General features: G+C 40.2%; 2 protein-coding genes and 1 pseudogene across 8 annotated transcripts; 1 reads left to right on the forward strand and 2 right to left on the reverse strand.

Moving 5' to 3' along the window:
* Positions 1-8888: 8888 nt before the first annotated feature.
* ETFBKMT (electron transfer flavoprotein subunit beta lysine methyltransferase) lies at positions 8889-19348 on the forward strand. Of its 5 annotated transcripts, none has more exons than XM_027541660.1 (5): positions 8889-9048; positions 9916-10033; positions 11381-11815; positions 14022-14152; positions 18837-19348. In XM_027541660.1, exons 3-5 carry the CDS (start codon positions 11490-11492, stop codon positions 19178-19180), a joined length of 801 nt encoding a protein of 266 aa, XP_027397461.1. In that variant the 5' UTR covers positions 8889-9048; positions 9916-10033; positions 11381-11489; the 3' UTR covers positions 19181-19348. The 5 variants fall into 5 exon arrangements, with proteins under 5 accessions (XP_027397461.1, XP_027397464.1, XP_027397463.1 ...); XM_027541663.1 differs by having other exon boundaries at positions 11433-11815; XM_027541662.1 differs by lacking the exon at positions 9916-10033.
* A 10785-nt stretch (positions 19349-30133) lies between these two features.
* On the reverse strand, positions 30134-115241 carry AMN1 (antagonist of mitotic exit network 1 homolog). Of its 3 annotated transcripts, XM_027541667.1 has the most exons (8): positions 115118-115222; positions 111946-112009; positions 77249-77381; positions 75626-75770; positions 73025-73242; positions 72658-72714; positions 62194-62305; positions 30134-31464 (listed from the first exon to the last, which is right to left on the reverse strand). In XM_027541667.1, the coding sequence occupies exons 3-8, from the start codon at positions 77363-77365 to the stop codon at positions 31391-31393; spliced, it is 723 nt and encodes a 240-aa protein (XP_027397468.1). In that variant the 5' UTR covers positions 77366-77381; positions 111946-112009; positions 115118-115222; the 3' UTR covers positions 30134-31390. The 3 variants fall into 3 exon arrangements, with proteins under 3 accessions (XP_027397468.1, XP_027397466.1, XP_027397469.1); XM_027541665.1 differs by lacking the exon at positions 111946-112009 and having other exon boundaries at positions 115118-115241; XM_027541668.1 differs by lacking the exon at positions 111946-112009 and having other exon boundaries at positions 115138-115233.
* A 44295-nt stretch (positions 115242-159536) lies between these two features.
* Positions 159537-187291, reverse strand: LOC113893441 (annotated as a pseudogene).
* Between the last annotated feature and the right edge of the window lie 101067 nt (positions 187292-288358).

Below are 288358 nucleotides of genomic sequence, written 5' to 3' on the forward strand. Positions count from 1 at the left end.
AGGTACAACAATACAAACAACAGTGTAGCTGAATCTCAAGAACATTATGCCCAGCAAAAGAAGCCCAGATACAAAAAACTGTGTAATTTCATTTATGTGAAACTCTAAAACAGGTGAAGTTAATCTAGACTTCCCTGGTGGTCCAGTGGTCAAGAATTCACTTGCCAGTGCAGGGAACACAGGTTCGATCCCTGGTCTGGGAAGATTCCACATGCCTCGGGGTGACTAAGCCCACGTGCTGCAACTATTGAGCCCTTGCTCTAGAGCCCACATGACACAACTACTGAAGCCTGAGAGCTCTAGAGCCCATGCTCTGCTACAAGAGAAGCCATAGTAAAGAGGAGTCCGCACACCACAGCTAGAGAAAAGCCCACCTGCAGCAATGAACACCAGCACAGCCAAAAACCAAACAAAACACTTAAGACAATTGTTGAAGGAACACCCTGACCATCCAGTGGTTAAGATTACATGCTTTCACTGCCAAGGGATGGGGTTCAATCCGTAGTTGGGGAACTAAGATCTCACAAGCCAGGCTTCCCTGGTGGCTCAGTAGTAAAGAATCTGCCTGTGAATGCAGGAGACATGGGTTCAATCTGGGAAGATCCCACATGCCGTGGAGCGACTAAGCCCCTGTGCCACAACAGCTGAGCCTGTGCTCTAGAGTCAGTTCAGTTCAGTTCAGTTGCTTAGTCGTGTCCGACTCTTTGCGACCCCATGAATTGCAGCACACCAGGCCTCCCTGTCCATCACCAGCTCCCGGAGTTCACTCAGACTCACGTCCATCGAGTCAGTGATGCCATCCAGCCATCTCATCCTCTGTCATCCCCTTCTCCTCCTGCCCCCAATCCCTCCCAGCATCAGAGTCCCGCAACTACTGAAGCCCACATGCCCTAGAGCCCATGCTTCACAACAAGAGAAGTTACTGCAATGAGAAGCCAGCGCACCGCAACTCGAGAGTAGCTCATACAGCAACGAAGACTCAGGAAAGCCAAAAACAAATTTAAAAAGTAATGAAAAAAAAAAAGATTTCACAAGCCACACACCACGGCCAAACAAAAAACAAAACAGTAGAAGTTGGTCGAGTGTGTATGAAAGGTCGTCAAAATAGGGGAAAGCAGTCGGAGTGGAAGTCACGCCAGGAAGGAACAATAGGGCATTGTCAGAGGGCTCCAGTGAAGTGCTGATAACTTCACTTCCTTCTCAAAGGATCACTTTAGCTCTTTTGTTGTTAATAGATCACCGGGAGAAGACGACAGAAATCTAGGGGCTGGTTCAGAGACTGTCACAATAATCACCTGACACTGGGTGTACTGGAGGGAAGCACTGCAGGTGGTGAAGAGAGCTCAGAGTCTAGTACATTTTGAAGGAAAAGCCTATGGATTTCCTGATGGGTTAGTTGTGGAGTGTGTGTGCGTGTATTTGTGTGAGACAGAGATAGAATCATGAGTGATACCCATTCTTTCATAAATTTTAGGCCTTCACTTTAATCAGCGATAAGTATTTCTGTTGCATCGTACAACTAAACGTGTATACCAGTGTCTGGTCAAATTGTGGGTGAGAATCTTGTGTATTATTTTAAAATTTTTACCATTTTTGCTCGGAGACACCTACATTACCACTAGATGGCACTATGGATTTAGTTGGTTGAGGATTTCACATCTCTGTGGGCCCACAATCTTTTTTTATAACAGACTGGTCTTAAAGGGCCAGATGTCAGGATTTTTAGGCAAGATTCAGTGACAGGTGTTCAACATTTGTCTAGAGATTGCCCTGGTGGTCCAGTGGTTAAGACTCTGTGCCCCTATTGCAAGGGGTATAGGTTTGATCCCTGATCAAGGAAATAAGATCTCATGCGCTGTGAGGTGCAGCCAAAAAAATAAAATTAAATAAAAGCTTGCCAAGTGACCAACTGAAGACTGCAAATGCAGATAAGGAACTGAGAAAAGGAAGCCTAAAAAAGACATGGTGCTATAGACTTTTTGCAAGGGCAGTTTGAGGGAGAAAAGAGGAAGCCAAAGCTCTAGAAAATCCAAAACCTCAAACTTAATTTAAAGTCTGGCAAGAAACACATTCTGGGATGGCAGAGGCAAATCACACTTTCCTAAGTACAATTTATCTGTTGTTCATATCTCAAGGCTGATTGAAGTAAATATTTTATTAGAAATATATTTACAAGCATTTACCTGATGGTCCAGTGGTTAAGAATCTACCTGCCAATGCAGGGGACACAGGTTTGATCCCTGGTCAGGGAAGATCCCACGCTGGGGAGTAACTAAATACTGAGCCTGCACTCAAGAGCCTGTGCTCTGCAACAAGAGAAGCCACAGCAATGAGAAGTCCGTGCATTGCAAACCCCACCTCACAACAACTAGAGAAAGCCCACGCATGGCAACAAAGACCCAGTGCAGCCAACACTAAGTAAATACATAAAATAATTTTAAAATAGCTATATTTACAAATTTATTTAGAATCAGTATTTATAAACATCTGCCAATTGTGTTATATTTATAAATAAATTGTCTAAAAAAGGTTATTTTTCTCTCATAATTCCAGATAATTCCACTAGCTTTATTGAACTATTCTTCCAGCACTGAGGAAAAACATAGATTAAAAAATGCCTATTTTAAATGTGCCCAAATTATGAAAGATCAGAAAAATAATGCAACAATTTGGATGCTGAGACACTGTTAGTCTTTGAGGAAATGCAAATTAAAACCATGATGAACTAGCACTTCATGCCTCCTAGGATGTCTATAATCAGAAAGAAAGAAGTGTAGATGAGGATGTGGAATGTGTTGAGAAGCCAGAGCTTGTGTACTGAGTTAAGTATATATAGAGGGCTTCCCTGTTGGCCCAGTAATAAAGAATCTGGTGCCAATATAGGAAACACAGGTTCTATCCCTGGTCCAGGAAGATTTCACATGCTACAGAGCAACTGGGTCTGTGCACCACAATTATTAAGCGTGTACACTGTTGCCTGGGAGCCACAACTACTGAGCCTGTTTGCCCTAGAGCCTGTGCTCTGCAATAAGAGAAGCCACCACTGTGAGAAGCCTGTGCACCAAAACTAGAGAATAGTGCCCACTTGCAGCAGATAGAGAAAAGTCCATACAGCAACAAAGACCAAGTGCAGCTAAAAGTAAATTATATGTATATATAAGAATGGGCTTCTATGGTGGCTCAGTCAGTAAAGAATCCACCTGCAATGCAGGAGACCTAGGCTTGATCCCTGGGTTGGGAAGATCCCCTGGAGGAGCGCATGGCAACCCACTGCAGTATTCTTGCCTGGAGAATCCCCATGGACAGAGGAGCCTGGTGGGCTGCAGTCCATTGGGTCACAAAGAGTTGGACATGACTGAGTGACTAAGCACACATGCACATATATAAGAATATGTAAATTATGACCTGAATAATGAAGGGGCAAAAGTCACTCAGGGTCAGTATGTAGCTCCCTCAGCAAATAAGCTCCCAGTTTGGGGAACTGAAGCCCATGGGTCATGTTAAGTGAAGATGCAGTTTCAGTATACCCACACAAAGGAAGTAGAATCACAAGATTTATTATTACTTCCAGATCCCAGAAGCAAGGGGGGTACGTTGAGCTGTGGAAAAGGAGAGCTAGGTAAGTAGGAAGTGGAGAGCAGGGTAGCAAGCACCTGTTACTCCAGGTGGTTGGGCAGAGGTTGCTAACTTTAATCAGGCTTTCCTCTAAGTTGTTATTTTAAAAGGTGCCCTGCAGAAAGCAAAGCAGGAACTTACTGTGGGTATCATCAACTCAAGTTTTTTCTAAATGTTCAGACGCTTGGTGTGAGTGGTGTTTTCATATTGTAAAATGAATAGGTAGCAACACTTTGGCCACCTGATGTGAAGAGTTGACTCATTTGAAAAGACCCCGATGCTTGGAAAGATTGAAGGCGAGAGGAGAAGGGGATGACAGAGGATGAGATGGTTGGATGGCATCACTGACTCAATGGACATGAGTTTGAGTAAACTCCGGGAATTGGTGATGGACAGGGAGGCCTGGAATGCTGCAGTCATGGGGTTGCAAAGAGTTGGATATGACTGAGCAACTGAACTGAACTGAAGCAACCCAGAAAAACGAAATTATTTTTCTCATCTCTTTGAAAGACCGGGGTTTTCATTCGCTGATGATTGAAATGTAAAATGACAACCCTTTTGGAAGAGGTTTGCAGTTAATCACACCACCGTGTGACTTAGCCATTTCACTCCTAAGTATTTGCCCAATGAAAAAAAGAGCATATGTCTATAAAAGACTTGGGGCTCTGAAGGTGATGCTAGTGGTAAAGAACCCAGCTGCCAGTGCAGGAGATATAAGAGACACAAGTTTGATCCCTGGGTCAGGAAGATCCCCTGGAGAAGGAAATGGCAACCCACTCCAGTATTCTCGCCTGGAGAATCCCATGGATTCTATGGGGTTGCATGAAGTCAGACATGACTGAAGCGACTGAGCACATACAAAGACTAGTGCACAAGAGTTTGCAGCAGTTTTGTTTGTAATAGTAAATAAACAAAATCCCCCAGATTGTTCATCAACAGATAAATGAATAAACACATATTATACATACATACTGGCTTTTCCAGTAGTCATGTAGGATGTGAGAGTTGGACCATAAAGAATGCTGAGCACTGAAGTATTGATGCTTTGAACTGTGCTGGAGAAGACTCTTGAGAATTCCTTGAACTCAGTCAATCCTAAAGGAAATCAACCCTGAATCTTCATCAGAAGGATGGATGCTGAAGCTGAATCTCCAATACTTTGGCCACCTGATGGGAATAACTGACTCATTGGAAAAGACCCTGATGCTGGGAAAGATTGAGGGCAGGAGAATAAGGGGGAGACAGAGGATGAGATGGTTGAATGGCATCACCAACTCAATGGACATGAGTCTGAGCAAACTCTGGGAGATAGTCAAGGACAGGGAAGCTAAGTGTGCTGTAGTCCGTGGGGTTGAAAAGAGTTGAATACAACTTAGCAACTGAACAACACAGCAACAACAATATATACATGCAATAGAAAATTACTTTGCAATGAAAAGGAATGAATAACTGATGCATGAAATAGCATAGATGAATCTCAAAATAATTATGATGAGTGAAAAAAAAAACCAAAAAAAAGAGTACATACTGTAAAACTGCATTTACATAAATATCTAGAAAATGCAAACTATACTGACAGAAAGCAGATCAGAGGCTACTGAGGATGGAGAGGATGTACGGAAGGGCAAGAGGGAGGGATAACAGAGGGCACTGAAGATGTTCAGTCTTTTGATTTTGGGGACAATTTCATAGCAAGACATTAAAGTGTACACTTGAAATTTGTGAAATTTATTGTATGTCAATTCTACCTCATAAAAGCTGTTAAAAATAAAATTTGGAAATGAGATACTGATATGTAATATTTGCTAATTTCCTTCTTTATTTGGTTTTTCTTTCACTTAACTCAATTTATTGAATGTCTTAACTGTGGCAGAAGATAAAAGAGGAATGAAATGGTCTTCCTCTAAGTCCAGTAGAGGAGCCAGACAATGACAGTTTGCATGGTATTCTTGCTGGATATGCCCATAGGAAGCTAATGAAATGTCAAGATCAGTGTGTGTGTTGGGAATGGTTTCTGAGGGCTTTAACTCTGAGCTGCATTCTGAAAAATGAGGAGGTGGTTAGGGACAGTGAGGAGGGGATGTATGTGTGGTAGGCCCGGTAACTTTGTTGGAAGCAAGGCATGAAGTGAGAGGACAAGGGCTTATTACAAGAAAACAAAGTGTAGGAGAGAAAGGGTTTTCTAAAGGCAAGATGGGTAAGCAGGGACTGGTTACCAAGAGCTTAGGAAGCTGTGATCAGGAATTTGGCTCTGATATTGACTGCTTGGGAAGTCAGACAGGATTTCAAGCAGGGAAGAATGAGATCAAATAGCATGGTGATTAAGAGCCCAGGTCAAGCTGATAAAGAAAAAAATGACATCTTGCCCTTGGATTGTCTATCATTATGGTTAAGCATAGCTAGCTTAACCATGGTGGCTCTGACGGTAGAGAATCTGCCTGCAATGAGGGAGGCCTGGGTTTGATCCCTGGGTTGGGAATATCCCCTGGAGAAGGGAATGGCAACCCACTTTAGTATCTTTCCTGGAGAATCCCATGGACAGAGGAGCCTGGCGGGGTGCAGTCCATGGGGTCACAAAGTCGGACACCACTGAGTGACTAAGCACACGCACGCACATGGTTAAGCAAGCATATTTAATTGGTCTCCAAGTCCTGCCAATGGCTTTTGCTGAGTCACACTCAAATGTGTGCATTCTTCCCATGCCTTCATTAATTCTTCTTTGGGTTACCACCAGGTTCTTCAACTGATGTCTCCTTCAGTCCAACCTCTCTCTTTGATACCCACAGTTTAAAACTGTTTTCTAAAACTCAAATTTGATCCCGTCGCTCTTCACTGAAAACCCGATCTTCATCTTCCAGTCTTATTTCTTATTAATACCAACACTAACTCCATAGTTTCAATAATGATAATCACACTGTTCAGATATGTCAGCAACTGTGCCAAGCACTTTATTTTCTATCTCATTAAATCCTCAATACATTGTTATTATCATCATTATTTTACAGATGAGAAAACTGATACTTAGTGTAGGGGAGGTAAAGCTTTTCTTTACCTTCTTATGTTCACTGTCTGGGATTTGTAAGTTAAACTCACAAAAGACAGATTAACAGGAGAAAAAAAAAACCCAAGTTTATATATGCAACACATACCATACACACAGGAGAATTCAGTGATGACTAGCTCATAGGGAGTGGTTAAATTTTTGTGTTTATATATCTAACTCAGTTGGTGTTGATGAAAAATTAATAGTAAATCTAAAGAAGAAATAGAGGGTTTTTTTTTTTTCCCTAGCCAACCTGAAGGCTATAACACTAGAGACAGTCAGATAACTCTGCAGACTGTTCCCCTTGGTTAGAAGTCAAAAGCACATTTATATATTTTTGAGACAAAGGATCATTCATCAAACTGGTACACTGACATTTTACAGTTCAGCAGAGACATGAAGTCCAGACCTACATGTAGGAAGGGAGCAGCAGGTCACCATGACCCCTTACAGGATTAGGAAAGGAATGTTATCTTCTAAGGAGTCACATTGCTGGCGTCAGAAGAAGGGAAAAACGAACTTTATGGTTGAGCAGACATTTCTGTGTTTGAGGAGGTCTGGTTAATGTATAATGAAGAAGCACATTGCAGATTAGGGAGAGCCCTGTCCAGGAGGGCATGTGTTACGCTTAAATTTTCTTGTCCTGCCTTAAAAAACATACATTTTATTCCATCATAGGTGATAGGGAAAGAGAGCTTATAGGAATGACATTTTGGAAAGATAAGTGGTTTACTAGGAGAATAGATAAGAGATATGATAATCTTGAGACAATGTCTGTTTGGGTGTGGTGTCCACTTTTCAAGTCCAAGAAGATTAAGGGTGTTTTCAAGGAGGGCTTTTATGACAATTGAGTTCTTTGGGGAGAGTCTGCTTTAGGCAGATAAGAGATTTCAGAAACTCAAATCTCTTTCACTCAAAACAATTCCTGTGCTACAGTGGCATATCCTGATCCCCATTCATTAGGAAGGTTTAATAATGTGCCCAAGGTCACACAGCTAATAAGTATACTTAAATAACTTGTTCAAAAAAAACTTTAAAGACAAATTTGAGTATGAGATTTATTTTTTTTAACTTGCAAGAGTGTCCAGTTATTAGGGAATTGGAACATGTACAGAGATGTAGGCAGATATTTAAAGGCAAAAATCACAAGGTCAGATAGATAGCTCAGTTGTTACCAAACAATTGACAGGTCTGCTTGGTTGCATTTGGGTCAGTTTTGATAAAAGAGAGACAATTCTTTCTCTCAATTAAAAAGAACAAAAGGGACTTCCCTGGCTGTCCTGTGGTTAAGACTCCAGGCTTCCACTGCAGGGAGCACAGGTTCAATCCCTTATCAAGGAACTAAGATTTTTGCCCTGTGACAAAAATAAATAAATAAAAATAAAAAATCAACAGCAAACAATAGAAAAGAAAGTCCAGGTTTGCTTCTCAGGGCTTACAGTCTGTTTCTCTTGGCTTATCTGCTTAGCTTATCTTGTAGGAATCCTTTTTTTTTGGACTATGGAATGAAAGTTTCAGAAAAAAACATTTAAATTGCACAATAGTGAATGGGATATAAAAGGCAGAATTGCAGAGAAACCAGTTGCAGGAATTCAGGCAAGCAATCATAACGCAGATCTAAGGGCAAGGCAAGAGGAATGGAAAGAAGATCAATTTGAAAACTGTCTCTATGATAGAATACATTAGCTGGTTAAACACTAAAATCCTGAGACAAACCGATCTGTTTTTTTTTTTTTTTTGCCACACCGTGTGGCATGTGGGATCTTAGTTTTCTGACAAGGGATCATGCCCCCTGCATTGGGATAATGAGAGTCTTAACCACTGGATTGCCAGGGAAGTCCCTAGATCTTGAATATCTATTAGGAATTATTACTAACAATAGAATCAGTGAGCGTTAATTGAAATGACAAGTTACAATTAAAGAAACAAAAAAGATTGTACGTGTATGAAAATTATTATAATCAGGACATATTATGATTTAATCTCAGCTGAATGTGTCATTAAGGATTTCTGCTGTGTCTATTTGGCTCACCACCCTATGCCCAGTACCTAGAAGTGTGATGGGCACAAAGCAGATGCTCCACGGCTTCAGAGCGTATTTTTTAGAAATCAGTATTTGACATTCCCTTATTTTCCAAGCGAGGTCAGGGCACCCTCTGGTTTCACACTTCTGTCCCTTTAAGAAGCCCGGGTGAAGGGAGAGAGCGCTGCCGGGAAGGAAGGCGGAGCAGGAGGTCGGGGCAGGGGCGGGGCCAGGGGTGCTGTAGCAGGCGACGCCGGGAATTCTGGATCCCGAGAGCAGTTGTAAAGAAAGCGCCAAAAGAGGCGCAAAGGCAAAGTGACTGACTTGCCCTATGCTTTGCTCCCCAGGGTGGTGTTAGCACAGACAGGTAAGGAGAAAAGGAAGACTGTGCCTGCCCCTTTAAGGCTGACTCCCTTCCTCCTCGGAGGAAAATAAGGTGCTAACGCTTTTGGAGCTTGCAAAAGCTCCAAACCTGTCTTGCTGCTACCTGGGGAGCTGGCCAAGCACGCCGCGTCCGAGGGCACTAAGGCTGTCACCAAGTATACCAGCTCCAAGTAAATATAATATGCCTAGCCGCTGTTAACGGAGAAGGCAATGGCACCCCACTCCAGTACTCTTGCCTGGAAAATCCCATGGACGGAGGGCCTGGTGGGATGTAGTCCATGGGGTCGCTAAGAGTCGGACACGACTGAGCGACTTCACTCACTTTCACTTTCTTACTAATTAATCCAAATACCCAGTGTTCCCCCCTTACTCACATATTCATAACAGATGCTTCATTGGTGCTTGGCGTGGGAGGGGGCGGCATCGGTTTGGATGACACTATGTCCAAAATAGTCTCCTATTTGCTCTGCTTTCTTTTTAAACCTTAGACTCAAGGGCTGACCCAATCCTTCCTACGCAATGAGTCCAATGAGGTCAGGCTGTTAAGAGAGCCTGTGATTACAAGGGCATAAATGTGGGCTGACACCCACTTAAAATCTATCCCGAGTTCACAGACTAGTGGCCTGACAGGCATTTTGACCCTCCTTCTGTGTTGACATTTTAATTAATTCCTGCGTTTAAAAGTGGGAATTTTTTTTTTTTTTTTTTTCGGGTGGGGACTTGCAGCAGATGGGATCTTAGTTCCAGGAGCAGGGATTGTGCTCCCTTCATTGGGAGTCTTAGCCACTGGACTGCCGGGGAAGTCTGTGGATTATTTTGAAAAATGAAAAGATCTGGCCATATGTCCCAGGACAGGCTGCAGCTTGCTGGCTCCGTTGGACTGTTTTGAAACACCTTCTAGTTTGCCACAGCCTCTCTGTTATCAGCAACCAGCCTGCATCACTCATTTATCACCAGTCTGGCTCCAGGTAGGCATTTGAGTTTGGGGCCCCTACCCTTGGACAGCAAGATCAAACCAGTCAATCCTGAAGGAAATCAAACCTGAATATTCATTGGAAGGACTCATGCTGATGCTGAAGCTGAAGTTTCAGTACTTTGGCCACCTGATGGGGAGAGCTGACTTACTGGAAAAAACCCTGATGCTGGGAAAGATTGAGGGCAGGAGGAGAAGGGGGTGACAGAGGATGAGATGGTTGGATGGCATCACTGACTCAAGGGTCATGAATTTGAGCAAACTGTGGAGGACAGGGAAGCCTGGAAGTGCTGCAGTTCATGGTGTTGCAAGAGTCGGACTTGACTTAGCAACTGAACAACTCTAAATATTTGGGTGAATTTAAGACTATTTAAAATATTTATGCAGAACAGGCCAAAGGTTCCAAACAACTTGGTGTATAATTTGTGTTTAAACTTCTCTTCCTCATTCCTACTTATTCTTAATCAAAATGTCTTTCTATTAAGTTCAGGTTTGGTGAAAATGACTCATCAGAGGTATTTACAGAAAGTGATTTGATATTCTTTTATTACAATTAAATCCATAGTATTTTTTGTTTGTTTTAGGAAAAAACAATCTTAATTACATTGATGTTTTATGCTAGGGCTATTTATTTTTGGTTGGGCTGGGTCTTTGTTGCAGTGGGCAGGCTTCTCTAGCTGTGGTGCACGGACTGTAGAGCATGAGGACTCAGTAGTTGTGACAAGCAGTCTTAGTCCCAGACCAGGGATTGAATCTGTTGCATTGAAAGGTGGATTCTTAACCACTGGACCACCAGGAAAGTCCCCATATGCTAGGCTTATCTTTATTGACCAGTCAGTATAATTTATACGTCTCTAACCACAGTTACAGTTTGATAATCTGCATAACTCTTGGCTAGACTCCATAAAGGCAAGAACTGTGTTTGCCCTGATGACCTGCTCTATTCCATCACTAGAATCTAAGTTTCCTGAAGATAGGGGCTTTTGTTTATTTTGTTCACGGTTATCAAGAACAGTGTCTGCTTAAAGGAAAATGACTTATTAAATGAATGAAAGAATGTTAAGGGTATACCTTATTTTATCTAATAGGAATGTTCTGAGGATTCTATCAAAACCAAATGCTTATATATTTGGTTTTCTAAATTATTAAAAGGATTCTGTTGTTCATAAAGAATGAAAAGGCATGTTTTAGAAGATTGGATTTTCCTAAATTAACACAAAAAAACTTTCATCTAAAGTGAACTTGCACTTGTGCATCATCTGCTACAGAGGAACACTAATATTTTCTTACTATGTGATAGGATTTGGAAATGTTAGAGTTTTCATTATTATTATGTTTTTAGAGGTCTAGTGACTCCAGCTGAGATCAGTTTGGCAACCAAACTCTTTCCCCAGGAGAAGGAGCTCTTATCAAGAGCAACACCAGCATACCTGTGCTTTGGGACCAGACTGATGGCTTTGAGCCCAGGGTGGAGAGTGTTTGCATCATTTCCCATGAACCGCTATGTTGTCCTCTGGAAGGCTGTGAGAAGCAGTGGCTTCCCCTTGTTTCCCTGGGGTCACTGCCCCTGGAGAGGAACTAGAAGCCTTTTGGACCCTAAGATGAAAGCTTTCCTGGAAGAGAACACTGAAGTCACCAGCAGTGGCAGCCTCACCCCTGAAATCCGGTTGCGGCTTTTGACCCCCAGATGCAAGTTCTGGTGGGAGAGAGCTGACTTGTGGCCCCTCAGGGATCCTTACTGGGCAATCTACTGGCCAGGGGGCCAAGCCCTGTCTAGGTATGTATGGCCTTAAGTGAAGCGGGAACCTTTACGGCTCCTCACCACCTCTCTTTTCTGTCCCTTCCAACTCCACATTCTCCCTGTTCCTCAAAAAAAAAAAAAAAAAAACAAAACCCCAAATTCTTTTATTAGAGTTTAGGAACAGTTCTGGGTTGCTTTGTTGCATGGTTTTCCCTTCTATTCCAAGCTTACCAAGGTGTTTCCCCATATATAGTTCTCTCCCCAAGAGAAATCCTAGGTCAGCTGTCAAGACCCTAGGTAACTGGTAATGATCCAGAAATCTCACACTGTTCTCAGGTTCATGGTTTGTGATGCCCATGAAGATCCTTGGTGGAACTTAAAGCCCCCCACTCCTCCTGGTTTAATTCTGTAAATGTTGCTCCTCCACCACTGCCTTTTCCCAAGCACCCAAAGAATGAGGGATATGAGTGATTGGGACAGCACTCCGGTGGACTTGAATCTGCATTTTTAAGGTTCCCCCTTTCAACTCCCCATACTGCAAAGGTCTTCTTTAGGACATTTTCTCACATATACACACAATGCTTTTTATTAAAACAGTCGCTGAAACAAATGCAAGAACTTTCAGCATTTTAATCTAGTCTTTGCTCTTAGATTGGTAAATGATTTAATTTTTTAATGCCTTGATGTTTCAAGGAACATCAAGGAAATGTATAAGGAACTTCTCTTTCACAGGAATGGTATGGTCTAGCAGAACTCAGATTGTATTTAGTTTTTTAAATTTATTTATTTGCCCACGCTATGTGGCGTGTGGGGTCTTAGTTCCCTGACCAGGAATTGAACCTGCATCCCCTGTACTGGAAGCATGGAGTTTTAACCACTGGACTGCCAGGGAAGTCCAGTTTGTATATAGTTTTAAATGCAAAATGAATAAATGCAAACATAGAGTTTTTTGGAAAATCCTGAGTTCTGGAAAACTTTCCAGGTGGTATCAATTCCAATTTTCTGGTTGTTGTGTTGCCAAATTTTCCTATATTTACTTGTATCATTTAAAAAAATAAGTGATATCTTTGCAAGTGATACCTATGCAAATTGTGTGTCAACTCCAAATATAAGGGCAATCAGATTCCTTAAGAGACTGAATCAGAGGTCACAAATTGGTGATCCACAGATGTGTTTTCTGTTTTAAAAAAATGGATATGTTTTTGTAAACTTGTTTTACTTATAAACTTTTAAACAATCAGTTGCTATCATTTAAAACTTGAAGCATGTAAAAATTTACTTCAATTGAAAAATAAGAATCTCTGGGGAGTTACTTGGCACTTTCACTGCCTGGTCCAACTTCAATCCCTATTCAGGGAACTAAGATCCTGCAAGCCAAAACACATGGCCAAAAAAAAAAAAAGAAAAGAAAAGAAAAGATCTCTGCTAACATCAGATTCAAATCTCTGCTAACACCTAATTTCTGTTGTGGCAACTGTTACCTCCAGATGGGTAACAGCTGTCCCTTTAGATGGGGCACTACACCCCTGCCTTGCCATTGTTCCTTAGTCTTTTTTTGGATCGCAGGATCTCAGGGATAGGCCCTTGGCAGTGAAAATGTGGAGTCCTAACCACTGGACCACCAGGGAATTTCCTCTGCTCTTTATTTTTCCAGTAGTGAGGTCAGGTGTCAGTTGACATTTATCATTTCACTGTTTGCCCATTCGTCTTCACTTGTTTGGTAACTGCTTAGCCCAGGTCCACATTCTTTGGTTGAACTGGACTTTGATGGTACCTTTCCAGAGAGGTCATTTTTATATAGTTTAAGCTGTAGGTAAAACCACTTTCTGATGAACAATGAAAAGGAGACAGTGAATTTTGGATCTAGCTTACTGAGTCCTGATTATAACAGTATTTTGTCAGTCTGTATTTTTGGTGGTTGGTGGTTTCTGGTTTGTAGTAAATGCTCAATACTTTAAAAAGTTGACTTTAAAAGCATGATTAGTCAGTTGTATGGAACTGCTCTTTGCACTTGGTAAAGTAACAGACCAAAATGACTAGGTCCTCTCTCTGCCATCTCTGCCCAGCTCTTAAAACTGACATTTTTTTCTCACTCTATTCAGGCCAAACTTGCCAGTGTTGGACTGAATTCTTCTGCTAAGGTTCACTATTTCCTTGTCCAATCAATCCAAAGAAAAAATATTGGACACCTCTTACTGGCCTCCCATCTGTCTTAGATTATATTTTCCCTTTTCTAATTTAGGTATCTTTTGGATAATCCTGATGTTGTCAGAGGAAAATCTGTGTTAGATATTGGGAGTGGATGTGGAGCTACAGCCATTGCTGCTAAGATGAGTGGAGCCTTAAGGATCTTGGCCAATGACATAGACCCTAGTAAGTGTCATATTTTTGAATATTTTGAGCTCATCTTTTTTTTTTTCCTCCAGGATAAATATCTACAGTTGCTCCAACACCATAAGCCATTTCCATGTTGTATTTCATAATCTAATATGGTGAACTCAGTGGGACATTGTCTGTGGAAACCCTGTAAGGCCTGAGTTAATGGTGCATTTTTGACAGGAGGACTTGTATTTGTGTCTGGCAGATATCCCAAAGTGATACCAACCTGGGAACAGTTACTGTTGGTCATCTCTGGGCTAGGGATTTCCTGAAATATGTAGGTAGTGTTTATTTGACCAAAACCCAAGTGAAGATAGACCTGGGCATTTGAGGGAGATTTTATTCCATTCGAACCCAAGTTGAGACAGGTAAGTGTTAATTTTACCTGATTTTCTCTAGTCTTCCCTTTCATTGAGGATCTAGCCCTTGAGAAGCCTTATATATAGGACTCTCAGTTCCAAGTTGTCATCCTGCTCAAACATAAGCCTTGTTTTCCTGTCTCTTATACAGCCATGACAGACCAAAAGTCTTCATTGTTGTCCAACTCTTTGTGACTCAATGGACTGCAGCCCGCCAGGCTCCCCTGTCCTTCATTGTCTCCCAGAGTTTGCTCAAAGTTATGGCCGTTGAGTCGGTGATGCTGTCTAACCATCTCATCCTCTGCTGCCCCTTCTCCTTTTGCCTTCAATCTTTCCCAGCACCAGGGTCTTTTCCAATGAGTTGGCTCTTCCTATCAGGTGGCCAAAATATTGGGGCTTCACCATCAGTACTTCCAATGAATATGCAGGGTTGATTTCCTTTAGGATGGACTGGTTTGATCTCCTTGCAGTCCAAGGGACTCTCAAGATTCTTCTCCAACACCACAGTTCAAAATCATCAATTCTTCAGTGCTCAGCCTTCTTTAAAGTCCAACTCTCAAATCCATACATGACTACTGGAAAAACCATACCTTTGACTATATGGACCTTTGTTGCTTTGTGATGTCTCTGCTTTTTAATACACTGTCTAGGTTTGTTATAGCTTTCCTTCCAAGGAGTAAGCATTTTTAAAAATTTCATGGCTGCAGTCTCCATCAGCAGTGACCTTGGAGCCCAGGAAAATAAAACCTGTCACTGCTTCCACTTTTCACCCTCTGTTTGACATGAAGTGATGGGACCAGATGCTATGATCTTTTCTGAATGTTGAGTTTTAAGCCAGTATTTTTAACTGTCTTCTTTCATCCTTATCAGGAGGCTTTTCAGTTCTTCTTTACTTTCTGCCATTAGAGTGGTCAGTCAGTCAGTTCAGTTGCTCAGTCATGTCCGACTCTTTGCAACCCCATGAATCACAGCACGCCAGGCCTCCCTGTCCATCACCAACTCCCAGAGTTTAGTCAGACTCATGTCCATCGAGTTGGTGATGCCATCTAGCCATCTCATCCTGTCGTCACCTTCTCCTCCTGTCCCCACCTTCTCCTCCTGCCCCCAGTGCCTCCCAGCATCAGAGTCTTTTCCAGTGAGTCAACTCTTTGCATCAGGTGGCCAAAGTATTGGAGTTTCAGCTTTAGCATCAGTCCTTCCAATGAACACCCAGGACTGATCTCCTTTAGAATGGACTGGTTGGATCTCCTTGCAGTCCAAGGGACTCTTATGAGTCTTCTCCAACACCACAGTTTGAAAGCATCAATTCTGCGGTGCTCAGCTTTCTTCATGGTCCAACTCTCACATCCATACATGGAGAAGAACCATAGCCTTGACTAGACAGACCTTTGTTGGCAAAGTAATGTCTCTGCTTTTTAATATGCTATCTAGGTTGGTCATAACTTTCCTTCCAAAGAGTAAGCGTCTTTTAATTTCATGGCTGCAATCACCATCTGCAGTGATTCTGGAGCCCAAAAAAATAAAGTCTGACCCTGTTTCCACTGTTTCCCCATCTATTTCCCATGAAGTGATGGGACCAGACGCCATGATCTTCATTTTCTGAACGTTGAGCTTTAAGCCAACTTTTTCACTCTCATCTTTCACTTTCATCAAGAGACTTTTTAGTTCCTCTTCACTTTCTGCCATAAGGGTGGTGTCATCTGCATATCTGGTTATTGATATTTCTCCCGGCAATCTTGATTCCAGCTTGTGCTTCTTCCAGCCCAGCGTTTCTCATGATGTACTCTGCATATAAGTTAAATAAGCAGGGTGACAATATATAGCCTTGACTTACTCCTTTTCCTATTTGGAATCAGTCTGTTGTTCCGTGTCCAGTTCTAACTGTTGCTTCCTGGCCTGCATATAGGTTTCTTAAGAGGCAGGTCAGGTGGTCTGGTATTCCCATCTCTTTCAGAATTTTCCATAGTTTATTGTGATGCACACAGTCAAAAGGCTTTGGCATAGTCAATAAAGTAGAAATAGATGTTTCCCTGGAACTCTCTTGCTTTTTCCATGATCCAGCAGATGTTGGCAATTGATCTCTGGTTCCTCTGCCTTTTCTAAAACCAGCTTGAACATCTGAAAGTTCATGGTTGACGTATTGCTGAAGCCTGGCTTGGAGAATTTTGAGCATTACTTTACTAGCATGTGAGATGAGTGCAATTGTGCGGTAATTTGAGCATTCTTTGGCATTGCTTTTCTTTGGGATTGGAATGAAAACTGACCTTTTCCAGTCCTGTGGCCACTGCTGAGTTTCCAAATTTGCTGGCATATTGAGTGCAGCACTTTAACAGCCTCATCTTTCAGGATTTTAAATAGCTCAACTGGAATTCCATCACCTCCACTAGCTTTGTTCTGAGGTTATTGATATTTCCCCCAGTAATCTTGATTCCAGCTTGTGCTTCATCCAGCCCAGCATTTCACAAGATGTACCCTGCATAGAAGTTACATAAGCAAGGTGATAATATACAGCTTTGGTGTACTCCTTTCCCAATTTTGAACCAGTCCATTGTTCCATGTCCAGTTGTAACTACTGCTTCTTGACCCACATACAGGTTTCTCAGGAGACAGGGAAGATGGTTTGGTATTCCCATTTCTTTAAGAATTTTCCATAGTTTGTTGTGATCCACAGAGTTTAAAGCTTTAGCATAGCCAATAAAGCAGAAGTAAATGTTTTCCTGGAATTCCCTTGCTTTCTCTGTGACCCAACGGATGTTGGAAATTTGATCTCTAATTGCCCTGCCTTTTCGAAATCCAGCTTGTACATCTAGAAGTTTTCCATTCAGTGACTGCTGAAGCCTAGCTTGAAGGATTTTGAACATAATCTTATTAGCATGTGAAATGAGTGCAATTTTACAGTAGTTTGAACGTTCTTTGACATTGCCCTTCTTTGGGATTGGAATGAAAACTGACCTTTTCCAGTCCTGAGACCACTGCTGAGTTTTTTAAATTTGCTGACACATTGAATGCAGCACTTTAACAGCATTATCTTTTAGGATTTGAAATAGCTCAGCTGGAATTCTGTCACCTCCACTAGCTTTGTTTATAGTGATGTTTCCTAAGGCCCACTTGACTTCACACTCTAAGATGTCTGGCTCTAGGTGAGTGACCACACCATTGTCATTATTCGAGTCATTTGGACCTTTATTGTATAGTTCTTTGGTGTATTCTTGCCACCTCTTCTTAATCTCTTCAGCTTTTGTTAGGTCCTTACCATTTCTGTCCTTTATCATGCCGATCCTTGCATGAAATGTTCCCTTAATGTCTCAAATTTTTTGAGATCTCCAGTCTTTCTATTCTGTTGTTTCCCTCTATTTGCATTGTTCATTTAAGAAGACTTTCCTATCTCTCTTGGCTATTCTCTGGAACTCTGTGTTCAGTTGGGTTTATCATTCCCTTTCTCCCTTGCCTTTTGCTTCTCTTCTTTCCTCAACCTTTTGTAAGACCTTCTCAGACAACCACTTTGCTTTCTTGCATTTCTTTTGCTTTTGGTCACTTCCTCCTGTACAATGTTTCAAACTTCTGTCTGTAGTTCTTCAGGCACTCTGTCTACCAGATCTAATCTCTTGAATCTATTCATCACCTCCACTATATAATTATAAGGGATTTGACTTAGGTCATACCTGAATGACCCAGTGATTTTCCCTACTTTTTCAATTTAAGCTTGAATTTTGCAATAAGGAGCTCATGGTCTGAGCCACAGTCAGATTCAGGTCTTGATTTTGCTGACTGTATAGAGCTTCTCAGTCTTCAGCTGCAAAGAATATAATCAATCTGATTTTGGTATTGGTGATGATGATGATGATTTGGTGATATCCATGTGTAGAGTTGTCTCTTGTGTTGTTGGAAAAGGGTGTTTGTTATGACCAGTGTGTTCTCTTGACAAAACTCTGTTAGCCTCTGCTTTGCTTCATTTTGTAGTCCAAGGCCATACTTGCCTGTTACTCCAGGTATTTCTTGACTTCTAGTTTTACATTTCACCCCACTAGGTTGACAAGGACATCTTTTTTTGATGTTAGTTCTAAATGGTCTTGTTGAGATAAGCAAATATTCCTTAAAACCTCTCCTTTTCCAGGTGTGTGGTATTGTTTGGTTTTCAGAATAGTCATATATTTGAACATTATAGGAAATAGCCTACAGTTTACGCTTCTTTACCTAAAAAAACAGCTTTCAACAGAAAAGAGAAAAAAAAACCTATTGGATATTCTCTAAAATTATTTAATCAGTAGGAAATGAAAATAACCTAGCATATACCGATTCACCATGTCCTTTTTTTAAAGTTGCAGGAATGGCTATTACACTAAATTGTGAGTTGAACCAACTGAATCCTTTTCCCATTTTAATCAAAAACATTTTGGATTTGGAACAAGATAAGTGGGACATTGTTGTCCTTGGAGATATGTTTTATGATGAAGACCTTGCAGACAGTCTGCTTCAATGGCTGAAGAACTGCTTTGAGACCCACAGAACTCAAGTACTGATTGGTGACCCTGGGCGACCCCAATTCACTGGACATAGCATTCAGCATCAACTGCACAAAGTAGCAGAATATTCACTTCCAGAGCCTACAAGGCAGGATAACAATGGACTGACAATAAGCACGGTGTGGCAGTTTCAGCCTTGAGCTGTTGAAGTTCCTCCAATAGGGGATATAGCTATGTTTGGGTTTAACCTGAAAAGACTGTCTGGTTCAATTTGTGTTAAATGGTAAATCTTGCTTCGAAATATGAGGTTAAAATTTTGTCAGCCTTTGTCATATAACTTGTTCTACAGTAAGCCAAATGCAAAAATCTCTATCTGTATTTTTTTTTTTCCTAGTTTTACTGCTGTGCTTAGTTGTTCTGTCATGTTGAACTCTTTGCAATCCATGGACTGTAGCCCACCAGGCTCTTCTGTCCGTAGGGATTCTCCAGGCAAGAATACTGGAACGGGTTGCCATGCCCTCATCCTGCTATAGGAATATAATTATACAAGGCAGTCAGAAAACGAAGATCATAGCATCCGGGCACATCACTTCATGGCAAATAGATGGGGAAACAGTGGAAACAGTGTCAGACTTTATTTTTCTGGGCTCCAAAATCACTGCAGATGGTGACTGCAGCCATGAAATTAAAAGACGCTTACTCCTTGGAAGGAAAGTTATGACCAACCTAGATAGCATATTCAAAAGCAGAGACACTACTTTGCCAACAAAGGCCCGTCTGATCAAGGCTATGGTTTTTCCTGTGGTCATGTATGGATGTGAGAGTTGGACTGTGAAGAAGGCTGAGCGCTGAAGAATTGATGCTTTTGAACTGTGGTGTTGGAGAAGACTCTTGAGAATCCCTTGGACTGCAAGGAAACCCAACCAGTCCATTCTGAAGGAGATCAGCCCTGGGATTTCTTTGGAAGGAATGATGCTGAAGCTGAAACTCCAATACTTTGGCCACCTCATGCGAAGAGTTGACTCATTGGAAAAGACTCTGATGTTGGGAGGGACTTGGGGCAGGAGGAGAAGGGGACGACAGAGGATGAGATGGCTGGATGGCATCACTGACTCGATGGACATGAGTCTCAGTGAACTCTGGGAGTTGGTGATGGACAGGGAGGCCTGGCGTGCTGCGATTCATGGGGTCGCAAAGAGTCGGACACGGCTGAGCGACTGATCTGATCTGATCTGATCTGATCCAATAGTAACCACATGTAATTTAAGTAGCAGAGAGGAATTCAATTTTTTTAAGTTTTTTGGAATGAGATGTTTTAGCAGAGTCGGTTTCTATAGTTGAGAACAACTGCAGTGTATCTTTGAATTAAAATAAAAAATACAGAAGAATATTATATTTAAAAAAAATTACCTGTAAATATCAGAGATGCAGTTAGTATGGTACCGAGTACATGGGCTTTAGAGTGTGACCACTCTGTCACTTTCTAGTTGGCATTTTGGGTGAGTTAAGCTTTCTGAGATTTCATTTCTTAATTTATAACATGTTAATAGTAATAAATTTGTACTGTACTTCAAAAGGTTATTGTATTAAATGAAAGTATAAAGTGCCTAGTATAGGTTAATACATAATAGGGCATCAATTAAGAAACATAGATAAAAATAAAGAGTTTAGAAGGTTTGTAACATTGTACAAGAGACAGTGATCAAAACCATCCCCAAGAAAAAGAAATGCAAAAAGGCAAAATGGTTGTCTGAGGATGTCTGACAAATACCTGAGAAAAGAAGAGAATCAAAAGGCAAAGGAGAAAAGGAAATATATACCCATTTGAAAGCAGAGTTCCAAAGAATAGCAAGGAGATATTAGAAAGCCTTCCTAAGTGAATAGTGTAAAGTAATAGAAGAAAACAATAGAATGGGAAAGACTAGAGATCTCTTCAAGAAAATTAGAGATACCAAGGGAACACTTCATGCAAAGATGGGCACAATAAAGGACAGAAACAGTATGGACCTAACAGGAGGAGAAAATATTAAGAAGAGGTGGCAAGAATACACAGAAAGTGAAAGTGAAGTCGCTCAGTTGTGTCCGACTCTTTGCGACCCCATGGACTGTAGCCTACCAGGCATCTCAGTCCATGGGGTTTTCCAGGCAAGAGTACTGGAGTGGGTTGCCATTGCCTTCTCCAGGGGATCTTCCCAACCTAGGGATCAAACCTGGGTCTCCTGCATTGTAGGCAGATGCTTTACCCTCTGAGCCACCAGGGAAACCCCAGAAGAATACACAGAAGAACTATACAAAAAAGATCTTCATGACCCAGATAACTACTATGGTGTAGTTATAGGCATCAACAGTATGTGAACCAAGAACTTCCAGATGTACAAGCTGGATTTAGAAAAGACAGAGGAACCAGAGATCAAATTGCCAACATTTACCTACAGCCAGACATCCTGGAGTGTGAAGTCAAATGGGCCTTAGGAAGCATTACTATGAATAAAGCTAGTGGAGGTGATGAAATTCCAGCTGAGCTATTTGAAATCTTAAAAGATGGTGCCGTTAAAGTGCTACACTCAAATTTAGAAAATTTGCTGCCAGCAAATTTAGAACACTCAGCAGTGGCCAGAGGACTGGAAAAGATTTGTTTTCAATCCAATCCCAAAGAAGGGCAATGCCAAAGAATGTTCAGACTACCGCACAATTGTACTCATTTCACATGTTAGCAAGCTAATGCTCAAATTCCTCCAAGCTTGGCTGGAAGAAGCACAAGCTGGAATCAAGATTTCCAGGAGAAATATCAATAATCTCAGATATGCAGATGACACCACCCTTATGGCAGAAAGTGAAGAGGAACTAAAAAGCCTTTTGATGAAAGTGAAAGAGGAGAGTGAAAAAGTTGGCTTAAAGCTCAACATTCAGAAAATGAAGATCATGGCATCTGGTCCCATCACTTCATGGCAAATAGATGGGGAAACAGTGGAAACAGGGTCAGACTTTGTTTTTTTGGGCTCCAAAATCACTGCAGATGGTGACTGCAGCCATGAAATTAAAAGACGCTTACTCCTTGGAAGGAAAATTACGACCAACCTAGATAGCATATTCAAAAGCAGAGACATTACTTTGTCAACAAAGGTCCGTCTAGTCAAGGCTATGGTTTTTCCAGTGGTCATGTATGGATGTGAGAGTGGGACTGTGAAGAAAGCTGAGCGCCGAAGAATTGATGCTTTTGAACTGTGGTGTTGGAGAAGACTCTTGAGAGTCCCTTGGACTGCAAGGAGATCCAATCAGTCCATTCTAAAGGAGATCAGTCCTGGGTGTTCATTGGAAGGACTGATGCTGAAGCTGAAACTCCAATACTTTGGCCACCTCATGCGAAGAGTTGACTCATTGGAAAAGACTCTGATGCTGGGAGGGATTGGGGGCAGGAGGAGAAGGGGACGACAGAGGATGAGATGGCTGGATGGCATTACCGACTCGATGGACATGAGTTTTGGTGAACTCCAGGAGCTGGTGATGGACAGGGACGCCTGGCGTGCTGCAGTTCACAGGGTCGCAAAGAGTCGGACATGACTGAGGGACTGAACTGAACTGAGGCATCAATGGTATGTGAACCAAGAACTTCCAGATATACAAGCTGGATTTAGAAAAGACAGAGGAACCAGAGATCAAATTGCCAACATCCACTGAGTAATAGAAAAAGCAAGAGAATTCAAGAAAACCATCTGCTTCTGCTTTATTGACTATGCTAAAGCCTTTGTGTGTATCACAACAAACTGGAAAATTCTTCAAGAGATAGGAATACCAGATCACCTTACCTGCCTCCTGAGAAACCTGTATACAGGTCAAAAAAAGCAAGTTACAACCAGACATGGAGCAATGGACTGGTTAAAAATTGGGAAAGGAGTACCCCAAAGCTGTATATTATCACCTTGCTTATTTTAACTTCTATGCAGGGTACATCATGGGAAATGCTGGGCTGGAAGAATCAGAAGCCGGAATCAAGATTTCTGGGAGAAATATCAATAACCTCAGATATGCAGATGACACCACCCTAATGGCAGAAAGCAAAGAGGAAATAAAGAGCCTCTTGATGAAAGTGTAAGAGGAGAGTGAAAAAAACTGCCTTAAAACTCAACATTCAAAAATGAATATCATGGAATCTGGTCCCATCACGTCATGGCAAATAGATGGAGAAACAAAGGAAACAGTGACAGACTTTATTTTCTTGGGCTCCAAAATCACTGCGGATGATGACTGCAGCCATGAAGTTAAAAGACAGTTGCTTCTGGAAGAAAAGTTATGACCAACCTAGACAGCATATTCAAAAGCAGAGACATTATTCTGTCGACAAAGGTCCGTGTAGTCAAAGCTATGGCTTTTCCAGTAGTAATGTACAGATGTTTTGAGAGTTGGAGCATAAAGAAGGCTGAGCGCCGAAGAACTGATGCTTTCGAGTTGTGGTGTTGGAGAAGACACTTGAGAGCCTCTTGGACTGCAAGCAGATCAAACCAGTCAATCCTAAAGAAATCAACCCTGAATATTCATTGGAAGGGCTGATACTGAAGCTGAAGCTCCAATATTTTGGTCACCTGGTGGGAAGATGTGAGTCATTAGAAAAGACCACGATGCTGGGAAAGATTGAGGGCAGGAGGAGAAGGGGACGACAGAGAGTAAGATGGTTGGATAGCATCACTGACTCAATGGACGTGAGCTTGAGCAAGCTCTGGGAATTGGTGAAGGACAGGGTAGGCTAATGTACTGCAGTTCATGGGGTCTCAAAAAGAGTCGGACAGGACTGAGTGACTCAACAACAACAACATACTCAGTACTGTGATACCTTATGATGCATTTTTATGGTTTATTAAGGTCATTTCCTGGAAAAGGAAATGGCAACCCACTCCAGTATTCTTGCCTGGAGAATCCCATGGACGGAGGAGCTCAGTGGGCTACAGTCCACGGGGTCGCAAAGAGTCGGACACGACTGAGCGACTTCATTTCAAGATCAGTAACAGTTTGTTATACCACAAATATCCCAAGTTGTCAGGATCTTATATATCAATAAGAATGTTAGGACATAAACGAGAAGCAATGTGAAGGATTATATGTACAGTATACCACTATTTATGAAAAAAAAAAAAAGATGTGTATGTACCTACATATGAATGTATGTGTAAAGCATATATATTTATTTGCAGTAGACATATGTCTTCGGAAAGGTAAGTTAAGAAACTGGTCAGAATGGTTGTGTTCTGAAAGGGTACCAGATGGCTGATGGATGAGGGTGGGAGGGAGACCTAGTTTTTACTTTTGGGTCTTGTAATTTTGTACTGATTTTATGTACTATATTTCCTGTTCTTCAATTTAAAACAAAACATGACCACAATACATATTACAAGTGAAGTATAAAATGCAACTCTGTATACATGTGGGGGTTAGGGTGCTGACAATCGCCAACCACCCTCTTAGAATTGAAAATCTACATATAACTTTACATTACAAATCCAAGTTTCTGCATCCGAGGATGGACTGCATAATACTGAAGTATTTATTGAAGACCAACCAAACAAAAACACATAAAGTGTAGTTCACACCCATGTTGTTCAAGGGTCAACTGTACTCTTGTTCTTACATACTACTTAGGAATTCGTTATGACACTTGCATTATATGCTTTCTAATAATACACACATGCCAATGGGATTAGGATACCAGGGAGATGTGATCATAGTTACAGTCATTCAACAGAAATGTAGAGAAAGCAGTTAGGAGAAAGTTGTTGCTTAGATAGGAAAACAGGATCATTACATGGGAGTTTTGGAGCTGAGGTCAACAGAGGATCTTCTGATTCCTGAATTTAGAAGTCAGAGATTATTATAACCCAATAAATCAATTCTTGTATCCAATTTCCATTGATCTACTGGGGGTCAATTATAAACTCAAAAGTTTGATTCCGCATTGGTAAACATTAATGGAAATTATAGGCTACAGTGGTATTGGATGGTATTTGAGGAGAAAGAGTTTTGTTGACATATTCTTGGAAAATTCAGGATATTCTGCTGGGTAATGTCTTTCTCGGCAGGATAAGAAGGAGAAAATTAAAGGGAATTATACTCTGGAGCACTGTTTGACATTGACTTGAAGAGGCCAAGAGTAGGTTTAATTTTAAATATCTACAACCCTGTTTCTGTTATCTTCTCTTAATTATTTATGAGGTGGGTACAAGAAGGTGTTTGAGATATTCAAATATTACTTAAAATATTTAAAATCTCCCATATATATATAACAGTGATCCTTGAAATGACTTAATAGCTAACAAACAGGTTGTATTAAGACTGTTCACATATGCACTTCCCTGGTGGTGCAGTTGTTGAGAATCTGAGAGTCAATTCCTAGGTAGGTTGATAAGAAGTCCAGGGTCCCCGAGAAGAAGATAGGAGTCTGGAGTTGTCAAGGAGGATAAAGGACAAATGTTTTTTCTTTAAATCAAGACCTGATGATTGCACAACAAAACAACTCATCTTGCTCAAGCATATGTTTTTCCTTAAACTCTGTACCACGACTATATAACAACAATGTATCCTGCTCAAGGACATATTTCTCCTTCCTAAGAACCTTCTGAATAATCCTTAGAAGAAATGTAGTAGCCTCATAGTCAATAAAAGAGTCCGAAATGCAGTACTTAGTTGCAATCTCAAAAATGATAGAATTATCTCTGTTTGTTTCCAAGGCAAACCATTCAGTATCACGGTAATTAAAGTCTATGCCCTGACCAGTAATATTGAAGAAGCTGAAGCTGAACGGTTCTATGAAGACCTACAAGACCTTCTAGAACTAACACCCCACCAAAGATGTCCTTTTCATCATAGGGGACTGGAATGCAAAAGCAGGAAGTCAAGAAACACCTGGAGTAACAGGCAAATTTGGCCTTGGAGTACAGAATGAAGCAGGGCAAAGGCTAATAGAGTCTTGCCAAGAGAATGCACTGGTCATAGCAAACACCCTCTTCCAACAACACAAAAGAAGACTCTACACATGGACATCACCAGATGGTCAATACCAAAATCAGATTGATTATATTCTTTGCATCCAAAGATGGAGACGCTCCATATAGTCGGCAAAAACAAGACCAGGAGCTGACTGTGGCTCAGATCATGAACTCCTTATTGCCAAATTCAGACTTAAATTGAAGAAAGTGGGGAAAACCACTAGAACATTCAGGTATGACCTAAATCAAATCCCTTATGATTATACAGTGGAAGTGAGAAATAGATTTAAGGGATTAGATTTGACTGTGCCTGATGAACTATGGACGGAGGTTCGTGACACTGTACAGGAGACAGTGATCAAGATCATCCCCAAGAAAAAGAAATGCAAGAAAGCAAAATGGCTGTCTGAGGAAGCCTTATAAATAGCTGTGAAATAAAGAGAAGTGAAAAACAAAGGAGGAAAGGAAAGATATACCCATTTGAATGCAGAGTTCAAAAGAATAGCAAGGAGAGATAAGAAGGCCTTCCTCAGTGATCAGTGCAAAGAAATAGAGGAAAACAGTAGAATGGGAAAGACTGGAGATCTCTTCAAGAAAATTAGAGATACCAAGGGGACATTTCATGCAAAGATGGGCTCGATAAAGGACAGAAATGGTATGAACCTAACAGAACCAGAAGGTATTAAGAAGAGGTGGCAAGAATACACAGAAGAACTATACAAAAGAGATCTTCACAACCCAGATAATCACAATGGTATGATCACTCACCTAGAGCCAGATATCCTGGAATGCGAAGTCAAGTGGGCCTTAGGAAGCATCACTACAAACAAAGCTAGTGGAGGTGATGGAATTCCAGTTGAGCTATTTCAAATCCTAAAGGATGATGCTGTGAACATGCTGAACTCAACATGCCAGCAAATTTGGGAAACTCAGCAGTGGCCACAGGACTGGAAAAGGTCAGTTTTCATTCCAATCCTAAAGAAAGGCAATGCCAAAGAATGCTCAAACTACCACACAATTGTACTCATCTCACACGCTAGTCAAATAATGCCCAAAATTCTCCAAGCCAGGCTTCAACAGTATGTAAACCATGAACTTTCAGATGTTCAAGCTGGTTTTAGAAAAGGCAGAGGAACCAGAGATCAAATTGCCAACATCCGCTGGGTCATGGAAAAAGCAAGAGAGTTCTAGAAAAACATCTACTTCTGCTTTATTGACTATGCCAAAGCCTTTGACTGTGTGGATCACAATAAACTGTGGAAAATTCTTCAAGAGATGGGAATACTAGACCACCTGACCTGCCTCTTGAGAAACCTGTATGCAGGTCAGGAAGCAACAGTTAGAACTGGACATGGAAAAACAGACTGGTTCCAAATAGGAAAAGGAGTATGTCAAGGCTGTATATTGTCACCCTGCTTATTTAACTTATATGCATCATGAGAAACACTGGGCTGGAAGAAGCACAAGCTGGAGTCAAGACTGCCGGGAGAAATATCAATAACCTCAGATATGCAGATGACACCACCCTTATGGCAGAAAGTGAAGAAGAACTAAAAAGCCTCTTGATGAAAGTGAAAGAGGAGAGTGAAAAAGTTGGCTTAAAGCTCAAAATTCAGAAAACTAAGATCATGGCATCCGTCCCATCACCTCATGGCAAATAGATGGGGAAACATTGGAAACAGTGGCTAACTTTATTTTTTGGGGCTCCAAAATCACTGCAGATGGTGATTGCAGCCATGAAATTAAAAGATGCTTACACCTTGGATGGAAAGTTATGACCAACCTAGACAGCATATTAAAAAACCGAGACATTACTTTGTCAACAAAGGTCCATCTAGTCAAGGCTGTGGTTTTTCCAGTAGTCCTGTATGGATGTGAGAGTTGGGACTATAAAGATAGCTGAGCGCCAAAGAATTGATGCTTTTGAACTGTGGTGTTGGAGAAGACTCTTGACAGTCCCTTGGACTGCAAGGAGATCCAACCAATCTATCCTAAAGGAGATCAGTCCTGGGTATTCATTGGAAGGACTGATGTTGAAGCTGAAACTCCAGTAGTTGCACCACCTGATGCGAGAGCCGACTCATTTGAAAAGACCTTGATGCTGGGAAAGATTGAGGGCACTGACTCAATGGACATGAGTTTGGGTAAACTCAGGCACTGGTGATGGACAGGGAGGCCTGGTGTGCTGCACTTCATGGGGTTGCAAAGAGTCGGACATGACTGAGTAACTGAACAGAAGTGTCATCTGAAAATGTAAATTATGGGACTGGATCTAGTAAGATCTTTGTAACCTTGAGACATTCTTTTGATTTATTGTTATACCCAATTAAAAAGTATATAGCTCCCTTGCTAAGACTAGCAAGTGGGGTGCTATCCGTTCCCCTTGTGATGTCTATGTTAGAAGATTTCTTTGTCCCCTCTTATACTTTAATAAAACTGTGCTACACAAAAGCTCTTGAGTGATCAAGCCTAGTCCCTGGTCCCGAAGCTAAATCTTCTTCAGAGATCTTGCCAATGCAGGAGAAACTGTTTCGATCCCTGCTCTGGGAAGAACGCATATGCCGCAGAGCAACTAAATTTGTGTGATGCAACAATAAGCCTGCGCTCTAGAGTGCACTTGCTGCAACTACTGAAGCTCAAGTGACTAGAGCCTGTGCTCTGCAACATAGTAGCGTGAACACTCTATCAGAGTCTCCCGCACTCAGCACAACTAGAGAAAAGCCTGCATGCAGCAACAAAGGCCCACCCCAGCCAAAACCTTAAATAAATAAATCTTTTAACAAATAGATTGTTCATATTTAAACATTTAAAGACATTATTGATATAGCTGGATTAATTTCTACCATCCTTATAGCTGTTTCCTATTCCTTGCCGTTTTTCTTTTTTGTGTTCTACTTTTTCTTCCTTATTTTATCTTTTTTTGTGGGGTTGGGGTGGGGGTGGGGCTGCATTGCAAGTCTTGTGGGATCTTAGTTCCTGGGCCAGGAATAGAACCCAGGCTCCATTCCAGTACTCTTGCCTGGAAAATCCCATGGACGGAGGAGCCTGGTAGGCTGCAGTCCATGGGGTTGCTAGGAGTCAGACACGACTGAGTGACTTCACTTTCACTTTTCACTTTCATGCATTGGAGAAGGAAATGGCAACCCACTCCAGTGTTCTTGTCTGGAGAATCCCAGGAACGGGGGAGCCTGGTGGGCTGCCGTCTCTGGGGTCGCACAGAGTCGGACACGACTGAAGCGACTTAGCAGCAGCAGCAGCTTGTCAGTGAAAGTGCAGGGTCTTTAGCCACTGGACCACTGGGGAATTCTCCTTTATCTTTTTTTGTTTTTTGGCTGTGCTGGGTCTTTGTTGCTGCTTAGGCTTTCTCTAGCTGTGGTGTGTGGGCTCCTCACTGCCATGACTTCTCTTCTTGTGGAGCATGGGCTCAAGGGTGCATCAGCTTCCATAGTTGCGGCTCTTAGACTCCTGAGCACAGACTCAATAGTCGAGGCGCACTGGCTTAGCTGCTCCACGGCATGTGAGATCTTCCCAGACCAGAGATCAAGCTCGTGTCTCCTGCATTGGCAGGTGGATTCTTTACCATTGAGCCAGCAGGGAAGCCCCCTTTTCTGGTAATTGAGCATTTTATATGGTTTCATCTCCCCTCCCTTAGGATGTCAATCATATTTATTAAAATTTATTTTACTGGTTGCCCTCGAGTTTGCAGTGTACATCTACAACTAACACAACTTTACTTTCAAACAATGCTGTACTGCTTCATGATTTTCAGTTTGTTCAGCTTTTATCTTGTGGGAGTGATGACTTCCAATCTCTGTACATGTCACAGACCAGAAACTTGAAGTATGGGTATTACTTTTATTTATTTTCTTGTCTATTTATTCAACAAATATTTGGGTGCTTATTAGATACCAGACACTGTTCTAGGTACTGGAGATACAGCAGTGAAAAAAGAGAAATAATGTCTGTCTTCATGAAGCTTATATACTAGGGTGGGCAGATAGATAATAAATAAAAAATAAGATGTCAGATGGTAAAAGATGGATAGGGGAAAAACAGAGTTCAGAATGACAGGTAAGGGTGAAGTTATAGGTAGGATAGGGATGGGAGACCAGACTTTTAAGCAGGGTGCTGAAAAATAGCTGATATAACCAGTAATATAAAAAAGATCAAGCCACAAGCTGCTTTAGGATGATAGTCCTTTATAGACCTTAAAAATCTGACACTTTAGATCTTGAAACTAGTTTCTTCAAAAGGGGAAAAAGGTAGTGACTTGGTTAGGTGTTCAATATTAAATCTTACTGAATTTGTCTTTAGAGAAATTTCACAGCTGGAACAGGCCTTACCCATTTTATACATACACGCATGTGTACCACCTTTGCAGTGGCAATACACTATACTGTACACTATACACTTTAAACATAGCACATTTATAAAGTAGTTAATAGTAAGGAGAAGAAGTAGAGTTGAATATGTAAACCTGTCCCTCTACGTATGTCCAAGTAATCTACCATACCATACTTTCCCTGTTATTCACTGTATCACAGTTTAAATAGGAAGTCTTTAAGAAGGTCCCACTGACAAAGGCTTTTGGCATAGGGAATATGGTGAATTTGGGGGTAGTTTAAACATGGTATGTTTTAGAGAATTTTGTGATTATAGATAGTAATATATTGCATTTGAAAACTAAGATCTCTGCTGTTTATTTTACAATGTGAAACCAGTAGAGCTTCAGGATACAACCTCTGTGATGCTATTTCATATTGACTCATTCTTACACATTCTTGAATGCAGTTTTTAAGGAAGAAAGTTTGTAGATGAATAGCATGTATTGGGGGAAAGTAGCCATAAAAACCAATGTAATAAGTGGCCGGGCAAAGGCCTCAGTATCACTCATATGCTAAATGGCTAAGGTATGATATCTGAGATTATGATATTAAACTATTACATTTCTTTGTTTCATTGAAATAATAATTTTTGTGAAGAATATACAGGCATGATATTCAGCTTTGCTTTTTGGCCAGTGGACATTTAAATACTTTGGAAGGCAGTAGCCAGAAAACAGCTAGGAAGGTAACTATGCTTTTAGAAATAACTTAGAATTCTCCTGTTTATCCACAGTGATAAATATCTCTTATAGCAGCTCAAATATCTAGTTAGGAGAAGGAAATTCCCAGGGGAAACAGGTAACTTAAAACGTTCTTATTTAAGAAGAAAACAGTACCCTTCCCCAGTATATCAGAGGGCATGCTATAACTGCCATTTCAAGAACACTCACTCATCAGCAAACTTATATATAGAAATAAAAGCACTATTAAAATGTTTAAAAGCCAGGTTATCTTCAAAGCATAAATCATACTATTGAAAGCCAATCTCTGAGATCATTGTTTCCAGGGCAAGTAGTATGAAGATTATAGATCTGATAAGCTTCAGTGAGCATCAATACACAGTCCACGTCACTTGCTTTAGTTTGTTCGGGCCTACTAATTGCTCCAAGACTTCTCGTGAATGATCTACAAAAGAAAACAATAACAATATGTTAATACACAGTAATCAGCGATATTGAATGTATCCTCATGTATAAACTGGGGATGATGACTGTTATACATCATAGGGTTAAAAGACTGAGATGATATACAAAGCATAGTATAAACTAAAAATACGTTTAATTAATGGTAGCCATCACTATTATTGGACTTCCCTGCTGGTAGTTCAGATGGTAAAGAATATGGCTGCAATGTAGGAGACCTGGGTTTGATCCCTGGGCTGGGAAGATCTCCTAGAGGAGGGCATGGCAATCCACTCCAGTATTCTTGCCTGAAATATTCCATGGACAGAGAAGCCTGGTGGGTTATAGTCCGTGGGGTTGCAAAGAGTTGGACATGACTGAAAGACTAACACAGCTGCAGTAAACATAGTAATACTTTGAAAAAAAACAGGCATTTCTTGTTTTCTCAGTAATCTCATCTTTTTTTTTTTTTTGGTTGTGCTGGGTCTTCATTGTTGCTCAGAGGCTTTCTCTCATTGTGGTGAATGGGGGGTACTCTTCTTTGCAGTGAGGGAGCTTCTCCTTGTGGCAGCTTCTCTTGTATAGCACGGGCTCTAGGCACAAGGCCTCACAGGGTCTCAAGCATGGGCTCAGTAGTTGTGGTACATGGGCTTAGTTGCTCTGCAGCATCTGGGATCTTCCCTAACCAGGGTTTGAACCATGTCCCCTGCTTTGGCAGCTGGATTCCTATCCACTAGACCACCACAGAAGTCCTGTAATTTTATCTTAATTACATCAAACAGACAGTAACAGGGTTAAACTTTCTCAGGGTCCTGCCAGGAATTAGATGACACACTAAAGTAGCATGTTTGAACAGTGGTTAATGAAGTGACTGTTTACAAAGGAGTGATTAAAGAAAGCCAGCAGGTATGGTAAAACACCTTGGGAAGCTGCAACATGCTGAAAGAAGTCAGGGAAGAGAGTAGTTACTAGAACAGGACAACTTATCCAATTGTTGAACATGTTCCATGTCATATACTTACAAAACATGATTTTAAATAGATAACTATTACATGAATTCCTTGTAATTTAACCAATGTATATGACTAGACATTTAGATGGTTTTCAGTTATTCACAATATATAGGAGTGATTTTAATATGGTTTACATTTACAAAGTCAGTTTTATAATATCTTCTAATGTAAAAATACTGCTAAAATTTTATTACTTTAAAAATTATTTCAAGATAAATGCTGGAGAGGATGTGGAGAAAAGGGAACCCTCTTACACTGTTGGTGGGAATGCAAACTAGTACAGCCATTATGGAGAATAGTGTGGAGATTCCTTAAAAAACTGGAAATAGAACTGCCATACGACCCAGCAATCCCAAAGCTAGGCGTACACAATGAGGAAATCAGAATTGAAAGAGACACGTTGGGATCTCCCCAAGAGAACATTGGGGTCAATGTTCATCATACTACTGTTTACAATAGCTAGGACATGGAGGCAATCTAGATGTCTACTGGCAGACGAATGGATAAGAAAGCTGTGGTATATATACACAATGGAATATTACTCAGCTATTAAAAAGAATGCATTTGAATCAGTTCTAATGAGATGGATGAAACTGGAGCCTATTATACAATGAAGTAAGTCAGAAAGGAAAACACCAATATAGTATATTAACGCGTATATATGGACTTTAGAAAGATGGTAATGATGACCCTATAGGCGAGACAGCAAAAGATACACCAATGTAAAGAACAAACTTTTGGACTCTGTGGGAGAAGGCAAGGGTGTGATAATTTGAGAGAATAGCATTGAAACATGTATATTACCATATGTGAAATAGATGACCAGTCCAAGTTCGATGCATGAAACAGGCCACTGAAAGCCAGTGCACTGGGACAACCTTGAGGGATGGGATGGGGAGGAAGGTGGGAGAGGGGTTCAGGATGGGGGACACAAGTACACCCATGGCTGATTTCATGTCAATATATGGCAAAAACCACTATAATATTGTAAAGTAGTTAGCCTCCAATTAAATTAATTAATTTTAAAAAAATTCAGGAGTTTCAGCTATAAAAAGGAACGAATTTGGTCGGTTCTAGTGAGGTCGATGAACTTAAGAGTCTGTAAGTAAGTCAGACAAATATCGTGTATTATCACATATATATGGAATCTAGAAAAATGATACTGATGAACCTATTTGCAGGGGAGCAATAGAGACACAGCCATAGAGAATAGACTTGTGGACACAGCGGGGGAAGGAGAAGGTGGGACAAATTGAGAGAGTAGCATTGAAACATACATTGCCATAGCCAGTGGGAATTTGCTGTATGATATAGGTAGCTCAAGCAGCGCTCTGTGACAACCCAGAGGAGTGGGATAGGGTGGGAGGTGTGAGGGAGGTTAAAGAGGGAGGGGACATATGTAAACCTATGGCTGGTTGACTGGATGTTTGGCAGAAACCAACAAAACATTGTAAAGCAATTAACAATCTATGTTGTATGTATAACATGTCTCTAACCTAGTCTTAGTGGTTCTCAGACTTAAAGAGACTATGCTAAACCCTTTGACTGTGTGGATCACAGCAAGCTGTGGAAAATTCTTAAAGACATGGGAATACCAGACCACCTTACTTGCCTCCTGGGAAACCTGTATGTGGGTCAAGAAGCACCAGTTAGAACCAGACATGGACTGGTTCAAAATTGGTAAAGGAGTACGTCAAGGCTGTATACTGTCACCATGTTTATTTAATTTATATGCAGAGTACACCATGCGGAATGCTGGGCTGGATGAAGCACAAGCTGGAATCAAGACTGCAGAGAGAAGTATCAATAACCTCAGATATGCAGATGACACCACCCTAATGGCAGAAAGCGAAGAGGAACTAAAGAGCCTCTTGATGAAGGTGAAAGAGGAGAGTGAAAAAGCTGGTTTGAAACTTAACATTGAAAAAACTAAGACCATGGTATCTGGTCCCATAACTTCAGGGCAAACAGAAGGGGGAAAAATGTAAACAGTGGCTGACTTTATTTTTGGGGGGCTCCAAAATCACTGCAGAAAGTGACTACAGCCATGAAATGAAAAGACACTTGCTCCTTGAAAGAAAAGCTATGACAAACCTAGACAGCATATTAAAAAGCAGAGACATCACTTTGCCAACAAAGGTCCGTATAGTCAAAGCTATGGTTTTTCCAGTAGTCACATTTGGATCATAAAGAAGAAGGCTGAGTGCCAAAGAATTGATATTTTTGAACTATGGTGTTGGAGAAGACTCTTGAGAATCTCTTGGACTGCAAGGAGATCAAACCCGTCCATCCTAAAGGAAAGCAACCCTGAATACTCATTGGAAGGACACATGCTGAAGCTGAAGCTCCCAATACTTTGGTCATTTGATGCAAAGAGCCAACTCACTGGAAAAGACCTTGATGCTGGGAAAGATTGAGGGCAGGAGGAGAAGGGGGCAACAGAGGATGAGATGGTTAGATGGCATCACTGACACAATGGACATGAGTTTGAGTAAATTCTGGGAGATAGTGAAGGACAGGGAAGACTGGCGTGCTGCAGTCCATGGGGTCGCTGAATCAGACATGACTAACCAACAGCAATAAGAAAGAAAAAAAAGAGGGCCCAACATATGTTTACTAGATTTTATTTTAAGTAAAACAAAAATAAGTCAAACATTAAGATTTAGTATAAGAAAGAGAACCATAGAGTGTCTGGAAACAAGAAATTATAGTTGTGAAATCAAGGTTTACATTGGCAGCTAATTTTGTTAAGTGCCCCAAAATACAACAAATGGGGTTTTCATTGTTTTAAAAGTGTCATTAATTATTACACAGGAAGTCTATTATTAAAGGAAATTTAGATTAATGGCAGATTTCAAATAGGTTGAAAGTAAAAGGATGGATAAAGACAGCAACTACAATAAAACTACGTATAGAAGTTTATACCCCATCTATGAGAGGGAGGAACACTTTCTAGTTTGTTTTATGAGGACAGTATTACCTTTACACAAAAGCCAGACAAAGACATTACACGCACAGGGAAAAAGAACAACAGGTCAATGTTTTTTATGAATATATATTCAAAGATCCTCAATAAGACAAGAGCGAACCAAATCTAGCAACAGAGAAAAAGGATTTATCTTAGGAATGTAAGGTTAGCTTAACATTTGGGAATTAATTAATGTAGTACACTATTTTCCCCTTCATGGACAGTCTTGTTGTGGTGACAGGACACATTAATTGTCACATTAAAAAACTTATTATAATGGCAAATTCGTAAAGACAGAAGATAGAACAGACGTTGCCAGAGGCTGGGGGAAAGGATAATGGGGAGTTATTGTTTAAAGGGCAAAGAGTTTCTATTTCGGATGAGGAAAAATTTCTGGGGATAGTTAATGGTGATGGCTGCACAATGATGTGAATGTACTTAAATCCACTGAATTGTACCCTAAAACTGGTTAAAATAGTAAGTTTTATGTATATTTGCCAATATCTATTTTTTTTTAACAATTCTGAAAGTAAGATTCATCTTATTAATAATTGATATGTGAAGAGGAACTCAAAAGCCTCTTGATGAAAGTGAAAGTGGAGAGTGAAAAAGTTGGCTTAAAGCTCAACATTCAGAAAACGAAGATCATGGCATCCGGTCCCATCACTTCATGGCAAATATATGGGGAAACAGTGGAAACAGTGTCAGTCTTTATTTTTCTGGGCTCCAAAATCACTGCAGATGGTGACTGCAGCCATGAAATTAAAAGACGCTTACTCCTTGGAAGGAAAGTTATGACCAACCTAGTAATGTCAAAAGCAGAGACATTACTTTGCCAACAAAGTTCCGTCTAGTCAAGGCTATGGTTTTTCCCGTGGTCATGTATGGATGTGAGAGTTGGACTGTGAAGAAAGCTGAGCACCGAAGAATTGATGCTTTTGAACTGTGGTGTTGGAGAAGACTCTTGAGAGTCCCTTGGACTGCAAGGAGATCCAACCAGTCCATTCTAAAGGAGATCAGCCCTGGGATTTCTTTGGAAGGTATGATGCTAAAGCTGAAACTCCAGTACTTTGGCCACCTCATGCGAAGAGTTGACTCATTGGAAAAGACTCTGATGCTGGGAGGGATTGGGGGCAGGAGGAGAAGGGGACGACAGAGGATGAGATGGCTGGATGGCATCACCGACTCGATGGACGTGAGTCTGAGTGAACTCCAGGAGTTGGTGATGGACAGGGAGGCCTGGCGTGCTGCGATTCATGGGGTCACAAAGAGTCGGACATGACTGAGCGACTGAACTGAACTGAACTGAGACTGATGGCAGTAGTTTTCTTTTCTATTGAAAAGTTGATATTATGTTGGTGTACATATTATTATAATTAATAATATCTTAAAGGAAACTTGAATATATTGAAAATTAATGAAAACTGAGGTGAAAACATCATATATTTTACATTGGACAAGGCATTCTATCATATGAATTGGCAAGGTGACAGACAATGAACCCCTTCATGGATCACAGCCTTGTTGTGGGGCAGATCAGATCAGTTGCACAGTCATGTCTGACTCTTTGTGACCCCATGAATCACAGCACGCCAGGCCTTCCTGTCCATTACCAACTACCGGAGTTCACTCAGACTCACGTCTATCGAGTCGGTGATGCCATCCAGCCATCTCATCCTCTGTCATACCTTCCCTCTTGCCCCCAATCCCTCCCAGCATCAGAGTCTTTTCCAATGAGTCAACTCTTCGCATGAGGTGGCCAAAGTACTGGAGTTTCAGCTTTAGTATCATTCCTTCCAAAGAAATCCCAGGGCTGATCTCCTTTAGAATGGGCTGGTTGGATCTCCTTGTAGTCCAAGGGACTCTCAAGAGTCTTCTCCAACACCACAGTTCAAAAGCATCAATTCTTCGGTGCTCAGCTTTCTTCACAGTCCAACTCTCACATCCATACATGACCACAGGAAAAACCATAGCCTTGACTAGACGGACCTTTGTTGGCAAAGTAATGTCTCTGCTTTTGACATTACTAGGTTGGTCATAACTTTCCTTCCAAGGAGTAAGCGTCTTTTAATTTCATGGCTGCAGTCACCATCTGCAGTGATTTTGGAGCCCAGAAAAATAAAGACTGACACTGTTTCCACTGTTTCCCCATATATTTCCCATGAAGTTATGGGACCGGATGCCATGATCTTCGTTTTCTGAATGTTGAGCTTTAAGCCAACTTTTTCACTCTCCACTTTCACTTTCATCAAGAGGCTTTTGAGTTCCTCTTCACTTTCTGCCATAAGGCTGGTATCATTTGCATATCTGAGGTTACTGATATTTCTCTCGGCAATCTTGATTCTAGCTTGTGTTTCTTCCAGTCCAGCGTTTCTCATGATGTACTCTGCATATAAGTTAAATAAACAGGGTGACAATATACAGCCTTGACATATTTATTTGGAACCAGTCTGTTGTTCCATGTCCAGTTCTAACTGTTGCTTCCTGACCTGCATACAGATTTCTCAAGAGGCAGATCACGTGGTCTGGTATTCCCATCTCTTTCAGAATTTTCCACAGTTTATTGTGATCCACACAGTCAAAGGCTTTGGTATAGTCAATAAAGCAGAAATAGATGTTTTTCTGGAACTCTCTTGCTTTTTCTATGATCCAGAGGATGTTGGCAATTTGATCTCTGGTTCCTCTGCCTTTTCTAAAACCAGCTTGAACATCTCAAAGTTCACGGTTCACATATTGCTGAAGCCTGGCTTGGAGAATTTTGAGCATTACTTTACTAGCGTGTGAGATGAGTGCAATTGTGCAGTAGTTTGAGCATTCTTTGGCATTGCCTTTCTTTGGGATTGGAATGAAAACTGACCTTTTCCCGTCCTGTGGCCACTGCTGAGTTTTCCAAATTTGCTGGCATATTGAGTGCAGCACCTTCACAGCATCATCTTCCAGGATTTGGAATAGCTCAACTGGAATTCTATCACCTCCACTAGCTTTGTTCATAGTGATGCTTTCTAAGGCCCACTTGACTTCACATTCCAGGATGTTTGGCTCTAGGTCAGTGATCACACCATCGTGATTATCTGGGTCATGAAGATCTTTTTTGTAGAGTTCTTCTGTGTATTCTTGCCATCTCTTCTTAATATCTTCTGCTTCTCTTAGGTCCATACCATTTCTGTCCTTTATCGAGCCCCTCTTTGCAGGAAATGTTCCTTTGGTATCTCTGATTTTCTTGAAGAGATCTCTAGTCTTTCCCATTCTGTTGTTTCCCTCTATTTCTTTGCATTGATTGCTGAAGAAGGCTTTCTTATCTCTTCTTGCTATTCTTTGGAACTCTGCATTCAGATGTTTATATCTTTTTCTCCTTTGCTTTTCACTTCTCTTCTTTTCACAGCTATTTGTAAGGCCTCCCCAGACAGTCATTTTGCTTTTTTTTATTTCTTTTCCATGGGGATGGTCTTGATTCCTGTCTCCTGTACAATGTCACAAACCTCATTCCATAGTTCATCAGGCACTCTATCTATCAGATCTAGGCCCTTAAATCTGTTTCTCACTTCCACTGTATAATCATAAGGGTTTGATTTAGGTCATACCTGAATGCTTTAGTGGTTTTCCCTACTGTCTTCAATTTAAGTCTGAATTTGGCAATAAGGAGTTCATGATCTGAGCCACAGTCAGCTCCTGGTCTTGTTTTTGCTGACTGTATAGAGCTTCTCCATCTTTGGCTGCAAAGAATATAATCAATCTGATTTTGGTATTGACCATCTGGTGATGTCCATGTATAGAGTCTTCTCTTTGTGTTTTTGGAAGAGGGTGTTTCTTATGACCAGTGCATTTTCTTGGCAAAACTCTATTAGTCTTTGCCCTGCTTCATTCCGTATTCCAAGGCCAAATTTGCCTGTTACTCCAGGTGTTTCTTGATTTCCTACTTTTGCATTCCAGTCCCCTATAATGAAAAGGACGTCTTTTTTGGGTGTTAGTTCTAAAAGGTCTTGTAGGTCTTCATAGAACCGTTCAACTTCAGCTTCTTCAGTGTTACTGTTTGGGGCATAGACTTGGATTACCATAATATTGAATGGTTTGCCTTGGAAACGAACAGAGGTCATTCTGTCGTTTTTGAGATTGCATCCAAGTACTGCATTTCAGAAACTTTTGTTGACTACTGATGGCTGATAGTTGACTGATAGTCAACTACTGTTGACTAATGATGGCTACTCCATTTCTTCTGAGGGATTCCTGCCTGCAGTAGTAGATATAATGGTCATCTGAGTTAAATGCACCCATTCCAGTCCATTTGAGTTTGCTGATTCCTAATGTCGACATTCACTCTTGCCATCTCTTGTTTGACCACTTCCAATTTGCCTTGATTCATGGACCTAACATTCCAGGTTCCTATGCAATATTGCTCTTTACAGCATCAGACCTTGCTTCTATTACCAGACACATCCACAGCTGGGTATGCTTTTTGCTTTAGCTCCATCCCTTTATTCTTTCTGGAGTTATTTCTCCACTGATCTCCAGTAGCATATTGGGCACCTACTGACCTGGGGAGTTTGTCTTTCAGTATCCTATCATTTTGCCTTTTCATACTGTTCATGGGGTTCTCAAGGCAAGAATACTGAAGTGGTTTGCCATTCCCTTCTCCAGTGGACCACATTCTGTCAGATCTCTCCACCATGAGCCGCCCATCTTGGGCTGCCCCACGGGCATGGCTTAGTTTCAATGAGTTAGACAAGTCTGTGGTCCTAGTGTGATTAGATTGACTAGTTTTCTCTGAGTATGGTTTCAGTGTGTCTGCCCTCTGATGCCCTCTTGCAACACCTACCATCTTACTTGGGCAGGGGCTTGCATAAGTCATTCAATCTGTGAGCCATGCCATGCAGGGCCAACCAACATATGGGTCTAACTGAAGAGTTCTGACAAAATGTGGTCCACAGGAGGAGGAGTTGGCAACCCACTCCAATATTCTTGCCTGGAGAACCCAATGGACAGTATGAAAAGGCAAAAAGATATGACACCAGAAGATGAGCCCCCCCAGGTAGGAATGTGTCCAATATGCTATTGGGGAAGAGTGGAGGGCAATTATGAATAGCTCCAGAAAGAATGAAGCGGCTGGGTCAAAGGGAGAACAACACTCACCTGTGGAGGTATCTGGTGGTGAAAGTAAAGTCTGACGATATAAAAAACAATGCTGCATAAGAACCTGGAATGTAAGGTCCATGAATCAAGGTAAATTAGATGTGGACAAGAAGGAGATGGCAAGAGTGAACATTGACATCTTAGGAATCAGTGAACTAAAATGGATGGGAATGGGCAAATTTAATTCAGATAACTATAATGTCTACTACTGTGGGCAAGACTCCCTTAGAAGAAGTGGAGTAGCTCTCACAGTCAATAAAAGAGTCCACAATGCAGTACCTGGGTGCATCCTCAAAAATGATAGAAAGATCTTGGTTCATTTCCAAGGCAAACCATTCAATATCAGAGTAATCCAAGTCTATGCCCAAACACTGATGCTGAAGAAACTGAAGTTGACCGGTTCTATGAAGACCTACAACACCTTCTAGAGCTAACACCAAAAAAGATGTCCTTTTCATCCTTGGGGATTGAAATACAAAAGTAGGAAGTCAAGAGATACCTGGAGTAACAGGCAAGTTTGGCTTTGGAGTACAAAATGAAGCAGGATAGAAGCTAACAGAGTTTGCCAAGAAAACACACTGATCATAGCAAACACCCTTTTCCAACAACACAAGAGATGACTCTATACATGGACATCACCAGGTGGTCAATACTGAAATCAAATTGATTACGTTCTTTGAAGCCACAGATGGAGAAGCTCTATATAGTCAGTAAAAACAAGACCTGGAGCTGATTGTGGCTCATATCATGAGCTCCTTATTGAAAACTTCATGCTTAAATTGAAGAAAGTAGGGAAAACCACTAGGCAATTCAGGTATGACCCAAATCAAATCCCTTATACAGTGATGTGACAGATAGATTCAAGGGGTTAGATCTGATAGACAGAGTGCCTGAAGAACTATGGACAGACGTTTGTAACACTGAACCGGAGGCAGTGACCAAAACCATCTCAAAGGAAAAGAAATCCAAGAAAGCAAAGTGGTTGTTTGAGGAGGCTTTACAAATAGCTGAGGAAAGAAGAGAAGTGAAAGGTAAGGAAGAAAAGGGAAAATATACCCAACTGAATGCAGAGTTCCAGAGAATAGCGAGGAAGAATTAAGAAGGCCTTCTTAAATGAATAATGCAAAGAAATAGAGGAAAATAATAGAACGAGAAAGACTAGAGATCTCTTCAAGAAAATTGGAGATATCAAGGGAATATTTCATGCAAGTATGGGCATGAAAAGGACAGAAATGGTAAGGACCTAACAGAAGAAGAAGAGATTAAGAAGAGGTGGCAAGAATACACAGAAGAACTGTACAAGAAAGGTCTTAAAGACCCAGATAACCACAATGGTGTGGGCACCCAGCTAGAGCCAGACATTCTGGAGTGTGAAATCAAGTGGGCATTAGGAAGCATTGGAAGTCTCACCCATGGAGCAGATGTGCTGCCTGGGACCCTTTCCCAGTTGGGACTCCAGATGTGCTGTGGCACGGGACTTTCCAGTTTAAGTCCGGATGTTGGTCAAAACCCAATTTGGTGATGTCCTCTCTGCTCTTTTTATTTCTCTTTTATTTTAATGTTATTATATTGAAAGTAAGGTAGATAGTTCTCTAATAAATATCTATTATTTATCTGTATATAATAAGTGGCTTATTTTGTTAACAAATCCTTTGAACCTCAGATGAAAGTGAAAACTTTCCACAAAACATTAATTGGTGCTGTGAGCAGGATCTGTGAGACAAAATGCCACTCAGAAAAGAAAGAGATTAAGGTTGATGAAGTTGATGAAGTTTTTATTCCTAGATGGGAAGATTCACCCTATTGCTCGTTAGCTAGTGAATGGAATGTATTCACTGGATTATGTGAGAATTGGAACCTTAAATTAAAGCAGGCAAAACTTTTAGAGGGCTTCTCTGGTAGCTCAACTGGTAAAGAATCCACCTGCAATGCAGGAAACCCTGGTTTGATTCCTGGGTTGGGACAACTGGCCAGAGAAGGGATAGGCTACCCACTCCAGTATTCTTGGGCTTTCCTGTGGCTCAGCTGATAAAAAAATCCAAAAATCCACCTGCAATGCAGGAAACCTGCCTTCAATCCCTGGGTTGGGAAGATTCCCCAGAGAAGGGAAAGGCTGCCCACTCCAGTATTCTGGCCTGGAGAATCCCATGGACTGTATAGTCCACGGGGTTGCAAAGAGTTAGACACAACTGAGCAACTTTCACTAGGAATCATTACTGTTAAGATGAACAAAGATAGTGAAAGTGATGGAATTCCAGCTGAACTATTTAAAATCCTAAAAGATGATGCTGTTAAAGCACCGCACTCAATATGTCAGCAAGTTTGGAAAAATCAGCAGGGGCCAGAGAAATTGGAACAGGTCAGTTTTCATTCCAATATCAAAGAAGGGCAATGCCAAAGAATGTTCAAACTACCACACAATTGCACTCATTTCACATCCTAGCAAGGTTATGCTCAAAATCTGTCAAGCTAGGCTTCAGCAGTACATGGACTGAGAATTGTTAGATATACAAACTGGGTTTAGAAAAGGCAGAGGAACCAGAGATCAAATTGGCAACATTCGTTGGATCATGGAGAAAACAAGGGAATTCCAGAAAAGACATCTACTTCTGCTTCATTGACTATGCTAAAGTCTTTGGTTGTGTGGATCACAACAAACTGTGGAAAATTCTCAAAGACACTGGAATACCAACTCACCTTACCTGCCTCCTGTGAAACCTGTATGAGTCAAGAAGCCACAGTTAGAACTGACATCGAATAATTGACTGGTTAAAAATTGGGAAAGTGGTATGCCAAAGTTGTATATTGTCTCCTTGCTTATTTAACTTCTATGCAAAGTACCTCATGTAAAATGCTGGAATCAAGCTTGCTGGGGGAAATATCAATAACCTCAGATATGCAGATGATACCACTTTAATGTCAGAAAATGAAGAATAACTATGGTGCCTCTTGAACATGAAAGAGAAGAGTGAAAAAGCTGGCTTGAAACTCAACATTGAAAAAAACTAAGATCATGGCATCACTTCATAGCAAATAGAAGGGGAAAAGTGGAAGAAGTGGCAGATTTTACTTTCTCAGGCTCCAAAATCATTGTGGATGGTGACTGCAGCCATGACATTAAAAGACACTTGCTCCATGGAAGGAAAGCGATGACAAACCTAGACAGCACATGAAAAACCAGAGACATCACTGCCAACAAAGGTCCATATAGTCAAAGCTATGGTTTTTCCAGGAGTCATGTATGGATGTGAGAGGTGGACTATAAAGAAGGCTGATCACCAAAGAATTGATGCTTTCAAACTGTGGTGCTGGAGAAGACTCTTGAGAGTCTCTTGGACTGCAAGGAGATCAAACCAGTCATTCTTGAAGAAAATCAACCTTGAATTGGAAGGACTGATGCTGAAGCTAAAGCTCCAATACTTTGGCCACCTGATGGGAAGAGCCAACTCACTAGAAAAGACCCTGATTCTGGGAAAGACTGAGGGCAGGAGAAGAAGAGGATGACAGAGGATGAGATGGTTGGATGGCATCACCAACTCAATGGACATGAATCTGAGCAAACTCTGGGAGACAGTGAAAGACAGGGAGGCCTGACATGCTACAGTCCATGGGGTTGCAAAGAGTTGGATATGACTGAGTGACTGAAAAACAACATGTATGGTTGTGAGAGTTGGACCATAAAGAGAGCTGATTGCCGAAGATTCGCTGCTTTCAAATTGTGGTGCTAGAAAAGACTCCTGAGAGTCCCTTGGACAGCAAGAGAGATCAAACCAGTCAATCCTACAGGAAATCAATCCTGAATATTCATTGGAAGGATTGAGGCTGAAGCCAAAGCTCCAATACTCTGGCCACATGATAGGAGGAGCTGACCCATTGGAAAAGATCCTGATGCTGGGAAAGATTGAGGGCGGGAGGAAAAGGGGATGACAGAGGACCAGATGGTTTGATGGCATCACCAACTCAATGGACATGAATTTGAGTAAACTCCGGGAGATAGTGAAGGACAGGGAATTTGGTGTGCTGCAGTCCATGGCATGGCAAAGAGTTGGACGTGACTTAGCAACTGAAGAACAATGACTGTATTGGGCTGACCTGGATAACTCAGGATCATCTTCCTATTGTAAGGTCAGTATATTTGTAGGTTCTAACCATTATAACATGGATGTATTTGGGTGGGGGCATTATTTTGCTTATGGCTATACCATGTTAATAGAATAAAGGATAAAAATGACATAATCATTTCAAAAGACTCAGAAAAGACATTTGATAAAGTCCAACATTCATGATAAAAACATTTAGCATACTAGAAACAGAAAGGAACTTCTTCAACCTGATAAAGGGCATCTATGAAAAAGCTGCCACTAACGTCATCCTTCCTGGTGAGAGACTAACTACTTTCCCCCTAAGATCAGGAACAAATACAAGGATTTCTGCTTTTGCCATTTCTATACTACAGTACACTGGAGGTTCTAACTATGGAAATTAGGGAAGAAAAAGAAAAATCATTCATGTTGGAAAGGAAAAAGTAAAACTTTTTAAAATTGTAGTTAAATAATACAGTTTATAGAATTTTCTAAGGAATCTACTAAAAATTAGAATAAATCAGTTCAGAAACATTGCAGTGCATAAGATCAATATACAAAAATAAATTTATTTCTAAACAATGAGCAATCCAAAAATTGCAAGTAGTTCTTTGTCCCTTTCATGTTTGCCCATTTCTGCTCCCCTCTAATTATAAAAGAACTAATTGAAATGAAATCAGTAAGCAATTGAAATGAATACCTGACTTATGCTCTCCTGAGTGCACATTGTGCCTTATCTAACCTGTTGATTCTTTTCCTGGATAAAAAAGAAGTCAGAGTAAAGAATTAAGTAGTTTAAAAAATGACTGGTTCTTTAACCCCAGAAGTCCCCTTAGCAATCCTGCAGGCAGATCATGCTGGCAAGGTTTTCTTCTCTCTGAAGAAAGAGTCAGCCAGTCTGCACTCTATGGAGAATGATGTAAAACCCATCCCCCTACCTTGATGTGTCACTAAGATTCTTTCTCCCATCTTTCCCTTTAAAAACTATCATTGCTGAGCAGAATCCTTGGAGTTGGTCTCTAGACATGAGTCCACCATCTTCCTAGATTGCCACCTTTTTGCTTTCTTTCTTCTTCTCCTTCATTCAGTTCAGTTGCTCAGTCTTGTCCAACTCTGCAATCCCATGAACTGCAGCACGCCAGGCCTCCCTGTCCATCACCAACTCCCAGAGTCCACTCAAACCTATGTCCATTGAGTCGGTGATGTCATCCAACCATCTCATCCTCTGTCGTCCCCTTCTCCTCCTGCCCTCAATCTTTCCCAGCATCAGGTTCTTTTCAAATGAGTCGGCTCTTCGCATCAGGTGGCCAAAGTATTGGAGTTTCAGCTTCAACATCAGTCCTTCCAATGAAAACCCAGGACTGATCTCCTTTAGGATGGACTGGTTGGATCTCCTTGCACTCCAAGGGACTCTCAAGAGTCTTCTCTAACACCACAGTGCAAAAGCATCAATTTTTCGGCGCTCAGCTTTCTTTATAGTCCAACTCTCACATCCATACATGACCACTGGAAAAACCATAGCCTTGACTAGACAGACCTTTTGCAAAGTAATATCTCTGCTTTTTAATATGCCATCTAGGTTGGTCATAACTTTTCTTCCAAGGAGTAAGCGTCTTTTAGTTTCATGGCTGAAACCACCATCTGCAGTGATTTTGGAGCCCAGAAAAATAAAGTCAGCCACTGTTTCCACTGTTTCCCCATCTATTTGCCATGAAGTGATGGGACCAGATGCCATGATCTTCGTTTTCTGAATGTTGAGCTTTAAGCCAACTTTTTCACTCTCCTCTTTCACTCTCATCAAGAGACTCTTTAGTTCTTCTTCACATGTGGTCCACTGGAGAAGGGAATGACAAACCACTTCAGTATTCTTGCCTTGAGAACCCCATCAACAGTATGAAAAGGCAAAAAGATAGGATACTGAAAGATGAACTCCCCAGGTCGGTAGGTGCCCAATATGCTACTGGAGATCAGTGGAGAAGTAACTTCAGAAAGAATAAAGGGATGAAGTGAAAGCAAAAAACAACACCCAGTTGTGGATGGGACTGGTGATAGAAGTAAGGTTCGATGCTGTAAAGAGCAGTATTGCATAGGAACCTGGAATGTTAGGTCCATGAATCAAGGCAAATTGGAAGTGGTCAAACAGGAGATGACAAGAGTGAACATCAACATTCTAGAATCAGTGAACTAAGATGGACTGGAATGGGTGAATTTCACTCAGATGACCATTTTATCTACTACTGTGGGCATGAATCCCTTAGAAGAAATGGAGTAGCCATCACAGTCAACAAAAGAGTCTGAAATGCAGTACTTGGATGCAATCTCAAAAACGACAGAATGATCTCTGTTCGTTTCTAAGGCAAACCATTCAATATTATGGTAATCCAAGTCTATGCCCGGACCAGTAACTCTGAAGAAGCTGAAGTTGAACAGTTCTATGAAGACCTACAAGACCTTCTAGAACTAACACCCCCAAAAGACGTCCTTTTCATTATAGGGGACTGGAATGCAAAAGTAGGAAGTTAAGAAACACCTGGAATAACAGGCAAGTTTGGTCTTAGAGTACAGAATGAAGCAGGGCAAAGGCTAATAGAGTTCTGCCAAGAGAACGCACTGGTCGTAGCAAACACCCTCTTCCAACAACAAAAGAGAAGACTCTCCTTCATTATTATTATATTATTTTGGCCATACCAGGCGGCTTGCAGGATCTTAGTTATCCCACCAGGGATCAAACCCAGGCCCTTGGCAGTGAAAGCATGGAGTCCTAACCTCTGGAATGCCAGGGAATTCCTCCAAGCTTTCTGATTAAAGCACTTTCTTTTCTAATGACACTTGCCTCTTGAGTTACTGGCATGTGAGAGGCAAGCGGCCAAACCTGGGTTTGGTTACAAAATGAAATTAAGAAAATAATTTCATTTATATTACCATCAAAAAGAATACTTAGGAATAAGTTTAACAAAATAAGTGAAAACTTATACTTAGCTCAGCGCCAAAGAATTGATGCTTTTGAACTGTGGTGTTGGAGAAGACTCTTAAGAGTCCCTTGGACTGCAAGGAGATCCAACCAGTCCATTTTAAAGGAGATCAGTCCTGGGTGTTCTTTGGAAGGACTGATGCTAAAGCTGAAACTCCAATACTTTGGCCACCTCATGCAAAGAGCTGACTCATTGGAAAAGACTCTGATGCTGGGAGGGATTGGGGACAGGAGGAGAAGGGGACGACAGAGGATGAGATGGCTGGATGGCATCACTGACTCGAAGGACATGAGTTTGAGTGAACTCTTGGAGTTGGTGATGGACAGGGAGGCCTGGCGTGCTCCAATTCATGGGGTTGCAAAGAGTCGGACATGACTAAGTGACTGAACTGAGCTGATATTCTGAAAACTACAAAAGACTGTTGATAGAAATGAAAGTAGGTCTAATAAATGTGAAGATGTCCATTTATTCAAAGATCAGAATAAATGATTCATGTATCATTATCCATTTTTTCATAGATCAGAAGAGTTTTCGTTAAGATGGCAGTACTCCCCAAACTGATCTACAGATTCAATGCCATCCTTAGCAAAATGCCACCTAATTTTTAAAAAAGAAATTGACAAAACAATCCTAGTATTTACACAGGAATTTAAAGGAATCAGAACAGTCAATACGGTTTTGAAAAAGAACAAAATGGGAAACATATACTTCCTGATATACTTTCGTTGGTGTTTCTAAGACTATTTTGGCATATTTACTAATTATGAATTTATTATCAAATATATGTAAATATTTAACTTCTGATTATATATTTCTGTCATTCTTCTGTAGGAATCTACTATTACACACATATATATATAGAAAAACACTTTTCCCTCTAGCTCTGAGTATACAGTGTATATTAATGTAATTACAAATTTTGATGCTAGAGGGCAGTTGCCTAATTGTGTCTGACTCTTTGCAACCCCATGGACTATAGCATGCCAGGCCTCCCTGTCCCTCACCATCTCTTGGAGTCTGCCCAAGTTCATGTCCATTGCATTGCTTATGCCATCCAGCCATCTCATCCTCTGATGCCCTCATCTCTTTCTGCCCTTAATCTTTTCCAGTGTTACATTACTCAGTCTATTCAGGCAGCTTTTCCTCATAAATATATAGAGTACTCAGGGCAGTGAGTTAACAGTAGGAATATTTGATGCCTGTAAGTTTCTTATGCTATAGGGAGAAACTGTGGCGTCTCTAAGTATTTCATGATCTCTTGCCAGAGTATTTTGTAGAAACTGTGGAAGAGGAAAAAAATTCTTTACCCTTCTGAGCTCTTGGCTGAGATCCCCTTGTAACCAAAGATGAATTAACAAAAGAAAAACAAACAGAAGTTTATCAACAAGAATACTTCATGTATATATGGGAGATAAATCAGGAAAAATGAGTAAACTCCTTGAGATGGCCCAAGTTACCACCATTTTCAGCAAAAGACAATTGAGAGATGTTGGGATTGTTGGGAAACTGGTTATGGAAAGTTACCAGTAAAAGTACAATTAACAGGGTAATGAAACCAAACTCTGCCAGGCCCTCCTAGGTACAAGTCCCTCCTTGTCTCCCACTTCTTATTTATAGAAAAACTTTGTGTCTATTAGGCCTTCCCTGAGTTCCAACGAATAGACTTAAACAGTTAACGATTAGAGAAATAGAAAATGCAGAAACAAAGAAAGCAATCAAGCAAGAAAAGTAATAATAGCTTGAACAATAGAGTCACAGGACTCCTAGTTCCTCCTGAAGGGATACAGATAACAATCTGATGCATATCTTTGAGTTTTTCTGCAGAAACTAACACCCCTTTCACCAAGTGGAAGATATTGACTACATGATGACCACCAGCATTCTGGCTGATCCCAGACTGGCTGAAACCAGGAGATTGATGATTGAGATTCCCAAAACATCAACCTGCTATTTCACCACCAACCAATCAGAAAAACATGCATGAGTTGATCATGCACCCTGCGACCCTCATCACTTACGTTGCCTTTAATAACCCTTGGCTGAAAGCTATCAGGGAGTTCTTGCCTTTTGAGAATCAGCTGTCCATGCTGCTTGCTTGGCACCCTGCACCTTCCCTCACTACAACCTGGTGTCAGGATTGGCTTTGCAGCACATGGGGTGAAGAGACCCGATTTCAGTTTGGTAACAGTAAGATTCACTATGAAGATTTAAAGTGCCTTATCCACTGAATATGATTCTGATTTAGAGTCACCCCTCTCTTCTCACTTTTACTGTCCTCTTGGTACAGAGAGGGAGACAAGGAGGGAGACATTTTACAAATGAAGATTTTCTTTAAAAATGTAAACTCTCTTCACAAAAGGATAACTTCTCTTTTCAGAGCTCCTCCAGTGTCTGCTGATTCTCAGGAAAAATGGCTTAAAATAATCCTTATGCCAAAGAGGCATATTTGGGGTGGCTTATTCTGCTACTTGGGCTTCTCTGGTGGCTCAGTGTAAAGAACACACCTGCCAATGCAGGAGACCTGGGTTCGATCCCAGGGTCTGAAAGATCCCCCAGAGAAGAAAATGGCAACCCACTGCAGCATTCTTGCTGGGAAATCCCATGGATAGAGGAGCCTGGCAGTCAGACTTGACTAAGCAACTAAATAACAACAATTCTGCTACTCAACAAAACCAGACTCAGGACTGAAAAAGACTCTAAAGGTCATTTATACCAAATCACATTACTGATGCTTGATGTCACTCTCCTACTTCCTTCCCTCTCTACTAGTAGTTAAGCCACTTGACACCAAAGGCTTAGGAAATTGCTCTATTGGAAAAGAAGTAGAGATTGTGGATTAGGTGATTTAGGTTTTTTACTTCCAGTTCTATTAGTACCTATTTCTAATATTTGGGACAAGCCACCTAAATTCACTAAACTGTGTAGACGACTTCTGAGGAATCTTTTACTTTACTATCTTTTAAAAAATCTATGACTAATGTAGATGGAGACCACTTTTTGCAAGAGATTCACTATGGTAGCTGTTGAAGCCCCAAGAAAAAGAAGAAACTATGGGAATATAAATTAACAAACTAAGTTTTTCAAATTATCAAGGGGAATGTAATTAACACATTTTAATAAAATACACAGGTAAATAAGTGAGGCTGTGCACATTTTTTCTAATACGCCATTACAGTGTGTGGCATAAAGAAGTTCTGTCATGCTGGATTAGTAATAGATGACTAAAGAATGATGAAGAAACAGAATAATATAGGATATAGAAAATGAAATACATGAAATTTAAAAAGTGTCCTTGAAGCAAGGAATCAGCTTTAATTATAGGACACTCTGAAACAAACCACTTGGCTCAATGTGGTAAATCTTGACATATTTATTATCCAGAAATCTAAAGAACTTGCTTGTAAAGTAATCAAGCTGAAACAAATCCTCAGATATCACTAAAGTTTGAATCAAGTCAACCAAAAGTGGCAGATTTCCTGTTGGGTTTTCCTGCCTTTCAATATAAACATAGGATGTTTGTGCTAATTGCTTTATTGCCCTTCTAAAATCTAAGCCTAGATGGCTGTGAATACTGTGAAACATGTTTAGATAAGGTTAGAAATAGAAATGCATGTCCAATTAAGGAGATTAACAAAACTGTGTGAGTTGATATTACTGAAAATCATAGCAGACATAATTGAATTGAAAATAATACATTTTAAAATTATTTTCCTGTTTTCCGTAATGTCTATGATTTACAGTATTTTAAACAGCAGCTTTTTTGTCTTTTCTGCAGATATAAAATCAGAGTGCTTCTAATAGTTTCAATACCTAATTTATAATGTATAGTTTTCCTTACAGTCTGATTGTAATGTTAAGAAATTTTATAAAAACTTAGAAACACGGAGGAGAAGATAAACTTATTAATTCAGGGAATCAGATGAGTAACTGCCAATTTGGGGGTCAGGTTGCTTTGAGGATAACATAATACTAGAATTGCACAAACATATGTATATACACACATTCTTTTTTTAAAGTGGACAATTTTTAAAGTCTTTATTGAATTTGTTACAATATTGCTTCTGTTGCATGTTTTAGTTTTTTGTCCTAGAAGCATGTGGGATCTTAGCTCCCTGAGGAGGAGGAGGAGGTTTAGTCCCTAGTTCAGTTCAGTTCTGTTCAGTTCAGTCGCTCAGTCGTGTCGGACTCTTTGCGACCCCATGAATCGCAGCACGCCAGGCCTCCCTGTCCATCACCAACTCCCGGAGTTCACTCAGACTCATGTCCATCGAGTCAGTGATGCCATCCAGCCATCTCATCCTCTGTTGTCCCCTTCTCCTCCTGCCCCCCAATGCCTCCCAGCATCAGAGTCTTTTCCAATGAGTCAACTCTTTGCATGAGGTGGCCAAAGTACTGGAGTTTCAGCTTTAGCATCATTCCTTCTAAAGAAATCCCAGGGCTGATCTCCTTCAGAATGGACTGGTTGGATCTCCTTGCAGTCCAAGGGACTCTCAAGAGTCTTCTCCAACACCACAGTTGTGTCCAACTCTTGCGACCCCATGGACTGTAGCCTGCCAGGCTCCTCTGTCTATGGGATTCTCCAGGCAAGAATACTGGACTGTGTTGCCATTTCCTTCTCCAGGGGATCTTCCTGGCCCAGGAATTGAACCTAGGTCTCCTGCATTGCAGGCAGATTCTTTACCAACTGAGCTACACGGAAACCCTCACCAGGGATCAAACCCACACCCCCCTGCATTGGAAGGTGAAGTCTTAACCACTGGACTGCCAGGGAAGTCCTGTACATACCTTCTTTTTACAGAATATAAATCATATTGTTTTATCTACTCAGATGTGACAAATCACATGAATATAAAAGAGGGAGGATATAAAGTGTTAGGATAGGAAAGAAGAAAGAACTTTCATTTATCAGGTTAAAAAAAAAAGCATTTGTCTTCTGTGGAGAAAAAAGAAATTAATAAACATAAGGTGAATATATTAACTCACTTTATTTTTATTGAACTGTGGGGTTGGAGAAGACTCTTGAGAGTCCCTTGGACTGCAAGGAGATCCAACCAGTCCATCCTAAAGGAAATCTGTCCTGAATATTCATTGGAGAGACTGATGCTGAAGCTGAAACTCCAATATTTTGGCTACCTGATGTGAAGAAGTGACTCACTAGAAAAGACCCTGATGCTGGGAAAGGTTGAAGGAGGGACAAGAAGGGGATGACAGAGGATGAGATGGTTGGATGGCATCACCAACTCACTGGACATGAGTTTGAGTCAACTCTGGGTGTTGGTTATGGACAGGGAGGCCTGGTGTGCTGCAGTCCATGGGGTCAAAAAGAGTTGGACACAATGAGTGACTGAACTGATTTATTTTTATTCAATGATGGTAGCAAATTTCTAGGAATCAGCAAACTAAAATGGACTGGAATGGGTGGACTTAACTCAGATGACCATTATATCTACTACTGTGGGCAAGAATCCCTCAGAAGAAATGGAGTAGCCATCATGGTCAACTAAAGAGTCCAAAATGCAGTACTTGGATGCAATCTCAAAAACGACAGAATGATCTCTGTTCGTTTCCAAAGCAAACCATTCAATATCACAGTAATCCAAGTCTATGCCCCAACCAGTAACACTGAAGAAGCTGAAGTTGAACGGTTCTATGAAGACTTACAAGACCTTTTAGAACTAACACCCAAAAAAGACATCCTTTTCATTATAGGGGACTGGAATGCAAAAGTAGGAAGTCAAGAAACACCTGGAGTAACAAGCAAATTTGGCCTTGGAATATGGAATGAAGCAGGGCAAAGACTAATAGAGTTTTGCCAAGAAAATGCACTGGTCATAGCAAACACCCTCTTCCAAAAACACAAGAGAAGATTCTACACATGGACATCACCAGATGGTCGACACTGAAATCAGATTGATTATATTCTTTGCAGCCAAAGATGGAGAAGCTCTATACAGTCAGCAAAAACAAGACCAGGAGCTGACTGTGGCTCAGACCATGAACGCCTTATTGCCAAATTCAGACTTAAATTGAAGAAAGTAGGGAAAATCACTACAGCATTCAGGTATGACCTAAATCAAATCCCTTATGATTATACAGTGGAAGTGAGAAACAGACTTAAGGGCCTAGATCTGATTGATAGAGTGCCTGATGAACTATGGAGGGAGGTTCGTGACATTGTACAGGAGATAGGGATCAAGACCATCCCCATGGAAAAGAAATGCAGAAAAGCAAAATGGCTGTCTGGGGAGGCCTTACAAATAGCACTGAACAGAAGAGAAATGAAAAGCAAAGGAGAAAAGGAAAGATATAAGCATCTGAATGCAGAGTTCCAAAGCATAGCAAGAAGAGATAAGAAAGCCTTCTTCAGCGATCAACGCAAATAAATAGAGGAAAACAACAGAATGGGAAAGACTAGAGATCTCTTCAAGAAAATGAGAGATACCAAGGGAACATTTCATACAAAGATGGGCTTGATAAAGGACAGAAATGGTATGGACCTAACAGAAGCAGAGATATTAAGAAGAGGTGGAAGGAATACACAGAAGAACTGTACAAAAAAGATCTTCACAACCAAGATAGTCACGATGGTGTGATCACTCACCTCGAGCCAGACATCCTGGAATGTGAAGTCAAGTGGGCCTTAGGAAGCATCACTACGAACAAAGCTAGTGGAGGTAGTGGAGCTATTCCAAATCCTGGAAGATGATGCTGTGAAAGTGCTGCACTCAATATGCCAGCAAATTTGGGAAACTCAGCAGTGGCCACAGGACTGGAAAAGGTCAGTTTTCGTTCCAATCCCAAAGAAAGGCAATGCCAAAGAATGCTCAAACTACCGCACAATTGCACTCATCTCACACGCTAGTAAAGTAATGCTCAAAATTCTCCAAGCCAGGCTTCAGCAATACGTGAACCGTGAACGTCCAGATGTTCAAGCTGGTTTTAGAAAAGGCAGAGGAACCAGAGATCAAATTGCCAACATCCGCTGGATCATGGAAAAAGCAAGAGAGTTCCAGAAAAACATCTATTTCTGCTTTATTGACTATGCCAAAGCCTTTGACTGTGTGGATCACAATAAACTGTGGAAAACTCTGAAAGAGATGGGAATAGCAGACCACTTGACCTGCCTCTTGAGAAACCTATATGCAGGTCAGGAAGCAACAGTTAGAACTGGACATGGAACAGCAGACTGGTTCCAAATAGGAAAAGGAGTACATCAAGGCTGTATATTGTCACCCTGTTTATTTAACTTATATGCAGAGTACCTCATGAGAAACGCTGGGGTGGAAGAAGCACAAGCTGGGATCAAGATTGCCAGGAGAAATATCAATAACCTCAGATATGCAGATGACACCACCCTTATGGCAGAAAGTGAAGAGGAATAAAAAGCCTCTTGATGAAAGTGAAAGTAGAGAGTGAAAAAGTTGGCTTAAAGCTCAACATTCAGAAAACGAAGATCATGGCATCCGGTCCCATCACTTCATGGCAAATAGATGAAGAAACAGTGGAAAACAGTGTCAGATTTTATTTTTCTGGGCTCCAAAATCACTGCAGATGGTGACTGCAGCCATGAAATTAAAAGATGCTTACTCCTTGGAAGAAAAGTTATGACCAACCTAGATAGCATATTGAAAAGCAGAGACATTACTTTTCCAACAAAGTTCCATCTAGTCAAGGCTATGGTTTTCCAGTGGTCATGTACAGATGTGAGAGTTGGACTGTGAAGAAGGCTGAGCACCAAAGAATTGATGCTTTTGAACTGTGGTGTTGGAGAAGACTCTTGAGAGTCCCTTGGACTGCAAGGAGAACCAACCAGTCCATTCTAAAGGAGATCAGTCCTGGGTGTTCATTGGAAGAACTGACACTAAAGCTGAAACTCCAGTACTTTGGCCACCTCATGCGAAGAGTTGACTCATTGGAAAAGACTCTGATGCTGGGCAGGATTTGGGGGGCAGGAGGAGAAGGGGACGACAGAGGATGAGATGGCTGGATGGCATCACTGACTCGATGGACATGAGTCTAGGTGAACTCCGGGAGTTGGTGATGGACAGGGAGGCCTGGCGTGCTGCAATTCATGGGGTTGCAAAGAGTCGGACATGACTGAGTGACTGAACTGAACTGAACTGATGGTAGAAAAAATTTACAATGGTGCAGTGCTGACAGGAAAGAGTGAAGAGTAGAGACGATCTGGGTAGTTGAAAAACTTCAGCTTTTTTCTCTTTAAGAACCTAATGATAAAAAGCATTGTATAGGAACCCCTGTATTATTATCAGATCACCCAATTTTATGACTGACAGTTATATATAAGGGAAAGTTGAGGTCTATAAAGTTAAGTTATTCAGTGTTTTGGAGAGAAGAGAGTTCTAGAAAAACATCTACTTCTGCTTTATTGATTATGCCAAAGCCTTTTACTGTGTGGATCATCACAAACTGGAAAATTCTTAAAGAGATGGGAATACCAGACCACCTGACCTGCCTCTTGAGAAATTTGTATGCAGGTCAGGAAGCAACAGTTAGAACTGGACATCGAACAGCAGACTGGTTCCAAATAGGAAAAGGAGTACGTCAAGGCTGTATATTGTCATCCTGTATATTTAACTTATATGCAGAGTACATCATGAGAAATGCTGGGCTGGATGAAGCACAAGCTGGAATCAAGACTTTTGGGAGAAATATCAGTAACCTCAGATATGCAGATGACACCACCCTTATGGCAGAAAGCGAAGAACTAAAGAGCTTCTTGATGAAAGTGAAAGAGGAGAGTGAAAAAGTTGGCTTAAAGCTCAACATTCAGAAAACGAAGATCATGGCATCTGGTCCCATCACTTCATGGCAAATAGATGGGGAAACAGTGGAAACAGTGGCTGACTTTATTTTTTTGGGCTCCAAAATCACTGCAGATGGTGATTGCAGCCATAAAACTAAAAGACGCTTACTCCTTGGAAGGAAAGTTATGACCAACCTAGATGGCATATTAAAAAGCAGAGACATTACTTTGTCAACAAAGGTCCATCTAGTCAAGGTTATGGTTTTTCCTGTGGTCATGTATGGATGTGAGAGTTGGACTATAAAGAAAGCTGAGCGCTGAAGAATTGATGCTTTTGAACTGTGGTATTGGAGACGACTCTTCAGAGTCTCTTAGACTGCAAGCAGATCCAACCAATCCATCCCAAAGAAAATCAGTTATGACTATTCATTGGAAGGACTGATGTTGAAGCTGAAATTCCAATACTTTGGCCACCTTATGCAAAGAACTTATTCATTGGAAAAGACCGTGATGCTGGGAAAGATTGAGGGCAGAAGGAGAAGGGGACAACAGAGGATGAGATGGTTGGATCGCATCACCAACTCAATGGACATGAGTTTGAGTCAAGTCCAGGAGTCAGTGATGGACAGGGAGGCCTGGCGTGCTGCAGTCTATGGGATTGCAATGAGTTGGGACACGACTGAGCGACTGAACTCAACTGAACTGAGGAGACCAATGTTGACTTAAAAAAAATGCATAATGTGAGAGTTATGAGATAAATTTTATTTGGGGGCAAAATGAGGACTGCAGCCCAGGAGACACTACCTCAGAGAAACTGCTCCAAAGATGTAGCGGGAAAGGTCAGGATATATGTGATTTTGGGGAAGGGACAGTATATGCAATCAAGCACACATTTTCCCAGAAAGTTGCCTCAAGCCTCGTGAAGCTTTCTGCTGGTCACAAGAAACAATAGTCTCCATGAAAGATTTTAGTGCTTTTCTACAGATGAGGAGATACAAGAATTGGGTGTATAAAATCAGCTCCTGAAAATATCTAACTATCTGAAGACCTGATGTACGTTTCCCCCTCCCCACCAGCACAGAATGCCTCATTTCTCCACCCTGAACTCCTTTCAGCGGGAGTTGAAGGTCAGCAGCTACAGCAGCACAAGATTGAATCCTTGTAGAGGTAGATGGTAGGCTCCCACAGCAAGTGCCTATGTGTGGCTGACACAGAGGATTGGTGCTCATTTCACTTCTTCTTGAGATTTTTGTTTAATATTAGCACCATTATTAAAAACTCTGTCACAAGGAGCAAGTACTGTTTCAGTTTCTCACTTTCCTATTTGGAGAAAGCAGGGATTAAAACACACACACACACACACACAAATTATCCTGTGTTAAAAAAATTTGACAAATGCTTGTTTGGGGAGCAAAACTTTGTAGCCATCCCAAAGTGTCGGGCATCAGGATTGTTTCAAGCTGAAAACAATCAAGGCCCAAAAGACTCAAGAAGAAACTTTGCCCTTTCCCCTTACTGCCTAAAGGAAGTATAGATAAGTCCTCCTACCCCTATCAGAGATTATCTGCAAAGAATGTGGGCTAGGTATGGCGGGGGAAACTCAGTGAGGGGCCTAGAGTTCAGAGAACCTTTATGTTCCATTGTCTCTGCATGGCCCAACAAATACTTGTCTACCAAGCATTTGCTTTTTTATCTCCATGTGAATTGCCTTCATCTCTTTTGAAGTTCCAAACCCCTACCCCTGCATGTCCTCTTTAGCTGCTGAAGATGTTTCAGACACTTTGGCTAGTTACTCAGTTCTCTTGGGTCTCTCCCATGTATGTAAGTTCGGATTTTCTCCTCTTTACCTGCCTCCTGTCAATTTAATTCTTAGATAAGCCAGAAGAATCTAAAAGGGTAGAGGAAGATTTCTAACTCCTTGACACTCGGATAAAAAAAGTTTCTTAGCATAGTATTTCTTAGAGCCTTTGAAAAATGAATATTCATTATAGTGATATATTTTCTAAACTTTTTGAACATATAAACATATTTTATGTTGCATACCTTGAGCAAGGGATTGTGTGGCAGAACAAGAAAAAAGATCTGACCACAAGGTCGCAGTAGCATACAAGGAGATTTATTTGGGCAGCGCTTTGCTAGGTTTGCAGGGAAGGGGGTTCCCATACAACAGAACTTCCAAAGGAGTGTGTGTATGAGTCTCGAAAAGGAAGTAAGGTAAGGGAACTCCCAGGAGACTGAGGAGGGAGGTTATTTGTCATCCCTTTCTAGGCCACATTAGAGTTGGTAAATTCAGTGTTTGAGTCATTATATGGATAGGAAAAGTGTGGGATTAAGCTTTCCTAGTGTCTATAGTCAGGGGCTTCCCCGGTGGTGTAGCAGTAAAGAATCTGCCTACAATTCAGGAGAACTGGGTTTGATCCCTGGGTCAAGAAGATCTCCTGGAGAAGGAAACAGCAACTCACTCCAGTAATCTATATCCAGTATCATATAATCATACCAGATAGGCATTTCTCTTTAATTTACCAGCTGATAATATATCTTTGGTTTCCAGTGATCTCAGTAATTATATAATTTATCTCAAAACTGTCTTTTTGCTTTAAAAATCAGACTAATCACTGCAACATATTTTCAATTCATATTCATTAGTCATTTCTATATTAATACAGGCACATTTAAGCATTTTAATATTGGTCTTGTACTCAAATTTTCAGTTTTTGGTTGTACCTTCTAAATATTTCATTACCTATAAGGTCTTTGATAATTGTTTTAAGCAGTTTGCCTAGGAGAAGCTTTTCTGGTTGACTGTGTATAGTCTGTTTTCACTTCTATTAAAAGTAGAGACAAAATGCCAAATTAACTATTTCCAAATTGTAACCAGAAAGATGATCAAGGTAAAGTTAACAAAAGTTGAGTTTATAATGTGTTAGGTAGTCAAGCTGATCTGAGACAAATATAACAGAACATTAAACCAGAATTATTCCAGTAAGGTTCTAGGGGACACTGTGGCTGCATGGGCCAGAGGTATCAGCTACTTTCTCATTCCAAAATGAGATACCAGACCACTTGTACATGACATAAATGCTTGGCTGAAAACTGATTTTGGAATCTTTGGTGCCTTATCCATTCAAAGATATAAAAGTGTAAAAATGGGAAGTGATGGAAAATTGGAAATTAAAGAAAGGATTTCTTTGAAGACAGTTGTGATTTGAGTTCTAGAAAGAGGGCTGCAGGTGCTTGCTCTTCCCTTCAAGCCTAGTGAGAGAGGGCTCCAAGGGGATCAGTTGGAGAATCTGATATGTCCCTTGGAGCTTGGGGAACACAATACACATCACAAACAGTACACATCAGACCTAAGAAAACTAAAAAGCAGGCTCTGTTAAGAGTCCATGTGGCCAAAGAGAGGACTGAAGCGGGGAAATATCTGCACTCTCACCATCTAAAGTATTGTGTTCCCTGTGGACAGACGTGGGCTAGCATGGGTTGCCTTGTATTTTGCTCATGAAAGGCAACCTAGATGGTCGAGGCAACCTCAACAGAAAGAAAATGAAGGTACGTGGCTAAAGGAATGAGGGCAGAGGAAGAAAATGCTTGCTACTAGCCAGGAGACACATTTGCTTGAATCAAGAGAACTGTAGATAGGAGATATACGCAGTGAGGAGGGGAGTGGCAGAAAGTGGACTCTGAGAAGCTCAACAGTGTCCCGCTTTTGTGAGAGTATGGATCAGGATCGGCTCACCCACTGAGCCCATGGTGCTGCCACTAGATCACAGCGGTAGTGCTCAAGGAAGACTTTTCTTTCCCTTACCTGCCCTCCTGCTCATCGCAGTCCGACCCTGCACTAACACTGCTGAGATCAGAAACCATGGTGGGTGAGTTAGGAAAGGAAGAGGAGAATCAGGAGGGAAAACAGGGAAACGAACAATGTTCCCTTAACACAGCAGCCTTTCCACCTACAGCAAACCTGAGCTAACTGGAGGAGTGAAAGCTTTATTTGAACTCGTTTGGAGTATTACATGATAATGATAAGAAAAGTCAGTGGCACATGTTTGAGATTTTCACTTGGGTTTGGGAAAAATTAACTCCTGTAGAGCAAATTTGTAATTAATATAGTGAGAGGAAAATGGAGTCACTTTATGAATACCACTTTCTTGTTCAGTGTATTGATTAAACATACACATACCTCACTGAGTAGATTTACACACTTTTAGTTGGTATTCTGAAAAGACCTATTACCAAAAATGGCTGCAATTACATTTCACATATTGTGGACTCTTCCACCTTACAATAATGGCCTTCTTGTTAAAATATAATTTTCTGCTTTGTTTGATGATTAGAGAGCCTCTGCCTGCCTTCTCACAACCCTCAGAATACTGTTCACATTAACTGATTCCCTGTACTCAGTCACATGAATTTTTCTGATTCTAAATTCTTTTCTTAAAATTATGATTATTAATTTTTAATAGGTAAAATCATTCACATGGTACAAAATTCAAAAGGACAAAAGGATATATGGTGAAGGCTTTTTCCCACTCTTGTCTCTCCACAACCTTCCCCAGAGGTACCCACTGGTAATAGTTTCCAACTAAAGTTTTGGCGTTAGTGTTCTGAAAAATGTCTACCTAAAATAAGATTTTAGTCTTCATTACAGATGTCTTTGATAACCAAATATAACCCATTACAGGCTTAGTTTAGATTGGCAGTTCAAACAGAAAAAGTGGAAGTTGTCAAAAGGACAGTAACTATTAAACTATAATTAGGAAAATAAGCTGGAAGGGCAGGGCATTAAGTACTGACTTATAAATGAGAACTAGGAAAAAAAAAATGAGAACTAGGTTATATTGTGGTAGGGGACCCATGTGTAGGAATAATGTGAAAGAGGTGTTATGGCTCTTATACAAGCCAAAGGCTGTGACTAATTAAGTGAAGTACACATCAGCCAAATGATTCTGAATCTCAATGGCTACATCTTGGTGTGATTACAGTTAACAGGTCATTTAGCATATTTGATAGATGTAATATTATAAACGACTACACAAAGCATCATGTTTAATATCATGACCACTACTACTGCCACCATCGTCCTTATCATCACAGTTAGCATTTATTGGGCCTTGGCCATCACCACCATCACCATCACCATCATCATCATGATTAACATTTCCTGAGCCCTCAGTATGTGCTAGGCACCAAAAAATGTGTTGTTGGATCAAGTTTATAAGGTAGGTACTGTCATTATACTCACCTTCAGATGAGGAAACTGAATAATGAAATGGGTTAAGTAATTTACTCAAGGTTACACAGTTATTAAAAGATGAAACCAAGATTTGAACCCAAGCAGCCTCATACTTACCCTGGTGGATCAGATGGTATAAAGAATCTGCCTGCAATGCAGGGCACCTGGGTTCAATCCCTGGGTTGGGAAGATCCCCTGAAGAAGGAAGGGCTTCCCTGGTGGCTCAGTAGTTAAGAATCCACCTGCAATGCACGGACTTCAGGAGACATGGGTTCGATCCCTGGGTTGGGAAGATCCCCTGGGGGAGGACATGGCAACCCACTCCAGTATTCTGGCCTGGAGAATCCAAATGGGCAGAGGACCCTGACAAGCTACAGTCCATAGCGTTGCAAAGAGTCAGCTACAACTGAAGCAACTTAGCACACACACACACCTGGAGAAGGGAATGGCAACCCACTCCAGTATTCTTGAGAATTCCACAGACAGAGGAGCCTGGCGGGCTACAGTCCATGGGGTCGCAAAGAGTCAGATATGATTGCTCAACTAACACACACACACACAGCCTTATACTAACCTGTTATTAGAGGGCATCCATGGAAGAGTAATATACATATCTGAGGACAGCAAGTAAGGACAGCTTCTACAGCCTCGTCAGTCAGATTCACACAATGCCCCATATGAATCTCCTGTTTAAAAATAAAGAAAGTATAATCAAAAGAAAAGACGGGACAATAAGAACAGTGTGAAATGCTTGGGAAATACTGTACTCTGATAACAAAACCCCCAATACCTACTTGCAAGAGAAACTCTATAGGAAGGACCAGTGAAAGACTATAGTAATTTGGAAGGTATAGCAGCTTTAAAAGTTAAATGCCCAACCACTTTATAAGGCAATTTGGCAGTATCAGTATCCTCCAGAAGCCAGCAATTAATTCCAACTGCTATATAGACACCCACTATATAGAGAGAAATGCTTGTACATGTGTGTAAGGAAACAACTTATAAATATGTCAACTGAAATACTACTTGTAATAGTAAATAAATGGAGATTGGGTAAGTAAATGGTGGTTCATTAATATATTGTAATAAGATAAAACAGTTACAAACAAAAATATTTACTTGTATTAATAGACATAAATCTTAAACATAATGTTAGTTCAGACACTTTAGAAAACAGTGTTGTAGCATTTTATAAAGCTAAACATGTGCTTACTGTATGACACAGCAATTCCATTCTAGTTATTACCCCCCAAAATGAAACCATATGTCTACATAAAGACGTATGCAAATGTCCACAGCAGTATTTATAATAGTCTAAAATTGGAACAACCTGAAAGGTGAATATATGAGCAAGCTGTGTTATACCCAGACTATGGAATACTACTCAGCCAAAAAAGGGGATGAAATATTAACATGTTTAACAACATGGATGAATATCAAAAATATTATGTCAAATGAAAGAAGTAAAGAAAACAGTAAAAAAACAAAAGATGATATACTGCATGATTTCATTCATATAATATATTATAGAAAGAGCAAAACTATATTGATAAATGAGTGATTGCTTGGGGGGAGGCCACAGCAGAGCATTGACTGAAAAGAGATGAGAGAAAACCTCTTGGGGTGATGGAAATATTCTATACTTAATTGTAGTGGTTATAAGATTGTAAAACAATTACTAACATTCATCAAATTGTACACTTAAAATAGGTGAATTTTATTGTATGTAAATAAAACTCCAATAAAGCTTGAAAAAAATTTTAAAACATGATTTTGAATAAAAAAATCAAATTGTAAAACAACACATATGATATGAAACTATTATGCACTATTTAAAAACACATGACTCATTTGAAAAGACCCTGATGCTGGAAAAGATTGAAGGCAGGAGGAGAAGGGGATGAGATGGTTGGATGGCATCACCGACTCAATGGACATGAGTTTAACTCCGGGAGTTGGTGATGGACAGGGAGGCCTAGCGTGCTGCAGTCCATGGGGTCGCAAAAAGTCAGACATGACTGAGTGACTGAACTGAACTGAAAAACACATAATATAATATCTTGTTTATGAACATATCACAATGAAGGCAGTCGAGAAGGGGAAGACAGAGAATGAGATGGTTGGATGGTATCACAGACTCAATGGACACGAGTTTGAGTAAACTCCAGGAGTTAGTGATGACAGGGAGGCCTGGCATGCTGCAGTCCATGGGGTCGCAAAGAGCTGGACACGACTGGGTGACTGAACTGATCACAAATGATGAAGCACAAGCTGAAATCAAGATTGCCGGGAGAAATATCAATAACCTCAGATATGCAGATGACACCACCTTTAGGGCAGAAAACAAAGAGGAACTAAAAAGCCTCATGATGAAGGTAAAAGAGGAGAGTTAAAAAGCTGGCTTAAAACTCAACATTCAAAAAAGAAGATCATGGCATCTGGCTCCATCACTTCATGGCAAGTAGATGGGGAAACAATGGAAAAAGTGAGAGACTTTATTTTCTTGGGCTCCCAAATCACTGCAGATGGTGACTGTAGCCACAAAATTAAAGGACACTTGCTCTTTGGAAGAAAAACTATGCCGAAACAGTATATTAAAGACCAGATACATCACTTTGCCAACAAAGGTCTGTATAGTCAAAGCTATGGTTTTTCCAGGAGTCACGTATGGATGTGAGAGTTGGAGCATAAAGAAGGCTGAATGCCAAAGAATTGATGCTTTTGAACTATGGTGTTAGAGAAGACTCTTGAGAGTCCCTTGGACTGCAAGGAGATCAAACCAGTTGATTCTAAAAGTAATCAGTCCTGAATATTCATTAGAAGGACTGATGTTGAAGCTGAAGCTCCAATAGTTTGGCCACCAGATGTGACGAGATGACTCGTTCTAGGTAAGACCCTGATGCTGGGAAAGATTGAGGGCAGGAGGAGAAGGGGACAATAGAGGATGAGATGGTTGGATGGCATCACTGACTCAATGGACATGAGTTTGATCAAGCTCTGGGAGATGGTGAAGGACAGGGAAGCCTGGCATGCTGCAGTCCATGGGACTGCAGAGTCAGACATAACCGAGTGACTGAACAACAACAGTCACAGATATACACACACATACGTAGAAAGACAGATGAAATAGTCAAACATGGAAGGAAAGATACACAGGCATCTTCAGAAGAGCAGTTACCTCTGACGGAAGAAGGGGAATAAATGAGGGGAGGGAGCTTTAGATATCACATTTAATAATTAAAAAAAAAATAACTCGCTGGAATAAATGCAGGCAATGTTAAAATTCACATTGTGGTTGGCTCAAAGGTCTCTGTTATAAAGATTTCTATACATTTTCATATATTTGAAATATTTTCTATCTTTTGTTTAATGTTCTAATTTGAAATACTTTCTCATTGCTAGTGAGAATGTACAAGGGTACAGTTGCTATGGAAACAGTATGGCAGTTCCTCAAAAAATTATATATAGAATTAGGATATTATCTAGCTATTTCACTTCTAGGGATATACGCCAAAGAACTGCATGCAGGGATGTAAATAGATGTCTATACAGCTATGTTCATAGTAGAGATATTCACAGAAGGCAAAAGGTAGAACCATATCAGTGGATGAATGGTTTTTAAAAATGTCACTATAATGGTAAATTCATAAAGACAGAAGATAGAACAGAGGTTGTCAGAGGTTGGGGGAAAGGATAATGGGGAGTTATGGTTTAAAGGGTAAAGAGTTTCTATTTGGGATGAGGAAAACATTCTGGAGATAGTTAATGGTGATGGCTGCACAATGATGTGAATGTACTTAAATCCACTGAATTATACCCTAAAAATGGTTAAAATAGTAAATTTTATGTATATTTGCCAACATCAAAAACTTTTTAACAATTCTGAAAGTAAGATTCAGCTAATAATTGATATGTATACTTATGGTAGTAGTTTTTCTTTTCTATTGAAAAGTTGGTATTATGTTGGGGTATATATTATTATAATTAATCATGTCTTAAAGGAAACTTGAATATATTGAAAATTCTTGAACACTGAGGAGAAAGCATCATATTCTACATGGAAAAGGCATCCTATGATATGAATTGGCAAGGTGACAGACAATGAACCCTTTCATGGATCACAGCCTTGTTGTGGGGCAGGGGCTTGCATAACTCATTGAATCTATGAGCCATGCCATGCAGGGCCAACCAAGACAGACGGGTCATACTGAAGAGTTCTGACAAAACATACTGAAGAGTTCTGACAAAATGTGGTCCACAGGAGGAGCGGTTGGCAACCCACTCCAATATTCTTGCCTGGAACCTGATGGACAGTATGAAAAGGCAAAAAGACATGACACCAGAAGATGAGCCCCGCCAGGTAGGAAGGTGTCCAATATGCTACTGGGGAAGAGTGGAGGGCAATTATGAATAGCTCCAGAAAGAATGAAGCAGCTGGGTCAAAGGGAGAACAACACTCACCTGTGGATGTATCTGGTGGTGAAAGTAAAGTCTGATGATGTAAAAAACAATGCTGCATAAGAACCTGGAATCATAAGGTCCATGAATCAAGGTAAACTAGATGTGGACAAGAAGGAGATGGCAAGAGTGAACATTGACATCTTAGGAATCAGTGAACTAAAATGGATGGGAATGGGCAAATTTAATTCAGATAACTATAATGTCTACTACTGTGGGCAAGACTTCCTTAGAAGAAGTGGAGTAGCTCTCACAGTCAATAAAAGAGTCCACAATGCAGTACCTGGGTGCATCCTCAAAAATGACAAAAAGATCCTGGTTCATTTCCAAGGCAAACCATTCAACATCAGAGTAAGCCAAGTCTATGCCCAAACACTGATGCTGAAGAAGCTGAAGCTGATCGATTTTATGAAGACCTACAACACCTTCTAGAACTAACACCAAAAAAAGATGTCCTTTTCATCCTTGGGGATTGGAATACAAAAGTAGATAAGTCAAGAGATTCCAGGAAAAACAGGCAAGTTTGGCCTTGGTGTACCAAATAAAGCAGGGCAAAGGTTAGCAGAGTTTTGTCAAGAGAACACACTGGTCATAGCAAACACCCTTTTCCAAAAACACAAGAGATGAGTCTACACATGGACATAACCAGATGGTCAATACCAAAGTCAGATTGATTATATTCTTTAAGCCGAGGATGGAGAAGCTCTATACCTAGAGCCAGAGCTGAGTGTGGCTCATATCGTGAGCTCCTTATTGCAAAATTCAGGCTTAAATTGAAGGAAATAGAGAAATCCACTAAGCCATTCAGGTATGACCTAAATAAAATCCCTTATGGTTATACAGTAGAGGTGATGAATAGATTCAAGAGATTAGATCTGATAGAGAGAGTGCCTCAAGAACTATGGACATTTATATGAGATTATTATTAAATGAGGTTTATAACACTGTACAGGAGGCAGTGACCAAAATCCATGCCAAAGAAAAAGAAATGCAAGAAGGCAAAGTGGTTATTTGAAGAAGCTTTACAAATAGCTGAGGATAGAAGAGAAACAAAAGGCAAGGGAGAAGGGGAAAGAAAGATACACGCACTGGATGCAGAGTTCCAGAGAATAGCAAAGAGAGATAAGAAAGCTTTCTTAAATGAACAATGCAAAGAAACAGAGGAAAACAATAGAATGAGAAAGACTAGAGATCTCTTCAAGAAAATGGGAGATATCAAGGGAACATTTCATGCAAGGATGGGCATGATAAAGGACAGAAATGGTAAGGACCTAACAGAAGCAGAAGGTATTAAGAAGAGGTGCAAAAATACACAGAACTATACAAGAAAGGCCTTAATGACCCAGATAATAATGATGGTGTGGTCACTCATCTAGTGTTGGACATCCTGGAGTGAGAAGTCAATGGGGCTTTAGGAAGCATATTACGAACAAAGCAAGTTGAAGTGATGGAATTCTAGCTGAGTTATTTCAAATTCTAAAAGATGATGCTGTGAAAGTGCTGCACTCAATATGCCAGCAAATTTGGAAAATTCAGTAGTGACCACAGGCCTGGAAAAGTTCAGTTTTCATTTCAATCCCACAGAAGGGCAATGCTAAAGAATATTCCAACTACCATACAATTGCACTCATTTCACATACTATCAAGGTAGTGTTCAAAATTCTTCAAGCTAGGCTTCAGCAGTATGTGAACAAAGAAACTTTAGATGTACAGGCTGGGTTTAGAAAAGGCAGTGGAACCAGAGATCAAATTGGCAACATTCTTTGGATCATGGAGAAAGCAAGGGAGTTCCAAAAAATATCTGCTTCTGCCTCATCAACTATGCTAAAGCCTTTGACTGTGTGGATCACAACAAACTGTGGAAAATTATTAAAGAGATGAGAGTAGCAGATTGCCTTACCTGTCTCCCAAGAAACCTATATGCAGGTCAGAAACAACAATTAGAAATGGACATGGAATAATGGGTTGGTTCAAAATTAGGAAAGGAGTACAATAAGGCTGTATATTGTCACCTTGCTTATTTTACTTATATGCAGAGTACATCATGCAAAGTGCCAGGCTGGATGAAGCACAAGCTGGAATACAAGACTGCTGGAGAAATATCAACAACCTCAGATATGTAGATGATACCACTCTAACGGCAGAAAATGAAGAGGAACTGAAGAGCCTCTTGATGAAGGTGAAAGAGGAGAGTGAAAAAGCTGCCTTGAAACTCAACATTCAAAAAACACAAGATCATGGCGTCTGGTGCCATCACTTAATGGCAAAAAGTGGAGGCAGTGACAGGAGGCAAAAAGTGGAAGAAGTGACAGGTTATATTTTCTTGGGCTCCAAAATCACTGTGAATGGTGACTGCACCCATGTAATGAAAAGATGCTTGCTGCTTGGAAGGAAAGTGATGACAAACCTAGATAGTGTATTAAAAAGCAGAGACTTCACTTTGCTGACAAAGATTCTTATAGTCAAAGCTATGGTTTTTCCAGTAGTCATGTATAGATGTGAGAGTTTTTTAAAAGGTCCTAAATTCACATTTGGAGAAGGCAATGGCACCCCACTCCAGTACTCTTGCCTGGAAAATCCCATGGACGGAGGAGCCTGGTAGGCTTCAGTCCGTGGGGTCACTAAGAGTCGGACATGACTGAGTGACTTCACTTTCACTTTTCGCTTTCATGTGCTGGAGAAGGAAATGGCAACCCACTCCAGTGTTCTTGCCTGGAGAATCCCAGGGACAGAGGAGCCTGGTGGGCTGCCATTTATGGCAGCCTACATCTATGTGCGACTCTATGCCGTTGCACAGAGTTGGACATGACTGAAGCGACTTAGCAGCAGCAAATTCACATTGCTATGTTGTTTCCCATGAAGTTTATGTTGTGAATTTGAAATTTTTGCTAGGACCTGTATTTGCCAGAATTGAATATTTTCTTTTAAATGCCTTAATATACTTTAAATGAAACCTAAGCTGAACACTGTTCCTTCCATCTGTTGTTCTCATTGTATGTTATTGTTGTTCAGTCGCTAAGTCGTGTCCAACACTTTTCAACCCCATTCTGTAGCACCCCAGGCTTCTCTGACCTCACAAGAAAGGCTGAGTGCTGAAGAATTGATGCTTTCAAACTGTGTTGTTGGAGAAGACTCATGACAGTCCCTTGAACTGCAAGATCAAACCAGTCGTTCCTAGAGGAAATCAACCCTGAATATTCTTTGGAAGGACAAATGCTGAAGCTGAAGCTCCAATACTTTGGCCACCTGATATGAAGAGTTGACTCACTGCAAAAGACTCTGGTTCTGGGGAAGATTGAAGGCAAAAGGAGAAGGGGGTAGCAGAGGACAAGATGGTTAGATAGTATCACCAACCCAATGGACATGAATTTGAACAAACTGTAGGGGATGGTGGAGGACAGAGGAGCCTGCTGTGCTATGGTATGGGGTCACAAAGAGTGGGACACGACTTAAGAGACTGAAGAACAACAGTAGGCAATGACATAGAATTGATCCACTTGTGTTGTTTTAGGGACTTAATTATAGTAAAAGAAGAAAAGGTGATATGTCCCAACATATGATTATTTCCAATAGATAAAAGCTGTAAATAAGCTGAAGTACCAACATCAGAAAATCAATTAAGGAAAAGTGATACATAACATGGACAGATTTTGTTCTCTGATATGACAGTGCCTAGAACTTAGCAGATACCCAATAAATATTTGTTTAGTAAATGAATAATTCTTTCACAGCAAATTAAATTTTAACCATGAAGATTGTGGAAAACTATAAAATGACTGATATAAAGTTTAAAATATGACAACGTTTATTGAGGTACTACTGTGTGACTGGAACTGTAGTTAAACCTAGGTATAGAATGATGACTGAGTGAAGAACAAAATGATCCGCTCTCATTGAGAACTCAGACCAATAAAGATTTCAGAGTCAATACTGACATTCAATTAATGCTGTGTGTATGTGAAAGGTGCTCAGTCATGTCCAACTGTTTGCGACCCCATGGGCTGTAGACTGCCAGGCTCCTCTGTCCGTGGAATTCTCCAGGAAAGAATACTGGACTGGGTAGCCGTTTCCTTCGCCAGGGGATCTTCCCAACCCAGGGATCAAACCCAGGTCTCCCACATTGCAGGCAGATTCTTTACCATCTGAGCCACCAGGGAAGCCCATAAATGCTGTAACATATGTTTTTACTAAATGGCAATCTTTAGGAGAGGTTCTTAGACTTTTAATCAAATTTATTTTCAAATTATAAACTATTTAGCAACCTTGATATTTAACTTCCCAGAAAATCAAAGTGAAAGTCACTCAGTCATGTTCAACTCTTTGAGACCCCACGGACTATGCAGTCTATGGAATTCTCCAGGCCAGAATGCTGGAGTGGGTAACCTTTTCCTTCTCCAGGGGATCTTCCTAACCCAGGGATCGAACCCAGGTCTCCTGCATTGCAGGTGGATTCTTAACCAGCTGAGCCACAAGAGAAGCCCAAGAATACTGGAGTGGGTAGCCTATCGCTTCTCCAGTGGATATTCCTGATCCAGGAATTGAACCTAGGTCTCCTACATTGCAGGTGGATTCTTTACCAACTGAGCTATGAGGGAAGCCCCTAATTTCCGGGAACTGAACAAATTAAAAGCAATAGGTTAAAAATGGGGTATCTGAAAAATGTAGGTATATATATTACCCAAAAGAGAAGAATCAGTTAAAAAAAATGAAGATGTTTGCATTTCAATTTGTCAGAAATTGTGGTCACAAAGATGCAATGAGTCAAATGTTAAAATATGTTCCTTTGTTTAAGGAAGGAATTAAGTTCTAACAAATTTTAGAAAGATTTTCATTAAAATATTTTGATACTTACAGAAATAAGCTTTGGAAAACTGAAAAAATGACAAATTCAATAACATTACAATGACCAATGCACTGGTTATTGGATTTTTTCCTCAGTCTGCCTAGGTACTCTTTATTTTATAAAGCTGAAGTAAATGTGTAGGTATATTCCCTACCACTGCACAACAACTAATTTCCTGGTGGTTTTATTAGGACGTGATAAACTAGGTTAAATGTTTGAGAGCTTTGATAAAATTGATGGTGATTATAGGATAATGTAAAAATAAAATAATCTAATGAATATAAGGCAGTAGCATGGAGGATAGTATATTAAGTACTCAACAAATGTTTCTATTTAAAACAGTAAAAGTCTTGACAGTTTATTGCCCCATTTGGAATTTGGAACTTCATTTAAAAAAAAATAAATTTCTTAATGAAAAGATTCATTAAAATATATATGCTATTTTATATATACAAACACACATATATATACATATAAGCAGGATGAAGATATATAAACATCACACAAAAAATTCTTTGGGCAATAAATCAAGCAGAAATATTCTGGCAAAAACATGGCACCACCATTCTAATAGTGGTTACTAACATGTATAATTCATTTATGGGCTGCTTACTTCCAGAAAGGATTTGATGTGACTTTTTGTTGAAAAGCACAGCTTTTAATTAAGAGTAAAAACAAACTAAAACACTGTAAACTGGGAAAGGAAAAAAAATCAAAATCTTGGGACAAAAGACTTCTTAATATTTAGAAACAGGTTATAGCTGCCACATCTGTCATTGAATACAAAGGAGGAACACTAATTTAAGATCTTTTTAAACAGCTGCAAAATGTGGCTTCTGGGGGAGGAAAAACCTCTATCCGCTTATATTTGTCTTTGGAAGCCTTTAAATTAAACTGACAATAAGATTAACAAGAGGAAAGGCAAAATTTATTCACAAGCTCAAAGGTCGTGGTTCAAAGAAATGGCTAGAATTTAGTTTATATATCATCTTAATAGGGGAAGAGGAGGGGGAGAAAGGATACTTAACAGTCATACAAATGACTTTTAGGGAAGACAAAATGGACCTTTAGGAAAATAGATGGGAGTTATGATAATCTTGTGACAATGCCTGTTTAATGCAATTTCTCATCTGAAAATCTTTCTTAAAAAGAATTTGAGGCATTTTAATTATTTTAGAAGTGTCTGCTTTTAGGCAAAGAGTGGGGATGGGAGGCGGTTCAGACGAAGTCTTTTTCTTTAACCTCTGTTGTTTCTTAGACATCTTCAGCTCAAAATAATCTTTATGCCACAGTGGTATATTCTGGATGCCTTCATAGATTCAGAAAAAGATGATCAAGAGAGAATAAATATGATGTCAAGAAAAAGACACTGGCAAGAGCATAAGTAGTCCTGGTAAAAATATCAGTCAGACATGAAAATTCTAAAGGATGTCATTTTACATTGATAAATTTTCATTATCTTTATCCATAATAAGACTATCCTTAAATGTATTAGAAGTTAAACCTCTGGAAAATAAGAATATTTATTGGAAGTAAAATGGGTTTTTTATAGAGCATACTTCATCTCCTAACTTTACCAGTTTTTTTTCACTCTGGAATAAAGAGGCGGAAGGGAAAAAAGTCCTTGGAAATACCTAACTGAGAATAAGGCACTGGTTGTCTTCTAGGTTTAATAAAGAATTTCTGAGGATAATATAAATTCAATTATCATCATCTTTATAGATATTTTTAAATTACCTCTAACTTCTTGGCACAAGGTCCACTAACAAGCGCAACCACACCATGGTCAGATACCTAAGCAAAGGGAAAAAGAACACAGCACATAAATGGAGATGATGGAAGCATATTTTTCCAAAAATTATTATTTAGATATTGTTTTATTTCCTCCCATTTAGCAAACATGTGTTTTAGCCACCACATACCTTCTACCCTTACTTAAAACAATTGAGGGGAGGGTGCCAAATTATATTGCAATTATTTAACTATCAAAATATGAAGTTAATAATTTCAGCAACAACAAAAAAATTGTGTCTGATGAGTTATGGAAATATACTGGGCAAATAAATACATACAGTCTCTACATTTCAAGTTTTATTTCATTTACCTGAGTAGCTGAAAAATCAACACACTGCAAAAATGCGCAGTTTTCTCCTAATGCCTGCAAGGACACATCAGTAATACCTAAGCAGCCTCCTAAATCAATGATCTTTAACAGCCGGCAATTGAGTGCAAGAGCAAGGACTCCTTCATCAGTGAGATTGCAGCATCTTTTCAAAGAAGCTTCATGCAGGTAAGAACAAGATGAAGCCACAGCTTTTATTCCTGAGGGAAGATATAATTCCATATCAATGAGCTATAGATGTTTATCTATGAGAAATGTGACTGATTTTTATTTTAGTAATCACCAGTACTGATACATCCAATTAGCCTTTTCCAAAGCAGTTCATATGGGGAATATACTATTTTTCTAGTGATGCTGTCATTATTTAAAACTCTTTTAGAATGTTTCAAGAATTCTCTATACAATCTGTAGTATAGTCTTCAGAATAGCTGCAATTAATGACATGCCTTTTTATGATTAGATTTGCTTTTAAGAAATGACCAAATATCATTCAGAACCAAATTAGGTAATTAAATAGTAATGATTCTCCTTTTTGTTAAAAGTTTTAAAGTAATAAAGTTAATTTTCTTGTAGACTCTGAAAAAAAAAATCAAAAGTTAAATGCCACAAATGTCTTAAGTAATAGCTTTCATGCTTATCCTTAGAAATCATACCCATGTTTCTGTGTTTTCCCCTCCCTCTTTGATTCTACCCTTTCCTACCACCAAGCTCCTTCTCTGTTAGCCTGGACGAATCTTAAATTTTACCGAGGGTCAAGAAAAGAGAGGCCCTTAAATCCAATTAAACTGATGTAAAAGCACTTTGGTGACAGGTATGTGATGATGTGCCATATAAATAAAAAGAGTACTGAAGGAATCCTGGGCCCTTCAGCCATGGACAAACATTATAGCACTGTTAAAAGACACCTTTACGGGCAAAATACACAAAATGGAAGATGGTAAATTCGTGTGTAGGTCATTTTTATTGTTTACTATGTCTTAAGAAAGAACTCTTACTTTATTCATTAGTGTTCAGCATGAAAGTTCTTTTTAGAGAGTCAGTATTTGTGTAAACATTTTAAAACTTATGCTTCCTTGCAGTATTATGAATATCCTAACTTGCTAACCAAGCTAATTGTAAAATAGAGCCAACTACCTACAAAATTTTCCAGAAACCTAGGTAGCCAAATAACTCCCTCTTTCTTATATTGAAAAGAGTAAAAATTTTATATTTTTAAAAAATGGTAAAAATCCATTAATTCATGTAACAGTCACACTGATACATGCAGTCTGCCTGGTTATAAAACACTGTAACTGGACAAGGTCAGTACCAAACCCAGTTTCAGCTTCCTGCCACTCAGAAGGTCAAATCTCAAGAGACAAGTGTTGGTGGAAAACTTCAAGTTGCTTTAGTCAGGAAGGGGGCAAACTGGGGAGATGGTAGACTGACATCCTCAAGAGCATCTCCAAGTTGCCAGTTGGGAGATAAAGCTTCTAAAGCTTATGTGAGGGAGGGGGCTGCAAGGTACACAAGCAGTTCATACACAGTTCTCAGATTGGTTGGCATCAAGGTAAAGTTTCAAACATCACCAGTCTTCTGGTTTCAACTGGTCTGGGAGTTACATGCTTGCAGTCAGCAGTTTTCATCTGGTCTGCTTCCTGTGAAAACAACTTAGGAGTGTGTGTTAGACCTTTATATCTTTCAGAGAACTTGGTGATTTTGCTATGTGACTGGTTTATAGTCTAAATTGTTTCAGCTTCCCTGCCAATGTCCTTGAAGTTGGTATCTGGAATTAAGCAAGCAAGATTAGTTCTTTCTTAGTCAATTAGTCATTGTCTAAAACAGTTTTGAGGCATGCTTAGGTCAGCAGGAGTGGAAAATAAATGTTTCAAGTTTTGTGCAGCTCAAAATGGGGCAGTTCTGGCTACAAAACTATGTGTTATACAGGCTGATAGGAGAGAACCTAGTAAATATTTGCTTATGATTTAACTTTCTGTTGTAATATTACAACAAAAAAGTCTTAACAAAGTTATGAACTGGTCATTTCTTGTTTCACTATACTAGGCAAAATATTTAAAATATTTATCTAGCCATGTTTATTTTAAATATGTTTAAAATTTAAATAGTGACAATGTATTTCCTAACTTTCAGCACTGATTATAAGCAAGAATTCTAATTAGGATTCTCTAGCTTATTTTGAATATTTTTATTGATAAATATAGTTTCTATTTCTTTGACACCTTCATACTGTTCATGGGGTTCTTAGAACTGACTCATTGGAAAAGACCCTGATGCTGGGAAAGATTGAAGGCGGGAAGAGAAGGGGATGACAGAGGATGAGATGGTTGGACAGCATCACCAACTCAATGGACATGAGTTTGAGCAAGCTCTGGGAGTTGGTGATGGACAGAGAAGCCTGGCGTGCTGTAGTCCATGGGGTAGCAAAGAGCTAGACACAACTGAGCGACTGAACTGACTGACTGACATCTTCATACTTTTAATATCTTTTAATATCTTCATATCTTTTAATATATCTTCCCCCTTCTCTGCTCCAAAACTATGGTGAATAGTTTCTACCAATTCATTCAGTGTTAATAAACATACCTTTTGAAGTTATGGAAATTCTGTTTTCTTTTGAGGAATTTAAATTTAATTTCTTCAGTTTTCTGCAGTTACATAGGTGCAGGAGAGCAGTATCTGAAATATCACAGCTTCGTAGATCTAGAGTTTGGACTTCAGGATGTAAAATCTATAATATATACATTATTTTGAAAAATTAAAATTTCCTATAAACATAAATATTTATTCCATATTTAGTGTTTTGATGACCATAACAGAGAAATGGCTATAGCAAAGAATACAGAAATGCATTTGTGTGAAGACAGATACAAAAAGTAGAAAAAACCAAGTCTAATTCCAACTGAGGGTGCAGCTTATAGTGTCCCCAAAGTCTTGCTGGGACACAGAGCTCTACTGAGACAGCTGGTACAGAATAAGAACCCATTAGATATGGAAGCAGAACCAAGGTAGTGGGGTGCTTATCCTCTTCCAGTAGTTTCTGACTATCATGAGAGATTCTAGCTATGTGCCTCTTTGTTCAGCAGGTACAAGTCTTTAATCTCTGTAGGCAGTGAGTGATGATAGTTGCAAACCCATTTTACAATTAAGAGAACTGAGGTTCAGTGTCAGAAAGAGTGGCAAAGCTGGTATTTTTATTCAGGCCAGAAGCTTTACTATACATTCTCCCTTACAGAATTGTTAATTTTAGCTTAATTAGGGAAAGGGCTTCCTGGGAAGCTCAGTTGGTAAAGAATCTGCCTATAATGTGGGAGACCTGGGTTCAATTCCTGGATATGAAAGATCGCCTGGAGAAGGGCATGACAACCCACTCAGTATTCTTGCCTGGAGAATCCCACGGACAGAGGAGTCTAGTGGGCTACAGTCCATGGAGTCGCAAAGAGTCAGACACGACTGAGCAACTAACATATATATAGGGAAAGGGAGTAAGTATAAGTTAGATGGAGTGAGGTAGCCAGAAGAAGAATGAAAAGAGTTTAGAAGAATGATTTTTAACTGATTGTTATCCTTGAATGGATAAAAGCAATCTAGTAGGCTATGAACAACATTTTTTAATTGAAATAAGACATACTAGAATAAAATAGAAAATAACCAAGTGTACTATACACTGTACTTTTACACATAGGTATGGTTTGTGTCCTAGAGTCACAATGTAACATTCATATTTCTTCTTGTGGGTCTTTTTTTTTTTTGCCATTTGTTTTTTCACTCTGCATTTTAATTTTTTCTAGATTTACTAAGGTATACTTAACCCAAAAGTTTAACATTTCTTGAAAATATGCAGTTCATGGATGTTGGTACCATGAAGACAAGGGGAATAACTGAAGGAACAGTGGGAGAAGATTTTTAATTTTTATTTTATTTGTTTTTTGGCTGCTCAGCACGTGGGATCTTAGTTCCCCAACCAGGAATGAAATCTGCACCCCCTGCATCGGAAGCGTTGAGTCTTAACCTCTGACCCCCAGGGAAGTCAATGGGAGATTATTTTAGAAGCTATTACACAGGACATTATGGTTATCTGGAGAAAAAAATAACTTTAGTATATTCTAAAATTACTCGTCCTAATATAAAACATTGTTCCAAAAATCTGAAACCATAGCTGACCAGTAAAATATAATAAGCTTGCTTTACAGTTATATATTTTCTTACCTCACTTATGTTTGAATCTGTTATCTGCCCCTGCACGCTCATAATTTTGATGAGTCTATCTTTTATGTTGGGTGGCAAAGGCTTAATGTCTGTGATATATCTAGAAATATTCTTCATGAAGCACCAAAGGCATCTGAAATACAAATACAATACAGTAAATTACACTATACAGGTATTGACTTCTAATATTTGTTTAATGCATTTGTTAGCACTTAGTTCGTAGAAAAAATGGGTGCACATTTTATATGAATATTTACAACTTAAGCTTGGTAAGATTCAAAAGCCTCAGTTATGAACAAGTTGCCCTTTTCCTCTACAACTTTTTCTCAGCATCCATCACTTACTAAAATGCATTCTGAATGACAAAGAATTTTTCTTAAGTCAGTCTCTCCAATTCCTAAGACATATAGTTACTACCAAGCTTTTAGTCACATACATTCCTAAGTAAACATTAAACTAGGGCCTATTAATTGACAAATTTTATGTGTTAATCCAACAAACTCGCCTTCACTATTTTTCTTAAAAATTGTACAGGTATAAGAACCAAGAAAGAACTGTAACCACAAAGATTCCACAAATAGTACAAATCACAGAGATAATAAACTTAGTGCCAGTATTATATATTACAGAGTTATCAAGGCAGGCAACAACCAAGACCCATACAACCAACATATTTCATATTGATATGTGGCCTGAAATCCCAACTATCTGAGATACTTGTATGTTAAATAAATACAAATCTTTCTTAGTTTCTGCCTACAAATACTTTCACATATACACACTTGAATTTTTTTAGTGCAGTCTTTTTCTTTTTCTTTTCTTCTTTTGGTTGCCTCTGCCTTTCTTTCTCCATTAGTTTAGTTCCTCATGCTATTCCTTGTATATTCTTATTTTTCCTGTGCTTGTACACACACACACATTCACTCACACATGTATCTATGTTCTCACACATACTTTTACAAGTTAGGGTGGGGGTGGGGAGAGATCACTGTTTCTTAGAATGGCATCAGTGTATACTCACTTTTCTACAAGCTCTTTCATTTAATAATAATTCTTTAAAGCATCAAGTATAGTTTTAATTCTCCTTTAGTGGCTAAATATTGTATTTCATAGTGTGGATGACTTAGTCATCCCCTATTGAGGAACATTCCACTGTTTCTAGGATATAACATATGTTGTCAGATTATTTTCTTCATATTTCCATCGGAAGTGTTGGAGAGTTCCTTTTCCTCTACATCGCTAAGCAACAGATGTTATTGTTCATTTTATTTATTTTTCCATTTATTTTCATTATGTCCATTTCCCAATCTCGTCCCCCAGCTCTAGGAAATCATTCTTATGTCTAATATGTATCCTTTTGTTGTATGTATCCTTTTAACATGATTGTTCTATGGATGTATTTCTAATTTATGCGTGTGGTATTTGTCATAGATTTGTTTAGTTTTTCACTGAGCACGATTTTTACCGTCTGCTTACTCTTAAATGTTGACAGATCTCATGGGTGAAAACTAGTATCTCATTACTAATTTAATTCTTATTTCTCTAATTTCTAGTAAATTTAACATCTTTTCATAAAGTTGCTGGCTATCTAGATAGTCTTTCCTCAAAATAATCTATTCATATCTTCTATCTATTTTGCTTTTTACTTAAATCTATGAGCTATTTTTGTGGTCAAATACATAACTAATTTTGTATGTGCTCTATAAATATTCAGAAAATGTATATTTTCTATCTGAGAGTTGTAATGTTCTCTTTCTGTGTTTTATATATGCGTGTCTAAATATCTCTCTCTGTGTATGTACATGTATGTGCATATAAATATATTATGTGTGTTAGTGTTAATCTCTCAGTCATGTCCAACACTTTGCAACCCCATGGACCGTAGCCTACCAGACTCTCATGTCCATGGGATTTTTCAGGCAAGAATACATTTCCTTCTCCAAGGGATCTTCCCAATCCATGGATTGAACCCAGGCCTCTAGCATTGCAGACAGGTTCTTTACCATCTGAGCCACTGTGTATGTGATTATTCATTGATTAGTATCTTTTAATTCTTCTATGTTCTTATTCTTTCTACTAAATCTGTAGAATTCTTAGTTTGCAATACTTGTATTTTTAAAAAAGTAGTTATTTATTTGGCTGTGCTGGGTCTTAGTTGCATCATGTGGGATCTTAGTTCCTTGACCAGGGATGGAAGCCATGCTGCTTGCAGTGAGAACGTGGAGTCTTAACCACTGGACCACAGGGAAGTCCCTTACCTCTCATTTTTTACTTAAAAACTCTCTTGTAATAGATTTTTGTAACTGTCAAGAGTCGTGCAGAATCTGAGAGTTGATCCTACTTACCAGTTTATGAGTTAGCTTTATTATCATTTTATGAATGCTGGCAGAAGAATGCTGGGTCAGTGAAAAATGACTTTATTACTCAGGATAAGAGCAGTAGCCAGGGATCTTCCCTGGTGGTCCAGTGGTTAAGAATCTGCCTGCCAATGCAGGGGACTGGGGTTCGAACCCTGGTCTAGGAATTAAGAACTGACATGCTGCTGAGCAACTTAACCCCATACTTCACAACCATGAGCCTGTGCATCCTAGAGCCTGTGCTCCATAACAAGAGAAGCCACAGCAATGAGCAGAGTAGCCCCTGGTCGCTGCTACTAGCCCATGGGCAGCAACAAAGACCCAGCTCAGTCAAAAATAAATAAATTAAAAAAAAGAAAAAGAGTAGTAGCTGGAGCTTCATGTTTGTGTTGGTTATCCATGTCCCAGGTCCGACAGTATAATGTAGGAAGGTCGGTCCAGATAGATGTTTACTCATGTAGTGGGTTGTACAAGACAGAAACACTGAGCTTGAGGGGGTTCACCATTTTTATAGCAACCAGAAGCAAGACTGCTCTTTTTGGAAGGAGAAAAATACTTCATCTCTCAAGGCTGTTTACTACAAATGCAACCTTGAGAAATGGCCTAGGTAATCAAGGCCCTGCATTCTTGGTATACCCAGCAAGAATGTGCAGGTCCATGGTATTGCCTCTTCCAACAATCCACCCCAGTAAGTTCTTGGCTTAATTCAAATATTCATGGAAGTATGCCACTCTTATCAGCTACTTTAATTTGACCAACAGAGGCTAAAACCTAACCTGTTCAATTTGTCTCTTAAAGCACTTAATTAAAGCTACTATCAATAGCCAACTCATTGGAAAAGACCCTGATCCAAGGAAATATTGAAAGCAAAGGAGAAAGGGGTGGCAGAGGATGAGGTAGTTAGATAGCATCACTGACTCAATGGACATGAAACTGAGCAAACTGTCGGAGACAGTGAAGGACAGAGGAGCCTGGTGTGCTACAGACCATAGGGTCACAAAGAGTTGGATATATGACTTAGTGAGTGAACAACTATCAATGTCGTGGTCTTTATAGACTGGGACCTGGGGACTGGAGATGACGAAAAGAGGGATGCAGGGGACCCAAGTCTCGAGTGAAACAAGGGTGCTTTATTTGTGGCAGAGTGTGCTTATATATCCCCATACAAGGAAGCTTTAGGCAGCAAAAATAAAGTTGAGCAAAAACAGAACCAGGTGAATAACAATCGTCACAGGGCCAAAAGACAATCCATATCTGAGTAATAGGGACATGACTGAATAGTTTACATTAAAGTAAAAGGTCACTGAAGGGAATCCATGTATGTGCTCTGCCTCATGACCTCAGACCTAAGAACTGTGTGCAGCTCTGTTCATTCCTGTTTTCCAGGAACTCATAAGGAACAGAGGGCCCTTGAGAAACAGCACACAAAGGAAGAAAACAACATGTTGGATTCCTTAAAGTTGAATGTCCCCTGACATATCAGTAGTACTCCAAGTAGCAGGATAAGGTCGACCTGCAGTAACGACCTCAAAAGTAAGGTCGTTTTGAGGGCTGGGCCTCAGATTCAGCTAACTGTGAAAAAGTGTGGAGTGGGGGAAGGGAACCAGTAGGTGTTCATTTCAACACACAGGATGTGGTCAAAGTCCAGTCTATCACCTCTTACGAAAGATACAAGGGAATTTAGGTGGTTATTTCAATGACTACATTTTTCTTTCTTAGGACTTTTAATTTTTTTTAATTTATCTGTTATTTTATCTATATTCATCTGTTAAGAATAACTGTTCCTTTGTTTTTGAACATTTCCAATATATTTGTTTTAAAATATCTTTCAAGTTATTCTACTGTCCGAAGTTAATAAAGTGTCAATTGTCCTATTTTCTGTTGAGTCTCTCTCATGCTATTTTGTTCTTTAGGTACTTTGTAAATTTTGACTGTTAACACTTCTTTGGCAGAAGTAGTTTTGCGTGAGAATCCTGTGTTCTTTGTGTTGTGAAAGCAAACCTCATGGTGAAAGTCTGAGTTTTCCTCCTCTTTAAGGACACTGTCTTTGTCTGGTTGAATTGCAATAACAAAATGCCATAGATTGGATAGATTTGCTAAACAAAAGAACTTTAATTTTCACAGTTCTGGATGCTAGAAGTCTAAGATCAAAGTGCCAGCATGGTTGAGTTAGGGCTCTCTTCCTGATCCACAGCTGGCACCTTCTCTATGTGTCCTCTTATGGTAGAAGGGGCTAGGGATTTCTCTGGAGCTTCTTTGTAAAGACACTAATCCAATTTGTAAGATTTTTGAAATGGAGCAGGACCCTATTGTCCTTATCCGTACCCCATGTCCTCTGTCTGCCTTCTGTCTGTGGAAAACTATAGTCAAAGAGAAAGCTTAATCAGAGAAGTGAGAAATGTGGAAAACAAAGAAAAACAGTCAAAAGAGACCAAATAATAATGTAGGCATTAAGCATAGTCAAGGACTTTTAGTTCTTTCTCAAGGGCTACAGATAATATTCTGAGCCATATCCTGTGAACTGTCTTATAGATATTAAAACATGGGGGTGAATAAGTTAACTACATAGTGACCAGACTGTACCCATGACATGAGCTGTCACAATTCCTAGAACTGGCCTCAAAGAAATGGTAACAAATGGATTTTGGAACTGAAAATTAACTGTACCTAAAACAACCAATTAAAACCAATTAAAAGACGCTTGCTCCCTGGAAGAAAAGCTATGACAAACCTGCTGCTGCTGCTGCTAAGTCGCTTCAGTTGTGTTTGACTCTGTGCAACCCCATAGACGGCAGCCCACCAGGCTCCCCCGTCCCTGGGATTCTCCAGGCAAGAACACTGGAGTGGGTTGCCATTTCCTTCTCCAATGCATGAAAGTGAAAAGTCAAAGAGAAGTCGCTCAGTTGTGTCCGACTCTTAGCGACCCCATGGACTGCAGCCTACCAGGCTCCTCGGTCCATGGGATTTTCCAGGCAAGAGTACTGGAGTGGGGTGCCATTGCCTTCTCTGATGACAAACCTAGACAACATATTAAAAAACAGAGATATTACTTTGCCAACTAAGGTCCATATAGTCAAAGCTATGGTTTTTTCAGGAGTCATGTATGGATGTGAGAATTGGACCATAAAGAAAGCTGAGTGCCAAAGAATTGACGCTTTTGAACTATGGTGTTGGAGAAGACTCTTGAGAGTCCCTTGGACTATAAGGAGATCCAACCAGTTTGTCCAAAAGGAAACTAGTCCTGAATATTCATTGGAAGGACTGATGCTGAGGCTGAAACTCCAGTACTTTGACCACCTGATGTAAAGAACTGACTCACCAGATAAGACCCTGATGCTGGGAAAGATTGAAGGCAGGAGGAGAAGGGGACGACAGAGGATGAGATGATTAGATGGCATCACCAACTCAATGGACATGAATTTGAACAAGCTTCGGGAGTTGGTGATCGACAGAGAAGCCTGGCATGCTGCAGTCCATGGGGTCACAAAGAGTCAGACGTGACTGAGCAACTGGACTGAACTGAACTGAAAACAACCAAGATGACACTGGTCAGACCACTAATGACCAATTTGAGGATGACTGTCAGAGATTACTTCTGTTTCTCCATGTAGCAACCCCCACTCCCGGCTCTCTGCTTGTTGGGATGGGGAGTTGGCCTTTGGGCATATGTTCACCCTCCCTACCAGTTGCTGGCATCTGAAATAAAGCAAACATTCCTTTCCACCAACCCGGCCTGTTTACTGGATTTTGGGCGGTGAGCAGCCAGACCCCACACTTTTCAGTAACAGCTCCACCCTCATGATTTAAACACCTCCCAAAGGCTCCAGTTACTAAAGGCATCACCTTTAGGGGTAGGATTGCAACATATGATACAAAAACATTTAGACCATAATAGGGCCTTATGAATATTCACAAATTCCAAAGCATAGTTAAATGGTATTTTTTCATCTGAGGAAAAAATACACTTGTACATAATAAAGGCATGAGACCCTAGGTTTTAAACAGGAATTCTAGTTTTGACTGGGATTTTATATCCTTGCCATCGATGTGGGCTGCTCCTGGAAGAGTGTGACTTGAAGTAAGGTGACTGCAGAGTCAGCAGAGGTAGATCCTGAAGGTGGGTAGAAAGTCCTTCCTTGAAGGGTGATCTGGGTAGCACATCTCCATGGATATTACTGTCATTTTTTAAGTGATTCATATTTAATAGACTGCAAGTAATAAGACTTATTGGAAAAGACTGATGCTGGGAGGGATTGGGGGCAGGAGGAGAAGGGGACAACAGAGGATGAGATGGCTGGATGGCATCACTGACTTGATAGACGTGAGTTTGAGTGAACTCCAGGAGTTGGTGATGGACAGGGAGGCCTGGCGTGCTGCGATTCATGGGGTCGCAAAGAGTCGGACACGACTGAGCGACTGAACTGAACTGAACTGAAGGAATAAGAAGGGTGACAAGTTTAGACACTCTCAGCTCTCATTCTCTTCAACTCTGTTATGATGTTGAAATCAGATGCTCTACCATTAACAGAAATTTATGTCATTTATTCTAAAAGTTAAACGCTTAGCAAAAAAGGATCATTTGGGGAGTAACTGCTTTATTAAGATATAACTGACATAACAGTGGTTTTAGTGAATCTACAGAGTTGTGCATCCATCATCAGTATCTAATTCCAGAAGATTTTCAATACACTAAAAATAATTTTATACCCATTAGCAGTCACGTCTCTATCCCCGCCACGTTCTATAGCCCAGGGAACTATCAGACGCTCCAGAGAAATCTCAAGCCCTTCTACATGTGAGGACACATAGAGACAGGGTGCCATATTCTGTCTCTCTGCTGCTGCTGCTCCTGCTAAGTCGCTTCAGTCATGTCCGACTCTGTGCAACCCCATACGGCAGCCCACCAGGCTCCCCCTTCCCTGGGATTCTCCAGGCAAGAACACTGGAGTAGGTTGCCATTTCCTTCTCCAATGCATGAAAGTGAAGCCACTCAGTCGTGTCTGACTCTTTGCGACCCTAAGGACTGCAGCCTACCAAGCTCCTCCATCCATGGGATTTTCCAGGCAAGAGTACTGGAGTGGGGTGCCATTGCCTTCTAGATTAGCCTATTCTGCACTTTTCATATAAATGGAATTATAAAGTATGTGATAATTTATTACTGGCTTCCTTCACGTAACATTTTCAAGTTTATCTAGTAGTAACATGTATCAGCACTTCATTCATTTTTACTGCCAAATAATATTCCATCATATGGATATACCATATTTTGTTTATCTATGCATCAGTTTATTGATACTTGAGTTGTTTCTATTTTTGGGCTATTATGGATAATCCTGCTACAAATGTTCATATATGAGTTTTTGGGTAGACATATGTTTTCATTTATTTTGGGGACATATCTAAGAGCTCACTTGCTGGGTCACATAAAACTGCTGAGTCATACAGTAACTCTAAGTATAAACATTTGAGGAATTGCCAAACTATTTTTACAAAGTGGCTACAACATTTTATATTCCTACCAGCAGTGTATGAGGGTTCCAATTTCTCAACATCCTTTCCAATATTTGATATTATCTGTCTTTTATTATTGCCATCCTAGTGGCTATGATGTAATAATAGCTCATTATGGTTTTGACTTACATTTCACTGCTAGTTAATGACGTTGAGCATCTCTGCATGTGCTTGTAAGCCATCTGTATATCTCCTTTAACTGTCTATTTAGATCCTCTTCCCACTTTTAAGTTGGGTTTTGCTGTTTATAGGATTCTTAGTTGAGGTTTTTCTTTCAGCACTTTAAACATGTTATCCCATTGTTTTCTGCTTTCATTGTTTCTGAAGAGGAGTTCATTGTTAATCTTATTAAGGTTCTCTTATACATGAGTAATTTTTCTCTTACTGCTTTCAGGATTTTCTTTTGGCCTCAACATTTTTACTATGATATTTTTGTTTTGTTTTTGGCCATGTCATGCAGCTTGCAGGATCTTAGTTCCCTGATCAGGGATTGAACCTGGGCCCTCAGTAGTAAGAGTGTGGAGTCCTAACTATAGGACAACCAGGGAATTCTCCTGATGTGTATGTTTATATTTCTTTGTATTTATCCTAAAAATTCATTCAGTTAATTTCAATTCACTGAGTTCCTTGGATGTGTAGATTAATATTTCTCATTAAATCTGGCTTTTAGCTATTATTTCTTCAAGAATCTATTTTCTTCTCTTTCTCTCTTTTTGTTTTCATGTTCCTATCACATGTATATTGACATGCTTATCCCGTAATCCTCTGAGGTTCTGCCCTATTTCCTTATCCTATTTACCTTCCATTCTTCAGATTGCATACTATTATTTATCTTCAAGTTCATAACTCTTTCTTCTGCCAGTTCAAATCTACTGCTGAGTCCCTCGAGTGATTTTTAAATTTCAGTTATTGTAATTTTTCAATTCCAGAATTTCCATTTGGTTCTTTTTTATATATAATTTATATTTCTTCATTAATAGTCTCTATTGTATCTCTAAAGTAATAGCCTCTATGGTGCCAAGATAGGCACAATAAAGGAGAGAAATGTATGGAACAACAGAAGCAGAAGCAATTAAGAAGACGTGGCAAGAATACACAGAACTATACAAAAAAGATCTTAATTATGTGGATAACCATGATGGTGTGATAACTCACCTAGAGCCAGATATCCTGGAGTGTGAAGTCAAGTGGGCCTTAGGAAGCATCACTACAAACAAAGCCAGTGGAGGTGATGGAATTTCAGCTGACCTATTTCATATCCTAAAAGATGATGTTGTGAAAGTGTTGCACTCAATATGCCAGCAAATTTGGAAAACTCAGCAGTGGCCACAGGACTGGAATAGGTCAGTTTTCATTACAATCCCAAAGAAGGGCAATGCCAAAGAATGTCCACAGCCTTTGACTGTGTGGATCACAACAAACTGTGGAAAATTCTTAAAGAGATAGGAATGCCAGACCACCTTACCTGCCTCCTGCAAAACCTGTATGCAAATCAAGAAGCAACAGTTAGAACCAGATAGAACAACAGACTGGTTCAAAATTGTGAAAGGGATATGTCAAGGCTGTATATTGTCACCCTGTTTATTTAACTTATATGCAGAGTACATCATGTGAAATGCTGGGCCAGATGAAGCACAAGCTAGAATCAAGATTTCAGGGGAAAATATCAATTACCTCAGATATTGATATTATCTGTTACATGCAGAGAACAACACTCTTATGGCAGAAGGTGAAGAGGAATTAAAGAGCTTCTTGATGAAGGTGAAAGAGGAGAGTGAAAAAGCTGGCTTAAAACGTAGCATTTATAAACAAAGATCATGGTATCCAGTCCCATCACTTCATGGCAATGGATGGGGAAACAATGGGAACAGTGACAGACTTTATTTTCTTGGGCTCCAAAATCACTGTGGATGGTGACTGCAGCCATGAAATTAAAAGACGCCTGCTCCTTGGAAGAAAAGCAATGACAAATCCAGACAGCATATTAAAAAGCAGAGACATTACTTTGCCAACAAAGGTCTGTATAGTTAAAGCTATGGTTTTTCCAGTAGTCATGTATGGATGTGAGAGCTGGACAATAAAAAAGGCTGAGTGCCAAAGAATTGATGCCTTTGAACTGTGGGGCTGGAGAAGATTCTTGAGAGTCCCTTGAACTGCAAGGGGATCAAACCAGTCAATCCTAAAGGAAATCAATCCTGAATGTACATTGAAAGGAGTGATGCTGAAGCAGAAGCTCCCATACTCTGGCCACCTGAGGCAAAGAGCTGATTCATTGGAAAAGCCCCTGATGCTGGGAAAGATTGAAGGCAGGAAGAGAAGGGGACAACAGAGATGGTTGGATGGCATCACTGATGCAATGGACATTTATTTGAGGAAACTCCAGGAGATGGTGAAGGACAGGGAAGCCTGGTATGCTGAGGTCCATGGGGTGCCAAAGAGTCAGATACCACTGATCAACTGAACGACGATGATGATTTTATCTATATCATGAGACTTTGTCATCATACCTTTAATTCTTTTTCCAATTTTTTAAAATTGAGGTGAAATTCACATAATATAAAATTAACCTTTTAAAGTGTAAAATTCTTTGGCATTTTGTATATTCATGTTGTGTAAACACTACTTCTATCCACTTATAAAATTGTTTCATTAGCCCAAAAGAAAATTTACATTTACTAAGGAGGCAGTTTCCATTCCTCTCTTTCCCCAGTACCAGGAAACCATCAATGTGCTTCTTTTGCTATGGAATTTTCTATTTCAGGTATTTCATATAAATTTATTCATATAAATGTGAACTTTTATGTCTGGTTTCTTCCATTTAGCATAATGTTTCTCAGGTTCATCCACATTGTAGCATGTATCAGTACTTCATTCCTTTTAATGGCTGAATGATATTTCATTGTATGGATATACCACATTTTGTGTATTGATTCATTGGTGATGGACATATTGGTTGTTTCCACCTTTGGATTGCTGTGATTAGTGTTGCTATGAGTATTTGTGTAGAAATATTTGAGTACTCAATTTCAATTATGTTGGTTATATATCTAAGAGTAAATTTGTGAGTAAAAATGGTAATTCTATGTTTAACTTTTTGACGAACTGCCAAACTACTTTTACCCTTACTTCTGTAAGTATGGCATAATTTAGTTCTTTGAACATATTTATAGTAGTTTCTTTAAGACTTTGCTAAGTCCAACATCTGAGTCCTCTTAAAGGTAGTTTCTGGTAAATAAAAGCTGTGACCATTGTCCTGGGCCTCCCCCTTAGGTCCAGGGGTCAGAAAACTATGACCTATGGGCCAAATCTGGCCTGTTATCTGCTTTTATAAATGAAGTTTTCTTAGAACACAGCCATGTCTGTTCATTTATGTGTTGTTTATGGCTGCTTTCACACTATAATGACAGAGCTGAGACTGTATTTCTTGAAAGGCTGAAAATCGCCAATACCTACCTTAGATAATGTAATACTACTAAGATTAAGCCATATGTTTTTACTGACTTTTGGACTATTGCCAACTGCTTACACTTGGTCTGCAATTTGGAAGACTACAGATGGGCAGATTAAAGATATTCCTCTTTAGGACTGTGAACTATAGAACAAATTATAGCTGATATATATATATGGCAATGGCTCATTCTCTAATGGAATGGGCTGGAATGACACTATTAATTATGCCCTACCCAGATCCCCGTCATTTCTACTGGAAATTCATCATTATGCTGAACATGATGACACATCCACCATCATGGCTTAGGAAAGTAAGGATTACATGTGCCTGATGTTAAAACTACCATTACATGCCAGCCTTGTGCCTCCTTTCCAAAGTTAACCTGTTTGTCTCCAAGTGAAATAGGCCCTCTCACTCCTGACAAGCTGACTGTATTGAGCCTTTGACCACTTGTCTTGGCATCTCCACTGATGCCTCTTGATATCTTTTCAGTTTATGGTGTCAATGTTCCAATCTGATCAACCAACTCCAGCCACAATGACCATAACATAAAATGTATTATGTTTTTGGCCTTTTAGACCATATTCAGTCAGACTGTGTGATATCTTTTAATGCAAAGGTCTACTCAATACTGGACCAAAAGTCAAGGTATTTGATGGACACTTCATATCCCTTATCATCCTTGAGCTGTTGGTTTCAGTAAGAGATAAATGGAGTTTTTAAAAAAGCCAACTAGAGAGATTTCTAACTCTACCTGCTTCACCTTCTCCTGGTCCATACATCTTAATGAGGTAGTTTGGTCACTAAATGTGAGCATCCACTGAAAGAATTCACATCTTCTTGGCCACCTTCTAGACAAAGATCAGGATGAAAGGGGTTATCTTAACCTATTTTGAAATTTTAGAATTCTACTTTTTACAGGCTGTTTGGTGGGGCTAATGGTGGATTCTGGGAGGGGTCACAATGATGAGTACTTCTCAGAACTGCTGCTTCCAATGTTTTTGTCCTCACAGTTGGCCAGAGCCTCCCCTTGCCTCTGCAGGAGAGCCTCTAATACTAGCAGCTAGATGCAGAACACTCGGAGGTCCTTAATGATAGTACAGTTACAAGATGTGAGATGCCTGGGACCCTAAATTACCATGTAGAGGAAAGCCATCAGCCAACTAAGACTATCCATACTGGGTATTTACATGAATGAGAAATAAGCATATTGTGTGTGACACTGCTAAACCCTTGGAGTTTACTGGTTATAAATAACAGCCAGTATTACCTTAACTAACATTTATTCAGATCAGAGGAATGGAATTTTGCTCTGACATTTCCTGAACACGATGCATTTTTCTTTTCTCTAACAGCCACCCCAAGCCAGCCTGGTTGGTACACCTGAATGGCAACCTGCCCAAAAAAAGCTTATGGAATTCAAACTTAATCTGGTTTTAGTCACTTGGTTTCTCCTATCAGACTGAACTGATACTAGATCAGAGTCACTAGAGTCTAGAACTAGATCAGCAAACTATAACCCATGGGTTGAGCCTGATCTTTTGCTTGTTTTTGTAAATAAAGTTTTACTGAATCATAGCCATGACAGTCTACTATATATTATCTATGGTTGCTTTTGGAGAAGGCAACGGCACCCCACTCCAGTACTCTTGCCTGGAAAATCCCATGGATGGAGGAGCCTAGTAGGCTGCAGTCCATGGGGTCGCTAAGAGTTGGACACGACTGAGCGACTTCACTTTCACTTTTCATTTTCATGCATTGGAGAAGGAAATGGCAACCCACTCCAGTGTTCTTGCCTGGAGAATCCCGGGGACAGGGGAGCCCGGTGGGCTGCCATCTATGGGGTCGCACAGAGTCGGACATGACTTAAGTGACTTAGCAGCTTAGCATGGTTGCTTTTGCTCTACAAAAGCTCTCCTACAGAGCTGAACATACTTCTCTTTGGCCGTTTATAGGAAAAGTTTGCCAACCTCTGTCCTATGAAAATAATGACCATTTGGTTGAATAAATTGCTCACTAAGTCTCCCTGCGGTAGCCCATGCCCATCATGGTGGGAAATATAATGGATCTCTATAACTTTTGTAAAAATATTCTTATCCCTTCTGCACTTGACCTCTGCTGAGTAGAAGATGATTGGAAAAAAGTGATAGCATGTATACTGGTAAGGGGCACACCAATTTTGTGATCATAAGGATAGCAATAACTCCAGAACCTGGGAAAGGAGCAGTTTAGATTCTGGGAAGTACTTGAGGAAGGGGAGAAATTCATGTTTCATTCATCCTCTAGCGAGAAGGCAATGGCAGCCACTTCAGTACTCTTGCCTGGAGAATCCCATGGATGGAGGAGCCTGGTAGGCTGCAGTCCATGGGGTCACTGAGGGTCGGACATGACTGAGCGACTTCACTTTGACTTCACTTTCATGCATTGGAGAAGGAAATGGCAACCCACTCCAGTGTTCTTGCCTGGAGAATCCCAGGGATGGGGGAGCCTGGTGGCTGCTGTATAAGGGGTCGCACAGAGTCGGACATGACTGAATCGACTTAGCAGTAGCAACAGCAGCATCCTCTAGACTGAGCACTGCACCTTGGCAAAACAATTAATATGGTCCACCTGGGGCAAGAAGTAGCTGCAGCTGACAATCTGACCTACTGCTAGATTTCTCATCATTGTGTTTGTGCTATGATTACAGAAAAGTTCATGTGAATATGGAAGACCCTGAACTATTCTGCTTTGCCTAGCCTCTCTTTATAAGGGTATGAAAATATGGACCAACACAATCTTGTTTCAACATGACAGATATAAACAGGTTTCCCCTGATGTTCAAGTGATCTTGGGCTATTTTATGTGTAACAATCAAGGCTGCAAGTACTCAGAGATGTTTTCTCATGTGATAAAAACAAAACAATGTCATAGTGATCGAAATCAAGTTTAAAAGTAAATCCAAACTAGAGTGTCTCTTTGTTTTATGTTTCTATGTACAGAATAGGCCATGGAGTATCTCTCAGTTGGATTTCTTTTTTGGCCCATCTATTGTTCCTGTCATTACTGATAACAGCACCAAAAATTAACAGGAAAACTTGAATGTCCTTGTGCAGGTCATAATGGAGACTGTCCTGGGCTTATGCTGTGTCTTGGTTGTCTGAAATAAGACCTACTGGTCTCCCCTGCGATTAATTCCAGTTGCTTGAGTCTGGGACTCTGGAGGCATAGTTGAAGTCAATATTGCTGGTTGGCTTCATCCTCCTTTTGAGAGCAATATTAATAGCCTTAGTTGATTTCTATATGCCATAAATTAAATACATTTGGTCCTAGCCTCTGCCAATTAATTAGCGTGGTAAAGAACTGTCATGCCCATGTGATAATTTGTCAGATGCCAAGGTGGTAGGGCAAAAAGGTGAAATGTTGGGAAAGGCACTACCCTGTGAGTTTTTCAAGGCCCTGCCTGTTTTGCTGAGAATGACAAGAAAACAAAACCTTGATACTGTATCTGGGCCTCTTTCAGGGTTCTCTTTGCAATGAGCAACCTGTGGGATAAAGTCATGTCTCCCTCCAGGACAAAGAGGTTATTACTGCTTGTTATAAAATGCAGAATTTCCAAAATTCAGAGCTTCTCTCCTGTAACACAACCCATCCTTTGGGTAGGCATCTGTCTTGGCCTTCTGTGTTGCTGCTGTGTGTCTTGGAGGTCAAGGGGGAAGTGACATAAGCATGCTAAGGCTCATGATGTTTGTTGTGTAATGAATAATAAAGTTCTTGGTATCTCTCACCCAAGACCCATATCTTCCACCAACATTCATGAAACAAGACCAAGCTAAAAACATTAGTTTGAAGAAGAGAAAAATCAAATTCCATCATCACTCCTCTTATATTTTCCTTTACACACAATTCATCTATATTTTTAATTTTTTCCACAATAGTACTCTTTTTCTTCCCCATGTCTTTCTCTTGGTCTTTTTCATTTTGTTTTTGTCTCTTCTCTGAACTCAGGCTGTGCCATGCGTTCCACATGGTAAATGGTTTGCTTTTTCTGTTCCAGTTCCCTCCAGCAGCACTAGCAGAGATCTGGGACAGAAACAAATGAAATATTTCTTAAAATGCTGCTATGAGAACTATTAAATGGCTCACAAAGACCATCCAAAAAGTCTGTCAAACAGAGCAAGTTTATTAAATTAACTGCAGGGCTTCCCTGGTGGCTCAGAGGTTAAAGCATCTGCCTCTAATGCAGGAGACCTGGGTTCGATCCCTAGATTGGGAAGATCCCTTGGAGAAGGAAATGGCAACCCACTCCAGTATTCTTGCCTGGAGAATCCCATGGATGGAGGAGCCTGGTAACTGCAGTGAGGGTTTAACAGGGTTTTGATAATGTTTCAATAGGAGAAAGCTAACAGGGAAAAGCTATCAAATTGGGGTCTCTTGCATTGCAGGCAGATTCTTCATCAACTAAGCTATCAGGGAAGCTGATAACAACTAAGCTCAGGGGAAAGCTAGAGAAGAGTACATTCAGGATTTGGGGATGTAAGCTTGAGTGGTTTAAGAAGGTTCTCCCCATCCCAGATAGGGAATGGGATAGGATTAAGCAAAATTTGTGACATAACAGTTTAACACTGATGGACATGGGGTCTTAAAGCAAGACCTTCTGAAAAATCTATCCTAATAAACATAATGTTTGCCCTACCAATCAAAATGTTTATCCTCATAACCAAATGTTTATTTAGATAAATTGATGGCAAAAATTTCCTGGAGCAAAAAGCTATATTGACATAAATAATTTTAGTTCTTAATCCCAAAGGTTAACACAGGTGATCTCAATTGTCAAGACAAAAATAAAAAGCGGTCAGCTAAAACTTAGTAAATCTGCAAAAGCTGTAAAAAGTGGGGTGGGGTGAGAGATGAGAGGAGAGACAGATTTCTCATCCAATAAATTGCCCTAAGCTTTATAGTTAAAAGAAACACTTTAATATTTAGCCAATCAGTTATATGGTGAATTAATCTAACAAAGAAATGACTGCAGGCAAAATGCCTGCTTTTAATGTACATGCTGCATAAAATTTGGCTTTTGGCCTCCTTTTCTTCTCTCTGTATCCTCTTCCTTAAACTTAACCATGGCTTCACCGACCATCTACAAGGAGTTTATTCTTACTCTTAGACTTAATCCTTGATATCTCTTTCAGGTTAAAACATATTTTTTCAAAGAAGACACACAGATGGCCAACCAATACATGAAAAGATGCTCAACATCAATAATCATCAAGGAAATGCAAATCAAAATCACGAGATATCACCTCATACCTGCCAGAATGGCTATATCAAAAAGACAAGAAATAACAAGTATTGGAGAGGATGTGGAGAAGTGGGAAGCCTTGTGCACTGTTAGTGGGAATGAAAATTGATGCAGGCACTGTAGAAAAGAGTATAGAAGTTCCTCAAAAAATTAAAAATAGAACTACCATATGATCCAGGAAGGAATTCCACTTTTGGGTATTTATGCAAAGAAATATTTATTTATGCAAAGACTGCAAGGAGATAAAACCAGTCAATCCTAAAGGAAATCAACCTGAATATTCACTGGAAGGACTGATGCTGAGGCTGAAGCTCCAATACTTTGGCCACCTGATGAGAAGAACTAACTCATTGGAAAAGACCCTGATGCTGGGAAAGACTGAAATCAGGAGAAGGTGATGACAGAGGATGAGATGGTTGGATGGCATCACTGACTCGACAGACATGAGTTTAAGCAAGCTCTGGGAGTTGGTGATGGGCAGGGAAGCCTGGTGTGCTGCAGTCCATGGGGTCACAAAGAGTCGAACACGACTGAGTGACGGAACTGAACTGATGCAAAGAAAATAAAAATAATAATTTGAAAAGGTATCTGCACTACCATGTTCATTGCAACTTTATTTACAATATGAAGATATGGAAATAACCTAAGTGTCCATCAATGAATAAATGTATAAAGAAATAATATGTGGCATATATACAATAGAATATCACTCAGCCATAAAAAAGAATTATATCTTGCCATTTGCAGCAACATGGATAGACCTAGAGAGCATTATGGTAAGTGAGATGTCAGACAGAGAAAGCCAGATACCATATGACTTCTCTTATTTGTGGAGTATAAAAACAAAACAAAACAGAAAACCCCCAAAAAATTCATAGATGCAGAAAACAGACTGGCGGTTCTTGGAGGTGGAGGCTGGGGGTAGGGGTTGGGGAGAAATAGCTGAACTGTTTGGCTTTCTTTAGTTTAAGTAAATTGAATTAAAAATTTAAAAAATTATATTTCTAACTGCCTATGTGTTATTTCAACTGGATGTTCTGATTAATTTTCCTGATAAGACACTTCTCCATAATTATCTAATGATATCACAATATTCCTGGTCAACAAAGTTAAAAACTTTAGAGTAATTTTTAACTTCTGTCTTTCTTTGTTATCTTTATTCAAAACTGTTCACTATCTCATAGCCAGAGGCAGTGCTATTAAAATGCTGGCCCAGTGAAGAGATTATGAACTTACGCAAGGACGTAAACCAAGCAGTTTACATCATGGAGAAGTCCCATTCCTCTGGACTAAACAGCGCATTTAGTAACAGTTGACTGCTATTCTGGATCAAGTTCCTTACCTTGTTAGAAGGTAACAAAAACCAAGGGAACTCCAGGAATAGCTTGCTGAACAACTAGTCTGAATATATTTTAACCCCAAAAGGTTAGAAAATATTATCCAAAAATATGGGCCTTAACATGGGAAACAATACTCCAATATGACAATGAAGGTCATGTAGTCAGTCTTTTTGTTTTAATTCAAAGTTTTGGATGATTTTTCTTCATATGTTCTCTTTTCATCTTTTTTCACTAAGCACTATGTTTTCAAGTTCCATCCAAGTGAACACATACACATCTATTCTTTACTCTCCTAGCAACTGCATACTACTCCATGGCACCTCTCCCAGTGATGGACATTCCAATTCTCTTTTACCAGAATGAATTTTGCAATGACCATCATCACATATGTCTCTCGGTTTGGGCTCTTTCTATCCCTTTCCAAAATTTTAAAACAGTTTCCTGTTCCCTTGTTCTTAGCTACTCCCTAATTCGACTCTCTCTCTGCTCCCAGCATAGTTCCAAAACCTTCAATAACTTCCCACTGCTACATAAATTAAACACTCATTTCATTCTCATGGCCAACATTCTGCTCCTAATTACCTGGTTTTATGTCTTACTATTCCACTATTGTATTTTCCAGCCAGACAGAAATACTATGTTCTGTCTTCTCACATATTTCTAACTTCCCTGTTTGTCAGACTTTGTTCTTTTTACTTCCTCTTGAATGTACTTCCATTTGTTAATCCCTCTTTTTGTCATTACTCCACCTATATTATAGTTATTTATATACTTGTGCTAGTCCCATAAGACTATACCTCTTTCATGCTAGTTATTTCCAACTATCATTGGCATAGTGGTTAATATGCCACATGTGTTTTTAAATGTATGCTTAACTGAATCTGTTGCTATTCAGTCATTTAGTTGTCTCTGATTCTTTGCAACCCCCTGGACTGCAGCACACCAGGCTTCCCTCTCCTTCACTATCTCCACTGAATACTTAGGGTTGATTTCCTTTAAGAGTGACTGGTTTGATGACCTTGTCAAAGGCACTCTCAAGGGTCTTCCCCAGCACCACAGTTCTAAAGCATCAATTCTCTGGTGCTCAGCCTTCTTTATGGTCCAACTCTCACATCCATATATGAACATGGGAAAAGAAAGTACAGTCTGTCACTGCTTCCACTGTTTTCCCATCTATCTGCCATGAAGTAACGTGACTGGGGGCTTCCCTGGTGGCTCAGCAGTAAAGAATCCACTTGCAATGCAGGAGCTGCAAGAGATGTGAGTTCGATCCTTGGCTGGGTTCAATCCCCTGGAGGAGGGTACAGCAACCTACTCCAGTATTCTTGCCTGGAGAATCTGGTGGACAAAAGACCCTGATAAGCTACAGTCCATAGGGTCACAAAGAGTCAGACATGACTGAAGTGACTTAGCTGTATGCACAATGGGACTGGATGCCATGATCTTAGTTTTTTGAATGTTGAGTTTTAAGCCACCTTTTTACTCTCCTCTTTCACCTTCATCAAGAGATTCTTTAGTTCTTCACTTTCTGCCATTAGAGTGGTGTCATCTGCATATCTGAGGTTATTGATATTTCTTCCTGCAATTGTGATTCCAGCTTGTGCTTCATCCAGCTTGGCATTTCAATGATGTACTCTCCACATCAGTTAAATGAGCACAGTGACTACAGCCTTGACATACTCATTTGCCAATTTTGAAACAGTCTGTTGTTCCATGTCCAGTTCTAGCTGTTGCTTCTTGTCCTGCATACAAGTTTCTTGGAGGCAGGTAAGGTGGTCTGGTATTTCTATCTCTTTAAGAATTTTCCACAGTTTGTTGTGATCCAGAGTCAAAGGTTTTGGTGTAGTCAGTGAAGCAGAAGTAAATGTTTTTCTGGAACGCTCTTGCTTTTTCTATGATCCAACAGATGTTTGGCAATTTGATCTCTGGTTCCTCTGCCTTTTCTAAATATAACTTGTATATCTGGAAGTTCTCAGTTCACATGCTGTTGAAGCCTAGTTTGAAGGATTTTGAGCATTACCTTGCTAGCATGTGAAATGAGCGTTAATTGTGGCGTAATTTGAACATTCTTTGGCATCACCTTTCTTTAAGATTGGAATGAAAACTGACCTATTCCAGTCCTGTGGTGACTGATTTGTTCTCAAATTTGCTGACATATTGAGTGCAGCACTTTCACAGCATCATCTTTTAGGAATTGAAATATCTCAGCTGGAATTCCATCATCCTCACTAGCTTTGTTTGTAGTAATGCTTCCTAAAGTCCACTTGACTTCACCACACACTCCAGATGTTTGGCTGTAGGTAGTGACCACACCATTGTGGTTATCCATGTAATTAAGACCTTTTTTGTATAGTTCTTCTATGTATTCTTGCACCTCTTCTTAATCTTTTCTGCTTCTGTGAGGTCACTGCTGTTTCTCTCCTTTATTGTGCCCATCTTTGCATGAAAGGTTCCCTTTGTATCTCTGATTTTCTTGAAGAGATCTCTAGTCTTTCCCATTCTAGTGTTTTCCTCTATTTCTTTGCATTCACTGTTCACTTAAGAAGGCTTTCTTATCTATCCATGCTATTCTCTGAAACTCTGCATTCAGTTGGGTATATCTCCCTTTTTCCTTTGTCTTTCACTTCTCTTCTTTTCTCAGCTATTTCTAAGGCCTCCTCAGACAACCACTTTGCCTTCTTGCATTTCTTTTTTGGTGGGGGGTGGTTCTGGTAGCCACCTTTTGTACAATGTTAGGAACCTCCATCCATTGTTCTTCAGGCACTCTGTCTATCATATCTAATCCCTTGAATCTGTTAGTCACTTCCACTGTATAATCTTAAGGGATTTATTTAGGTCATACCTGAATGGTCTAGTGGTTTTCCCTACTTTCTTCAATTAAGTCTGAATTTTGCAATAACGAGTTCATGATTTGATCCATAGTCAGCTCCTGGTCTTGTTTTTGCTAACTGTATAGAGCTTCTCCATCTTTGACTACAAAAAATATAATCAATCTGATTTTGGTATTGATCATCTGGTGACCATCTACACATTGGCCATGTGTAGAGTCATCTCTTGTGTTGTTGGAAGAGGGTGCTTATCTGAATACTCCTAAAAATAAGAAACGATGGGTACAGAGAGATGGAAGACTTGAATCTGCCCACAGAGGTTCAGAGGATCAGTTGCATGGAACCCTCAAGGAACCTTAGAATAGAGTTCAGAACTAAGAGATAGGAATTAAGCCACATCTTAGGAAAAAAAGGTCAGGCCTTAGGTAACAAAGCCCTTGTTACACTGCTTTCCATGGTAGGTATGAAATAAGATTAATACCTAATATAAATGAATACTTACTATGTGCCAACCACTATTTCATGTTATTTACATGTACTGGCTTTTAATCTTCATAGTAGTTCAATAAGGCAGGTAATATTACCACGATTTTTCATTTACAGATGAGAAAACTGAAATTCAGACGAGTTATATCATTTGCATAAGACTGTATTACTAGTAAATGTTAAATGTATAGAACCCAGGTAGTCTGTTTTCCTAACTTCTACTCTTAACCTACTGTGTCTTTCAGTTCAGTTCAGTTCAGTCAATAAGTTGTATCCAACTATTAACTATTATTAACTATTAACGACCCCGTAGACTGCAGGCTTCCCCATCCTTCACCAACTCCTGGAGCTTGCTCAAACTCACGTCCATTGAGTCGGTGATGCCATCCAATCATCTCATCCTCTCTCGTCCTGCCTTTAATCTTTCTGAGCATCAGGGTCCTTTCCAATGAAGGCTCATTGTTCTCTGCATCAAGTGGCCAAAGTATTGGAGCTTCAGCTTCAGCACCAGTCCTTCCAATGAATATTCAGGCCTGATTTCCTTTAGGATTGACTGGTTTGATCTCTTTGTTGTCCAAGGGACTCTCAAGAGTCTTCTCCAACACCACAGTTCAAAAGCATCAATTCTTCAGCGCTCAGATTTCTTTATAGTCCACCTTTCACATCCATACATGACTACTGGAAAAATCATAGTTTAGAGTACACTGACCTTTGTCAGTAAAGGAATGTCTCCACTTTTTAATATGCTGTCTAGATTGGTCATAGCTTTTCTTCCAAGGAGCAAGCGTCTTTTCATTTCATGGCTGCAATCACCATCTGCAGTGATTTTGGAGCCCAAGACAAAAAAGTCTGTCATCGTTTCATTGTTTCCCTCTCTATTAGCCATAAAGTGATAGGACCAGATGCCATGATCTTAGTTTTCTGAATGTTGAGTTTTAAGCCAGCTTTTTCACTCTCCTCTTTCACTTTCATCAAAAGGCTTTTAAGTTCCTCTTCGCTTTCTGCCATAACGGTTATATCATCTGCATATCTGAGGTTATTGATATTTCTCCCAACAATCCTGATTTTAGCTTGTGTTTCATCCAGTCCAGCATTTCACGTGATACACTCTGCACAGAAGTTAAATAAGCAAAGTAAAAATATACAGTCTTGACGTACTCCTTTCCCAACTGAAAAGAGTCTAATTGTTGCTTCTTAACCTGAATACAGATTTCTCAGGAGGCAGATAAGGTGGTCTGATATTCCTATCACTTGAAGAATTTTCCACAGTTTGCTGTGATCCACACAGTCAAAGGCTTTAGTGTAGTCAGTGAAGCAGAAGTAGATGTTCTAGAATTCTCTTGCTTTTTCTATGATGCAATGGATGTTGGCAATTTGCTCTCTGGTTCCTCTGACTTTCCTAAATCCAGCTTGAACATCGGGAAGTTCTCAGTTCACATACTGCTGAAGCCTAGCATGGAGAATCTTGAGCATTACTTAGCTAATGTGTGAGATGAGTGCAATTGTGCAGTAGTTTGAACATTCTTTGGCATTGCCTTCCTTTGGGATTAGAATGAAAACTGACCTTTTCCAGTCCTATGGCCATTGCTGAGTTATCCATATTTGCTTGCATATTAAGTACAGCACTTTCACAGCATCATCTTCTAGGATTTGAAATAGTTCAGTTGGAATTTCATCACCTCCACTAGCTTTGTTTGTAGTAATGCTTCCTAAGGCCCTCTTGACTTGCACTCCAGGATGTCTGGCTCTAGGTTAGCGACCACACCATCGTGGTTATCTGGGTCATGAAGATCTTTTTTTGTATAGTTCTTCTGTGTATTTTTGCCACTTCTTTTTAATATGTTCTGCTTCTGTTAAGTCCTTGCTCTTTCTCTCCTTTATTGAGCCCATCTTTGCATGAAATGTTCCCTTGGTATCTCTAATTTTCTTGAAGAGATCTCTAGTCTTTCTCATTCTATTGTTTTCCTCTATTTCTTCGTATTGATCACTTAAGAAGGATTTCTTAATCTCCTTGCTATTCTTTGAAATTCTGCATTCAGATGGATATATCTTTCCTCTTATTCTTTGTCTTTCGATTCTCTTCTTTTCCCAGCTATTTGTAAGGCCTTCTCAGACAACCATTTTGCCTTTTTGCATTTCTTTTTCTTAGGGATGATTTTGATCATAGCCTCTCGTACAAGGTTACAAACCTCCGTCCATAGTTCTTTAGACACTCTATCTACCAGATCTAATCTCTTGAATCTATTTGCCGCTTCCACATATAATTATAATTGTATAAACTGGGCATTGTTTTCACTTTGCCTCAGCCTCTTCATTCTTTCTGGAGCTATTTCTCCACTCTTCTCCAGTAGAATATTGGGCAGCTACTGACCTGGGGAGCTCATCTTTCCATGTCATATCTTTTTGCCTTTTCATACTGTTCATGGGGTTCTCAAGGCAAGAATACTGAAGTAATTTGCCATTCCCTTCTCCAGTGGACCACGTCTTGTCAGAATTCTCCCCCATGACCCATCCATCTTGGGTGGCCCTACACATCATGGCTCAGTTTCACTGAGTTAGACAGGACTATGATCCAAGTGATCAGTTTGGTTAGTTTTCTGTAATTGTGGTTTCCATTCTGTCTGCCCTCTGAAGGATAAAGATAAGAGGCTTGTGAAGCTTCCTGATAGGAGGGCCTGGCTGTGGGGGAATGTAGGTCTTGCTCTGATGGGCTATGCTCAATAAATCTTTAATCCAATTTTCTGTTGATGGGTGGGGCTGTGTTTCCTCCCTGTAGTTTGGTCTTAGGCCAAACTATGGTATGGGGATGGTGACCTTCAAGAGGGCTTATGCCAGGACTGTTGTATTTAGTGCTCCTTACCCCATGGCTGGCCACTGTCAATCCATGTCTCCCCCAGAGACTCCTGGACACTCACAGGCAAGTTTGGTTCAGTCTCTATTTGGGTCACTGCTCCTTTCTTCTGGGTCCTGGTGCACACTAGGTTTTGTTTGTGTCCTCCAAGAGTGTTGCCCCAGTCCTGTGGAAGTTCTGTAATCATATCCCACTGGCCTTCAAAGTCAAATTCCCTGGGGGTTCTCAGTCCCTTTACTGGATCCCCAGGTTGGGAAATTTGTGGCCCTAGAACTTTTGCAACAGTGTGAGAAATTCTTTGGTATAACTGTTCTCCTGTTTGTGGGTTAACCGCTCAGTGGTTCTATGGTGGGGCTCACACGCCACCCCTCCCAGGTCTGCTGCAGCCAGAGACCCTGTCCTCGCAGCAGGCCACTGCTGATCCATGCCCCCACAAGAGACAAACACTCAAAGGCAGATCTGGCTCAGTCTTTTGTGGGGTCCCTGGGTCCTGGTGCAAATAATGTTTTGTTTGAGCCCTCCGAGCTCTCTGGTGGGTATGGGGTTTGATTCAAAACATGATTTCGCCCCTCCTACTGTCTTGTTGGGGCTTCTCCTTTGCCCTTGGACATGCACTATCTTTTTTTGTTGGGATCCAACATTCTCCTGTCAATGGTTGTTCAGCTATTGGTTGCAACTTTGGAGTTCTCATAGGAGAAGATGAGTGCATGTCCTTTTACTCCGCCATCTTTCTGGTAACTTTTGCTTATCAAGTTCTTTGCTTTCCTTGAATTTGACTGTAGCTGTTTTGACTTGTGGATTTATTTGTACTGGTTTTGTCTTACTCCTGGCTTGTTTTCACTTTCGTGAAGCCTGAGGCTGATGCCATGGACGACGGCTGAGGCGTTGGTGGGTGGAGGAGACCTCTGCTGCCTCCATGGGCCTTGGGAAACCTCTGAAGTGTCCCAAGAACCCTTTGATGTGCCATGGCTGCTCGGCTTTCTCAGATGCCGAACCACTCTGTCTTTACTGACAGAAAAGATATTCTGTTCGGATAAAGTATAAAAACTATGCCAAGAACTAAACCAAGATACTTTATTCAGGACTCTATGCAAGTCTGAGTCTGCATAAAGGAGAATCAATAGATTTTTCTTTTATGAAAAGTGACTGTGGACTGAGGGCCAGAAGTTTATAAGATATAACATAAATGTCAAATCTTACTCTTTTAGAAGGCATTTGGTAGATTAAAGCAATTGTTCTTCTCAGTCTTAACTTTTTTTGTGGCAATATTAATAGACTGAAAGCTCCTGGAGATAAACAATTTCCTTTATAACTGCAATTTCCAGCACAATTTCTGGTGCGAAATAATTAATAACAATAACTAGCATTTAGTAGTATATATTACTTGCTGCTGCTACTGCTGCTTAAGTTGCTTCAGTCGTGTCCGACTCTGTGCGACCCCATAGATGGCAGCCCACTGGGCTCCCCCGTCCAGGCAAGAACAGTGGAGTGGATTGCCATTTCCTTCTCCAATGCATGAAAGTGAAAAGTGAAAGTGAAGTCACTCAGTTGTGTCCGACTCTTAGCGACCCCATGGACTGCAGCCTACCAGGCTCCTCTGCCCATGGGATTTTCCAGGCAAGTGTACTGGAGTGGGGTGCCATCGCCTTCTCCGATATATTACTTGCTAGTGTTAAAATAAAATGGAAATTAAGCTTGAAAATCATCCAAGAAAACAAAACCAGTTAGGCTATATAAGTGAAACTCTAGATTATTTCATGAACTTAAGCAAAAGTTAACTTAGACTATTTCTTATATATGCTTCTGATAACAATAGGCAAAACTTAAATCATCTTCCAAAATAGTATAAGATAAACATTTTTAACCAAATTCCTGTCATCTGTAAACTTCCACTGTAATAGACCATCATTGAAAATGTTCAATGACTTCCTCATTCTCACTTTATAAATCATCCTTTAACTACATAACTCTGAACTTCTAACCACTTTCAGTTTGAAGTCTCTGTTCATGAGTAGCTTCTTCCTCATTCAAAAAAATATTCATAACAAGCAAATCTCTCTTTATTTTCTTTTGACAGTTTTTGGTGTCAGAAGTGGGACCTATAGACAACCCCTGATTAGTCAAGAGCCTGGTGAGTAAACAAGTGCCAGTACTAATAGAGTTCACTGTGCTCACTATTTTCTCACTGACCATGGGGTTTCATGGTAAATCTTTCTTGGATCCAAGCATCACTCCCTTTTGTGTTGAGCTCTCCAATTTTACTAAGAATTGTTACTGAAACTTTTTGGTAAGTACCCAACTCTATTCAAAAAGTAGGGGGTTGGGAGGAGTAATCCCCTGGTTTCAGAACAGCTGTTCAAAACAGGACCCCTCAGAGTTAAGATGTCCTAGAGAATCTATGGTGAAGATGGGTTCTACCTGGTCCAAATCACAGGCCAAGATCTTGAGACTTTTTGAAAAAATGGGTGAACTTTATGAAGGATAACTGAATTTGCAGTAGCCACTTTGGGGAATCTTTAATTTAGATATGATAGTCCACCTTAGTGACACCCTTAAAAAAAGAATATCCCAAACTTCCCAGAGACAATGGTAGGCAAAAACTTCTAAAAGACAAAATGACACCAAAAATATCTTCCCTAAAAGAATTCTTATAGCACACAGACAGAAAAATGTTGGTAAAACAAACTCTGGCCATAAGCAGGTAACCTTAATTTATTCCATCTGTCAGAAACAATTTGGATTCAGCTATTTTATTTTTTTTTAAGCTTTATATTATTGTACCTGATGCATGGCTAAATTTTTTAAATGAAAGTTATATGATCTCTGTGTCTATTTATGCCTATAGATACATGTATACACAAATTCATGTATGTTATGTGAAAGTTTTTAAAGAGCTCTATTTAATCTACTTAAAGCAAAATAAGCATTCACATAAATTATAGAGACTGACCCACATGTTTTTCAAGTTTGTATTATCTGGAATAAACTTTTCTAAATAAAAGCCAACTTAAATGTGTCGGTTTAATAAAACAGGTTTGTCCTCAGGGTTGTCAATATTAAATATAATGTAAATACACAACCATTTCTACCCAGGTTTAATAGTCAAAGAAGTTTGTGCTATTTCTATGCTACAAAATTTGTCAGCAAGAAAAACAATATAAGATGATTATTAGCTGTTTAATGGTAAGGCCAAGCATATTTATTAAAAACAAGTAGATTAAATAGATGTAAGATAAAAGTTTATACTAAGTTAAATTAAATGATGGATATTCATTACCTATCATAGCTTTTCTAGACTGCTTCTAAATATGATAATATACTGAAACATTAATTTTTACCTACTTTTGGCTTTTTAATTTTTACAATTGTTTATTTATTTATTTTTTTTTTACATTTGTGATTTTAGTAGTATTAAAATTTTTTAAATGTTTTTTTTTTAAATTAATTTTATTCTATTCTCAAACTTTACATAATTGTATTAGTTCTGCCAAACATCAAAATGAATCCACCACGGGTATACATGTGTTCCCCATCCTGAACCCCCCTCCCTCCTCCCTCCCCACACCATCCCTCTGGGTCGTCCCAGTGCACCAGCCCCAAGCATCCAGTATCGTGCATTGAACCTGGACTGGCATCTCGTTTCATACATGATATTTTACATGTTTCAATGCCATTATCCCAAATCTTCCCACCCTCTCCCTCTCCCACAGAGTCCATAAGACTGTTCTATACGTCAGTGTCTCTTTTGCTGTCTCGTATACAGGGTTATCGTTACCATCCTTCTAAATTCCATATATATGCGTTAGTATACTGTATTGGTGTTTTTCCTTCTGGCTTACTTCACTCTGTATAATAGGCTCCAGTTTCATCCACCTCATTAGAACTGATTCAAATGTATTCTTTTTAATGGCTGAGTAATACTCCATTGTGTATATGTACCATAGCTTTCTTATCCATTCATCTGCTGATGGACATCTAGGTTGCTTCCATGTCCTGGCTATTATAAATAGTGCTGCGATGAACATTGGGGTACACGTGTCTCTTTCCCTTCTGGTTTCCTCAGTGTGTATGCCCAGCAGTGGGATTGCTGGATCATAAGGCAGTTCTATATTTATTATTATTATTTTTAGTTATGTTGGATCTTAGTTGCAATACTTGGGATCTTGCTTGTGGCACAACGGCTCTTCATTGCAGTGTGAGGGCTTCTCTCTAGTTGTGGTGTGCGGGCTCAATAGTTGTGGCGTGCAGGATTAATTGCCCTGCAGCATGTGGAATCTTAGTTTTCCAACCAGGGATTGAACTCGAGTCCCCTGAATTGGGAGGCAGATTCTTAACCACTGGACAACTGGAGAAGTCCCTACTGAGATTGAGTAATAAACACGCCTCTTGCAGATTAAAAAAATTACACTATAGAAAATATGAACAGGCCAGTTATGAATTTGAATTAAACTGAATCAGTAATTTAAAAATCTCCCAACAAACAAAACTTCAGGACCAGATGGCTTTATAAGTGAATTCTACCAAAAATTTAGGAAAAAAGTTAACACCTGTTCCAAATAAATCAAAAAAAATTGAAGACCAAGGAACACTTCCAAACTTATTCTGTGAGTGAATATCATCAATCTGATACCCAAACCAGACAAAAATATCACAAAAAAGAAAATTACAGGCCAACATCACTGATGAACATAAATGTGAAAATCCTCATCAAACTATTAGCAAGCTGAATTCAATAGTACATTAAAAGAGTCATCAGGGATGGGATGAATCAGTCTCATCCTTGAATAGTTCAATATCCACAAAGAAATCAATGTGTTATACCACATTAACATATTGTAGAAAAATATCATCATCTCAATAAATGTAGAAAAACTTTTGACAAAATTTAACATCTAGTTATGGTAAAAACTCTCAACAAAGTTGGTATAGAAGTAATGTACCGTAACATAATAAAGGCCATATATGACAAGCCCACATCTAACATCATATTCAACAGTGAAAAGTTGAAGGCATTTCTTTTAAGATAAGGAACAAGACAAGGATACCACTCTTACCAAGTCTATTCAATGTAGTATTTTAAGTCCGAGCCACAGCAATCAGAAAAGAAAAAGAAATAAAAGGAATCGACATAAGAAAGGAAGAATTAAAACCATCACTGTTTGCAGATGACATGATACTACACATAGAAAATCCCAAAGCCACCAATCTAAAAAACCATATTTGATCAGTGAATTCAGTAAACTTGCAAGATACAATGTACAGAAATCTGTTGCGTTTCTGTATATTAACAATGAACTATCAGACAGAGGAATTAAAAAAAAAACACTCCCATGTTCAACTACATCAAAAAGAATAAAATACCTAGGAATAAATATAACTAAGGAGGTAAAAGATCTGTACTTAGAAAACTATAAAGCACTGATGAAAGAAACTGAGGATGATACAAATAGATGAAAAGATACACTGTGTTCATGAACTGAAAGAATTAATATTGTTGCAATGATCATACTACTCAAGGCCATCTACAGATTCTATGCAATTCCTATCAAAACACCACTGGCATTTTTCAGAGAACTAGAAAAAATAATCTGATAATCTGTATGGAAACACAAAAGACCCCTCAACAGCCAAAACAATCTTGAGTAAGAAGGACACAGATGGAAGTATCATGCTTCCTGATTTCACACTGTACTACAAAGCTACAGAAATCAAAACAGTATTGTACTGGCACAAAAACAGACACATTAGGTTAAATGAAGCAGAACAGAAAGTCCAGAAATACACATTTTGGTCAGTTAAACTATGACACAGGGTCAAGAATATACAATGAGGAAAAGACTGTCTCTTCAATAAACATTGCTGGGAAAATTGAACAGTTACATTTAAAGAAATAAAAGTAGAACATTTTCTCATACCATATATAAAAATAAACTCAAACGGGGTTAAAGACTTCAATGAAAGGCCTGAAACCATTAAAAATCCTAGAATAAAACATAGGTAGTTAAGCTCTCTGACATTGGTCCTACCAATACTTGTAGGGTTATTTCTCCTCAGGCAAGGGAAACAAAAGCAAACATAAACAAATGAGACTAAATTAAACTAAAAAGGTTTTGCAGAGTGAAGGAAATTATCAACAGAACAAAAGGCCACCTAGTGAATTTAAAGATATTTGCAAATAATATTTCTGATAAGGGTTTAATATCCAAAATATACAAAGAATTCATACATTTCAACATTAAAAAACAAACAACTTAAAAAATGAGCAGAGGACTGGAATAGATACATTTCCAAAGAAGACACACAGATGGCCAAGAGGCACCTGAAGAGATGATCATTTAACTCATCATCAAGGAAATACGAATCAAAACCACGAGATATCAACTCACACCTGTTAGAATGGACATTATCAAAAAAAGAAGTAACAAGTGCTGATAAGGATGTGAAGAAAAGGGAAGCCATGTGCACTGCTGGTGAGAATGTAAATTGGTGCAGCCACTATAGAAAACAGTATGGAGATTCCTCAAAATAGAACCACCATATGATCCAGCAATTCCACTCCTAAGTATTTATCTTTAGAAAACAAAAACTAATTTAAAAAGATAAATACTACACTACGTTCAATGCAGCATTACTTATAATAAAGATATGGATGCAACTTAAGCACCCACCAAGAGCTGAATGGATAAAAATGTGATATATATTGCAAAATGGAATATTACTCAGCCATTAAAAAGAATGAAATATAGCCATTTGCGACAATATGAATGGGCCTAGAAGGCATGATGGTTAAGTGAGATAAGTCAGACAAAGACAAATACTACGTAATTTCACTTATATGTGAAATCTAAAAAACAAAACTGAACATAACAAAACAGATATAGCTATAGATTTAGAGAACAAATAGATGGCTGCCAGAGGGGAGGGGATGGGGTGAGGAAAAAATAGATGAGGGGGATTAAGAGGTACAAACTTCTGGTTGAAAAATAAATGAGTCATGGGTATGAAATACACAGTGTATAGAATATAATCAATAACTATAAAATATCTTTATATGGTGAGATATTATAACTAGATTTATTGCAGTTATTACTTTGAAATGTGTAGAAATACTGAATCACTATTTTGTGTAACAGGAACTAATATAGTGTTGTAGGACAATTATGGAGAAGGCAATGGCACCCCACTCCAGTACTTCTGCCTGGAAAATCCCATGAATGGAGGAGCCTCGTGGGCTGCAGCTCATGGGGTCGCTAAGAGTCGGATAGGACTGAGCAACTTCACTTTCACTTTCCACTTTCACGCATTGGAGAAGGAAATGGCAACCCACTCCAGTGTTCTTGCCTGGAGAATCCCAGGGACGGGGGAGCATGGTGGGCTGCCATCTATGGGGTCGCACAGAGTCAGACACGACTGAAGTGACTTAGCAGCAGCAGCAGCAGGACAATTATACTTTTAAAACAAAAAACAAATTTATAGAAAGATATCAGATTTGTAATCACCAGAAGCAGGGGGAATTGGATGAAGGCATTAATCTTTAAGTTATAGGACTTATAGTTATAGGACAAATAGGTGCTAGGGATGGAATGCACAACACAGCAAATACAATTAACACTGTATGTCACATATAAAAGTTGTTATGAGAATAATTCCTAAGAGTTCTCATCATGAGAAAAATCTTTTTTCTCTATTTTGTATCTATATAAGATGACAGATGTTCACTGAACTTACTATATATGTCAGTCAAGTCATTATGCAATATATTTCAAACTTACACAGTGCTGCATGTCAATTATTTCTCAATGAAACTGTGAGAAAAAGTTGTACTGTAAAAAAACATGTCTCTAAAAATATGTTTTGTAATTATGTATTCATGAATTTGCTAATCTACTACAGGATGCTGCTATATGACAGTTCAACAACTGCATGCTTCTGAGTTTCCACTGGAAAATAAATGTTAATAAAAGTTAAATTTAATAATCAATATATAAAAATAAACACTAGAAACAAAAATGAAAGAAAACAACTTTGTATACAAGGTATGAGAAATGGGATGTATTTCTATATGAAAGTGAAAGTCTATCAGTTGTGTCCAATTCTTTGAGACCCCACTGGTGGTGGCCTGCCAGGCTCCTCTGTCCATGGAATTCTCCAGGCCAGAAAACTGGAGTGGGTAGCTGCTTCCTTCTCCAGGGGATCTTCCTGACCAAGGAATCAAACTCAGGTCACCTGCCCTGCAGGCGGAATCTTTACCAATGGAGCCACCAGGGAAGCCCCAAAATACTGGAGTGGGTAGCCTATCCCTTCTCCATTCACAGAGGGTTACTCTTAATTCTTAAGAGTTCTTAATTCTTAAGAATTCTTAATTCTTACTCTTAATTCTTCTCATAAAGCATTTACAATCAATTATAGGCCGGAACAACAGAATGGTTCCAAATGGGAAAAGGAGTATGTCAAGGCTGTATATTGTCACCCTGCTTATTTAACTTATATGCAGAGTACATCATGAGAAACGCTGGGCTGGATGAAGCACAAGCTGGAATCAAGATTGCCAGGAGAAATATCAATAACCTCAGATATGCAGATGACACCACCCTTATGGCAGAAAGTGAAGAGGAACTAAAAAGCCTCTTGATGAAGGTGAAAGAGGAGAGTGAAAAAGTTGGCTTAAAGCTCAACATTCAGTAAACTAAGATCATGGCATCTGGTCCCATCACTTCATGGCAGATAGATGGGGAAACAGTGGAAACAGTGTCAGACTTTATCTTTTTGGGCTCCAAAATCACTGCAGATGGTGACTGCAGCCATGAAATTAAAAGACGCTTACTCCTTGGAAGGAAAGTTATGACCAACCTAGATAGCATATTCAAAAGCAGAGACATTTCTTTGCCAACAAAAGTTCGTCTAGTCAAGGCTATGGTTTTTCCTGTGGTCATGTATGGATATGAGGGTTGGACTGTGAAGAAAGCTTAGCGCTGAAGCTGAAGCTCCAATACTTTGGCCACCTGATGCAAAGAGCCAACTCATTGGAAAAGACCCTGATGCTGGGAAAGATTGAAGGTGGGAGGAGAAGGGGACGACAGAGAATGAGATGGCTGGATGGCATCACCGACTCGATGGACATGAGTTTGGGTAAACTGTGGGAGTTGGTGGTGGACGGGGAGGCCTGGCGTGCTGCAGTTCATGGGGTCGCAAAGAGTCGGGTGCGAATGAACTGAACTGATACGCCAGAATGCTTTGTCTTTGTGTAGATTCACAGAATGGGACCCTGACAAGTACTCTAGAATGTAGCTTTCTGATAATTTTAAGATCACACCGGTAAACTAAGAATTTCTAGAACTCTAATGGAGAAACTGCTTAATTCATAAAACTGGTAACCCAAGATTAGGGAAAATAAAGATTAATTCCAAGAGCCCAAATGAACTGATGAAAATAACTAACTTTTATGACTTTTCTTGAAACATTGTTGGTTCTTTAATGCTTGTTTTCCAGATTTAAAATCTTTTTTTCCCTCTCCTTCTAAGTTATCTAAATCTACAACAATTTGGTATACTTTTGTAAACAAAAATGAAACATTTTTTTCTCCTTATCTGATTCCTTCAGAATTAAAACAAATTTTAAAAACCATGTTATTGACTATTCCTATTTTCATGGCAATAGATATTTGCATAAATTCAATTAGAATTTGTTTTCCCTGTAATAGGACATAACTGTAATAGGACATAACTGCTAAGTACTTGGCTTGGCTTCTTAGCATAAAGAGGCTTTTAAAGATGTAACCTGAGTTTCCTTGTTAAGTCAGTTTTAAGTATCTAAAGTTGACTTAAAAAAAAAAATATATATATATATATATTTGTTTGTTTGTTTGTTTTTGGCTGTGATGGGTCTTAGTTGTCACACAAGGGATCTTTTGTTGGCACGAGGGATCTTTTGTTGCCACACAGGCTCCAGAGATAGCGGGCTCCAAAGTTGTGGTACATAGGGGCTTATTTGCCGTAGGGCCTGTGGGATCTTAGTTCCTGACCAGGGATCGGATTTGGGTCCACAGTATTGGAAGGTGGATTCTTAACCACTGGACCACCAGAGAAATCCCTAAAGTTGACTCTATAGAGTCAATAAAGGACCTTGAGTATTACCAAAGCTTTGATTGGAATATCATATTCGAGAATGCACATAAAATCTATTCTTGCTGTACTTATGTAAATAACAAGTCAAATTTAAAGAGACTAGACTTATTTTACAAATTACTTACTATGATTATCTTTGGTAAAAATGACTATAGAGAGAAAAATTATGTTTAAACAGAAAACTTTGACATACCCATAATCAAATTCTAGTCCTGCTTATTTTCTTGGGTTTTTGTTTCTAACTGTAAACTGGACTGGATCCTGAACTCTTATGGTTTTCTCTAACATCTGGCTACAACTCTTCAAACTAATATTTTCAATTTTCTCCCACCCTTTTGACTTGAAATTAAAACTAAAACTGTTCTTTTCCTCAAACACTACAAGATAAAGCTATAGGTCTTGATATAGACTTCAGAGAATTCACCACAATGGATCATGTATAGACAAAAAATCAACCTTCATACTTACTTCTTCTATGTAGGCCACTCAGACCTCAGCAGAACACCTGATGACATCATCACTGACATTCAAACTGCAAACCAGGAAAATCTATCAGTTTAAAACTGCCATCTTCATTCCACCATCTAAAAATCTAAGCTCAGCTCCAAAAATTTTCTTGACTGGCTGCTCTCTAGACTCAGTAACTGCATTTATACTTTGTTCCAACTAATCTTTAATCTTTGCCTTTCTTTTGTTTCCATAGTAATACTTATTAAATAACTGATTGCTTATACCATATAGAAGATTACTTACATGGAAGCTTACCTATCACACCACCTCCTAAAATAAGGCATCTTCATGTTAATCCCATCCAAAGTAACCATGACATAGTTCAGTACTATAAGACACTAATATAATACTGAAAGGCTTATTTCCACCAGGTCCATAAAGCTTTCTGTGGTCTGCTTCTAAAACAAGACAATGCCTCATATATTAAAACCTAGAGACTCTGTTTATTGGAAAAGACACCAACAAAAAACTGCACTTAAATCTCACTAGGAGAGACTTTATCCTCTGAAAAACTATAATCACAGTAAGAATCTAGAAATTCTTTAGCCAGAGTTATTTTAGACAACTGCATAGCCTTAGACACCCTAACTACCCAAGATGGAGGTGCATGTACTATTGTAAGAGAGCAAGATGAGCACAGCCCTTAGCAGGCAGCCATTGCTGTGCCTCACTACTCTGTACTCTGTTACTAGGCAACAGGTCTTGGTCAGTCATTGCTCAGTGCCCCAGTAGGCCCTGCCCACAAGTAACTGTCAATGAAGGGCCGTTAGGGAAGTGATTTACCCAAGGGTCATTGGTGTGGTGGTCATTAGGTGGAAAGTGAAGTAAGAGGCAGATTTAGGCCTTCTCCTGGAGGCCCTCCAGCTCACTCAGCCTTGGGCCAGCAGGTGAGCTGGAGCACCCAGGTAACACACTAAGAACTGTGTTCTTCTATAGGGCTCCAGAGCCCTTACTAAGGCCCTCCACTAGCCTTGGCCCAGGCCTTGAACCTGGTCTCCCCATCTGGGTGGTTTGAGGAGACTGAGGGCCAGTTGGGTTGAGTGCCTGGCTCCCTCAGAGATGACATCTGGGCAGGATGTGGGAACCTGGCCCTGAGAGATCTGCCAACTGAGATCTGCCTCCTATTAGCCAGAACTGGGCTCTTGGAGGGTGAAAGTTGTGCTTTGGGACCTTGCCCTTTCTTGTCAAGACACAGAATAACATTCATTTGGTAGAGATTTACAGGAATGTTGTTACCTGATCACAACCTGACCTCAAGAGCAAAGGATCTTACACAAGAAGTTTGTAACAACTAACCACGCCACTCCCTCACCTTTTACTTTTAAAGGAGCTTGCTGAAAGCTTTCAGTAACTTTGGGGTTCTTAGAGCATGAACCACCCATCTCCTTGTATGAATCTGTAATAAATCTCTGTTTCAAACTCTAATGTTTTATTATTGATGCGCCTCACTGGGCACACGGACTTGTGATTCGTTAACAGCATAACTGGTTAAAAAAAAAGTTTCTATGCTAATATACCAAAAAGATCTGAAAGACTAGATGCCAATCTTTCATCAAATAGGCAACACTTCTGAAATATGGGTTCAATCCCTGGATCAGGAAGATCTCCTGAAAAAGGATATGCCAACCCACTCCAGTATTCTTGTCTGGAGAATCCCATGTACAGTGGACCCTGGCAGGCTATAGTCCATAGGGTCGCAAAGAGTCAGACATGACTTAGGTGACTTAACACACACACACTTCTCTTGATTATTTAGTTGGAAATCTCTGCTCTGGAGAATCCTTTTCAATACTTGGCTGTTATTCTCCTGATAGTCATCATCTTAGCCTCCTTAATGCATTGTATCCTCTCTAGAGTTCTAAATGTCTTCAGTGGCTACTCACACATCAAATGTTATCCATTAGTGTTAGACAACTGGAAGAACACAAAGATCCTACTGCCAGTGTCCACGGTGACTATGCAACTACCAGTAAGGGCAATTACAAAACCATCCATCCCAATGCCTACATTGAAGGAGTAGTGAGAGTAACACTATATTGGTTCACTCTCAGCTTGCTGAGAGAATGACTGAAAGTTGGGGATTTTTTAAAATAAAATAGAGACCAGGCTTGAAAAATCCCTCAGAGTGACCAAACTAGTTAAGTCACATAAGCAAAACCAAATCTAGTTTATATCATGAACATAAGTGAAACTTATTTCTTATAAATGCCTCTGACAATCAACTTAAATCATCTTCTTAAAATAGCCTAATCACTTTTAACCAATCTCCTACCATCTGTAAACTCCTAATGTCATAAACCATTGCAAAGGTTAACGAACTTCCTTATGCTCACTTTATAAGCCATCCTATAATGACATGCTTATAAAATATTCATATCAAGTTAAGCTCTCTGAAATTTCTTTTAATACTAGGCAGTTACAGGCCATAGCGTTACAGGGAGGAGTAAATTTAACATACTTAGAAGACTGCCTAGTATTAAAAGAAATTTCAGAGAGCTTAACTTGATACGAATATTTTACAGGCATAGAAAATCCCCACGGACAGAGGAGCCTGGCTGGCTACAGTCCATGTGGTCGTAGAGTCAGACACGACTGAGCGACTAAGCACATAACGCCATGAGATAGGTAACTGTTATTATACTAACTTTGTAAGGTTAAGCTACTCTCCATAGTCATACAGCTGGAGAATGGTAGACCCGGGAGCTGAACCCAGCAAGCGCAATCAGGGATTTAAGCGCTGTGTCAAAGAATCAATAATTATCCCCATTACAGTAACTGGGTGTAACTCTGCTGAAGGCTTTTGAGAGCCCCGTCCAGTGTTTTGTTTTATTTTACTAAGGCTTTTAGCTCCTGCCAGAGACAGGCCACTGCCAGGAATCGCCTGGGCGAGGAGCTGTCAAGGCTGAGTTCGGACACCTATCGGGGGACAGAGGGGCAAGCCTGCCGGGCAGCCCACTTGGCACGATTTTTCTCAGCCAGGATAGGAAAAATCACGGACCCAGGAGCAGAAACAGCCTGTGGACCTCCTCGATGGGAGGCAGGAAGGGGGCGGGGATGGGTGCCGTGATGGGTGGCGGGCGCGGGCTGTGCCGGGGCGGGGCGAGAGGAAGGCGGGCCGGGGCGAACTCACAGATCCAGCAGCTGACTGACCCGCTGGGGGCTGGGCATCGCGGCCGCCCTTCGGAGCTTCTTCCGCGGTCCCGAGGCCGCGGAGATTCAGCCAGAGACCGTCTGTCAACTCCCGCCTCCAGCGCAACGCGTAGTCCCTCGTGACGTCACCCGCCTCTTCCGGTGACCAGGCGCCGGCGCTCTCGCCACTACAGAGGGAGAGCGTAGCCCCCTCGGGGCGGAACCCTGGATGCTGCGTCCGAGAGACAGTGTGATAAACTAGAGGGAAATCTTGGGCTCTGAGAAGGACTGCGTGAGCTGTCATTCTGCAGTCCCGCCGGCGCGGCTCCGGCGGTTTCCCTCGTGGGCTAGCCAGGTGCCGGACCTCTTCTAGTACCTCCTGGAACCTCGCGGCTCTGCGCGTGGCCGCTGTTACTACAGGGGTGCATTTCATGCTGGGCCCAGCGTTAGTGGATGCACACCGGAGACCCTCTTAGATACAGAAACCATGACCGTCAAAGGGCGTGTTTTAGAGGACTGGAGAGTGACGTTTATCGAGCACTTCCTGTAAGAAAGTGAGCACTAAACTACCTGTTTTCAATTAGTAACCATATTTTGGTCTTCCCTGATGGTACCGTGGATAAGAATCAGCCTGCCAATGCAGAGGGCATGGGTTTAATCCTTGGTCGGGGAGGATTCCACAGGCGTCAGAGTAACTAAGCCCGTGAGCCGCAACTACTGAAGCCTATTTTACTAGAGCCTGTGCTCCAGAAGAAGAGAAGCCACTACAAGGAAGAGTAGCCTCCTACCCTCTACTGCAACTAGTGAAAGCCTGCGTGCAGCAACAAAGACCCAGCATAACCAAAAATAATAAAAAGTTAACCATATTCTTTTAATCCTGCGAAATCGGAATTTGTTGTTGTTAGTCAAGTTGTGTCCAACTCTTTGCGACCCCATGGACTGCAGCACGCCAGGCTTTCCTGTCCTTTACCATCTCCCAGAGCTTGCTCAAACTCATGTCCATTGAATCGGTGATGCCATCCAATCATCTCATCCTCTCTCGCCCCCTTCTTCTCCTGCCTTTTATCTTTCCCAGCATCAAGGTCTTTTCCAATGAGTTGGCTCTTTGCATGAGGCGGCCAAAGTATTGGAGCTTCAGCTCAGCATCAGTCCTTCCAATGAATAATCAGGATTGATTTCCTTTAGGATTGACTGGTTTGATCTGCTGCTGTCCAAAGGACTCTCAAGAGTCTTTCCCGACACCACAGGTTGAAAGCATCAGCCTCAGTACTCAGCCTTCTTTATGGTCCAACTCTCACATCCATACATGACTACTGGAAAAACCATAGCTTTGACTGTACGGACACTTGTGGGCAAAGTGATGTCTTTGCTTATTAATACATTGTCTAGGTACGTCATTAGAGAAGGAAATGGCAACCCACTCCAGTGTTCTTGCCTGGAGAATCCCATGGACGGAGAAGCCTGGTAGGTTGCAGTCTATGGGGTCGCACAGAGCCAGACACAACTGAAGCGACTTAGCAGCAGCAGCAGCAGCAGGTATGTCATAACTTTTCTTCCAAGGAGCAAGTGTCTTTTCATTTCACAGCTGCCGTCACCATCCACAGTGATTTTGGAGCCCAAGAGAAATTAAACCAGTCAATCCTAAAGGAAATCAGTCCTTAACATTCATTGGAAGGACTGATGCTGAAGCTGAAACTCTAATATTTTGGCCACCTGAAGCAAAGAGCCAACTCATTGGAAAAGGCCTTGATGCTGGGAAAGATAAAAGGCAGGAGGAGAAGTTATGCAACAGAGGATGAAATGGTTGGAAGGCGTCACCAACTTGATGGACATGAATTTGAGCAAGCTCTGGGAGTTGGTGATGGACAGGGAAGCCTGGCGTGCTGCAGTCCATGGGGTCGCAAAGAGTCAGATGTGACTGAGCTGCTGAACTGAACTAAACTGTTTCCATTTTTTTCCCCATCTATTTGCCATAAAGTGATGGGGCCGGATGCCATGATCTTAGTTTTTTGAATGCTGAGTTTAAGCCAGCTTTTTCACTCTCCACTTTCACCTTCATCAAGAGTCTCTTTAGTTCCTCTTCCTTTTCTTCCATAAGGGTGGTGTCATTTCCATATCTGAGATTGTTGATATTTCTCCATGCAAGTTTGATTCCAGCTTGTGGTTCATCCAGCCAGGCATTTCGCATGGTGTACTCTGCGTATAAGTTAAATAAGCAGGATGACAATATACAGCTTTGACATACTTCTTTCCCAATTTTGAACCAGTTGTTGTTCCATGTCCAGTTCTATCTATTGATTCTTGACCTGCATACAGGTTTCTCAGGAGACAGGTAAGGTGGTCTGATATTCCCATCTCTTTAAGAGTTTTCCACAGTTTGATGTGATCCACAGAGTTAAAGGCTTTAGCATAGTTAGTGAAGCAGAAGGGGATGTTTTCTTGGAAATCTCTTGCTTTTTCTATGATCCAACGGATGTTGGCAATTTGATCTCTGATTCCTCTGCCTTTTCTCAATCTAACTTGTACATCTGGAAGTTCTTGGTTCACATACTGTTGAAGCCTGGCTTGAAGGATTTTGAGCATGATCTTGCTAGCATTTGAAATGAGTGCAATTGTATAGTAGTTTGTACATTTTTGGCATTGCCCTTCTTTGGGATTGAAATGAAAACTGACCTTTTCCAGTCCTGTGGCCATTGCTCAGTTTTCCAAATTTGCTGGCATATTGAATGAAGCACTTTCACAGCATCATATTTTAGGATTTGAAATAGCTCAACTGGAATTCTATCACCTCTACTAGCTTTGTTTGTAGTGATGCTTCTTAAGGCCCACTTGACTTTGAACCCCAGGATATCTGGCTCTAGCTGAGTCATCACACCATCATGGTTATCTGCATCACTAAGATCTTTTTTGTATAGTTCTTTGTATTCTTGCCATCTCTTCTTAATATGTTCTGCTTCTGTTAGCATTTCTGTCCTTTATTGTGCCTATCTTTGTGGAAATGTTCCCTTGGTAATTGGAATTATTTAGCTTTATTTTACAGATGAGAACACTACATGACTACAAAAAGCTCAGTAAGAATTTCATCATAGAGGGGGCTTGTATTCAAATCAGAAAGAATTCTAAAGAAGGGGAAACTTTCACCTGGTGGAATTCTCTCTACTTGGTTATACTGCAGAGTACTTGCTACTTTTCAATTCTTTGTAAATTAATTTGTCATTTATATGTCTTCCTTTTGCAGACTTTTGAAAGTTGGAAGACAGTATTGTTCATTTCTTCAAGATGCTGCTTATTCAATCACCACACTTTTACCAGTGCTGAAGGAGGGCAAGAATTGTGCTGGGTGCTGAGGATTCAGTGGTGAACACTTGAACCAGACAAATAAAGGGCAATCGAAATAACTGTTAAATGCTAAAATGGAGTTAGTTCTATTGAAACACCATGGAGGGGTGGAGAGGAGAGCAGATCAGAGAGAAAAACATAGTCTGTTAGGGACTGCAAATAGTTTGGGGTTGCTACAATGGAGAGTGGTGAGAGGCAAGTATAAAAGAAGAAATAGGCAAATTTTTTCTATGAAGAGTAACATACTAATAGTATACATATTTTCGTTTTTGTGGGACATTCTTTGTCACTGAATTGAACTGGGCTCTTGCTCATCTTACCTGAAGCCAAGCCAATCTACCCACAGTGGACTGTGGTGAGAGAAAGTACAAGGCTCCAAGCAAGGGAAACAGGCAACTGATTTGCCAAACATCAGAATTTCCCTCATGGCTTTCAGGCAAGAGTTCTTAAAGACAACCCTGAGGGTGAGGGTGGGCTTCCCAGGTGGCTCAGTGATAAAGAATCTGCCGGCCAATGCCAAAGACATGAATTTGATCCCTGGGTTGAGGAGATCCCCTAGAGAAGGAAATGGCAACCCATCCCATTATTCTTGCCTGGGAAATCCCATGGACAGAGTAGCCTAGTGGGCTACAGTTCATGGGGTCGCAAAGAGTCAAACACAACTTGGCAACTAAACAACAATAAAGGATGAGGGCAGCAGGTGTGTAATCAGCTTGAGGACATTTTTTCTCATTGGTCAGTGGTGAGGTAACAGGATGACTGATGTTTGCTGCTGCTGCTGCTAAGTCGCTTCAGTCATGTCCGACTCTGTGCAACCCCAGAGACAGCAGCCCACCAGGCTCCCAAGTCCCTGGGATTCTCAAGGCAAGAATACTGGAGTGGGTTGCCATTTCCTTCTCCAATGCATGAAAGTGAAAAGTGAAAGTGAAAGTGAAGTTTCTCAGTCATGCCCGACTCTTCGAGACCCCATGGACTGCAGCCTACCAGGCTCCTCCATCCATGGGATTTGCCAGGCAAGAGTACTGGAATGGGTTGCCATTGCCTTCTCCAGACTGATGTTTGGGGAATCTTAATTATCAGCCTTCTGGCTTCTGCCCATTGTAGGGGAGGGATTGATTTTACTTTATTTAAACAACATTATAGGACTCTGTGGGAGAGGGAGAGGATGGGAAGATTTGGGAGGATGACATTGAAACATGTAAAATATCACGTAAGAAACGAGTTGCCAGTCCAGGTTCGATGCACGATACTGGATGCTTGGGGCTAGTACACTGGGACGACCCAGAGGGATGGTATGGGGAGGGAGGAGGGAGGAGGGTTCAGGATGGGGAACACATGTATACCTGTGGCGGATTCATTTTGATATTTGGCAAAACTAATACAATTATGTAAAGTTTAAAAATAAAATAAAATTAAAAAAAAATAAATAAACAACATTATAATGTTATTTATTTGACCTTGTGAGTTATAAAACTTCTTAGACCCCGTGGCATTGGCCAGACCTCCAGGGACTCAAGAGTTCCCAGACTACTCCCTTTCTTATGTAAAATGCCTTCTGACTTGCTGAGCTTGCAGGCAGGCACAGAATCCCAGCAGTGTCCAGACAGGTCAGAGGCCTGCTCTCCTACTTCTGAAGCCTGAACACGACTTCCTCCATTTTAATTTCCTAACAGTCAGCCTCAAGATTGTTTAGGCTGTAGAGCACAAGAATAAAGCAAAATAAAATGAGCAGTCTTCTTAATTCTATAAATCAAATATTAATAGCAGTTCTAGATAGTCAATAGAAACAAAGTGATCAAAGAAACATGTATGGGTTAAACAATGCAGAAAACAATTTTTGAGCAGTAGGGGATTTAGTAAAGAAAAAAATCCCATGAACAAGAAGTTTGTACATCAACTCCTACATCTATTAACTTATTTGCAGAAATAGTAGTAATAACAGTAATAAGAGAATCAAGGTACAATTATGTTTATCTATGAAATTTTGTGACTCTTTGATTCCTTGCAAAATCTTACTTAAGGGGAAGCTAATATTGGGAACAGAAAGAGTAGGGAATAACATTTGAGTCCACAATACTGGAATTCTCATGGGGGAGTAAGAGAAAATAAATAGGTGATACCCTTCCAATATAAGGGCTTCCCTGGTAGCTGAGATGGTAAAGAATCCACCTGCAATGCAGGAGACCTGGGTTTGATCCCTGACTCAAGAAGATTCCCTGGAGAAGGGATTGGCTACCCACTCCAGTATTCTTACCTGAGAAATCTCAGACAGAGGAGTGTGGAGGGCTATAGTCCATGGGGGTCACGAAGAGTTGAACATGACTGAGCGACTAACACTTTCACACTACTATCACTTCCAATATAAATGATCAATATGTGTTAGGCATCTGAGAAAAGGGGTTCCTAAAATGACAGAATGATCATTGTTCATTTCCAAGACAAACCATTCAATATCACAGTAATCCAAGTCTATGCCCCAACCAGTAATGCTGAAGAAGCTGAAGTTGAAGCTAAGTCTATGAAGACCTCCAAGACCTTTTAGAACTAGCATCCAAAAAAGATGTCCTTTTTGTTATAGGGGACTGGAATGCAAAAGTAGGAAGTCAAGAAACATCTGGAGTAACAGGCAAATTTGGCCTTGGAATACAGGATGAAGCAGGGCAAAGGCTAATAGAGTTTTGCCAAGAGAACACACTGGTCACAGCAAACATCCTCTTCCAACAACACAAGAGAAGACTACACATGGACATCACCAGATGGTCAACACCGAAATCAGATTGATTATATTCTTTGCAGCCAAAGATGGAGAAGCTCTATACAGTCAACAAAAACAAGACCGGGAGCTGACTGTGGCTCAGATCATGAACTCCTTATTGCCAAATTCAGACTTAAATTGAAGATAATAGGGAAAACCACTAGACCATTCAGGTATGACCTGAATCAAATCCCTTATGATTATACAGTGGAAGTGAGAAATAGATTTAAGGGCCTAGATCTGATAGAGTGCCTGATGAACTATGGACTGAGGTTCGTGGCATTGTGCAGGAGACAGGGATCAAGACCATCCCCATGGAAAAGAAATGCAAAAAAGCAAAATGGCTGTCTGGGGAGGCCTTACAAATAGCTGTGAAAAGAAGAGAAGTGAAAAGCAAAGGAGAAAAGGAAAGATAAAAGCATCTGAATGCAGAGTTCCAAAAAATAGCAAGGAGAAATAAGAAAGCCTTCCTCAGTGATCAATGCAAAGAAATAGACAAAAACAACAGAATGGGAAAGACTAGAGATCTCTTCAAGAAAATTAGAGATACCAAGGGAACATTTCATGCAAAGATGGGCTCGATAAAGGACAGAAATTATATGGACCTAACAGAAGCAGAAGATATTAAGAAGGTGTGGCAAGAATACACAGAAGAACTGTACAAAAAAGATCTTCATGACCAAGATAATCATGATGGTGTGATCATTCACCTAGAGCTAGACATCCTGAAATGTGAAGTCAAGTGGGCCTTAGAAAGCATCACTATGAACAAAGCTAGTGGAGGTGATGGAATTCCAGTGGAGCTATTTCAAATCCTGAAAGATGATGCTGTGAAAGTGCTGCACTCAATATGCCAGCACATTTGGAAAACTCAGCAGTGGCCACAGGACTGGAAAAGGTCAGTTTTCATTCCAATCCCAAAGAAAGGCAATGCCAAAGAATGCTCAAACTACCACACAATTGCACTCATCTCACACGCTAGTAAAGTAATGCTCAAAATTCTCCAAGCCAGGATTCAGCAATACGTGAACCGTGAACTTTCAGATGTTCAAGCTGGTTTTAGAAAAGGCAGAGGAACCAGAGATCAAATTGCCAACATCCGCTGGATCATCAAAAAAGCAAGAGAGTTCCAGAAAAACATCTATTTCTGCTTTATTGACTATACCAAAGCCTTTGACTTTGTGGATCACAATAAACTGTGGAAAATTCTGAAAGACATGGGAATACCAGACCACCTGACCTGCCTCTTGAGAAACCTATATGCAGGTCAGGAAGCAACAGTTAGAACTGGACATGGAACAACAGACTGGTTCCAAATAGGAAAAGGAGTACATCAAGGCTGTATATTGTCACCCTGCTTATTTAAATAATATGCAGAGTATATGATGAGAAACGCTGGGATGGAAGAAGCACAAGCTGGAATCAAGATTGCCAGGAGAAATATCAATAACCTCAGATATGCAGATGATACCACTCTTATGGCAGAAAGTGAAGAGGAACTCAAAAGCCTCTTGATGAAAGTGAAAGTGGAGAGTGAAAAAGTTGGCTTAAAGCTCAACGTTCAGAAAATGAAGATCATGGCATTTGGTCCCATCACTTCATGGGAAATAGATGGGGAAACAGTGGAAACAGTGGCAGACGTTATTTTTGGGAGGCTCCAAAATCACTGCAGATGGTGATTGCAGCTGTGAAATTAAAAGACCCTTACTCCTTGGAAGGAAAGTTATGACCAACCTAGATAGCATATTAAAAATCAGAGACATTACTTTGCCAACAAAGGTCCATCTAGTCAAGGCTATGGTTTTTCCAGTGGTCATGTATGGATGTGAGAGTTGGACTGTGAAGAAGGCTGAGCACCGAAGAATTGATGCTTTTGAACTGTGGTGTTGGAGAAGATGCTTGAGAGTCCCTTGGACTGCAAGCAGATCCAACCAGTCCTGGGTGTTCTTTGGAAGGACTGATGCTAAAGCTGAAACTCCAATACTTTGGCCACCTCATGCGAAGAGTTGACTCACTGGAAAAACTCTGATGCTGGGAGGGCTTGAGGGCAGGAGGAGAAGGGGATCACAGAGGATGAGATGGCTGGATGGCGTCACCGACTTGAGGGACATGAGTTTGGGTGAACTCTGGGAGTTGATGATGAACAGGGAGGCCTGGCATGCTGCAATTTATGGGGTCACAAAGAGTCAGACACGACTGAGCAACTGAACTGAACTGATATATAAAAGTATATTCTACGTCATTGGTACAATACATACAAATTGAGGGGCTATTTCTAAAACATAGGATTTAGGGAAGATAACCCATTCACAGTAGTTGATGGAGTTCTCCAATAGGCAGGGATCCCACATGTGAAAAGTTGGTCCACATAACAGTCCCTAAGTAGCCTTTTTACAGTTTATCAGTAAGTGAGTGCGATTATTAACATCCAAATAATTTCCAGTGAAATGAGGTAGCCAGTATTCTCCAAAAAGAATAGGTAAAATTGGCACATTAAACTCATATTGGCTATACAATAACAGTATAGAGCTCCTTGGTACCAGGTGCCAGTGCATTTGGTAATGCTTCAGAAATAAATACCCAGTGATTTTTAGGAAACATTCTCTAAATAATTTTTCCACTCGTATGCATTAGTAGACATTAAAATTCCTTGGGCCTTATCCTTTTGAGCAAGGTAATATAACAGCTGCATAGAACAATCCAATCAAACATGTCAGTTAAGGATTTAGTTTGGTATAGCTGAAATATTACTTTCAGCTTTTTTTTTTTTAACATACCATAAAAGTCTTTATGGTATGTTAAAACTAAGTTCATGGGGTTTTAATATTGTAGGCATCCACTTAGCATTAATGGTCAAGGCTTGAGCTATGTCTTTACCAATGCTGTGTAATCTAGCAAACAGATAAATTTTGTCCTTAGAAAGTCAAAGTTAAGAAAAGACAATCTTATTTGCTCGGCAGGAAAAATTATCTTGGGTTCAGGTCCAGCTCATGTTTCTCCAGCTAAAGATCCTTGAAGGTTGAGGTGCAAATCACAATCTGCATTACAGTCAGGCTTTTAAGAAGAATCTATTTGTGAGAATTAACAGTGGGTTAATTCTCACAAATTAACCCATATTTCCATTTTTCCTGTCCAGGGATCATCACTAATACAGTGTTATCCTTTCCCTGTGTAATCACATCAGCAGGTATGGGAGAACTGTTAGACTGCTTCACCCAGACTTTAGCTCCAATTGCATATATTTCGTTTGTGGACCCAAACCCTCTATCACCTCTGTTAGTACGGTGGGAGAGTCTCCTTTTTGTACTTTTCCATTTACATTAGAAAAATCAGCAATTGGGCCATTTGATTATGGTTTATTAACAAATAGATCATCTTTTCCTTCATTTTGTAAAATTACTAAGATTTCTCCTTGGTAGTCTGGATCTGTAACTCCCCCATGGACACAGATCCCTCTTAATGCTACACTGGAACATTCTTTGATTAATCCTAAGTGTCTGAGAGGCATTTTAATTGCAAGACCAGTTGAAATAGCACATGTCAATCTTTCAGTAAGTCTTTGTTCACATATAGAGTACAAATCCTGTCCTGTGGCCTCAGGAGTAGCTCGGAAAGGAGCTAATGCTCTTGGGCTAATTTTCCAATTTGTTATTGTTGTTTATTCTCTCAGTTTTAATGTCTGGCTCCTTTGCAATCCTGTGGACTGTAGCCTGCCAGGTTCCTCTGTTCATAGGATTTCTCAGACAAGAATACTGAAGTGGATTGTAATTTCCTTTTCCAAGTTTCCCAATACTTAGTTGTTTCCGGAAAAAAGTGTATTTTATGAATTTGTAAATTTGGAATAATCATCCTCATCAAAGGAATTTCTGATTCTCCTCATGCTCATGCTCAAAATGCTAAGTCATGTCTGACTCTTTTGCAACCTCATGGACTATAGCCTTCCAGGCTCCTCCTGTCCATGGAATTTCTGGAGTGGATAAGAATACTGGATTGGGTTGCCATTTCCTTCTCCAGGGAATCTTCCCGACCCAGGGACTGAACTCATGTCTTCTGCATTAGTAGGCAGGTTCTTTACCAATGAGCCACCTGTCCTCCAGTTTTTATAAAAGCCCTCTCCAAGTTTAATTAATCTCTGTTTAAGCAGACCATTCCTTCTTTAAATCAAACCGGCAGCTTGGAGATAGTAAGGAATATGAAAAATCCGTTGTATGTTATGTTCCTGGGCAAACTCTTGCATTAACTTACCTTTAAAATGTAACCCATTGTCACTCTCAGTTTGAAATGGAACACCATAATATAAATTATCTCCAATGTTTTAATAGTTTTAGCCTAATTGGCTTTCCTGAAGAGAATGACTACTAAATATCCAGAATAGGTGTCCACAGCAGTACACATGTGTTGACATCCTTTATCTCAAATTAATGGATCCAATATAATCAATTTGCCATATTTGCCCACATGCCAATTGTCCTTTGACTAGGTGTGCAAGCTTCTATGAATAATACATTGACAAATTGGACATTTTAAATCGGACAATTGGACATTTAAATCTGCACTGTAAAATCGCAAGAGTCTTCTCCAACACCACAGTTCAAAAGCATTAATTCTTCAGTGCTCAGCTTTCTTCACAGTCCAACTCACATCCATACATGACCACTGGAAAAACCATAGCCTTGATTAGACGGACCTTTGTTGGCAAAGTAATGACCTTCAACGTGGGATAGCTCCTCTAGGCCCTCCTGCGCCTGTGCAGCCAGGGCTCTTTGGACGTGGGGTTGGTCCTCCCGGCCACCGCCCCTGGCCTCGGGCGAGGGGTCGTGGGGGCGTGGGGTAGCTCCTCCCAGCCGCTGCCCCTGACCTCGGTCACGGGGTAACTCCTCTCGTCGTCACCCCTGACCTCGGATGCAGGGTAGCTCCTCTCGGCCGCCACCGCTGACCTTGGACGCGGAGTATCTCCTCTCGGCCGTTCCTGTGCTGTCGCAGCCTGGCACTCTCGGCCGCTGCCCCTGACCTCGGACGTGGGGTAACTTCTCTTGGCCGCAATCTCAAAAATGACAGAATGATCTCTGTTCGTTTCCAAGGCAAACCATTCAATATCATGGTAATCCAAGTCTATGCTCTGGCCAGTAGGGCTGAAGAAGCTGAAGTTGAATGGTTCTATGAAGACCTACAAGACCTTTTAGAACTAACACCCCAAAAAGATGTCCTTTTCATTATAGGGGACTGGAATGCATAAGTAGGAAGTCAAGAAACACCTGGAGTAACAGGCAAATTTGGCCTTGGAGTACAGAATGAAGCAGGGCAAAGGGTAATAGAGTTTTGCCAAGAGAACACACTGGTCATAGCAAACACCCTCTTCCAACAACACAAGAGAAGACTCTACACATGGACATCACCAGATGGTTGACACTGAAATCAGATTGATTATATTCTTTGCAGCCAAAGATGGAGAAGCTCTATACAGTCAGCAAAAACAAGACCCGGAGCTGACTGGCTCAGATCATGAACTCCTTATTGCCAAATTCACACTTATTGAAGAAAATGGGGAAAACCACTAGACCATTCAGGTATGACCTGGATCAAACCCCTTATGATTATACAGTGGAAGTGAGAAATAGATTTAAGGGGCTAGATCTGATAGAGTGCCTGATGAACTATGGACAGAGGTTCATGACATTGTACAAGAGACAGGGAGCAAGACATTCCCCAAGAAAAAGAAATGCAGAAAGGCAAAGTAGCTGTCTGAGTAGGCATTACAAATAGCTGTGAAAAGAAGAGAAGTGAAAAGCAAAGGAGAAAAGGAAAGATATACCCATTTGAATGCAGAGTTCCAAAGAATAGTAAGGAGAGATAAGAAAGCCTTCCTCAGTGATCAATGCAAAGAAATAGATGAAAACAACAGAATGGGAAAGACTAGAGAGCTCTTCAAGAAAATTAGAGATACCAAGGGAACATTTCATGCAAAGATGGTCTCGATGAAGGACAGAAATGGTATGGACCTAAGAGAAGCAGAAGATATTAGGAAGAGGTGGCAAGAATACACAGAAGAACTGTACAAAAAAGATCTTCACGACCCAGATAATCATGATGGTGTCATCACTCACCTAGAACCAGGCATCCTGGAATGTGAAGTCAAGTGGGCCTTAGGAAAAATCACTATGCACAAAGCTAATGGAGGTGATGGAATTCCAGTTGAGCTATTCCAAATCCTAAAAGATGATGCTGTGAACGTGCTGCACTCAATATGCCAGCACATTTGGAAAACTCAGCAGTGGCCACAGGACTGGAAAAGGTCAGTTTTCATTCCAATCCCAAAGAAAGGCAATGCCAAACAATGCTCAAACTACTGCACAATTGTACTCATCTCACATGCTAGTAAAGTAATGCTCAAAATTCTCCAAGCCAGGATTCAGCAATACATGAACCATGAACTTCCAGATGTTCAAGTTCATTTTGGAAAAGGCAGAGGAACCAGAGATCAAATTGCCAAAATCCACTGGATCATGGGAAAAAGCAAGAGAATTCTAGAAAAACATCTATTTCTGCTTTATTGACTATACCAAAGCCTTTGACTGTGTGGATCACAATAAACTGTGGGAAATTCTGAAAGAGATGGGAATAGCAGACCACCTGACCTGCCTCTTGAGAAACCTATATGCAGGTCAGGAAGCAACAGTTAGAACTGGACATGGAAAAACAGACTGGTTCCAAATAGGAAAAGGAGTACGTTAAGGCTGTATATTTGGAGAAGGCAATCGCACCCGACTCCAGTACTCTTGCCTGGAAAATCCCATGGAAGGAGAAGCTTAGTAGGCTGTGGTCCATGGGGTCGCTAAGAGTCAGATATGACTGAGCAACTTCACTTTCACTTTTCACTTTCTTGCATTGGAGAAGAAAATGGCAACCCACTCCAGCGTTCTTGCCTGGAGAATCCCAGGGACGGAGGAGCCTGGTGGTCTGCTTTCTATGGGGTCACAGAGAGTCAGACATGACTGAAGTGACTTAGCAGCAGCAGCAGCAGCAGCAAAGCTGTATATTGTCACCCTGCTTATTTAACTTTTATGTATAGTATATCATGAGAAATACTGGGTTAGAAGAAGCACAAGCTGGAATCAATTTGCCGGGAGAAATATCAATAACCTCAGATATGCAGATGATATCACCTTTATGGAAGAAAGTGAAGAAGAACTAAAGAGCCTCTTGATGAAAGTGAAAGAGGAGAGTGAAAAAGTTGGCTTAAAGCTCAACATTCAGAAAACTAAGATCATGGCATTGGTCCTATCACTTCATGGGAAATAGATGGGGAAACAGTGGCAACAGTGGCTGGCTTTATTTTTGGGGGCTCCAAAATCACTTCAGATTGTGACTGCTGCCATGAAATTAAAAGACGTTTACTCCTTGGAAGGAAAGTTATGGCCAACCTAGACAGCATATTAAAAAGCAGAGACATTACTTTGTCAACAAAGGTCCATCTAGTCAAGGCTATGGTTTTTCCAGTAGTCATGTATAGATGTGAGAGTTGGACTATAAAGAAAGCTGAGCGCCAAAGAATTGATACTTTTGAACTGGTGGTGTTGAAGAAGACTCTTGAGAGTCCCTTGGACTGCAAGGAGATCCAACCAATCCATCCTAACAGAGATCAGTCTGGATGTTCATTGGAAGGACTGATGTTGAAGCTGAAACTCTAATACTTTGGCCACCTGATGTCAAGAGCTGACTCATTTGAAAAGACTCTGATGCTGCGAAAGATTGAGGGCAGGAGAAGGGGACAACAGAGGATGAGATGGTTATAAGGCATCACCGACTCAATGGATATGAGTTTAGGTAAACTCTGGGAACTGGTGATAGACAGGGAGGCCTGGTGTGCTGCGGTTCATGGGGTCACAAAGAGTCAGACATGACTGAGCGACTGAACTGAACTGAACTGAACAGCATATTCATCACCAAATTGAGTCAACACCTATATCCAGACTTGAACAGCACTGGGAAGTTCCACATTAAGAGAAATCTGGAGTCTTAATTGAGAAAAGGTCCAAAGTAGTGTATCTACTCCATGGGTGAGATGTCAAATTGCAGTTTGGGGGCTCCCATTTATAATCCCAGACTACAAACTGATGTTATCATCAGTTTACATTAAAAAATGCAGCTATGGTTTTACTCAAACTTTTACAATGCTGTTTGTTACACTTGTGAGTCATAAGACTTCTTAGATCCCAGGAGGTTGGCTAGGCCTCCAGAGTATGAAGAATTCCAAGACACGTTCCCTTTTTTATCTAAAGAACTGCCTGACTTGCTGCAATTGTAAACAGGCATAGAATGTGGGCAGTGTCCAGACAGGTCAGAGGCCTGCTCTTCTGCTTCTGAAAGCTGAACAATACTTCTTTTTGAATTTCACTAGCAATTGGTTGGAGTGTAGGGGAAAGATTTGAGTCAAGGCTAATTTCTAGAATTTAGGTTTGGAGAATTGAGTGACATATGGTGGTGCATTTAATGAGCTGAGAGGATTAGAGAGGTTTTTTGAAAAAGCAGTGATGTTAAATTTTGGACATGTGAATTTTGTTGTTGTTCAGTCGCTCGGTCATGTCCAACTCTTTGCAACCCCATGGACTGCAGCACGCCAGGTTTCCATGTGCTTTGCCATCTTTTGGAGTTGGCTCAAACTTATGTCCATCGAGTTGGTGATGCCATCCAAACATCTCATCCTCTGCTGTCCCCTTCTCTTCCTGTCTTCAATCTTTCCCAGCTCAGGGTTTTTCCTAGTGAGTCAGCTCTTCCCATCTGGTGGCCAAAGTATTGGAGCTTCAGTTTCAGCATTAGTCCTTCCAATAAATCTTCAGGGTTGATTTCCTTTAAGAATGACTGGTTTGATCTCCATGCAGGCCAATGGACTCTAAAGAGTCTTCTTGAACACCACAGTTTGAAAGCATCAATTCTTTGGCACTCAGCTTTCTTTATGGTCCAAATCTCACATCTGTACATGAGTGCTGGAAAAACCATGGCTTTGACAAGAGATGGACCTTTGTCAGAAAAGTAATGTCTCTGCTTTTTAATATGCTGTCTAGGTTGGTCATAGCTTTTCTTCCAAGGAGCGAGCATCTTTTACTTTCATGGCTGCAGTCACCATCCACAGTGATTTTGGAGCCCAAGAAAATAAAGTCTGTCACTGTTTCTATTGTTTCCCTATCTATATGCCATGAAGTGATGGGACCAGAGCCATGATCCTTATTTTTTGAGCATCGAGTTTTAAGCCAGCTTTTTCACTCTTCACTTTCACATTCATCAAGAGACTCTTTAGTTCCTCTTCACTTTCTGCCATAAGGGTGGTGTAATCTGCATATGTGAGGTTTTGATATTTCTCCTGGCAATCTTGATTCCAGCTTGTGCTTCACTCTGCATAGAAGTTAAATAAGCAGGGTGACAATATACAGCCTTGATGTACTCCTTTCCCAATTTGGAACCAGTCTGTTGTTCCATATCTGGTTTTAACTGTTGCTTCTTGACCACATACAGGTTTCTCAGGAGACAGCTAAAGTGGTCTGGTATTCCCAACTCTTTAAGAATTTTCCACGGTTTGTTATGATCCACACAAAGACTTTGGTGTAGTCAATGAAGAAGATGTAGATGTTTTTCTTAAATTCTCTTGCTTTTTCTATGATCTAGTGCGTGTTGGCAGTTTGATCTCTGGTTCCTCTGCCTTTTCTAAATCCAGCTTGTACATCTGGAAGTTGTCTATTGAAGGATTTTGAGCATGACCTTGCTAGCACATGAAATGAGTGCAATGGTGCAGTAGTATGGACATTCTTTCTTTGGGACTGGAATGAAAACTGACCTTTTCCAGCCTCATGGCCACTGCTGAGTTTTCCAAATTTGTTGGCATATTGAGTGTAGCACTTTCACAACATCATCTTTTAGGATTTGAAATAGCTCAGCTGGAATTCCATCACTTCCTCTAGCTTTGTTTGTAGTCATGCTTCCTAAGGCCCACTTGACTTTGCAATCCATGGTGTCTGACTCAGGGTGAGTGATCACACTATCATGGTTGTCTGGGTCATTAAGATCTTTTTTGTACAGTTCTCTTTATTCTTGCCATCTCTTCTTAATATGGGCTGCTTCTGTTAGGTCCATTCCATTTCTGAATTTTGTAGGGCTATGGAAAATATAGGCTTGCAACTATAGATCTGGAAATTATGCTGGTTTGCTTTTAGCGGAAATATTGAATACTAGCAATAGTACATGTATTTACTTATGAATTCAGTAATCTGGGGGAAGAATCCTCTGTTGCTCTGATCGTTTAGACCTTAGAAGACCTTGACAGATCAGATAAGAGCAGACTTCATGGTCCTTCCTGTCTGTTTGTTGAGGGATCCCCAGTTTGAGTGCTACACAGCTGTCCATCTAGGTCTTCCCGTTGATTACTTCATTCTTCAATACCAGAAAAATGCAGGTCACTGCTCCAGTCTTATGAGGTATTCAACTTTGGGTGCCTGCATTCTTCAAGATTAACTATATTCTTCTAAATAGTCAAAGAAGATGTCACAACTTTTTTGTTTTTTAAGGAAATGTCAATTATATAAAAAGGTGGGATAACAAAGTTCTAGTTATTTCTCACCAATTATTTTAAATGTCAAAGATGTACAAATCCTCATGATATCACAATTCTTAGAACTAGAACATATTTTACAAAGATTTCCTACAGATTTTAGGGCCTACAATTTACAAACTAGCCTCTCAGATACTTACCACATCTGTACCGAGAATATGAATCTCTTGCTCCTGGATAAGATAGGTCTGATGTCTATTATAATTGCCTTAACATACTCATCTCATTCCTTCCTTATTTTATACCAGCAATGTGGTTTGGGGACTGACCCCATATTCAGAGATGGGTCTAGATTAAGGCTAATCAGTGATTACTGTAATTATTGATTCAAGGGTTAACAGGCTTAGACTAATCAAGAAATTACAATATTCCCTTAGCCATTCAAATGGATTCAAGAATGGTCACATGGGCATAAGATTCATTCATTGCCAATAAGAAGCAGGAAAATTTTTCTGGGGATTTCTGGGAAAGAGGGCTTCCCTGGTGGCTCAGCTAGTAAGGAATCTGCCTTCAATGTGGGAGACCTGGATTCAATCCTTGGGTTGGGAAGATCCCCTGGAGAAGGGAAAGTCTACCCACTCCAGTATTCTGGCCTGGAGAATTCCATGGAATGTATAGTCCATGGGGTCCCAAAGAGTCAGACACAACTGAGTGACTTTCACTTCACTTCATTCGTGTCTTACTTCAAGTTGGAAACAATAGTGCTCATGATCATAAGTTCTGCATTGTTAAAATTTTCATTAGCTTGATCCTTGATTTAATTTGTTTCTAGACTATAGATCCATGAATTTGTAATTCTCATGGATTTGAGGCATATAGTGTATGATTCTGGATCTAAGTCAGGAAACAGCTGGGCAAACTCAAACAAGAAAAGCAAAACCTTAATAAAGAGGCTGTTTACAAAGGTTTGGGTACAGGAATAATAATGTTTCAATATCTTAGGACTAGCAATAGCAGAAAGCCCTTACCTCTCCTAGCCCTGAAGGGATAGGGAGGGAGCAATTACCAAAATCTGGAGAGAATTAACATAGGTGTGAGTGATGTCACTCAGTTACATCTGACTCTTTGCCACCCCATGGACGGTAGCCTACCACACTCCTCCGTCCATGGGATTTTCTGGGCAAGAATACTGGAGTGGGGTGCCATTTCCTTCTCCAGAGGATCTTCCCAAACCAGGGATGGAACCCGTGTCTTCTGCATTGTAGGCAGATTCTTTACCGTCTGAGCTACCAGAGAAGCCACCTCACATAGGTGAGGCCACCAAAAAGGAGGTATGGCCTCTGGGTCAGTAAGGGAACACAGTCAGCAAGTGCAACCCAGACAGGAGAGAACTGGAAGAATAAACAGTCTAACTCATTCTCTATCTTCTCTTTTGATCTGCTGGTGCCATCATGCCTTCAACCCAACCAGAGGTTAGAGGTCAAGGGATCCCAGTTTACACAATCTATAAAGGTCAGCTTATTAGAGCCCAGAGTACAGAAGGATTGTTGTTGTCAGTCACTCAGTCATGTCCAACTCTGCAACCCCATGGACTGCAGCACACCAGGCTTCCCTGTCTTTCACCATCTCCTGAGCAAACGTGGGTTTGGGTGAACTCCTGGAGTTGGTGATGGACAGGGAGGCCTGGTGTGCTGCGGTCCATGGGGTTGAAAAGAGTCGGACACAACTGAGTGACTGAACTGAACTGAATTGAGCTTGCTCAAACTCATGTCCATTGAGTCCGTGATACCATCCAAGCATCTCATCCTCTGCCATCCCCTTCTCCTTCTGTCTTCAATCTTTCCCAGTCAGGGTCTTTTCCAACGAGTTGGCTCTTTGAATCAGGTGGCCAAATATTGGAGCTTCAGCATCAGTCCTTCCAATGAATATTCAGGACTGATTTCCTTTAGAATTGATTGGTTTGATCTCCTTGAAGTCCAAGGGATTCTCAAGAGTCTTCTCTAACACCACAGTTCAAAAACATCAATTCTTCAGTGCTCAGCTTTCTTTATGGTTCAACTCTCACATCCATACTTGACTACTGGAAAAACCATAGCTTTGATTATATGAACATTTGTTGACAAAATAATGTCTCTGCTTTATAATAAGGCATCTAGGTTTCTCATAGCTTTTCTTCCAAGAAGTAAGCATCTTTTAATTTCACAGCTGCACTCACCATCTTCAGTGATTTTGGAGTCCAAGAAAATAAAGTCTGTTACTGTTTCCATTGTTTCCCCATCTATTTGCCATGAAGTGATGAGACCAGATGCTATGATCTTAGTGTTTTGAATGTTGAGTTCTAAGCCAGCTTTTTCACTCTCCTCTTTCACTTTCATCAAGAGGCTCTTTAGTTCCTCTTTGCTTTCTGCCATTAGGGTGAAATCATCTGCATATGTGAGGTTATTGATATTTCTCCTGGCAATCTTGATTCCACCTTGTGCTCCATCCAGCCCAGCATTTTGCATGATGTACTCTGCATATAAGTTAAATAAGTAGGGCGACAACATACAGCCTTGATGTACTTCTTTCCCAGTTTTGATCCAGTCGTTTCTCTACCTTCGGTTCTACCTGTTGCTTCTTGACCTGCATACATGTTTCTTAGGAGGTAGGTAATATGGTCTCGTATTCCCATTTCTCAGGAGGCAAGAAAGGTGGTCTGGTATTCCCATCTCTTAAAGAATTTTCCACAGTTTGTTGTGATCCACAGTCAAAGGCTTTAGTGTAGTCAATGAAATAGAAGTATATGTTCTACAATTCTCTTGCTTTTCCTATTATCCATCAGATGCTGACAATTTGATCTCTGCTGAAAAGCCTTTTCTAAATCCAGCTTGAACATCTGGAAATTCTCGGTTCACATACTGTTGAAGCCTAGCTTGGAGAATTTTGGGCATTATTTTGCTTGCATGTGAAATGAGTGCAATCTGTGGTAGTTTGAACATTCTTTGATTATTGCCCTTTTTAGGATTAGAATGAAAACTGACTTTTTCCAGTCTTGTGGACACTGCTGAGTTTTCCAAATTTGCTGGCATATTGAGTACAGCACGTTCACAGCATCATCTTTTAGGATTTGAAATAGCTCAGCTGGAATTCTATCACCCCCTCTAACTTTGTTTGTAGTGGTGCTTCCTAAGGCCCATTTGACTTCACACTCCAGAATGTCTGGCTCTTAGGTGAGTGATCATACCATCATGGTTTTCTGAGTTAGGAAGATCTTTTTTTGTATAGTTCTGTGTATTCTTGCCACCTCTTCTTAATATCTTCTTTTTCTGTTAGGTCCATACTGTTTCTGTCCTTTATTGTGCTCATCTTTGCTTGAAATTTTCCCTTGGTATCTCTAATTTTCTTGAAGAGATCTCTAGTTCTTCCCATTCTATTGTTTTCCTCTATTTCTTTGCATTGATAACTTAGGAAGGCTTTCTCATCTCTCCTTGATATTCTTTGGGACTGCGCATTCAGATGGGTATATCTTTCCTTTCCTCCTTTGCCTTTAGCGTCTCTTCTTTTCTCAGCTATTTGTAAGACCTCCTCAGACAACCATTTTGCTTTTTGCATTTCTTTTTCTTGAGGATGGTTTTGATTATCACCTCACTAAACCACCAAGGAAGTTCCCACAGGACAGAGTGGAAAATATCCAATTCATAAATAAACCACTGATTTTTAGATAAAGTAATTAAATATTACTAACATTTTGAACATTAATAAGAATAATAGTTAAATAAAGCCAAAATGACAATGATCAGTTTTGCAACAGTGAGAAGATGGCAACTGGTTCCCTTCATCAGTATGCTGAGAGCCATTGCGAAGACAACCTTGTCTTTTTCTCGTTAGCTTCGTCTGTTATTTTTATTTTTACAGTATTACATGACTCCTAACTCATATTTATCAGTCACTTACAATGGAAGCAAATGCTTGATATTTCTGTCATACAGTCAGACTTTTTAAAATCCATCCATTACATTCATTCAAACAAATATTTAATGCTTTCTAGGTGCCAGGTAGCATATAGTAGTAAGCAAACATATCCTCTTGGAGTTTATATTTTAGTGTGGGAGATAGAAAACAAGCACACAACAATGTGTGGAGATGAGGATGATGAAGAACAGGGTAGAATCAAGGAGAGAGAGGGTGTTGGGGGAAGGGGAGAGATGATAGAGGGATTACTTTTGCTGTGGGTAGTCATGGGAGGCATCTCTGAGACTGTGATATTTTTGCCAAAACCTATTAAAAGATAAAATGAAGCATATTAAAAATCTTGAGAGTTTATTTGAAAAAAATTTGATTAGAATTAGGCAGTGCTAAACCAGAAGTGGTTAGGAGTGTTCTGCTGATAGGATTTGGGAGGAGAGACTTACATAGAGAAAGAGCAGAACCAAAGGAAATTATTTGATTGGCTATAGCTAAAAGCCTAGTTGGCTATTTGTGATTGGCTGTCTTCAGCATTTTGATATAATCTTAACATTTACATGCTTAGATTTTGGTTTGCTTAAATAGGCTGCCATGGCATTAACATGTGTGGGTGCTCAGTTACTAAGTCGTGTCTGACTTTTTGTGATCCTATGAACTGTAACCCACCAGGCTCCTTTGTCCATGGAATTTTCCATGCAAAAATATTGGAGTGGGTTCCCATTTCTTACTCCAAGGGATCTTCCTCACCCAGGGATCGAACTTGTGTCTTTTGTGTCTCCTGTACTGGCAGGCAGATTCCATACCACTGAGCCACTTGGGAAGCCCCATGGCATTAGAGTCAATCACAATCTAATTGTTTCCCTATTTATTTGTTTTAGACTTCATACTTGAGCTATAAAAAGGAGCTAACAATGCAGAGATCTGGGGACTGAGGGAGGAGACTCTTCTGAAAGGAAAATAAAAATAGAGTCAGTATGGCTAAGAGAGCTCTCTAAAATGGAACCAGGAAATCATTAAGAAAGTATGGCTTTTGCACATTTCAGCCTGGATGAAATCTGACCTTTTGACCTGATGAAGTAATCCAGAACACCTGCCAGAAACTGGAGATGTTTGTTGGATTCTTACTCTAAAACAATTCATGACAGTCTATTTACTTATTAGACCACTACTTTAAAACAACTTGTGATTCCTAAGGACAAATATTTTCTGACTCACATCCAAGTCAATCACAATTTTTGTTAGGCAACTTTTAACAGCCTGGAGTTTTGTCTTTATAAGCTTCTGACTCTCTTCCTTAGAACTCTCCTTTGGGTTTACCTAAATCTGTGTCTCATGAATTGCAATTCTTAAGACTCCAAATAAATTCTTTTCTTATTTGCAGCCTCCTGTATTATTTTTTCGGTTGACATTCTGAAGCAAAAAAATGTGCTTAGTAAAGTTTGAAGGACCAAAGGAGGTCAGTATGGAGGAGGGAATAATAGGAGATAAGATTGGAAAATCCAGAAGCCAGGTGAGGCAAAATCTTCATGACCAAAGAACTGAATCTGAATATTATTCAAAAGGAAATGGAAACTAAACAAGTAGTTACATCAGTTTCACTTTTTAGGAGAAAGGTAGAAAACTAGAGACTACTGAAACCAAAAGCATTAAAATTCAGATGCACTTCTACTTTTCAGCTTAAAGCTATAGATGATCCATGTTTTATGTTGTGTGTGACTAAAACATATTATTAAAAAGTATTTTTAAAGAGTATTTCAGTTATCACTGTGGTCAAACAAACATCAAAATTCCTTCACTCTATGTGCATGTCAGTTTTGAAAATGCAGGAGGAAAGATACTCTTCAGTTATTAAAGTCAAAATTTAAACATTTTCAAAGCCCAACTAGAATAACCAGTGCTTCCTACTACCTGCATTATGTGCTATTCTTGTGAGAGTTACCACAGAAGATTCACAGACACAGTTTAGATCATATATGTAGCAGGTTGCCATTTACCCTTGTGGAGCTAGATGTCTGTGGAATACCTCTACCTATTACTAGCACTGACTGTACTGGAGGAAGAAAAAGCAATATTACTGCATACGGGCTCTCAGTCTCAATCAACTACTCTTCCCAGTGCATGCATCTGTCCTCATGGCTAACTTTTAACAAATATACTTTTACATTATATAACTTTTTAATCGGTCTATCTTGTTTAGATTGTATACAGCATTATATCTGACATTCTTGCAACTACCATGTGATCAAAGGTATACAAGCAGAATCCTATACAAATTCTGCTTTTTAAAGACAAAAATACCAAGCTAAGAGGGTGACTTATATCCCACATTAGTGGAAGTGCACATGTGTGCTCAGTCACACAGTTGTGTCTGACTCTTTTGTGATCCCATGGACTGTAGCCTGCCAGTCTCCTCTGCCCATGAAATTTTCCAGGCAAAAATAATGGAGTAGGTTGCCATTTCCTACTCCAGAGGATCTTCCCAACCCAGGGATCAAATCTGTGTCTCTTGCATTAGCAGACAGATTCTTTACCACTGAGTCACCTGGGAAGCACATTAGTGGGTACTCACTCTAATTACAGGACCTTTAAAACAAACAAATTTTTTGGACTTCCCTAGTGGTCTGGTGGCTAAGACTCTGAGCTCCCAATGCAGAGGGCCTAGGTTTGATCCCTCATCAAGGAACTAGATCCCACATGCTGCAACTGAGAGTTCGAAAGCCGCAACTAAACATCCTGCATGCCACAACAAAAATCAAAAAGCCCACATGCCACAACTAAGACCCGGAGCAACCAAATAAATAAATTAAAATACTTTTTAAAGTACATTTTCAATGAACTAGGGTGAATAAAGGCAGAACTAACAACTTTCCTCGCTTCACACACACACACACACACACACACACAAAAGAAATGGAAACCACTAAAGGTTTAAAGAAGGGAATTGGTATCACTTGGGCTGCAGTGTGAAGAACGGAGGAAGCTATGGGGAATGAATCACAGCATGTCTTGAACAGAGCTGAGTCTGGTGGTGGTTTCCCCAAAGGTTATACCTCTCCAGAGCCCCCACCTAGCACTCTCAGCTCCCTTGCAACCAAGTGGAAGGTGCCCTCCAGGGAGAAAGAAGAGTGGTGCTTCTGGTGGCAATAGTGCTGCTAGAGATGGTGGTGGTGGTGGTGTTACCAAGCCCAAGTTTTGTGCCTGACGCAGGCCAAATAACACTGAAATGTCAAAGTCTGGTGCAGAGAAAGGTTTTTTGCAGGGCCATGCAAAGAGAAAGATGGCTCATGCATCAGAGAAAGCCTGAACTCCCCAAAGGCTTTCAGCAAAGCCTTTTTAAAGGCCAGGTGAGACAGGCGCATGGTTAATTTTGCAGACTTCTTGTTGTTGGAGCCTTTGTTATGGCAGTTGTCCAGTAGGGCAGGTCACGATGTTCCTGTAAACCTCCAATGGGATAAACGTTATTCTCTGTTCTGCAACTTTTTATCTCTACATGAACCAATTCTTAAAAGTCAGAGCCTTGAGATAGGGTATATTGTATATTTCAGACCATGGGCAACATTCTTTTACCAAAAAGTTGTAAAATTGTGTATAAGCGCCTGTGTCCTTGTCTTTTCAAGTAAAATGCTGACTTGAGTAAATGATTGGGAAGTATGAAAGATGTAGAAACAAAGAATAGCTGTTGGGCTAGGGAACTGGTAACAATTTAGACCACAATTCTGCCACATAGCAGAATCACTGAACTTCCAGTTTCCTGAAAGATATAGATAAAGCCCTGACACACATTCTTAAATTGCTTTTACAGGAAGCAGATCCCTGTCCGATGAAAACTGCTGACCACAAAATGATAGATCCTAGATGAAGACGCTCTATATAGTCAGCAAAAACAAGACCGGGAGCTGACTGTGGCTCAGATCATGAACTCCTTATTGCCAAATTCAGACTTAAATTGAAGAAAGTAGGGAAAACCACTAGACCATTCAGGTATGACCTCAATCAAATCCCTTATGATTATACAGTGGAAGTGAGAAATAGATTTAAGGGACTAGATCTAATAGACAGAATGCCTGATGCACTATGGATGGAGGTTCATGACATTGTACAGGAGACAGGGATCACAACCATCCCCACAGAAAAGAAATGCAGAAAAGCAAAATGGCTGTCTAGGGAGACCTTACAAATAGCTGTGAAAAGAAGAGAAGTGAACAGCAAAGGAGAAAAGGAAAGATAGAAGCTTCTGAATGCAGAGTTCCAAAGAATAGAAAGGAGAGATAAGAAAGCCTTCCTCAGCAATCAATGCAAAGAAATAGAGGAAAACAACAGAATGGGAAAGACTAGAGATCTCTTCAAAAATTAGAAACACCAAGGGAACATTCCATGAAAATGTTCCCTTTATCAATGGGCTCAATAAAGGACAGAAATGGTATGGACCTAACAGAAGCTGAAGATATTAAGAAGAGGTGGCAAGAATACACAGAAGAACTATACAAAAAAGATCTTCAAGAACCAGATAATCACAATCGTGTGATCACTCACCTAGAGCCAGACACCCTGGAATGTGAAGTCAAGTGGGCCTTAGAAAGCATCACTACAAACAAAGCTAGTGGAGGTGATGGAATTCCAGTTGAGCTATTCCAAATCCTGAAAGATGATGCTGTGAAAGTGATGCACTCAATATGCCAGCAAATTTGGAAAACTCAGCAGTGGCCACAGGACTGGAAAAGGTCAGTTTTCATTCCAATCCCAAAGAAAGGCAATGCCAAACAATGCTCAAACTACTGCACAACTGCACTCATCTCACATGCTAGTAAAGTAATGCTCAAAATTCTCCAAGCCAGGCTTCAGCAATACATGAACCGTGAACTTCCAGATGTTTAAGCTAGTTTTAGAAAAGGCAGAGGAACCAGAGATCAAATTGCCAAAATCCACTGGATCATGGAAAAAGCAAGAGAGTTCCAGAAAAACATCTATTTCTGCTTTATTGACTATGCCAAAGCCTTTGACTGTATAGATCACAATAAACTGTGGGAAATTCTGAAAGAGATGGGAATACCAGACCACCTGACTTGCCTCTTGAGAAATCTGTATGCAGGTCAGGAAGCAACAGTTAGAACTGGACATGGAACAACAGGCTGGTTCCAAATAGGAAAAGGAGTTCATCAAGGCTGTATATTGTCACCCTGCTTATTTAACTTCTATGCAGAGTACATCATGAGAAATGCTGGGCTGGAAGAAGCACAGGCTGGAATCAAGATTGCCGGGAGAAGTATCAATAACCTCAGATATGCAGATGACACCACCCTTATGGCAGAAAGTGAGGAGGAACTAAAAAGCCTCTTGATGAAGGTGAAAGAGGAGAGTGAAAAAGTTGGCTTAAAGCTCAACATTCAGAAAATGAAGATCATGGCATCTGGTCCCATCACTTCATGGGAAATAGATGGGGAAACAGTGGCTGACTTTTTTTTTTTTTTTACTCCAAAATCACTGCAGATGGTGATTGCAGCTGTGAAATTAAAAGATGCTTACTCTTTGGAAGGAAAGTTATGACCAACCTAGATAGCATATTCAAAAGCAGAGACATTATTTTGCCAACAAAGGTCTGTCTAGTCAAGGCTATGGTTTCTCCAGTGGTCATGTATGGATGTGAGAGTTGGACTGTGAAGAAAGCTGAGCACTGAAGAATTGATGGTTTTGAACTGTGGTTTTGGATAAGACTCTTGAGAGTCCCTTGGACTGCAAGGAGATCCAACCAGTCCATCCTAAAGGAGATCAGTCCTGGGTGTTCATTGGAAGGACTGATGCTAAAGCTGAAACTCCAATACTTTGGCCACCTGATGTGAAGAATTGACTCATTGGGAAAGACCCTGATGCTGGGAAAGATTGAAGGCGAGACTAGAAGGGGACGACAGAGGATGAGATGGCTGGATGGCATCACCAACTCAGTGTACATGAGTTTTAGTAAACTCTGGGACTTGGTGATGTATAGGGAGGCCTGGAGTGCTGCAGTCCATGGGGTCGCAAAAAGTCTGGCATGATTTAGCAACTAAACTGAACTGAGGAATTGACTCTCTCAATAGTATTTGGACTTTGTTGCTGAAATGTCTCCAGAGGAAAATCTTGTGTAAATAGGAAAGAACAAATCTGACACCATATTCACTTTAACCTCACTTTAACCTTTTTGCTCTGTTGCTTGTGCTTAGTCATGCTGGCTCTGCACTTTCTGTAAAAGAATTTGCCTATAACCTGAAATATACTTGACAAACTGACCATGATCTGACCTGAACAGAGAATAACATTTGTCTTGTTGGAGGTTTACAGGTACATCATGACATGACCTATATGGACAGTTGCAAGAACAAAAAAACCAGCACCAAGAAGTTTGCAATAATTAGCCATGCCCCTCCCTCAACTTGCGTTTATAAGGGCTTTGCTGAAAGCCTTCAGGGAATTCCGGCTTTTAAGGCCAGAGCTACCTGTCTCCTTGCTTGGCCTTACAATACATCTATCTTTGCTCCAAAATTCTATTGTTTTGGCCTCACTGTGATTTAGGCGCTGGGACTTGAGTTTGGTAACACTGATATTCATAACAAGCCCCTTTGGACTAACACTTGAGTTGATGTTAATGAACTGACTTTTAGAAAGCTCCTAAGGATGGCGGCTGGCTGCCAGGGGAACCAGCCATGAGATTAGATGGTTGCAACTTTCAGCCCACTGCCCCCCAACCTATGAGGAGCAGAGAGGGTGGGTGACATCAATCACCAATGGCAATGATTTAATCAATTGTGCCTATGTAATGAAGTGTTCATACAAATCCACCACCACACAGAGCACAGAGGAGAGGAGAGAGCACAGAGGAGACTTGCTTACCTAGTCTTCTGTGCAACTGGAGTAGGAAGTGCAGTTCTCCACCCACCCAGACCACCACACTCACCTCTGCATTCCTCATTTCTCACACAGAAATGATCTATGTCAGTATTCCTCTCCCACCTCCCCAGCTAGACTATGGGTTGTCAGAGTAAGATGGTTTCAGGGCTTACTCAGTGGCTCAATGACATTGTGACTCCATCTCTTTGATTCTCTTGAGCTTTCCTCTCAGGCTTGTAAGATGGCTCTGTGGGTCTAAACAATACATTGTTGCACTAAGGAGTCTGCTGCTGCTGCTGCTGCTAAGTCGCTTTAGTCGTGTCCGACTCTGTGGCAGCCCATTAGGCTCCTCTGTCCCTGGGATTCTCCAGGCAAGAACACTGGAGTGGGTTGCCATTTCCTTCTCAAATGCATGAAAGTAAAAAGTGAAAGTGAAGTCGCTCTGTCCTGTCTGACTCTTAGCGACCCCATGGACTGCAGCCTACCAGGCTCCTCTGTTCATGGATTTTCCAGGCAAGAGTACTGGAGTGGGGTGCCATTGCCTTCTCCGAGGTAAGGGAAATGGTCTTTTTCCCCCCCTCTCACATCTCCCTTTCTAAGAGCACAAAATAGATACCTAGAAGAATTCCCAGCAGTACCCTTGTATTATAGCAGTACCATGACTAAACCAATCAAGGGAAATGAGACATCACCTTTGGCTTAGGTTGGTTGTACTTTATGTCTTGGGATGGGGATGGGTCTGACTGCCCCTGTAGCATATGGCTGCCTGATACCTGAACAAAATCAAAGTTCTGTTAAACACGAGAAGAGGAAGGGACAGGGCGTTACTGTAAGCAACAAACACTGTCATCCACAGAAAGTCAGGGAATAAAAGGAGAGGTAAGTTAGCTTTCCTGGAAATGGTAATGTTTCACTTGAGACTTGTCAAGAAGTTGTCAAGGGAGGAGGGTTCAGGATGGGGAACGTGGGTATACCTGTGGCGGATTCATTTCGATATTTGGCAAAACTAATACAATATTGTAAAGTTTAAAAATAAAATAAAATTAAAAAAAAAAAAGAAAAACCATAAAAAAAAAAAAGAAGTTGTCAGTCTTATGAAACCTGGAGACTAGCATTCAGGCATAAAGAGCAAATGCATTGCTTATGGCTACAGGGTTTCTTTTGAGGGTGATAAAGATGTCCCAAAATTGATTGTATATTAGTTGCATAACTCTGAATATATTAAAATTTATTAAACTATATACTTTAAATGGATTAATTGCATGATATATGAATGATATCTCAAAGCTGGTATTTTTAAAAAGAACAATAAATACAAATGCTTTGAGACTAGACAAACTTGGTCACAAGAACTTTTTGTTTCACTGAGTCACACTGAGTGGAGAATTCTCATAGAAAGACCTTAATCATATTATATCTATTAATGAGGGGTATGTAACTCAATGTCAGAAATTCTAATAAAAGACAGAGAAACATTATACCCTATATTTTCAGGTGTGATATTCCCTGTTGGTGTTTCTTCCCAGGAATGCAACCTTCAAGTCACTCAGCAAGTGTGGCTTCCAATAGACCTGCAGCCAGTAGTAGGTTGGACTTTAACTCATCTGAAGGGCTTCCACTGTGATTTATATAATTCTCCTCATACGTAACATCTAGTCTACTACATAAGTTGAAAATTTTCCATTGGATACAAACATTAACAATAGACATTACTTGAGTAGTCTCTGTCTTCCTCTTTTGTTGTTGAGATTACTTTTGTTGTTTTTACCCTCTGGTTTTACAAAATTGCAAGAAAACATTTTTTATCAGTGCTAGTATTATGCACCTTGCAGCTCAGCCTATCTAACTTTCTGCAGAAGTGCAAGTGAGCATTTGCCAAGAATTGGCACTTATTCAAAGCTGAGCAAGAGAAGGAATTCACACACATACCTCACACATGCAATTAAGAAATAAGAAGAAAGCCAGTGTTGCTGGAGCTTAGGGAGGCAAGAGATTAGTAAAGACTGGATCATATAGGGCCTTGAGGATCATGAAAGTTTAGATTTTATAGCCAAATGCAGTTGGGAGCCACTAGAAATCTTTGAACAAGCATGTGACCCGATCTGATTGGCATTTTTAACAGATCAGATCAATTTGGAGCCATAAATTTGGGAAAAGTATCTGCAAAACAAATAACTGAAGACTTTAATATCTAGAGTATTAAAAGTACTTCTACAAATCAAAATAGTAAAAGACAAAGAACACAGAAAATTAACAAAATATCTGAGAAAGCTGTTCTCCAAAAGAGGAAATTCAGATGGTCAATAAAGACATGAAAAATGTTCATTATTAATTAACCAGGGAAATACATATTAAAACTGCAATAATAACTGTATCAGCCACTAGCTTGGTAAAAAGTAGAAAAAAACACATTATCAAAACATTGAAAATATCAATGCAAACTCACCCTCTACTAGTTGTCAGAGTATTAAATTGGTATAACTATTTTGGGAAAATGAGGATGCATAACTTCATGGTTATTAGACAGTCCAATATCTACAGCCACATTGATATAGATCTTAGAGAAACTTACACAAAAGTACCAGGAGACATGTATCAAAGTGTTTATTGTAGCACTGTTGATAACTGAAAACAGTCCATGACTCTGTGTGTGTGTGTGTGTGTGTTTTAGTTGCTCAGTTGTTTCTGAGTCTTTGCAACCCCATGGATTGTAGCTCACCAGGCTCCTTTGTCCACAGGTTTCTCCACTGGAGTGGGTAGCCATTATCTTCTCCAGGGAATCTTCCCAACCCAGGGATTGAACCTGGCTCTCCTGCATTGCAGGAAGTCTCTTTACCATCTGAGCCATCAGGGAAGCCCATTAATTATGGTATAAATATGCCCATAATTATGATATATACTATAAAATTTTATACAGCTATATCCATTAGGATGAATGAAGCTCATGAACATAATATTGAGAAAAAAGAAAGTCACGAAAGAACATATACAGTGGACTCCATTTATATAATTTCAAGATATACATATATATATGGTAAAACTGAAGTAAAGCAAGCGAATGATCCAAAAAAAGAGGAAAAAAACAAAGGGCTATGGTTATCTCGATAGGAGAGAGGAGATATAAGCAGAAGTAGCCTTATGAAATTCTGAAAGTGTTCCATTTTTATGAAGCACAAAAGCTTTTAATTTTGATGAAGTTTAACTTGTATATATTTTCCCCTTGGTTGCTTACAGTTTGGGTGTCATAAATGATACAAAGATTTATCCATATATTTTCTTCAAAGAGTTTTATAGTTTTAGCTCAAACATTCATATTTTTGGTCCATTTTAAGTTAAATTTTATATTTACTGTGAGGCAGAAAATCTGATATTTCTTTTGCATATAAGGTTCAACTTCTAAAGCTGTGTGTAGATACATGAACATTTGCTTTATCATATATACTCTTCTGTATATAAACTATATTTCATAGATTTAAAAGTATAAACAGGAAATAATTGATTGGAAACTGTGTGTGGAGAGCAAATTGTAGTGGAATAAGAGACAAATCAGGAGCACAGTTTAGATGGTCCCATGGGTTTTTGGTTGAAGTAAAGGTTCGGTGGTGGTCCCATAACTGAGATAGTAATGAATGCAGAAAGACCACGGTTTGGGGGGGAAGAAACAAAATTATCTTTAGGATATGTTAATTTTAAGTATCCATTTTCAATATCTAACCAGAGAATTCAAGTAATTGGATAAATTAATCTGTAGTTTGGTGAGGGAGGCAGGGCTATAGGTACAAGTGATACAGGTAAAAGCCTGATTTGGTTTATACACACTGGGAAGATGAACAAGCTGCCAACCTTTGGTTTATTCACATTTTTTACAGTTTCCTTTAAATAAGATCAGAAGGCATATTATTGACCAACCATTTTTCTTTATAAAGCAATGCATGCATGCATTGCCCTTTAAGTGCAACTTTCATTGTTACATGTAGTTAGCTGGTGTAACATTGAACTGAATCCAGCATACCCTTTCCAGTCTATGTTATGGCCTACAACATAGTGAAAATCTACATAAAAAAAAATTTCTCCAGAAGCACTGGATTTTTAGTAATGAGCAGAACAAAAAACACTTTACCACTTCTTCATATACCACACATGCCAAGAATTGATTCATTTTCTAGTGATTAGTGGCTTCATCCAACTCTAAACAAAATCTTCTCTTTCTAAAAAAATATAAATGTATCTATGTTTATTCTCAGTTGCACTAGGTCTTCATTGCTGCACCAGCTTCTCCCTAGCTGCTATCAGCCACAGGCTGCTCTCCAGTTGTGGTGCGTGGGCATCTCACTTTGGTGGCCTCTTCTGCCACAGGGCATGGGCTCTAGGGCAGCGGGCTCTAGACCACAGGTTCAAATAGTTGTGGTGCACAGGCCCAGTGGCTCTGCCATATAAGGGATTTTCCTGGACCAGGGATTGAACACAGGCCTTTTGCATTAGCAGATGGACACTTTTAGTCACCAGGGAAGCCCCCAACAAAATATATTCTAGTATACATCAGTTCATTTCAGTTCAGTTCAGTCGCTCAGTCGTGTCTGACTCTTTGAGACCCCATGAACCACAGCACACCAGGCCTCCCTGTTCATCACCAACTTCCGGAGTTCACCTAAACCCATGTCCATTAAGTCGGTGATGCCATCCAACCATCTCACACTCTGTCGTCCCCATCTCCTCCTTCCCTCAATCTTTCCCAGCATCAGGCTCTTTTTAAATGAGTCAGGTCTTTGCATCAGGTGGCCAAGATATTGGAGTTTCAGCTTCAACATCAGTCCTTCCAATGAACATCCAGGACTTATTTCCTTTAGGAAGGACTGGTTGGATCTCCTTGAAGTCCAAGAGACTCTCAAGAGTCTTCTCCAACACCACAGTTCAAAAGTATCAATTCTTTGGCGCTCAGCTTTCTTTATAGTCCAACTCTCACATCCATACATGACCACTGGAAAAACCATAGCCTTGACTAGACAGACCTTTGTTGACAAAGTAATGTTTCTGCTTTTTAATATGCTGTCTAGGTTGGTCATAACTTTCCTTCCAAGGAGTAAGTGTCTTTTAATTTCATGGCAGCAGTCACCATCTGCAGTGATTTTGGAGCCCAAAAAAATAAATTCAGCCACTGTTTCCCCATCTATTTCTCATGAAGTGATGGGACCGGATGCCATGATCTTCGTTTTCTGAATGTTGAGCTTTAAGCCAACTTTTTTGCTCTCCTCTTTCACTTCATCAAGAGGCTCTTTAGTTCTTCGCTTTCTGCCATAAGGGTGGTGTCATCTGCATATCTAAGGTTATTGATATTTCTCCCAGCAGTCTTGATTCCAGCTTGTGCTTCATCCAGCTCAGTGTTTCTCATGATGTACTCTGCATATAAGTTAAGTAAGTAGGGTGAAAATATCCACGCCTTGACATACTCCTATTCCTAGTATACATGCTGCTGCTGCTAAGTCGCTTCAGTCGTGTCCGACTCTGTGCGACCCCATAGACGGCAGCCCACCAGGCTCCTCTGTCCATGGGATTCTCCAGGCAAGAACACTGGAGTGGGTTGCCATTTCCTCCTCCAATGCATGAAAGTGAAAAGTCAAAGTGAAGTCACTCAGTCGTGTCCGACTCTTAGCGACCCCATGGACTGCAGCCTACCAGGCTCCTCCGTCCATGGGATTTTCCAGGCAAGAGTACTGGAGTGGGGTGCCATTGCCTCTTTCACAATGAACAGCATTGACTTAACGCAATGATATGTAATTTGACAATGGAATTTTGCCAGTAGTTTGTTTTGCTTTCTCTCAGGGGATTTTCAATAACTCTGCAGATGATTTTTACAAGTTTTTTAAGGACAGTAAGAGCTACCTGTTTTAGTGTAAAAGGAGTGCAACTTTGAATAAAATATCTTCAGTTTTGGCTTCCTTTTGACTTTAGCAAAAGAATTATTTAATTTTATACCCTATTTTTTAACAATAAAAAATGTTATTGGGTTACCATAAGGCACAGTGTGTTGAAATGAAAGTGTTAATTTCATGCCAAAACTCAATGAAGCTTCTTAGAAGATAACACAGTGAGAAAAAAATAGCTGGATTGCTAATTTTTAGATATCAGTCTTATACTTGTGTTTATATTTTCTTTTTCACTTTTTTCTATGAAATTATCACATTTGTATCTTCATTTACCTAGAAATGGAAATCCTGTTCTTTTTTTTCATTTATGATATTCTGAACTTTAATATTTATATTACATCATTACTTCTTTGTAATAATGAAATAATATATTACATCATTTATATTTTCATCATTATGTCTTTGTTTTAGTAAAACACTTTTGAAGTCCTCAATAGCATTTTTTAAAAACACTGAAGATATAAGGCCACATAATAGTCACAACACAAAAAGTTAAAATAATGTGAAAATATTGTTTTTTTTTTGTATCGAGAAGTTTATTTTTAAAAATAGCATGGCATCCTGGCAAATCAGTCACATCACATCCACAGCCTGGTGGAGGGAAAGTAACTTTTGTGGGCCAAGTTTCATCACTGCAGTGTACAGATAACATGGACTTTTATCAGTAGTTGTTTTACGTCAGGAATTTTGTTGACAAAGAACAATGCTAATTGCAATAAAACCACCACCTTGAAATATCACCATACATGACTCAAGCATTCCTGACAGTTGGTTCTTTGCATGTATGTACTTAAATCATATAGTCATCTATTAGGCAAATAATTTAATGACAGAACTCAAGAATTTCTTAAACCAAAAATATTTTAAACCAAGGTGAGTTGCACCTGGTAGTTGAATGTTAGTGGTAACAAACTACCAGGCACAGTTTTTAAAGTGCATCTTGTACATTCAAAAATGAAAGTATCTCAAAAGATGTAGTGGGACATAAGATTTGAAAACAGTAGTGAAAAGTTAGAATTTTTCCTTTTTGGGGGAGTATCACTCAAAAGTGACAAGTAGAATGAGAAGAAGAAACTGAGACAAATCCCTGAATTACAAATAAGCAGGAGGGCTGAGTATGGGAGGATGTTAAGAATGCATATTTTAGAAAGTTCTTGTTAGTTTTGGGGTTTGGGATTGGATACATGTCAGGGTTTGGATTAAGTAGCAAAATATACTGCTGGAAGGTTAAGGACATAACTTAAATCTCTAGTTAGAGACTAGATAAATAAATCTGAAATAAATCTTTTATTTCAGAAGCAGAAATGAGATTCACAGGCTGGTTGCTGGAGCTTCTCTAGACCCTTTACAGTTCCAAGAAGCAGAGAAAGTGTAGCAACCTACGTATCACGTGGAAAAACTGCATTTACAGAAAACAGTCTGCATCTGTGACAGTCAGGGAGAAGAGACTTTACACCGTAAACATCCCTGTAATGATCTATTTCCATTGGCCGAGGTGAAGTCAAAGTCAAACAGACTGACGCACAAATTACAGGGTCATAAGCAAATCCCTGATGGCTTAAAAAAACGGTAGACAGCCAGGATAGCAGAAAGCTGCCTGAGTGAGCAGGAAACCAGAAAATACGGTGTTAGCCTGAAGAAGTATTCCTATAACAACACACTTTGTGGTACCAAACCTCAGAATGACAGTTGTTACGTATAAACTGAACCTGGATAAACTTTAAGCCAAAACTCCAAGAACCGACGGTCTTGGTTACTGACAGAAATAGAAACAAACCATGTCTGGACAAGAGCTCTCCAAGTTTGATTCAGAGAACTCCTACAGATTATGATCAAGCAATGAACTCACAAACAGTACTATCAAACATACAAGAAGGCAATAACCATAAATGAGAGTCAGCAGAAACAAGAAGCATCAGATTTAAATTTCCCAAAGATTTCAAGTATTGGAGTTACAATTACACACATACAACCTTAAAACACATATGTGGGAACTGTTTTAAGTAAAGCATGAAACTTAAAAAGTGAACATTCAACTAGAAACGCTTAGGAATGAGTAGAAATATTTTGGAAACAATCCAAAAGAAATCAGAAATAAGAAATATAATTGTTGGCAGCAGAAAAATCTCAGTGGAGAGATTAACTAGATTACTCAAGTGAGAATATGTGAATCAAAGTTATATCTGAAGAACTGACCCAGAATGCAGTAAAGAGAAACAACAAAAAATGGGAAATATGATTAAAGGATTAAAGGACATGGAAGACAGAATAAGATCCTACAGTTTGATAGCATTCCAAGTAGAAAGAATAATGAGGAAGGAAGAGGTAATATATAAACAGATAATGGCTGTGAATTTGCGAGAACTGATGAAAAACATAAATCTACATCTTTAAAGCAAACAAGAAAAAAAAATAATGGAACAAGAAAAAAATTCAAGAAAAAATTGCAGAAATAAAAGGAGACTTAAGTCTGAAAGTGTAAAAGGACATACAGTAATCTAAAAATGATCCCACATGGTTAATGCCAACATATGTTCAAAAATAAAGCATTCTCTGAAAGTTAAAGAAAGTAAATTACTTATAATGAGAAAGACTTAGGCTGATTTTGTGTTGTATCACAATATTCATTTCTAGAAGACATTGTAGATATAGCAATACACACAAAATCCTCAAGGAAAGAGATGTGACCCAGAAATTCTATAACCAGTTAAATTGTTTCTTGAGTAAAAAGCAAAAAAAAAAAAAAAAAAAATTGAAAACACAAAGTTTTAGGGGTATTGTTTCCATAAACTCACTTGAACAATCTGCCAGTGGACACATTATATCAAAGAAATGACTAGAAAGCAAGCATAGGGGAGATAGCATAAAGAATGCACATAATTAAGACTAAAACTAAAACAAATGTGGGGATCATTAGTATTAAACAGAAAGATAAATATTAAGAAAGATAATATAGTTAAAATTGGAAAGTTGTGGAGAGAAAGGAGAGAAGGAAGAGGAAAGCTATTAATTCAATTATTCTTTAGAAGAGCACTTTTAATGTCTAAAGAAATAGAAATTAGACATTACAAAAAGTTGCAAACATTCATAATCATTGGAAGACATGCATGTATAACCATGCAAAATCTCACATGGGAAATTATTTGTAAACCTTGAAAACATGAATCATAACATGGTATAACCATAAAACTAAACATGTCTTTCATATCAATAATTGTAATTGACTGGTTCAAAAATTGGGAAAGGAGTACAACAAGGCTTTATCTTGTCATCTTATTTAACTTCTATGCAGAGTACATCATGCGAAATGCTGGACTGGATGAATCATAAGTTGGACTCAAGACTGCTAGAAGTAGCAACAACCTCTGATATGTGGATGATAACACCCCAATGGCAGAAAGTGAAAAGTAACTAAAGAACCTCTTGATGAGGGTCAAAGAGGGGTGAAAAAACTGACTTAAAACTCAACATTCCAAAAACTAAGATCATGGCATCTGGCCCTATAACTTCATGGCAAATAGAAAGGGAAAATGTGGAAGCAGTGATAGATTTTCTTGGGCTCTAAAATCATGCAGAAAATTAAAAGACACTAGATCCTTGGAAGAACAGTTATAACAAATGTGTGACAAACTTGTGTATTAAAAAGCAGACATCACTTTGCCAACAAAGGTCTGTCTAGTCAAAGCTATAGTTTTTCCAGTTGTCATGTATGATGTGAGAGGTGGTCCATAAAGAAGGCTGAACACCAAAGAGTTGATGCTTTTGAATTGTGGTGCTGGAGAAGACTCTTGAGAGTCCCTTGGACTGCAAGGAGATCCAGCCAGTCAATACTAAAGGACTGATTCTTTGGAAGGACTGATCCTGAAGCTGAAGATGCTCAACCTGCTAATTATTCAGTTCAGTTCAGTTCAGCACACAGTCGTGTCCGACTCTTTGCGACCCCATGAATCATAGCACGCCAGGACTCCCTGTCCATCACCAACTCCCGGAGTTTACTCAGACTCATGTCCATCGAGTCAGTGATGCCATCCAGCCATCTCATCCTCTGTCGTCCCCTTCTCCTCCTGCCCCCAGTCCCTCCCAGCATCAGAGTCTTTTCCAATGAGTCAACTCTTTGCATGAGGTGGCCAAAGTACTGGAGTTTCAGCTTTAGCATCATTCCCTCCAGAAATGCAAAATCAAAACAATAATAAAGTAACACTTCACACCTGTCTGAATGGCTATCATCAAATATCTACAAATAACAAGAGTTGGAGAGGATATGGAGAAAAGGGAACCCTTATACATGGCAGGAATGAAATTGGTGCAGCCACTATGGAAAAGAGTATGGAGGTTCCTCAAAAAACGAAAAATAGAACTGCCATGAAAGTGTTAATTGCTCAGTTGTATCATACTCTTTGGGACCCCATAGACAGTAGTTTACTAGGCTCCTCTGTCCATGAAATTCTTCAGGCAAGAATACTGGAGTGGGTTGCCATTCCCTTCTCCAGGAGATCTTCCTGACCCAGGGATCGAACCCAGGTCTCCTACATTGCAGGCAGATTCTTTACCAACTGAGCCACCAGGGAAATCCTATGGTAGGGAAGAACTACACTATAATCCAGCAAATGTACAAAAACACTAATTTAAAAAGACATATACATCTCAGTGTTCATAGCAGCACTGTTTACAGTAGCCAAGATATGGAAGGAAACCAAATGACCATAAGCAGATGATTGGATTGGGACTTCCTTAGTGGTCAGTGGTTAAGAATCCTTCCAGTGCAGGGGACATAAGTTCAATCCCTACTCAGAGAATAAGATCCCACATGCTATGGGGCAACTAAGCTTGCCTGCCACAACTAGAGAAGCCCGAGTGCTGCAACAAAATACCAGCACAGCCAATCTTATTAACTGGATTAATGAGACGTACTATGTATATATGTATACAATGGAATATTACTCAGCCATAAAAAGGAATGAAATTTTGTCAATTGCCATATGGATGGAATTGGAGGGTATTATACCAAGTAAATAAGTCAGAGAGAGAAAGACAAACACTTTGTGATAGCACTAATATGTTGAATCTAAAAATTGGTACAAATAAATGTATATGCAAAGCAGAAACAGACTCATGATATAGAAAACAAACTGCTGCTGCTGCTGCTGCTAAGTCGCTTCAGTCGTGTCCGACTCTGTGCGACCCCATAGACGGCAGCCCACCAGGCTCCCCCGTCCCTGGGATTCTCCAGGCAAGAACACTGGAGTGGGCTGCCATTTCCTTCTCCAATGCATGAAAGTGAAAAGTGAAAGTGAATTTGCTCAGTCATGTCTGACTCCTAGCAACCCCATGGACTGCAGCCCACCAGGCTCCTCCGTCCATGGGATTTTCCAGGCAAGAGTATTGGAGTGGGATGCCATTGCCCTCTCCAGAAAACAAACTAGTGGTTACCAAAGGGGAGAAGTAAGGGAGGAAAGACATTAGGAGAATGAAATTAATAGATACAAATTACTATGCATAAAGTGATAAGGGAACAAGGATATATTTGTAGTATAGTACAGGGAATTATGGCTATTAGCTTGCAATAACTTTTAATGGAGTATAAACCAAAAAAATACTGAATCACTAGGATGTGTACCTGAAACTAATTTAGTATTGTAAACCAAATATACTTCAATTTTTTAAAAAGTCAATGTAATTTGAGGAATCAAAGTATTTTTCAAACTATTTTGATTTCAATGCAAAACTGTGTATCTGGACATTAGCAAGGCAACACTTCGTTAAAAGAGACTACTGCAATAGGGAGATAGTCAAACTTGAAGCCAGAAACATCTCTGAGAAGGAGTGCCCAAGCACAGCTTTATATGCAGAGACCATGGGACAGGTGGCTGTGAAAAGAGGAAGTGGTATATTAAAATTGGTAAGGAAAGTCCCGACCTTAATGAACTATGGCAAACATTGCAAAAACAGGAAGATCATGGGAGGAAATATTAGTCAGTGGTTAGGTATGTGGGGTGGAGTTTGGGTCTTAGGTGGAGTAAATTACAGCAAAGAAAGTTTGCATAAAGTTCAGGGTCTACTTCCTTTAACAGACAAAAGTTATGTCAAGCACTAAGTTTGACCAACCTTTTATCAGTGCCTGCTTAAATAATTTTGATTTTTAAGCAGGTATAAATTGCATATATTCCAAGTTATTCTGACACAAATATATCCTAAAATCTAGCCCTACAAATATTCCAAGCTAGGTCTTATTCACAGGGGAATAAATCACAAAGCAGCTAGAAAATTTCACTATATTAACTAATAAGAAAGAATGAAAACAAATGAAATGGGTGTCCAAGTGAAATTAAAGAAAGATCAGCAAAATTAATCCCAAGAAAGTGGAAAGAAGGGATTAAAAAGATAAAAGAAACCAGTTAGTTAGAAAATAAAACCAAAAAACTGTAGAATTAAATAACCCAAAAGCTGGTTGCTTGAAAAAGCAAACTGTTGGCTAAGTTAATTAAGAATAAAAGCAAAAAGCTGGAAATTCTAGATAAAATGGATTCTTTTTAAAGAAAATATCTTGTACAGACACTGATCTCAAAACAAATCTAAACAATTTAATTACCATAAAAGAACCATAAAATGAGGGACCTAGTTTTCTCCCTCAACTCTCCTGCATAAACTATTACTCCTGACACATCCTGGAGGAAGGATGACCCCTACCTAATGAGACTGCACAGTTTGGGTATCCTTAGTGACCAGGCAAGGGCTTCCCAGGTGGCTCAGTGGTAAAGAATCCACCTGCCAATGCAGAACACCTGGGTTTGATCCCTGGGTCAGAAAGATCCCCTAGAGAAGGAAATGGCAACCCACTGCAGTATGCTTGTCAGGAAAATCCCATGGACAGAGGAGCCTAGCAGGCTACAGTCCATGGGGTCCCAAAGGAGTCAACTTATCAACTAAACAACAACAACAATGATGACCAGGCAAATACCTTAAGTAAACAAACAAGAAATGTCTTAACTATACATCCTGAGTAAATACATTAGAGGATGTATTTATTAATATAATTATTTGCTAAATTGTAAAATGTATAAAATATGTACATATCCAAAGATACAGTCTGTATGTACATTTTCTGTAAAAAGTTTAGAGGCCACCACTATATGAATATAAATCTATTTCAAAATATATCAATATATTTCAATATATTTTGATATATTTCAAAATATATCTATTTTGTCAGTAAAATGACTTCTGATAAATGATTTTTTTTTTAGTTTAAAGAAGAAACTACAAAAAAAGCACCAGGTGCTTCTCATAGGTGGTTATGTTGCACCTTTCAGGAACACACAACACCAAAATAATTTAAGCTATCCCATCACATAAAGAAAGAAACTGTCCAAATTTGTTATACAAAGCAAGAATAATTTCAATACTAAATCTGACAAAGACTGGAGGGGGGAAAAAAACTAATTATTAATCTCACTTGTAAATATTGATGAAATAATACTAAGTAAAATATTAGGAAACAAATTCTGCAATATTAGAAAGCAATGACTTGACAAAGTGGGATTTATTTCAGGAATACAAGAATGATTAAATGTTATGACAGATATATTTTTTAATTCTTTATTCTTTCTTGCTTTGCTGGGTCTTTGTTCAAGGGCTCTTTGTTGCTCCTTAGGGGCTTTCTTTAGTTTCGGTGAGTGGGGGCTACTCTCTAGTTGCGGTGCACAGGCTTCTTATTGTAATGGCTTCTCTTGTTGCAAAGTATGGTCTCTAGTGTCCATGGGCTCAGTAGTTGCAGCATGTGAATAAATGCTAGTTCCCAGATTAGGGATTAGGGAACATGTGTTCCCTGAATTGGCAGGCAAATTCTTAACCACTGGACCACCAGGGAAGTTCCCAGGACATATATTTTGTGAATAGATCTGAGAAAAATCAATTCCACAGACTGAAAAGAATTTGATAAAACATGTAACATCTATTTTTGAATCAAAAATGTCATTAAAAGAATAAGAATATAGGACACTTCCTTAACATGAATTTATTTTAACCCCCAAACTAGCTTATGTTCAATAGGAAAATATTACAGTCATTGTCATTAACAAAAGTTTTAAAAAATGATGACTACTATTTCCACTAACATTTTCTAGCTAATACAATTATCTTTATAATTTCAGGAAAAATTAAAAATATAGAGTATACCTCCTCTTGTCAGTTCTATTCAACATTGTACTGAAGTTTCTAGCCAGGGCAATTATGCAAGAAAATGAAATAAATAACATTCTTGTTTTGCAGATAACAATCTTTTTTTAAAAAAAGTCTTTATTGAATTTGTACAATATTGCTTGGGGCTTCCCATGTGGCGCTAATGGTAAAGAACCCACCTGCCAAAGTGGGAGAAATAAGAGACACTGGTTTGATCCCTGGATGGAGAAGATCTCCTGGAGGAGGGCATGGCAACCCACTCAGGTATTCTTGCCTGGAGAATCCCCATGGACGGAGGCGCCCAAGCAGCATAGGCAAAAAATCTATGAGTCGGACATGACTAAAGCTACTTAGCACACACACATGCATAGTATTGCTTCTGTTATGTTTTAGCGTCTTTGCTGTAAGGCACATGGGATCTTAGCTCCCAGATCTTGGATCAAACCCACAACCCCTGCATTGGAAGGTGATGTCGAGTCCAGCTCAACAGCACAGGTTCCTGAAAGCGAGGTGTAGCGAAAGAATGAGAAACACTCAAGAAAGTTACAAAGAGGATTAGGGGACCAACACCACCATGAGGTGAAGGTGGCCAAACTGATCTCAAGTCTGCTTTATTATACTTTTTGAGACTTGCTTGTACGTGCTTACATGAGCATAGCAGGTCAGGTGGCCTTCAATGATAACCCTGGGCAGTTAACATTTAAATTTTTGTATCCCTGTTTTTCTGCCTCAAGGACAAGGACCTAGCTAATCTTTTTTCTTTTCTTTTTTTTTTTTTTTGATGTCAAGTTCAAGCATTTAATTTTCCATTGCTGCTGCTGCTAAGTTGCTTCAGTAGTGTCTGACTCTGTGCGACCCCATAGATGGCAGCCCACCAGGCTCCCCCGTCCCTGGGATTCTCCAGGCAAGAACACTGGAGTGGGTTGCCATTTCCTTCTTCAATGCATGAAAGTGAAAAGTGAAAGTGAAGTCGCTCAGTTGTGTCTGACTCTTAGCGACCCCATGGACTGCAGCCTACCAGGCTCCTCCATCCATGGATTTTCCAGGCAAGAGTACTGGAGTAGGGTGCCATCGCCTTCTTCAAATTTTCCATTGAAAGTTTACCAAAACAGCAAATCCAAAGGTTAAGGAAAATAGCTACATAAGAAGAGCTTAATTTACATTAAAAAATATGTTGAGGTAGATATACCCATACACAGTACAAACCCCAGGATGATTCAATAGAGACTATTATTGGATCGCATTCTTCAGGAGTGGAAAGAGCTTTTCTGGTACTGTTTGTTGCCAGAGGCTTCCTCCTTACTTAACCAAATTTTGCAAACTGAAAAGCATAAAGCAAGTCAGAATTTTCTATCATATTTTTAAAGGAAAATATCCTTTATGCAGTCAAAAAGGGAAAGAACTTGCAATTAACTCTACTAGCCACGTCTGAACCATGTTACCCTGTCTGCACACCACCCTTTGGCTGTATCATATCTTGACTGTACTAGTGTCAGCCCCTCTAGGTCTGCTTGCTGCCCTCTCACCCATTGCTCACAGGACAACCATAATGAGATTCTGAAAAAGAAAATTTGATCCTGTCATAGGCTTCCTCCTTTAAAATTCTTCAAGAGCTTTTCATTGTTGTTGGGATAAAAACAAATATCCTTCAGCAAGCTGATAAGGCTTTGCATCTCTGGTTTCTGGACACTATTACAAACTGCTACATGCCTTTATAGGGGCCTCACAGGGCCTTCATATAAGCCGTTGCCTCTATCAGCTTATTAACTCTTACTAATCTTTCAGACCACTGGTGAAACACTTCCACAGAAAGACCCTACCTGACCCCCAAACCAGGTCAGTTACCCGCTATATGTGTTTATTTCCCTATGTCCCTTTTATTCAGAATCCTTACTACAGTTATAATTTTAAATGCCTTAATGTGGTTATTTGAATATCCATCTATAACTAGATTATAAACTCCAAAGATACAGAATAGGTGTTTTTGCTTATTTCCAGCAGCGAGCATAATATTTTACAGTTATTTATTAAATGACTACTGTGGGAATTTTTTTGGGGGGGACTTGGAAATGGCAAACTTGAAAGAACAACACTTGGACAGTTTTTGTAAGGACTGACAACTTTATTTTTGTAGTCGAGCCTTTTTATAGCAGCAAGGAACAAAGAGTTCAGAGAATATGGTAAGCAGAGCACGTACAAGGTTAAGATATAATCAGTAAAAGATCTTTTAAGGACCAGCACGTTCTTAACGACCCATGTGTTTATCTCATACCCATTTTTTTTTAAGCATCGTCTTTAATGTTTTAATTGTTAAATCTTGGTGCCGAGCCTCGCCAAAGGCAGGAAATGTTTTTCAGCTATCAGTACACAATGCCTGGGTACTTCTGGCCCTTCGCCATTTTCCCAAGGACCTTTTCCTTCAAGGCTATTTTGCACTGTGCCTCTCAAATACTATGATAAGCTATTGAGCCACAGTGCTATATAAAGCAAAATAATGAGAAAACAGCATTCGGTGACTACTTGATGTTTTTATCATTCCTTTCATTACTATCCTGCTAAGTTCAGTTTACAACTGAAAAGGTAAAGATAAATATATATTATGCAGTTAACTTATTGAATATTACCTACAGAATATGTATGTACCTGTATTTCATGTAAGAAAAAAATGATTTCTTAGTATTCCTATGACAACTGCTCCATGTAGGAAAAATAGTTAATTAACAGAAGTACAACTCTATTTTCAGGCCAATCATGCATCTTTAGATCACAGCATTCATGGGACATTGGCTCTTAATTCTTAAATTTGCAATCAGAATGTTTTCAAAAATTAATATTATGAAGTTGATAAGAAGCCAAAATGAATTCTTAAGACAAATAGCTATGAAACCTGGACAGAAGACAGCAATAAGGCCTGCCTCTGATACTCAAGCTTTGATTCTGAATTAGTTAGCTTGGACTGGTCAGGAGGCAGTTCCTTCAAAATCTTTATGAGTGAATTTAAGCGAGTATGTGTTAACATCATCTTCTCTTTCAGCTCTGCAAACTTTTCTCATAGAGGGATGTTGTAGATATCCATCTCAGATGGATTTACTATGGCTTTTGTTTTTAAGAGGTACGGCAGAGGAACCAGAGATCAAATTGCCAACATCCGCTGGATCATCGAAAAAGCAAAGGAGTTCCAGAAAAACATCTATTTCAGCTTTATCAGTCATTTAGTGGTTCAGTCGTGTCTGTCTCTTTGTGACCCCGTGAACCGCAGCACGCCAGGCCTTCCTGTACATCACCAACTCCCAGAGTTTACCCAAACTCATGTCCATTGAGTCAGTGATGCCATCCAACCATCTCATCCTCTGTCATCCCCTTCTCCTCCTGCTCTCAATCTTTCCCAGCATCAGGGTCTTTTCCAATGAGACAGCTCTTTGCATCAGGTGGCCAAAGTATTGGAGTTTTAGCTTCAACATCAGTCCTTCCAATGAACACCCAGGACTGATCTCCTTTAGGATGGACTGGTTGGATCTCCTTGCAGTTCAAGGAACTCGCAAGAGTCTTCTTCAACACCACAGTTCAAAAGCATCAAATCTTCGGTGCTCAGCTGTCTTTATAGTCCAACTCTTACATCCATATATGACTACTGGAAAAACCATAGCCTTGACTATACAGACCTCTGTTGACAAAGTAATGTCTCTGCTTTTTAATATGCTGTCTAGGTTGGTCACAGTGATTTTGGAGCCCCCCCAAATAAAGTCAGCCACTGTTTCCACTGTTTCCCATCTATTTCCCATGAAGTGATGGGAGCGGATGCCATCATCTTTTTTCTGAATGTTGAGCTTTAAGCCAACTTTTTCATGCTCCTTTTCCACTTTCATCAAGAGGCTCTTTAGTTCTTCATTTTCTGCCATAAGGATGGTGTCATCTGCATATCTGAGGCATTGATATTTCTCCCAGCAATCTTGATTCCAGCTTGCGCTTCTTCCAGCCCAATGGTTCTCATGATGTACTCAGCATATAACTTAAATAAGCACTCAATATGCCAGCAAATTGGAAAACTCAGCAGTGGCCACAGGACTGGAAAAGGTCAGTTTTCATTCAGCTTTATTGACTATGCCAAAGCCTTTGACTGTGTAGATCACAATAAACTGTGGAAAATTCTGAAAGAGATGGGAATTCCAGACCACCTGACCTGCCTCTTGAGAAACCTGTATGCAGGTCAGGAAGCAACAGTTAGAACTGGACATGGAACAACAGACTGGTTCCAAATAGGAAAAGGAGTCCGTCAAGGCTGTATATTGTCACCCTGCTTATTTAACTTATATGAGTACATCATGAGAAATGCTGAGCTGGATGAAGCACAAGCTGGAATCAAGACTGCCAGGAGAAATATAAATAACCTCAGATATGCAGATGACACCATCCTTATGGCAGAAAATGAAGAACTAAAGAGCCTCTTGATGAAAGTCAAAGAGGAGCGTGAAAAAGTTGGCTTAAAGCTCAACATTCAGAAAACTAAGATCATGGCATCTGGTCCCATCACTTCATGGGAAATAGATGGGGAAACAGTGGAAACAGTGGCTGACTTTATTTGGGGGGGCTCCAAAAGCACTGCAGATGGTGATTGCAGCCATGAAATTAAAAGATGCTTACTCCTTGGAAGTAAAGCTATGACCAACCTAGACAGCATATTAAAAAGCAGAGACATTACTTTGTCAACAAAGGTCTGTATAGTCAAGGCTATGGTTTTTCCAGTAGTCATATATGGATGTGAGAGTTGGACTATAAAGACAGCTGAGCACCAAAGATTTGATGCTTTTGAACTGTGGTGTTGGAGAAGACTCTTGTGAGTTCCTTGAACTGCAAGGAGATCCAACCAGTCCATCCTAAAGGAGATCAGTCCTGGGTGTTCATTGGAAGGACTGATGTTGAAGCTGAAACTCCAGTACTTTGGCCACCTGATGCAAAGAGCTGTCTCATTGGAAAGACCCTGATGCTGGGAAAGATTGAGGGCAGGAAGAGAAGGGGATGACAGAGGATGAGATGGTTGGATGGCATCACTGACTCAATGGACATGAGTTTGGTTAAACTCTGGGAGTTGGTGATGTACAGGGAGGCCTGGCATGCTGCCATTCACAGAGTCACAAAGAGTCAGACAAGACTGAGCGACTGAACTGAACTAAGGCACTCCATTTTTTCACTGGAAAGGCAGAAGTGGCCTCTCAAGGCAGCCAGGGCAGCATGGGTAGAATACAGGTGGAAACCAATGGGAATCTCACAGGAACTACAGAACAAAAGGTTAAGTGCTGCCTTTGAGTGACCTTCAATGCCTACTAGGAACGGAGCCTCCAAAACTACATTATTTGTGACTCTGGAGAAGACCATAGCCCCGAGGGACTGCAACAGGTCCCAGGCGAGGTGAACAGAGTCAATGAGCATGGCGTGGCTCTGCACGCACTGGAACACGACGCACCTCTCCGGCTGCAGTCATCGCGGGGGTCGGCAGCTCCTCCAGTCCCAGCCCTGCGGGTCCAAGCAGTGAAGACCCTTTCACCACCTGCGAAAAAGAAGGTTCATCAATCGTCTTAATAGCCCATCACAGAAGTCACCCCATGGCTGCTTTGCAGTTCCAGAGATATGCCTCCACGGCCAAGCAGCCATCTTCCAGCGGTCTTTGCTACCGTTCTAATTAATCTTTATGTGCCTCCCAGGCGCTCAAGATAGGAACAGTCTGTTAATGGCTTTCCACTCCCAGGCGTACATCCTGCTTTCAAGATGTCTTTTGTTCCTTCTTGGATTCCTTCAGGAGTTACATGCTGAGTCATGTCCTCTCAGCAAGATTGCTTAATTCTTTTGCCAGGCCTTTTAGTAGGCCTGTCTCCTACAAGGTTTAAGTCTTAATCACTGGATCACCAGGGAAGTCCCAGCATATAACGATCTTAAATAGACAATTCTGAAGAAACTACAAATCTACTGGGACTAATAAATGAATTCACATATGTTGCAGAGATATAATATCAATATATAAAATAGTTGTATTTCTATAAGCTAGTAATACAATCCAAAAATGAAATTAAGTAAACAATTTCATTCACACAGCATCAAAAAGAGTAAAATACTGAAACTTAACCAAAAACAGTGGATGGTTTATAGTCAAAAAACAAAACACCACTGAAAGAAATTAAAAGAATTCTTTGCTAAAGACAGTTCTTTCTCCTACTGATTGCCTTGACACCTTTCTTGAAAATGAATGGATCATAATTATATAGGTTATTTCTCAATTATTCTATTTATGCCAGTACCACACAGTCTGATTACTGTAGTTTTGAAATAAGTTTTGAAATGGGGAAGTGTGAGTCCTCTAACTTTTCTTTTCCAAGATTGTTTTGGCTATTCAGGGCCCCCTGCAATTCTATATTAAAGAAAACTTGAAATTGAAAAGCTATCTGTTTATGAATTGATGATGTGCACTCAAATCAATCTATCAAAATTCCAATAGCCTTTTTTTTTTTCAGAAATGGAAAATATAGTCCTTAAATTTGAATATTCAGAAATCCCTCCATTTCATAGATACAAACAACAATCAATTCAAAAATATCTAGTTACAACAGCAACACGAAAGATTGAATTCTTGGGGATAAGCTATTAGAAAATGTGCAATACACAAAGAAATCTTTTAACTAACTACCAAGGGAAACAAAAGCTTTGAATAAATGGAAAAGCATAGGATAGGATGACTTATTATCATAAAGCTTAAATTCTTCTAAATTAATCTATAAAATCCACCATGATTCCAAGAAAAAATTTTAAGAGACAGACTAATTCTAAAATTTATAGAGAAAAAAATTTAAATGACAACATGTCTGATGAAGAAGAAAAATGACAGAGAACTAGTAAAACCAGAGACGACAACCTGCTTTAGAGCTGTAATTATAGCAGTATGGGCTAGTGTGTAAATAGACACATCAACAGAGCAGAATGGAATCCAGAAATAGATGCAATTGCATGAATGAATTAGCATGTGATAAGGTGATATTTTAAAGTACTATGGACTATTCAATGCATGTTTGAGGATCAGTTCAGTTCAGTTCAGTTGCTCAGTTATGTCTGACTCTTTGCAACCCCATGGACTGCAGCATGCCAGGCCTCCCTGTACATCACCAACTCCCAGAGTTTACTCAAACTCATCTCCATTGAGTCAGTGATGCCATCCAACCACCTCATCCTCTGTTGTCCCCTTCTCTTTCTGCCCTCAATCTTTCCCAGCATCATGATCTTTTAAAATGAGTCAGCTCTTTGCATCAGGTGGCCGAAGTATTGGAGTTTCAGCTTCAACATCAGTCCTTCCAATGAATATTCAGGACTGATTTCCTTTAGGATTGACTGGTTGGACCTCCTTGCAGTACAAGGGATTCTCAAGAGTCTTCTCCAACACCACAGTTCAAAAGCATCAATTCTTTGGCACTCAGCTTTCTTTATAGTCCAATTCTCATATCCATATATGACTACTGGAAAAACCATAGCCTTGACTAGATGGAACTTTGTTGGCAAAGTAATGTCTCTGCTTTTGAATATGCTGTCTAGGTTGGTCATAACTTTTCTTCCAAGGAGTAAGACTCTTTTAATTTCATGGCTGGAGTCACCATCTGCAGCAATTTTGGAGCTCAAAAAAGTAAAGTCTACCACTGTTTCCCCATCTATTTGCTGTGAAGTGATGGGACTGGATGCCATGATCTTAGTTTTCTGAATGTTGAGTTTTAAGGCAACTTTTTCACGCTCCTCTTTCACTTTCATCAAGAGGCTCTTTAGTTCTTCTTCACTTTCTGACATAAGGGTGGTGTCATCTGCATATCTGAGGTTATTGATATTTTTCTTGGCAATCTTGATTCCAGCTTGTGCCTCTTCCAGCCCAGCGTTTCTCATGATGTACTCTGCATATAAGTTAAATAAGCAGGGTGACAATATACAGCCTTGACGAAATCCTTTCCCTATTTGGAACCAGTCTGTTGTTCCAGGTCCAGTTCTATCTGTTGCTTCCTGACCTGCATACAGATTTCTTAGGAGGCAGGTCAGGTGGTCTGGTATTTCCACGTCTTTCAGAATTTTCCACAGTTTATTGTGATCCACACAGTCGAAGGCTTTGGCATAGTCAATAAAGCAGAAATAGATGTTTCTCTGGAACTCTCTTTCTTTTCTGATGATCTAGCAGATGTTGGCAGTTGTTGGATGTTGGGTATTGTTTGAAGATAACCGGTGTGAAAAAAAAAAAAACTTGGATCCATATCTCACATTCTAACCAAGATAGATTTCAGGTAATCAAAGATTAAAATGAAAACACTGCTTATCAACTATAATTTTTTAAATGTAAAAAAAAATTAAGATGGAAAAAATGCAATTATCCAAATACTAGAATAAATCATCTGAGAAATTTAAATGTAGTTTCCTACATTGTTGTCCAAGGAGCTGTGGCTGCTCGGGTGCAGGAGGGCCTAGAGGAGCTATCCCACGTTGAAGGTCAGAAAGGGCAGCGGTGAGGAGATACCCCTCGTCCAAGGTAAGGAGCAATGGCTGCGCTTTGCTGGAGCAGCTGTGAAGAGATACCCCGTGCCCAAGGTAAGAGAAACCCAAGTAAGACGGTAGGTGTTGCAAGAGGGCATCAGAGGGCAAACACACTGAAACCATATTCACAGAAAACTAGTCAATCTAATCACACTAGGACCACAGCCTTATCTAACTCAATGAAACAAAGCCATGCCCGTGGGGCAACCCAAGATGGGTGGGTCATGGTGGAGAGATCTGACAGAATGTGGTCCACTGGAGATGCTAAGTCACTTCAGTCATGTCCGACTCTGTGCAACCCCATAGATGGCAGCCCACCAGGCTCCCCCGTCCCTAGGATTCTCCAGCCAAGAACACTGGAGTGGGTTGCCATTTCCTTCTCCAATGCATGAAAGTAAAAAGTGAAAGTGAAGTCGCTCAGTCATGTCCAACTCTTAGCAACCCCATGGATTGTAGCCTAACAGGCTCCTCCGTCCATGGGATTTTCCAAGCAAGAGTACTGGAGTGGGGTGCCATTGCCTTCTCCAAAGGGAATGGCAAACCACTTCAGTATTCTTGCCTTGAGAACCCTATGAACAGTATGAAAAGGCAAAATGATAGGATACTGAAAAAGAAACTCCCCAGGTCAGTAGGTGCCCAATATGCTACTGGAGATCAGTGGAGAAGTAACTCCAGAAAGAATGAAGGGATGGAGCCAAAGCAAAGAGAATACCCAGCTGTGGATGTGACTGGTGATAGAAGCAAGGTCCGATGCTGTAAAGAGCAGTATTGCATAGGAACCTGGAATGTCAGGTCCACGAATCAAGGCAAATTGGAAGTGGTCAAACAAGAGATGGCAAGAGTGAATGTCCACATTCTAGGAATCAGAGAACTGAAATGGACTGGAATGGGTGAATTTAACTCAGATGACCATTATATCTACTGCTGCGGGTAGGAATCCCTCAGAAGAAATGGAGTAGCCATCATGGTCAACAAAAGAGTCTGAAATGCAGTACTTGAATATAATCTCAAAAATGACAGAATGATCTCTGTTTGTTTCCAAGGCAAACCATTCAATACTACAGTAATCCAAGTCTATGCCCCAACCAGTAATGCTGAAGAAGCTGAAGTTGAATGGTTCTATGAAGACCTATAAGACCTTTTAGAACTAACACCCCAAAAAGATGTCCTTTTCATTATAGGGGACTGGAATGCAAAAGTAGGAAGTCAAGAAACACCTGGAGTAACAGGCAAATTTGGCCTTGGAATACTGAATGAAGCAGGGCAAAGGCTAATAGAGTTTTGCCAAGAAAATGCACTGGTCATAACAAACACCCTCTTCCAACAACACAAGAGAAGACTCTATACATAGACATCACCAGAGGCCAACACCGAAATCAGATTGATTATATTCTTTGCAGCCAAAGATAGAGAAGCTCTATACAGTCAGCAAAAACAAGGCCAGGAGCTGACTGTGGCTCAGATCATGAACTCCTTATTGCCAAATTCAGACTTAAATTGAAGAAAGTAGGGAAAACCACTAGACTATTCAGGTATAACCTAAATCAAATCCCTTATGATTATACAGTGGAAGTGAGAAATAGATTTAAGGGCCTAGATCTGATAGATAGAGTGCCTGATGAACTATGGGCTGAGGTTCGTGACATTGTACAGGAGACAGGGATCAAGACCATCCCCATGGAAAAGAAATGCAAAAAAGCAAAATGGCTGTCTAGGGAGGCCTTACAAATAGCTGTGAAAACAAGAGAAGTGAAAGGCAAAGGAGGAAAGGAAAGATATAAACATCTGAATGCAGAGTTCCAAAGAATAGCAAGAAGAGATAAGAAAGCCTTCTTCAGTGATCAATGCAAAGAAATAGAGGAAAACAACAGAATGGGAAAGACTAGGGATCTCTTCAAGAAAATCAGAGATACCAAAGGAACATTTTGTGCAAAGATGGGCTCGATAAAGGACAGAAATGATATGGACCTAACAGAAGCAGAAGATATTGAGAAGAGATGGCAAGAATACACAGAAGAACTCTACAAAAAAGATCTTCACAACCCAGATAATCACGATGGTGTGATCACTGACCTAGAGCCAGACATCCTGGAATGTGAAGTCAAGTGGGCCTTAGAAAGCATCACTACGAACAAAGCTAGTGGAGGTGATGGAATTCCAGTTGAGCTATTCCAAATCCTGAAAGATGATGCTGTGAAAGTGCTGCACTCAATATGCCAGCACATTTGGAAAACTCAGCAGTGGCCACAGGACTGGAAAAGGAATTCTTTGGAATTCCAATCCCAAAGAAAGGTAATGCCAAAGTTTGGCTGCTCAAACTACCGCACAATTGGACTCATCTCACACGCTAGTAAAGTAATGCTCAAAATTCTCCAAGCCAGGCTTCAGCAATACGTGAACCATGAATGTCCAGATGTTCAAGCTGGTTTTAGAAAAGGCAGAGGAACCAGAGATCAAATTGCCAACATCGGCTGGATCATGGAAAAAGCAAGAGAGTTCCAGAAAAGCGTCTATTTCTGCTTTATTGACTATGCCAAAGCCTTTGACTGTGTGAATCACAATAAACTGTGGAAAATTCTGAAAGAGATGGGAATACCAGAACACCTGATCTGCCTCTTGAGAAATTTGTATGCAGGTCAGGAAGCAACAGTTAGAACTGGACATGGAACAACAGACTGGTTCCAAATAGGAAAAGGAGTTTGTCAAGGCTGTATATTGTCACCCTGTTTGTTTAACTTATACGCAGAGTACATATTGAGAAACTCTGGACTAGAAGAAACACAAGCTGGAATCAAGATTGCCGGGAGAAATATCAATAACCTCAGATTTGCAGATGACATCGCCCTTATGGCAGAAAGTGAAGAGGAACTCAAAAGACTTTTGATGAAAGTGAAAGAGGAGAGTGAAAATCTTGGCTTAAAGCTCAGCATTCAGAAAACGAAGATCATGGCATCCGGTCCCATCACTTCATGGGAAATACATGGGGAAATAGTGGAAACAGTGTCAGACTTTATTTTTCTGGGCTCCTAAATCACTACAGATGGTGACTGCAGCCATGAAATTAAAAGACGCTTACTCCTTGGAAGAAAAGTTATGACCAACCTAGATAGTATATTCAAAAGCAGAGATATTACTTTGCCAACAAAGGTTCGTCTAGTCAAGGCTATGGTTTTTCCTGTGGTCATGTACGGATGTGAGAGTTGGGCGCCGAAGAATTGATGCTTTTGAACTGTGGTGTTGCAGAAGACTCTTGCGAGTTCCTTGAACTGCAAGGAGATCCAACCAGTCCATCCTAAAGGAGATCATCCATGGGATTTCTTTGGAAAGAATGATGCTGAAGCTGAAACTCCAATACTTTGGCCACCTCATGCAAAGAGTTGACTCATTGGAAAAGACTCTGATGCTGGGAGGGATTGGGGGCAAGAGGAGAAGGGGACGACAGAGGATGAGATGGCTGGATGGCATCACTGACTCGATGGACGTGAGTCTGAGTCAACTCCGGGAGTTGGTGATGGACAGGGAGGCCTGGCGTGCTGTGATTCATGGGGTCTCAAAGAGTCGGACACAACCGAGCAACTGATCTGATCTGATCTGCCACCAAAATCTTGGCTTTCTCTGCCTACCAAAGCCAAATAAAAAACCATAGAGACAGAGTTTGGAAGAAATAGAAAGGTGGCTTTAAACTTTAGCCAGTGGAGGCTCATTCCTCAAGAGCTGTGCCTCTCCCCTCTCCATGAGTGGTTGCAGGGGCTTATATAAGAAGATGGTTCCCAGACAGGGATAGCTGATGAGGAACAAAGGTGTAAGGATCTTGTATTCTTCCTCTTGCATTGTTTCACAAACGGTCACAGGTTGGTGTCAGGTAGCCCAGTAATTGGATCTGGCAATCTGGTAGCCAGATAGTTGGGCCCATTGTCTTTTGTTATTGTACTGTGGCCTTCTTTCTGTAATGCAAAAAGAGAAAAGGCTGCAAGGGGTGGTCTTCGAAGAAAAGTCCATAAAGTTGAGCACCAGATACTGGATGTAATTAGTATAGTGTCAAAAGACAATCGGAGAAGGCAATGCACCCCACTCTAGTACTCTTGCCTGGAAAATCCCATGGACGGAGGAGCCTGGTGGGCTGCAGTCCATGGGATCGCTAAGAGTCGGACAGGACTGAGCGACTTCACTTTCACTTCTCACTTTCAAAAGATAATAGGTTCAAATAGGTTCAAAATGTAGCACATGCAGAGTTAGGGCACAGAAAAGCAAACTTAGTTACAGATTACAGATTATGAACAAAGTATAAACTAGGAGTGATCATGCCTGCCTCCTGTTATCTTCTTTGTTCTCAGGAAAGAAAAGAAAAACTCATTTCTCTTTAACCCTTTTCATTGCAACACAAGCTCAAAAGAAACTAAAAAAAGGTTTGAGAAATGCAATCACATATTTTTTAAAAATCTGCATAGGAAAAGTTATCATAACCTAAGTTAAAATGGAAACTTAAGGAAAATCATTTGATACTAGTGTCATAAAAAGCTAACTTTCAATGTAAAAGAACACCTAAAATAACTAAAGAAAAAAACAAAAAATAACCCAATAGAAAAATGGAAATCAGAGGACCAGGTAATTCACAGGAAAGTTAAAACCGATGGTTCAAACATGAAAAAACTGTTAACTTTACTCACAATAGAATGCAAGTTAATGTGTCACTGAGAGATCATTTTGAGCTAAGGAATTAGTGGGAAAAAAATCTTTGATAATGTGTTGCATATTCAAAAGCAGAGACATTACTTTGCCAACAAAGTTTCGTCTAGTCAAGGCTATGGTTTTTCCAGTGGTCATGTATGGATGTGAGAGTTGGACTGTGAAGAAGGCTGAGCACCGAAGAATTGATGCTTTTGAACTGTGGTGTTGCAGAAGACTCTTAAGAGTCCCTCGGACTGCAAGGAGATCCAACCAGTCCATTCTGAAGGAGATCAGCCCTGGGATTTCTTTGGAAGGAATGATGCTGAAGCTGAAACTCTAGTACTTTGGCCACCTCATGCAAAGAGTTGACTCATTGGAAAAGACTCTGATGCTGGGAGGGGTTGGGGGCAGGAGGAGAAGGGGACGACAGAGGATGAGATGGCTGGATGGCATCACTGACTTGATGGACGTGAGTCTGAGTGAACTCCGGGAGTCAGTGATGGACAGGGAGGCCTGGCATGCTGCAATTCATGGGGTCTCAAAGAGTCGGACACAACTGAGCAACTGATCTGATCTGTGTGGCTGAGCCTATGGGGAACCAGGCACTCTAATTCCCATGAGAGGATAAATTGCCCTCCATGGAAGGGCAAAATCCATTCAAAAATCATGAAAGATTTTGGCAGTAACTTTAAAATTACAAGTACAGTAACAAGCCGATAAATATTGGCTAGGATAAGATGCAATCATAGAGATCTGTTTATCCTTTGATCTTTTTCAATTTTGAATCATGTGAAAGTCCAACCTATTTTAAAATAATAAATTAAGAATATAAGAGGATTTCTATAAAAGTAGTGATTAATCTTAATTTTACATTTATTAACTATGTGTTAACAAAATTGTTTCTTTGCTTTTTGCTTTGAAATTGCTAAACTTTTTTGACTACTTGATAGACCACCAGTTGACCACTCTTTGAACAATACTATACTAGAACTTTAAATATTCAGATTCCAGACAGCCTGCCACAGTTGGACCCAGGATCTCTATCTATATCCCCTTAGGACTAAGTATTATATTCTCACACCAGAGATTAAATGAGATCTTATTAAATTTAGTTCTTAATCCCACTCCATAAATACTTGTTGAAAACCTATTAGGTAATGTAATCTGTTGTGTAGACATGAATATATTATGACTATCATTCTCAAGAAGTTTACAACCATGCTAAAACACTAAATTATTTTCAAATATATAAAATATATTCCAAAGACCCTAGCAACGCTATGGCAATTGGTTAAAATAGGCTTATTATTAACACCTTGTGCCTAAGTCTATACCTGAAAAAGTACACATAAAATTGTTATTAGCAATCACCTCTTGAGTGGGATTGGTAGGAAGTAGATCAGGGGAGACTTTATTTTTAAAAGTTAATTTTTACTGGAGTATACACCAGGTGGCTCAGTGGTAAAGAATCCATCTGTCAATGCAGGAGACCCAGGCCCTGGATCAGGAAGATTACCTGGAATAGGAAATGGTAACACACTTCAGTATTCTTACCTGGAAACTTCCATGGACAGAGGAGCCTGGTGGGCTGCAGTCCATGGAGCTGAAAACAGTAGGACATGACTGAGCAAGCACGCACACACACATATACACATCATTGCTTTACAATGTTGTATGTTGGTTTCTACTGTACAGCACAGTGAATCAGCTATACATATACATATAAGGACTTACTTTAAATATTTCAAAATAAAAATGTGGGATCATAAATGATTTTATTTTTAGGGTTTTTGTTTTTCAAACAAAGTGAAAGTCACTCAGTCATGCTCTTTGCAACCCCGTGGACCACACAGTCCATGGAATTTTCCTGTCCAGAATCCTGGAGTGGTTAGACTTTCCCTTCTCCAGGGGATCTTCCAACCCAGGGACTGAACCCAGGTCTCCCTCACTGCAGGCAGATTCTTTACCAGCTGAGACACCAGGGAAGCCCAAGAATACTGGAGTGGGTAGCCTATCCCTTCTCCAATGGATCTTCCTGAATCAGGATTTGAACTTGGGTCTCCTGGGCTGCAGGAGGATTCTTTACCAAATCTAAAGTTCTAAACAACAAACATATAAATTATTTGTTCACATTATTACAACAAATTCTCATATACCACTTCCCACTTCCCTTCAGTTAATAGTAGTACTCTGTGTTTATCTTGACTCTTGTTAAAGAACAAGACTGTCTTTTCCTTAGACGAATGTACAATATATCAAAAGATGAAACCATCACCTAAAATCTGAAACCTAGAAACTGAATTTACCACTTAAGTAAGGGAAAGCCATGATGACAAAAGTCAAGTTGACTTGAAATTACAGGGTTTATGAAAATTATTGTTTGAGAAAATACTTCTACGAAGTAGAATTAGTTGAAAATCAGCCTTAGAAGTATGGGTTACAGAAAGTTGTTTCCTGTAACTGAGATGTGTTTATTGAAGCAAATTGTCACTGATTAAACAAGTTTAAAATCAGCTTTGGTGTTTGCTTCCCAGGTGGCGCTAGTGGTAAAGAACCCACCTGCCAATGCAGGAGACTTAAGAGATGTGGGTTTGACCCCAACCCACTCCAGTATTCTTGCCTGGAGAATCCCCATGGACAGAGGAGCCTGGCGGCCTGCAGTCCATAGAGTTTCACAGAGTCAGACATGACTGTAGTGAGTTAGCACACATGCATCATGGCTATAAAAAACTGTCATTCTTTTCCTAGGTTGGTGGGGATTTTTTTTTCTTTAATTCTTAAAAAGTAAGTTATGTCTCTTTTTTCCCTGTACTTGACTTTAAAAAGGCTAGAGGAATCTTGCACTGAGAAGAAGCAATTTCCCTGGACTTACCATAATTTGTTAAGAAACCTTAATATAGTGCATTCATTTTCTATTGCTGCTGTAACAGATTACCAGAAATTTAGTGGCTTAACCCAAATTCATTATCTTACAGTTCAGTAGGTTAGAAGTCTGACATGGCTTCACTATGTTAAAATCAGGCTTTTAGAAATGTTGTTTTCTTCTGGAGCCTCCGGGGGAAAATATTTCCTCTTTCAGCTTCTAGGGGATGCCCACTGTGGGGAGAAAGCAAATTAGCCAAGATGGTGTGTTCAGGCTCTCTCAGCCCACGTTTTGTAAATAGTGACTAAGAGCTGACATCATTTGTAGCACTGTGCATGCATGTCACAAGGTACTCGCTTGTTACAAACTACTTTGTACTGTAGGAATATATGAGCTCCACCTAGAAAGCAGCAGCATTACTGCTGTTGTTGTGTCCATTGGGTCAGCCACAAGAGAGAATATAGCGAGTTTGCTGCTACAGCTGCCGCATCAGCCGGGAGATAATACTGTTATGGCCGCTGTGTCAGCCAGGAGAGAGGTTATATTGTGTTAGGGTATGCTATGGCTGCTGCTCTGACTGCTGTGTCAGCCAGGAGAGAATAAATGTGTCTGCAGTTCCTCCAGCTCCTTGAGTCTTCTTCCAGACTCTTTAACTCATGCCTTGCCTACCCTGGGTTCAGTGAACTGAGTGAACAGTGAGACAATTGGCATCATGAACAGGATCAGTGAGACACTCACATTCTTTAGCTTATGGCCTTCTTCTACATTCAAAGCCAGCACATAGCATTTCTCTGACCTTTCTGTTGTCACATCTCTTTCTCAGATCTTCTTTCTGCCATCCTTTTGCACTTAAAAGGACTTTTATGATCACATTGGGTCCACCTGGAGAATCCAGGATGCTTTTCTCACCTGGAGATCCTTAACTTAACCCTGGCTGCAAAGTCCCTTTTGCCATGTAAGGTCATACGTTCACAAGTTCAAGAGATTAGGACATAGACATCTTTAGGGGACCATTATTCTGCCTACTGGAGAAGCCAATGGCACCACACTCCAGTACTCTTGCCTGGAAAATCCCATGGACAGAGGAGCCTGGTAGGCTTTAGTCCATGGGGTCGATAAGAGTCGGACAAGCCTGAGCGACTTCACTTTCACTTTTCACTTTCATGCATTGGAGAAGGAAATGACAACCCACTCTAATGTTCTTGCTTGGAGAATCCCAGGGATGGGGGAGCCTGGTGGGCTGCCGTCTATGGGGTCACACAAAGTCAGACACGACTGAAGTGACTTAGCAGCAGCAGCAGCAGCAGCAGATTCTGCCTACCATACACGGAAATGGAATGGATGAATGTATCAATTAAGACGGCACTTGACCGCCAAAAACAGTAAAGGATTTCTTTGTCTCACGTACCAGTAAATCCAGGAAAGGGGAAATTTAAGACAGTCGTGGTCGCTCAATAAGGCCATTAATGACACCAATCCCTTTTGTCTTGTGCTTTACCATACTTAGCAATGATTGCCAAGCCTCAGACATCACCCATGTGATGATATGAACTAGAAGGCGCTGTACCAGAAGAAAATCAGTTTTCATTTTATCTGCCAGAATTGAGTCTCACAGGAAATATGAGAAGGAAATTTTTTTTTTTTTAATTATTATCCTGCTTCTCTGAAAAAGGAAGGAAAGGACTTTCGTTTTGGTCCACTGGTTAAGTCTGCATGCTTCCACTGCAGAGGGCATGGGTTTGGTCCTTGGTACCCTGTGCAGGGAAGTTCCACATGTCACTCGATGTAGACAAAAAATTCTTTTAAATAAAAGTAAAAAAATTAAAAAGGAAGGAAAATTGAAATAAGGTTTGAAATGAGTGATAGATGGACTGCAAAAATCAAGTGAACTTAACAAAGACTTTATTTCGTTATTGTAGAGCAGGTACAAAGTATTAGAATTTTCCCGGACTACTTGCTGTGTTACTCAATATTGGTTGGTCTTATTGGCTCAAAATTGATAAAAAGTCAAGATGAAAAGAAAAATTTAAAACTTACACCCAGCTAGAAATAACTTCATACTCCCTTCTGATTCTGTAGCTCAGCTTACTCTTTGCAGTCAGGTAAGCGTCATAGTTTCGGGGAAATAGAAACTTACTGTTAGGAAATGAAACTTACCTCACTCACCCTTGTCAATTACCCAGCCCCTGTAATACCGCTTAACCATGATTGTGTAAAGGTCAGGCATCCTCCATGCTGTGTCCTAACAGCTGTTCTCAGGGGTGAGGAGAACCCCTAGTTTAAACTGGCCTATTAACAGTCGGCTCTGCTCACTATAGTCTGATGTCATGCACTGCCTATAACAACTGTAACTGCTTTTTGGGGGCTCAGAGCTGGAAGTGTTAGCTCCTCTGGGCCTGACGTCGTATCTCCAACTCTCAGAGTGTGGTGCTTGATTTCTTCACCCTCCGACTTCTGCAACAAAGACATGTTCCCCACCTCCACACCAGTTTTCCTAACTTTGAAAGATAAACTGTAATAATGCACAAAGCCAAATAGCAGAGGCCTCCTGACATCTGGCAACAAGTTAGGTTCAGCTTCCACTTTCTTCCATTCCCCAGGGTTCAGTCCCAAGAATGAGGCAGAGCTCAGTGCAGGCAACTTCACCTTGGGGCAGCCTCGCTTCCTATTCCCTGCCTGTGTATGTCCTACGCTTGCTGCCCAGTCTCTTTAGGAGTGTGTGCCAAGTCACATGCCTGCCTCCCAGTGAGCTGCAACTCATGAGAGAGATTTCACAGAGAATGCTCCGGGAACCAGGTGTAATCTGATCTGCTAACAGTCCACATTTATCTCATATCACTACACTCTGGAGAGTAGAATAGCAAGAAAGCAAATCTAAGGTCATACCTCCAGGGTCCCTGGGCCTGACCTAAGAGTTCACACCAGCTGAAAATCTTTTCCTTGCAAGTCAGTTCAGCTTAGTTGCTCAGTTGTGTCCGACTTTTTGCGACCCCATGAATTGTAGCACGCCAGGCCTCCCTGTCCATCACCAACTCCCAGAATTTACCCAAACTCATGTCCATCGAGTCGGTGATGCCATCCAGCCATCTCATCCTCTGTCGTCCCCTTCTCCTCCTGCCCCCAATCCCTCCCAGCATCAGGGTCTTTTCCAAAGAGTCAACTCTTCGCATGAGGTGGCCAAAGTATTGGAGTTTCAGCTTTAGCATCAGTCTTACCAATGAACACCCAGGACTGATCTTTAATATGGACTAGTTGGACCTTCTTGCAGTCCAAGGGACTCTCAAGAGTCTTCTCCAACACCACAGTTCAAAAGCATCAATTCTTCGGCACTCAGCTTTCTTCACAGTCCAACTCTCACATCCATATGACCACTGGAAAAACCATAGCCTTGACTAGACAGATCTTTGTTGGCAAAGTAATGTCTCTGCTTTTGAATATGCTATCTAGATTGGTCATAACTTTCCTTCCAAGGAGTAAGCGTCTTTTAATTTCATGGCTGCAATCACCATCTGCAGTGATTTTGGAGCCCCCCAAAATACCAGGTACCTAATAAGTACTGTCCCATTCTTCCTTCACAAGAGAAGACTCTATACATGGACATCACCAGATGGTCAACACCGAAATCAGATTGATTATATTCTTTGCAGCCAAAGATGGAGAAGCTCTATACAGTCAGCAAAAACAAGACCAGGAGCTGACTGTGGCTCAGACCATGAACTCCTTATTGCCAAGTTCAGACGTAAATTGAAGAAAGTAGGGAAAACCACTAGACCATTCAGGTATGACCTAAATCAAATCCCTTATGATTATACAGTGGAAGTGAGAAATAGATTTAAGGGCCTAGATCTGATAGATAGAGTGCCTGATGAACTATGGAATGAGGTTCGTGACATTGTACATGAGACAGGGATCAAGACCATCCCCATGGAAAAGAAATGCAAAAAAGCAAAATGGCTGTCTGGGGAGGCCTTACAAATAGCTGTGAAAAGAAGAGAAGCGAAAAACAAAGGAGAAAAGGAAAGATATAAACATCTGAATGCAGAGTTCCAAAGAATAGCAAGAAGAGATAAGAAAGCCTTCTTCAGTGATCAATGCAAAGAAATAGAGGAAAACAACAGAGTGAGAAAGACTAGGGATCTCTTCAAGAAAATCAGAGATACCAAAGGAACATTTCATGCAAAGATGGGCTCGATAAAGGGAAGAAATGGTATGGACCTAACAGAAGCAGAAGATATTAAGAAGAGGTGGCAAGAATACACAGAAGAACTGTACATTAAAGATCTTCACGACCCAGATAATCACGATGGTGTGATCACTGACCTAGAGCCAGACATCCTGGAATGTGAAGTCAAGTGGGCCTTAGAAAGCATCACTACGAACAAAGCTAGTGGAGGTGATGGAATTCCAGTTGAGCTATTCCAAATCTTGAAAGATGATGCTGTGAAAGTGCTGCACTCAATATGCCAGCACATTTGGAAAACTCAGCAGTGGCCACAGGACGGGAAAAGGTCAGTTTTCATTCCAATCCCAAAGAAAGGCAATGCCAAAGAATGCTCAAACTACCACACAATTGCACTCATCTCACACGCTAGTAAAGTAATGCTCAAAATTCTCCAAGCCAGGCTTCAGCAATACATGAACCGTGAACTTCCTGATGTTCAAGCTGCTTTTAGAAAAAGCAGAGGAACCAGAGATCAAATTGCCAACATCGGCTGGATCATGGAAAAAGCGAGAGTTCCAGAAAAGCATCTATTTCTGCTTTATTGACTATGCCAAAGCCTTTGACTGTGTGGATCACAATAAACTGTGGAAAATTCTGAAAGAGATGGGAATACCAGAACACCTGATCTGCCTCTTGAGAAATTTGTATGCAGGTCAGGAAGCAACAGTTAGAACTGGACATGGAACAACAGACTGGTTCCAAATAGAAAAAGGAGTTCGTCAAGGCTGTATATTGTCACCCTGTTTATTTAACTTATATGCAGAGTACATCATGAGAAACATGGGGCTGGAAGAAGCACAAGCTGGAATCAAGATTGCTGGGAGAAATATCAATAACCTCAGATTTGCAGATGACACCACCCTTATGGCAGAAAGTGAAGAGGAACTCAAAAGCCTCTTGATGAAAGTGAAAGTGGAGAGTGAAAAAAAAAAAAAGAAAGTGGAGAGTGAAAAAGTTGGCTTAAAGCTCAACATTCAGAAAATGAAGATCATGGCATCCGGTCCCATCACTTCATGGGAAATAGATCGGGAAACAGTGGAAACAGTGTCAGACTTTATTTTTCTGGGCTCCAAAATCACTGCAGATGGTGACTGCACCCATGAAATTAAAAGACGCTTACTCCTTGGAAGGAAAGTTATGACCAACCTAGATAGCATATTCAAAAGCAGAGACATTACTTTGCCAACAAAGGTTCGTCTAGTCAAGGCTATGGTTTTTCTAGTGGTCATGTATGGATGTGAGAGTTGGACTGTGAAGAAGGCTGAGCACCGAAGAATTGATGCTTTTGAACTGTGGTGTTGGAGAAGACTCTTGAGAGTCCCTTGGACTGCAAGGAGATCCAACCAGTCCATTCTGAAGGAGATCAGCCCTGGGATTTCTTTGGAAGGACTGATGCTAAAGCTGAAACTCCAATACTTTGGCCACCTCATGCGAAGAGTTGACTCATTGGAAAAGACTCTGATGCTGGGAGGGATTAGGGGCAAGAGGAGAAGGGGACGACAGAGGATGAGATGGCTGGATGGCATCACTGACTCAATGGACGTGAGTCTCAGTGAACTCCGGGAGCTGGTGATGGACAGGGAGGCCTGGCGTGCTGTGATTCATGGGATCGCAAAGAGTCGGACATGACTGAGCGATTGATCTGATCTGATTCTTCCTTCTGAATTCAGAATCAATTGAGATATGAGTCACACCGATGAATGTAAAAATATCTTAATAAAGCTGACTGGAAGGCGTGGCCAAGTGGACACACTTTTCCCAGACTTATGTGCTGGTCACTGGCATAGTTGACAACCACAGGCTTCCCAATAGAACAATAGAGGCCCATGTGAGGAGATCAGACCCACTTTCTGCAAAACAGGCCTATTAATAGAAAGAGTGGGGACGGCTGAGCTGTTTATTCTCCCCAACTCACATGTCCAACTAGTTCTTCCTATTCCCCTGGGGAGGAGTACGAATGAACTGTTAGTATCAGTTGGAGATTAACCCTTTGTTGGTCACTTTATCTGTAAATGTTCTCTTCCATTTTGTGGAAGAAAATATTTTGGTTTTGGTTTCCTTTGCTATGCAAAAGCCTTTAAGTTTAATTAGGTCCCATTTGTTTATTTTTGTTTTTCAATACTTTGGGAGGTGGATCGAAAAAGATATTGCTTCAATTTACATGAGTGTTCTGACTGTTTTTTCTCTAAGAGCTTTACAGTTGGGCTTCCCAGGTGGCACTGGTGGTAAAGAACCCACCTGCCAATGCAGGAGACAGAGGAGATGCAGGTTCAATCCCTGGATCTGGAAGATCTCCTGGAGAAGGGCATGTCAACCCACTCCAGTATTCTTGCCTGGAGAATCCCACAGACAGAGGAGACTGGCAGGCTATAGTCATAGGGCCATGAAGAGTCAGACACAACCGAAGCAACTTAGCACGCATGCCTTACATTTAGGTCTTTGATCCATATTGAGTATATTTTTGTGTATGGTATTAGAGAATGTTCTAATTTCATTCTTTCAAGTGTAGCTGTCAAGTTTTCCAAGCACCACTTATTTGAAGAGACTCTTTTTTTCTCCAGTGTATATTCTTGCCTCCTTTGTCATAAATTTAATTGACCATAGGTGCATGTCCTGGGACTTCCCTGATAGCTCAGTTGGTAAAGAATCTGCCTGCAATGCGGGAGACCTGGGTTTGATCCCTGGGTTGGGAAGTTCCTCTGGAGAAGGGAAAGGCTACCCACTTCAGTATTCTGGCCTAGAGAATTCCATGGATTGTATAGTCCATGGGGTCACAAAGAGTCAGACACCACTGAGCGACTTTCACTTCACATGTCCTGACAACTTTTGTATATAATCTACAGCAGTGTTAATTTAACAGAGTGATCCAAATACATTAAATGATTTACATAGGCAGCTATGTCCTAAAGAGTCAGCTTATCCATTTCAACTAGTGAGACCTATGAAAATGCTTTGGTTTCATCCTTTATATATTGGTTCATTAGCCAATATGTTTTGTCAGCTTTCAAACATCCTTTCAAAGAAATTTCTTTTACCTTATATTAGCCAGAGTAATTTTCTATTGTCCGCAACCACAAAACCCTAACTAGCTATGGAAGCTTGTATTAGTGACTTACATTCTGTATAATCAAGAAAATTATATTTACATATATGAATGTCATGAAGATTAAATGTGCAAACAAACGTAAAGGATCTGGCATGCAATCACCACAATCAATCTGTGATCTCTAAACTCAGGTGAACATCCAAAAGAACTTGGCAATGTTTTTATTGCTTTGAGCCATCTGTTTCTCAAAAATTCTTTCAGATTTTAACAAACATTTACAATTTTCTTCAGGCTGTCCATTCAGCCTCCTCCTCAGTCTGAACAGCCTGTCTCAGTTGTAACAGGAGACTGTCAAAGAGACAGAGGTACCAAGTTTGCAGAGTCTTGAAAGGTTTTACTGATCTTGTGATTTATGTCAGTATCATAGTTTCTTAGCCATGCTTGTAGGAATAACTTTTTGAAAAAAAAACGTATATAATTAAAGCCATCTCAAATTTATAACATTAACCAGGGTCTCCTTACCTTTGTCTACATCCTATAGTAAGTCTTTGTGATACTGACATGGTTCCTGTTGCACATAGGCACCACTCTAATAGGCACATATAACACTCTACCCAGTGTTAACTGGATAGATCAATGGAATGAGGTTTTAATGTGCTCTGCTGCTGAAATTCTTCCTCTTAATTTGATGATGGCAGATTTGAAGGTCAAATCTGGTAGTTTATCTTCTTTTTGTGGGCTTTTGGTATGCAGTGGAAGTCAGAACTATTTAGTCTTTGAACAACTGTTAAGATCAGAATGCTCCTGGTTTGTCCTGGCACTAGAGATACTATTTGAAAATTTTCTGTACCTTTTTCCCAGTCAATCATCAAAACATCAGGATTACATATGGATACAAATAATTTACATAGTAAAAATGTGAACTATTAAGTCTTAGTTATAAAAGAGTCCATGAAGCATTCTCAACAAAACAATCAAACATAATACAAAATACAAACATACAGTATAAAACAACATCAGCCATAAATTTATGCAATCCCAGTGATAAAGAAGTAGTACTATGCTATGAAGGAATGTTAATTAACTGGAAAAGGTAGTTTCAGGGTATCTAGAACCAAGGCTTATAGTTTTCTCATTTATTTCTGTATAAAGAGGCTCCCTTTTTATATTTTTTCTTTCCTCTCACTCCCTCCTTTCTTCCTTCTTTCCTCTCTATCTTTTTAAAACTCCATAAATAATCTAGGACTAGCATTAATTTTGTTAGACATACTATTTTCTCAGTATATATATGTGTTTCAGGGTTTTTTTCCTACTTGGAATTTCATTTTATTTTGAATCAAGACCCCCACCCCACCCCCACCCCACTCCCACCCCCCCCACACACATGCACACTACTGAAGTTTTTCAATGTTTAGATATTTTTCTTGGATGAAACATGAGTTTCTTCTTGTTACTCCTGGTCAGTTTTAAACCTTGGGACCACAGTCACACTGCTGATTGGCTTCTGGGCAGTGTCTTTGACTAGTTGGGCTTGAAGTAGAGAGATGGCTTCATCGTCTTAGAATGAAAGCTCTGGAGTGTGCAGCACAAGAAGTTCTGAGTGCACAGTCTCAAGGCTAGTGATTACTCTGGCAAAAATAAGGATTATGGCTTGAATAAGAGGAAACACCTGTCCATTTGGCATCTGATTTCTATCTAGAGGAATGGCACATATTGACATGGCAATCTTAAAATTTTCTGATCTTGTTTGTCAAGCTGCTGCCTGGTACCCTGTGACTGGGCATTACAGTATTAATGAGCATGGTGAACTCTCATTTGCAGCATGTTTATATGGTAGAAATGTAGGGACAGCGGGAGTAACTGCAGTAGTAACAGCTGCAGGATATGGACTCAATGTCTATGCTAACACAATGTAGGACATAACTCTTAGAATTGGTCTCATAACATTTGTTGAGAAGTTTAGGTCTGAAAACCTAATCATTCCAGGAAGAAGCTGGTCTTACTTGAGTTGTGTCTAGGAGGACTAAATGCAGCAAGGTTCTGAGAGTCTTGGGACAGCCACCAGAAAGTGTCTAAAGGAGGTGTCGGCACATAGGAGTTGATATGAAGCTAGTACAGTTTTTATTTTTACCATTCTCTGCAAGAACTAATTATTAGGATGAGCCTTTTAGTCTTCTTTATGTTGAACTAAAGCTATAAATAATGGCTTGGTGAACATATTGGTAACTTCTTTTGGGAAGAGGGGGAAATCCTTTGCTGGGTCCACATTCCATCCTTCCTTTACACTAGGGATTGTAGCAAATGGATAAAACAGTTTTTAGAAATAAAATTCCCTCTAGAATACTTTTTAAAAAGTACTCCTCCCAATCAGAAGTTCTCAGAAGTGGGACTTCTATGGCAGTCCAGTGGTTAAGACTCTGCACTTCCATTGCAGGGGGTGTGGGTTTGACCCCTGATCAGGGAACTAAGATCCTGCATGCTACTTGGTACAGCCAAAAATTTAAAAGATGAAGAAGAAATTCTCAGAAGTAATGGATCCCCTCAAATTGAGCCAACACATCCATCAGTTGAGAGATTTTCATAGATTTTAATAATAACAGAAGTTGTTATTGTTACTGAAAGTTATGCATGGGGGGTCCGGCTGCTTGTTGCTCAAAAGGCAATGAACAGGCCAGGTTGGTGGAAAGGAAAGTTTGCTTTATTTCAGATGCCAGCAACTTGAGGGGAGGGTGGTGGCATCTGTCCAAAGGCCAACTCCCCCTACCCCACCCCTGCCAACAGGCAGCGGGTAAGAGACAGAGTTGGAGAGGGGATTACATGCAGAAAGAGAACAGTCATCTCTAACAGTCGTCTTCAACTTGTCATGAGTTGCCTGACTAGCATCATCTTGGTTGTTTCAGGTACAGTTAATCTTCAGTTCCGGGGTGCACTTGTTCCCGTTTCTTTGCTCTCAATTCTTGGAACTGTGGCAGCTCAAGTCCTGGGTATATCCTGGTCATCATGTAGTTAACTTCTCCACCTGGTGTTTTGGTATCTGTAAGACAGCTCACAGGATATGGCTCAGAATATTATCTATAGCCCTTGAGAAAGGACTAAATATCCTTGACTATGCTTAATGACCGGAGAAGGCAATGGCACCCCACTCCAGTACTCTTGCCTGGAAAATCTCATGGACCGAGGAGCCTGGTAGGCTCCAGCCCATGGGGTCGCTAAGAGTCGGGCATGACTCAGCGACTTCACTTTCACTTTTCACTTCTATGCATTGGAGAAGGAAATGGCAACCCACTCCAGTATTCTTGCCTGGAGAATCCCAGGGACAGAGGAGCCTAGTGGGCTGCCGTTTATGGGGTCGCACAGAATCAGACACGACTGAAGCAACTTAGCATGCTTAATGACTACACTATTATTATTTAGTCTCCTTTGACTATTTTCCTTTGTTTCAGCATTTCTCACTTCTCTGATTAAGCTTATTCATTGACTAAAGTTTTCCACAGGTAAAAGTCAGGCAGAGAACATGATTGGGGGCAAGGACCATATGATCCTGCTCTGTTTCAATTTCCCCTTTGCTTTGATACTCCTTAATCTTGAGGAGGGACAGGTACAGAACAAGAGTGGCAATAAACTTTCATAGTACCTGGACAAACACTTGAAAATTATTAGACATATTACAATGAGGATAATAATCAAAATATACCTTTGCACTATTTTTTGTCTTAATGATTAAAGCAGATGTACAATGTATGTTTAATAGGCCACGAACAGGCTGTTTTGGTTAGCCTAAAGTTTAAATTAAATCATGTATAGGCCAGAATGACTTTCCCATACCTCAATATGTGAATATTTCTCTCATCATTTTCCATTTTAAGTTACAACTCTTTCCATAGAGAACATTAATAATCAATATATTTTTCCAAAGTTGCCAGAGTGGTTCATTTGCCTGCTCTGGGTCCATCTATGTTCCCTCAGTACTAGGTCTCCTTTTTATTTACATATTTGGCTAGTTGTCCACATTGGGAGAAAACTAATCAGATATCATAAACAGGCTCAGATGTACATTAACAGGGAAATGCTTTATAGACCAAGCATTTTATCATTCATATCCAATTGTCGCACAAGCATTGTGCATGTGTTGTAAGCAGTACATTTAAAGTTAGCAGTATTACACATCATGAGCAGCTTTACTGAACAATTTTTCTTTCCTGAACATTGAGGTCAAAAGTTTGATTAGAAACAAAACAATTATTTTTCATTAGAAGTCTCTGTTACCAAATCAGATCAATATTCCAGGAGAACTTTGCTTTCTTAACAGAGATTAAAAAAATAAATAAACTTCTGTCTTGTATCAGTTTACTGTTAATAAAATTCATATACCTAATTAAATTTAGTCTAATCTAATCCTGACAACATACCCAATTCTTTTTTAAAAATTCCTTTTTCACAAACCTTTTGTCAACTTCTAGATCCAAAATTTCTTCATGCAGAAACAAACAACTGTAGAACAAAATTATTATCATTTTTCCTCAACAAAAATCTCTTCTTTATTCTTTCTCTTTGTTGACATCATATATCCTACTTGCTTTACATACTGAAATGCTTTGCTTATCATTTTACATATGATAATTTTCAACTCGAAAGTTTTAACAAAACCAGGAAACAAGTGATGGAAATGTTACACTAGCATTTTCTGATTGGCAAACTTAACATATTTTGTAACCTCAAAAAACATACATTTTTATAGCATAATTTTTCTTCTGTGGTACAACATATATGTTTTATAAACCCAAACATCTTTAGTTTCCCGCTTGGTCTTACAAAAAGACAAAGGTAGGTAAATTTAGATTTGTTTGATTTATAAGTACTTTTTTAAGGCCAATTAAATAGTTTCTTTACAAATTAACCTCAGAGATACTAGCCAAAGACAAAACACACATTGAGACATACAAACATACAGACAAACAGAGACCACATTGTTTCATCTTTTTACATTTCATGAATTAGGTGTTGCAATTAAACATTGGTTTATGGATAATAATCAGAATAACCAAATTACACACTCAATTTTAAAAGACTTCCCCCCTTTTTCTTTCCTTAGCTTGAAGTTTTACAATTAACCAGAGGCTAGAGTTCCAGGCTATGTGGACTGTGGTTGTATTTCAAGGACATGAGAAGCATTAACTTCAAATTTTCTCCTAAACATATTTTTGTTTCTTCATGATCTGAAAAAAAAGTGTTTTAACAAGCTAGCTTTCCCTAACTGCATGTGCAAAAAGACCTTAATTTTTTTAATAATTTCAAGAGTGTCTTAACCAATCTGGAATCTAAAGAATATTGTTGCCATACATTGATTAAAAAAAATTATAATTCCACAGTTTTTTTTCTTAGTCATAATTCCACAGCTAAAATGATTTTTAGTCATAGTTCCACAGATAAAATTTTTCTTAATGAATTGAACCTGAATTTCCCATTTTACATAGGGAATAAGGATACCAGTCATACAAATGGAATACACACTCACACACCAAATGACATATTTGTCATAAACCCTCTCCAAGGGTGATTGGTACAGAGTTCCAAACAAACATTTCCCTGACACAAATGGTCTTCAGTTCAGTTCAGTTCAGTTCAGTCGCTCAGTCATGTCCGACTCTTTGCGACCCCATGAATCGCAGCACGCCAGGCCTCCCTGTCCATCACCAACTCCAGGAGTTCACTCAAACTCAAGTCCATCGAGTCGGTGATGCCATCCAGCCATCTCATCCTCTGTCGTCCCCTTCTCCTCCTGCCCCCAATCCCTCCCAGCATCAGAGTCTTTTCCAGTGAGTCAACTCTTCTCATGAGGTGGCCAAAGTATTGGAGTTTCAGCTTTAGCATCATTCCTTCCAATGAATACCCAGGACTGATCTCCTTTAGGATGGACTGGTTGGATCTCCTTGCAGTCCAAGGGACTCTCAAGAGTCTTCTCCAACCTCACAGTTCAAAAGCATCAATTCTTCGGCACTCAGCTTTCTTCACAGTCCAACTCTCACATCTGTACATGACCACTGAAAAACCCATAGCCTTGACTAGACAGATCTTTGTTGGCAAAGTAATATCTCTGCTTTTTAATATGCTATCTAGGTTGGTCATAACTTTCCTTCCAAGGAGTAAGCGTCTTTTAATTTCATGGCTGCAGTCACCATCTGCAGTGATTTTGGATCCCCCACCTCCAAAAAAGTCTGACACTGTTTCCACTGTTTCCCCATCTATTTCCCATGAAGTGATGGGACTGGATGCCATGATCTTAGTTTTCTGAATGCTGAGTTTTAAGCCAACTTTTTCACACTCCTCTTTCACTTTCATCAAGAGGCTTTTTAGTTCCTTTTCACTTTCTGCCATAAAGGTGGTGTCATCTGCATATCTGAGGTTATTGATATTTCTCCCGGCAATCTTGATTCCAGCTTGTGCTTCTTCCAGCCCAGCGCTTCTCATGATGTACTTTGCATATAAGTTAAATAAGCAGGGTGACAATATACAGCCTTGACGTACTCCTTTTCCTATTTGGAACCAGTCTGTTGTTCCATGTCCAGTTCTAACTGTTGCTTCCTGACCTGCATATAGGCTTCTCAAAAATCAGATCAGGTGTTCTGGTATTCCCATCTCTTTCAGAATTTTCCACAGTTTATTGTGATCTACACAGTCAAAGGCTTTGGCATAGTCAATAAAGCAGAAATAGATGTTTCTCTGGAACTCTCTTGCTTTTTCAATGATCCAGCAGATGTTGGCAATTTGATCTCTGGTTCCTCTGCCTTTTCTAAAACCACCTTGAACATCTGGAGTTTCATGGTTCACGTATTGCTGAAGCCTGGCTTGGAGAATTTTGAGCATTACTTTACTAGCAGTGGTAGTCAAATGTCAGAACCAACTGGCAAAATACCTAAATGACACTTGGTCACAAAGGGTGCTCAACAGTAGTCAGATGTCAGAACCAATTGGCAAGAATGCCCAAAAGCATTTATGCTCATAAACCATCCTCAATTGCAGACAGACATCAGAACCAATTGGCAAAAATGCCCAAATAATACTCAGTGTTCATAAATGATCTTCAACATCAGACACATGTCAGAAACAACTGGCAAGAATGACTAAATAGTCCTGGTGCTCACAAACGGTCCTCAACAGCAGGCAGAACCAATTGACAAGAATGCCCAAATGGCACTAGCCTCACAAACGGAAAAGTTGCCCATGTGCGTACCAGCGGACTTACCCAGTCTTGGAGCTTGTCAGCTCATCCCAAATGCAAGTTTCCATTCCACCAAGAAAAGTGTAATTTGGCAGCCAGTGCCGAGCAAGGGAGAAACAGGGAGGATCCTCAAAACAAACAGTTTCAGTAGCTGCTAGGAATGTCCTCCAAATCCCCTACCTGGGACGAGCTAGCTACAAGCTGCAGGCTAATATACTGTCATAGCCACAGCACGCCCCAGGAAGACCCAAGAGAGCCAGGTGTCATGAAAGCACAGGAGCCCAAAATCTGTTACCAAAAGGAGGAGTATGTTGGGGGCTCTGGCTTCTCACCACCCAAAAGGAAAGGAAATTTTGCTTTATTTCAGATGCCAGGAACTTGAGGGGAGGGTGGCAGACATCTGTCCAAAGGCCAACTTCCCCCATCCCCGACAAGCAGGGGATGAGAGCTTAAATAGACAGAGTTGGGGAAGGAGAGCAGGGGCGAAAGATGCAGAAGGAGAACGGTCATTTCTGGCAATCATCTTCAACTGAATGCATTGCCTGACTAGCATCATCTTGGTTGTTTCAGGTATAGTTAATCTTCAGTTCCAGGGTGCACTTGTTCCTGTTTCTTTGTGGTCAATTCTTGGAATTGTGGCAGCTCAAGATCTGGGTACAGCCTGTCATCATGTAGTTAACTTCTCCACCTGGCGTTTTGGTATCTATCAGACAGCTCACAGGATATGGCTCAGAATATTATCTATAGCCCTTGAGAAAGGACTAAATATCCTTGACTATGCTTAATGACTACACTGTTATTATTTAGTCTCCTTTGACTGTTTTCCTTTGTTTCAGCATTTCTCACTTCTCTGATTAAACTTATTCATTGACTAAAGTTTTCCAGAGGTAAAAGGCAGGCAGAGAACCTGTTTGGGGGCAAGGCCATACAGTCCCACTCCACTTCTTTGTGATGGGGTGGAACTCAAGAACTAACTTGGGAATTTTGATTTGGCAGTTAGCAGCATCCAGAGAATAGGTAAAGAGAATGGTATAGAAGACATTATAAAGAAAAGTGTTTAGAATAATAAGAAAAAACCAGTGAGGTTTGAATTGTGGAGAATATCAATATGTAAAGAGAGGTAAAGGAAGGAGATCTGCAATGGAGGCTGAGAAACAGTTATGAAAGGATTAGAACAAAAGCCAGGAAAGAATGGTGTCAGCACAGTCATCGGGAAATAGATTCATGGAAAACAAATGCTACAGAGATTAAGCAAGGACTGAAAAATGTATTGGGGTTTTCAACCAAGAAGTCCTTGCAATGTTCCGGTGACCCTGGGACGTCAGTTCCATTGGAGAAGTTGGGGTGCAGGTCAAATCTCCATGGACCAAAAAAAAAGGGAAGTGAGGAGTAAGAGATGTGTGTAGACTTCTCTTTCAGGAGCGCAGCCTTACAGATAGAGTGGTAACTAGAGCAGAACAGAAGGATTTTGGTTTCTTTTCTTTTTTTTTTTTTCACAAGAAGGTATACAAGTGAAGCTTCAGGACTGTAACTTCAGAGCATCTACAACCAAAATAGGGAAAGAGCTAATAAAGTGGAAGTACTCCAAGTTGTGAGAGCAGAAGTGTGATTGATGGAGGTGGAAGAAGTCTGGTGGTCTGACTCCAAGATGGCTTCCAACGTTCCCTGCTTACTGGTACTCCCCTCTGTTGTCCCTCCCATCTTGTACCAGGGATGTGCTGCTTGGAATATGGCATCACTAATTTCTGTCTTAGTGCTGTTTCTTTTTCTCACTCTGTCTCTCATCACTTGCCTGAGGAAAACCAGCTGCCATTTCATAAGCAGCCCTATGGAGAGACACAGATGGTGAAGAGGTGAGACTTTCTTGCCAACAACTATGTGACTGAGCTTAAAAGTGAATCCTCCAGCTCAGCTAAGCCTTCAGATGACTACATCCTGGCTGACATTTTGGTTGTAACCACATGAGATGCACTGAACCAGAAACACTCAGTTAAGCTGTTCCCAGACCATACCATCTGAAATGGTGTGAGATATTAATAATAAAGTAATTTGCTGTACAAAGCAGGGGAGGAAAAAGATTTTCTCAGCCTTCTTAAGATCCTTGGCTGGGTCTGAAAATTCAACTGACAGAGACACATTGTCAGGAGAAAAGCATAAACATTTATTTCATGGAAATTTTATGTGGCACAGGAGCCTTCATAAGGAAATGAAGACCCAAAGAGACAGACCTGTGTATTTTATGCTAGTTTTTTATTTTTTAATTTTTGATTATTTATTTTTTTGGCTATGCTAGGTCTTCCTTGCTGTGCAGGGGCTTTCTCCAGTTGCAGCGAGTGGGGGCTACTCTCCAGTTGTGGACCTCAGGCTCTCATCACGGTGGCTTCTCTTGTCGCAGAGCAAAGGCTTTAGGTGTATGGGCTCAGTAGTTGCAGCTCACAGGCTCTAGAGCATAGGCTCAGCTGTTGAGGTGCACAGACTTAGTTGCTTTTAGGCAAGTGGGACCTTCCTTGACCAAGGATGAAACCGGTGTCCTCTGCATTATGAGGTGAATTCTTAACCACTGGACCACCAAAGAAGCCCCCTTTATGCTAGGTTTGATGGACAGTGTGGGCATCCTATGAAAATATGGCAAGTTAAGGAGTATGAGTTATTTGTAGCAAACTGGGGGTGACTTAGAAAGGCCCGTTTGTTGGAATTCTTCTTGATGTCCTTTTGTCTTGAGATAAGGATCCTCCTTTCCTCTGGGTATAGGAAAGGCACTTTTCACATGAGGGTTTTATAACTTGTTACAATGGAAAATGGCAGAAGGAAGGTCAGAACAACCTTATTGCTACTCCTGTTTTCTCAAGCTTCTTCAGCTTAAAATATTCAACATACAAAGTTGTCATATTTGAGGGCTGCATGTCCTGAACTCTGTAAGCAGAAATAGATAAATAATACAGGAGGGATTGGCTTTGGGCAGGAGGATGGACTCTGCTTCCTCTGAGAAGCTATTGAAGCTGGTCATTTTTACAAGTTTTTGTTCTTTATGTCTACACTTTATTGCTTAGGCATGATTTCTTTCTCCCTTTCTTCCTTTCTCTCTCTCTTTCTTTTATCTTTTGTCTGTGCCTTGAGACATGTAGGATCTTAGTTTCCTAACCAGGGATGGAAGCTGCATCCCCTGCTTTGGAAGTACAGAGTCTTAAACACTGGACCACCAGGGAAGTGCCTAGGCATCATTTCTTAAAATGTTTCAAATTCTAACCTACAACTAGACTTAAACCATTTTTATTGCTCTTCAAATAATATTTAAAATGTTGGAAGCTCCTACTTTTTGTAATATCCACTCAAAGTTGACCATAATACTTCTTTTCTTAGCTGATATTCATTTCACTTAACCATTCATTAGATGAAGATGTATTATGTGACATTATTATAAACTTTAGTGAAAGCAGTGTTGCTTTTAAAGTGATTAGTAGAGTGACAGGTGAGCTATTTTCTAGGATATTCAAATTATCCAGCAATAAGGCTTTATTGAACAAAGTAGCAAGGGTGTTAGCATAAAAGCATGAACAAATACCCAGACAGCATACATGGGAATTATCCAGGCAGATAATAGATATACTAAAAACCCACCATGTATGAAGTACAATCTGAGAATGTATCAAAATTGCATTCAAAGAAAAAATCATGTTTTCATAACACACAGTAGAATACCAGTTAAGACAAATGAATACCCTTGATCATAGAACAAGGAGAAATTCTTCCACCAAGTGTATGAAAGAAATGGGACCATACTAAAACAGTATGAAAGGAAAACTAATTTTGAGTATGTAACCAGGTGGAACTGAAGCTGATTCTTGATGTTCTGCTTCAGATTATCCAAAAGAGTTGTGCTCACCTTTTAACCATTTGTGATAAGTATAAGATTCAAGCATAAAAATTAAACAGTGAGAGACTTTATTTTGGGGGGCTCCAAAATCACAGCAGATTTTGGGCTGGTGACTGCAACTGTGAAATTAAAAGACACTTGCTCCTTGGAAGAAAAACTATGACCAACCTAGACAGCATATTAAAAAGCAGAGACATTACTTTGCCCACAAAGGTCCACCTAGTCAAAGCTATGGTTTTTCCATTAGTCACGTATAGATGTGAGAGTTGGACTATAAAGAAAGCTGAGCACCAAAGAAATGATGCTTTTGAACTGTGGTGTTGGAGAAGACTCTTGAGAGTCCCTTGGACTGTAAGGAGATCCAACCAATCCATCCTAAAGGAAATCAGTCCTGAATATTCATTGGAAGGACTGATGCTGAAGCTGAAACTCCATTACTTTGGCCACCTAATGAGAACTGACTTGTTGGAAAAGGCCATGATGCTGGAAAAGATCGAAGGCCGGAGAAGAAGGGGACAACAGAGGATGAAATGGTTGGATGGCATCTTTGACTCTATGGACATAAGTTTGAGTAAGCTCCGGGAATCAGTGATGGACAGGAAAGCCTGGTGCACTGCAGTCCATGGGGTCACAAAGAGTCAGACACGACTGAGTGACTGAACTGAACTGAAATGTGCCTTATTGCAGTAATAAACTTGTAAGTTTTTCAGCCATTTCCATTATTTATCTCAGACCTTCACTCTTGTATTCATTTTAGTACAAGCCATTGTGCCAATTTTTAAATGTCAAATATACCTTAAAAAAAAAAAGAAAGTGGGATTTTTCCTTAATAGAAGAGTTTTTAACCACTTTCTATTTTCCTTTATTGCATTTTGGATTTCACTAGGTCGGAGCAGGCTGGACCATGGTGAGAGCTTGGAGCTTGACCAGCTCATAAGGCCGGGCAAAGGTGGCAAGATTAACAGGCTCCACTGTCATTTCATAGAAAGGTCTAACCCAGAGAGCAAGGCATGGTTTTCTTGGTTTCCCATTCTTAACCTGTAGAAACAGTTATAGGTCTTGGAAATGGAAGAACTTGATTTGAAATCTGGGTTGGTTTGGGGTTTATTTAGTCTTCTGGTTTTGTTAAATTTTTTTGGCTGAGTTGCTTGATTTGTGGAATTTTAGTTCCCTGACCAGGGATTGAACACTGGTCCTTGGCAATGATAGCATAAAGTCCTAACCACTGGACCAGCATGGAATTCCTTCCTCATTTTTTTAAAATACAATTTTTACATCTCGTTTTTCATTTACTTTTGGCTCTTTGTTGCTGCACTTGGGGGCTATTCTCTAGTTGTGGAGTGCAGACTTGTTGTGGTGGTGGCTTCTGTTGTTGTAGAGTATGGGCTGTAGGATGAAGGCGCTTCAGTAGTTGTGGCACATGGACTGAGTTCCCCGTGTATGTGGAATCTTCCTGGACCAGAGATCAAACCCATGTCCCCTGCACTGGCAGGCAAATTCTTAACCACGGAACCACCAGGAAAGTCACCACATTCTTAATTATAAGCAGTACCATAACATTATATAATCTTTCAAAACTCATTTTTTTTTTGTTTGTAAAATCTAATTCCTTTTTAGATCTAAGATCTAAAAACCTTTCTAGAAAATATCTGAATTTGTTTCAAAGTTAAATATTTTTCCTCCAAGTATATTTCTAAGGACTCAAGTTCAAAACCTTGCACTACTCTGAACTCCTTCTCTTTTTTTCTTACGGGGAATTACCTGAATTGACTTGATTCTGGATCAAATCTGAATTCTATTAATTCTTTTCTTTCTATACCTATTCCCAGGCTCTTGTTTCCTCAACTCTAGATCATTGAAGGTGGTTTTTGACTGGTTTCCTTCTAATTTCTTTGCTGTATAATCTGTCTTATAAACCTCTTTAATGTATCATTACCCTGCTCAAAAATATTGACTGACTCTACATTCTATAGCAGAGGCCTCAAACTGGAGCCTCAAGGCTGCATATAATCTGCAAATTTGTTGTATTAAAACACTCCAGTATTCAGAACATTGTGTTTTTGTCTTGTTTTGTTTTAAATTTTATTTATTTATGGCCCTGCTGGGTCTTTGTTACTGCATATGGACTTGTTGTGCAAGTGGGGATACTCTCTCGTTGCAGTGTACAGGCTTCTCATTGCCGTGGCTTCTCTTGTTGTGGGACTTGGGCTCTAGGCGTTCAGGGTTCAGTAGTTGTGGCATGCAGCCTCAGTAGCTGCAGCCCATGGACTCTAAAGCCTGGGCTCAGTAGTTATGGCACATAGGCTTAGTTGCCCACAGCACGTGGAATCTTCCAAGACCAGGGATTGAACCCGTGTCCTCTGCACTGGTAAGCAGATTCTTAACACTGGACCACCAGGGAAGTCAGGAACGTTGTTTTTTAATTAGTTGGAATCCTTTAGATGCTTCACTGTCTTGTGTTACTTGCCTGGCCTCCAGGTTTCCAAGTATGACTGAGCAGACTGAATTGTCTAACTCCAGAGGGACAATGCACATACCACCTCCTAGAGTTGTACAATACACAAACTGCACAATCAGCACTACTCAACCTGGTAGTCCAGCTAAAACCTATGGACTTTTGAGGCTCTACACACACACTATATATATATTATATATATATATATATATATTTTTTTTTTTTTTTGCTCTGCTCAGCATGTGGGATCTGAGTCCCCTGACCAAGGATTGAACCCATGCCCCCTGCAATGGAAGAGCAGAATATTAACCATGGGACAGCCAGGGAAATCTGTCTAAACTCTAATCTCTACAATATGAGAAAGAAAACTGATATCTTGTCTAACCTTGCCTACCATAATAGCTAATGAAGCACATCATGTACCACAGCCTGGGAAAGGCTGACATTCCTAAAAACCTTGCATGCTAAGATAAGTCATGAAAAACAGGAATATTCTAAAAGCCTTGAATTCCAAGATAAGCCATAAAGTTGTTTTTTCTTCAAAAGACAGAAACATCTTTTTTTCTCTTTTTATCAAAATGGAACCAAAATTTACCCAATCAGAACTGCTCACTACCATATAACAATCTGAGTTATCACCTGACCTTGTGATTTTTTTTACACAAATGCTTCTTATGTTCTTGATTACGTCTCCTTTGCAAATGTAAGTTAAAACTCTAGTCAGTTCTTCAATTTGTCTCTGAGTTTTGCAGAATAAAGTGTAAAAACCCTTAAATCCTAATTCCAAGTTCTTGTAATGTGGACCCTAAAGTTTTCTCCTTTGCCTAAACATTATACTTGAGACAAAATGACTTATTTCCCTCTTAAGATAATCTTCTCAATTCTTTGTTGTATTTCCTCTTCCCCTGATCCTTCTGCTCTCCTCTTAACCTACATCATTTCCATTCTTTAAGGCCCATTTTAGTCCCTCCTTCTTCATCAAGTCTTCTTAGCCCTTGTAGTTTTCATCCTTTTCCCCCTAATTCTTTCTGCCTTTATAGTCCACTTTATTATTTATTCGACACTGTGTACATCCTATGTGTATTTGTATTTTTCTTATTCTTTTTTAATTATTTTTTTCTTATAAAAGTAAAATTTTCCATTTAAAATACAAAAGTAGAAAGAAACAAAATGAAATATTGAAATACTTGTAGTAAAACAATAAATACCAAAGAAAGCTAGTTGAATATTTGTATTATCTTGAGATAGATAAGAGGCCTCTAGACTGATGCCAAAATGTATAGATTTTAAATTTAGGTAAAATTTGACTTCGTAGAAGTGTTGCATTTATATAAATATTTGTTCTATGGAATAAAACATGAGGTATCTTTCTTGTTAGGTTACTTTTCAACTTTTAGAAATGTGCCTGTGCTGCTTCTGTTGATTTCAGAAGGGGCTGATTTCCTTGTTGATAACATGGAAAAAAATGGCCAGCTTCTCTGGGCATTGATTAATAGCAACACTTATCTCTACAAAGCACTGTTACTGTTGTGAAAGTGAAAGTCACTCAGTCGTGTCCAACTCTTTGCGACCTCATGGGAAGAGTCCATGGAATTCTCTAGGCCAGAATACTGGAGTGGGTAGCTTTTCCCTTCTCCAGGGATCTCCAGGGGATCTTTCCAAACCATTGATCAAACCCAGGTCTCCCACATTGCAGGTGGATTCTTGGATTGAACCCAGGTCTTCCACATTACAGGCAGATTCTTTACTAGCTGAACCACAAAGGAAGCCCAAGAATATTGGAGTGGGTAACCTATCGCTTCTCCAGGGCATTTTCCCGCCCCAGAAATCGAACCTGGGTCTCCTGCATTGCAGGCAGATGCTTTACCAACTGAGCTATCTGGGAAATTACTATTGTAAAGAGAGAGAAAAATGTGTAGAACCTTGATACTTATGATAGAAACTGTCAGCATTACTATAGCCTTTGGATTTAGACAGAATCTGAACAGTTTCAGGAAGAATCTAATGGAAATTTTGTGAATGCAGGGAATGAAACTACTAAACAGTACATGTGGTTAATCACTATTCGTTTAGTCTTAGGGCTAAAGAAAAGCTGTTGGAATAGTCATTAATACTTTAGACATCTGAAGAAATCTATCTTGTTTTCCAAAAGCCAAAAAAGGAAGATATTTCCAAAAAAAGGAAAACATAGTAAAATCTCTGCATAATTTGTAACAAATAAAGCACCTTCAAACTACCATGAATTACCACCCCAATCTGCTGGGTGGGTAAGGTCCAAATCCAGCTTGGGAGGTTCCTAGCCTCTGTAATCTCTGTGCATACTCTCCAGCCCCCACCCAGATGCCTCTTGGAGTTTTCATCCTCTGTCATAAACAATTTCCTCAAACTTATGTAAAGTGTAAACAAAAGTTTCTTTAGTATGCTGTTATATTTATTGATTTATAATATGTAATCCAAGTAGAAAATGGTGAATTTATTGTGCAAATACAACAGAGTGTTGAGAAAGTCCTGTTGCCTTCCCTATCAGATCAAGAACATTGATGTTTAGAAATGGGAGTTTGGTTGGCTTGAGATGAATGGTGAACAGTGCAGCATGATGGAAATTTGTGTTGGGCTAATACTTTGAGAAAAAAAAATACTTTTTTGCCCACATCAAAGGATGTATGTGGGATAGTTCATTAAATTTATGGAGGCACTAATGCCAGTTGAATCCCCCTCTTGTCACTGTCCCCCTTCCAAACAAATTGTCAGCCCCAAGCCCAACTACATAAAAATTCTGGGGATGGCACTGCTGTAAACCTCTTTGGCAAATATATCTTTACCCTCATTTCCATTCTATCCTCCTTCAGAAGGCAGAGGTAAGTGAAGAAAGAAAATAATAACATTTATTAAGCACTTAGTATGTGTCAGATGCTATTATATCTGCTTTTTATTTAACAACATATTTACTCTTCTCAACAATTTGGGAGATATGAACTATAATTGGTTTTATTTGCAGATGAGGAAACTGAGGTGCAGACAAGCTAAGTAGCCTCCTTAAAGTCACTGTTAAAAAGCTATGTTAGGAATAACTGACATGGCAGTCAGCCTAGGACACTGAGACCTCCGTCTTTTTTTTTCAATAAACATCTCACTCCATTAATCTAAGCTATACTCTGTTCCAGTTTCCTGGCTTTCAGAAGAATGCCTCCCTGGTCTGGTAGGTCATAAAACATCCAGACACAAGACAGGACATCTATTAACTGCTGTCCAACTTATCAAGAAGAAAAATGCCAGGTGGACCGTTAACTCTTAGCCCATACATTTGGTCCTTAAACAATGGCCTGGGGTCATGAGAAAGGGTCACAGGATGGCAACTAAATGTCTGAGGAGATTTAGAAACTGAGGATCAAAAGAAGCCATAAAGATGTCAAGTTAAACATTGTAACTTTAAACTGATTGGTTAAAAAATGATATATATTAAGAAAAGGGGCCAGCAAAATGTACAGCTCAATACTAGAAAGCATATAAACTGCTGTAATTCCCACTTTTTTGGGCACTTCACCCTCTCTCAGTGTCTATGCTGAGAGCATTGTATTTTTCTTCTCTTCAGAATGAACTGTGAGTGTTTGCGTGTTTGTGAAGTTCATTCTGTGGTTCTGCGAACAAGAACTTGGATTCCTGTTTCATGAGGACTTCTTCCATGTTTACACATGGGCTGGACTTTTGCTAACACTCAATTAAACTACTGAATAGTTGCTGAGTTGCCAAAAGGAAAGAATAATGCTGAGAACTGTACTTTGTCTGGACTAAGGATGAGATGTGTTCCATAACCCAATTGTATATGTAAAACAATTTTACTCTCCAATCCAAACTCTAGGTAAACAAATGTAGGCCTGCATGAACTTCCCCCTTTTTTAGCACAAAATGCTCACCAACTTTCTTCAAATGGAAGAAACTATTCTGGGTTCCTCTGGAATCTAAGATCTTCAAACTGCTATTCTAAGACCCCAAATAAGCTGCCTATTTGCCCTCTTTATAGCTTGGGGTTCCTTCTGCTAATAGTCACCAAGCTAAGTACTGGTAGAGCCAGGGTTCTAACCCAGGCAGTGTGGCTTCAGAATCCATACCCTTACCTGCTACACCAGGAACAAGGGGTGGGGGGGATTGGTGGTGGGGTGGAGGAGGAGGTTCAAAGAAATGACAACTGCCATTTACTGAACTGTCCTCAGAACCACCCTATGAATCTGTAAAATAGGCCTTGGAGAGGTTAACTAATGTAAGAGACCCTGAAGTCCTGAGTATTTTCCTCGTGGCTGCTGTGTTGTCTCTGCCTGAAGTTGCTCCTCCCATTTTTGTTTTGCATAGAAGCTTAGCCTCTAACTGTTCCTCCCAGTCATTTTGACGGATCTAAGTTATCCAAATATTGGCTGCTAATCTGCAACAATTCCTTTCCCTTCCAAGAAGTTTTTCTGACCAACTATTCCCCAGACTAGCTGAATTTTCATTGACAATCCCCTCCCTCACACTAGCTAAACTTCTTTAAAATTTTTGCTCCTTCTTTCCCCAAGATAAATCATTCCTTAGCTCCTTCAGGAGTCTTCTCAAGCCTAACATTTTCTTGATAAAACTAAATGCAAAGCTTATGGTGCTCTAGCTGATTTTTTTCCACATTAATTTCCTCAAAACCACATGCCTGGAAAGTAATAGAACTGTGATTCAAACCCTGATTATTTTTATTTGCTATACTCTACTGATAATTTTCAGTTTTAAAAGTTACTTGTTGACTTATTTGTTTGCAGTTTGAAATGCTCTTTCTCAAAGAAGTGATTTCATGGTCCAAAGCCAGCTCTTTAGGCTGCTATAACCGCCCCAATCTACTATAAGTGGAGGAGACAAAGCAATAATGAAAGACTGGAAATGTGTGAATGAAAGCAGTCAGCTTTATTACGATGACTATATAATTTATTGTCAAATGAGGAGATTTTGGAGAGTGAAAGAGATGTTACTAATAATTATACTGGAACTACAGAAATAAACTGAGACTCTCTTGGACACACCAGGACATATATTTTCTCTAGACTTACTTTCAGTAACGTCTAGAATGACTTTCAGTAAGTCATAGTAACCTGCTTAAGCCTGTTTCTTCATTGTAAAATGGTAGAGTTGACACTAGTTCATGGAGTGGTTGTGAGAATTAGAGTGTATAGTGCACACTTGAATTTAAAAATATTATGGAAATACAACTATTTCATAATAATTATTGCTAATATGCTGACCTGAGGTCTTTGGCATGTTGAAGCACTATCAGATCAGATCAGATCAGTCGCTCAGTCGTGTCCGACTCTTTGCGACCCCATGAATCACAGCACACCAGGCCTCCCTGTCCATCACCAACTCCCGGAGTTCACTCAGACTCACGTCCATCGAGTCAGTGATGCCATCCAGCCATCTCATCCTCTGTCGTCCCCTTCTCCTCTTGCCCCTAATCCCTCCCAGCATCAGAGTCTTTTCCAATGAGTCAACTCTTCACATGAGGTGGCCAAAGTACTGGAGTTTCAGCTTTAGCATCATTCCTTCCAAAGAAATCCCAGGGCTGATCTCCGTTAGAATGGATTGGTTGGATCTCCTTGCAGTCCAAGGGACTCTCAAGAGTCTTCTGCAACACCACAGTTCAAAAGCATCAATTCTTCGGCGCTCAGCCTTCTTCACAGTCCAACTCTCACATCCATACATGACCACAGGAAAAACCATAGCCTTGACTAGACGAACCTTTGTTGGCAAAGTAATGTCTCTGCTTTTGAATATGCTGTCTAGGCTGGTCATAACTTTCCTTCCAAGGAGTAAGCGTCTTTTAATTTCATGGCTGCAGTCACCATCTGCAGTGATTTTGGAGCCCAGAAAAATAAAGTCTGACACTGTTTCCACTGTTTCCCCATCTGTTTCCCATGAAGTGATGGGACCGGATGCCATGATCTTCATTTTCTGAATGTTGAGCTTTAAGCCAACTTTTTCACTCTCCACTTTCACCTTCATCAAAAGGCTTTTGAGTTCCTCTTCACTTTCTGCCATAAGGGTGGTGTCATCTGCATATCTGAGGTTATTGATATTTCTCCTGGCAATCTTGATTCCAACTTGTATTTCTTCCAGTCCAGCGTTTCTCATGATGTACTCTGCATATAAGTTAAATAAACAGGGTGACAACATACAGCCTTGACGTACTCCTTTTCCTATTTGGAACCAGTCTGTTGTTCCATGTCCAGTTCTAACTGTTGCTTCCTGACCTGCATACAGATTTCTCAAGAGGCAGGTCAGGTGGTCTGGTATTCCCATCTCTTGAAGAATTTTCCACAGTTTATAGTGATCCACACAGTCAAAGGCTTTGGCATAGTCAATAAAGCAGAAATAGATGTTTTTCTGGACCTCTCTTGCTTTTTCCATGACCCAGCGGATGTTGGCAATTTGATCTCTGGTTCCTCTACCTTTTCTAAAACCAGCTTGAACATCAGGAAGTTCACGGTTCACATATTGCTGAAGCTATCACACAGTATATTAATTGTGGATTCACATTGCTCTCCTCTTTGATACTGTATTTTCAACTGTGGTCAGAGAAAGCAAACCAAGCAGTAAGAGACCATAGGCACTCCATCCCCTCAGCAAGGCACACCAACAATCCAAAGAATAAATTCTATTTCCTTTCAGAAACCAAACCAAAACAAAACAAAAAACTACTTTTGAAACTGAATAGTAGATTCATTAAACTATAACTTAGTTGTCTAATAAATAGTAAGTAGTAACCTGCCTTCACTGATCAAGGTTGCTTTCATTGTTCTTGCAAACTGCATTTCCCTCAAGCTTCACTTACCTTAGACAATATTATCATAAGACTCCTTTAACCACCCCCTATAGATACCACCTCGACTTATGGGTCACGATGTCAACTTAGGTAACAATTGACTAGTTGTTTTTCAGGAACTTGGAGCTAATTCTTGCTAATTCGAGCTGATTGAGACCATGATCATTCAACTGGGCCTGCATGAGTGTCTAATGGGTGACATTTGATGTCAGAAGGTCAGAAATTCCACCCTGAGAACATGCTAATGCCAACATTTTCTGAATATACATCCTAAGATGAGCCATGAACTCAACTTCATTAGTGCAGACCACCAATCACCTCACTTTTATTTCCTCCAACTATCTTCCCCCAAGCCTCACCACCTTAAACCCCTCTTTCGATGGAGGCGGATCCGAGACTTCTTCTGCTGTGTTATTGCTTGCTGCCTTATAAATAAACCTTTTCTCTGCTACAGACCTCAGCATCTCAGTATTCAGTTTGCTGCAAGCCAGTCAAATGAACCTGGTTTGGTGACACTTTGCTTTTATCGAAGTACAAAATGAATCAATGTTGGTGAATGAAACATCAAATTTATAAACATAAACCCCAATCACCACATCAGTCAGATAAAGGTTTACAGATATTCAGTCCCCATGAAGTCCTTGAGCCCAAGTCTCCAGTGAGCCAAGTTGGCCTATCTTATCCTTTACTTATCTTATTTTTTGACTACTGCTCAAACATCTCCCCTGGATCGTTGTCCATGGTGGCACTAGTTAGACCAATGTGCTTTTCAGCCTTTGTTGACTGTTCACTATTTCTCATGATATTATCTTCAGGAGGAAGCCCATTTCTACAGGAACCAGTACATGCCTGAGAATTCTGTTTTGTGGACTTCATACACCTCTTTGGTCAGCTTCCAATGTGTCTTCGACTTACTGGTGCTCTGGTAGACTCAAGTCTCAAGCTCTTAATTTGGTTTTCATTCTCTTATCTCATGTACCAGAGCCAGCTCTTCAACTTCCTCTTTCTGTGTTGCTGACCAGGGCAATTTTCCCATAGAACTGAAAATCCTTCAAATACCCACATCTACATGACCTTGTTCTTTATTTTTTCAAGGCTTTTAACTAAACACAATTATTATTTTCAATTTTATGTGTTTCTTGCATAAAATTATGATTCATTCATTCATATATTCAACAAATGTTCACTGAGCACCTCATATATGACAGACTATATGTCCAGGTCTAGAGATAGTGAATGAGAAACAAAGTTTTTGCTCTCAAGGAATTTATATTCAACTGGGGAAGACAAAGAACCTAAAAATTAATAGACAATATATTGAGTGGTAATAGGTGCTGTGGAGAAAAGATAGAGCCAGGGGAATAGGTAGTACAGAGCTGGGGGCAGTAATACAAAATAGTATACAGGGTGCTCAGGGAAGTCTTCACAAGGAAAGTGCCATCTGAATAAAGACCTCAAGGGAGTCAGGAAGGAAGCCATATGGAGAGGTGATCGAAGTGTTCCAAACAGCAAGATGGTTAAGTGCAAAGGTACTGAGGTGGAAGCATTCAAGGAATAGAAAGGAAGCCAGTATGGCTGGAGCTGAGGGTCTAAGGAGAAGAATATAAAGAAATGAGGTCAGGGAGATTAGGCCTGGGTTTTGTTTTTAAAATTATGAGTGAAATAGGATGCTACTGGAGGTTTTGAATCAGTATAAGATGATCAGACTTTCATTATAATAGTAGGAAGGATAGATGCAGAGAAGTATTGAGATGAAATGGGAGGTATTACAAAAATCTGGGCAAGAAATGATGATTGGGAGCAAAACGGCAACAGTGAAGTGGTACCAAATGGTCAGATTATGGATATATTGCATTTTTAATTTAGAGTGAATAAAGTTCATTAAAGGATTCATGTACAGTTTGAGAGAAAGAAAAACATCAAAGATGACTCCAAGATTTCTGCTCTAAACATGTAAGAGAAAATTTCTTCACTGAGGTGGGTATTGCTATAGAAGGAGTAGGTTTGGGAAGTAATCAGGAGTTGTGTTTAGATAAGTTGAGTTTTTGATGGGTGTCTGACATCCAAGTAGATATGTTGAATCAGCAGGAGTTCAGAGGAGAGGCCCAGGCATGGAGATATAAACTGGGGAATTAGCTTCCTTAGTTGACCTCTAAAGTTATGACAGCATATTAAAAAGCAGAGACATCACTTTGCCAACAAAGTTCCGTCTAGTCAAGGCTATGGTTTTTCCAGTAGTCATGTATGAATGTAAGAGCTGGACTATAAAGAAAGCTGAGTGCCAAAGAATTGATGCTTTTGGACTGTGGTGTTAGAAAAGACACTTGAGAGTCCCTTGGACTGGAAGGAGATCCAACCAGTCCATCCTAAAGGAGATCATTCCTGGGTGTTCATTGGAAGGACTGATATTGAAGCTGAAACTCCAATACTTTGGCCATCTGATGCGAAGAACTGACTCATTTGAAAAGCCCCTGATGCTGGGAGAGATTGAAGGTGGGAGGAGAAGGGGACGACAGAAAATGAGATGGTCGTATGGTATCACTGATTCAACGGACATGAGTTTGAGTAAACTCTGGGAATTGGTGGTGGACATGGAAGCCTGATGTGCTGCAGTCCATGGGGTTTAAAGAGTCAGACACGACTGAGCGACTGAACTAAACTGAACTGAAAGCTACACAACTAAATTCCCTCTAAGGGGCAAGAGAAGGTAGAGACAGGAAGAGTTTCAAAGCATGGATTTTGTGGCACACAAGAATTTAGAAGTTTGAGATATAGAGAAATTAGCAAAGGATACTGAGAAGAAGCAGTCACTGAGAAAGGAGAGGAATGTCACACAAGATAGGAGAGTGATGTCACACAAGCTAAGTGAAGAAAACAGTCAAAATCATCCTCTAAAAGAGCAGTCTCCAACCTTTTTGGCACCAGGGACCAATTTCATGGAAGACAATTTTTCCACGGGCCAGGGTGGAGAAGGTGGATTTGGTTTTGCCCACTGCTCACCTCCTGCTGTGCAGCCTGGTTCCTAAAAGGCCATGGACTGAAGCCAATTCAGGGACCCCATGCTCTAAAATAATATATATTTTTTGTTTCATCGCATGGTATAAATTTACTTGTTTATCTCCTTCACTAGAGTATCAGGAACATATTGCATCCATTACTCTCTCTCTCTTGACTTCCTACACTTGCATTTCAATCCCCTATGATGAAAATGACATTATTTTTTGGTGTTAGTACTAGAGGGTCTTATACTCTATCTCTAGGGCTATAGTTAGTTCAGTGCCTGCCATGCCTCATACTTTTTGCTGATGGGAATACTTTTTGTTCTATAAAGCTTTTTATTTTGGAAAAAAATTGCATCAGAGAGAAGTTGCAAGAATAGTATCATGAACTCTTGAAACCCCTTCACCTATATCACCAATTATCAGTAAATATTATGCCATTTGCTTTTATCTCTCCATTTCAAACTGAGTTACAGACATTATGTCATCAGCTGATAACGAATCTGTCTGCAATGCAGGAGATACCGGTTTGATTCCTAGGTTATTCTGGTGTTGAGGATCGATCCCTGGAGAAGGGAAAGGCTACTCACTCCAATGTTCTTGGGCTTCCCTAGTGGCTCAGTTGGTAAAGAAACTGTCTGCAATGCAGGAGATCTGGGTTCAATCCCTGGTTTGGGAAGATCCCCTGAAGGAGGGCATGGCAACCCACTCCATTACTTTTGCCTGGAGAATCCGCACAGACAGAGGAGCCTTGCAGGCTACAGTCCATGATGGGGTCCCAAAGAATCAGACACGACTGAGTGACTAAGCACAGCACAGCACAAAAATCATTACCTCTCACATCTAATTAAATTAACATATATTATTTAAGAAAAGTGTTAGTCACTCAGTCATGTTTGAATCTTGGCAACCACATGGACTCTAGCCCACGGGTCTCTTCTATCCATGGAATTCTCCAAGTAAGAATACTGGAGGGTAGTCATTTCCTTCTCCAGGGGATATTCCTGACCCAGTGATTGAATCTGGGTCTCCTATACTGCAGGCAGATTCTTTATTGTCTTAGCCACCAGGGAAAAAGATACTATCTTACAAAATCACAGTGTAATTGCTAAATGCAGTAAATTTAACATCAACATCCTGTTATTATTAATACACAGTCCATATGCAAATCTTCACAATTGTTCCGATAACCTCTATAACAATCCTTTCCCCTTCACACAATTCATTTAGTTCCTGTCCCTGTGTCTCTTCTGTCTCCCTTCATCTGGAACAATTCCTCAGACTTCATCTTATATAGCACTGATGTTTCTGAAGCACACAAACCAATAGATTTTTAGGGTAGAAGTAGATTTTCTCAGTGTTTCCTCAGATTTCCTCCATTTTAGGCAGGAAAATACATAAGTGGTGTTGTATACAAATTAGAAACTCAATGTTGGTTGAATCACTATTAAAGAGAGTAATTCACTAATCTCTTAAAGGAAGATGTCAAGTCAGAAACTGTGAGGGGTCTGAGATAGCCCCCTACTTACATTGGGAGGGAGAGAGAGGGAAGGAGACGGGGAGGAAAGTGAGGGAGGGAAAGAGAAACTAGTAGAAACATGAGGTCTCTGGGTCAGAAATCAAAACATGATTTACCCATAGTGCCAGAATAATACTGCAGCCAGGCAGCCAAGCCTACATGCACAGAGGGATCAAATTGTAGTTGAGGGACACAAATAGGGATCTGGGAGTTTACATGGGAAGACACAATCATTTTTGTCCTTGATGTAAACTGATTTTTCTTAGGAATAGAAGGGGAGGAGTCTTGGATTTATATCCTTGGGAAGCTAAATTATCTAAATGATCCCTATGGAGAAGATAAAACCAGCCTCTCTGAGGTTATAACCGGAGCTTTCTCCTCTTTTGAGGTATACACAAGTGCTATGCCATGCTCAGTCACTTTAGTCGTGTTCAACCCTTTGCAACCCCATTGACCATAGTCTGCCAGACTACTGTCCATGAGATTCTTTAGGCAATAATATTGGACTGAGTTGCCCTGCCCTTTTCCAGGGGATCTTCCTGACCCAGGGATCAAACTTATGTCCTGCATTGCAGGTGGATTCTTTACCACTGAGCCACCAGGTAAGTACACATGTAGGGAAATTCAGTTCAGTTCAGTCGCTCAGTTGTGTCTGACTCTTTGTGACCCCATTTTTCACTCTCCTCTTTAACTTTCATCAAGAGGCTCTTTAGTTTTTCTTCGCTTTATGCCATAAGGATGGTGTCATCTGCATATCTGAGTATCTGTGTGGATATTTAACACATCCATTTGGAAATCCCAGTGAACAGCATTACCATTCACCCAATTTCCTCTTTTTAGGAAACTGAAGATCTGCTTTTTCCTTTCCTTTTCCATATCTAATCAAACACCAAATCCAATCAATTTTAACATCTAAATATCTCTCTAATCTGTTAGTTTCCTTTCATCTGTGTTGCTACCACCCTCCTTTAGCTACACCGAAGTCTCCCACTTGGATTAGTGCAACAGTCTTTTAAATTGCCTTTCTGCTTTCAATCCCTATTTCCTCTATTGCATTTATCACACTACACCAGAATAATCTTTTCAACATGTAAATGTAATGTCATTTCTATCAATAAAAATTTGCAGTGGACTTTCAATGAATTTCAAATAAAATTCAAATTTCTCATCCAGAACTCCAAGGCCATATGACCTGGACTTTGCCTACCTCTCCCATCTTGTTTCAAAACATTATCCCTCTGACTCCATCTGGGTTCCTTCCTCAGTGCTAGGTCTTTATTGTCTAAGAGCATCTACTTTGGTTGTTTGACAGTTTTTAAGTTTTCTTTCTACTTTCATGTGTTTGATCTTTTCTCAGTGTTCAAGTCTCAGATGAAATGTCACTTCCTCAAAAAGCCTTCTCCAACCATGCCATCTAAAGTGCTCTCATGCTTATAGAAAACAAACATGGTTACTAGAAGGCAAGGAAGAGGAAGGTACACATTGGGAAGATTGGGATTGGTATACACACACTACTAAGCCTCCTGTATAGCACAGGGAACTCTACTCAGTACTCTGTAATGGCCCATATGGGGAATATAGAATCTTTGAAAAAATGAATATATGTATATGTATAGGGCTTCCCAGGTAGTATAGTGGTAAAGAATCCACCTACAAATGCAGGAGATGCAAGAGATGCAGATTCAATCCCTGGGTTGGGAAGAGCCCCTGGAGTAGGAAATAGCATCATGTTTCAGTATTCTTGCCTGGAGAATTCCATGGACAGAGGAGCCTGGGGGGCTATAGTCCATGAGGTCTCAGAGTCCAACACGACTGAGCATACACACATGTGTATGTGTAACTGATTCATTTTGCTGTACACCTGAAACTAACACAACATTGTAAATCAACCATACTCCAATACATTTTTTTTATTTTAAAAATAAAATACACTTTACTGTCTGAGCCACTAGGGAAGCCCTAATGTATGCTTTATATCACAGAAGAAGATACATATTTTCTTTCTGGCACTTACCATCATATGCAATTACACTCATCATTACATATATGTACAACATACAAAAGTGAAGTCACTTTTTGTCGGACTCTTTGCGACCCCATGGACTGTAACTTATCAGGCTTCTCTGACCATGGGACTTTCCAGGCAAAAATACTAGAGTGGGTTGCCATTTTTCTGAGCTCTCATTTCTTTTCCATTGATTTTCTTTTTTCCAGTCTTATAGCTAATACTGCATTAAAAATTTTTTTTATTTTAAATTATTTATTTTAATTGGAGGCTAATTACTTTATAATATTGTAGTGGTTTTTGCCATACATTAACATGAGTCAGCCATGGGTGTACATGTGTTCCCCATCCTGAAGCCCCCTCCCACCTCCCTCCCCATCCCATCCCGCAGGGTCATCCCAGTGCACCAGCCCTAAGCACCCTGTCTCATGCATTGAACCTGGGCTGACGATCTGTTTCACATATGATAATATACATGTTTCAATGTTATTCTCTCAAATCATCGCACCCTCACCTTCTTCCACAGAGTCCAAAGGACTGATTGTTCTTTACATCTGTGTCTCTTTTGCTGTCTTGCATATAGGGTCATTGTTACCATCTTTCTAAATTCCAAATATATGCGATAGTATACTGTATTGGTGTTTTACTTTCTGACTTACTTTACTCTGTATAATAGGCTCCAGTTTCTCCCACCTCATTAGAACTGATTCAAATTCTTTTTAATGGCTGAGTAATATTCCATTACTCAGCCAAAGGTGGGCTGCAGTCCATGGGGTTGCGAAGAGTCAGACACGACTGAGCGACTTCCCATTCACTTTTCACTTTCATGCATTGGAGAAGGAAATGGCAACCCACTCTGGTGTTCTTGCCTGGAGAATCCCAGGGACGGGGGAGCCTGGTGCGCTGCCGTCTATGGGGTCACACAGAGTTGGACACAACTGAAGTGACTTAGCAGCAGCAATATTCCATTGTGTATATGTACCACAGCTTTCTCATCCATTCGTCTGCCAATGGACATCTAGGTTGCTTCCATGTCCTGGCTATTTTAAACAGTGCTGTGATGAACACTGGGGTACATGTGTCTCTTTCAATTCTGGTTCCTTCAGTGTATATGCCCAGCAGTGGGATTGCTGGGTCATAAGGCAGTTCTATTTCCAGTTTTTTAAGGACTCTCCACACTGTTCTCCATAGTGGCTGTACTAGTTTGCATTCCCACCAATAGTGTAAGAGGGTTCCCTTTTCTCCACACCTCTCCAGCATTTATTGTTTGTAGACTTTTTGATAGCAGCCATTGTGATTGGCATGAGATGGTACCTCATTGTGGTTTTGATTTGCATTTCTCTGATAATGAGTGATGTTGAGCATCTTTTCATGTGTTTGTTAGCCATCTATATGTCTTCTTTGGAGAAATGTCTGTTTAGTTCTTTGGTCCATTTTTTGATTGGGTCATTTATTTTTCTGGAATTAACCTGCAGGAGCTGCTTGTATATTTTTGAGATTAATTCTTTGTCAGGTGCTTCATTTGCTATTATTTTCTCCCATTCTGAAGGCTGTCTTTTCACCTTGCTTATAGTTTCCTTCGTTGTGCAAAAGGTTTTATGTTTAATTAGGTCCTGTTTGTTTATTTTTGCTTTTATTTGCATTACTCTGGGAGGTGGGTCATAGAGGATCTCGCTGTGGTTTATGTCAGAGAGTGTTTTGCTTATGTTCTCCTCTAGGAGTTTTATAGTTTCTGGTCTTACATTTAGATCTTTAATCCATTTTGAGTTTATTTTTGTGTACGGTGTTAGAAAGTGTTCTAGTTTCATTCTTTGACAAGTGGTTGACCAGTTTTCCCAGCACCACTTGTTAAAGAGATTGTCTTTTCTCCATTGTATATTCTTGCCTCCTTTGTCAAAGATAAGGTGCCCATAGGTGTGTGGATTTATCTCTGGGCTTTCTATTTTGTTCCATTGATCTATATTTCTGTCTTTGTGCCAGTACCATACTGTCTTCATAACTATAGCTTTGTAATATAGTCTGAAGTCAGGCAGGTTGATTCCTCCAGTTCCATCCTTCTTTCTCAAGATTGCTTTGGCTATTTGAGGTTTTTTGTATTTCCATACAAATTGTGAAATTATTTGTTCTGAAAAACACCGTTGGTAGCCTGATGGAGATTACATTGAATTAATAGATTGCTTTGGGTAGTATACACATTTTCACTGTATTGATTCTTCTGATCCATGAGCATGGTATATTCCTCAATCTGTTTATGTCCTCTTTGATTTCTTTCATCAGTGTTTTATAGTTTTCTATATATAGGTATTTTGTTTCTAATACTGCATTTTTTTTAAAAAGCAGAGTATTTTACTGTGGTTGGCCCTTTTTGTTCTTCAATAATAATTTTAGAACCAGTTTGTCAAGTTATAAGTTAATCTTAGAAGATTTTAGAGATAACTGATTAGTCCTTCTTATTCAAAATCATGGTACATCTCTATTTAGATTTTTTAAAATGTATTTCAATATGAGCTTATATTTTTTTCCCAAGAAAAAAAAGATTGTATAACTTTTGTTAGATTTATTCCTAAGCCCTTGAAATTTTTTGTAAAATGTCTCTATGGATGTATTCCTCCCAACTTTTCATTAGCAAAAAAAAAAAAATCAAATACAGAGGAAAATTCAAATAATACAATAAATAACTATTCATATAGATTCATTCACTATTAATTTTATCCATATTGGTTTTAATGTCTCTGTACCTGTAATTTTTAAAAATATTTATTTATTTTGTCATTTTATTTGTTTGTTTATTTTTGGCTGTGCATGGTCTTTGTTGCTGCATGGGTTTTTCTCTAGTTGTGGCGAACAGAGGCTACTCTGTTATTGCAGAGCATGGGCTCTAGGGTGCACAGGCTTCAGTAGTTGTGGTTCCTAGGCTTTAGGGCACAGGCTCAATAGTTGTAACACAAGGGCTTAGTTGCTCCATGGCATTGAACACATATCTCTTACTTTGGCAAGTGGACTTGCTACCACTGAGCCAGCAGGGAAGCCCTCCGTGTATAATTTTTTTGTTGTGCCATTTTCACAAACTTTTCAAGTGGTAGACTCTTCATTTTAAACTAGGACATTTAAAAATGACCTTAGAAAGTATTTTCCAATCAAATATTTGACAATTGTCCATTTCTTACCCTTTACTTTTGTCTTGACCAAACTTTAGTGAGACTTCATTTTTTTTTTTTTTTCTATAGGATCCTGAATCCTTGCCCCAAGCTTGAGCAAGCATGTACAAGAGAAGCAGAATGTGGCCCTCTTATCAGCTTCTAATGGCAATCAGCTGACCACAGCTAGATCCTTTTCCTGTCATGTGTTACTGGTCTTTCCTCTTGCTTATCCAGCTTTCCCTTAAAAATTCAGCTTATCTCTGCTTCCCTTCCTTTACCCTACAAAAGAATAACCTTTTCTATGTTTGGTTTTAAAATATTTATTCATTATTTCTTAGGCTGCATTGGGTCTTAGCTGCAACATGCAGGATCTTCATGTGTCATGAGGGATCATTCGTTGTGGTGCATGGACTCTCTAGCTGTTGCATGCGGCTTCAAGAGTTGTGGCGTGAGTGCTCTCTCTAGTTGTGGCCCAGGCTCCAGAGCTTGTGAGCTTCAGTAATTTCACTGCTTGGGCTTAGTTGCTCCATGACATGTGGGATCTTAGTTCCCTGACCAGGAATCAAATCTGCATCCCCTGTATTGCAAGTCAGATTCTTAACCACTACACCACCAGGGAAGTCTCTCTGTTTCATTTTTAAATATTTACAGATTCCTGAGATCAGAGCGTTTTCCCCATTGCACTAGGTTTTCTTTATAATTGAAGTCTGTTCTTAAGTCCAGATTTGTTTTTATTTGGCATTTCCCTGCTCCAGACGTGGAATCAGCTGTTGGTTTTTGTTTTTTTTTTTTTTTTTAAGAAAATGATTTCTTAAAAGGAAATGGTTCTTTTTACTTTATATGTTTCTATTGTCTTTGCATGTATTTATGCTTTTTTATCTAACCATTTGAAACTAAGTTGGACATACCAGGATACATCACCTCTAAATATCTCAAGCAACCATCTCTTAGGAATAAGGGGAGTCTCCCTTATAGATTGTGGGGTAACTACAATCTGTTACCCCACCAACAAACATTAATTATAATTTTACAATACCATTTTCCCCAAGGGTACCCAAAACTTTTTACTGATGATTTTTTGTTTGTTTCTCCTACCCAGAATCCAATCAATATTCATCCTTTATATTTGGTTTTCTGACTTTTTAGTCATTTTTAATCAAGAACATTAGCCCCACTTTGTTTGTTCTTTCTGACATTGACCTTTGAAAACTATACTTAACTATTTATATGTATTATAGGATACAGCAAATAAGAAAGCACATTAAGAGTAAAATGTAAGAGAAATGAGATACAAACATAAAATAGGAGAAATTCATAATGTTAAATTTAAACTGGCAATATCGATATAAACTCTAGATTTGAAAACTATATCAGTTTCTAATTTTGTTCTCTGAAGTGGCCAAGAAGCAATGACTCTCCAGAACCATTGAGCAAACCTAGTGACCAGATTATATTTTCTAAATGTGACTCCTCACTAAAAGGAATCATTACCTTTTACTGGGAAAAAAGGGGTGTTTTCACATCTGAGGCATTGAAATATAATATAAATATAAAATGTCGTGTTGTGACCTTAAAATTATATTTCTAGTTTTAAATCATGGCTCTATCATTTGCAAGTTTTGCAAAAAATAGGCAGAAAACATTAACTTCTCTGTTTCACTGTCTTTATCTATAAAGTAGGTGAGAATAATAATAGTTAAAAAAATTTTTTTGCAGAAGATTGAGTAACAATACTCGCAAAATTCTTAGAATAGTAACTGAAACATAATAATAATCAAGAGGTATTAGTTGTTATTATCATTTCCATTTTTGTAAAATTCAGTTCAGTCACTAAGTCATGTTTGACTCTTTGCAACCCCAAGGACTGCAGCATGCCAGGCTTCCCTGTCCATCACCAACTTCCAGAGCTTGCTCAAACTCCTGCCCATTGAGTTGGTGATGGCATCCAACCATCTCATCCTCTGTCTTCCCCATCTCCTCCTAACTTAAGTCTTTTCCAGCATCAGAATCTTTTCCAATGAGTCAGTTCTTCACTTCAGGTGGCCAAAGTGTTGGAGCTTCAGCTTCAGCATCAGTCCTTCCAATGAATATTCAGGACTGATTTCCTTTAGGATGGACTGGTTGGATCTCCTTGCAGTCCAAGGGACTCTCAAGAGTGTTCTCCAACACCACAGTTCAAAAGTATCAATTCTTCAGCGCTCAGCTTTCTTTATAGTCCAACTCTCACATCCATACATGACCACTGGAAAAACTGTAGCTTTGGCTAGACGGAGCTTTGCTGGCAAAGTAATGTCTCTGCTTTTTAATATGCTGTCTAGGTTGGTCATAACTTTTTGTAAAATTAACCAACAGAAACGTCAGTTAAATAGAGTTAGAATGCCAGAAGGGGGAGTTCCCAGGCCTATGACAATAGCAGAGCCTGACAGGAGGAGTAAAGACTCCTTTCCTGACAAGGACTCAGCCAATGAAAAATTGTGGACTCTTTGTTTACTACAGCCCTCCCAACATCCTTTTCTCCTGATCAAAAGAGTTTTCCTTCCCTTGCCATTTGGAACTTGAATGTGGTTCACCATAGCTTGTTGTTATTGCTGTTTAGTTGCTAAGTCATGTCTGACTCTTTTACGACCCCATGGACTATAGCCCCCTCTGTCCATGGGATTCTCCAGGCAAGAACACTGGAGTAGGTTGCCATTTCCTTCTCCAGGGGATCTTCCTGACCCAGTGATTGACCCTTTGTCTCCTACGTTGGCAGACAGATGCTTTACCACTGAGCCTCACTATAGTTGCTGACCCCAAATTGCAATTCTCTACTGATTAAGAAAAACCCATTCTTCTGGAGAAATATCTGGCAGTCTACTTATTTTAGGTCAACATTTTCATTAAAACCATTTAGATATTCTATTGTTCTTAGTATAAAGCCCAAAAGCTTTAACAAGGTTTACAAGACACTGCCTGATCGTCCCCTTTCCACCTTACTGTATTCACTGCCTGCATACCATTCTTCCTTTTGCTTTCCACTTTTGCACCACATTTATGAATGTGCCATCTTCTCATCCACTTCAGAGCTTTGGCACATAACGTTTTTCTTTTTTAAATGTTCTCCTTTGTCTTTTTGACTAGCCCTTCAGAGCTCACTTTAATGTAACTTCTCTAAAGGAATTCTTCAGACTATGTCCCTTGTTTTATGAACCTTGCAACACCTTATAACTCTTAGCAGCACTTCCATCAATTATGATAGACTAGGTTATGTTGCAGGGCAAACAATCCCAATATCTCAGTGGCTTAAAACAACAGAGCTTTTCACATTCTATTTACCTGCTTTCCAAAGTTCTGCAAGAGCCTTTGTTCATCTTAGACACATAACCATTTGTCTAAATACTTAGATAAATGGAGTACTTACTATCTTGAACATTGGCAGTTGCTATATTAGGGAGGAAAATTCTTTAGTTTCTCATACTCAACAATTAAATGCTTATCCTGGATATGACACATATTTTTAAAAAATTGAAGTGAAATCACAAAATAAAACTAGCCCTTTTAAAGTGAAGAATTCAATGGCATTTAATACATCTTGTTTTTGTTGTTCAGTCACTAACTCATGTCCAGTTCTTTGCAAGTCCATGGACTGTAGCATGCCAGGCTCCTCTGTCCTCCACTATCGCCCAATTTGCTCTAACTCATGTCCATTGAGTCAGTGATGCCATCCAACCATCTCATTCTCTGTCACCCTCTTCTCCTTTTGCCTTCAATCTTTCCCAGCTGCAGAGTCTTTTCTAAAGAGTCAGCTCTTTGCATCTAGTGGCCAAGTTTTGGAGCTTCAGTGTCAGCATCAGCCCTTCTAATGAAAATTCAGGATTGATTTCCTTTAGGGTTGACAGGTTTGCTCTACTTGCTGTCCAAAGAATTCCCAAGAGTCTTCTCCAGTACCACAGTTCAAAAGCATCAGCTGTTCCAGGCTCAACCTTCTTTATGATCCAACTCTCACCAGCAGTCATGTACAGATGTGAAAACTTTGACTATATAGACCGTGGTCAGGAAAGTGATGGCTCTGCTTTTGAATACACTGTCTAGGTTTGTCACAGCTTTCCTTCCAAGGAGCAAGCACTAATTTCATAGCCGAAGTTAGCATCCACAGTGATTTTGGAGTCCAAGGAAAAAAAAATCTGTCACCTTTTCCACATTCCTCTTCTGTTTGCCATGAAGTGATGGGGCCAGATGCCATGATCTTAGTTTTTTGAATGTTGAGTTTTAAACCAGCTTTTTCACTCTCCTCTTTTACCCTCATTAAGAGGGTCTTTACTTCCTCTTCACTTTCTGCCACTAGAGTAGTATCATCTGCATATCTGAGGTTGTTGATATTTCTCCCAGCAACTGGTCCATCCTAAAGGAAATCAGTCCTGAATATTCATTGGAAGGACTGATGTTGAAGCTGAAACTCCAATATTTTGGCCACCTGATACGAAGAGCTGACTCACTGGAAAAGACCCTGATGCTGGGAGGGATTAGGGGCAGTAGGAGAAGGGGACAACAGAGGAAGAGATGGCTGGATGGCATCACCAACTTGATGCACATGAATTTGGGTGAACTCTGGGAGTTGGTGATGGACAGGGAGGCCTGGTGTGCTGTGGTCCATGGGGTCTCAAAGAGTTGGACATGACCAAGCAACTGAACTGAGCTGAACTGAATCTTGATTCCAGCTTGTGCTTTATCCAGCCCAGCATTTCGCATGATGTACTCTGCATATAAGTTAAATAACCAGGGTGACAATATACAGCCTTGATGTACTCCTTTCCCAATTTTGAACCACTCAGTTGCTCCATGTCCAGTTCTAACTATTGTTCTTGACCTGTATACAGGTTTCTCAGGAGACAAGTAAGGTGGTCCTGTAGTCTCATCTCCTTAAGAATTTTCCAGTTTGTTGTGACCCACACAGTCAATGGCTTTAGCATAGTCAATGAAGCAAAGGTTGATGTTTTTCTGGAACTCCTTTGCTTTCTCCATGATCCAACGATTGTTGGCAATTTGACCTCTGGTTCCTTTGCTTCTTAGAAACCCAGCTTGTATATCTGTAAGTTCTTGGTTCATGTACTGCTGAAACCTAGCTTTGGAAGATTTTGAACATAACCCTGTTTGCATATGAAATGAACACAATTGTACAGTACAAACAATTGTACAGACAATTGGCATTGTCCTTCTTTGGGACTGAAATGAAAACTGAACTTATCCAGTCCTGTGGTCATGGCTGAGGTTTTAAAATTTGCTGAAATATTGAGTACTGGACTCTAATAGCATTATCTTTTAGGATTTGAAATAGCTCAGCTGGAATTCCATCACCTCCACTAGCTTTGTTCATAGTAATGCAGTCCTAAGTCTCATTTGACTTCACATTCCAGAATGTCTGGCTCTAGGTAAGTATCTACATCATCATGTTTATCTGGGTTATTAGGATCTTTCTTGTATATTTCTTCTGTGTATTTTGGCCACCTTTTCTTAATCTCTTCTGTTTCTGTTTCATCCTTAGTCTTTCTGTCCTTTATCATGCCCATCCTTGCATGAAATGTTTCCTTAGTCTCTAATTTTCTTTCCCATTCTATTGTTTTCCTCTATTTATTTGCATTGTCCATTTATGAAGGCCTTCTTAGCTTTCCTTGTTATTCTCTGGAACTCTTCATTCAGTTGGTATATCTTTAATATATTTACAATGTCAAAATTTACCACAAGCTCTATCTAGTTCAAAAATATTAAAAAAATTTAATCACCCCAAAATAAAACCCTGTGCTCATCAAGCAGTTTCTCTATATTCCCTGCCACTTTCCACATACTGGCAACCACCAATCTGCTCTCTGTCTCTGTGGACTTACATATTCAGAATATTTCCTAGAAATGGAATACGGCCATATGTGACCTATGGTTGTCTCTTTTTAAATATTTTATGAATTTACTTATTTATTTATTTGGGTCCACTGGGTCTTAGTTGTGGCATGGGAACTTTTAATTGCAGTATGTGGGATATATTCCCTAAACAGGGATCAAACCCAGGTCCCTCTCAGTGGGAGTGCAGAGTCTTAGTCACTGGACCACCAGGGAAGTCCCCACATGTGAAGAAGTGTGTCTGGCTTCTTTCAGTTAGCATGAGGTTTTCAAGGCTCATTCACATTGTAACATGTAATAGTGCTTCATTCCTATTTATGGCTGAGTAATATTCCACTGCAGATAGTGACTGCAACCATGAAATTAAAAGGCGCTTACTCCTTGGAAGGAAAGTTATGACCAACCTAGATAGCATATTGAAAAACAGAGACATTACTTTGCCAACAAAGGTCCGTCTAGTCAAGGCTATGGTTTTTCCAGTGGTCATGTATGGATGTGAGAGTTGGACTGTGAAGAAAGCTGAGCACCGAAGAATTGATGCTTTTGAACTGTGGTGTTGGAGAAGACTCTTGAGAGTCCCTTGGACTACAAGGAGATCCAACCAGTCCATCCTAAAGGAGACCAGTCCTGGGTGTGCATTGGAAGGACTGATGCTGAGGCTGAAACTCCAATACTTTGGCCACCTTATGCAAAGAGTTGCCTCATTGAAAAAGACTCTGATGCTGGGAGGGATTGGGAGCAGGAGGAGAAGGGGACAACAGAGGATGAGATGGCTGGATGGCATCATGGACTCGATGCACATGAGTTTCGGTTAACTCCGGGAGTTGGTGAGGGACAGGGAAGCCTGGTGTGCTGAGATTCATGGTGTCGCAAAGAGTCAGACACGACTGAGCGACTGAACTGAACTGAACTGAACTGAATGACTAATAAGATTGAGCATCTTTCCCTGTGCTTGCAAGCCATTTGGATATCTTGTTAGAATGTTTACTCAATTATTTCACTCATTTTAAAGTTGTTTGTCTTTTTGTAGTTGAGTTGTAATAGTTCTTTATTTGGGGAATAAGACTATTTGTTGAGTCCAGCTCAGCAACACAGGGCAAGAGATAGGTGCTGCAGAACAAAAGAAAACACAAAGAATAGAAAGAAAGATGGGACAGGGGGACTCAAGACCTCGAGGATCAACAGCCCTGACATCCAGTGCCGCGTCTCTTTTATTGAGCGTCTTGGTGTCCAGGAAGTATCTGTTTTTTGAGATAACATAAGTTTTCCACGTTCCCAGTCATGTCCCCAGTTAATGTTTTTCTTTTGAACTTCTATGTTATTTTCTATACAAAGGGCACCATTTGGCTGGGAGAAAAAGATCCCGGCAGGAACATCACAGAAACAGTGTGTGCGCAAGCAGCTTTCTAACTTCTGCTGACTCGACATTCCTAAGTCCACACTCCTTGCTCTCCATCTGCTAGAATAGGTCACTCTGACCCCAGCCAATCAGCCCATGTACTTTTGTTATTTTTTATTTCTGTTTCCTGTTATTTTTTCTCATGATTTTGCAAAGACATCTGGCAAATGTTTCCCCACAACTATTATCAGATACATGATTTACAATTATCTTCACCCATTCTGTATGTTGTCTTTTCACTTTTTTGATAATGTCCTTTGATGTACAAAAGTTTTTAATGTTGATGAAGCTCAAATTTTTTTTCTTTTGTTGCTTGTGCTTTTTGTGGATTGCCAATGTGAGGGCATGGAGATTTACCCTGTTTTCTTCTAAATTTTATAATTTTGACTCATATTCAGGTCAATAATCTGCTTTAGTTTTTGAATATGATGTGAGATAGAGATACAACTTCACTGTTTTTGCAAATGGATGTCTACTTGTCCCAGCATCATTTGTTGAATAGACTATTCTTTGCTCACTGAATGGCCTTGAGACTGATGTTAAAAGTCAACTGGCCATAAATGTATAGGTTATTTCTGGCTTCTCAACTCTATCTCATTGATCCATATGTCTATCTTTATGCCAGTATAATGCTGCTTTGATTACTGTTGTTTTGTAGTAAGTTTTGAAATTGGGAAGCATAATTTTTCTTTTCCTTATTCTATAAGTGGTCATGGTGAACAGCTGCTCTCATTTTATGTGCAGATTTAGACTAGATATCTTTGGTGAACTATATATAAGACATCAGTGTGTCATCTCAAAAATGTATGTGACTGTGCCTTTAACTTCTAATGAGTGGAACAGTCCTCAGAGTTTTCTGAAAAACTGTCTCCCAGGTTATAATCCTCATATTGGCTCAAATAAAATTCTCTATTTCTCCATTAGACTAATTATTGATTGATTTTTATCAGTAAATTTGTATAGAAGCATTAACTAATACTTCAGTATACTAGGCACATACTTAACAGACATATCTACCAAAGCTAGCACGGAAATCACTCTGTTGGAGTTGGGATAATATGAAGATAATAGAGAATGTGTCCCCATGAAAAAGTCTATCTGTATTGAGAGAGAACAGCATCAATTTACATAGGAAAGTGGGTTAGAGAAATGGCAGGGGAAAAATAAAAACAGAGTATTTGAAAGAGCAGTTTCAAACTGTAATACTGATTTAGTTCTTGATTTATGAAGTATCTGAAACTAGACCTACTCATGTAATTTCTAGTGTAATAAACCAATATATTGGTCTTCCCAGGTATCACGGTGGTAAAAAGCTTTCCTGCTAATGCAGGCGATGCTTGTTCAATCCCTGGGTCAGGAAGATCTCCTGGAGAAGGAAATGGCAACCCACTCCAGTACTCTTGCCTGGGAAATCCCATGGACAGAGGAGCCTGATGGGCTACAGCCCATGGGTTCACAAAGAGTGGGACACAGCTGAGCAACTGAGCAAGCATGTGCATACACAAACCAATATACTGCCCTTGTAATTAAACTACTCTGATTTTGATTTCTGTTGTTTGAAACTGAAAGAATCCCATTGAATACAGATTCATTTTCCATGTGGGAAGTTCTCTGAAGTGAGCCTGAAGGTATTTTAGCAACATGCCCAAGCAAGACATTTGCATTCAAGACAATGTTGGTAAAATGAGTAAAACGTAATTAATTATCCACAGATGTGATTATCTACAAATAAGAATGAGAGAGAGAATTTACAGAAGTGTTTTATTGAACCAGTGTTTTGGAGCAAACATCTTCTGTGTTATATTTCAGATATTCAAGAAGAAAAATTTAAATTATCTCTGGTATGCAGAAAGCTTAGATAGCTTCAGAGATTGGTCTTATCTCTTTACAAATGTCATTGAAAATTCTTAAAATATTTTTGAAAATTTCACAGTGGTTTTTACAACAACTTAGAGAGCACATAGCACATAGATCTTGCTGTTGTTCAGTCACTCATTCATGTTCAACTCTGCACCCCCATAGACTGCAGCATGCCAGGCTTCTCCATCCTTTACCACCTCTCAGAACTTGCTTGAACTCATGTCCATTAGTTCAGTGATGCCTTCCAAACATCTCATCTTCTGTCAACCCCTTCTCCTCCTACCCTCAATCTTTCCCAGCATCAGGGTCGTTTCCAATGAGTCCACTCTTCGCATCGTATGGCTAAAGTATTGAAGTATTCAGCTTCAGCATCAGTCCTTCCAATGAATATTCACAGTTGATTTCCTTTAGTACTGACTGGTTTGATCTCCTTGCCATCTAAGTGATTCTCAAGAGTCTTATCCAGCATCATAGTTCAAAAGCATCAGTTCTTCAGTGCTCAGCCTTCTTTGTGGTCCAACTCTCACATTCGTACATGGCTACTGGAAAAAACAATAGCTTTAACCATACGGACCTTTGCTGGCAAAGTGATGTCTCTGCTTTTGAATACACAGTCTAGGTTTGTCATAGCTTTTCTTTCAAGGAGCAAGTGTCTTTTAATTTCATGGCTGGAGTCACTATCTGCAGTGATTTTGGAGCTCAAGAAAATAAAGTCTGCTACTGTTTCCATCTGTTTGCCATGAAGTGATGGGACCAGATGCCATAATCTTTGTCTTTTGAATGTTGAGTTTTAAGCCAGCTTTTCGCTCTCCTCTTTCACCTTCATCAAGAGGTTCTTTAGTTCCTCTTTGCTTTCTGCCATAAGGGTGATATCATTTGTATATCTGAGGTTATTGTTATTTCTCCCAGCAATCTTGATTCCAGCTTGTGCTTCATCCAGCCCAGAATTTTGCATGATGTACACTGCACAGAAGTTAAATAAGCAGAGTGACAATGTACAGCCTTGTCTTACTCCTTTCTCAATTTTGAACCAGTTCATTGTTCCATGTTCAGTTCTAACTGTTGCTTTACCTTGCTAGCATATGAAATGAGAGCAATTATCTGGTAGTTTGAACATTCTTTGGCATTGCCCTTCTTTAGGATTGGAGTGAAAATTGAACTTTTCCAGTCCTGTGGCCACTGCTGAGTTTTCCAAATTTGCTGCCATATTGAGTGTAGCACTGTAACAGAATCAGCTTTTAGGATTTGAAATAGCTCAGCTGGAATTCCATCACCTCCACTAGCTTTGTTGGTAGTAGTGCTTCCTAAGGCCCATTTGACTTCACACTCCAGGATGTCTGGTTCTAGGTGAGTGACCACACCATTGTGGTTATCCACATCATTAAGACCTTTTTGTACAGTTCTTCTGTATATTTTTGCCACCTCCCCTTAATATCTTCTGCTTCTCTTGTGTCCTTACCATTTGTAGTTTAAAAAAAATTTGAGTCATATTAAGGTATTAAAAATTAATTTGGAACCCTGTTTAACTTATTTTTTCATTCCCTGGATCACTGATTAAAGATTGCCCTTTACAATCTAAATGATGTAAATAAAATTTAACTTTTATAAACAAGTAAACTTCTAAGCAATAGGACCTGATCCTTTCTCAAGTGAAAATTATTGAAACACAGTATATTTCTGTGATAAGAAAATGTGATTATGATAAAAAGCCTCTTTTTTATTGAAATCTGCATTCTTATTACTCTTTTCAAGGTATTTTAGGTAAACTAACTGCACAGCAAATAGCCATAAGTAAAATGCAAGAGAAAGATGGATCATTCTCATTTAAATGTACAGTTCTTACAGTGAAATTATTAGTCTTTCGGTCATGTCTGACTCTTTGTAGCCCCATGGACTATAGCCCACCAGGCTTCTCTGTTGATGGCATTCTCCAGGCAAGAATACTGGAGTGGTAACCTTTCCCTTCTCCAGTGGATCTTTCCAACCCAGGGATCAAACTCATATCTCCTGCATCGCAACCAGATTCTTTACTGTTTGAGCCACCAGGGAAGCCCAAGTCCTTAAAAACTATCCCCCAAAATATTAAAATCATCTTGGTAACTCATGGTTGAACTGGGAAGATTTCCTTAGTGCGCATGTCTTAATGAAGAGAGTTCACCAAGCTAGAGATATCCACAAGAGATCTGACATCAAATTTAAGATACCCCAGTTGTTACTGATTTCATTTACTGTTTACATGGTATACCTTTATTTAGATGTTTGCTTTCAACTTGCCTATATTGTTATATTTATATTGGGTGTCTTTGGACAAGATAAAGTTAGATTGTGTGTCTCTTCTGATAAGCTCTGTCTTTTAATTGATGTGTTTAATGGATTTGTATTTAAAGAAAATACTGGTATGCTTGAATTTTAGTCTGCCATTTAATTACATTTTCTGTTTGTGCCCCCCCTTTTCATTCCTTTGTCCCCCTTTCCTGCTTTGTTTTGGATTATTTGAATATTTTTTGTATTCCATTTGAGCTCATTTATGATTTTTATCACTATGTCTCTTGGTAGTTTTGTTTTAGTTGAAGCTACAGAGATTACAATATTCATATATATATTTTTCAGAGTCTACTTAGAATACATATTTTAACATTTCAGATGAAATGTAGCCACCTTATCAGTCTTCACATCTTTTCACTGTCTTTCCTTTGTCTTGTAGGTGCATTATGTATTATACCTTCATACATTGAAAACCCATCAAATGATAGTATGGTTTTCAGTTTCAATCAAGTATTTTTAAAAGAGTTAAGGGGAATGATAGTCTACTATGTTTATGCAAATATTTACCATTTCTGTTGCTCTTCCTTTATTTTTTTTTTCAAATAAACCATACCAGTTCCTGTGTAGTGCAAGTACCTGTAATACCAAAATGGTCTTGACTCCTTCCTCCCTCCTCTTGTACTATTATAGTCATTATTTCAATTATATATAAACATAGATCTGTAGATACCCCATGGACAATAGGCTCTTCTGTCCATGGAATTTTCCAAGCAAGAATGCTGGAGTGAGTTACCATTTCCTCCTCCAGGGGATCTTCCTGACCCAGGGATTGAACCCACATGTCTTGTATCTTCTGCACTGGCAGTCGTGTTCTTTTACCACTGTGCCACCTGGGAAGGCCTATAGATACAGATAGATAGATATAGATAATCAATCAATTATTGTTATTGGACATTCCTGTGATACAATTGATAAGAATTCTCCTGCCAAGCAGGGAATATGGGTTTGAGTCCTAGTCGGGGAAGATTCCACATGCCATGGAGCAACTAAGCCTGTGTGCCACAACTGCTGAGCCAGTGCACTGCACCTACTGAAGCCTGTGCACCTGGAGCCTGGGCTCTGCAACAAGAGAAGCCAGCTCAATCAGAAGGCTGTTTACTGCAACAAAGAGTAGCCCCTGCTCACCATAGCTAAAGAAAGCCCCGTGAGCAGCAACTAAGACCCAGTGAATCCAAAAAACCAAAATTACAATTATTAAACACACACTGCCTGCCTGCTGCTGCTGCCGCCAAGTCGCTTCAGTCGTGTCCGACTCTGTGCGACCCCATGGACTGAAGCCTACCAGGCTTCTCTGTCCATGGGATTCTCCAGGCAAGAACACTGGAGTGGGTTGCCATTTCCTTCTCCAATGCATGAAAGTGGAAAGTGAAAGTGAAGTCACTCAGTCGTGTCTGACTCTTAGCGACCCCATGGACTGCAGCCCACCAGGCTCCTCCATCCATGGGATTTTTCGGGCAAGAGTACTGGAGTGGGGTGCCATTGCCTTCTCCCAAACACACACACACACACACACACACACACACAAATCTCAGAGGTGTATCTATAGGGCTTATGATCACCCAGAAGGAAAAGAATTCCATCTTCTCCTAAATACTATATTTTAGGATATGAAGAGGAGATTAAAAATGGTCCACACTGTTAAACATATGCAACTTTACCTATGATGTGTATTATGAAAACTCTTGACCACCCAGCACTTAGTATATAACTGGGACATGGCTGACTTACAACCACCTGGAGAGCTCAGATCTCTTCCTCCCTCCCACCACCTCCTATTTGCCTAACTCTTAGTTATTATTACTACCACCCCCACTCCCAAAGAAAGACCCTGCTCCTTGGTCTACCAAGCCTCCTTACCCTTCAGATCTCTAATGAAAGTGAATGAAAGTGAAAGAAAGTGAAGTCACTCAGTCGTGTCTGACTCTTTGTGACCCCATGGACTGTAGCCTACCAGGCTCCTCAGTCCATGGAATTTTTCAGGCAAGAGTACTGGAGTGGGTTGCCATTTCCTTCTCCAGGGGATCTTCCCAACCCAGGGATTAAACCCAGGTCTCCCGCATTGCAGGCAGACGCTTTACTGTCTGAGCCACCAGGGAAGCTCAAATTGGAGGTCTTGCCTTTCACAAGCCTCGGGATACTAAGTCATTTTCCATGAACTGATTGTGTGCAGCACCCTTTTGAGAATACCTGGGTGAGACAGATCACATTAGTAAGGTAAATACTTTTGACCTTTACCTCCACTTTAACCCCTAGCATCCACACTAGCTAATTCATGTTTTAATTGAAATAAACATCAAGAGAAGCCCTGGAGGAATTTTCCAACACTCCAGTAGTTAAGACTCTGTGCTTCCACTGCAGAGGGCATGGGTTCAATCTCTGCTCAGGAAACTAAGATCCCACATGCCACACAGCACAGCCTTATTCTCTGCCCACACCCACCCCACCCCACCCCACAAAAAACAAACAGAGCAGTCTTGGAAAGCAAACAAAGAAAAGACTAAATGCAGGAAAGGTTTTGTCAAGTGAGTATATGAGTTTATGCCTCAGTGATTTTTGCTGGCAGCTGGCTTCATCTCCTTGTTTCACTCCCCCAGAACCAGTATGGCATTCTAGTCACTCTCTGGGTGTTTTAAAAAGTCCACTTTTTCCTTCTGTAGGTGTTTACCTTTTGAATTTGTGAAATAAATACCCATTGTGGGCAGGGATCACAAAATTTACTTTTTAAATTGGGGGCTATAATTTTTATTTTTATGTCACCTTATGGGAACACAAACTATCCTCCCACATTTCTACCTTCACTTCCAAGAGTCCTATTATTCTTACACTAGGAGAGTCACTGTCACTCTAGGAGGGGGACAGACACCCCAGTTTATTCAAATGACGCTTAGGTATTCACTCTTTCCTGACTCTTCTTTTCCTAACATCTTCTTAAGGTAGAAACTGTGAAGGGTGTGATATTTTAAACTGCTTGCAAGCTAGCAAGTTACCCTACTGCAGGTTTTTATATACACACTGGCGAAAAACAGGAGAGGTCTTTGTCAAAAATAAAAATGTGAACTAACAGCAAAGACAGCAGCCGCAGTAACTTCCTAGCTCCAGTTTCCTTAGCTCCAACCTCCAGACGGTGACACAGGGAGGACCAGAAGTTGCCCTACACATGCTTTCGAGGTGCAATATGCAAGATGAAGCCCAACTTGAGGAGACTATGATCTTACATGCTGGCAAATCTACACATTGTTCATTGTTCATCTGAGTGTAAGCAAATGTTTCTGGGGAAAAACATATGTAAATCGCTTGAAGGGAGTCACTCTTTTGATCTGTACTTATCTGGAAATGCAAATATGTCTGCTGTAGAGGGAGGCCCCATCTCTATCCTCCGAGGGCTGCCTGCTTGCATTCCTGGACAGATAGTTCTGGAGCACATGGACTAAACATACAGGAGTGCAGCAGATCCATGGAAATGGTCTTTTAACGTCTCTTAAATTGGTCCCCATGCTCACCAAGTTCTGCTTTTGGACATGTCATTACATTTGTCTTTTTAAAAAGTCTCATATTTTCCAATAATTTCAATTGTTGAAGCCTCAAACTAAGTGTAGCTAATTTCCTCAATGTAAACAAACTCTTGGCAACAAACTTAAAGTGCTCAATCAGAGTATTTTGGTAGAATTTACAGCAACATGGATGAATCTAGAGATTATCATACTAAGTGAAGTTAATCAGAAAGACAAATATGATATGATATAATTTATATGTTCAATCTAAAATGTGATGCAAAGGAACTTACCTGTGAAACAGAAACAGACTCGTAGACATAGAGAAACAGACTTGAGGTTGCCAGGGGGAAGACTGGGAAGGGATGGATCGGGAGTTTGGATGCAAAGTTTTATGTATAGAATGGATAAACAGCGAGATCCTACTGTAGAGCATAGGAAACTATATTCTATATCTTATAATAAACCATAATGGAAAAAACTTATTTATATAACTGAATCACTTTGTACAGTAGAAATTAACTTAACATTGGAAATCAACTATGCTCAGTGGCTTCAGTCATGTCTGATTTCATGTGACCCCATGAACTGTAGCCCACAAGTCTCCTTTGTCCATGGGATCTCCCAGGCAAGAATACTGGACTGGGTTGCCATTCCCTTCTCCAGGGAATCTTCCTGACCCAGGGATTGAAACTGCGTTTCCTGTGTCTCCTGTATTGCAGGTGATTTGTTTACTGCTGAGCCACTGGGGAAGCCCCCAAATCAGTTATACTTCAATAAAATATATTAAAAAGAAAAAGAATATTTTGGCAGAAGACAATAATAGATGGTGTATTATACAGTGATCTTGTGCTGAAGTTATATGAAAAATTCAAATCTCTCATAACTTATTTTAAAGATGGCCTATTATACTAGCTATTAAGAATTTGTCTTGAATATTTCTGTCTGTGTAAAAAAGGGAGTAAGAATATATGTGTAATTTCTTGTGTCTGGATATCAAGGTACGTATAACAAAAACACCAGTAACATTAGTTGTCTAAGGAAATGCTATTTAGTGACTGACAGATTGGTACAATACTTTGGATTATTATGCAGAAAATATTCATTTCCTTCCCCATTCTATTGTAGATAGATTATACTTTTTAGGCTTACCCATGTGATGTGCTTTGGCTAATGAAACATTGGTATTCCTTGAATGCAAATTAATGTGTCTTACACAGGATGAGGCTAAACAAACCAAAATGTCAGAGTTTGGAGCAGGGAAAGGTTTACTGCAGGACCAAGGAAGAAGGCAGTCTGTGCTCAAAAAATTCAAATTCCCATATGGGTTTTCATGAAAGAGTTTTTATAGGTGAAATTTGAAGTGAGGATTGATGGGCATGTAATTTTCTTCTAATTGGTGGATGGTGAGTTAACAGGGTGGTATTCCAGGAATCTTGTGCTCACCCACCTGGGTGAGGGCCTTAGTTCCTACAGAAGAACTCAGATTCATTGTTATGTATACCCCTTGAGGAGGAACCAGGACCATGCTTTATCACTGTAGTACTGTTGCCTTTTAAAACAAAATTTTTTTTTTTTTTCTCTTTGGTTGTGCTGAGTCTTCATTGCTGCATGGGCTTTTCTCTAATTGTGGTGAGTCAGGGCTACTTTCTAGTTGGGGTGCCTGGGCTTTGCATGGGCTTCTCATTACAGTGGCTTCTTTTGTTGCAGAGAACGGGCTCTAGGGCTCACAGGCTTCAGTAGTTGTGCCTCCCAGGCTCTAGAGCACAATGCTCAAAAGTTGCAGCACACAGGTTGAATTGCTCTGAGGCATGTGGGATCGTCCCAGACTAGGGATTGAACCTGTGTCCCCTGCACCTGCCGGCAGATTCTTTATCACTGAGCCACCAGGGAAGCCCTGCAGCATTGTTTCCGAACTGCCCCTCTGTTTCTGCATTCTTTCCCTTCCTTAATTAGGGAATCTGTTTGAATCTGCCCTTTGGAACTCAGGGAATGTTTTAGAAGCTAAATAGTCTTTTTTCTTCCAAAGAAGAAATGGGGACACAGAAAGGCTTTGGGTCCTATTCAGTTTCACTAGCAAACAGACAAGAGCAGAGGTCTGAAATATATTTGACTTGGTTCTTATTCTACCGTTTGCCTAAAGAATATGCACCAACAGCAACTTCTTCTTCAGCCTGAGTTCTAAGGCAAGACATGGAAACAGACATGTTCCTAGCTTGAATCCTGGAGCCCAAGCAGCTAAGCCCCAGCATGAGGCAGAGTTATCCACTGACCCACAGAGAAACAAGTAAGAAAAACAAGTCATTGTTGTAAGCCATTGGGTGCTGGTGGTTTTTTAATACAGCATTATTTTGGCACTAGCTGGCTCAGCATTGGGAAGAAAATTTTTCACTCAGCATTCTTTTGTAATTTTTGCATTTTGAATCATATAAATACACTATTTAAAAAAAAATTTGAATGTATCCTGTTATGCATATATGCCAAAATGACTCAGGAGATAGATAAGGGTAGTCTTCCGAATACTAAATAGTTTCTTCGTGTCCATGTCTTTCCATTTCCTTATCTTGGACCCAAGATGATGTTTGTGAGAAAACAAGTATAAAAAGAATATTTTTAAAGAATCTGGGCAATATCTTTAAAATTCTGAGGGAATTTCATTTTCAACATAAAATTCTGTACCTAGCTGAATGATCAATCCAGTGTGAAGGTAGGACAATTAGTCATTTTCACTAGTTGTACCAGTTAGTGCTACAGAATGAGTTTACAACTTTTTAAAAATTATTATTCAAAATGACTTTAACCACTTCACACGTACTTTGATGGCTATAATTTTTCTTTTTTTTGAAAAAAAGGAAAATAACAAATGTTAATGAAAATGTGGAGAAACTACTATACATTATTGACAGTACTGCCAACACACACACAAAAAATGTTTGGCACTTCCTCAAAAAGCTAAACATAGAATTACTGTATTCCTCAGTAATTTCATTAGTAAGCATATACCTGAAGGAACTGAAAGCAGAAACTTAACCAGATGCTTGTATACCAATATTCATTGTCTCATTATTCATATTAGCCAAAAGGTGGAAACAATTCAAATGTCCATCAACAAATGCGTGGATAAACAAACTATGGTATATATGGTCAATGGAATATTATTTGATCATAAAAGGAATCTTAAAAGGAATGAAGTTCTGACACGTGCTACAACATTGCATGAACCTTGAAAACATATGCTAAGTGAAATAAACCAGATGTGTGTGTGTTAGTTGCTCAGTCATGTTCAGCTCTTTGCAACCCTATGGACAGTAGCCCACCGGACACCTTGCTCTTCTGTATATGAAATTTTCTAGGCAAGAATACTGGAAAGAGTTGCCTTCCCTTCTCCAGGGGATCTTCCTGACCCAGGGATCAAACTTGAGTCTCTGGCATTGCAGGCAGATTCTTTACCATTGAAGCCACTGCTGCTGCTGCCAAATCACTTCATTCGTGTCCTACTCTGTGCAACCCCAGAGACAGCAGCCCACCAGGCTCCCCCGTCCCTGGGATTCTCCAGGCAAGAATACTGGAGTGGGTTGCCTTTTCTTTCTCCAATGCATGAAAGTGAAAAGTGAAAGTGAAGTAGCTCAGTCGTGTCCGACTCTTAGCAACCCCATGGACTAGGGAAGTTCAAACCAGCTACAAATAGATAAGTATTATATGATTCTATTTACATGAAACATCTAGAATGGGTACATTGATACAGACAGAAAGGAGATAGAGGTTATCAGATGCTGGAGGGAGTGTTGGGGGAGTTATTGCTTAGAGTATTTCTTTGAGATGAAAAAGTTATGGAACTAGGTAGGGGTAATGGTACAACGTTGAGAATGTTATTAATACCACTGAATTATATGCTAAAAATGGTTAAAATGGTACATTTTATGGTGTGTGTGTGTATATATATATATATATATACACATATTAACATATGGTATATATATGTGTAATATATACATATTAACATATGGTATATATATGTAATATATACATATTACATATGGTGTATATATATATATATTAACTACAACCTTTAAAAGTAATAATGTAATACCCTGGAAACCAGTGATGATACACTTTAGGTGAATTGTATAGTATATGAATTATATTTCAGCAGTAAAACTACTTAGAAAGAAAAGACATTCACAATTTCAACCTTGCTGAAACAGAGACAACACTGTGTGTGCTAGTAAGAATGGTTAGAACCCAGGGTAAGTATGACATATAATTATTAAGTACATGCAAGTTAGCCCATCTTGAAATCTAAAAAACAATAAAAGAAATACAAAACCAGAAATTGAGGATGGAGCTGTTGTTCCTCAGGTCAACTGACTGCTAGAAAAAGCTATTAATGATGCAAACCTTTATTTGCTAGACTTTCTGCAGTGAGGAAGAATACCACTTTAGTAATGTTTCAGAAGAGTCCAGTCAGAGGAAGACATTTATAGGGTTTTTGGAGCCTTGAGTTCAAGTGGCTTAGACTGATCTTTCAAGAAGGAAAATTGACTGGGATTGGACGAATTTTGAGACATAATAGCTTAGGATTGGTGGATACAGTGAGATGAGGACCTCAAAGTGAGAACTGATAAGTCAACTATTACTTGGTAAGTAAGTTTTTGTCCAGATGGGTGATCTATTGTCCTAATAGAAGAGCTGTTGGAGTAAATGAACAAATTGCTTACTTCAATAAAATTAGCTTTGCAAAAATGTCCCAAAATAAATAGTTAGTTATTTATTGATTTATCATTTTTCTAGAAAAAAATTCCTGAGGAAAATGTTCTCTGTCCCAAAAGTTAAGCTATGTGGATGAGGTGGCTAGGAAGAGTGAACAAACCTTACACAGAGAGGCCTAGTCACCCACTTTATCTCACTTCTTTCTTAGTCTACATCAATGACTAGCAAACTATAGCCTGTGAACCAAATCTGATCCTCTGAATATTTTTGTACAACCCATTAGCTAAGAATGGTTTTTGCACTTTTTAATCATTGGAAAATTAAAAGGAGAAGAATAAATGAAAATTATAAGAAAATCAAATTTTCTACAAATAAATCAAATGTCTACAAATAAAGTTTTATTGGGAAATTGCCACACCATTCATTTATGCATTGTCTATGGCTGCTTTTAAGCTACAATGACAGAGCTGAGTAGTTAACAACAGAGGCTGTATGGCCTGCGAAGCACTACCTGGGTATTTTAGAAATAACTTGCTGACCCTGGTTGAAGAACAGGAGGCATGTTACCAGAGGGTTAGCTAGCTATTTGAAAAAGGAAAGAAGAGAGAAATGTACATGTTGAAAAGTAGGAAGAAAAAAGGTTAAAGAAATTCATCCAGTTCTGATGAGGCAACTAAATCAAAGGTAACTGGACCAGAGATACTCTACTCATTTATGAGCACCTTAAAGAAAAAGTGGGTTGATGGGAGGTGGGGAGGAGAGAGAGATTCAAGAGGGAGGTGAAGGAGATATATATATTCAAGAGGGAGGTGATACATATATATACAACTGTGACTGATTTGTATTGTTGTACAGCAGAAGCCAACACAACATTGTGAAGCAATTTTCCTCCAATTAAAAAATGTGTGCTCAGTCGCTTCAGTCGTGTCCGACTCTTTGCGACCTTATGTACTGTAGCCGGACATGCTCCTCTGTCCATGGGATTTTCCAGGCAACAAAAAAAAATCTTGGGACTTCCCTGGTGGTCTAGCAGTTAGGAATCTGCCTTGCAATGGCAGAGAACAAGAGTTCAATCCATGGTTAGAGAACTAAAATCCCACGTGCAGTGGGGCCACTAAGCCCGCACCTCAGCTACTGAGCCTGCTCACTCTAGAGCCCGTGCTCCATAACTAGAAAGAAGCCTGTGCACTGCAACCAAGAGCCCACACGCCACAGTGAAAGACCCTGCAAGATCCCACGTGCTGCAGTTAAGACCTGACACAGCCAAATAAAATTTAAAAATAAATAAATAAATATTTAAAGAAGAAAGAAAAATGTTCTTTCGGGAGTTCCCTGGCAGTCCAGTGTTTAAGACTCTGTGCTCCTGATGCAGGGGGCTTTCATTCCCAGATTCATTCCCCGACTGGTGCACAGTGCGGCTAAAAAAGAAAAGGTTTTTTCAATGACAAAAGTTAACAAATCAGTTCAGTAGTTCTCTGCATTGATAGGCAGAAGCATAACAAATGTAAACATTTGTTTCTTCTGGATAGGAAGAATTATTAATAGAAATATTTTCCAATTTATTTTCACTGCATATACACATGTACCCACTTGCACAGATTCACATCACCAAAAAATGTTCCCTCTCCAAACAAAATTGGAAATCATAAGAAAATAATCCCTTAAGCCATATCTACATATTGTATTTAAGCAAACAAATATCCTAGAAGTAATTGCAAAATGTAAAGTAAAAAAAAACAACAACAAACAAATGTTATTAAATACAAAATATTTATATTACATAAGTGTTAGTAGATGATGTTCCCTGCTTCTTGCCAATTTTGGAGTCAAATCACTGACTTGTTAAATCTACTCCATGTGAACTCCAAGAATCAGAAAATATTTTATTGTCATTCTTTGATGTCACACTAAAAATTTCTGGGATATCTACTGAAAGACTGTATATACAAATAGACATAGCCAGACTACACACGTAAAAATAGAACTCTGACCCACAATCTACAGCAATCAACCCAGGAAGTCAGACTAAGATATACAAGTCAGACATGTAGGAAATCAGACTACTATCTCTAACAAGCAGTCCAAGAAGCCAAACAAAAACCTCAATAACAATTGGCCCAAAATGTCTAAGACTTGACTAATATCTGATAGTGTTCCAAGTTTTTGCCCCTGCTTTCAACTTAGAACCAAGTAGAGAAAGCCAAATATGCACCCTAATCAAGGATGCTTCACTTCCAGTTAGTCCACCTGTAGTTTTCCTACACCAGCAACCTCCAATCACAGCACACCTAGAGCCTTTACTTTTCTCCACTATAAAGCTTTCCAGGCGTGCTGCAGCCCATGGGATCACAATGAGTCGGACATGACTGAGCAAATGAACTGAACTGAACTCCTCTTTCTACCTCTGAGTTTTTGTCAGAACACAATGATGCTGGCTGACTTTCTTTGCTATAGCCAGCTCAGAATAAAGAGCCCTAGCTTGTTCACATTTGAGTGGTCTTTGTTTATTTCTGTAAAACCATTATCACCTTCCTCAGCAGTTCAGTTCAGTTAAGTTCAGTCGCTCAGTCATGTCCGACACTTTGTGACCCCATGGACTGCAGCACACCAGGATTCCCTCTTCATCACCAACTCCCAAAGCTTGCTCAAATTCATGTCCATCATGCTGGTGATGCCACCCAACCATCTCATCTTCTGTTGTCTCCTTCTCCTCCCACCTTCAATCTTTGACAACATCAGAGTCTTTTCCAATGAGTCAGGTCTTTACATCAGGTGGCCAAAATATTGGAGTTTTGGCTTCAGCATCAGTCTTTCCAATGAACACTCATGACTGATTTCCTTCAGGATTGACCAGTTTGATTTCCTTGCAGTCCAAGGGACTCTCAAGAGTCTTCTCCAATACCACAGTTCAAAAGCAACAATTCTTCGGCACTCAGCTTTCTTTATAATCCAACTCTCACATCCATACATGACTACTGGAAAAACCATAGCTTTGACTATCCAGTACTTTGTTGGCAAAGTAATGTCTCTGCTTTTTAATATGCTGTCTAAGTTGGTCATAGCTTTTCTAACAAGGGGCAAGCTTCTTTTCATTTCATGGCTGAACTCATCATCTGCAGTGATTTTGGAGCCCAAGAAAATAAGTCTTTCACTGTTTCCATCGTTTCCTCATCTGTTTGCCATGAAGTGATGGGACCGGATGCCATGATCTTAGTTTTCTGAATGTTGAGTTTTAAGCCAACCTTTTCACTCTCCTCTTTCACTTTCATCACGAGGCTCTTTAGTTCTTCTTTGCTTTCTGCCATAAGGGTGATGTCATCTGTGTAAATGAGGTTATTGATATTTCTCCTGGCAATCTTGATTCCAGCTTGTGTTTCATTCAGCCCAGCATTTTGCATGATGTACTCTGCATATAAGTTAAATAAGCAGAGTGACAATAAACAGCCTTGACATACTCCATTCCCAACTTGGAACCAGTCTGTTGTTCCATGTCTGGTTCTAACTTCTGCTTCTTGACCTTGCATATAAATTTCTCAGGAGGCAGGTAAGATGGTCTGGTATTCCCATCTCTTTCAGAATTTTCCACAGTTTGTTCTGATCCACACAGTCAAAGGCTTTGGCGTAGTCAATAAAACAGAAATAGATGTTTTTCTGGAACTCTCTTGCTTTTTCCATGATCCAACAGATGTTGGCAATTTGATCTCTGATTCCTCTGCCTTTTCTAAATCCAGCTTGAACATCTGGAAGTTCACAGTTCACGTATTGTTGAAGCCTTGCTTGGAAAATTTTGAGCATTACTTTGCTAGCATGTAAGATGAATGCAATTGTGAAGTACTTTGAACATTCTTTGGCATTGCCCTTCTTTGGGATTTGAATGAAAACTGACCTTTTCTAGTCCTGTGGCCACTGCTAAGTTTTCCAGATTTGCTGGCATATTGAGTGGAGCACTGTCACAGCATCATCTTTTAGGATTCGAAATAGCTCAACTGGAATTCTATCACCTCCACTAGCTTTGTTTGTAGTGATGCTTCCTAAGGCCCATTTGACTTTGTATTTCAGGATGTCTGGCTTTAGGTGAGTGATCACACCATCGTGGCTATCTGGGTGATTAAGATCTTTTTTGTATAGTTCTTTTGTGTATTCTTGCCACCTCTTCTTAATATCTTCTGCTTCTGTTAAGTCCATACTGTTTCTGTCCTTACTGTGCCCATCTTTGCATGAAATGTTCCCTTGGTACCTCTAATTTTCTTGGAGAGATCTCTAGTCTTTCCCATTCTATTGTTTTCCTCTATTTCTTTGCACTGATCACTGAGGAAGGCTTTCTTATCTCTCCTTGCTATTCTTCGGAACTTTGCATTCAAATGGGTATATGTTTCCTCTAGTCCTTTGTCTTCAGCTTTTTTTTCTTTTCTCAGCTATTTGTAAGGCCTCCTCAGACAACCATTTTGTTTTTGCATTTCTTTTTCTTGGGGATGATCTTGATTGCTGCCTCCTGTACAATGTCACGAACCTCTATCTATAATTCTTCAGGCACTCTGTCCATCAGATCTAGTCCCTTGAATGTGTTTGTCACTTCCACTGTATAATTGTAAGGGATTTTATTTAGGTCATACCTGAATGGTCTAGTGGTTTTCCCTACTTTCTTCAATTTAAGTCTGAATTTGGCAATAAGGTGTTCGTGATCCGAGCCGCAGTCAGCTCCTGGTCTTGTTTTTGCTGACTGTATAGAGCTTCTCCATCTTTGGCTGCAAAGAATATAATGAATCTGATTTCAGTATTGACCATCTGTGATGTCCATGTGTAGAGTCTTCTCTTATGTTGTTGGAGGAGGGTGTTTGCTATGACCAGTGTGTTCTCTTGGCAAAACTCTGTTAGCCTTTGCCTTGCTTCATTTTGTACTCCAAGTCAAATTTGCCTGTTACTCCAGGTATCTCAGCAGTATCTTCTAGTTTTCATTATTTCCTATTCACCACTTGCTTTGGGAAAAAGCTGTTTTGTTAACAATGTTCTAGAACAGGAGACATTGTCAGTACCTAGCTAACTTTACTTTCCAGGGAACATTTTTGAGACTACTCTGCTCATTACATGAAGAGTAATTATAAAGATTTTAGAGAAGAAATCCTGTAGCCTGCGATTTCCCCTTCATCTTTTTTTTTTTCTTTTTGGCTGCCCTACGTAGGATGTGGGATCCTAGTTCTTGGACCAGGGCTGGGAAATGTGGTCCCTTCATCAGAAGCATAGAGTCTCAATCACTGTGCCACAAGAGAAGTTCTTCCTTTTTCATCTTTAATTAGGTTTCTCTCTTCCACTCCTGTAACATTCCTTATAGCTACTTTAAAAGGAAAACTCTGGGACTTCTCTGGCCGTCCAGTGGTTAAGAATCCACCTACCAGTGCAGGGGACATGGGATTGATCCTTGGTCTGGGAAGATTCCACATGCTGTGGGCCGACTAAGTCTTGTACACCACAACTACTGAAGCCCTTGGGCTCTAGAGCCCATGCTCTGCAACAAGAGAACCCATTGTAACTAGAGAGTAGCCTCTGCTTGCTGCAACTAGAGAAAACCTGTGTGCAGCAAAAAGTTAATTAGTTTATTTTTTAAGAAAGAAATTGGGACTCTGGGACTTTTCTAACCTTCCAGTTGTTAAGACTCTGAGTTTCTAGTGCAAGGCACACAGGTTCCTGGTCAGGAAACTAAGATCCCACATGCTACGGGATGCAAACAAAAAAGCATTAAGGAAAAAAAACAAAAACAAAACTGAGGCTTCTGTCATCAGCTGTTACCATTCTATATACCACCTTCTTTCTGCAATGTAAGGTCTACTGGCTCTATTCTATTAATAGATCTGTGCAGGAAGCCTGTTCACTTTTTCTGGATTTGTGTTGTCAGTCAACCTGAAGCAAGAGGCTCTTTAAATACTAGTACATGGCAAGAGCAAAAAGATTGCTTTAAAGGAGAGAAAAAGGAAGCAATTGGCAGTTTGTTTTAAGAAAATGAGCTTCCATATCTTTAACTTCTGTATATCAGATCCGATGTTGGTTGAAAACGCAGATGTGGAGTGCCAATTGTAAAAGATTTGAGCTCCTGAGGATTTTGGTATCTGCAGGGGCCCCAGAATCAATTCCCCATGGATACTGAAGAATGGTCATACTTTTCCTTAAACTAGATCTGCTTGAGAACTTACCTGTAGTCAAGACATCATGCTGGTTCTCAGATGTTAAACATGTCCCACTTTTCCAGCTTCCCACTTTTCCACTCTCCTCCCAATTCATGAACCTATTACAGATATTGCTTGTGGAAGAGGAAGACTCCAGGGTTCCAGGAAGGATTAACTTGAAACACAGCATTGGCTATTGAGAAAGTGATGGACTCTAATGATAGAGCAATGCACCCTTTGCAAGTCAGGTGTTTCTAAATTCTTTGCTTTCAATAAAATTGAAGGAGGATATGAAGAAGTTGACAACCAAAATTACATTCAAAACTCAACATTTGGGGAACTTCCCTGGTGGCCCAGTGGCTAAGAATCCACCTTGCAATGCAGGGGACTCTGGTTCAATCCTTGGTCAGGAAACTACGATCTCACATGCCATGACGCAACTAAGCCCGTGTGGTGCAACTAGAGAGTGACAGTGAGACAACTACGGAGCAGAAGCACTCTAGAACTGGTTCTCCACAACAAGAGAAGCCTGTGCACCGCAACAGAGACCCAGTGCAGCCAAATATAGAAAAATAAGACAAAATAAATTTTTTTAAGTTATCTCACACTCTCAAAGAAATCAACATTTGGGAACTGCCCGGTGGTCCAGTAGTTAGGACTCCATGCTTTCACTGCCAAGGGTGCAGGTTCAAACCCTAGTGGGGCAACTAAGATCCTGCAAGCTGCTTGGCACGGCCAAAAAAAGAAAAGAAAAGAAATCAACATTTTCTGATGGATAATTATTGTCATATATTTCAGAAAGACTTTAAATAAACTAATGACATCACTATAATAAAATCTCTTTCATTTCCATTTCCTCATTTAAACTACAAGGCATCAAAAACAAATCCAGAGTAGGTAAGGAGAAACTTTTTTCAGAAAGACTGTTGTATTGGGATACTCTGTTGGAGTAAACAAGGTCAGAAGGAACAGGGTGTGGGTGAATGGCATCAGCAGATAGCACCCTGAGCAGAGGGCATAACTGGATAGTTTTTCCTTGCAATCACCAATCTTGGTAATGCCATTAAGGAGATTGTTCCACCTTCCAGGGCTTGTTTAAGCACAAGGGTCCAGGAAAGATTAGGAGTCCTGAGGAAGGAGAGAAGTCCAATTAAAGCTTTGTCAAGTCAGATTGTTACTGTACTCAATGGGTCCGTCACTCGAGGTTCATGGCCAACAGACACGCTATTGCAGGAGTGGGAATCCCTTCCAGGACCTGAAAGTGGGCTCTTGTCTAATGCTCAGAAATGAATTATCTGAGGAGATACATAGGCTGACAAAGCAAGAGATTTTATTGGGAAGGGGCACCCAGGTGGAGAGCAGTAGAGTAAGGGAACCCAGGAAGACTGCTCTGCAAGTTTAGGGTTTTACAGTGATGGGATTAGCTTCTGGGTTGTCTTTAGCCAATCGTTCTGACTCAAAGCCCTTCCTGGTGGTGCACACCTTGTTCAGCCAAGATGGACGCCAGTGAGAAGGATTCTGGGAAGTGCTCAGACATGTGGTGTCTCCTTTTGACCTTTCCTGAACTCTTCCGGTTGGTGGTGGCTTAATAGTTCTGTGTTCCTTACCAGGACTTCCTGTCATAAAACAACTCATGCAAATGGTTACTATGGTGCCTGGCCAGGGTGAGTGGTTTCAGTCAGTGTGCTTACCCTAACAACTCACCCCGTGAAAGACTTCTACTCAAGATACTTCTTGGGAATTGGGGAGGAAGTCTCTTTCTTCTGTAACTTTTTCCTGCTGTGTATGGGTGTAGGCCTGCATAGCAGAGCAGAAGTCTCTCTCTACCTGATCTAAGTAAAGGTATTCTGTGCCTGAAACCAGCATTCAACCTTTTAAGAACAGCAATTTAGCTTAAAACTGCTGACCCCTGTCAGAGATGAAATAGACAGGACCAAACAGGAGGCCTAAAGGGATGGTCATCACTGGGTCCCAGAAACAGAAGGCAACATTTGGGGTGAGGGCTGCAGGGTATATGACTTTGTCCTGATTGATTAGTGGTGAGGCAACAGAGCAGTGCTCCAGAAATCTTGTGCTCAGCCTGAAGTTACATCCTCCACCGGGGTGGGGGCCCCAGTTCTGCAGATGAGCTCAAACATATTGTTATGCATATTTCTTGAGTAGGAACCAGGACCCTGCCTCAAGGCTGTACCACCATTTGATTGTTCCTTCTCGGTTTCTGTATCCTCTCCCTTTCTTGATTAGCAACTGCTTGAATCTACTCTTTGGAACTCGGGGAAGGTCAAGGAGGCTGAATGAAACCTATAACCTACAGACAAGAAATGGACAACACAGAACAGATTGGTACTCCAGAGCCCCATGGAGTTCTGCACAGTTTTAATTTAGGGAAGCTGGCAACTATGACTGTGATAACTTTCTGTCAAAATGGGACATAGGACTGCCTCAGCTTGGAGAATAGACCCTAAATTGCAAGTCCTATATCTGTGTCTTGTATGAACAAAATCTCAGTCCCTTGATCTGCCATTTTGGTGTAACAGACCAGTTAGAAGTACTGGGAGTGACAACTGGAATTTTAATAGACAAAATAAATCTCATTTCTTTTCAGAAGAATAGGCCTGAAACCCAAGCTGGACATGGCACTCTGGGGAGACTTGTAGCCAGTTGCCTAGTTTTATAAAAAGTAAGGTTATTAGTTGCCAGCAGACACTGTTTTGAGAATGGTGGCATCCAAACCTGACATGACTCAAAAAACTCAAGTATTTAGCAATACAAGGTCTAGTCTGAAATTACACCCATAGAATCACCTAGTTATTTCCTTGGATGTTTGAACCATAGTGACTCTATTTGGACTTTTAATTGTAAAATTTTCTTTAATAGCCAAAGCAGATGTCACCATTAATGATGTCAGTGTTTCTCTGGGTATGAGAAGATGCAAGAACTGGGACTCATAAAAATCTTCTTCTAAAAAGATCTAACTGCCTGAAGGCCTGTTCTGTCAGGTTTTCCCAGAGCACAGAATGCCTCATTCCTGATTTCTACCCTGAACTCCTTTCAAGGGTGTTGAAGATCAGCAGCTGCAGTGGCTATGATTTAATCTTTGTAGAGGTATATGGCAAGCATCAGTTTTTAGTTGGCAGAGCCCTTTCTTGGTCATAAACTTGACCATGATTTTGAGGGGGGCATTTCATGACCATTTTATCCCATGGTGCTGAGAATGTCCATTCTCAGGTTATGGTAAAGATTTTGTTGACAGGCCACTCAATGTGCTGTTACTGCACTAGGCCAAAACACAGTATTCAAAATTCTCTGGACCACCTGTCTTACTAGCCTCTTGGTCCAGGAAAACATACCTTCTTGTTGTTTCTTCCCATATCTAGAGTTACACTGTTACCATCATCAATCTCATATGGAACTATATGTTATTTTATCAGAGGCCTCAGTCAAACATTTGGCAGTGTAAGAAACAACAATTTTGTAAAACAGGTGAAATACCAATAACATAGCCAGCAGTATTAGTAAAGTCATAAGTAAGACTTAAGCTAAGAATTTCCACTAGATGCAGCCCAGTATATCCCAGGTTATCTGACCTAGTCTACTCTGTACAAATCTTTATCTTCCAGGAAAATTATATATTGGCATTGTCTATAAGGCACATAGCTCAGTTTTTTAGTGTTACTGGGTTGATTATCCTTCAGTCAGTTCAGTTCACTTCAGTCCCTCAGTTGTGTCCGACTCTTTGCAACCCCATGAATTGCAGCACACCAGGCCTCCCTGTACATCACCACCTCCAGAGTTCACCCAAATTCATGTGTATCGAGTCCGTGATGCCATCCAGCCATCTCATCCTCCGTTGTCCCCTTCTCCTCCTGCCCTCAATCCCTCCCAGCATCAAGGTCTTTTCCAATGAGTCAACTCTTCACATGAGGTGGCCAAAGTACTGGAGTTTCAGCTTTAGCATAATTCCTTCCAAAGGAATCCCAGGGCTGATCTCCTTCAGAATGGACTTGCAGTCTGTTGGGACTCTCCTTGCAGTCCAAGGGACTCTCGAGAGTCTTCTCCAACACCACAGTTCAAAGCATCAATGTTACCAGGTATTAATTTAATATTGAATACTTCCCAGTTCACATGAACCTGGAATTCATTGTTTAATTTAGAATTATTTGATTTGTAAGCGCTTACTTTTCTTTAAGCCAATTAAATAGAGCTCATTTACAAATTAATCTCAAAAATATTATCCAGAGACAAAGACATATGGAGACATACACATATTCAGATATAGCTCAAGATCTAGCTTCATTTTCTAAGCTTAGTCATGAATTAAATATTATGATATAAAATGCACTAGTTTTTAAATAACAGTTGGAATCAGTAAGAATTTAAAGGCTTCTTCCTATTTTTCCTCTGTCTCAGGAGTTAGAGATGGTTTAGATAAGAGTTCCTGAGAGCCCTGGTCTCAAGGCACAGGGAATGAAAATCAAATTCTAACAAAATAGCAGCAGGTCGAAACCAAATGGTGGCCACACAAGGCAAAATGGCCATCACAAATCACAATGCAGAACACAGAGTATAAAACACACACATAGGCCTGGCAGTCCTAATCAGACCCTTCCTGAAATACAAGATTACAGTCTCTCAGAAAACTTCCTATAGGCCCAGAACTTCAGATCCAAGTACTAACAGAATAAATGAAAATGTCTCAGGTCTTCAAAGATTTCAAAGGGAGGAAAAGAAGCCAGGTTAAAAGAAGAGGTGGGAGGAGGTGGGAAAGGAGGGCAAAAAGGGTGGCCTGCCACCTGCAGATACCTAGGCATTACAGGACTTTACCCTGAGCCTCCAGAGAAGGGAGGATTGAAACTTGGCCCTACCAGAAACCAGACCAGAACTGAACCAGAATTCGAGTTCTCTGCCAAGAGGAGGTGATCAGTCTCCAATCCTCAGCTCAGGTTGAGGCCCTTCAACCAGATTCCTGTGTCCAAGATGGGGGGACTAGAAAAAACTGTAGGATAGGATAGGAAGGGTTAAGGAGAGGAAAAAAGAGAGAGAAGGGGAGAGAGGTCAATAAAGTCTCTTGTTCCTTACTGGGTCAGGGCACTCTAGCCAGTTGTCCACATCAGGAGGAGACCAGGGACAAAAGGGTCCCTGTTGTGGCTTCTGGGTCTGGTCCATCGGCAGGCAAGCTGCTCCCTGAGCACCCCAAGTGGTCAGGATGTCAGTCGCAGCAGAGAAGAGTCCCCACCAGAGTCACCATTTGTTGCAGGAAGGGGGACCACTTCCAGGGCCCGAAAGTGGACTCTTGTCTAACACTCAGAAATGAATTGTCCGAGGAGACACGTGGGCTGACAAAGCAAGCGATTTTATTGGGAAGGGGCACCCAGGTGGAGAGCAGTAGGGTAAGGGAACCTACCCTACTCACAGTCTTGGTTTTTATAGTGATGGGATTAGTTGTCTTTAGCTAGGCTTTTAGCTAGGCTCAAAGTCCTTCAAGTGGTACACGCCTTCTTCAGCCAAGATGGATGCCAGTGAGAAGGATTCTGGGCGGTGCTCAGACATATGGTGTCTCCTTTTGACCTTTTGAACTCTTCCAGTTGGTGGTGACTTATTAGCTCCATGTTCCTTACCAGGACCTCCTGTAGTAAAACAACTCATGCAAATAGTTACTATGGTGCTTGGCCAGGGTGGGCAGTTTCAGTCAGTGTGCTTCCCCTAACAATGCCAGGTACTTTCCATCAAAGTGGAAGCATTTATTACTTGTGGCAAGTAAAGTCTTAGTCTCTCAGTCATGTTCCACTCTTTGCAACCCTATGGACTGTAGCCCACCATGAAAGTGCCATGGATGACTATAGTTCCTCTATCCATGGAATTCTCTAGACAATAATACTGGAGTAGGTAGCCATTCCCTTCTCCAGGGGATCTTCCCAATCTAGGGATCGAACCCTGGTTTCCTGCATCACAGGCAGATTCTTTATCAACTGAGCCAAGTAAAAAGGTGAAGAAACATCTCTTAAAGAACTGTCTATCCAAACAACAAGATCAGGGAATTCCAAAAGAGCTTCCTTGGTGGTTCAGACAGTAAAGAATCTGCCTGAAAACATGAAAAATTACAGTACCATATATAAAATAGATAGCCAATGGGAATGTGCTGTGTGGCTCAGGAAACTCAAACAGGGGCTCTGTATCAACCTAGAGGGGTGAGATGAGGAAGGAGATGGGAGGGAGGTTCAAAAGGGAGGGGATATATATGTGCCTATGGCTGATTCATGTTGATATTTGACAGAAAACAACAAAATTCTGTAAAGCAATTATCCTTCAATAAAAAATTAATTAATTAAAAAAAAAAAAAAAAGAAGAATCTGCCTGCAATTCAGGAGACCCAGGTTCAACTCCTGGGTTGGGAAGATCCCCTGGAGAAGGGAATTGGCAACCTACTCCAGTATTCTTGCCTGGAGAATTCCATGAACAGAGGAACCTGGTGGGCTATAGTCCTCAAGTCCAAAGAGTTGGACACAACTGAGTGACTAACACTTTCACTTTCAAGCTAAGGGCGGCTGCATATTTATGAAAGGACAAGTGCAATCTTTGACATAGAGGTGAAGTTCTAGAGGTGCTTGGGCAGTGGGACAATAGACTCAGACAGATGTCGCTGTACAAAGCACAGCAGCTATCCCCGCCCCTGGGGTGGAGATTTTAGCATTAAAATGAGGCGAGGTTACTCTAGGTTGACAAAATCCAGGCATCTAATTGAATGAAGTCAAGAGGGTCAACAAAGGTCAGCATCATCAATTCTTACACTCCAGTTACTCTTGAGGTTGAATTCTCCAGGGGGTTTGGATCCTGCAAAACAGCTCAAGAATGTACTTCAGGGTGATCTGTACCATTATGGTCTGGGCACATGTTGGAAAAGAATTTCCAGTCATGAGACAGAATGAGAGGGAAATAAAGTTTATTAGAATGGCTCAAGGGAGAACCAACATTGAACAGGGGTCCCAGATCCACTTTTATAGCCAGGATACAAGGAGTGGGATAGGGATATTGTGGGTCATTTGCTGATTGGATGAGGCATGTATACTGGGTAGGGGGAAGAATGAGGCAAATGCCTTCTCTTTATGGAGTAGGAGGGGAGACAGGTTATACTGCTCTGAAATCCATTAATAGTTAGAACATGGGGGAGGGAAGGACAATAAAGGCTTGGTTTTTCCGTTCCTGTATTGCAAACCCTCCTGGGTTTTATCTGCTCTTTCGTCCTTGGATCACCACATTCCTCTCCTCTTTTAGGGCCAATTCTTTGGCCCCTGTTGATACCCTGCTCATGTTTAACTATCTACGTATTTCCCTTCTCAGGCATTTGGGAACACAGTCTCAAAGGAAAAGGGGCAATGACCGCTCTGACTTCTTCAGGCTGTACAGGGGCATTGTGGGGCTCTGGGTTCCCTTTGCTGGCTCTCTCTCAGGGTGCATTTACAGAGGGAGATGACAGTCCATGGACTAATAAGGTGACTTGTTTCAGCATTGTCTAGATGTTGGTCAGGGAATATTCTTGTCATACTACAACTTTTTTTTTTTTTTTCATACTACAGCTTTAGATTTGTTGTATTCTAGAAGAAACAAACTTAACAAAAAAGTTAAAGGTACATGGCCCAAAGATTAATAGAAATAGAAAAGCTGATCAGGAGCTAGCCAGGAGAACCAGGACCTGACATTGGTTCGTGACATTAGTATTTCTCTAGGTATGAGAAGATGCAAGAATTTGGGCTCATAAATTCTTTACCTGAAAACATCTGACTATCTGAAGGCTGATTCTTCTGGGTTTTCCCCAGAGCACAGAATGCCTTATTTCTGATCTCCACCCTGAACTCCTTTCAGGGGGTGTTGAAGGTCAGCAGCTTGCAGTGGTCATGATGTAATCTTTGTAGAGGCAGCTGGCCAGTGCCAACTTCCAGTCAGCAAGGCCTCTTCATAACCCCATGTTCAACCATGCTTTGGGGCATTTCATGGCCATCGTGTCCCACGGTGCTGGGAAGGCTCATTCCCAGATCTACCAAAGATTCCATTGACAAGCCACTCAGTGTGTTGTTACTAGACCAGGCCTTGCAAGTGGCAAAAGTGTCCGGACCATACCTGTCTTACTAGCCTCTTGGTCCAGGAAAACATTCCCTCTTGTTGCTTCATCACATATCTAGAGTTCAGTTCAGTTCAGTCGCTCAGTCGTGTCTGACTCTTTGTGACCTCATGGACTGCAGCACGCCAGGCCTTCCTGTCCATCACCAACTCGTGGAGTTTGCTCAAGCTCATGTCCATTGAGTCGGTGATGCCATTCAACCATCTCATCCTCTGTCGTCCCCTTCTGCTCCCGCCTTCAATCTTTCCAGCATCAGGGTCTTTTCAAGTAAGTCAGTTCTTCACATCAGGTGGACAAAGTATTGGAGATTCAGCTTCAACACGAGTCTTTCCAGTGAAAATTCAGGACTGATATCCTTATCTAGAGTTACACTAGTACAATCATTGATCACATATGGAACTTCATATCAACATTTTATCACAGGCTCAGTCACACATTTAGTAACATAAGAAACAATCTTCTGAAACAAGCAACATAGAAAACAATATAACTAGCAGTTATTAGTAAGGTCATAAGTAAGAATTATAAGTCAAGAACTTTCATTAGGTAGAGCCCAGTATACCCCCAGTCATCTGACTTCATTTGTTAAATGACTGGTGTTAATCTCCTGGTTGTATATCATGGAGCATCTGATCTTTATCTGAAGATTGCTTACTGAGATAAGCTTTAGAAACAAACTTAGAGTGTCCTTTTTAGTAACGTAATTAAATCTTTCAGCAATATAACACAACAACAAGGAACTATCTCAGAACTGAGTCTTAGTAAACACTAGACCTTAATTAACAAAACTAGAAACTTAGTTTTACAATTAGCAAAAACTTAATATTCAGTGAAACATAATTTTTTCCCAAGAAGATTGGAAAATGTACCTTTAAAACAGAACTAGGAGTCTTTGTAACTGATTTATTGCATTTACTATCGTTAATGTTCTTGCTTGATAATAGTGCATTTGTTCCTGAATTCTTTCCTCTTTCAGAAGTCTGATGGGACAGAGTAACTGCTAGATCTAAAGCTGATCAGCTTTGTTTTTTTCAAAATCATTGATTACTGAAACCTATTCTTCGATCCGTATGAAAACCTAGAAGACCATAATTTACCTTTCCCCAAATCATCAGTAAAGAGAAAAAAGGTGAATTTTAAAGTTCACTCTGAAATAAGGTTTGTCCAGTGTGTTACAGTTTCTCTGATTGCCTGGTATTCTACTTCTGAAAGATATGACATACTGATGTAAACACATCCCTTCCTTATTACTGTCTTGCTAACAAGATTAGTGGCATTTTGTTTAGACTGGTCAGTGAAGACTGTTCAGCTAATCATTTATGGGACAAAGAATGGAAATTTAGAGGATCCGAGTCTGGCTTTGTCATAGGGATGTGACATAGACCTTGAATTAAAAGGCAGTTGAAGACAGTATTATGATAGGAGTGGAGGCTGAACTCTGTAACATTTGCAAGTTTTCTTCTCCACAAAATGTTAGAGATAGTAACCTAACTGGTCCTGTGAAGTTAATAAAAATAAACCCCACAAAATCAGATGCCAAATGTGTTTTTGTGTTTAACTGATGTATCCCTGGTACATAGCTGGTACATGCTCAGGATCCTCAATAGATATTTACTGATTCAAAGATCTCATAAGGCAGAAGGACTCCTGCTTCTCCAACATACATAAACCCTAAAGAGTGATGACTCAAGGGTCTTGGAAAGGTGTTTCTGTTGTGATGATGTGGCATGTATAGATCTTATGCTATTAATTTATTTTCAGTGTGTATCATCATCCTGCTACTGAGTCCAAGCTGACTCTGCTTAATGCACAACAGACCAATGAATCTGAGAGACAAGTTGCTGAGGCAAGGAGTATGACTTTATTCAGAAAATTGGCTGATCAAGAAGATTGGACTAACATCTCAGAGTAACCATTTTGTTGGGTCCTAGATGCCAGGTTTTTTTAATAGAGTCAGAGAGAGAGGCAAAGAGGAGCTTAAAGTCAAAAGGCAGAACAGAGAGGGAGAGGCAGTGAGGAAGTAAAGTAAAAAAGGGTCTTCAGTCATGCAAAACATCGGGAAGGGTCAGCCTTTAGAGGGATGTGTTAATTTCTACTACTTACAGGTGGCCAGGGTCAGATTATCTCTCTATGAGCTGAACAAAGGCACTTCAGTTTATAGGCAGGCAGAGGACAGGAACTGAAGAACTATGGACAGAGATTCCTAACATTGTACAGGAGGCAGTGACCAAAACCATCCCAAGAAAAAGAAATTCAACAAGGGAAAATGGTTGTCTGAGGAGGCCTTACAAATAGCTGAGAAAAGAAGAGAAGTGAAAGGCAAAGGAGAAAAGGAAAGATATACCCATCTGAATACAGGTTTCAAAGAATAGCAAGAAGAGCTTTTAAAAAGCATTCTTAAGTGAACAGTGCAAAGAAAAAGAGGAAGAAAATAGAATGAGAAAGACTAGCAATCTTTTCAAGAAACTCAGAGATACAAAGGGAACATTTCATGCAAAGATGGGCACAATAAAGGACAGAAATGGTATGGAACTAACAGAAGCAGAAGATAATAAGAAGAGGTGGCAAGAATACACAGAAGAACTATCCAAGAAAGATATTAATAATCCAAATAACTAAGATGGTGTGTTCATTCACCTAGAGCCAGATATCCTAGAGTGTGAAGTCAAGTGGGCCTTAGGAAGCATCACTATAAACAAAGCTAGTGGAGGTGATGGAATTCCAGTGGAACTATTCCAAATCCTGAAAGATGATGCTGTGAAAGTGTTGCACTCAATATGCCGGTAAATTTGGAAAACTCAGCAGTGGCCACAGGACTGGAAAAGGTCAGTTTTCATTCCAATCCCAAAGAAAGGCAATACCAAAGACTGCTCAAATTACTGAACAATTGTACTCATTTCTCATGCTAGCAAGGTCGTGCTCAAAATCCCTCAAACTAGGCTTCAGTAATACATGAACCAAGAGCTACCAAGTGTACAAGTTGGATGTAGAAAAGGCAGAGAAACCAGAGATCAAACTGCCAACATAAACTGGGTCATAGAAAAAGCAAGCGAATTCCAGAAAAACATCTGCTTCATTGACTGTGCTAAAGCCTTTGACTGCCTGGATCACAACAAACTGTGGAAAATACTTCAAGAAATGGAATATCAGACCACCTTACCTGCCTCCTGAGAAATCTGTATGCAGGTCAAGAAGCAACAGTTACAACCCAAACAGAGTACAGGGGAGTGGTTCCAAATTGAGAAAGGAGTACATCAAGGCTGTACATTGTCACTTGCTTATTTAACTTATATGCAGAGTACACCATGTGAAATGCCAGGCTGGCTGAAGCACAAGCTGAAATCAAGATTGCCGGGAGAAGTATCAATAACCTCAGATATGCAGATGACACCACCCAAATGGCAGAAAATGAAGAAGAACTAAAGAGCCTCCTGATGAAACTGAAAGAGGAGCATGAAAAAGCTGGCTTAAAACTCAACATTAAAAAAACAAAGATCTTGGCATCCAGTCCCATCATTTCATGGCAAAGAGATGGGGAAGAAAAGGAAACAGTGACAGACTTTTTATTCTCTTGGGTTCCAAAATCACTGCAGATGGGGACCTGAGCCATGAAATTAAAAGATGCTTGCTCCTTGGAAGAAAAGCTATGATCAACCTAGACAGCATATTAAGAAGCAGAGACATCACTTTTCTGACAAAGGTCCGTATAATCAAAGCTATGGTTTTTCCAGTAGTCATGTGTGTATATGAGAGTTGGACCATAAAGAAGGTTGAGCACCAAAGAATTGATGCTTTTGAACGGTGGTGTTGAGAAGTCTCTTGAAAGTCCCTTGGACTGCAAGATCAAACCAGTCACTCCTAAAGGAAATCAACCCTGAATATTCATTGGAAAGACTGATGTGAAGCTGAAGCTCCTATACTTTGGCCACCTGATGTGAAAAGTCAACTCATTGGAAAAGACTCTGATGTGGGGAAAGATTGAGGGCAGAAGAAGGGGGTGACAGAGGATGAGATGGTTGGATGGAATCACCAACTCAATGGACATGAGTTTGAGCAAACTTGGGGAGATAGTGAAGTACAGGAAAGCCTGACATGCTGCAGTCCATGGGGTTGCAAAGAGTTGGACAGGACTGAGAAACTGAACACCAACAACTACAAGAAACTGTTGATATAAGAAGGACACCTTGACCTCTTCTCTGTCTTCCTGAAAGAAGGAAATGAATCCTCAATGTGAAAGGTGCCCTCCCTGCACTGAGAGGTAGAAAGACATCCTTACCACCAAAGACAAGGAGTTCAGATGGAGAAGCCTATGTAGACAAACTCACCACTTCTTTACTCATATACTCAGTTTAAATTCCTTACTAATTAGGCACACAAACCTAAGTTTTTTTGTCCTGTCAAATCCTCACAAATGTATTGTTTCTTTATATGTGTGTGTATTTAGTTGCTCAGCCATGTCCTACCCTTTGAGGCCCCATGAATTTTAGACCACTAGGGTCCTCTGTTCATGGAATTTTCCAGGCAAGAATACTGGAATGGGTAGCCATTTCCTTCTCCAGGGTATCTTCCCAATCCACGGATCAAATCCCAGTCTATTACATCGCCTGCACTGGCAGTTGGACTGTTTACCACTAGAGCCACCTGGAAAGCCCTATTGTTCCCTTATATGACAAGATATAAGAGCTCCCTGCTTTTGGTCACTCTCTGAGTATCATTTTATAATCTCCTGTGGATGTGAAATTTAAATGGCTTCTCTTCTGTTATTCTGTCTTGTGTCAGTTTTATTATTTGTCTAGCCACAAGTGCTCAAGATGGGTAGAGGAGGAAATTTCGTCCTCTCCAACAAGGAACTGCCAGGCTGTTATCCAAAACAAATGCACCATTTTATATTCTCAACTGCAACATGGCAGAGTTCCAATGTCTACATCTTTACCACATTTTCTGTCTTTTTGATTATGACCATTCTAGGAGCTGGAGTCGGAAATGGCAACCCACTCCAGTATTCTTGCCTGGAAAATTCCATGGACAGTGGAGCCTAAGAGGCTACAGTCCAGGGGGTCACAAAGAGTCAAACACGACTGAGCACACACACACACACACACACACACTGTAGGGAGCATGAAGTATAGGTATCTCATTGTAGTTTTGATTTGCATTGCCTTGATGGTTAATGATATTGATTATCTTTTCGTGTGCATATTGGCCATTTATATATCTTCTCTAGAGAAGTATCTGGAGAAGGCAATGGCACCCCACTCCAGTATTCTTGCCTGGAAAATCCCATGGATGGAGGAGCCTGGAAGGCTGCAGTCCATGGGGTCGCTGAGGGTCAGACACGACTGAGCAACTCCACTTTCACTTTTCACTTTCATGCATTGGAGAAGGAAATGGCAACTCACTCCAGTGTTCTTGCCTGGAGAATCCCAGGGACGGGGGAGCCTGGTGGGCTGCCGTCTATAGGGTCGCACAGAGTCAACACAACTGAAGCGACTTAGCAGCAGCAGCAGCAGCAGAGAAGTATCTATTCGGATACTTTGTCTATTTTTAAGTGGGCTATTCATCTTTCTATTGTTGTGCTTTAAGATTCTTTAAAATATATTCTGGATATTAATCACTGGATATGATTTTCCCAAATTCTGTAAGTTGTCCCTTTACTTTCTTGATCATGTCCTTTGAAGCACAAACTTTTTAATTTTGATGAAAACAGAAATTCTTTTCTTGATTGCACTTTCAATGTCATGTCTAAGAAATGACATTGCCTAACCCAAAGATTTATGCTGAAGTTTACTTCTAAGAGTTTTAGCTCTTACTTATACATCTTTGATCCATTTTGAGTTAATTTTTGTGTGAAGGATATTAAGTGTTGGAAGGAAGAAGCTTGAAGTGGAGCCCAACATCATTATTTTGTATGTAGATTCAATTGTCCCAGCACCATTTGTTGAAAACACTAGTCTTTCCCCCACTGAACTGTCTTACATCCTTGTTGAAAATCAAGTGACCTATATTTTTCTTAAACTCTTTTCAATGTCTCTACTTAAATGTGCAGTTTCCTACTGGATCTTGACCACCAGAAGTGGTCCCAGGAAATAGCCCTTCAAAAAGTGACACTGAGATTAGGTTGCTAACATACTTGAGAAGCAGTGGCTACCCACCTTGCTGAAGGAAAGTGAACACTGATAATCCACAGAGTAGTGGCATCATGATTACTCAAGTATCAGTTGTAGCCTAGGTTGATGTGCAGGTTGAAGGCCCTGGGAGATCAAATCACTTATGGCATGTAGCTGCTGTGGTGACATTAGAGATTATAAGGATTTGGGATATTTCTGGTGGCCCTACAAAAGGCAAAGGACAAATTGATTCAGAAACTGAGTAAAACATTAAAAAGCCTTCATAGCAGCTTTGAGGTTGCAAAGCCAATGTAGGCAAACATCAAGCACAGGGCCTAAATGTAATTATTAGTGTTGTAACAAAACATACTCAACCCTATCAGGATCTCTTTTATAAAAGTAAAGGTACTTGTGGGTGAGAGGTAGACCCTAAGACATAGGATAGACTCATAGGCAGATGTGAATGAGGTGAAGAATTTTAAAATCCTGAATACTCACTGGTCCCCATCCACCACCAAACCATTTTCCTGACAGAAAGCAGATCCTCCTTAGCTATTTGAGGAAACTGGTCTTCCTCTGAATAAAATTCCTTTGATGAATATACCTTCACTTCCCAAGACCATGATAATTCTCTGAACCCCCTGTACTATTTTCATTCTCTGTAGTCCCACAGTAAGGGTTATATCCAACATAAATGTCTTTGTTTGCTTTGGTTGCTGTAACAAAGTACCACAAATTGGGTGACATAAACAACAGAATTTATTATCTCACAGTTCCGAAGACTAGACTCCAAGATCAAGGTATCAGCAAGATTGGTTACTTCCAAGGACTGTGAGAGAGACTGCTCATCTGTGCTGCTGGTTTGTTGACACTCTGGTATTTCTTTCTGGTAGAAATATAGTTTCACCTGCTTCTGTGTTTACTTGGTGTTCTCCCTGTGTGCATGTTCTGTGTTTGTAAGGACAAAAGTCATATTGGATTAGAGTGTACCTAATGCCTTCATTTTGACTTGGTTACCTCTATAGAGACCCTATTTCCAAATAAGGCCATGTTCTGAGGCAGCGAGCATTAGGACTCAACATATAAAATTTGGAAGAGATACAATTCAACCTATAATGATAACACAGGTACAGGACCTTCAGTTCAGTTCAGTTCAGTCACTCAGTCATTTCTGACTCTTTGAGATCCTATGGACTCCAGCATACCAGGCTTCCCTGTCCATTACCAACACCCGGAGCTTGCTCAAACTCATGTCCATTGAGTCAGTGATGCCATCCAACCATATCATCCTCTGTCATACCCTTCTCCTCCTGCCTTCAACCTTTCCAGCATCAGTGTCTTTTCTAATGAGTCAGTTTTTCGCATCACGTGGCCAAAGTATTGGAGCTTCAGCTTTAGCGTCAGTCCTGCCAATGAATATTTAGGATTGATTTCCTTAAGGATTGATTGGTTTGATCTCCTTGCAGTCCAAAGGACTCTCAAGAGTCTTCTCTAGCACCACAAGTCAAAAGAATCAATTCTTTGGCACTCAGCCTTTTTTATGGTCCAACTCTCACATCTATACCTGACTACTGGAAAAACCATAACTTTGACTATAGGGACCTTTGTTGGCAAAGTGATGTCTCTGCTTTTTCATATACTGTCTAGATTTATCATTGCTTTTCTTCCAAGGAGCAAGTGTCTTTTAATTTCAAAGCTGCAGTCACAATCTGCACTGATTTTGGAGCCCAAGTAAAGAAAATGGGTCACTACTTCCACTTTTTCCTTTTCTATTTGCTATGATGTGATGGGACTGGATGCCATGATCTTTGTTTTTTGAATGTTGAGTTTCAAGTCAGCATTTTCACTCTCCTCTTTCACCCTCAAAATTTTCTGCCATTAGAGTGGTATCATCTGTATATCTAAGGCTGTTGATATTTCTCCCAGCAGTCTTGATTCCAGCTTGTGATTCATCCAGCATGGCATTTCCCATGATGTACTCTGCATAGAAGTTAAAAAACGAGGGTAACAATATACAGCCTTGTTGTATTCCTTTCCCAATTGTGAACTAATCAGTTGTTCCATGTCCAGTTCTAACTATTGCTTCTTGACCTGCATGTAGGCTTCTCGGGAGACAAGTAAGATCTCTTTAAGAATTTTTCATTGCTTGTTGTGATCCAGACAGTCAAAGGCTTTAGCATAGTCAATGAAGCAGAAGTAGATGGTTTTCTGGATTTCTGTTGCTTTTTCTATGACCCAATGTATGTTGACAATTTAATCTCTGCTTCCTGTGCCTCTTCAAAACCAAGCTTGAACATCTGGAAGTTCTTGTTTCAGGTACTGCTGAAGCCTAGCTCAAAGGATTTTGAGTATTACCTTGCTAGCATGTGAAATGAGTACAATTGTGCAATAGTTTGAAAATTATTTGGCATTGTCTTTCTTTACAATTAGAATGAAAGCTGATGTTTTCTAGTCCTGTGGTCACTCATATAGTCACCTGGAACAGACAAATTCACAGAGACAGAAAGTAAAATACGTTACCAGGGGCTGGGGAGAGAGGAGAATGGGTAGTTATTGTTTAATGGGTAAGGAGTTTCAATTTAGGATGATAAAAATGTTCCAGAAAAGAATAGTGGTTGTACAACATTGTGAGTGCAATTAATGCTACTGATTCTACACTTAAAAATGGCAAATTTTATGTTATGTATATTTTATCACAATAAAAATGTAGACAAACATTACTAGCTCTATAAATTTACATATAATGTAAGCTTTTCCTTCATTTTGTGGTAGAAACATTAAAGCAATGATTCTTAAATAATTGAAATTAAAAGAATTTCAAATATCACTTATATTAGAGAAGAAAACACCAAAAAAGAGAAAAGCCCACCACGCTTTTAAAAATAATTAACAAAATGTACTCCATAACATGTGCATATTTTTTATTTATGTTCATATGTTAAACATATGAACATAAATGTTATAAAATTTTTAACTATATATGTAATATATATTTGTGGGAAATGACATATATCATGAGAAAGAAAAGTTATGTGACAAAAAATAAATAGCTTTCAGGGAAGAATACAAACTATCTTAAACAATTTGCAAAATTCACAGTTTCCTGAACTTTAACAGCATCAACAAGGACCATTTACTGAGAGGATGTGGCTAGAGGTTTTCTAATGAACTCTGTTCATTTCCAAAGCAAACCATTCAATATCACAGTAATCCAAGTCTATGCCCTAACCAGTAACGCTGAAGAAACTGAAGTTGAACGGTTCTGTGAAGACTTACAAGACTTTTTAGAACTAACACCCAAAAGAAGATATCCTTTTCATTATAGGGGACTGGAATGCAAAGTAGGAAGTCAAGAAACACCTGGAGTAACAGGCAGATTTGGCCTTGGAGTATGGAATGAAGCAGGCAAAGGCTAATAGAGTTTTGCCAAGAGAATGCACTGGTCATAACAAACACCCTCTTCCAACAACACAAGAGAAGACTCTACACATGGACATCACCAGATGGTCAACACCAAAATCAGATTGATTATATTCTTTGCAGCCAAAGAAGGAAAAGCTCTATACAGTCAACAAAAACAAGACCGGAGCTGACTGTGGCTTAGATCATGAACTCCTTTTTGCCAAATTCAGATTTAAATTGAAGAAAGTGGGGAAAACCACTAGACCATTCAGGCATGACCTAAATCAAATTTCTTATGATCATACAGTGGAAGTGAGAAATAGATTTAAGGGCCTAGATCTGTCAGATAGAGTGCCTGACAAACTATGGAATAAGGTTCGTGACATTGTACAGGAGACAGGGACCATCCCCATGGAAAAGAAATGCAAAAAAGCAAAATGGCTGTCTGAGGAGGCCTTACAAATAGCTGTGAAAAGAAGAGAAGCGAAAAGCAAAGGAGAAAAGGAAAGATATAAGCATATGAATGCAGAGTTCCAAAGAATAGCAAGGAGAGATAAGAAAGCCTTCCTCAGCAATCAACGCAAAGAAATAGAGGAAAACAACAGAATGGGAAAGACTAGAGATCTCTTCAAGAAAATTAGAGATAGCAAGGGAACATTTCATGCAAAGATGGGCTCGATAAAGGACAGAAATGGTATGGACCTAACAGAAGCTGAAGATATTAAGAAGAGGTGGCAAGAATACACAGAAGAACTGTACAAAAAAGATCTTCATGACCCAGATAATCACAATGGTGTGATCACTGACCTAGAGCCAGACATCCTGGATTGTGAAGTCAAGTGGGCCTTAGAAAGCATCACTACGAACAAAGCTAGTGGAGGTGATGGAATTCCAGTTGAGCTATTTCAAATCCTGAGAGATGATGCTGTGAAAGTGCTGCACTCAATATGCCAGCAAATTTGGAAAACTCAGCAGTGGCCACAGGACTGGAAAAGGTCAGTTTTCATTCCAATCCCAAAGAAAGGCAATGCCAAAGAATGCTCATACTACTGCACAATTGCACTCATCTCATACGCTAGTAAAGTAATGCTCAAAATTCTCCAAGCCAGGCTTCAGCAGTATGTGAACTGTGAACTTCCAGATGTTCAAGCTGGTTTTAGAAAAGGCAGAGGAACCAGAGGTCAAATTGCCAACATCCACTGGATCATGGAAAAAGCAAGAGAGTTCCAGAAAAACATCTATTTCTGCTTTATTGACTATGCCAAAGCCTTTGACTGTGTGGATCGCAATAAACTGTGGAAAATTCTGAAAGAGATGGGAACACCAGACCACCTGACCTGCCTCTTGAGAAACCTGTATGCAGGTCAGGAAACAACAGTTAGAACTGGACATGGAACAACAGACTGGTTCCAAATAGGAAAAGGAGTACATCAAGGCTGTATCCTGTCACCCTGTTTATTTAATTTCTATGCAGAGTACATCATGAAAAATGCTGGGCTGGAAGAAGCACAAGCTGGAATCAAGATTGCCAGGAGAAATATCAATAACCTCAGATATGCAGATGACACCACCCTTATGGCAGAAAGTGAAGAGGAACTCAAAAGCCTCTTGATGAAAGTGAAAGAGGAGAGTGAAAAAGTTGACTTAAAGCTCAACATTCAGAAAAGGAAGATCATTGCATCCGGTCCCATCACTTCATGGCAAATAGATGGGGAAACAGTGTCAGACTTTATTTTTTTGGGCTCCAAAATTACTGGAGTTGGTGACTGCAGCCATGAAATTAAAAGACGCTTACTCCTTGGAAGGAAAGTTATGACCAACCTAGATAGTATATTCAAAAGCAGAGACATTACTTTGCCAACAAAGGTCCGTCTAGTCAAGGCTATGGTTTTTCCAGTAGTCATGTATGGATCTGAGAGTTGGAATGTCAAGAAAGCTGAGCACTGAAGAATTGATGCTTTTGAACTGTGGTGTTGGAGAAGACTCCTGAGAGTCCCTTGGACTGCAAGGAGATCCAATCAGTCCATTCTGAAGGAGATCAGTCCTGGGTGTTCTTTGGAAGGACTGATGCTAAAGCTGAAACTCCAATACTTTGGCCACTTCATGCCAAGAGTTGACTCATTGGAAAAGACTCTGATGCTGGGAGGGATTGGGGGCAAGAGGAGAAGGGGACAACTGAGGATGAGATGGCTGGATGGCAGCACTGACTCAATGGATGTGAGTTTGAGTAAGCTCCGGAAGTTGCTGATGGACAGGGAGGCCTGGCGTGCTGCAATTCATGGGGTCTCAAAGAGTCAGACACGATTGAGTGACTGAACTGAACTGAACTGATTTTAGGTAAGCATGTCAGGTAACACCAAAACAATTACTGTTAAAAGATACATAGCAACTGTCTTATAATTCTTCACGTTGTTCTATAGATGAGTTGAAATAGTCCAAAAGAAGTGTAATTTCATATTTCAGAGTATTTTCAAAAGTCTTAAGTGCTTTATGTAATGTGAAAATGAAGAGTATGATGTGAATGCCTGACCCAATGACAATAAGCTTCATTTTGGCCATGAACTATCAAACAAACCTCTTTTTTCAACAAACCCCATGTGAGTGCTTACATGGCATAAGCTCTGGAATCCGACAGACAATGGGGTCTTCTAGAGGCTCCATTTGAAGCTGTGTAGAATACACAGAAGAACTGTACAAAAAGGATATTCATGACCCAGATAATCACAATGGTGTGATCACTCATCTAGAGACAGACATCCTGGAAAGTGAAGTCAAGTGGGCCTTAGAAAGCATCACTATGAACAAAGCTAGTGGAGGTGATGGAATTCCAGTGGAGCTATTCCAAATCCTGAGAGATGATGCTGTGAAAGTGCTGCACTCAATATGTCAGCACATTTGGAAAACTTAGCAGTGGCCACAGGACTGGAAAAGGTCAGTTTTCATTCCAATCCCAAAGAAAGGCAATGCCAAAGAATGCTCAAACTACTGCACAATTGCACTCATCTCACACACTAGTAAAGTAATGCTCAAAATTCTTCAAGCCAGGCTTCAGCAATATGTGAACCGTGAACTTCCAGATGTTCAAGCTGGTTTTAGAAAAGGCAGAGGAACAAGAGATCAAATTGCCAACATCCGCTGGATCATGGAAAAAGCAAGAGAGTTCCAGAAAAACATCTATTTCTGCTTTATTGACTATGCCAAAGCCTTTGACTGTGTGGATCGCAATAAATTGTGGAAAATTCTGAAAGAGATGGGAATACCAGACCACCTGATCTGCCTCTTGAGAAATTTGTATGCAGGTCAGGAAGCAACAGTTAGAACTGGACATGGAACAATAGACTGGTTCCAAATAGGAAAAGGAGTACGTCAAGGCTGTATATTGTCACCCTGTTTATTTAACTTCTATGCAGAGTACATCATGAGAAACGCTGGACTGGAAGAAACACAAGTTGGATTCAAGATTGCCGGGAGAAATATCGATAACCTCAGATATGCGGATGACACCACCCTTATGGCAGAAAGTGAAGAGGAACTCAAAAGCCTCTTGATGAAAGTGAAAGTGGAGAGTGAAAAAGTTGACTTAAAGCTCAACATTCAGAAAAGGAAGATCATAGCATCCGGTCCCATCACTTCATGGGAAATAAATGGGGAAACAGTGGAAAGAGTGTCAGAATTTATTTTTCTGGACTCCAAAATCACTACAGATGGTGACTGCAGCCATGAAATTAAAAGATGCTTACTCCTTGGAAGGAAAGTTATGACCAACCTAGATAGCATATCGAAAAGCAGAGACATTACTTTGCCAACAAAGGTTCGTCTAGTCAAGGCTATGGTTTTTCCTGTGGTCATGTATGGATGTGAGAGTTGGACTGTAAAGAAGGCTGAGAGCCGAAGAATTGATGCTTTTTAACTGTAGTGTTGGAGAAGACTCTTAAGAATCCCTTGGACTGCAAGGAGATCCAACCAGTCCATTCTGAAGGAGATCAGCCTTGGGATTTCTTTGGAAGGAATGATGCTAAAGCTGAAACTCCAGTACTTTGGCCACCTCATGGGAAGAGTTGACTCACTGGAGAAGAATCTAATGCTGGGAGGGATTGGGGGCAAGAGGGAAAGGGGACGACAGAGGATGAGATGGCTGGATGGCATCACTGACTGGATGGATGTAAGTCTCAGTGAACTCCGGGAGTTGGTGATGGACAGGGAGGCCTGACGTGCTGCAATTCATGGGGTTGAAGACAGTCGGACATGACTGAGCGACTGATCTGATCTGATCTGATCTGAACTTGGGAACAGTTACTTAATTTTTCACTGCTTCAATTTCCTGTCCACAAAATGGCAGTTAATAATAATCTTGTTTGAATGACTAATAAGATAATGTATATAAGATTCTTATATCTCAGATGGTAAAGAATCTGCCTATAGTGCAGCAGACCTGGGGTTTATCCCTGGGTTGGGAAGATCCCCTGGAGAAGGATATGGCTACTTGAGTATTCTTGCCTGGAGAATCCCATGGACAGAGGAGCCTGGCAAGCTACAGTCCATGGGGTAGCAAAGAGTTCGACATGATGAAGTGACTAAGGCTTTCATTTTCACTTCACATATAAGATTTTTAGTACTATGCCTGGCACAAATGAATGACATGGTATTACAAGTGATGGACTGTGTAACGGGCTGAAAATTACTTACATGGCACAAGGTGCAGTTTGAGCCTGTGGTCTGCTCACTCTAGGTTCAGACAATGTGGTGGGTGTGCTAGACTGGTGGCCAGATTTAAGAGGAAGAGAAGAATCTCCTGAAAACCTCTCTTTCCTCCGAGAGGAAGACAGGGTTAAGAAGAAAAAGTTTAGTTCAAGGAAAAGAGGCTAAAGTAAGAAAGGAGAATAGCAATGCAATACTCAGTGTAATCTACTGGTCACAATCTCTGTCTACAGTGCAATTCAATTAAAAATTTATTGTAAAAATAGAGTGAAATGTATTTGGTAATTTAAAACACACCACTAAATAACCCATGGAACCAAGCAGAAATCTTAATAAAAATTAAGAAATCTTAAACTGAGTGATAATGAAAAGTACCAAATATCAAAATTGGGGTGCATCTGAAGCAACAAGAAGTGAGTGGTTCTCCCCTGCTGGTCTAACAGCTAAGACTCCATGCTCCCAATACAGGGGGCTCCCACTTTATCCCTGGTCAGGGATCTAGAGCCTGCATGCTGAAATGAAGACCGAGTATAACCAAAATAAATTAAAAAAAAAAAAAAAAAAAAAACACCATGTAGAGAATTTTTTCTTTCTCTCTCTCTCTCTTTTTTTTGGTTTTATGTCTATAAAATGTCTATATCAAGAAATAGGAAAGGCTGGAAATTAAGCTTAAGGAGTTTTTTTGTGTGTGTTTGTTTTATGTCTGTAAAATGTCTTTATCAGGAAATAGGAAAGGCTGGAAATTAAGTTTAAGGAGTTTTTTAAAAAATGAGCAATTGAATAAATAAAAGTTCAGTTCAGTTCAGTTCAATCGTTCAGTCGTGTCCAACTCTTTGTGACTCCATGAATTGCAGCACACCAGGCCTCCCTGTCCATCACCAACTCCCAGAGTTCACTCAGACTCACATTCATCGAGTCAGTGATGCCATCCAGCCATCTCATCCTCTGTCGTCCCCTTCTCCTCCTGCCCCCAATCCCTCCCAGCATCAGAATCTTTTCCAATGAGTCAACTCTTTGCATGAGTTGGCCAAAGTCCTGGAGTTCCAGCTTTAGCAACATTCCTTCCAAAGAAATCCCAGGGATGATCTCCTTCAGAATGGACTGGTTGGATCTCCTTGCAGTCCAAGGGACTCTCAAGAGTCTTCTCCAACACTACAGTTAAAAAGCTTCAATTCTTCGGTGCTCTCACATCCATACATGACCACAGGAAAAACCATAGCCTTGACTAGATGGATCTTTGTTGGCAAAGTAATATCTCTGCTTTTGAATATGCTATCTAGGTTGGTCATAACTTTTCTCCAAGGAGTAAGTGTCTTTTAATTTCATGGCTGCAGTCACCATCTGTAGTGATTTTGGAGCCCAAAAAAATAGTCTGACACTGTTTCCACTGTTTCCCCATCTATTTCCCATGAAGTGATGGGACCGGATGCCATGATCTTTGTTTTCTGAATGTTGAGTTTTAAGCCAACTTTTTCACTCTCCTCTTTCACTTTCATCAAGAGGCTTTTTAGTTCCTCTTCATTTCTGCCATAAGGGTGGTGTCATCTGCATATCTGAGGTTACTGATATTTCTCCCAGCAATCTTGATTCCAGCTTGTGCTTCTTCCAGCCCAGCGTTTCTCATGATGTACTCTGTGTAGAAGTTAAATAAGCAGGGTGACAGTATACAGCCTTGATGTACTCCTTTTCCTATTTGGAACCAGTCTGTTGTTCCATGTCCAGTTCTAACTGTTCCTTCCTGACCTGCATACAGGTTTCCCAAGAGGCAGGTCAGGTGGTCTGGTATTCCCATCTCTTTCAGAATTTTCCACAGTTTATTGTGATGCACATAGTCAAAGGCTTTGGCATAGTCAATAAAGCAGAAGTAGATGTTTTTCTGGAACTCTCTTGCTTTTTCCATGATCCAGCGGATGTTGGCCATTTGATCTCTGGTTCCTCTGCCTTTTCTAAAACCAGCTTGAACATCTGGAAGTTCACAGTTCACATACTGCTGAAGCCTGGCTTGGAGAATTTTGAGCATTACTTTACTAGCATGTGAGATGAGTGCAATTGTGCGGTAGTTTCTGCTTTCTTTGGCATTGCCTTTCTTTGGGATTGGAATGAAAACTGACCTTTTCCAGTCCTGTGGCCACTGCTGAGTTTTCCAAATTTGCTGGCATATTGAGTGCAGCACTTTCACAGCCTCATCTCTCAGGATTTGAAATAGTGCAACTGGATTTCCATCACCTCCACTAGTTTTGTTCGTAGTGATGCTTTCTAAGGCCCACTTGACTTCACATTCCAGGATGTCTGGCTCTAGGTCAGTGATCACACCATCGTGATTATCTGGGTCATGAAGATTTTTTTTGTACAGTTCTTCTGTGTATTCTTGCCACCTCTTCTTAATATCTTCAGCTTCTGTTAGGTCCATACCATTTCTGTCCTTTATCAAGCCCATCTTTGCATGAAATGTTCCCTTGCTATCTCTAATTTTCTTGAAGAGATCTCTAGTCTTTCCCATTCTGTTGTTTTCCTCTATTTCTTTGCATTGATCACTGAAGAAGGCTTTCTTATCTCTCCTTGCTATTCTTTGGAACTCTGCATTCAGAAGCTTATATCTTTCCTTTTCTCCTTTGCTTTTCGCTTCTCTTCTTTTCACAGCTATTTGTAAGGCCTCCTCAGACAGCCATTTTGCTTTTTTGCATTTCTTTTCCATGGGGATGGTCTTGATCCCTGTCTCCTGTACAATGTCACAAACCTCATTCCATAGTTCATCAGGCACTCTATCTATCAGATCTAGTCCCTTAAATCTATTTCTCACTTCCACTGTATAATCATAAGGAATTTGATTTAGGTCATGCCTGAATGATCTAGTGGTTTTCCCTACTTTCTTCCATTTAAGTCTGAATTTGGCAATAAGGAGTTCATGATCTGAGCCACAGTCAGCTCCTGGTCTTGTTTTTGTTGACTGTATAGATCTTCTCCATCTTTGGCTGCAAAGAATATAATCAGTCTGATTTTGGTGTTGACCATCTGGTGATGTCCATGTGTAGAGTCTTCTCTTGTGTTGTTGGAAGAGGGTGTTTGCTCTGAAAAGTGTGTTCTGTTGGCAAAACTCTATTAGCCTTTGCCCTGCTTCATTCCGTATTCCAAGGCCAAATTTGCCTGTTATTCCAGGTGTTACTTGACTTCCTACTTTTGCGTTCCAGTCCCCTATAATGAAAAGGACATCTTTTTTGTGTGTTATACAAATAAATGTATGCAAATTAATTTGAAAATTTAGATCAAAAATTCAAAATTTTAGACTTCCTTGATGGTCCAGTCGTTAAGATTTTGCACTTCCACCCCAAGCAGTGAGTGTTCCATCCCTGGGCAGGGAAATTAAACATGACTTGAGGCATGCCTCCACCCACCAAAAAAAAGAGAGAGAAAATTTTTTAATTTTAGAAAAAAGATAACTTACCAAAACTTATTGAAGAAGAAATAGAAGCTTAAGTAGTTCCATCACTAGTAAAGTACTTCAAATACAGTAGCCTTTCCTTCCTTCAGGGGATCATCCAAACCCAGGGATCAAACCCAGGTCTCCCGCATTACAGGTGGATTGTTTACCAGTTGAGCTACAAGGGAAGTCCAGAAAAATATATGAGACCCTTTAGATTTTAAATGCATTGTATTAGACCTTTAAGAAATAGATCATTGTGAGCATATGACTCTTCCAAGTAGTAGGAAAAGAGACAAAGCTCTTGGTAGGAAAGCTGTCAGTTGTACACTTAAAATCTTTTTCCCCTTCTTCCAAAGGCAAGAAGACTACAGTGGACATGTATCACCTAGCCAGAGACTCTGTTTCTCCCTCTGTTGCACTTAGATGCGGTTATGTGAATAAGTTCTCCTGAACTGAATGTGAGCAGACATAAGTACAATGTCCTTCCCTTAATACAGCTTGTGTCCCCACAGCACACACTTCTTACCTTTTCCTGCTGGATGAAACATGGATGTAGCTGCAGCTCTTGTTTCAACCATGCAAAGGGAACATAATCCTAAAATCTGGCTTATCCTCAAATTCGAAGAAATCTGGGTTCCTGAATGACAAGGACTGGATCCACCTGGCAAGTTGGGACCCCTGTCCTTGACTTTAATATATTAAATGGAAAACTATATTAAAATGAAAAAGAGTCAGTTTTTTAAAAATGGAAAAGATATGTCATAAATTAAGAGAAGATATTTACTATACATATTCTCCCTGAAAGATTAGTATTCAAAATATATTTTAAATATCTGACAAATCAGTCAGAAAAAGACATCTTTTAAGATGGGCAAAAGCTATAAACAGTCATTGATATTGATGGTGTTCAGAACATGGTACCGCTAAATATAGCAAGTTGGCATTCTAAATATCATAAGCTGAAAGAGTCTGAGAGAACAGCAGAAGCAGAAAGATCACTTTGATTTCCTTCCTTGCCCTTCTTCCCCTAAAACAGGTCATAAAATCCTTCTGTGAAAGGTCTCTCCCTATACCCCTAGGAAACAAGCATCTTTATCTCCAAAGAGGAAGGCACACTGAGAATGTAAACAAACAAGACTTGCTAAGTTTTTCCTAGTTTACTGCACTTCCCTCATACTCCTTAACCTGTCATATTCCCCCACACCTATCCATTCTTCATTAAACCTACTGTAAAAATACTGTTTCTCTGGGTCTTCATTTTCTTATCAAGGCTTCCCTGTGCATAAAACTTATACTAAATAAATTTGTATGCTTTTCTTCTGTTAATTTATTTTTGTAAGTTTTATTTTTAGACCCAACTGGGGACACTAAAAAGGTTGAGGAAAACATTTTCCTCCTCTACACTATTCAGTCAACTTATATATCTTTGTTAACCAAATATTCAACTAAATATGTATTGAATATCCACAATGTTTTAGGCATTACTCTTCGTACTGGGGCTACAAAGTTCTTGAACTCCTGAACTTAAATCCTTGTAGATATGTAATTCACAAAAGTGAAGGGCACAATTAGCCAATAAACATGAAAAGATTCTCATTGCTCATCAAAGCAGCAATCAGATACAATTTTAAACCCATCATGGTTGCAAAATTTAAGTTAGACAATACCAAATTTGGGGAAAATTTTGAAGCAGAAGATATCTTATATAATACTAGGGGTGGGGCACATGATGGGGATTGTAAGTTGCTAAAGCAACACTGGAAGATATGTTGATAATATTTAGTAAACTTGAAGATGTGCCTACATTGTATCTGTATTGTATTATTTTCATCTCTAGGTATGTGCTATTCATCCAAAATAAAAAGCTGTGATAGAATGAATATAGTATAATACCACTGTGTAAAATAAAAACCACACAAAACGATTCTATGTTTTATTTAATAATACATACATATATTGTGAAATAATATAACATGTAATGGAATGATGAAACAACAAACTCAGGGTAATACTTAATTCTTAGAGAGAAAGGTGGGGATATATAAACTAAGGATTTAAATGCATTGGTATAACTTTTTCCTTTGGCTGGGTAATGAGTATTTTTGTGTTTGCTGAGCTATTCTTTACATATTCTTTACATGTCTTAAATATCAGAAGAAAAAAAAATTGGGGAATTTCCTGGTGGTCCAGTGGTTGGGACTCAGTGCTTCCATCATGGGGGTCCTAGGTTCAATCCCTAGTCAGGTAACTAAGATCCCACAAACCACACAGCATGGCAAAAAAAAAAAAAAAGGTAAATAATAAGATTGGGACTATCCCAAGTTAAATCACAATCAGAAAGGCATGATTGAAATGTTACTGTAACTAAAAAACTGAGGCTTATTGAACAGTGCTTCATTCTCTCTACGGAAGGAATGTTTTTAACTGTCTTGAATTGATCTGTAAGGCATAATAAAAGGGAAGTTGCAGAATAAGAAACTCTAAGCTGGTAAAAAATCCACCTGCAATGCAAATCGAACCCAGTTCAATTCCTGGGTCAGAAAGATCCCCTGGAGGAGGGCATGACAACCCACTCCAGTATTGTCCCTGGATAATTCCAGGACAGAGGTGCCTGGAAGGCTACAGTCAATGGGGTCTCAAAGAGTCAGACATGACTGAGCAACTAAGCACACAGAATCTGGGAAGGATGCTGGGGAGAGGATTCTATACCTGCTTGACTTGCCTGAAAACCATGTAATGTACTTTCAGAGTAACATCTGGCATGCTCATTGATAGTAATATTTATCACAGTAAAATGACAAATATAAAAGCCAAAATCTCTATATGAGATTTTGAGCCTATGTACCATAATGGCTAGGATTATGTCTGTTTTGTTCACTTTGTATTCTCGACACATGGCACCAAGATAAACACATAATTATTTAATGAAAGAATGGTTAAATGAATCTCTTGAGTTGGTTCAATCAACTTTGGGTATATTTAACAATTTAGTTTGTAAACTAAAGAACAGACCTTGAACTGGATGGTCCTGGCACGATAGCATGAGGAGCCTGTGCACAAGTCTGCTTGTCCTTGAAGAGTGGCAGAATTTGCCACCATAACATGTGCATTTTTGGCCATAAGGATTATTTTGAGGTGAAGGTACTTGAAAAATAGCAAATGCAGGAATGCTCCTTATCTGCCTAAAGACAGATCCTCCAAAGGAAACTCAGTTGTCATAAATCTCTTCCCCAAGAGTTTCATCAGTCAGGTAACATTGACTCTTACCACAGGAGAGGAGTTTAGAAGTCAACATCACACCCTGATATACTTGTCATACTATCTCTTTTAAGGATTCATTCGATTTTTCTAAAAACAACTTACTTTCCACTAAGAAGCCTAATCCTCCTTCCCTTACCTCCCTATGACCATATATAAACCCTTCAAATCTCACTGCTATGTGGGATACTCAGTTTTTTCCCCCCTGATGTCTTCATGCTGATACTGATTTCAGACATGTGCAGCAGTAAATGGTAGCAAGCAGTAGCTGGAAGTAAGGTCTTAGTTTCCAAGACCAGGAGTGCTAACCACTGGAGCACAGGGGCCAGCAGTTAGGGCTAGAGCCGCTAGTCCTTGTCTGTCTAGTCAAGAACAAATTTAGGTGAGGTGGCAGAAGGTAAAGCAAGAAGTTTACTTAAAAGTACATGTGGAAAGGCAAAAGGGCAAACTCGGAAAGAGTTGCCCCTTTGGGAAGTTTAAATCCTTTATAAGGGGGCAGTTTTCTGGGTCTTTGTCTCCTTTCAGGCCAATCATCTTGCTTTGTCTCCTCCCCACCTCCCCGGTTAATTTGTCTCAAGACCCTCTCCTGGGGTGCCCTTGCCCTCCTCAGCCAAGATGAATCTCGAAGTGAAGGCTTCCTTTGACTTTTGACTCCAAGGTGCCTTTTTGTAGTGTCTCCCTTGTCCTAAAAAGGGTGGGGAGAGAGAATCCCTTAATCCTTTACTTGAGTAAAGATAGAGTTTTGCCTCTCTGTCCTTGCCATGACTTGAGATGTTTACAAGAGACAAAGACTGGCTGTCTGCCCTATTTCTGTTGCTACTTCCCTTTAAGAGGGTAAACAGGAATCCCTCAACTGGAGCCCATCTATCTCTTAGCTCAATACTACTAAAAATTAATGAATTGGTATGTCTTTTCTCCTGTTAATCTTCCTATTGTTGGTATTTCATAGATCCAGCTATCAAACATAAAAAGAGTATAAAGAAAGTCTTTCCTCCCATACTCTTTATTCAGGCATAATTTAATTCTTCTCACTCACCCTCCAACTTCTTTTACTCTCTTCCTCTCCTCTCTTTCCTCCTCTTCTTTCCCCTTCAAACCCAGTGTATGCTTTACATTATAATACATTTGACTTGTGATTCAGAAAATGCAAAGTAAGAGAATTTTGAAAGAGGAAGCTGTTGTTTCTGTTTCCTAATGATATACACATGAAAGACCTGAGTATTCTGAAGTTAAACCAGTTCATTGTTTACTCTTACGATTTGCTTAAAATGTTCTGAAAACAGATTTGCTATTGGTGAGTAAGCCTTTACAAAATGATAAACTCTACATATGCGTTTCCAGTGGAATGCCAATGGGAGGCCGCAAGGTTAATGAAAAAGCTTTAGAAGCATTCCAGCTTAAGATGGTGGATAGAACACATCAATCTAATCGTTCCCTCCCGAAAACTACAATTTTTATGACTCATGTCCTACTCTTTGCGACCCCATGGACTACATAGTCCATGGAATTCTCCATGCCAGAACACTGGAATAGGTAGCCTTTCCCTTCTCCAGGGGATCTTCCAACGCAGGGATCAAACCCAGGTATCCCACATTGCAGGTGGGTTCTTTACCCACTGAGCCACAAAAGGGAAACCCAAAACTACAATAGTGATTTTTTTTTTTTTTTAAAGAAAAGACTGGACTGCATGAAGAAGGGGACAACAACAATAAGTTTCTGGAAAGCAAACACTGAAAACTAACTTAGAAAACCTGAGAAAGCTGAAATCTATAGCAATGGTATAGAAAATTGAAAATAGACATAATTTTATCAAAGAACTACCCACAAACTCAAATCCTCTCCCTAACTCCACGCTACTGAATGACCGTTTGTCCCTGACTCCAGGAGAAACTCCAGAGTCTCTAGAGAGGGTAAAGAGAAAAGTCTCTGGACAGGGAACAGCAGGCAGTCTGCCAACACGAGTTCATGTGCTTGATGCACAGTGAGGCCAAACAAACTGAAATGGTGGCCAGAGTTTTGAGCAGAGATAAGTCTACTACAGAGCCTAGCAAGCAGAAAAGCCCCAAACTTCCTGAAGGGGTTTCGTAAAGGACTTTTAAAAGTCAGGTGAGGGAGGAGGGTCTCAGTGTGTGTGATCTGCTCGTGCACAGTTCTCTGATTGGCTGATGATGAGGTAGCAGAGTGCTGTCAAAGGGGTTAGCATTACCAGTCCTTAGGCTCCAGAAGGCCTGGGGCTAGGGGCTCATGGTCATCAAGTAGTTAACATTTTCCATTTGTTAGAAAGGAGGAGGTTTTTAACATCTGCAAAACAATTCAGGTATTGTGCATCAGATACTATTATCTAGGCACTTCAGAGAGGAACTAAAGCAGAGGATATGGAGGAAAGTTTATCACCCTCTCTCACTCCCCTGCAAGGCCCCATGGGGTCTTGCTCTGTTACAAGTTAAGGGCATTGACACCATGAGAAAGTGAAGGTTTACATAGTCACATGTATCCTGCTTGCTAAGGCTCCACCTCCTTCTCCATAGTACTCAACTATAAGATCATGGCATCTGGTCCCATCACTTCAAGGGAAATAGATGGGGAAACAGTGGAAACAGTGTAAGACTTTATTTTGGGGGGCTCCAAAATCACTGCAGATGGTGATTGAAGCCATGAAATTAAAAGACACTTACTCCTTGGAAGGAAAGTTATGACCAACCTAGATAGCATATTGAAAAACAGAGACATTACTTTGCCAACAAAGGTCCGTCTAATCAAGGCTATGGTTTTTCCAGTGGTCATGTATGGATGTGACAGTTGGACTGTGAAGAAAGCTGAGTGCCAAAGAATTGATGCTTTTGAACTGTGGTGTTGGAGAAGACTCTTGAGAGTCCCTTGGACCGCAAGGAGATCCAACCAGTCCATCCTAAATGAGATCAGTCTTGGGTGTTCATTGGAAGGACTAATGTTGAAGCTGAAACTCCAATACTTTGGCCACCTCATGCGAAGAGTTGCCTCATTGGAAAAGACTCTGATGCTGGGAGGGATTGGGGGCAGGAGGAGAAGGGGACAACAGAGGATGAGATGGTTGGATGGCACCACCAACTCGATGGACATGAGTTTGAGAGAACTCCGGGAGTTGGTGATGGACAGGGAGGCGTGCTGTGATTCACAGGGTTGCAAAGAGTCGGACACGACTGAGTGACTGAACTGAACTGACTAATTCTGTCCCCAGACCAAGGCAGTCAGATGTTTACCCTTTAGGCCCAAGATTGGCACCCTTCCTTGGGGAAATGTGGGCAACCCAAAACAGACTAAGTAGAGAAACTGACATTTGGGATTATCCAAATGTGTGCACACTCAGTCGCTTAGTAGTATTCGACTCTTTGAGACACCATAGACTATAGCCCAACAAGCTCCTCTATCTATTGAAATTTTCAGACAAAAATACTAGAGCGGGTTGCCATTTCCTTCTTCAGGGGATCTTCCCAACCCAGGGATCAAACCCTTGTCTCTTGAGTCTCCTGTATTGGCAGGTGAGTTCTTTACTACTAGTGCCACCTGGGAAGCCCAACAAATAAATGGTCCTACGGTAAATTTAAGAAATAAATTCTTAAGCAAGTTCTCTTTGTATTCAGAATTTCCAGTCATCTCTTTAGTCCATCTCTCTCAGTCATCAGGACAAACACAAGATTACCAGAACTCTAGAGAAAGTCTCTTACTATGCAAGATGAAGCCCAAAGGAACAGAAACACACCTTGAAGGAAATAGACTGTGTAGATGAAAGAAAACTTTATAATATTTGTGTTCAGTCAAAGCTTTCCAGAAGAAAAGCATGAAAGTGAAAGTCACTCAGCAGTGTCCGACTCTGTGACTTCATGGACCATACAGTCCATGGAATTCTCCAGGCCAGAATACTGGATTGGGTAGCCTTTCCCTTCTCCAGGGGATCTTCCCGACCCAGGGATCAAACCAGTGTCTCCTGCATTGCAGGCAGATTCTTATCAGGGAAGCCCAAAGAGACCAAAAGAAATTTGTTTAGTTCAGTTCAGTTGCTCAGTCGTGTCTGACTCTTTGTGACCCCATGCACTGCAGCATGCCGGGTTTCCCTGTTCTTCACCAACTCCTGAAGCTTGCTCAAACTCATGTCCACCAAGTCAGGGATGCCATCCAACCATCTTATCCTCTGTTGTCCCCGTTTCCTCCTGCCTTCAATCTTTTCCAGCATCAGGGTCTTTTCCAGTAAGTCAGTTCTTCACATCAGGTAGCCAAAGTATTGGAGTTTCACCTTCAGCATCAGTCCTTCCAAAGAATATTCATGACTGATTTCCTTTAGGATTGACTGGTTTTATCTCATTGCTGTCCAAGGGACTCTCATTGCTGTCCAAGGGACTCTCAAGAGTCTTCTCCAACACCACAGTTCAAAAGCATCAATTCTTCAGTGCTCAGCTTTCTTTATAGTCCAACTCTTACATCCATACATGACTACTGGAAAAACCATAGCTTTGACTATCCAGACCTTTGTTGGCAAAATAATTTCTCTGCTTTTTAATATGCTGCCTAAATTGATTATAACTTTTCTTCCAAGGGGCAAGCATCTTTTCATTTCATGGCTGAAGTCACCATCTGTAGTGATTTTGGAGTCCCCAAAAATAAAGTCTCTCACTGTTTCCATTGTTTCCCCATCTATTTGCCATGAAGTGATGGGACCAGATGCCATGATCTTAATTTGCTGAATGTTGAGTTTTAAGCCAACTTTTTCAGTCTCCTCTTTCACTTTCATCAAGAGGCTCTTTAGTTCTTCACCTTCTGCCATAAGGGTGATGTCATCTGCATATCTGAGGTTATTGATATTTCTCCTGGCAATCTTGATTCCAGCTTGTGCTTCATCCAGCCCAGAATTTCACATAAATACTCTGCATATAAGTTAAATAAGCAAGGTGACAATATACAGCCTTGATGTATTTCTTTCCCAATTTTAAACCAGTCCATTATTCCATGTCCAGTTCTAATTGTTACTTCTTGACCTGCATACAGATTTCTCAGGAGGCAGGTAAGGTGGTCTGGTATTCCCATCTCTTGAAGAATTTTCCACAGTTTGTTGTGATCCACACAGTCAAAGGCTTTGGCATAGTCAGTAAAGCAGAAGTAGATGTTTTTCTGGATCTCTCTTGCTTTTTTGATGATCCAACAGATGTTGGCAATTTGATCTCTGATTCCTCTGCCTTTTCTAAATCCAGCTTGAACATCTGGAAGTTCTTGGTTCACATAATATTGTACAATAAACACCAAGCTTGGTTTGTTAGAAACGTGCCAGGCAAGGGAGACATTGGACAAATGAAACCAGTCAAATGAACTCTCTGAGACTTTACGTAGTTTTGTTGGGGAGGAGTTAATCAAAGGATGGAAGTTAGCAAGGGTGAGGGAGGGGCAGGAAGGAAGGTTAGGCTAAGACAGGAAAGAAGTAGTCAGATTGCAAGTGAGTTGAGTCTCTGACTGCTTTGATAGGCTAGGCAAGGCTGTTTGTGAACAAGCCTGTGGTTTTATCTTTCTTGAACACATGTGTTTAAGCTGAGCTCTTGCTGAAACAATTTGTTTTGCAAGTTGTGGAACTAAGATCTCACAAGCTGCAAGGCACAGACAAAAAAAAAAAAAGAAAGAAAAAATTCGAAGAAAATTCCCAGAACTGAAGGATCCAAATTTTCAAATTGAGAGTCATCATAACAGATTAAAACTGCTCTACACCAAAGCATATGATTGTAAAATTTAAACATTTAGAACAAAAGAAGAGATTCCCAAGCTTCCAGAAAAGTAGGTGAAAGCGAACAAGGAACAAAAAAAGAGAAAAAGAAATTAGAATACCTTTGGACTTCTCAACAACAAAGTGGTGAGAAGAGCAACATGTTTCTCATGACCCTCTAAACATCCCTGACTGGGTCTGAAAATTGAACTGACAAAGACAGATTTACAGGAGAAAACATACAAATTTTATAGGGATTTTACATGTCCATCGGAGCCTTCACAGGAGAATAAAGAACTGAAGAAGTGATTGGAGCTGAAGGCTTTTATACTTTTTAGACAAAGAAACAATACCTTTTGAAGAATTGACAAGACAAAGGTTTTGGAGTATGGGTGGTAAAAAGTGAAGAAGTAACAAGGTTTGTTTATACAGACTTCCAGGCCCTGGACTCCTGTCTCCGCTAATAAGTTTTTCTCCTGATACAGGAAGGGTACCTAGAAGATTTATCTCCTGCTTTTGGGGAAGTGTATGCTAAGGTTCCATATTTTGGGGGTAGCACATCCTGGTATACTGCAATGCTTTAAAAATCCCGAAGAACAATTTATTCCAGCAGACAACTCTATTCAACCAAATTATCAAACAAGTGCTGGTTTATACAAAAACTTGCAAAGAGTAAAAAGAATACTTTCATATGCTCTTCTTAATGAAAATGCTAAAGGAAATGTGCCACAAAAAAATGACAAAACAGAGAAAAGAAGGTGTGAAATATAAGAAACAAGATAGAGGCAAAGGGATGCCTGAGATGATGGTGACAGAAAATCACAGGGTGAAAACTGATATCGGGTGGCCTTGACGTGCAATGGCTTAGAACAGGACTTGGGTTCCCAGCTGGAAATTGGGCTGTGTCACAGCAGTGAAAGCACCAGATCCTAACCACAGAACAGTGGTCAGTGACAAGGGCCCTGGCCCTTCGGCTTTGCAGAAAAGAATTTCCACAAAGACGGAAAGTAGTGAAGCAAGTAAAGTATTTATTAAGGGGGAAAAAGTACAGTACACCACAGGCGTACTCAGAAAGAGAGAGAGTCAGAGTTGCACCCTCATGGCAGTTTGAATTACTTTTATGGGGTACTTATTCCAGGTTTCCTTTGGCCAATCATTTTGATTCGCTTGGCTCACAGTCTGTATTGGTATATCTCTGGATCCTCCCATATGTGCGCACGTATCTCTCAGCCAAGGTGGATTTCACCGAAAAGGCATCTGGATACAGCATCCCTTGACATAACTACCCCTTTGACCCTCAAGGAGCCTTTTCTGAGGGAAGTCTCCTGACTTTGGGAACGAGAACTATGTGGTCTGAACAGGGTCCATCCTCCCCCCTTTAACTGCCCTGCTATTCTTGTCTTCGAGTTTCAATCCACAGAGAATGGATCTCCAATCACTTTATGCTGGGTAGGGGTCCATATACTTCCTGCCTCAAAAACTAGGTACCAAGTGTAGAAGGCAACTGACCCAGATCAGGAGCAATGTAGCTCAGGAGACAGACGCATTGAGAATCATCCCAATGATGCTTACTGCCCTATTTGACCTGAGCTCAGAATCTTGTCTCATTTGGCTTGTTTGTATTGCTTGTGCTTCTCCCTCACTGCCTGATCATATAAGAATCCTTTTATCCCATAAGTGTTCTGCTTTGGTCTATTCCTGAGATCTAGATGTAGGCCACAGTTAGCTAGAAATAGAAAATATAGAGCACTGCATGCTCCCTTACCATATTCCTGCTGGATGTCCATTCCTGAGCCTACACCACACCCTTGCATTTTTCAGGATTCATGACCCTGCCCTCATATTGCCCCAGATGGGGTTCTTACAAACTCTCAGAAGACATTCAGCTCTGCCTGAGAATTTTTCACTAAACAGTGGCAATGCTACATTTTCTTATCCAGATAATTTTGTTCTTGCTATACAGTGTTTTACAACCAAAAGTACAGCAAATTATTTCTTAATGAATGATGAATGGTCACCCAAAATTGAATTGCAAAATGTTTAGGGTCATTTCAGCATAATAAAATGATCAGGTGCATCTGCACAGTTAGCTTGCTGAGAATTCCAAGGAACAGAGAATTGTCTTTCTTCCTAAAAGACCACCAAAAAGATCCAATGATCAAACAAAGCTAAGTTTATTGGGCTTACTGCTGAAAGAAAAGACACCACTTTGACACAGTCTCAGTAGTATCTCAAAAGCACAAAGTCTCAAAACAATATTTTTAGGGTTTTAGGGCCAGTGCAGGGGGGTTTATGATGGGTCTCACAAAGCAGAGAGTTTAATGCGATTAGACAAAGCTACTCTATAATGGTTTTGAATTGTGTAGGAGGGCCAGATGAGTGCCTTGATGTAAGTACTGACTAGCAAGCTTGATGAATAAACTATTTTATTTGGTTCCTAGTTTCATGTCATACTATGAAGTATTTCTATGAAAGAGTAACTATGTTATTTTTGTTTATCCTAGCATTGTTTAGCACAAAGGCAGGAAAGAATCCTTCATCTCAGAGTTACTTAACACAAAGATAGGGAAATATGTTGATTTTGCTACTGAACTCCAGTTCATGTGCCTGACACAGTGAGGTCAAACAAACTGAACCACGGAAGATTGGAGCAGAGAAAGATTTATTGCAGGGCCAAGCAAGGGGAACAAGTGGCTCCTGCTCAAAAGCCCTGAACTCCCTAATGGTTTTCAGGGAGAAGCTTTTATAGGTAAAAATTGGGGTGAGAATGAAGCCAAATCCAGCCTTTGTACCCCAACATTGCAATTAAATCACAGAGTTTTTGGTGAACTAGAAAAGAATAGCTTTTAACAAGGTCTTACTGTATACCACAGGGAATTATATTCAATATCCTGTGATAAACCATAATGGAAAAGAATCTTTAAAAAGGACATGTATATGTGTATAACTGAGTCAATTTGCTATACAGCACATTGTAAATCTACATCAATTTGAAAAAAAAAAAAATAGCTTTGTTGCAGGGAAAAGCCAATTTTGACTGTATGGTAGAGCTGTTTCCTTGACTTGCTTTTTGTTGTTTTTGTTATTATAATCATACATAATGGCCTGCCTCAGAGAACACTCTGTCTCACTGTTACCAAGTGGCTTTGTTCAGAACCCTGTCCATCTATAGATGACAGGAAGGAAAAAATTAACACATCCTCTGCCTGAGACTTTGCATTCTAGGAGATATTTATAAGATTACTGGCTTTTTCACTTTGTTTCCTTACCTCCCCCGTCTCTGATCTATAAAAGAACCTGGCTTCCAAACCCCGACAAGATGGCTATTTTGAGACATTATTCTGCCGTCTTCTCTATCAGCCAGCTCTCCAAATAAAGTTGTATCTTTGATTCAGCACTTTGTCTCAGATTCACTTGCCTGTCGTGTGGCAAGCAGAGCGAGTTTGGATTCCTTAACAGCTTTGTGGCTTTGGCAGGCAAAGAGAGGTACAGCAGACTAATGCCCTCAAAACTGTGTGTCCCCACTTGCAAGGGGGAGTGAGGAGTTTTATAGTAATAGTTCAAAGAGGGCATGATCAGCTTGTGAGCATTCTTCTGATTGGCTGATGGTGAGGTAAGTGGAGTTAGCATCATCAACCTTCTGGTTCCAGCTGGCCTGGGGTCTCTGTGTTTACCTGCCCATGGGCAGCATAAAGATAACTTCTCCCACCTAGAAGTGAAGTGAACTTGCACAGTCGTGTCTGACTCTTTGCGACCCCGTGGACTGTAGCCCTCCAGGCTCCTCCGTCCTTGGAATTTTCCAGGCAAGAGTACTGGAGAGGATTGCCATTTCCTTCTCCAGGGGATCTTCCTGATCCAGGGATCGAACTCAGGTCTCCTGCATTGCAGGCAGACGCTTTACTGTCTGAGCCACCAGGAAAGCACCTCCCACCTAGGAGGGATTTTAGTATCTACAAAACAACTAAAAAATATTGTTATGTATATCCTTTGAGGGGGAACCAAGACTCTGTCCCAAGGCTTCACTATTGTTTCTTGACTGCTCCTCCCTTTGTCACCACACCTTCTCCCTTCCCAAATTAGCAAATGTTTGAACTTTCCCCTTGGAACTCAGGGAAAGTCCTGGCAGCTGAAAGGACAGGGAAAGAATTTGTACCCAGGAGAGCCACTCAGAGGCCTGATCAGTTTCAGTTATCATAACTATTATCTAAGATCCAAATAAGGTAAGAGACTAAAGAATGTTGGGATATTTTTATTGAATTTGTAAATCCCACTGGCATTATGGGAGAAGACTGTGCCAATCTCAAGTAACTGGAAATATTTACAAGTATTTTTCTAAATGAATCGTGACATCTACAATAGCATCAATTCCCCACAGTTAAGGCACCAAGTCCTCACCATTGGACCGCCAGGTAATTTACTATATTCTATTTTGAAATCATCAAACCTCAATTGTGTTTAAGAGTGGAACCCTTTTGGGTAGGATGTCATGAAGGAGTAAGAAAGGCAAAATCTACATGGGACATTATCATATTGGATATTATCTTCAATCAAAGAGCAAGATGAGAAAATCATAATTTGCTCGTATTTGACATTCAAGCATCTTTCATATATGTTTCCTCAAGTAAATTTGCATCTCATGAAAATGTTGCAGGAAGGGGGACCCCTTCCAGGGCCCAAGAGTGGGCTCTTGTCTAATGCTCAGAAATGAATTGTCTGCAGAGATATGTGTGCTGACAAAGCAAGAGATTTTATTGGGAAGGGGTGCCCAGGTGGAGAGCAGTAGGGTAAGGGAACCCAGGAGAACTTCTCTGCTTTGTGGCTCGCAGTCTCAGGTTTTATGGTAGTGGGATTAGTTTCTGGGTTGTCTTTGGCCAATCATTCTGACTCAGAGTCCTTCCTGGTGCACACACATTGTTCAGCCAAGAAGGATGCCAGCGAGAAGGCTTCTGGGAGATGGTAGGACACGTGGCGTCTGCTTTTGACCTTTCTCAAACTCTTTTGGTTGGTGGTAGCGTATTAGTTCCATGTTCCTTACTAGAACCTCCTGTCATAAAATAATTCACACAAATGTTTACTATGGTGCCTGGCCAGGCTGGGTGGTTTCAGTCAGTGTCATCCTCTAACAAAAAGAGCTTTGTGTGCTGTTTTCAAGGACTGAGGGAGTAGGTACAGAATAGTATAGACTTCTGTCTCACATCTAACTTGAGACAGAAAAAAATGAGTGGTAGGTGTTTGGGTGACTTTCCTTCTAATATCATGTGAAATATTTTCTTCAAATGTTATTTGAATTGTTTGGCATTATTTCACATGTTATTGAACATGGCTTCTGAAGTTAGAAAGACTGGTTTAATTCTTGTTTTGCCATTTAGTTGCTGACTGGTCTTGGCACAGTTACTTAATCATTCTGAGCCTTAGCTCTTGCATCTGATAAATGGGGATAAATAATAATATCTATGCACTGTATCACTGAGAACATTAAATAACATAAAGATTGTCAAACACTTAGTACCATGCTCAATAAATATTAGTGGAGGTTTTAATAACTTTCCAGTATTGTCCTAAAAATCTTAAAAATAAAACTCAAGATGGCATTTTTTAAAAAGACTTTCCTAATCTGGCTCTTGCCAATCTCTCCAGCTTCACCAAACTTCAGATAGTTTCCTCCACAAACTATAGAGTTCCTTGAGTCCCAGCCTTCTCTAAGCCTTCACATTCTCTACTCCCAGAAATATCCTTCTCTTCTTAATTCATTATCCTCACCTTGGCATTACTTCCTCTCTGAAGTCTCCATTGACTGGATTAAGGTGCTTGTTTTTTGCACTTATCATAACTCCTGTTCATACCTTTCTATAGCTTTGTACTGATGACTTGGTTAGTTTAAATTCTGTGAGCTCCTTGGGAGTACAGATTATGTCTAATTCATGTTTTGAACTCCAGACGCTAGTGCAGTGGTTTGTAAATGGTAGACATTCAAAGAGCCCTAGATAATTAAATAACGAATGAATAAATTAATTACCTCCAAGTTCTAATCTGGTGTTTTGCAGGTCCTGGACCTCTTTTGCTTGAACATTCAGGAACACACAAGCTTAAGGGAACTGAATCACACTAAATAGACTCTCGATGTAGTGTGTAAAACAGAATGCAGCCTATTGAAAAATAACTCCTGTCAATGTGATGGAAGAAACATTCCCCTATTGAGTTTTGAGAAAGCTATTCTGGCTCATACATGAACTCGATCTCTACCAGAACAGCCTATATTATAGCCTGTCAAACATGCATTGTACTTCTACTTTAACCATTAAAAAAAAAAAGATTATCCAGAGGTTAATAGTGTCCGTTTTGAAGAGAGGAATAAATATCCCTTCCTCTCTATGATACCAATGCTAGTACTCCTTCAAAGATAAGACTCCCTTTTCAGACACCAAGGTCATACTGACTTACTGTGTATGCTAATCTGTCTTTCTTTTTTTTCCCCAAAGTACAGCATGTGGGATGCTGTGAAAGTGCTGCACTCAATATGCCAGCAAATTTGGAAAACTCAGCAGTGGCCACGGGACTGGAAAAGGTCAGTTTTCATTCCAATGCCTAAGAAAGGCAATGCCAAAGAATGCTCAAATTACCGCACAATTGCACTCATCTCACACGCTAGTAAAGTAATGCTCAAAATTCTCCAAGCCAGGCTTCAGCAATAGGTGAACTGTGAGCTTCCAGATGTTCAAGCTGGTTTTAGAAAAGGCGGAGGAACCAGAGATCAAATTGCCAACATCTGTTGGATCATTGAAAAGCAAGAGAGATCCAGAAAAACATCTACTTCTGCTTTATTGACTATGCCAAAGCCTTTGACTGTGTAGATCACTGTAAACTGTGGAAAATTCTGGAAGATAGGAATGCCAGGCCACCTGACCTGCCTCTTGAGAAATCTGTATGCAGGTCAGGAAGCAACAGTTAGAACTGGACATGAAACAACAGACTGGTTCCACATAGGAAAAGAAGTATGTCAAGGCTGTATATTGTCACTCTGCTTATTTAACTTATATGCAGAGTACATCATGCGAAACGCTGGGCTGAAAGAAGCACAAGCTGGAATCAAGATTGCCAGAAGAAATATCAATAACCTCAGATATGTAGATGATACCACCATTATGGCATAAAGTGAAGAAGAACTAAAGAGCTTCTTGAGGAAAGAGAAGAGTGATAAAGTTGGCTTAAAACTCAACATTTAGAAAACTAAGATCATGGCATCTGGTCCCATCACTTCATGGCAAATAGATGGGGGAAGAGTGGAAATAGTGTCAGACTTTATTTTTTTGGGCTCCAAAATCACTGAAGATGGTGACTGTAGCCATGAAATTAAAAGACACATACTCCTTGGAAGGAAGATTATGACCAACCTAGACAGCATATTAAAAAGCAAAGACATTACTTTGCCAACAAAGGTCCATCTAGTCGAGGCTATGTTTTTTCCAGTAGTCATGTATGGATGTGAGAGTTGAACTATAAAGAAAGCTGAGGGCCAAAGAATTGATGCTTTTGAACTGTGGAGTTGGAGAAGACTCTTGAGAGTCCGTTGGACTGCAAGGAGATCCAACCAGTCCATCCTAAAGGAAATAAGTCCTGGATGTTCATTGGAAGGACTGATGTTGAAGCTGAAACTCCAATACTTGGGCCACCTGATGTGAGGAGCTGACTCATTTGAAAAGACCCTGATGCTGGCAAAGATTGAAGGCAGGAGAAGAAGGGGATGACAGAGGATGAGATGGTTTGATGGCATTACCGACCCAATGGACATGAGTTTGAGTAAACTCCAGGAGTTGGTGATGGACAGGGAGGCCTGGCATGCTGCAGTCCATGGGGTCGCAAAGAGTTGGACACGACTGAGTGACTGAACTGAACTGAACTGAAAGTGTGTGGGGCTTCCCAGGTGGTGCTGGTTGTAAAGAACCCACCTGCCAATGCAGGAGATGCAGCTTTGATCCCTAGGTTGGGAAGATCCCCTGGAGAAGGAAGTGGCAACTCACTTCAGTTTTCTTGCCTGGGATATCCCATGGACAGAGGAACCTGGTGGGCTACAGTATATAGAGTCACAAAGAGTTGGACACAACTGAAGTGACTTAACACACATGCATAGTGTGTAGATTTATTTAGCTTCCTCCAAGTTACATTTGTTACATCTGTGATGCAGGCAATGAGAAGAGAGAGATAGGATGCTATCGAGAGCAGACATGCAGGTGGTGGAGAGCATGGTGCCTGGACCTCCTCCATACTCGCTCAGCCTGACTAAGGGCTCCTGCCTCTCGGCCCAGGACACAGACACTCAAAACTGTTAACGGATATAGGAACAGTTGACAAGGACCCTCCACTGGGGGCCTTGGCTCTTCATAAGAGCACAAAGAAGAATCTGAGGTCTTACCTGTGACAAAAACAAGTTTATTAAGCAAAGAACAGAAAGAACACCTCAAGGGAGAGGCAGGCCAAAGCAAGAGAGGTGGTATAGGGGTTTTCAAGACAGGGCTTTTATATAATCATTTAGGTGGGTGTGGTCTGACAATTTTGATTGACAATTACAAGCTACAAAATAACAGGCTCTCTTGTGCATGTCTTTCCCATAATTCAGTTTGTTATAATCAGATGTGTGTATGTATAGAATATTTATGAACCCTTAACAGACTCTCCGGAGAAACCAATGGCACCCCACTCCAGTACTCTTGCCTGGAAAATCCCATGGATGGAGGAGCCTGGTGGGCTGCAGTCCATGGGGTTGCTGAGAGTCAGACACGATTGAGCTACTTCACTTTCACTTTTCACTTTCATGCATTGGAGAAGGAAATGGCAACCCACTCCAGTGTTCTTGCCTGGAGAATCCCAGGGATGGGGGAGCCTGGTAGGCTGCCGTCCATGGGGTCTCACAGAGTCGGACACGACTGAAGTAACTTAGCAGCAGCAGCAGCAGCAACAGCAACAGACTCTCAGATGCCTAAGGTCATTTGAGGACACAGCTGTGCACCAAGAAGGGTGTGCTAGAATTGGAGAACTCCCTGTGGTTAGTTTGTATCCACTGTACCCCTAGGGCACAGGAGCTGGATTTGGAAAAGTTGTCATTTTTGTAGCATATCTGTGAGCTCTCCTAGGCTGCAATGCAGTATGTCTGGAGGCGGAGTTTAGAAATCAGTTTGAACCTTTTTCAGCTAGGTCACCCCTTGTTCCTCCTGCTAAAGTTTCTACCAAACAAAACAATGGCATGGCTCAGGGTCACAACCACTTCCTGGTGATGTTGAGTTGGGGAGCTGGTCCTCCAGCCACTGGTGTTGGGGGAACTTAGCCACCTTCCATGCCTTGAGGGCCTGGACGGCAGCCACCCTTGTGGCCGCCTTGTGGCTGTGTAACTGCTGGGCTGTGAGAAAGGGCGATTCCAGGCAGCAGTGATTCTCCACCTGAATCTCCAGGCAGTGGACGTACACGAGCCTCAGCCTGGGTGCTTTCTGATGCACTGGCAGCCTGGATGCAGCATGGCACAGGAGCATGGTAGGAACACGGTGCCAGTCACACCTCAGATCTGCCCTCCGAAGTAATCTGTGTCTTTTGAAACTTTCAAGGAATGTTTCCCCATTATGTTTGATGTTTGTTCTTTGTTCCGACAAGATATAAAAATGGGCTGAAAACCATGCATCTCCAGACCACTTTCTTCCTTGGTGGAGACCACACTTTTGGGCAATAGTCCTCAGTTTCACTGAGATAAAACTCTTCGATTCTTATTATAGATTGTTTGTTGATTATTTGCATCAAAAATGCATTATCTCTCCCAGAGGAAAATGTTTAGTGATAATCAGTGTAATTTTTCAGGAGCCTGATGTGTTCTGGGTACTGCCCTGTACTCACCAAAAGCAAGTCCATCCCCCTAATATATAGCACAGGGAATTCTGCTCAGTGTTATGCAGCAGCCTACATGGGTGGGAGGCTTGGAAGAGAATCAGTCAGTTCAGTTTAGTTGCTCAGTCGTGTCCAACTCTTTGCAAACCCAAGGGGGAAAATCAGTTCAGTTTAGTTCAGTCGCTCAGTCATGTCTGACTCTTTGTGACCCCATGAACTGCAGCACGCCAGGCCTCCCTGTCCATCACCAACTCCCGGAGTCCACCCAAACCCATGTCCATCGAGTCGGTGATGCCATCCAACCACCTCATCCTCTGTTGTCCCCTTCTCCTCCTGCCTTCAATCTTTCCCAGCATCAGGGTCTTTTCAAATGAGTCAACTCTTCACATCAGGTGGCCAAAGTATTGGAGTTTGAGCTTCAATATCAGTCCTTCCAATGAACACCCAGGACTGACCTCCTTCAAAATGGACTGGTTGGATCTCCTTGCAGTCCAAGGGACTCTCAGGAGTCTTCTCCAACACCACAGTTCAAAAGCATCAATTCTTTGGTGCTCAACTTTCTTTACAGTCCAACTCTAACATCCATAAATGACTACTGGAAAAACCATAGCCTTGACTAGATGGACCTTTGTTGGCAAAGTAATGTCTCTGCTTTTGAATATGCTATCTAGGTTGGTCATAACTTTCCTTCCAAGGAGTAAGCATCTTTTAATTTCATGGCTGCAGTCATCATCTGTAGTGATTTTGGAGCCCAAAAAAATAAAGTCTGACACTCTTTCCACTGTTTCCCCATCTATTTCCCATGAAGTGATGAGACCAGATGCCATGATCTTAGTTTCTGAATGTTGAGCTTTAAGCCAGCTTTTTCATTCTCCTCTTTCACTTTCATCAAGAGGCTTTTAAGTTCTTCTTCACTTTCTGCCATAAGGGTGGTGTCATCTGCATATCTGAGATTATTGATATTTCTCCCGGCAATCTTGATTCCATCCAGCTTGTGCTTCTTCCAGCCCAACATTTCTCACGATGTACTTTGCATATAAGTTAAATAAGCAGGGTGACAATATACAGCCTTGACATACTCCTTTCCCTATTTGGAACCAGTCAGTTGTTCTACTGTTCAGTTCTAACTGTTGCTTCCTGACCTGTATTCAGGTTTCTCAAGAGGCAGGTCAGGTGGTCTGGTGTTCCCATCTCTTTCAGAATTTTCCACAGTTTATTGTGATCCACACAGTCAAAGGCTTTGGCATAGTCAATAAAGCAGAAGTAGATGTTTTTCTGGATCTCTCTTGCTTTTTTGATGACCCAACAGATGTTGGCAATTTGATCTCTGGTTCCTCTGCCTTTTCTAAAACCAACTTGAACATCTGGAAGTTCATGGTTCAAGTATTGCTGAAGCCTGGCTTGGAGAATTTTAAGCATTACTTTACTAGCATGTGAGATGAGTACAATTGTGCGGTAGTTTGAACATTCTTTGGCATTGCCTTTCTTTGGGATTGGAATGAAAACTGACATTTTCCAGCCCTGTGGCCACTGCTGAGTTTTCCAAATTTGCTGGCATATTGAGTGCAGCACTTTCACAGCATCATCTTTCAGGATTTGAAATAGCTCAACTGGAATTCCATCACCTCCACTAGCTTTGTTCATAGTGATGCTTTCTAAGGCCCACTTGGCTTCACATTCCAGGATGTCTGGCTCTAGGTGAGTGGATACATGTATATGTATGGCTGAGTCCCTTTGCTGTCCAGCTAAAATTATCACGGCATTGTTAATTGGTTATACGCCAGTACAAATTAAAGGGTTTCTTTTTGTTCGTTTACTTTTTTAAAAAGCAAGTCCATCTCTTGATAATGGACCAATGTCAAGTAGGCTGTTGAGATTGCTTTACAGATCTGTTATGCCACTGTGAAACCATTTACCTCAGATTGGGACTTGAACCCATGTTCTGGGATTTGAACTCAGCCAAAACATTGCTTGTGACTCAAACTCACGTGGCTGGGACTGGAACCCAGCCAAAACCCTGCTTGGGACATGAACCCAGCCAAAACCTAGTTTTAGGACTCAAACCCATGTGGCTGGGACTCAAACCCAGCTAAAACCATAAGACCTGGTTTCAAGACATAATGAAGCTCAGGTTCTTGATGTCACATCACAGAAAGAATTCAGTGAGAGACAAAGTGATAGGTAAGAAGTGAATTTATTCAGATTCAGAAAGAAGCACACTCCACAGAAAAGGGTGGGACATGGCAGAGGGTGAGTGCAGCCTTGAAATTTGGCACGATTAGTTTTTATAGGCTAGGTAACTTCATATGCTAAGGAGTGGGAGGATTATTCCAACTATTTTGGGGAAGGGCAGAGATTTTCAGGATTTGGTCCACTGCCCACTCCTTGGTCTTTTAACAGTGTCTTGGAACTGTCATGGCACCTCTGGGTATGTCATTTCACTTGATTATTGAGGATCAAGGTCTAGTCTTGTCTGCCAACTTGGTCCCATTTGATTCTAATCAATTTATGTTGTGTCCTTGGGCTACGTCCTTCTTTCAAAGGTTGTGACCTGCACCTTTCCCTCCCATTACAAATGTATTAATTTACAATTTCATTGAGCTCAGAATGTTCACTTCTATGTGAGGAGCATATTCTCACCCAGCACTCAAGCACTCAAGCTTCAACAGGAAGCTGTAACAGGAGGGAAAAATCCTCCCAGTCATTAGCATATGAATTCACCCAGCATTTAAAAACTGACTACCCTGCATTTCTTAGCTGAATTCACCCTCTGCAATGGTCCACATTCTGCCTGTGAAGTGTGAGCCTCTCTGAATCTGAATAAATCCACTTCTTACCAGTCAGTTTGTCTCTCACTGAATTCTTTCTGTGATGAGACATCAAGAACCTGAATTTCATTAGGTCCTGAAACCAAGTATCATGGGTTTTGGCTGGATCCGAGTTCCAGCCAAGCAGTTTGAGTCCAAGCAGGATTTTGACTAGGTTCAAGTCTTGGTCATGTGGATTTGAGTCCCAGTCTGAGGTAAACAATTTCAAAGCCAATGACAGTCATTAAATCACAAGGTAAAATCATTAATTCACAATGTAAAATCACTAAGACAAGAAAGAAAAATACCAGTTACCGATAGTTCACTGTTGCCAATAAATCCAAGAGACGAGTGTGGAGGCAAAGGATATTTTGCCTTTATTCAGAAAGCCGGTAGACCAATAAGATGGCAGACTAATGTCTCGAAATGCCAGCTTCTTTTATAGAGCAGAGATGGGGGAATGTGAAGAAATAAAGTAAAAAGGGCAGAATAGTTAAGGAAAGGTAGTGAGAAAGTAAAGTAAAAAGGGCCATCAGAATTACAAAATGTCTCTGTGAAGGGCCAGCCTGTGGAAGGGATTAAACTCTTCTTTCCTGTAGTCATTCACAAGTGGGCAGGGTCAGATTATCTCCCTGTGAGCTGAAAAATGCACTTTAGTTTAACAGTCAGGCAGAGGAGCAGGGTTTTCTGAGGTAGGCTATTACGTAGGATTATAATAACAAAAGCAACAAAAAGCCAGTCAAAGAAACAGTCCCAACATGAAGTCAGAATAGACTCTTTCCTGCAACATACTCAGCGACTTGATGATGAGAACATTGTCTCTACAGACTGAACTACCTCCAAAGCCAAGTCAAAATTAGAATGAAAGAGCCTAGATGCTCCCATCATTTCATAGCGTATAGAAGGGGGAAAAGTGGAAACACTGACAGATTTTATTTTCTTGGGCTCCAAAATTGTTCCCAGAATCTTGGCTCTCTGCACCCAGTGCCAAACAGAAATACAGAGACAGAGTTATGGAGGAGAAGGAAAGACTGTCTTTATTACTTTGCCAGGCAAAGGGGAGCACAGTAGACTGGTGCCTCAAGAACTGTGCCCCCATCCCTAGTGAGTAGGAAAAGGTTCTATAGTCAGGCAGGAGTATGTGATAAGGATCAAGGCAGTAGCAGTCTTGTGAATGAGTGAGTGAGTGGGTCGCACAATCGTGTCCGACTCTTTGCGACCTCATGGACTATAGCCTGCCAGGCTCATCCGTCCATGGGATTTTCAGGCAAGAATACTGGAGTGGGTTGCCATTTCCTTCTCCAGGGGATCTTCCTCACCCAGGGATTGAACCTGGGTCTCCCACATTGCAGGCAGACTCCCTACCGTCTAAGCCACCAGGGAAGAACAGTCTTGTGATAGTGTCAGTCGCTCAGTCGTGTCCAAATCTTTGTGACCTCATGGACTGAACTGTAGCCCGCCAGACCTCAAATAGTCTTGTATTCTTCTGTAATGTTTCAAAAGGGTGGGATTGCTGACTGGTTAGGGTGTTGCTGGGTCTTAGGAGGTCCATCTTCTAATCTTGATGAGCCTTTCTTGTCCTTTAATCTTGCCTCAGGTGGTTTTGTTGCTGTTCTTCCTTTGATTAGCAACTGTTTTGCCATTTGGAACTGAGATAAGGTCATGGAGGCTAGAGTCTTGCCTATAAGAAATGGGGGACAAAAAGGCCTCCGTGCCTAGGAGTCCCATAGGGCCCTGCTAGGCATCAAAATCACTGCAGACACTGACTGCAGCCATGGAATTAAAAGACTCTTGCTCCTTGGAATGAAAGCTATGACAAATCTTGAGAGTCCCTTGGACTACAAAGAGGTCAAATCAGTCAATCCAAAAGGAAATCAACCCTTAGTATTCACTGGAAGGCCTGATGCTGAAGCTGAAGCTCCAATACTTTGGCCAACTGATGTGAAGTGCCAACTCATTGGAAAAGATGCTAATGCTGGGGGAGATTGAGGGCAGGAGGAAAAGGGGGCAGGCAGAAGAGGATGAGATGGTTATGTCGGGAGAGTACATAATTTCTTTGGCTTAGTCTCACCACAACGAAGATTTGAAATGACAGGCCAGTGTTACAACTCTGTTACAGTTCAGAATTTTACTTGGTAAACAGAAACACCACCAACTTGTGAGGGTGGGCCGACCCTGAAGGAGAGGCCTCAATCCATCTTGACTCACTCTTTTTATACTTTTTGTCCTCTCTCTCTCCCTCCCAACCCCCAGCCTGCCCTATGCAAATTAGGCCCGCTTCTGCTGCTGCTGCTGCTAAGTCGCTTCAGTCATGTCCGACTCTGTGCGACCCCATAGACGGCAGCCCACCAGGCTCCCCCGTCCCTGGGATTCTCCAGGCAAGAACACTGGAGTGGGTTGCCATTTCCTTCTCCAATGCAGGGAAGTGAAAAGTGAAAGTGAAGTCTCTCAGTCGTGTCCGACTCCTAGCAACCCCATGGACTGCAGCCTACCAGGCTCCTCCATTCATGGGATTCTCCAGGCAAGAGTACTGGAGTGGGGTGCCATTGCCTTCTCTGAAATTAGGCCTAGCACCCATCATTGATCAAGAAGGGGATGCATTTGTTTCATGTGAGGTTTTCACTCCAGTCCTTGGATTTTTCCTTTGTTCCCTTTTTGTGGGCTTTTCTTCTTTCTTTGTCTGTCTTTTAGCTGCCATGATTTTGGATTTTTCTATTCTAATTACCTAACAGTTAGCATCACCAACTCAGTCGACCTGAATTTAAGCAGACTCTGGAAGATAGTGAAGGACAGAGGAGCCTCATGTGCTACAGTCCATGGGCTTGCAAAGAGTCAGACAAGACTTAGCATCTGAACAGAGAATATAAGGCTAAAATAGAGATAATATGTTAAAGGGAACTGGATACTTAAAGTCTGTGGTTTAAAGCCTCTTCCTTACTGTAAAACCACCAAAGAAAACTTGTGAACTGTATCTTTTATAACATTTACTTGGCTGACCTATCACCTTCACACTAAACCACTGTGGGTGGGTTAATCTAGTAGGCAAACTTTTCCTTGAAGGTGCATGCATGCTCAGTCATGTCTGACTCTTTGCTACCCTATGGACTACAACCTTCCAGGCTCCTCTGTCCATTGGATTTCCCAGGAACGAACACTGGAGTAGATTGCCATTTCCTCCTCTAGAGGGTCTTCCTACTCAGGAAGAGAACCTACGTCTCCCTCATCTCTTGCATTGGCAGGCAGATTCTTTACCACTGAGCCACCTGGGTAGCCCCTTTCTTAAAGGACCAAGTAATAAATATTTTCAATTCTGTGGGCCATGTGGTATCTGTTATAAGTACTCAACTGCCGTCTTAGCTCAAAACCAACTACATGTACTACTTAAGTAAGGAAATTCTCTGGCAGTCTAGTGGTTGAGACTGCACCTTCACTCCAAGGATGCAGGTTTAACACTGGTCAGGGAACTGAGATACCTCCATCCTCAAAGTGCACACACACACCAAAAAAATAACCCAAAACAAAACAACAAAAAGCCCAAAACTAACAACAACAACTTAAGTGAATGAGCTTGGCTATACTCAAATAAAATCATTTATGGGATGTCCCTGGTGGTCCAGTGGCTAAGATGCCACACCTTCAATGCAGAGGGCCTGGGTTCAGTCCCTGGCTAGGGAACTAGAATTCCATATGCTGCAACTGTTTGCATGCCATAACTAAGACTTGGCAAAGCCAAATAAATAAGTATATTAAAAACAATTTTTTGGACACTGAAATTTGAACTTTCATTTAAAAATAAATCTTTCCTTTTCTATAGCTCTTTGGAATTCCTTCCTATTTGCTAGGTGAGATGCAGCCCAATTTATAAATTGTTGAATAAAAACAATTCAATTTTCAACTTATACAGTTGAATTTTGTTTTTTAATAAAGAACTTAAAAAATGTTTTTTTCCTATTAGTGATATAAAGGATTAAAGTGGAATCTGGTTGTAAAGTAAAATCCTACTATTTTCATTTATATTACACACAATAATCTGAATATTCACAGCATGCCAGTATCTAGGACTCTTCACTGAATGGTTCTGATGTGGGTTTTCCACATGTTGAGCTGAAATAGTCTACCAGATATTTCTCCAGCAGAGATGGGTTCATTTGGGATCAGTAGAGAATTGCAATTTGGGGTCTGCAACTATGAGGAGCCATGTGCAGGTCTCCACACACAAAGAAAAGGACAAAACTTTAATGAAAAGGAAAGGGAGTTGGGAGGGCTATAGTGAAAAAAAAAGCCCATGGCTCTTCCTTGGCTGAAAAACTGCCAGGAAAGAAGAGGGGTCTTTCCTCTTTCTCTTGGGCTCTGCTATCATCTCAGGATAGGAGAGTTTCTCCATCTTGTCTCTCAACTCTTTTAACTGAAGTTTCTGGGTATTACTTTTTTACATTTTATCTTTAAAAAACGCAATAACTTTTTACTTCATATTGGAGTATAGCCAATTAACTACATTGTGATAGTTTCAGGTGAATGGTGAAGGGACTCATAACCATTCTACCCCAAACTTCCCTCCCATTCAGCCTGCTCCATAACATTGAGCAGAGTTCCATGTGCTATACAGTAGGCCCTTATTGATTATCCATTTTGAATATAGTGATGTGTACTTGTCCACCCAAAACTCCCTAACAATCCTTTCCCTCCATGCTCCTCCCTTCCCCTACTCTGGTGACCATAAGTTCATTCTCTAAGTCTATGAGTCTCTTAATATTTTACCTTATTGATCAAGGTCTTCCTCTGAAGGCATCCCAGATCAAGAGTCAGGTTTTCTAGTTTTAGCAGCTTTTTGTATCTCTGTCTAGAGGAAAGACCTTTCTTGGGTGTAGTGCTTCACATCAGAGGGAAAGTACACGAATTGGAAACCTACTGAGGTCACATTCAAGTAACAAGAGTAGAGAAGGAGACAGGATGGAGAACTCTCAGGCACATTTTATCTAAAGTTCACATGTAACCAAGATCATAAACTTTGGATAGTCTCTGAATCATTTTGTCATCATTGTAAGTTTGCTCAACAAACGTTCGTAAAGCCTAGCCTAGGTGTCTTGGGAAACTTG

This window comes from Bos indicus x Bos taurus, chromosome 5 (genome assembly GCF_003369695.1).
Source record: "Bos indicus x Bos taurus breed Angus x Brahman F1 hybrid chromosome 5, Bos_hybrid_MaternalHap_v2.0, whole genome shotgun sequence".
Taxonomy (NCBI): domain Eukaryota; kingdom Metazoa; phylum Chordata; class Mammalia; order Artiodactyla; family Bovidae; genus Bos; species Bos indicus x Bos taurus.

Bases quoted from the DNA above. Each gene is read 5' to 3' on its own strand.
- ETFBKMT (XM_027541660.1), top strand. From the start codon at position 11,490: ATGGCTTTGAGCCCAGGGTGGAGAGTGTTTGCATCATTTCCCATGAAC. The intron at 11,816-14,021 runs GTATGTATGGCC...TTTCTAATTTAG, and splicing joins GGGGGCCAAGCCCTGTCTAG to GTATCTTTTGGATAATCCTG. The intron at 14,153-18,836 runs GTAAGTGTCATA...CTTTTTTTAAAG, and splicing joins GGCCAATGACATAGACCCTA to TTGCAGGAATGGCTATTACA.
- AMN1 (XM_027541665.1), bottom strand. From the start codon at position 115,155: ATGCCCAGCCCCCAGCGGGTCAGTCAGCTGCTGGATCT. The intron at 73,243-75,625 runs GTATGTTTATTA...ATCTTCCCTCAG, and splicing joins AATTTCCATAACTTCAAAAG to GAATAAAAGCTGTGGCTTCA. The intron at 62,306-72,657 runs GTAATTTAAAAA...ATTTTTAAACAG, and splicing joins CTTGTGCCAAGAAGTTAGAG to GAGATTCATATGGGGCATTG.